Source organism: Lonchura striata, chromosome 22, assembly GCF_050655825.1.
Source record: "Lonchura striata isolate lonStrDom1 chromosome 22, ASM5065582v1, whole genome shotgun sequence".
Taxonomy (NCBI): Eukaryota; Metazoa; Chordata; class Aves; order Passeriformes; family Estrildidae; genus Lonchura; species Lonchura striata.
Window position 1 is genome coordinate 7,275,120 of NC_140724.1, and position 243,446 is coordinate 7,518,565.

The following is a 243,446-nucleotide window of genomic DNA, read 5'->3' on the forward strand; positions in this document are numbered from 1 at the left end:
CCCCAAAATGTCCCAAAAACTCCCCCAAAACTGCCCCAAAACCTCAAACAAAACTTCCCTAAAACTCCCCAAAAATTCCCCCAAAACTCCCCAAAAATTCCCCCAGAAAAAGCGAAAAAAAAACCCCCCAGGATTTATTTGGTTTTTTTCTGGAAGTCCTTTTATTATGAATATAAAAATACTCAGGTATTTACAAGAAATAAATATATTTCGGTAACAAATAAATTACAGCGGGCGGGGGCCGATACAAAACGGGGCGGGGGGCGTGCAGGGGGTGGGCACAGGAGGGGGGCACGAGGGGACAAAGTGCCAGGGCAGGGTGGGGACAGAGCCCTGGCACGGGTGGGCACGGAGGGAGGGCAAATAGAAAAAAGTCAGGGAGAAAAACCCGAAACGAGCCCAAATAAAACCGTCCCGAGGGCACCGGGCACGGGTGGGCACGGGTGGGCACGGGTGGGCACAGGGCCCGGGGGTGTCCCCAAGGCTGTCCCTCCGTGGGGACACCGTACCGAAGGTTGGTGGCAGAGTGACAATCCCGGTGCCAGGGTGGCAGTGCCACCCCCTGGGTGCCAGGGCCGTCCCCAAGGCAGGGGGCAGAGTGACAATCCCGGTGCCAGGGTGACGATCCTGTCCCCAGGGCGGGCGCTGGCACCGGGGTGACACTGGGCAGACCCTGTGGTGACCCTGCTGTCCCCAGGGCGGGTGCCAGTGTGGCACTCCTGTCCCCAGGGCGGGTGCCAGTGCCAGGCGCCCGTCCCCAGCCAGGATTTGGTGCCAGGTGTCCATCATGAGCCAGGTTATGGTGCCAAGCTTCTATCACCAACCAGGTCTTGGTGCCAGGCTTCCATCCCCAGCTTGGTTTAGGTACCAGGCTTCCATCACCAGCTGGGTTTAGGTGCCAGGTGTCCATCCTCAGCCTGGTTTTGGTGCCAGGCTCTCATCTGCAGCCAGGATTTGGTGCCAGGTGTCCATCATGAGCCAGGTTTTGGTGCCAGGTGTCCATCCACAGCCAGGTTTTGGTGCCAGGTGTCCATCCACAGCCAGGTCCTGGTGTCAAACTTCCATCCCCAGCCGGGATGTGGTGCCAGGCTCTCATCCCCAGCCGGGATGTGGTGCCATCCACCCGTCCCCAGCCGGATGCCGACACCAGCTCCGCCGTGCCCGCTCGGCGGTGCCCGCGCCGGGCGCGGCTCACACCGAGGACTCCTCGGGGTTGGAGTCGGGCAGGGGCTGGCGCTGCTGCAGCTTGCGCCGCAGCTCCTCGGCCAGGTCGGCGCAGGCCGGGCGCTCCTCGGCGCCCAGCGCCAGCCGGATGTACCCGTTGGAGGCCGAGCCGCGCAGGGCGCCCAGGTGGATGCGCGTGGGCGAGTGCAGCGGCTGCCCGGGCACGGCGGCGGGCGGCGAGGCGGCGCCGTTGCGGCAGCGGGCGGCGCCCGCGGCGCCGGCGTGGCCCGGCACGATCTTCAGCGACCCGTCTGAGTAGTAGTAACTGGCCGGGTCCCAGAGCTTCTCGTCCGAGTCGGAGGCGGCGCTGGGCACGAAGCGCGGGCTGGGCGGCTCCTTGGGCAGCTCGATGGGGTACACCAGGGTGCTCTCGATGGCCTTGGCGCCCTTGCCCAGCTCGCGGCGCAGCCGGCGCCACAGCGACAGCACGGCCAGCAGCAGCAGCAGGCACAGGGCGCCCAGGCACACGGCCAGCGCCCAGACGGCGCCCAGGCCCTGCGGCGGCGCCCGCGTCTCCAGCGGCGCGCCCGGGCCGGGCAGCACGGCCACGCGGTACTCCTGGGCGGGCAGGCGGGCGCCCTGCTCCTCGGCCAGGCAGCGGTACGTGCCGCTGTGCTGGGCGCCCGCGCCGGGCACCACCAGCGCCCGCAGCCGCGCCTCGCCCGGCAGCAGCGCCTGCTGCGCCGCCAGCGCCCGGCCCTCGAAGGTCCAGAGGGCGCGCGCCAGGTTGGAGGCCAGGCGGCACGTCAGCACCAGGTCCGTGCCCGCCACCACCGTCACGTTCTTGGGGGTCAGCGGCCCTGCGGGCACCGGCAGCTCAGCGGGGACGGGGGGGACCGGCGGGGTCGTGGGGTGGGATCCGTGGGGTGGGATCCATGCGATGGGGTGGGGTCCATGGCATGGGTTAGGATGGGATCCATGGGATAGGGTGGGATCCATGGGATGGGATCCATGGGATGAGATGGGATCCATGGGGTGGGATCCATGGGATAGGGTGGGATCCATGGGATGGGTTTCGTGGAATGGGATCCATGGGATGGGATCAGTGGGATGAGATGGCATCAATGGGGTGGGATGGAATGGGATGGAATGGGGTCCATGGGATGGGAACAATGGGATGGGATCCATGGGATGGGATGGGATCCACGGGATGGGATGGGATCTGTGGGACGGGATGGGGTGGGATGAGGTCCATGGGATGGCACGGGGTGTGCGGGATGCCACGGGCACACCCACGTGCCACCCTTAGGGTCTCACCTTGCTTGGCCACCTGTGGCACGGAGCAGGCGCCGGTGTCGGAGCTCAGCACGTCCTGCACCAGGTGGGACCTGCGGGAGGAGGGCACACTCAGGGGGTCCCCGTGGTGCCCCCCAGGGACCCCCGGGGATCCCTGATCCCACCCCTGGCACTGCCCAGACACCCCAAAACCCCACCCTGGCAGCCCTGCACAGACACCCCAACACCCAAAGGCTCCTGGAGCAGCCTCGGGGCCGTGCCCATTCCCTGGGCAGTGCCCGGCACCCTCTGGGGACAGAACCTTTCCCAAAATCCAGCCTGAGCCTGCCCTGGGTGCCATCCCCGTGCCCTGGGTACCATCCCCAAAGCCCGGGCGCCATCCCGGTGCCCGGTGCCCGTACCCGTTGTGCCCGTCGGCGCGGACGCAGGCGCTGCCGTTGCGGCTCCAGGCGCAGTAGGGGTCCCGTGCCAGCACGCAGTCGGTGCAGGAGCGGTAGCGCCCGCACTCTGCCAGGGGCAGCTGTGCCACCTGCAAGCGGGACCCGGCGAACAGCAGCTTCTGCCAGGGCAGGGCAGGGGTCAGCCGGGCGCCGCCGCCGGTGCCGCGGCGCCGCCGCCGCCCCCCTGGCACGCTCACCTTGGTGCCCGCCAGTACCAGGCTCTCGACGGGCTGCGGCGGCTCGAACACCTGCAGCTCCTCCACCAGGTGGGTGCGGGTGCCCAAATCCAGCGCCTTGTGCACCCAGCCGTCACCTGCGGGCGGGCACGGCGGGCACTGAGCCGCGGGCGCCGCAGGGGCGGCCTCCTCGGTGCCCTGTCCCTCGGTGCCCTGTCCTCTCCGTGCCCTCTTCCCTTGGTGCCCTCTCCCTCTGTCCCTGTCCCTGTGTCCCCTGGCATCCAGCACCTGTGCCAATGAAGAGCACCTCGTAGGTGGCCCCGTCCAGCCCTGCCACGCGGTCCACCACGAGCTGGGTGAAGTTGGCATCCCTCTTGAGCAGCAGCGGGCGGCCGCGCTGGGGTGGCACCGGCTGGTCCATCAGCGGGTGCTTCTTGGCGAAGTTGAGCGTGTTGTCGGGCAGCTCCAGCGAGCTGGCAAAGCCGTTCTGCCGGTGCCAGTCCGTGATGCACTGCCAGGAGGGCACCATGGGCCGTGTCATGGCATGGAGGGCACCAGGGCGGCTCCCAACCCCTCTCAGGAGGGCGCAGATGGATCCCAAATCCCTCTCAGGATGGCAGAGATGGATGCCAACCCCTCAAGGGCACCACCAGCCCCACGGATGGCTCCCAACCCGTCATGGATGGATCCCAAACCCCAGGGATGGATGCCAACCCCAGGGATGGATCCCAACCCCTCACGGATGGATGCCAACCCCTCACGGATGGATGCCAACCCCTCATGGATGGCTCCCAACCCCCATGGATGGATGCCAACCCCAGGGATGGATCCCAATCCCTCACGGATGGATGCCAACCCCCATGGATGGATCACAACCCCCCATGGATGGATGCCAACCCCTCACGGATGGCTCCCAACCCCTCAGAGATGGATGCCAACCCCCAGGGATGGATGCCAATCCCTCATGGATGGATCCCAATCCCCCAGGGATGGATGCCAACCCCTCATGGATGGCTCCCAACCCCTCACGGATGGATGCCAACCCCCAGGGATAGATCCCAAACCCCATGGATGGATCCCAACCCCCAGGGATGGATGCCAACCCCTCATGGATGGATGCCAACCCCTCATGGATGGATCCCAACCCCCATGGATGGATGCCAACCCCAGGGATGGATCCCAACCCCTCACGGATGGATGCCAACCCCCAGGGATGGATCCCAACCCCCAGGGATGGATGCCAACCCCAGGGATGGATCCCAACCCCCAGGGATGGATGCCAACCCCTCACGGATGGATCCCAATCCCCCAGGGATGGATGCCAACCCCCAGGGATGGATGCCAACCCCTCATGGATGGCTCCCAACCCCTCACGGATGGATGCCAACCCCTCACGGATGGATGCCAACCCCAGGGACGGATGCCAGCCCCACAGCTGCCCCCAGCACCCCCAGCCGGCTGCGTGCCCGCTCTCACCGCGCCGGGCCGGGGCGTGGGCACCTCGCCCGAGTAGCGCCCCCACTTCTGCGCCTGCTCCCGGTACTCCTTGTAGGGCCCCTCGAAGGCCTTCCTCACCTCCAGGATGGGGTAGCGGCAGATGGCAGAGACGTCCACGTCCCCCCTGCGGGCACAGCAGGTGGCACAGTGGGCACCGGGCAGGGACACCACGGCCACCAGGGCACCGGGACAGGGGCACCACGGGCACCAGGGCAGGAACACCATGGGCACCAGGACAGGGACACCATGGGCACCAGGACACCAGGACAGGGGCACCATGGGCATCAGGACAGGGGCACCACGGGCACGAACACCATGGGCACTGGGACAAGGCCACCATGGGCACCAGGACAGGGGCACCACGGCCACCATGAGCACCAGGGCAGAAACACCACGGGCACCATGGGCACCAGGGCAGGGGCACCATGGGCACCACGGGTACCAGGGCAGGGATGCCATGGGCACTGGGACAATGCCACCATGGGCACCAGGACAGGGCCATCATGGGCACAGGGACAAGGCCACCATGGACACCATGGGCAGCGGGGCAGGGCCACCATGGTGACCGTGGTCACCAGAACAAGGCCACCATGGTCACTAGGACAGGGCCATCATGGGCACCAGGACAAGGCCACCATGGTGACCATGGTCACCAGAACAAGACCACCATGGGCACAGGGACAAGACCACCACAGTCACTGGGACAAGACCACCATGGCCACCAGATGAAGACCACCACGGTCACTGGGACAAGACCACCATGGGCACTGGGACAAGACCACCACGGCCACCAGATCAAGACCACCACAGTCACTGGGACAAGGCCACCACGGCCACGAGATCAAGGCCACCATGGCCACCAGGTCAAGACCACCATGGGCAAAGGGACAAAACCACCACGGCCACCAGATGAAGACCACCACGGCCACTGGGACAAGACCACCACAGTCACTGGGACAAGGCCACCACGGCCACCAGATGAAGACCACCACGGCCACTGGGACAAGACCACCACAGTCACTGGGACAAGACCACCACGGCCACCAGATGAAGACCACCACGGCCACTGGGACAAGACCACCACAGTCACTGGGACAAGGCCACCATGGCCACCAGATCAAGACCACCACGGTCACTGGGACCTGGCCCCCGGTGCGCAGGCCGGCGCGGGCACGGCGGGCACTCACCAGCGGGCCTGGAAGACGCCGAAGAAGGCGGTGTCCTGCCAGCGGGCACCGGGCAGGGTGAAGACGGCCTGCAGGCGGTTGAAGTGCAGCTGCTGCTCGGGCGCCGAGCACACCAGGCGCGCCTTCAGGAACGACGTCCACTTCTTCTGCAGCGTCCGCGCGCCGCCCACGTCCCCCTGCCGGGCACAGGCCGCTGTGGGCACCGCGGGCACCAGGACACGGGCACCATGGTGACCACGGGCACCAGGACACGGCCACCATGGTGACCGTGGGCCCCAGGACAGGGACACCGTGGTGAACACTGGGACAGGGACAAGGCCACCATGGGCACCAGGACAAGGCCACCATGGTGACCGTGGGCCCCAGGACAGGGACACCGTGGTGAACACTGGGACAGGGACAAGGCCACCATGGGCACCAGGACACGGCCACCATGGTGACCACGGGCACCAGGACAGGGACACTGTGGTGACCACTGGGACTGGGACAAGGCCACCATGGGCACCAGGACACGGCCACCATGGTGACCATGGGCCCCAGGACAGGGACACTGTGGTGAACACTGGGACACAGCCACTGCAGGCACCAAAGGCACTGAGACATGGCCACCATGGTGACCATGGGCACCAGGACAAGGCCACCATGGGCACCAGGATAAGGCCACTATGGTGACCACTGGCACTGGGACAAGGCCACTATGGGCACCAGGACAGGGCCACCATGGTGACCACTGGCACTGGGACAAGGCCACTATGGGCACCAAGACAGGGCCACCATGGTGACCATGGGCACCAGGACAAGGCCACCATGGGCACCAGGACAAGGCCACCATGGTGACCGTGGGCCCCAGGACAGGGACACTGTGGTGAACACTGGGACAGGGACAAGGCCACCATGGGCACCAGGACAAGGCCACCATGGTGACCATGGGCACCAGGACAAGGCCACCATGGGCACCAGGACAGAACCACCATGGTGACCATGGGCACCAGGACAAGGCCACTATGGTGACCACTGGCACTGGGACAAGGCCACCATGGGCACCAGGACAGGGCCACCATGGTGACCATGGGCACCAGCAAGGTACCCTGCAGACTGTGCCACCACCCGCTCGGCGTAGCACTCGGTGCCCAACCCCGTGCCCTCAGACAGCTCGGTGCGTGTCCCCAGGTGTGCCCAGGGGTGCCCAGGCGTACCTTGCAGACCCGTGCCACCCGTGCCACCACCTGCTCGGCGTAGCAGTCGTACTCGACGGCGCGCTCGCTGAAGAAGAAGTACACCTTGTCGTCGTCGCCGCTGCTGCCCGCGCTCTCGGGCACGAAGGCCGAGGCCACGAAGTGAGGCTCTGCAGAAGCACCCGGTCACACCGGTGCCCTCCCCGCGCGCCCCGTGCCCTCCCCGCGCGCCCCGCTGTGCCCACCGTTGAGCCACGAGGTCAGGTACTCGGTCTTCACGGAGTAGTGCGGGCCCAGGTTGCGCAGGATGACGGGCTCCGTGCCCAGGAAGTTGTTGAAGGTGGCAGAGTAGAGCTCCCCGTCTGTGAGGGAGGCGTTTAAGGAGGCTGGCGGGCACGGTGCCACCCCTCAGTGCCCCCAGAAGTGTCACCTACCCACGATGAGGCCGGTGTGGCCCTTGGTGGGGTCGTAGGGACATTTGCCTTTGCCGTCCTCGAACGCCACCGGGTCCAGGGTGAAGCCAGAGAGCTCCTGGGGGGCACGGGGGGGGCACTGGGTCATGTCTGTGCCACCCAGACAGGCCCCAGGGACATGGGCACCCTGCAGGTGACACTCCTGGGGACAGGGACAGCCCTGGATGAGGGGCAGGGACACCCCCAGATGATCCTTCAGAGACAGGGACAGCCCTGGATGGTCCTCCTGGGGACAGGGACAGGCTGGGGCCACCCTCCAGAGGACAGGGACACCCTTGGATGAGGGATGGGGACATCCCTGGATGGTCCTCCTGGGGACAGGGACAGCCCTGGGCCACTCTGGGGACAGCGACCCCTCCGAGATGACCCATCAGGGACTGTCCCTGTCCCTCACCCAAGGGTGTTCCTGTCCCTGATGATCCATCTGCACAGGAGACACCTCCAACCTGCCCTCACGGCCACAAAACCGCCCTGAATGCCACCCCTGGGGACAGGGCCAGCCCTGGGGACGGGGCCACATCCCCGGGCAGGGCAGGGGACGTTTGGGGACCCGGCTTTGGGAGCCCACTCACGATGTAGGTGCACTTGGGCTGGAAGGCGTAGGTGCCGCAGGCGTACAGGTGGGAGCTGTTGTAGCTCTGCAGGAAGCGCACGTAGTTGAAGCAGTCGGTCTGCCAGGGGACACAGGGGACATTAACGGGGACAAGGCAGGTGGCACTGGCAAAGTGGCACGGCGAAGGAGCGGGGACAGGGGACACGGCACGGGACATGGCACAGGAAAGGAGTGGGGACAGGGGACACGGCACGGGGACATGGCACGGCGAAGGAGAGGGGACAGGGGACACGGCACAGGGACAGTGGCATGGGACAGAGGTAGAGGACAGGGGACATGGCACAGGGACATGGCACAGGAAAGGAGCGGGGACAGGGGACACGGCACGGGGACAGTGGCATGGGACAGAGGTAGAGGACAGGGGACACTGCCACCACATAGGGGCAAGGGAAATGTGGCACAGCACAGGGACACAGGGACTCTGGAGCTGGCACGGCACAGGGACACAGAACGTGGCACAGGGACAGGGACTCTGGAGCTGGCATGGCACAGGGACACAGAACGTGGCACAGGGACACAGAACATGGCACAGGGACACAGGGACAGGCCCCTGGAGCTGGCATGGCACAGGAACACAGAACATGGCACAGGGACACAGGGACAGGCCCCTGGAGCTGGCATGGCACAGGGACACAGAACATGGCACAGGGACACAGAACATGGCACAGGGACACAGGGACACAGGGACACAGGGACACAGGGACACAGGGACACAGGGACAGGCCCCTGGAGCTGGCATGGCACAGGGACACAGAACATGGCATAGGGACAGAGAACATGGCACAGGGACACAGGGACACAGGGACACAGGGACACAGGGACACAGGGACACAGGGACAGGCCCCTGGAGCTGGCATGGCACAGGGACACAGAACATGGCACAGGGACACAGAACATGGCACAGGGACAGAGAATATGACACAGGGACACAGGGACAGGCCCCTGGAGCTGGCATGGCACAGGGACACAGAACATGGCACAGGGACACAGAACATGGCACAGGGACACAGGGACAGGCCCCTGGAGCTGGCATGGCACAGGAACACAGAACATGGCACAGGGACACAGAACATGGCACAGGGACACAGGGACAGGCCCCTGGAGCTGGCACGGTGCCCCAAAGCCCCCCAGCGCCCCGTGCCCACCTGGTTGTTCTTGCCCTTCTGCACACACTCCGCCTTCTTCTCCACGGGCGCCTCCCAGGAGATCTGGGGGTGGCACAGGGGTCAGGGGCTGGCAGGGCACCCCCCACCCCAAACCCTGCCCGCTTTTGGGGTCCTCACCGCCGCCTTGAGCTCCACGGTGCCCGTGGCCAGGGCGAACACGGCCTCGCGGGCACCCACGTAGAGCAGCGCCTCGGCCTCGTCCAGCGTCAGCGTCAAGTAGTGAGAGACCCCGCCCTGGGAGAAACGGCGGGCGGTGTCCTGCAGCTCTGCGGGGACAGGGACACGGGCTGGGACACGGGCTGGGACACCGGGACACGGGCTGGGACACGGGCTGGGACACGGGCTGGGACACCAGGGACTGCAGGGACACTGGGACAATGGGCTGGGACACCAGGGACTGCGGGGACACCGGGACACAGGCTGGGACACGGGCTGGGACACCAGGGACTGCGGGGACAGGGACACGGGCTGGAACACCACGGACTGTGGGGACACCAGGACACGGGCTGGGACACGGGCTGGGACACCAAGGACTGCGGGGACAGGGACAATGGGCTGGGACACCAGGGACTGCGGGGACACAGGGACAGCGGGCTGGGACCCCACAGCACCCCCCAACCCCTGTCAGATCCCACCCACGGCTTTGTGGGGACATGGGCTGGGACCCCAGAGCTCTGAGGGGACAAGGGAAACTGGGCTGGGATAATGCAAACTGTGGGGACACCACAGACTGTGGGGACAGGGGACACGGGCTGGGACACCAGGGACTGTGGGGACACCGGGACACGGGCTGGGACATGGGCTGGGACCCCACAGACTGCGGGGACAGCGGGCTGGGACCCCACAGCACCCCCCAACCCCTGTCAGATCCCACCCACAGCTCTGTGGGGACACCGGGCTGGGACCCCAGAGCTCTGAGGGGACATGAGGACCCCGCCATGCAGCTCTGTGGGGACACCATGCGGGTACCCCCCTCCTCCACGGCTCTGTGGGGACACGGGGACCCAGAGCAGGGACCCCCAGGGGCACCCCCCGCCCCCGCCGGCCACCCCCGGCCCCGTGGCACACAAAGGTCCCTTTGTCACCGAACACAGTGGCCTTTGCAGGGACCCCGCGCCCCCCCCGTGCCCCCCGGCCACCCCCGGGCTCGGCAGAAAGGAGCCATTGAGGGGACAGCGCCAGGGCCCCGGGCGGGGACAGGGACAGGGGCTGGCACGGCACGGGGGCAGCACGGGGACAGGGGCACTGCTGAGGGTGGGGTCCCGGGCGGGGGGACAGGGGACATGGCACAGGAAAGGAATGGGGACAGGGGACATGGCACGGGGACAGTGGCACAGTAAGGGTGTGGGGACAGGGGACACGGCACAGGAAAGGAATAGGGACAGGGGACAGTGGCACAGTAAAGGTGTGGGGACAGGGGACAGTGGCACAGGGACAGTGGCACCGGAAAGATGTGGGGACATGGGGACATGGCACAGGGACAGTGGCACAGTAAGGGTGTGGGGACAGGGGACATGGCACAGGAAAGGTTGGGGACAGGGGACATGGCACGGGGACAGTGGCACAGTAAGGGTGCGGGGACAGGGGACAGTGGCACAGGAAAGGAATGGGGACAGGGGACATGGCACGGGGACAGTGGCACAGTAAGGGTGTGGGGACAGGGGACATGGCACGGGGACAGTGGCACAGGAAAGGTTGGGGACAGGGGACATGGCACAGGAAAGGTTGGGGACAGGGGACATGGCACGGGGACAGTGGCATGGAACAAGGCGAGGACAGGGGACACTGCCACCACCACATGGGGACAGGGGAATGGGGACACAGGGCATGGCAGGGGGACAGGGACACTGGAGCTGGCACGGCATGGGGACACAGGGTGACAGCACAGGGCAGGGACACCGGCTGCTGGCACGGGACAGAACCTCGGGGCGCTGGCAGGGCAGGGGCACGTGGCAGAGGGACGGGGACAGGGGACACGGGACATGGCAGAGGGACAGGACAGGGGACACGGGACATGGCAGAGGGATGGGGACAGGGACACGGGACATGGCAGAGGGACAGGACAGGGACACAGGACATGGCAGAGGGATGGGGACAGGGACACGGGACATGGCAGAGGGACAGGACAGGGACACAGGACATGGCAGAGGGACAGGACAGGATGATGGCAGGGCGTGGGGACAGGAAACGGCAGAGGGATGGGACAAGGGACACGGCAGGCGGATGGGACAGGGTGGTGGCAGGGCGGGGACACAGGGGACACGGAGGAGGGACAGGACAAAGGAGCTGGCACTGGGATGGGGACAGGGATGGGACAGGGGACACGATACAGGGATGGGGACAGAGGACAGGGCACTGGGATGGGGACAGGGGACAGGGATGGGACAGGGGACACGATACAGGGATGGGGACAAGGGACAGGGATGGGACAGGGGACACGATACAGGGATGGGGACAAGGGACAGGGCACTGGGATGGGGCAGGGGACACAGCACAGGGATGGGGACAGGGGACAGGGCACTGGGATGGGGACAAGGGACAGGGATGGGACAGGGGACACGATACAGGGATGGGGACAAGGGACAGGGCACTGGGATAGGGACAGAGCAGGGACATGAGCAGAGGACGTGGCAGAGAGGTTGGGGACAGGAACACAGCATGGGGCAGTGGCACAGGACTGGGGATGTCACACCTGGCACATGTCCCCCCACAGCCCAGCTTTGGGGACACTGTCCCCCCACAGCCCAATTTTGGGGACACTGTGCCCTCACAGCCCAATTTTGGGGACACTGTGCCCTCCCACAGCCCAATTTTGGGGACACTGTGCCCTCACAGCCCAATTTTGGGGACACTGTCCCCCCACAGCCCAGTTTTGGGGACACTGTGCCCGCACAGCCCAGCTTTGGGGACACTGTCCCCGCACAGCCCAATTTTGGGGACACTGTCCCCCCACAGCCCAATTTTGGGGACACCCACCCACCCCGCAGTGCTGACCAACAAAGCCCCGTGGGTGTGGAGGGACAAAAGCCACCCGAGGCGGTGCCAGCAGCCACCAGGCGCCGTGTCACCCCACATGCCACCCCAGCAGCCCCCCGACCCCCTGGCACTCACCCTCGTAGGGCACAGTCCTCCTGGGCACAGCACTCCACGAGGCCCCCGGCGTGCCCGCGGCAGCGGCGGCCAGGGCCAGCAGCAGCGGGGCGACGACAGCAGCCATGGCACCGGGGGCACGGCGCCGGGCACGCCACGGGGTCCCTGCCAGGGGACACGGCCACGCCGGGGCCCGTCGGTGCCACGGGGCAGCGGTGGCGGCACGCGGGCGGGCACAAGGGTGTCACGAGTCCCCCCACGCCCCGTGGGACACCCCGAGGCGCGGAGCAGGAAACGCTGGGGGTGGGATGACGGTGGGGGGGGGGTGGCCCGGCTGTTTGGCACGTCCTGCCCGGGACCCCCCGGTGCCCCCGGGGCTGCCCCCGAGGTGCCCCCGGGGCGGGCAGGATGCGGCCGGGGATTGTTCTGGGCCGGCCGGCGGGAAGCAGGAAGTTTGGGGGGGCTCGGGGGGGCCCCGGTGACGGCTCGGGAAGGATTTCCGGCAGGGTGGGGGCACGGGAAGGGCCGTGGGAATGGGGGACACCCCGGCCGGGCTGGCACGGGCACGGCTGGGGTGCCACGGGCACGGCTGGGGTGTCACAAGCACATCTGGGCTGCCAGGGACACATCTGGGGGGGCACAGGGGACATCTGGGGTGCCAGAGACACATCTGGGGGGGCACAGGGGACATCTGGGGTGCCAGAGACACATCTGGGGGGCACAGGGGACATTTGGGGTGCCAGAGACACATCTGGGCTGCCACCGGCACAGCTGGGGGGCCAAGGGCATAGTTGGGGTGCCACAAACACAGCTGGGATGTGACAGCCACATCTGGGGTACAACAGGCACATCTGGGGTGCCAAGGGCAAGGCTGGGGTGCCAGGGACACATCTGGGGTGCCCTGGGGGATATTTGGGGTGCCAGGGACACATCTGGGGTGCCCCGGGGGACATTTGAGGTGCCCTGGGCACACCCGGGGTGCCAGAGGAACGGCCAGGCTGCCGCGGGCACGGCTGGGGCTCAACAGGCACAGCCGGGCTCGCAACAGGCGCGGCACCGGGGACAAAGCACGGCGACGGTGCCACGGGCCCCGCCGGGTCCCCGGAGCCGGGACAGCCCCGCTCAGCCGGCCACGGTGTCCCGGGGGTCCCAGAGCGGTGCCATCCCGGGGGTCCCAAAGCGGTGCCACCGGGGGTCCCCAAGGCGGTGCCACCCCACGGTCCGGCGCCGCCGCCCACCCACTCCCGGTGCCGTTATTACCGTGGGGTGATCCCCGCTCCCCCCATGGGGGGATCCCGGTACCCCCCGCCCCCGGTGCCGTTATTACCGTGGGGGGGATCCCCGCTCCCCCCGCTCCCGGTGCCGTTATTAACGTGGCGGATCCCCGCTCCCGGTCGGGATCCCCGCTCCCGGTGCCGTTATTACCGTGGGGGGATCCCGGTACCCCTCGCTCCCGTTATTACCGCGGGGGATCCCCGCTCCCCCCGCTCCCGTTATTACCGTGGCGGATCCCCGCTCCCGTTATTACCGTGGCGGATCCCCGCTCCCCCCGCTCCCGTTATTACCGTGGGGGTCGATCCCCGCTGCACCGGCGGCCCCGAGCGGCGGCGGCGGCGGCGGGGGGGGCGATTCCGGCCCCCCCATCCACGGGCGGAGGGTGCGGGGGGGATCCGGTGGCGATCCCCGGTACCGGGAGGAACAAAGCGCCTCCTCCTCCTCCTCCTCCCGCTGCCGCCGCCCCCGCGGCTCCGCCACAACAATACCGGGCGGGGCGGGGGGCTGCACTCACCTCAGGGCGCGGCGGCGGCGGGGCCCGGAGGGCGGCCCGGGGGTCCGGGCGCGGCGGAGCGGCGGAGCGGCGGAGCGGGGCGGGGGGCGGGCCCGGGCCGCGGGGGGGGCGGCGGCGGGAGCGGCGGGAGCGGCGGAGCGGGGCCACGCCCCCCGTGACGTCACGGCCGCCCCTCCGCCGGGCGCGGGGCTCGGCTCGGGACCGCTCGGGTCGGGTCGGGGCCGCTCGGGTCGGGTCGGGTCAGATCGGAACCGCTCGGGTCGGGTCCGGTCAGATCGGGACCGCTCGGGTCAGATCGTGACCGCTCGGGTCGGGTCGGGTCGGATCGGAACCGCTCGGGTCGGGTCGGGACCGCTCGGGTCAGATCGGAACCACTTGGATCGGGACCGATCAGATCAGAACCGCTCGGGTCGGGACCGCTCGGGTTGGCTCGGGACCGCTCGGCTCCAATCGCACCCCGGGCCAGTCGGAACCGCCTGCGCTCGGCTCTGCTCGGCTCGGAACCGTTCGGGTCTTACTGGGACCAGTTGGGACAACCAGGCTCAGCCCAGCGCGGCTCGGCTCGGGTCAGATCCAGAAGCAGGCAGCCCAGTTCAGGGTGTCCCGGTTGGGCTCAGCCCAGTTTGGGGTGTTCTGACTGGGCTCAGCCCAGTTCAGCTCAACTGGCCTGGCTCAGCCCACTTTGGGGTGTCCCAGTTTGGCTCAGCCCAGTTCAGGGTGTCCCGGTTGGGCTCAGCCCAGTTTGGGGTGTCCTGGTTGGGCTCAGCCCAGTTCAGGGTGTCCCGGTTGGGCTCAGCCCAGTTCAGCCCCACTGGCCTGGCTCAGCCCAGTTTGGGGTGTCCCAGTTGGGCTCATCCCAGTTCAGCTCAACTGGCCTGGCTCAGCCCAGTTTGGGGTGCCCCAGTTGGGCTCAGCCCAGTTTGGGGTGTCCCGGTTGGCCTTAGCCCAGTTCAGGCCACCTTAACCAGGCTCAGCTCAACCCAGCTTGGCTCAGCCCAGCCTGGGTTAACCGGGTCAGCCCAGCCTGGTTTAACCCGGTTCAGCCCAGCCTGGGTTAACCTAGCTCACAGTGCCACCACTGTTGCCGTCCCAGTGCCACTCCAGTGCCATTCCCAGTGCCACCCTGGTGCCATCCTCAGTGAGATCCCAGTGCCACTCCAGTGCCATTCCCAGTGAGATCCCAGTGCCACTCCAGTGCCACCCCGGTGCCAGGATCCCCTCCCCGAGAGGATGAGCACGAACCCCGGGTGGGCAGCAGAGCCGTGTCACCTCCGGGGACAGGACAAGCGCCCCGCGGTGCCACCCCCGCCGGGGCACGGCCAAGCTGGCACGGCCGCCGGGCACCTCTCCAGGCGCTGGCACCGCGCTCCGCTAATTAACGGGGCCGAGATAACGAGGGCACCGCAGCGGGCACCGAGCTGCGTCCCCAAAGCCAGCGGGGACAGGGAGGGGCTGCCCGCGTCCCTGCCACCCCGAAATGCAGGGGACACAATCCTGGGGGGCACTCTGGGACCCCAAAATGCCCGGGGACCCGTCGGTGCCCAGGGACCCCCCAATGCCTGGGTACCCCCCAATGCCCAGGGACCCCCAGTGTCCAGGGACCCCTCGATGCCCAGGGACCCCCAATGCCAAGGAACCCCTCAGTGCCTGGATACCCCTTGATGCTCAGGGACCCCCAAATGCCCAGGAACCCCCAATGCCCATGGACCCCCAATACCCAGGGTCCCCCAAATGCCCAGGGACCCCCAATACCCAGGGTCCCCCAAATGCCCAGGGACCCCCAATGCCCATGGACCCCCAATACCCATGGACCCCCAGTGCCTGGAAAACCCCCAATGCCCAGAGACCCCTAATGCCCAGGGTCCCCCCAATGCCCAGGGACCCCCAAATGCCCAGGGACGCCCAATGCCGAGGGACCCCCAAATGCCCAGGGACCCCTCAGTGCCCGGGTACCCCTCGATGCCCAGGGACCCCCACAGTGTCCAGGGACCTCCAATGCCCAGGGACCCCCAATGCCCAGAGACCCCCAATGCCCAGGGACCCCTCAGTGCCCGGGTACCCCCCAAATACCCAGGGTGCCCTCAATACCCAGAGACCCCCAATACCCAGGGTCCCCCCAATGCCCAGGGACCCCCAATGCCCATGGACACCCAATACCCAGGGACCCCCAGTGCCCGGGAACCCCCCAATGCCCAGAGACCCCCAATACCCAGGGTCCCCCCAATGCCCAGGGTGCCATCGATACCCAGAGACCCCCCAATGCCCAGAGACCCCCCCAGTGCCCTGGACCCCCTCAGTGCCCCCCCGGACCTTGGGGACAATTCGGGGTGTCGGGTCCCCCCCCCGCGGCCACCACGTGTGCCCTCACCGGAAAAGGGCGTGGTCCCAGAAGGGGGCGTGGCTTTTACAAAACCCACCAATAGCAAGCGGCAAACTTCGCGCTGACCCCGCCCTCTACCCCGCCCCGCCGCCCTCAGGCGCCCTCAGGCGCACAAACGTCAATCAAAACGTGGCGGGCTGGCGGCCCGGCCAATCACAGGCAGGTCCCGGCGTGTAGGGCGGGATTTAGCGGGAATCAACCAATCACAACTTGTGATGGGCGGAGCCGCGTTCTCGCGGCGCGTTTCCGCCTAACCCGGAAATTCTGAGGGAGCTTCCGGTGCGGCGGCGGCGGCGGCGCGGCCTCGTCAGGGCCCGCTCCGGTTCCCGCTCCTGTTCCCGGCCCCGCTCCCGCTCCGGGCCCCGTTCCGGGCCCCGTTCCCGCTGCAGCCATGGCGGACGTGACCGCCCGTAGCCTGCAGTATGAGTACAAGGCGGTGAGTATGCGCCCGGTGCCCGTCCCGGATCCCCCATCCCCATTTTGGGGTTCCCCATCCCCATTTTGGGGTTCCCAGTCCCATTTTGGGATCCCCCATCCTCATTTTGGGATCCCCCATCCCCATTTTGGGATCCCCCATCACCATATTGGGATCCCCCATCCCCATTTTGTGGTTCCCCATCCCCATTTAGGGGTTCCCAGTACCATTTTGGGATCCCCCATCCCCATTTTGGGGTTCCCAGTCCCATTTTGGGATCCGCCATCCCCATTTTGGGATCCCCCATCCTCATTTTGGGATCCCCCATCCCCATTTTGGGATCCCCCATCCCCATTTTGGGATCCCCCATCCCCATTTTGGGGTTCCCCATCCCCATTTTGGGATCCCCCATCCTCATTTTGGGATCCCCCATCCCCATTTTGGGATCCCCCATCCCCATTTTGGGATCCCCCATCCCCATTTTGGGGTTCCCCATCCCCATTTTGGGGTTCCCAGTCCCATTTTGGGATCCCCCATCCCCATTTTGGGGTTCCCCATCCCCATTTTGGGATCCCCCATCCCCATATTGGGATCCCCCATCCCCATTTTGGGATCCCCCATCCCCATTTTGGGACCCCTTGGACTTCTCCCCCTCAACCCCATTCCCGTCATTCCAAATCCCATTTTGACCCCATTTAACCCAATTTTAACCCAATTTAATCCCATTTTTCCCCATTTCCCCCCCCCCAGAACTCCAACCTGGTGCTCCAAGCCGACTGTTCCCTGATCCAATGGGGAATCCAATTTTAACCCCATTTAATCCAATTTTAACCCAATTTAATCCCATTTTTGCCCCCCAGAACTCTAAGCTGATACTGCAAGCAGACTGTTCCCTGATCCAATGTGGAATCCAATTTTTAACCCCATTTTAATCCCATTTTAACGCTATTAAACCCTATTTAACCCCATTTTAACTTAATCCCATTTTTCCCCCCCAGAACTCCAACCTGGTGCTGCAAGCCAACCGTTCCCTGATCCAATGGGGAATCCAATTTTAACCCAATTTTAACTCCATTAGACCCCATTTTAACCCCATTTATCCCAAATTTAACCCAATTTAATCCCTTTTTAGCCCCATTTTCCCTCCAGAACTCTAACCTGGTGATCCAAGCTGACCGTTCCCTGATCCAATGGGGAATCCAATTTTAATCCCATTTTAACCCAATTTAATCCCATTTCCCCCCCCCCAGCACTCCAACCTGGTGCTACAAGCCAACCATTCCCTGATCCAATGGGGAATCCAAATTTTAACCCCATTTTAATCCCATTTTAACCCAAATTTAACCCAATTTAATCCCCTTTTTCCCCCCAGAACTCCAGCCTGGTGCTCCAAGCCGACCACTCACTGATCCAATGGGGAATCCAAATTTAACCCCATTTTAACCCTGTTTAATCCTATTAAAGCCCATTTTAACCCCTTTTAACCCAATTTAATCCCATTTTTCCCCCCAGAACTCCAACCTGGTGCTCCAAGCCGACCGCTCGCTGATCGACCGCACGCGCCGGGACGAGCCCACGGGGGAGGTCCTGTCCCTGGTGGGGAAGCTGGAGGGGACCCGCATGGGGGACAAGGCCCAGAGGACCAAACCCCAAATGCAGGAGGAGAGAAGAGCCAAGTGAGCAGAAATTTGGGAATTTTCAGCCTGGGATCGTGGGGTGAAGGGGGTCAGAGGTGGGAGGAGTCTCGTTGAGAAAGGAGATTTTCAGGGGTTGGGTTCTCCAAAAATTGGGTTTTTTTGGTGGTAAATAGCCAAAAAAATCTGATTTTCCTGGTATTAAATATCCAAAATAAACCTGCTTTTCTTGGTGCTAAATATCCCAAAAAATCTGATTTTCCTGGTATTAAATATAAAAAAATCTGCTTTTCCTGGTTCCCAGTTTCCCACAAAATCTATTTTTCCTGGTGCTAAATATACCAAAAAACTGATTTTCCTGGTATTAAATATAAAAAAATCTGCTTTTCCTGGTTCCCAGTTTCCCACAAAATCTATTTTTCCTGGTGCTAAATGTACCAAAAAACTGATTTTCCTGGTGCTAAATATCCCAAAAAATCTGCTTTTCCTGGTATTAAATATCCCAAAAAATCTTCTTTTCTTGGAGTTTTCCTTTCTCCAACTCAACAATTTTGGAAATACATGGAGTGGAAAACCCAAAACCCAAACCAACCTTGGAACCACCAAAATAATCACAAAAAAATGAAAATAAATCAAGTTTTTGGGAATAAACTGCTCTGGAAAAAGCAGGATTTGAGCCATGAGGGAATTCTGGAGGTGAAAAACCCAAAACCCCAATGCCACCATTATTGGAGATACCAAAATCATCACAAAAAAACCAAAATCAATCAAATTTTTTTCATTTTTTCCTCCGAAAAAACCCGGATTTGAACGCTGACCGTCTCTAATTCCCGGTTTTTTCCCAAATTTTTTCCAGGAGGAGGAAGAGGGACGAGGACCGGCACGACATCAACAAGATGAAGGGCTACACGCTGCTGTCGGAGGGCATCGACGAGATGGTGGGCATCATCTACAAACCCAAAACCAAGGAGACGCGCGAGACCTACGAGGTCCTGCTCAGCTTCATCCAGGCCGCCCTGGGCGACCAGGTCAGCTCTGGGATTTTGGGATTTGGGATTTGGGAATCCGACCCTCGCTGTCCCGTTGGGTAGGTTGGGTTGGGTGGGAGTTTGGAAGTTGGGAAGTTCTACCATGGGTTGGGGTGGTCTACCATGGGTTTCTGCTGGATTGACCTGGTCTTGGAAGCTTCCAAGGATCCCAGGTCTTTGGGAATTCCATCCCAGCCCCTCAAAGAGAAAATTCCTTCCCAAAATCCCACGCAGATCTGCTCATGGAGCCATGGAATGGTTTGGGATGGAAGGGACCTTAAAGTTCATCTGGTCCTACCATGTCCTAGGACATTTTCCACCATCCCAGGTGGCTCCAACCTGATTTGGACACTTCCAGAGGTCCTAACTTCTTTGGGAATTCCATCCCAGCCCCTCTCCCAATATTCCTTCCCAAAATCCCACCCAGATCTCCTCATGGAACCATGGAATGGTTTGGGTTTGAGGAACACCAAAAGTCACCATGAGCTGGGACATTTTCCACCATTCCAGTTGGCTCCAAGCTGGTCTTGGACACGTCCATGGATCCCAGCTGCTCTGGGAATTCCATCCCAGCCCCTCAAAGAGAAAATCCCTTCCCAAAATCCCACCTAGATGGAACCATGGAACCACGGAATGGTTTGGGTTGGAAGGAACCTTAAAGTTCATCTGGTCACACCATAAGTTGGGACATTTTCAATGTGTCTTGGACACTTTCATGGATTCCAGCTGCTCTGGGTATTCCATCCCAACCCCTCAAAGGGAAAATCCCATCCCAAAATCCCACTTGGATGGAACCATGGAACCATGGAGTGGTTTGTGTTGGAGGAACACCAAAGCCCATCTGGTCCCAACAGGATCTGGGACACTTCCCACCACCCCAGGTGGCTCCAAGGTGCTCCTTGCTCACCCTTGTCCCCCCTTAGCCCCGGGACATCCTGTGCGGGGCGGCCGACGAGGTCCTGGCCGTGCTGAAGAACGAGAAGCTGCGCGACAAGGAGCGGCGCAAGGAGGTGGAGCTGCTGCTGGGCCCCACCGACGACACGCGCTACCACGTGCTGGTCAACCTGGGCAAGAAGATCACCGACTACGGCGGCGACAAGGACATCCAGAACATGGGTGAGGCAATTTGGGGATTTTTTGGGAATTTTTTCATCATTTTTTTTCATTTTTTTTCATAAATTTGTCTCCAATTGTTTGCAGTTTTTGGAGGTTTTTGGGGAATATTTTTAAATTTTTTTTTTGTGTGTGTATATATATATATAAAATCTGATTTTTTGGGGTTTTTTTGGGTATTTTGGGGGGTTTTTTTTGGAATTTTTTGTGATTTTATTAGGGATTTTTTTGTAATTTTTAGAGATTATTTTGGTGATTTTTTAAGGGATTTTTTTTTGCAATTGTTTTTGTAACTTTTGAAGATTATTTGAAGGAATTCTTTAAATTTAAAAAATATTTTCTTATGTGTATATTTTATTTAACGCTCAATATTTTGGTCATTTTTGGTGATTTTTTTTCAGAATTTTTCCATTAATTTTTCCAAACAATTTTCCATCTTATTTAGGATTTTTGGGGGGTTTTTTTGGGGGATTCTCTGGGTGAATCCCGGGTGAATTCCATGCGGAATTCCCAGGAATTCCCAGCAATTCTGTTCCCTGCAGATGACAACATCGACGAGACCTACGGGGTCAACGTTCAGTTCGAGTCCGACGAGGAGGTGGGGACGGCCCCGGCCCCGTTCGCCCCGAAACCCGGGGGTCAGCCCGGCCCTTTTCCTAAATCCCATTTTCCTAAATCCCATTTTCCTAAATCCCATTTTTCTAAATCCCATTGCCCTCCTTGGATCCACTGATCCCATTGCCCTGATCCCATTTTCCTAACTCCCATTTCCTTTCTTGGATCCCACTGATCCCCTTGCCCTAAATCCCATTTTCCTAAATCCCATTTCCTTCCTTGGATCCCATTGATCCCATTTTCCTAAATCCCATTTCCTTTCTTGGATCCCACTAATCACATTGCCCTAAATCCCATTTTCCTAAATCCCATTTTCCTAAATCCCATTTTTCTAAATCCCATTGCCCTCCTTGGATCCACTGATCCCATTGCCCTGATCCCATTTTCCTAACTCCCATTTCCTTTCTTGGATCCCACTGATCCCCTTGCCCTAAATCCCATTTTCCTAAATCCCATTTCCTTCCTTGGATCCCATTGATCCCATTTTCCTAAATCCCATTTCCTTTCTTGGATCCCACTGATCCCATTGCCCTAAATCCCATTTTCCTAAATCCCATTTTCCTAAATCCCATTTTCCTAAATCCCATTTCCTTCCCTGTATCCCACTGATCCCATTTCCCTAAATCCCATTTTCCTCCCTGGACCCCACTGATCCCATTTACCTAAATCCTGTTTTCCTTGATCCCATTTTCAGGTAGGAAAAGGGATAAAAATGGGATTTTGGAGGGAAAAGAGGAGTAAAAATGGCATTTCTGAGGGAAAAGACAGATAAAAATGGGATTTTTTGAGGGGGAAAATGGCCTTTCTGAGGAAAAAGAGGGGTTAAAATGGGATTTTGGAGGGAAAAAGTGAGATTTCTGAGGGAAAAGGGGGAAAATGGGATTTTTAGGGGAAAAGAAGGGTTAAAATGGGATTTCTTAGGATAAAAAAGGATTTTGGAATGGGATTTTTGAGGGAAAAGGAGTAAAAATGGGATTTCTGAGGGAATAGAGGGAAAAAATGGGTTTTTTGAGGCAAAACAGAGGTAAAACTGGGATTTTTGAGGGGAAAAACAAGATTTTGGATGGAAAAGTGGGGTTTAAATGGGATTTCTGAGGGAAAAAGGGATTGGAGTAAAGATGGGATTTCTGAGGGAAAAGAGGGATTAAAATGGGATTTTTGAGGGGAAAATGGGATTTTTGAGGGGAAAAATGGGATTTTTGAGGGAAAAGGGGTAAAAATGGGATTTTTGCAGGGGGAAAAAGTGGGATTTCTGAGGGAAAAGAGGGATGTAAATGGGATTTTTTGAGGGAAAATGAGGAAAAAATGGGATTTTTGAGGGGAAAAAGTGGGATTTCTGAGGGTAAAAAGAATCAGCAAGATAATTTTGAGGAAAATAAAGGTAAAATTGGAATTTTCTCCCAGGAGGGGGACGAGGACATCTACGGCGAGGTTCGGGACGAGGCGTCGGACGATGACCTGGAGGGGGACGAGGCCGTGGTTCGCTGCACACTCTCGGCCAACGTGAGTGGGGTTTATGGGCTTTTATTTTATTTGCGTTTCAATTTTTATTTTAATTTGTATTTTCACGGGGTTTATTTTTGTCATGGCATTTTGATGGGATTTTTTAATGGGATTTTTTTGATTTTTATGGATTTTTTTTAATGAGGATTTTAATGTGTTTTTTTTTTTTTTTACTTTTTTGATTTTTATGGGGATTATTGGGGATTTTTATGGGGATTTTATGAGATTTTGGGGGGGTTTTAATGGGGATTTTTGTGGGATTTGTCGGGACTGTTATGAGGATTTTCATGGAGATTTAATGAGGATTTTTATTGAATTTTTATGGTTTGGTTTTTTTTTTTTATGGGATTTTTTTAATGGGGGTTTTAAATCTTTTTATGGGGTTTTTATGGGTTCTTTTATTTCAGTGTGATTTAAAATTTTTTGAATTTTAATGGGGATTTTTATGGGTATTTTATGGGATTTGTGGAGATTTTTATGGGGATTTTTATGAGTATTTTATGGGATTTTTGGAGATTTTTATGGAGCTTTTGTGGGATTTTTTTAATTGAATGGGATTTTTTCAATAAAATTTTAAAGGTTTTGTTGGGGTTTTGATGGGTATTTTGATGGGATTTTTTAAATGCAAATTTTTAAAATGATATTTTAATGGAAATTTTAATGGAAATGGTGGGATTTTTGAGGGGGGAATTTTATGGGAATTTTTAAAATTATTTTTGTGGGATTTTGATGGGAATTGTTGGGATTTTCCAGCTGGTGGCCTCGGGGGAGCTGATGAGCTCCAAGAAGAAGAACCTGCCACCCATGGGACATCAAAACCTTGGGAATGATGGGATTTTGATGGGATATTTTTGGGATATTGATGGGATTTTGATGGGATTTTTTGTTATTTTAATGGGATTTTGATGGGATTTTTTGGGATTTTGGTGGAATTTTGACGGGAATTGTTGGGCTTTTCCAGCTGGTGGCCTCGGGGGAGCTGATGAGCTGCCACCAATGGGACATCAAAACCTTGGGAATGATGGGATTTCAATGGGATTTTTTGGGATTTCAATGGGATTTTTTGGGATTTTAATGGGATTTTGATGGGAATTGTTGGGCTTTTCCAGCTGGTGGCCTCAGGGGAGCTGATGAGCTCCAAGAAGAAGGATCTCCACCCCCGGGACATCGACGCCTTCTGGCTGCAGCGCCAGCTCAGCCGCTTCTATGACGACGCCATCGTCTCCCAGAAAAAGGCAGATGAGGTCCTGGAGATCCTCAAGGTCTGTGGCCACCAAATCCTTGGCATTTGGGAGAATTCTCCCTCTAAAAAAATGGGAATTCGGCTCAAAATTCGTTCTTAGTGTTTTTATGGGATTTTGGGGTGGTTTTTCCTTGGAAATCGTTGTCCATGGGGTCTTTTCCCCCCTGATTTCCATACTTTTTTGGGAAAATGGGAATTTCTGGGGTTGTTTTTGCATTTCCATGGGGTGTTCCCCTCCTGATTCCCATATTTTGTAGAAAAATTAGAATTTTTAGGTTTGCTTTTTAGCCTCCAGGATGATTTTTTAGCTTCCAGGGTTGTTTTCCACTCCTTTCCCAACCTCTCCTCGCCTCCATCCTGTGGAAATCAGGGATCTGGATTCCCTGGGTGTGAAAATTCCATGTTTTTTTTCCCCCAGACTGCCAGCGACGACCGGGAATGTGAGAACCAGCTGGTGCTGCTGCTGGGCTTCAACACCTTCGACTTTATCAAGGTCCTCAGGCAGCACAGGATGATGAGTGAGTTTTTATTTCCCTTTCCCAACGGAATTATGTCCCAAAATCCCAAAAAATCCCATCAAACTCCCAAAAAATCCTATCGAATTCCATCAAATCCCAAAAAATCCCAAGATTTCCATAGAAATCCCAAAAAATCCCATAAAAATCCCAAAATTTCCCCAAAAAATTCCATGCAAATCTCAGCAAATCCCCTAAAAGTCACAAAAAATCCAAAAATTCCCATAAAAATCCCAGCAAATCCCATAAAAGTCACAAAAAAAAAAATCCCAAAAATTTCCATAAACATCCTATAAAAGTCTCAACAAATCCTATCAAAATCCCATTATTCCCTGGGTTTGGGGTGCAAAATCCCAAAACCACCAGAAAAAAATCCTGTTAAAATTAAAAGAAATCCCCCCAAAAAACCCCCAACAATTCCCCTAAAAACCACCTAGAAAATCCCATAAAAATCCCAAAAATTCCCATAAAAAGGATTTTTCCATGCTTTTTCCCAGTCCTGTACTGCACCTTGCTGGCCAGCGCGCAGAGCGAGGCGGAGAAGGAGCGCATCATGGGCAAGATGGAGGCCGACCCCGAGCTCTCCAAATTCCTCTACCAGCTCCACGAGACGGAAAAAGAGGATCTGATCCGGGTCAGGAATCTTTTTGGGATTTATGGGATTTGTGGGATTTGGGGTTGGGGCTGGAAATCTGTGGGGAAGCGACGCGCTTGTGGCTGTTTTTGCTTTCTCAGAGTTTGTTCTTCCTTCAAAATCCTACAAAAAATCAAAGTTTTCCTTCAAAATCCCACAAAATGTTCCTGTTTTTTTGTGGGGTTTGTGGGATTTGGGGTTGGAAAAGGGGCTGGAATCCCCCAAAAATCTGTGGGGAAGCCACACTGCTGTGGTCTCTTCTGCTTTCTCAGAGTTTGTTTTTCCTTCAAAATCTCATAAAAAATCAGCTGAAATGCCCTAAATCCCACAAAATATCCCAAATGGTTGCTCCTGGTTTATCAAAATGTTTATTCCCTGTTTTTGGATGAGTTTTCCAAAGAAATTGAGGAAGCAGGAGCACTTTTAAGAGGCTGAATCCCAGTTTTTCCCTACAGGTGGAATGCTCTGTGTGGAGCCATTTTTGTGAGGGGAAATTCACTTTTTCTGTCTAAAATGATTACTCCTGGTTTGTCAAAATGGTTGTTCCTGATTTTTGGATGGATTTTTCCAGAGAAATTGAGGGAATACGAGCAGTTTGGAGGAGAATTAGCCTCAATCCAAATTTTTCCCCTCAGGAGGATCCCTCCCAGCAGGAGCCATTTTTGTGAGGGAAAATTCAGTTTTCCCACCTCAAATGATTATTCTTGATTTATAAAAATGGTTCTTCTTGGTTTATTCCTAAAAAATTGAGGGAACAGCAGCATTTTAGAGAAGTCTGAGCCCTTTCCTGAGGCTGAATCCTAATTTTTCCCCTCCGGAGGATCACTCATGGCAGGAGCCATTTTTGTGAGGGGAAGTTTGGTTTTCCCGCCAAAAGTTGCCATTCCCCATTTATAGAAATGATTATTCCTGGTTTATTCCTAAAAAATTGAGGGAACAGCAGCACTTTAGAGAAGGCTGAGCCCTTTCCTGAGGCTGAATCCTGATTTTTCCCCTCAGGAGGATCCCTCCTCGTGGGAGCCATTTTTGTGAGGGGAAATTCGGTTTTCCCACCAAAAATGACTGTTCCCAGTTTATAAAAACAGTTATTCCCAGTTTATCAAAATGGGAAGTTTTTATTTGTAAAAACTTGAGGGAACAGCAACACTTCAGAGGAGTCTGAGCCTCTTATCTGAGGTTAAATCCCAATTTTTCCCCTCAGGAGGAGCGCTCCCGGCGGGAACGCGTGCGCCAATCCCGCATGGACACCGACCTGGAGTCCATGGATCTGGACCAGGGAGGAGAGGTAAAATCCATGGATTTGCTCCCAAAACACCCCCAGCTATCCCAAAAACTATTTGATCCCACAGGGAAGATGGATTCCCACTTGGAATCTGCAGCTTTCCCTTCAAACAGCAGGAGAAAATATTCCCATTTTTCCTTTTTCTCCATTTTCCCCCCATTTTTACCCCTTTTTCCCCATTATTTGCCCCATTATTTTCCCCTTCCCCCCACCAACATTTCCCCATTTTCCCCCATTATTTTCCCCCATTTCCCCCCAATTTTTTCCCATTTCCCCCACATTATTTCCCCCCCATTTTTTCCCCATTTTCCCCGTTTCCCCATTTCCCCCCTCATATTCCCCCCACTTTTCCCCATTTCCCCCCATTATTTTCCCCCCATATTTCCCCATTATCCCCCCATTTTCCTTCATTATTTCCCCATTATCCCCCCCCATATTCCCCCAATTTTTTCCCATTTCCCCCCATTTCTTCCCATTATTTTCCCATTTCCCTCCATATTCCCCCAATTTCCCTCTCATTTCCCTCCCATTATTTCCCCATTTCTCCCCCTCATATTCCCCCTCATTTTCCTCTCATTTTCCCTGTGTTTCCCCCCATTTTTTGCCATTTTTGGCCTTTTTTTTTTTCATTCCCCCCGCCATTTCCCCCCCCTATTTTTCCCATTTTGCCCAAATTTCCCATTTTTCCCAATTTTGCAGGCCCTGGCTCCGCGGCAGGTGCTGGATTTGGAGGATTTGGTGTTTGCCCAGGGCAGTCACTTCATGGCCAACAAGCGCTGCCAGCTCCCGGACGGATCCTTCCGCAGGCAGCGCAAGGGATACGAGGAGGTTCACGTCCCCGCCCTCAAACCCAAACCCTTCGCTGCTGACGAGGTTTGTCCCACCCAAAACATTTTAAAAAATTAAAAAAAAAATTTAAAAAAAATTTAAAAAATAAAAAAAAAGCAAAAACAAAGCAAAAAAAAAGGGAAAAAAGGGGGAAAAAACCGCAAAAAATTCAATTTATTTTCATTTTTCACAATGAAAATCCAAATCGTTTGGAGCTGATGAGGTTTGCACCCAAAAGAAGCAAAAAAACCCTTAAAGAGGAAAAAAAAAAGCTAAAATAATTTTTAAAAAGCAAAAATAATTAAAAAAAAATAAAAAATTGCAAAAAAAAAGACAAAAAATTGATTTTTTCCCATGAAAACCCAAAGCCTTCAGGCTGATGAGGTCTGCCCCCAAAGAAAGCAAAAAATATAATAAAAAGCAAATACATTTTAAAAAAATGAGGAAAGCAAAAATAATAAAAGGAAAATTTAAGAAAGCAAAAGTAATCAAAGCAGAAATAGCCAAAATTTTGATTTTTTTCCCATGAAAATCTGAATCTTTCAGAACTAACAAGGTTTCTTCCCAAAAAAAGCAAAAAAAAAAAAAAATTAAAAAAAATCAAAAAATCAATTTATTTTCATGTTTCACAATGAAAATCCAAACCCTTTGGGACTGATGAGGTTTGGACCCAAACCAATAAAGCAAAATAATTAAAAAAAAAAAAAAAGGCAAAGAAATAAATTTGGAATTTAAATATTTACCTTTTTCATGGAATCTTAATGCCTAAAAATTGAATTTTCCCCACTTTTCCACCCCTGAAAACACCAAATTTTCCTTTTTTTTCCTGGAAAACCGCCGGAATTTTGGATTTCTCCTCCTTTTCTCCCTTCCTAGCAATTGGTTCCTGTGGAGAAACTCCCCAAGTATGCCCAGGCCGGCTTCGAGGGCTTCAAAACCCTCAACAGGATCCAGAGCAAATTGTTCCGCGCCGCGCTGGAGAGCGACGAGAACCTGCTGCTCTGCGCCCCCACGGTGGGACCCGGGCCTTGGGGGTTTTTGGGGGTTTTTTGGATTTTTTTGGGGTGGTTTTGGGGTGTTTTGGCATTCCTTTGGGGTTTTTAGGGGTTTTTTTTTAGGATTTTTTGGGGGGTTTTGGGTGATTTTGGGGTTTTTTTTAAGTGGTTTTGGAGTGTTTGGGACTTTTTGGGTGGTTTTGATTTTTGGGGGGTTTTCTTGGGGAGTTTTTTGGGGTTTTTTTCTGGGGTTTTTGGGTTTTTTTGGGATGGACATGCACCGTGTGACATTTTTTGGGGTGGAGAAGCTCAGGGGGTTCCTCAAGGTGGATCTGGGGTTGGGGATGGAGAAGCTCAGGGGGTTCCTCAAGATATTGCTCAAAGTGAATTTGGGGTTTAGGGGCTGAAGAACCTCAAGGTAGATCTGGGGTTTGAGGTTGAAGAACCTCAAGGTAGATCTGGGCTTTGGGGCTGCAGAACCTCAAGGTGGATCTGAAGTTTGGGGCTGGTGAACCTCAAGGTGGATCTGGGGCTTGGAGTGGAAAACCTCAGGAGGTTCTTCAAGGTAGATCTGAAGTCTGGGGCTGGTGAACCTCAAGGTGGATCTGGGGCTTGGAGTGGAAAACCTCGGGAGGTTCCTCAAGATATTCCGCAAGGTGGATCTGGGGTTCAGGGCTGAAGAACCTCAGGAGGTTCCTCAAGGTAGATCTGGAGTCTGGGGCTGGTGAACCTCAAGGTGGATCTGGGGCTTGGAGTGGAAAACCTCAGGAGGTTCCTCAAGGTAGAGCTGGAGTCTGGGGCTGGGGAACCTCAAGGTGGATCTGGGCTTTGGGGCAGGAGAACCTTGGAATTCCGGGATTTTGGAGACTTTTGGGACAGAAGGTGTCTGTCGCAGGGCGCGGGGAAGACCAACGTGGCGCTGATGTGCATGCTGCGGGAGATCGGCAAGCACATCAACATGGACGGCACCATCAACGTGGACGACTTCAAGATCATCTACATCGCGCCCATGAGGTCCCTGGTGCAGGAGATGGTCGGGAGCTTCAGCAAGGTGAGGCTCCGTGGGGCTGGATTTGGGATCGGGTCCCAGGAGGTTTGGGATCAGATCCCAGGAAAGTTTGGAATCACGTCCAAGGAGAAGTTTGGGATCGGGTCCAAGGGGAGGTTTGGAATCACTGAGGGGTTTGGGATGAGCAGGGTCAGATCCCAAGAAAGGTTTGGGATCAGATCTCGGGAGGTTTGGGATCAAATAAAGGGGACATTTGGGATCAGATCTCAGAGGACATTTGGCATCAGGTCCCAGGGGAGTTCTGGGATGAGTGGGATCAGATCCAGGAGAAGACATCCAGGTGGGATTTGGGATCTCATTTCTGGGAATCCCAGAAGAGGGAACACCCTCAAAGCACCCCAGGAGAAGTTTGAGTGGGATTTTGGGGTCCTTCCTCCACCCTCATCCCGTGGGTTTCTCCAGAAGTTTGGGTGGGATTTTGGGGTCCTTCCTCCACCCTCATCCTGTGGGTTTCTCCAGAAGTTTGGGTGGGATTTTGGGGTCCTTCCTCCACCCTCATCCCGTGGGTTTCTCCAGAAGTTTGTGTGGGATTTTGGGGTCCTTCCTCCACCCTCATCCCGTGGGTTTCTCCAGAAGTTTGGGTGGGATTTTGGGGTCCTTCTTCCACCCTCATCCCGTGGGTTTTTCCCAGCGTTTGGCCACCTACGGGATCACGGTGGCCGAGCTGACCGGGGACCACCAGCTGTGCAAGGAGGAGATCAGCGCCACGCAGATCATCGTCTGCACGCCCGAGAAGTGGGACATCATCACGCGCAAGGGCGGCGAGCGCACCTACACCCAGCTGGTGCGGCTGGTCATCCTGGTGAGCTCCTCAACGGCCGGGTGGAGCTCCTCCAGGGGGAGCTGGGGCTTGGGGCTCCTCCAGGTGTTCCTCAAGGTGGAACTGGGGCTTGGGGCTCCTCGAGGTGGAGCTGGGGCTTGGGGCTCCTCCAGGTGTTCCTCAAGGTGGAACTGGGGCTTGGGGCTCCTCGAGGTGGAGCTGGGGCTTGGGGCTCCTCCAGGTGTTCCTCAAGGTGGAACTGGGGCTTGGGGCTCCTCGAGGTGGAGCTGGGGCTTGGGGCTCCTCCAGGTGTTCCTCAAGGTGGAACTGGGGCTTGGGGTTCCTCGAGGTGGAGCTGGGGCTTGGGGCTCCTCCAGGTGTTCCTCAAGCTGGAACTGGGCTTTGATGTGGAGAACCTCAAGGTGGGTCTGGGGCTTGGGGATGGAGAAGCTCAGGAGGTTCCTCAAGGTGGATCTGCGGTTTGGAGGTGGAGAACCTCAAGGTGAGTCTGGGGCTTGGGGATGGAGGACCTCAAGGTGGATCTAGGGTTTGGGGCTGGAGGAGCTCAGGAGGTTCTTCAAGGTGTTCCTCCAGGTGGATCTGGGGTTTGGGGCTCCTCAAGGTGTTCCTCAAGGTAGATCTGGGCTTTGGGGCTGGAGAACCTCAAGGTAGATCTGGGCTTTGGGGCTGGAGGCTCTTGGACCTGTCCATGCGTGACACCGGTGGTGGAACCAGCTGAACTTTGTGATGCCACAAATCCCGATCAGGGAGGACAATCCCGTGACCTTTCCCCTTCTGGCAGGATGAGATCCATCTCCTCCACGACGACCGCGGGCCCGTGCTGGAGTCTCTGGTGGCCAGGGCCATCCGCAACATCGAGATGACGCAGGAGGACGTGCGGCTGGTGGGGCTCAGCGCCACCCTGCCCAACTACGAGGACGTGGCCACCTTCCTGCGGGTGGACCCGGCCAAGGGCTTGTTCTACTTCGACAACAGGTACGGCAAACCCAGGAGGAGCTTCTCCAGGTGCAATTCCAGGTGGAATTCCAGGTGGAATTCCAGGTGGAATTCCTCGTTGGTTTTTTGGCGGCGGCGTTAAAAGTGTTTTTGGGATATCTCGTTGGGTTGGGTTCTCCATGGACTTTGAGAAGACCCAAGTGGAGTTTTCCATCTTTTCCTGATGGATTCCCACCTGGATTTCCATCCATCCATCCCTTGGTCTTTGAGGGCGTCGTTAAAAGTGGTTTTGGGATCTCAGGTTGGGTTGGATTGGGTTGGGTTGAGTTTATTTTTTCCCCCTTTTCCATGGATTTTTTCCCATCAATCCCCTGGATTTTTTCCCACAAATCCCCAGATTTTTCCCCCTTTTCCCTCTGATTTTTTCCCCACAAATCCCCGTCTTTTTCCCCCCTTTTGCCCATATTTTTTTCCCCAAATTCTCGGATTTTTCCCCCAAATTCCCGGCTTTCCCGTGGCAGCTTCCGGCCGGTGCCGCTGGAGCAGACCTACGTGGGCATCACGGAGAAGAAGGCCATCAAGCGCTTCCAGATCATGAACGAGATTGTCTACGAGAAGATCATGGAGCACGCCGGCAAGAACCAGGTCCCACCCGTGCCAACGTTCCCCTTGATCCCATGGAAAAATGGGATTTTCCCCGTTTTTTCCCCCAATTTCCCCATTTCCCTCCATTTTTTCCCATTTTCCCCCCATTTTTTCCATTTGTTTCCCACATTTTCCCATTTTTTCCCCTTTTCCGGCAAGAACGAGGTCCCACCTGTGCCAACGTTCCCCTTGATCCCATGGAAAAATGGGATTTTCCCAATTTTTCCCCATTTTTTTCCCTTTTTGTTCCTATTGTTTTCCCAATTTTTTTCCTGTTGTTTTCCCATTTTTTCCCAATTTTTCCCCCATTTTCCCCCCTTTATCCCAGCTCTGATCCTGGGCTGCTCCTGCACTGATCCCAGTTTTTCTCCAGCTGATCCCGGCCTGATCCCAGTTTTTACCAGGCTGATCCCAGTTTTTCCCAGGCTGATCCCAGTTTTTCCCAGGCTGATCCCAGCTCTTTTCCCAGACTGATGCCAGTTATCCCGGGCTGATCCCAGTTTTGCCTGGCTGATCCCAGTTTTTCCCAAGCTGCTCCCGGTTTTTCCCAGGCTGATCCTGGTTTTTCCCATGCCAATCCCAGGCCGATCCTGGTTTTTCCCAGACTGATCCTGAATTTTCCCAGGCCGATCCTGTTTTTTCCCAGGCTGATCCTGAATTTTCCCAGGCTGATCCCAGTTTTTCCCAGACTGATCCCAGCTCTTTTCCCAGACTGATGCCAGTTATCCCGGGCTGATCCCAGTTTTGCCTGGCTAATGCCAGGCTGATCCTGGCTTTTCCCAAGCTGCTCCCAGTTTTTCCCAGGCTGATCCTGGTTTTTCCCATGCCAATCCCAGGCTGATCCTGAGTTTATCCCAAGCTGATTCCAGGCTGATCCTGGTTTTTCCCAGACTGATCCCAGGCTGATCCTGAATTTTCCCAGGCTGATCCTGGTTTTTCCCAGGCAGATCCCAGGCCAATCCCAAGCCAATCCTGGACTGATCCCAGGCTGAACCCGTTTTTTTCCCCTGACTGATCCCGGTTTTTCCCATGCCAATCCCAGGCTGATCCCGGGCCGATCCCAGTTTTCCCAGGCCGATCCCAGGCTGATCCCGGGCCGATCTCGGTCTGATCCCAGTTTTCCCAGGCTCATCCTGGGCCGATCCCGGGCTGATCCCAGTTTGTCCCGGGCTGATCCCGGTTTTTCCCGGGCTGATCCCGGTTTTTCCCATGCCAATCCCAGGCTGATCCCAGTTTGTCCCGGGCTGATCCTGGTTTTTCCCATGCCAATCCCATGCCAATCCCAGGCTGATCCCGGGCTGATCCCAGTTTTCCCAGGCTGATCCCTGGCCGATCCCGGTTCTCCTGGGCCGATCCCGGTTTTTCCTGTGCCGATCCCGGGCCGATCCCGGTTCTCCCGGGCTGATGCCGGTTTTTCCTGGGCCAATCGCGGGCCGATCCCGGTTTTTCCCGTGCCGATCCCGGGCCGATCCCGGTTCTCCCGGGCCGATCCCGGTTTTTCCTGTGCCGATCCCGGGCCGATCCCGGTTCTCCCGGGCCAATCCCGGTTTTTCCCGGGCCGATCCCGGTTCTCCCGGGCTGATCCCAGTTTTTCCCGTGCCAATCCCGGTTCTCCCGGGCTGATCCCGGTTTTTCCCAGGCCGATCCCGGTTTTTCCCGGGCCGATCCCGGGCCGATCCCGGTTCTCCCGGGCTGATCCCAGTTTTTCCCGTGCCAATCCCGGTTCTCCCGGGCTGATCCCAGTTTTTCCCGTGCCAATCCCGGTTCTCCCGGGCTGATCCCGGTTCTCCCGGGCCGATCCCGGTTCTCCCGGTCCGATCGCGGTTCTCCCGGGCTGATCCCGGGCCGATCCCGGTTTGGCAGGTGCTGGTGTTCGTGCACTCGCGGAAGGAGACCGGCAAGACGGCGCGCGCCATCCGGGACATGTGCCTGGAGAAGGACACGCTGGGGCTCTTCCTCAGGGAGGGCTCGGCCTCCACCGAGGTGCTGCGCACCGAGGCCGAGCAGTGCAAGGTGTGCTGGGAAAGGGGGAAAACGGGGAGATCCGGCGGGAAAACGGGGAGATCCGGCGGGAAAACGGGGAGATCCGGCGGGGAAACGGGGAGATCCGGCGGGGAAACGGGGAGATCCGGCGGGAAAACGGGGAGATCCGGTGGGGAAACGGGGAGATCCGGCAGGAAAACGGGGAGATCCGGCGGGAAAACGGGGAGATCCGGCGGGAAAACGGGGAGATCCGGCGGGAAAACGGGGAAATCCGGCGGGGAAACGGGGAGATCTGGCAGGAAAACGGGGAAATACGGCGGGGAAACGGGGAAATCCGGCGGGGAAACAGGGAGATCCGGCAGGAAAACGGGGAGATCCGGCGGGGAAACGGGGAGATCCGGCAGGAAAAAAACGGGGAGATCCGGCGGGAAAACGGGGAGATCCGGCGGGAAAACGGGGAGATCCGGCGGGAAAAAAACGGGGAAAATTGGGAAAAATCGGGGGAATTTGGCAGGGAAAACTGGGAAATCCGGTGGGGAAAAACTGGGGAAAATTGGGAAAAATCGGGGAAATCTGGTAGGGAAGAACCAGGGAAAATTGTGAGAAATTGGGGGAGTTCGGCAGGGAAGAACCAGGGAAAATTCAGGAAAATCCAGCAGGGAAAAACTGGGAGAAATCAGGGAAATCCAGTGGGGAAGAACCAGGGAAAATAGGGAAAATTCAGGAAAATCTGGTGGGGAAAACTGGGGAAATACGGCAGGGAAAAATTGGGAAAACTGGGGAAATCCGGCGGGGAAGAACCAGGGAAAATTCAGGAAAATCTGGCGGGGAAGTCTAGGGAAATACAGCAGGGAAAAATTGGGGAAAATGAGGGAAATCCAGCAGGGAAAATAGGGAAAATCCAGCAGGGAAAATAGGGAAAATACAGCAGGGAAAAACTGGAGAAAATTGGGAAAAATCGGGAAAATACAGCAGGGAAAGTTGGGGAAAATCAGGAAAATCTGGTGGGGAAAATGGTGAAAAGCTGGCAGGGAAAATTGGAAAAATCCAGTGGGGAAAATTGGGGGAAAATTTGGAACATTGGGGGAAAATTTGGAACATTGGGAGAAATTTGGAAAAATCAGGGAAAATTGGGAAAACTCTTTGTGGCAAAGTTGGTTGCTCGCCCATTCCTGCGGGATTTTTGCCGGATGTGCCACTCGGGGACTCACTCCGATGACTTTTCCACCCCTCCCAACCTGATCCCATATTTTTCCTTGGAATTTTTTTCCTGGAATTCCTTGGGCCGGGTTTTCCGGCAGAACCTGGAGCTGAAGGATCTCCTTCCCTACGGCTTCGCCATCCACCACGCCGGCATGACGCGCGTCGACCGCACCTTGGTGGAGGATCTGTTCGCCGACAAACACATCCAGGTGGGAGCGCAATTCCGGCATCGAATCCCAAAAAATTTCTCTTTGGGATGAAATTTGGGATCCTGCTCCCGTGTGGGAAAAAAAGGGATTTTCCTCCAGGAGAAAACGGGAGGTGAAAATGGAGTTTTTTGGGGTGAAAAAGCGGGAAATGGGGAATTTGGGAAAAGCAGAGTTTTGGATTTGGAGGTTCCTGGGTGGATTTGGAGGTTCCTGCTGGATCTGATCCCTGATTTTGGATGGATTTGGATGTTTTGGTTGAATTTAGAATTTTTGGATCAATTTGGAACTTCCTGGTTGGATTTGGAGGTTCCTGGGTAGATTTGGAGGTTCCTGCTGGATCTGATCCCTGGTTTTGGGTGGATTTGGAGGTTTTGATTGAATTCAGAAGTTTTTGGATCAATTTGGAAGTTCCTGGGTGGATTTGGAGGTTCCTGGGTAGATTTGAAGGTTCCTGCTGGATCTGATCCCTGTTTTGGGTGGATTTGGAGGTTTTTGGATCAACTGGGAAGTTTGTGGTGGATTTGGAGGCTCATGGGTGGATTTGGAGGCTCATGGGTGGATTTGAAGGTTCCTGCTGGAGTTGATCCCTGATTTTGGGTGGACTTGGGGGTTCCTGGTTGAATTTGGAGGTTCCTGTTTGAATTTGGTGGGTTTTGGGTGAATTTGGAGATTTTTGGGTGGATTTGGAGGTTCCTGGTTGGATTTGGAGGTTTTTGGATGAATTTGGAAGTTCCTGGGTGGATTTGGAAGTTCCTGCTGGATCTGACCCCACTTTTCCTGCAGGTCCTGGTGTCCACGGCCACGCTGGCCTGGGGCGTGAACCTGCCGGCGCACACGGTGATCATCAAGGGCACGCAGGTCTACAGCCCGGAGAAGGGGCGCTGGACGGAGCTGGGAGCGCTGGACATCCTCCAGGTGGGACCTGGCAACGTCCCGGGACCTTCCCGGCCTTAAATCCCATCCCAAATCCCAGTTTTTGTTCCTCCTTGTTCTTCTTCCTGGTGGGGTGGGGTTGGAGGGAAAAGTTCTCCAACAATTCCATGTCCAGATCCTTCCAGATAATCCTTCAGGAACTCCATGCCCAAACCCACCTGAGATAATTCCTCCAGAATTCCATGCCCAAACCCACCTGAGATAATCCTTCAAGAATTCCATGCCAAACCCACTTGAGATAATTCCTGAAGAATCCCATGCCCAGACCCACTTAAGATAATTCCTCCAGAATTCCATGCCAAACCCTGCTGAGATAATCCTTCAAGAATTCCATGCCAAACCCACTTGAGATAATTCCTCCAGAATTCCATGCCCAGACCCACCTGAGATAATCCTTCAAGAATTCCATGCCCAAACCCACCTGAGATAACTCCACAAGAATTCCATGCCAAACCCACTTGAGATAATTCCTCCAGAATTCCATGCCCAAACCCACCTGAGATAATCCTTCAAGAATTCCATGCCCAAACTCACCTGAGATAATTCCTCCAGAATTCCATGCCCAAACCCACCTGAGATAATTCCTCCAGAATTCCATGCCCAAACCCTGCTGAGATAATCCTTCAAGAATTCCATGCCCAAACCCACCTGAGATAATTCCTCCAGAATTCCATGCCCAGACCCACCTGAGATAACTCCATGCCCAAACCCACCTGAGATGGTCCCTCAAGAATTCCCGGTTCCCTGAGCTGTCTCTCCGTGTTGCAGATGTTGGGCCGTGCCGGGAGGCCCCAGTACGACACGAAAGGAGAAGGAATTCTCATCACTTCCCACGGAGAGCTCCAGTATTACCTGTCCCTGCTCAACCAGCAGCTGCCCATCGAGAGCCAGATGGTGGCCAAGCTCCCGGACATGCTCAACGCCGAGGCCGTGCTGGGGAATGTCCAAAATGCCAAGGTGGGTCGGAATTCCCGATTTTCTGTAGGGATTTGTGGCTGTGGTTCTGCTCCCTGAGATAATTCCATGCCCAAACCCACCTGAGATAATCCCTCAACAATTCCATGCCCAAACCCACCTGAGATAATCCCTCAACAATTCCGTACCCAAACCCACCTGAGATAATCCCTCAACAATTCCATGCCCAAACCCACCTGAGATAATCCCTCAACAATTCCGTACCCAAACCCACCTGAGATAATCCCTCAACAATTCCATGCCCAAACCCATCTGAGATAATCCCTCAACAATTCCATGTCCAAACCTACCTGAGATAACTCCTCAAGAATTCCATACCCAAACCTACCTGAGATAATCCCTCAACAATTCCATGCCCAAACCCACCTGAGATAATCCCTCAACAATTCCATACCCAAACCCACCTGAGATAATTCCTCAACAATTCCATACCCAAACCCATCTGAGATAATCCCTCAACAATTCCGTACCCAAACCCACCTGAGATAATCCCTCAACAATTCCATGCCCAAACCCACCTGAGATAATTCCTCAAGAATTCCATGCCCTCAACCCTGCTGAGATAATTCCTCAAGAATTCCATGCCCAAACCCAGGTGGGGATTTTTGGGACTGGGGTGTTTAGGGTGTTCTTGGAAGAGTTGTTGGGGTGGGAGTGGAAAATCTGGAGGTGTTTTAGGGTTCATTCCAGGATGTTTTCCAGAAGATGTGGGGAAATGGAATTTGGCACCAGGAAAAGCGGATTTAATTTAGGGAATTTAGAATGAGGGAAAGCAGATTTCCCAGGAAATTTATGACCAGGATAACCAGATTTCCTGGGAAATTAGACACCAGGAAAAGCAGCTTTTCTGGGAAATCAGGGAGCAGGAAAAGGAGATTTCCTTGGGAATTTAGAGAACAGGAAAAGGAGATTTCCTAGGAAATTTGGGCAAGTAAAAGCAGGTTTTCTGGGAATTAGACACCAGGGAAAGCAGATTCCCTGAGAAATTTATTGCAAGGACAAACAGCTTTTCTGGGTATGTAGAAGGAAGAATACCAAATTACCTTGGGAATTAGGAACCAGGAAAAACTGATTTAGTTAGGAATTAGACACCAGGAAAAGCAGATTTCCTGGGAATTGGGCACCAGGAAAAGAAGATTTCCTGGGAATTAGACACCAGGAAAAGCAGATTTCCTGGGAATTAGGCACTGGGAAAATCAGATTTCCTGGGAAATTAGGCACCAGGAAAAGAAGATTTCCTGGGAATTAGGCACTGGGAAAATCAGAGTTCCTGGGAAATTAGGCACCAGGAAAAGCAGGTTTCCTGGGAATTAGGCACTGGGAAAATCAGATTTCCTGGGAAATTAGGCACTGGGAAAAGCAGGTTTCCTGGGAATTAGGCACCAGGAAAAGCAGAGTTCCTGGGAATTGGGCACCAGGAAAAGCAGGTTTCCTGGGAATTAGGCACCAGGAAAAGCAGAGTTCCTGGGAATTGGGCACCAGGAAAAGCAGAGTTCCTGGGAATTAGGCACCAGGAAAAGCAGAGTTCCTGGGAAATTAGGCACTGGGAAAAGCAGAGTTCCTGGGAATTGGGCACCAGGAAAAGCAGGTTTCCTGGGAATTAGGCACTTGGAAAATCAGAGTTCCTGGGAAATCAGGCACCAGGAAAAGAAGATTTCCTGGGAATTAGGCACTGGGAAAATCAGATTTCCTGGGAATTGGGCACCAGGAAAAGCAGGTTTCCTGGGAATTGGGCACCAGGAAAAGCAGGTTTCCTGGGAATCAGCCACCGGCCGTGGCAGGGAATTCCAGGAGTAATTGAGGATCTGGGAATTGGTAGGACGCGCTCAACTGGCTGGGCTACACCTACCTGTACATCCGCATGCTGCGCTCGCCCGGCCTCTACGGCATCTCCCACGAGGAGCTGAAGGCGGATCCGCTCCTGGAGCAGCGGCGCCTCGACCTCGTCCACACCGCGGCCCTCATGCTCGACAAGAACAACCTGGTCAAGTACGACAAGAAAACCGGGAATTTCCAGGTGGGACGGCCGGAGAAATGGGGATTTGTAGGTGGGAAGGGGAAAATAAGTGAAATTCTACGTGGGATGGTCAAAAAAGAAGGGAATTTCTAGGTGGGATGGTAAAAAAAGAGAGGATTTTTAAGTGGGATGGGAAAAGAAAAATGGGGATTTTTAGGTGGGAGATTCCCATGGTTTATCCTGACCATTCCTGTGGTTTATCCCGACTGTTCCTGTGGTTTATCCCAACCATTCCTGTGGTTTATCCCAACCATTCCCATGGTTTATCCTGACTGTTCCCATGGTTTATCCTGACTGTTCCCATGGTTTATGCTGACTGTTCCCATGGTTTATCCCGACTGTTCCTGTGGTTTATCCCAACCATTCCCATGGTTTATCCTGACTGTTCCCATGGTTTATCCTGACTGTTCCCATGGTTTATCCTGACTGTTCCCATGGTTTATCCTGACTGTTCCCATGGTTTATCCCAACCATTCCTGTGGTTTATCCTGACCATTCCCATGGTTTATCCTGATCATTCCCGTGGTTTATCCCAACCGTTCCCGTGGTTTATCCTGACTGTTCCCATGGTTTATCCCAACTGTTCCTGTGGTTTATCCTGATCATTCTCATGGTTTATCCTGACCGTTCCCGTGGTTTATCCCGACCGTTCCCGCCCCGTTCCCGGCTGTCCCGGCAGGTGACGGAGCTGGGCCGCATCGCCAGCCATTACTACATCACCAACGAGACGGTGCAGACGTACAACCAGCTGCTGAAGCCCACCCTGAGCGAGATCGAGCTCTTCCGCGTCTTCTCGCTGTCCTCGGAGTTCCGCAACATCACCGTGCGCGAGGTACGGGGACGGGCAGCGCCCGACGTCAGACAGCCGTCACCCGACGGCCATTGTTCAACACCCAACAGCACCCAACAGCACCCATCACCCAACAACACCCAACATCAAACAGCCGTCACCCAACGGCCATTGATCAACACCCACCATCACCCAACAGCACCCAACGTCAAACAGCCGTCACCCGACAGCCATTGATCAACACCCACCATCACCCAACAACACCCAACATCAAACAGCCGTCACCCGACAGCCATTGATCAACACCCACCATCACCCAACAGCACCCAACGTCAGACAGCCGTCACCCGACGGCCATTGATCAACACCCACCATCACCCAACAACACCCAACGTCAAACAGCCGTCACCCGACAGCCATTGATCAACACCCACCATCACCCAACAGCACCCATCACCCAACACCCAACAGCACCCAACAACACCCAATGTCAAACAGCCGTCACCCGACAGCCATTGATCAACACCCAACATCACCCAACAACATCCATCACCCAACACCCATCACCCAACAGCACCCAACATCAAACAGCCGTCACCCGACAGCCATTGATCAACACCCACCATCACCCAACAGCCAAAAGCACCCAGCAGCCATCACTCAATGGCCATCACCCAACACCCATCAGCAACACCCATCACCCAACACCCATCACCCAACCCCCTCAGCCATCCCTGTTCCCCCAGGAGGAGAAGCTGGAGCTGCAGAAGCTCCTGGAGCGAGTCCCGATCCCGGTGAAGGAGAGCATCGAGGAGCCCAGTGCCAAGGTGAGCCCTGCCGGGAATTCCCGGTGGGAATTCTGCGCTCTTCCCTCTCCGGGATGTCCTGAACGGGGCTGGGAAGCTCCGAGAGAGCCAGGAGATCCATGGGAAAAGGATCTTTGGGGGAAAAGGAAATTTCCTTGGGAATGAGGAACCGGGAAAAGCGGCTCTCCTGGGAATTTGGGAACAGGAAAAGGAGATTTCCTGGAAATTTGGGAACAGGAAAAGCAGATTTCCGAGGAATTTTGTACCAGGAAAAGGAGATTTCCTTGGGAATTAAGCTCCAGGCAAAGCAGCTTTCCCGGGATTTTCCCTGAGAGCTTTTCCATCGCCGTTCCCAGATCAACGTCCTGCTCCAGGCCTTCATCTCTCAGCTGAAGCTGGAGGGGTTCGCCCTCATGGCCGACATGGTCTACGTCACCCAGGTGAGCCGGGAATTCCCTCAGAATTCCCAGTGGGATTGGGGAGGGGCTGGGATGGAATTCCCAGAGCAGCTGGGATCCCTGGAAGTGTCCAAGATCAGTTTGGAGCCACCTGGGACAGTGGAAGGTCTGGGACCCGCAGTGGGACTGGGAGAACCTTGGTGCTCCTCCAACTCAAAGCATTCCATGGTGTCATGAGGAGACCTAGGTGGGATTTTGGGAAGGAGTTTTCCCTTTGAGGGGCTGGGATGGAATTCCCAGAGGACCTGGGATCCCTGGAAGTGTCCAAGGTGAGTTTGGATCCACCTGATCCAGTGGGAAATGTCCCAGCTCGTGGTGGGACCAGATGGGCTTTGGTGTCCCTCAAACCCAAACCATTCCATGGTTCCATCCAGGTGGGATTTTGGGAAGGAATTTTCCCTTTGAGGGGCTGGGATGGAATTCCCAAAGGACCTGAGATCCCTGGATGTGTCCAAGGCCAACGCTGTGTGATGCCACCAGTTGTGGTGACATTGTTTGGGATTTTGGCTCATTCCCACCCCAAACCCCCTCCAGGCTGGCACCCGGGGTGGGATGGGAATTTGGGAATTTCCAGGATCTGCCCCCAAAACCCTTCCGGTGTCGCGCAGTCGGCCGGGAGGCTGATGAGAGCCATCTTTGAGATCGTCCTGAACCGCGGCTGGGCCCAGCTCACCGACAAGACCCTCAACCTCTGCAAGATGATCGACAAGCGCATGTGAGCCGCGATCCCGCGAAATTCCCCGGAATTCCCGGGAATTCCCGGCGTCCCCTGAGCCCCCGCCGTGTCCCCGCAGGTGGCAGTCCATGTGTCCCCTGCGCCAGTTCAAGAAGCTGCCCGAGGAGGTGGTGAAGAAGATCGAGAAGAAGAATTTCCCCTTCGAGCGCCTCTACGACCTCAACCACAACGAGATCGGTGCTGAAACGGGCGGAAAATGGCCCAAATTGGGAGTGGGGAGGGGTTTGGGATTGTGGCATGGGAGAGTCCCCTGAATTTGGGCTAAAGTGCTCAAAATTCGGGCTAAAATCTGCAAAATTTGGGATAAAATCCCCTGAATTCCCACTAAAATCCCCCAAATTTGGGCTAAAATCCCCTGAATTCCCGCTAAAATCCCCCAAATTTGGGCTAAAATCCCCTGAATTCAGGCTAAAATCCACAAAATTTGGGATAAAATCCCCTGAATTCTGGCTAAAATCTCCCGAATTTGGGCTAAAATCCCTCAAATCCAGGCTGGGGAGGGGTTCCAGATTGTGACATGGGAGAATCCCCTGAATTTGGACTAAAATCCCCAAAATTTAGGAAAAATCCCCAAAATTTGGCCTAAAATCCCCCAAATCCAGAATGGGGAGGGGTTCCGGATTGTGGCATGGGGGAATCCCCCAAATCCAGGCTAAAATCCCTGAAATCCTGGTTTAGATGAGATTTTGAAAAAAATTCTTTGTTTTGAGGGATGCAGTTTCTCCAGAATTTCCCCTCAGAAATGGGGGGATTTCTCCAGCATTTTCCCTCAGAAATTGAGGATTTTTCCTTAGAAATGGGGGAATTCCCCTCAGAATTGAGGGAATTTCACATAGATTTTCCCTCAGAAATTGTGAGATTTTCCTCAGAGATGGGGGGATTTCTCCAGGAATTTCACTCAGATGTTGGGGATTTTCCCTCAGAAATGGGGGAATTTCTCCAGGATTTTCCCTCAGCAATGGGGGAATTTCACTCAGAAATTGAGTAATTTCTCCATGAATTTCCCTAAGATATTGGGAGACTTCCCTCAGAAATTGGAGGATTTCCCTCAGAAATGGGGGAATTTCTCCAGGATTTTCCCTCAGAAATGGGGGAATTTCTCCAGGATTTCCCTCAGATATTGGGGATTTTCCCTCAGAAACTGGGACATTTCCCTCAGAAATTGGAGCTTTTCCCTCAGAAATTGGAACTTTCCCCTCAGAAGTGCGATAATTCCTCCCGAAATCGCCCTGAGCGTCTGGAGCAGCCGCCTCACCTTCTGAAATCCACTCTTTTTGGCATCCTCCCTGTCCCCATCCCTTATTTTTATTTTTTTTTCCCCCACTCCGGTGACAGGAGAGCTGATCCGGATGCCGAAAATGGGGAAAACCATCCATAAATACGTGCACCTGTTCCCGAAGCTGGAGCTGTCGGTGCACCTGCAGCCCATCACGCGCTCCACGCTCAAGGTGGAGCTCACCATCGCGCCCGACTTCCAGTGGGACGAGAAGGTGGGAAATGTGGGGTTTGGGGTGGGAAACTGGGGGGAAATGGGGGAATTTGGGGTGGGAGGAGGGAGTTGTGAGGGGAAATGGGGAGTTTTGGGGTAGGGGAGTGGAAATTGTGAGGGGAAATTGGGGATTTTGGGGTGGGGGAGTGGAAATTGTGAGGGGAAATGGGGGATTTTGGCATGGAAATTGTGAGGGGAAATGGGGAATTTTGGGGTGGGGGGAGGGAATTGTGAGGGGAAATTGGGTATTTTGGGGTGGGGGAGTGGAAATTGTGAGGGGAAATTGGGGATTTTGGGGTGGGGGAGTGGAAATTGTGAGGGGAAATTGGGGATTTTGGGGTAGGGGAGTGGAAATTGTGAGGGGAAATGGGGAATTTTGGGAATGAAGGGTGGAAATTGTGAGGGGAAATGGGGAATTTTGGGGTGGGGGGTGGAAATTGTGAGGGGAAATGGGGAATTTTGGGGTGGGAAGAGGGAGTTGTGAGGGGAAATTGGAGATTTTGGGGTAGGGGAGTGGAAATTGTGAGGGTAAATTGGGGATTTTGGCATGGAAATTGTGAGGGGAAATGGGGAATTTTGGGGTGGGAGGAGGGAATTGTGAGGGGGAATGGGGAAATTTGCGGTAGGGGGTGGAAATTGTATGGGGGAATGGGGAAATTTGGGGTAGGAGGAGGGAATTGTGAGGGGGAATGGGGAAATCTGAGAATTAAGGGTGAAAATTGTGAGGGGAAATGGGGAATTTTGGGGTGGGGGGAGGAAATTGTGAGGGGAAATGGGGGATTTTGGGGTGGGGGGTGGAAATTGTGAGGGGGAATGGGGGATTTTGGGGTGGAAATTGTGAGGTGAAATGGGGGATTTTGGGAATGAAGGGTGGAAATTGTGAGGGGGAATGGGGGGGTGGAAATTGTGAGGGGAAATGGAGAATTCTGGTGCTGGGATGTGAAAACCATGAGGGAAAAGGGAGGATTTTGGGGCTGGGATGTGGAAATCATGAGGGGAAAGTGCCCTGATTGAGGGGAAAAATGAGATTTATGGGGCAGGATTGTGAAAATCAGGTAAAACGTGCAAAACCAGAAAATCTGGGGTTCAGTTTTAAAAACCACGTGGCAAAACACAATCAAAACCACACAAGGAGCCATTTTGTGTCCGGAACATTTGGAATTATGCGGGCTGGTACAGGGAATTGAGAATTTCTCCTTTTTTTTCTCCAGGTTCATGGCTCCTCGGAGGCTTTCTGGATCCTGGTGGAGGATGTGGACAGCGAGGTGATCCTGCACCACGAATATTTCCTGCTCAAGGCCAAATATGCCCAGGATGAGCACCTGGTGACATTTTTTGTGCCCGTCTTCGAGCCCCTGCCCCCTCAGTATTTCATCCGGGTGGTGTCCGACCGCTGGCTCTGTGAGTGCCCCTTTTCCTGGGTTTACTCCTGCTTTTATTCCTATTTTCTTCTTTTATTATTCTTGGTTTTTTTCTGCTTTTATTCTTTGTTTTTTTCTGCCTTAATTCCTGCTTTTCCCTGGGATTTATTCTGGGTTTTCCGGGTTTTATTCCTGTTTTTTCCTGGTTTTATTTTTGGTTTTTCCTGGTTTTATTCCCATTTTCCCCCAGACTTTATTCCTGTTTTTTCCTGGGTTTATTCCAGATTTTATGGCTCTGTGAGTGCCCCTTTATTGGGGTTTATTCCTGGTTTTTCCTGGGATTTTTATCCCTTCTCCCAGAGCTTTGTGATTCTGGGTTTATCCCCTCTCCCAAACCTTTGGAATCTGTTTTTATCCCTTTTCCCAAACCTTTGAAGTCTCTTTTTTTATCCCCTCTCCTAAATCTTTGGAATCTGTTTTTTTTTCCCTATTCCCAAACCTTTGGAATTCCAGGTCCATCCCCTCTCCCAAACCTCCAGAATCCATTTCCCACCCCCATGGCAAACCCATCCCCCTCTGGATCCACGCACCTGGAAAATCCCAGGAATTCTTTCCCTCCTCCAGCCTGTGAGACACAACTTCCCGTTTCCTTCCGGCACCTGATCCTTCCGGAGAAATACCCGCCGCCCACGGAGCTGCTGGACCTGCAGCCGCTGCCGGTGTCGGCGCTGCGCAACAGCGCCTTCGAGAGCCTCTACCAGGACAAGTTCCCCTTCTTCAACCCCATCCAGACTCAAGGTGAGCCTCCATCCCGCCGCCGTTTCCCGGGATTCAGCGCTTTCGGTGGGAATTCTCGGGTGGTTTCGGGGTTTTGGATGGGTTTGGCAGGTTCTGGGAGTTGTGGTTGATCCTTGTGCTTATTCCATGTGGGTTTTGTCTCTCCCAGAGTTTTGGGATTCGTGGTTTATCCCTATTCCCAGAATTTTGGGATTCGTGGTTTATCCCTATTCCCAGAATTTGGGATCTGTGGATTATCATTATTCCTAGAGTTTTGGGATCTGTGGTTTACCCCATCCCATAATTTTTGGATCCATGGTTTATCCCCAGTTCCCAGAGTTTTGGGATCCATGGATCATCCCCTACTCCCAGAATTTTGGATCCATGTTTTATCCCCTCTCCCAGAATTTTGGGATCTGTGGTTTATCATTATTCCAAAACTATTGTGATCTCTGGTTTATCCCCTCTCCCAGAGTTTTTGGATCTATGATTTATACCCTCTTCCCAGAATTTTGGATCAATGGTTTATCCCCTAATCCCAGAGTTTTTTCCCCCTAATCCCAGAGTTTTGGGATCCATGGTTTATTCTCTATTCCCAGAATTTTGCATCAATGGTTTATCCTCTAATCCCAGAGTTTATTCCCCTATTCCCAGAATTTTGGATCCATGGTTTATCCCTATTCCCAGAATTTTGGGATCCCTCGTTTATCCCTGAAGAGCCTTTCCTGGCTCTCCCCTCACTCCAACCGGATCCTCACCCCATTCCCAAATTTTTTTTCCCCCCTAAACCCGTGGGAATTGCCCCGATCCCGCAGTGTTCAACACGGTGTACAACAGCGACGACAACGTCTTCGTGGGCGCGCCCACCGGCAGCGGCAAAACCATCTGCGCCGAGTTCGCCATCCTCCGCATGCTCCTCCAGAATTCCGAGGGTCGCTGCGTCTACATCACCCCCATGGAGGCCCTGGCCGAGCAGGTGAGCCCCAGGAATTCCCTGGAGATGGCAATTCCCAACTGGGAATGCCCTGGAGGTGGCAATTCCCAACTGGGAATGCCCTGGAGGTGGCAATTCTCAACCAGGAATGTGCTGGAGATGGGAATTCCCAATCAGGAATTCCCTGGAGTTGTCAATTCCCAACCAGGAATGTGCTGGAGATGGGAATTCTCAACCAGGAATGTGCTGGAGATGGGAATTCCCAATCAGGAATTCCCTGGAGTTGTCAATTCCCAACCAGGAATTCCCTGGAGGTGGCAATTCTCAACCAGGAATGCCCTGGAGGTGGCAATTCCCAGTCAGGAATTCCCTGCAGATGGCAATACCCAGTCAGGAATTCCCTGCAGATGGGAATTCCCAACTTTGCCCTTCGTTCCATTTGGATCGACTCGGGGTTTGCGTGGCATGAGGATGCTGGGGGTGAATTACGGAAGAATTTGGTAGGAATTGTCCCAGCTTGAGGGAAACATGAGAGGAATTTGAAGGGAATTAAGGGGAAATTCCCCATTTTGAGGGGAAGTTTGAGGGAATTGCCTCAATTTGGTGGGAATTGTCCCATTTTAAGGGGAATTTGGTGGGAATTGCCCTATTTTTGAGGGGATTTTGTTGAATTGCCCCAATTTTGAGGCAACTTCGGTAGGAATTGCCCCAATTTGAGGGGAATTTGGAATTTCCCGAATTTGAGGGAAATATGAGGAGAATTGAGCAGCACTCACCCCAATTTGAGTGACATTTGAGAGGAATCTGGTGGGAATCACCCCCATTTTGGGAACAACACCGCCTCTCCTTTATGAATTCCGGATAAATCCGCTGAGAACCTTCCGGCTTCTCAATCCCCCTTCCCCCAGGTTTTCATGGATTGGTACGAGAAATTCCAGGAGCGCCTCAACAAGAAGGTGGTGCTGCTCACCGGGGAGACCAGCACGGACCTGAAGCTGCTGGGAAAAGGGAACATCATCATCAGCACCCCGGAAAAGTGGGATATCCTCTCCCGCCGCTGGAAGCAGCGCAAGAACGTCCAGAACGTCAACCTGTTCATCGTGGATGAAGTGCACCTGATCGGGGGCGAGAATGGGGTGAGGATCCTGGGAGTGGCGTGGGGATGGGTCCAGCCCGCAACGGGAGGTTCCCAGTGGGATTCTGACTCGTTTTGGAGCAGGTTTTCCTGATGGGAATGGATCCTGTGGGGTGGGAGGTGTCCATGCCTTGGGAAGATCAGGAAGTGTTTCCATGGGGTGCCCTGGGTGGATCTCAGCCAGGAATAGTCCTGATCCCATTCCTGATCCTCCTCCTGATTCCCTTCCTGATTCCACTCCTGATCCTGCTCCTGATCCCATTCCTGATCCTCCTCCTGATTCCCTTCCTGATTCCACTCCTGATCCCATTCCTGATCCTCCTCCTGATCCCATTCCTGATCCTCTTCCTGATTCCACTCCTGATCCTGCTCCTGATCCCATTTCAGATGCTGTTCCTGATCCTCCTCCGAGTCCTACTCTTGATCTTGCTCCTGATCCCGTTCCTGATCCTCTTCCTGATCCCACTCCTGATCCTGCTCCTGATCCCATTTCTCATCCCACTCCTGCTTCCAATCCTGCTCCTGACTCTGATTCTGTTCCTGATCCCACCCCTGATCCCATTCCCAATCCCATTCCTGATCCCATTTTCCCCCACAGCCCGTGCTGGAGCTGATCTGCTCATGGATCCCACTCCTGATCCCATTCCCGATCCTGTTTTCCCCCACAGCCCGTGCTGGAGGTGATCTGCTCACGGATCCCACTCCTGATCCCATTCCCAATCCCATTCCTGATCCCGTTTTCCCCCACAGCCCGTGCTGGAGGTGATCTGCTCGCGCATGCGCTACATCTCGTCGCAGATCGAGCGGCCGATCCGCATCGTGGCGCTGAGCTCCTCGCTGTCCAACGCCAAGGACGTGGCGCACTGGCTGGGCTGCAGCGCCACGGCCACCTTCAACTTCCACCCCAACGTGCGCCCCGTGCCCCTGGAGCTGCACATCCAGGTAGGGACGGGAACGGCCGCCATGCTTGGAAGAATTCCTTGGGATCGTTGGGAATCCTTGGCCATGATCCCTTGGGGTCGTTGATCATTCTTGGCCGTGATCCCTTGGGATTGTTGGTTGTTCTTGGCTGATTAATTCTTGGCCATGATCCATTGGGATCGTTGGGAATCCTTGGCCATGATCCATTGGGATCGTTGGGAATCCTTGGCCATGATCCATTGGGATTGTTGGTCATTCTTGGCTATGATCCATTGGGATCATTGATAATTTTTGGCCATAATCCTTTGGGGTCATTGGGAATCCTTGGCCATGATCCCTTGGGATTGGGATTGAGATTGGCCATTGATCACCAATCCAAGGATCGACCGTTACTGTGCCGGAATGAAACAGATTTTCCAGCATTTCCCGCCGGTTTGGCGGGGAATCCTTTGGGATCCATCGGGATTTGGTGTTTTTGGCAGGGTTTCAACATCAGCCACACGCAGACGCGGCTGCTGTCCATGGCCAAGCCCGTCTACCACGCCGTGATGAAGCACTCGCCCAAAAAACCCGTCCTGGTCTTCGTCCCCTCCCGCAAGCAGACCCGGCTCACGGCCATCAACATCCTGACCACCTGCGCCTCCGACGTCCAGCGCCACAGGTGGCACCTGGGGACACCTGGGGCCACCATGGGATGGGCTGTGGGGCTGGAGAACGTCCAGGGATGGGGAGTTCCTGAGGGAGATGGGAATGGGGACACCTGGGGACATCCAGGGATGGGTTGTGGGGCTGGAGAACGTCCAGGGATGGGGAGTTCCTGAGGGAGATGGGAATGGGGACACCTGGGGACATCATGGGATGGGTTGTGGAGTTGGAGAACATCCAGGGATGGGTTGTGGGGTTGGAGAACATCCAGGGATGGGTTGTGGGGTTGGAGAATGTCCAGGGATGGGTTATGAAGTGGAGATGGGGAATTCCTGAGGGAGCTGAGGGGACTTGGCATGGAGAAGAGGGAGATCATGGGATAGGATGGGATTGGGGTTGGGATCAGTGGGATTAAGGGAACGGGATCAAGGGGATGGGATGGGATTGATGAGATGGAATTGGGGTGGGATGGGGATTGGGATAGGATGGGATTGATGAGATGATGGGATTGGGATGGATGGGCTGGGATTGATGGGACAGGTGATCCCCAAGGCCTTTCCCAAGCTGACCACGTCCCGGACGCCCCGCCAGGTTCCTGCACTGCGCCGAGAAGGACCTGGTGCCCTACCTGGAGAAGCTGAGCGACCCCACGCTGAAGGAGACGCTGGTGAACGGCGTCGGGTACCTGCACGAGGGGCTGACGGCCATGGAGCGCCGCGTGGTGGAGCAGCTCTTCAGCTCCGGTGAGGGCACGGCGGCATCGGGAGCGGGATGGGCTGGGATCCTGATCAGGATTGGGATTGGGATGGGATTAGGATGGTGGGACGGGGTGGAATATGGTGGGATGGATTGAGATAGGGGTTGGAGGTGATGAGATGGGCTGGATTAGGGGGTGGCACTGGAAATGCTCTTCAGAACCCAACCCAACCCAACCCACTCCACGCATCTCCACCTCCCACCCCCACAAATTCCGGGATGTTCCCCCGGCGCCGCCTCCGCGTGCCCGGAGCGCCGGGATCCCGTCCCCGCTGAGCCGGGGCCCTCCCGCCCGCAGGAGCCGTGCAGGTGATGGTGGCCTCACGCAGCCTCTGCTGGGGCATGAACATCTCGGCACACCTGGTGATCATCATGGACACGCAGTACTACAACGGCAAGATCCACGCGTGAGCCCGGGCCCCGGGATTGGAATTGGGATTGGGATGGGCTGGGATCGGGATGGGGACCGGGATTGGGGTGGGATTGGGATAGACAGGATGGGGTGGGATGGGATTTGGATTGATGGGATTGGGATGGATGGAATGGGGTGGGATGGGATGGAATTGCGATGGATGGGGTGGGATTGATGGGATGGGATGGAATCAAAGGAATCACAGGGATCAGTGCAATGGGATGGGATGAATGGGATTGGGGTTGGGATTGGGGTTGGGATGGGACGGGGACCCCTCCGGGCCTGCTGCTGACGCCGTGCCCGGGCAGGTACGTGGACTACCCCATCTACGACGTGCTGCAGATGGTCGGCCATGCCAACCGCCCGCTGCAGGACGACGAGGGGCGCTGCGTCATCATGTGCCAGGGCTCCAAGAAGGTGGGGCACCGACCCGCGGGCGCTCCCGGCATCTGGGCCGGGATTGGCCTCGTGGAGGGGTGGGATGGGATCCATGAGATGGGATGGACAGGATGGGATGGGATCAATGGGATCAATGGGATCAATGAGATCAATGGGTTGGGATGGAATGGCATCCATGGGATGGGGATTGGAATGCAATGGAATGGGATGGGTTCCATGGGATGGGGTGGATGAGATGACATCCAAACCGTCACTCAGGGTTGGGATCACCCCAAGGACAACCCAAGCCCTCCCAGAGCACCGCACTGGGCGTTCCCACGGCATTTTTGGGATGAATTCTTGAATTCTTTCCCTTTTCCTGCCCGTCCCGCCTCAGGATTTCTTCAAGAAGTTCCTGTACGAGCCGCTGCCGGTGGAGTCACACCTGGACCACTGCATGCACGACCACTTCAACGCCGAGATCGTCACCAAGACCATCGAGAACAAGCAGGACGCCGTGGACTACCTGACCTGGACCTTCCTGTACCGCAGGATGACCCAGAACCCCAACTACTACAACCTGCAAGGTGGGAATGGGATCAGCCCTTGGGAATTCCTGGGGTGGTAACGGCGCTGGGAATCCTGTCCTCCCATTATCCCGTTACTCCATCCCGTTATTCCATTATCCCATATTCTCATTACGCCTTTACCCCATCCCGTGATCCCATTACCCCATTACATCCCACCCCATCCATCCCAATCCCATCATTCCCATCCCATTATCCCATGATCTCATGATCTCATGATCTCATTGCATCCCACCCCATCCATCCCAGTGCCATGATCCCACCATTCCCAGCCCATGATCCCACCATTCCCATCCCATGATGCCACCATTCCCATCCCACAGTCCCATGATCCCACCATTCCCATCCCATGATTCCACCATTCCCACCCCATCATTCCCATTATCCCATGACTCCTCCATGTCCATCCCAGTCCCATGATCCCATTATCCCACCATTCCCACCACATCCATCCCAATCCTGTCCCATGATCCCACCATTCCCACCCCATTATTCTCATCCCACGACCCCATGACCCCACCATGCCACCCTTCCCACCATGTTGCCGTTCCCGCCGGCAGGCGTGTCCCACCGGCACCTGTCGGATCACCTGTCGGAGCTGGTGGAGCAGACCCTCAGCGACCTGGAGCAGTCCAAGTGCATCAGCATCGAGGACGAGATGGACGTGGCGCCGCTCAACCTGGGCATGATCGCCGCCTACTACTACATCAACTACACCACCATAGGTGCCCCAAAACCCAAAAAATCCATGGGGTTGGGGGTTTCAACCAAAAATATCCATGGGTTTGGGGGTTACCCTCAAAAAATCCATGGGGTTGGGGTTTTCAACCAAAAATATCCATGGGTTTGGGGGTTACCCTCAAAAAATCCATGGGGTTGGGGGTTTCAACCAAAAATATCCATGGGTTTGGGGGTTACCCTCAAAATATCCACGGGGTTGGGGTGTTATCCCAAAAAACCCATGGCGTTGGGGTTTTCAGCCAAAAATATCCATGGGTTTATGGGTTTCAACCAAAAAAAACTATTGATATGGGGGTTTCAACCACAAAAATCCATGAGTTTGGGAGTTTAAACCAAAAAAATTCATAGGTTTTGGTGGTTTTCCCCAAAAAATTGCCATTTTGGGGTGTTGTCCCAAAAAGTTGATGGTTTTGGGGGTTTTCCTCAAAAAAATCAATGTGTTTGGGGGTTTTAACCTAAAAATCCATGGGGTTGGGGGTTTTCCTCAAAAATTCCCTTTTTTGGGGTGTTGTCCCAAAAAATCCCTGGCTTTGTTAATTTTCCTTCCAGAAAATCCCTGGTTTTGGGTTTTCCCTCCAGAATTGCAAATTTTTTTTGTGTTTCTCCCCAAAATTCCCTGTTTTCATGTATTTTCTCCCTAAAATTCCCAATTTCTGTGTGTTTCCCCCCAGAACTGTTCAGCATGTCCCTCAACGCCAAGACCAAGGTGCGGGGGCTGCTGGAGATCATCTCCAACGCCGCCGAGTACGAGAACATCCCCATCCGGCACCACGAGGACAACCTGCTGCGCCAGGTCCGGGATCCATGGGATCAGTGGGATCCATGGGATGGGATCCATGGGATGGGATCCATGGGATGGGATCAGTGGGGTCAATGGGATGGGATCAATGGGGACATCCCCATCCGGCACCACAAGGACAACCTGCTACGCCAGGTCCAGGATCCCTGGGATCCATGGGATGGGGTCAATGGGATCAAATGGAATTGGTGGGATCCATGGGATGGGGTCAGTGGGGTAGGATCAATGGGATCAATGGGATGGATTTGGAATAGGATCAGTAGGATTGATGGGGTGGGATCAATATGAATGATAGAATGGGATCAGTAGGATCGGGATTGGGATGGGTGGGATGAGGATGGGATCAATGGGATGGAATGGGATCCATGGCAAGGATGGAATGGGATCCATGGGATTGGGATGGGTGGGATGAGGATGGGATCAATGGGATGGGATGGAATGGGATCCATGGCAAGGATGGAATGGGATCCATGGGATCGGGATGGGGTGGGATGAGGATGGGATCAATGGGATGGGATGGAATGGGATCCATGGCAAGGATGGAATGGGATCCATGGGATTGGGATGGGGTGGGATGAGGATGGGATCAATGGGATGGAGTGGGATCCATGGCAATGATGAAATGGGATCCATGGGATCAGGATTGGGATGGGGTGGGATGAGCACTCAACAGCCCCAACCCTGCGATTCCACAATCCCAAGCCTCTCTCCCGGCTCCGCCCCGGCGCCGAAGCCGTTTTCGGGGTCGAGCACCGATGTGGGGGTGGCCCTGAAGGGTTTCTCCTCCACCGCAGCTGTCCCAGAAGGTGCCCCACAAATTGACCAACCCCAAGTTCAACGACCCCCACGTCAAGACCAACCTGCTGCTCCAGGCCCACCTGTCCCGGATGCAGCTGAGCGCGGAGCTGCAGTCGGACACCGAGGAGATCCTCAGCAAGGTGGGACCTGACCCCACAACCCCCGCCTGGCTGCATCCCCTGGGGGCAGTTCTCCAGGAATTCCAGCCTGGATCCATCCCCTGGGGTCAGTTCTCCAGGAATTCCATCCCCTGGGGGCAGTTCTGTAGGAATTCCAGCCTGGATCCATCCCCTGGGGTCAGTTCTCCAGGAATTCCATCCCCTGGGGTCAATTCTCCAGGAATTCCAGCCTGGATCCATCCCCTGGGGTCAGTTCTCCAGGAATTCCATCCCCTGGGTCAGTTCTCCAGGAATTCCAGCCCCTGGGGGCAGTTCTCCAGGAATTCCAGCCCCTGGGTCAGTTCTCCAGGAATTCCATCCCCTGGGGTCAGTTCTCCAGGAATTCCATCCCCTGGGTCAGTTCTCCAGGAATTCCATCCCCTGGGTCAGTTCTCCAGGAATTCCATCCCCTGGGGTCAGTTCTCCAGGAATTCCATCCCCTGGGTCAGTTCTCCAGGAATTCCAGCCCCTGGGGGCAGTTCTCCTGGCATTGCCCCATGTGGTCACTCTTCCATGGGGTCAGTTCTGCAGGAACTGCTCCAGCCTGGGTCCATCCTGTGAGGTCCCCATCCCTGGCTGTCACTGACCTCCACTGACCACCACTGACCATCCCTGACCACCCCTGACCATCCCTGACCATCCCTGACCACCCCTGACCATCCTTGACCACCCCTGACCACTCCTGACCATCCTTGACCATCCCTGACCACTCCTGACCACTCCTGACCATCCCTGACCATCCCTGACCACCACTGACCATCCCTGACCACCACTGACCATCCCTGACCATCCCTGACCACCCCTGACCACTCCTGACCACCCCTGACCATCCCTGACCACCCCTGACCACTCCTGACCACCATTGACCATCCCTGACCACCCCTGACCACTCCTGACCATCCCTGACCACTCCTGACCACTCCTGACCACTCCTGACCATCCCTGACCACTCCTGACCATCCCTGACCACCCCTGACCACCCCTGACCATCCCTGACCACCACTGACCATCCCTGATGACCCCTGCCCACCGCTGACCGCCGTGTCCGTGTGTCGTGTGTCCGTGTGTCCGTGTGTCCAGGCCATCCGGCTGATCCAGGCCTGTGTGGACGTGCTGTCCAGCAATGGGTGGCTGAGCCCGGCGCTGGCCGCCATGGAGCTGGCCCAGATGGTCACCCAGGCCATGTGGTCCAAGGACTCGTACCTGAAGCAGCTGCCCCACTTCACCTCGGAGCACATCAAACGCTGCGCCGACAAGGTGCGGCCTGGGGACCCCTGGGGACACCTTGGGGACACCCTGGGGACATCTCTGGGGCACCTTCGGGACTTCGGAGACCCTTTGGGGACACCTTGGGGACACCTTGGGGACATCTTGGGGACACCCAGGGGACTCAGAGATCTCAGAGGCACCAAGGGGACACCTTAGGACCTATGGGACACTTTGGAGACACCTTGGGGACATCTTTGGGACATGTTGGGGACCTTGGGGACATTTTGGGAACTCCTTGGGACTCTTGAGACACTTCAGGGACATCTTGGGGATACCTTAGGACCCACAGGACACTTGAGGGACACCCTGGGGACTTTGGGGACACCCAGGGGACAGTTTAAGGGGACACCTTGGGGACACCCATGGGTTGAGATACTCCAAGTTACTTCACCAATTAACGAGGTCCTCCAATACCCAAGGGACACTTTGGGGGCATCTTGGGGACAATCTGGGGACATCTTGGGGACACCCAGGGGACATCTTGGGGACGCCCAGGGGACACCTTGGGGACGCGTGGGGCAATTGCAGGGCGTGGAGAGCGTGTTCGACATCATGGAGATGGAGGACGAGGAGCGCACGGCGCTGCTGCAGCTGCCCGAGGCGCAGATCGCCGACGTGGCGCGCTTCTGCAACCGCTACCCCAACATCGAGCTGTCCTACGAGGTGGGGGACAGGGACAACATCCGCAGGTGAGAGCGGGGCCACCGGGGCCACCGGGGCCACCAGGGTTGGGATTGGGGTCATTGGGATGGGACTGGGGTCGTTGGGATCATTGGGATCGTGGAGATGGTTCTGCAAGTGGTGCCCCAACATGGAGATGTCCTGCGGGGTGGGGGACAGGGACAACATCCGCAGGTGAGAGCGGGGCCACCGGGGCCACCAAGGTCATCGGGGTTGGGATTGGGGTCATTGGGATGGGACTGGGGTCGTTGGGATCGTTGGGATCATTGGGATCATGGAGATGGTTCTGCAAGTGGTGCCCCAACATGGAGATGTCCTGCGGGGTGGGGGACAGGGACAACATCCACAGGTGAGAGCGGGGCCACCGGGGCCACCAGGGTTGGGATTGGGGTCATTGGGATGGGACTGGGGTCGTTGGGATCGTTGGGATCATGGAGATGGTTCTGCAAGTGGTGCCCCAACATGGAGATGTCCTGCGGGGTGGGGGACAGGGACAACATCCGCAGGTGAGAGCGGGGCCACCGGGGCCACCGGGGTCATCAGGGTCATTGGGATTGGGGTCATTGGGATGGGACTGGGGTCGTTGGGATCGTTGGGATCATTGGGATCGTGGAGATGGTTCTGCAAGTGGTGCCCCAACATGGAGATGTCCTGCGGGGTGGGGGACAGGGACAACATCCGCAGGTGAGAGCGGGGCCACCGGGGCCACCGGGGCCATTGGGATTGTTGGATGGGATCGGGATCGGGGTCAGGATCACGGTGTGGTCCCGCTGTTGCTGACCCCGTTCCTGTCCCCAGCGGTGGCCCCGTGGTGGTGCTGGGATGGGATCAGGATGGGGTTTGGGATGGGGTTTGGGGTTTGGGATGGGATCAGGATGGGGTTTGGGATGGGGTTTGGGGTTTGGGATGGGATCAGGACAGGGTTTGGGATGGGGTTTGGGGTTTGTGATGGGATCAGGACAGGGTTTGGGATCAGGATGGGGTTTGGGATGGGATCAGGACAGGGTTTGGGGTTTGGGATGGGATCAGGACAGGGTTTGGGGTTTGGGATGGGATCAGGACAGGGTTTGGGATGGGGTTTGGGGTTTGTGATGGGATCAGGACAGGGTTTGGGGTTTGTGATGGGATCAGGACAGGGTTTGGGATGGGATCAGGACAGGGTTTGGGATGGGGTTTGGGGTTTGTGATGGGATCAGGACAGGGTTTGGGATGGGGTTTGGGGTTTGGGATGGGGTTTGGGGTTTGGGATGGGATCAGGACAGGGTTTGGGATGGGGTTTGGGGTTTGGGATGGGATCAGGACAGGGTTTGGGATGGGATCAGGACAGGGTTTGGGATGGGGTTTGGGGTTTGGGATGGGGTTTGGGGTTGCTGACCCCGTCCCCGTCCCCAGTGGTGGCCCCGTGGTGGTGCTGGTGCAGCTGGAGCGTGAGGAGGAGGTCACGGGGCCGGTCATCGCGCCCCTGTTCCCACAGGTACCGCGGGCTCGGGGTCCCCCCGACCCCAATGTCCCCCTGTCCCTGATGATGTCACCATGAGGAGGGCTGGTGGGTGGCACTGGGGTGGCACTGGGGTGGCACTGGGGTGGCAGTGTCCCTGATGTCCCCCATGTCCCCGATGTCCCCACAGAAGCGTGAGGAGGGCTGGTGGGTGGCACTGGGGTGGCACTGGGGTGGCACTGGGGTGGCAGTGTCCCTGATGTCCCCACAGAAGCGTGAGGAGGGCTGGTGGGTGGCACTGGGGTGGCACTGGGGTGGCACTGGGGTGGCAGTGTCCCTGATGTCCCCCATGTCCCCACAGAAGCGTGAGGAGGGCTGGTGGGTGGCACTGGGGTGGCACTGGGGTGGCAGTGTCCCTGATGTCCCCCATGTCCCTGATGTCCCCACAGAAGCGTGAGGAGGGCTGGTGGGTGGCACTGGGGTGGCACTGGGGTGGCAGTGTCCCTGATGTCCCCCATGTCCCCACAGAAGCGTGAGGAGGGCTGGTGGGTGGCACTGGGGTGGCACTGGGGTGGCAGTGTCCCTGATGTCCCCCATGTCCCCACAGAAGCGTGAGGAGGGCTGGTGGGTGGCACTGGGGTGGCACTGGGGTGGCAGTGTCCCTGATGTCCCCCATGTCCCCACAGAAGCGTGAGGAGGGCTGGTGGGTGGCACTGGGGTGGCACTGGGGTGGCAGTGTCCCTGATGTCCCCCATGTCCCCACAGAAGCGTGAGGAGGGCTGGTGGGTGGTGATCGGGGACTCCAAGTCCAACAGCCTCATCTCCATCAAGCGCCTGACGCTGCAGCAGAAGGCCAAGGTGACACTGGGGGGACACCGGGGGTGGCACTGGGGTGGCATTTGGTGGCACTGGGCTGGCATTTGGTGGCACTGGGGGTGGCACTGTGGACACTCTGGGGACCCTGTGGGGGGGTGACATGGGACGGGTGACACAGCTGCTGACATGGAGTGGGGGTGGCACCATGTGACACCGGGTGCCACGGGCTGGGTGACACCAGAGTGACCCTGGGTGCCCCTGGGTGCCCCTGGGTGACCATGCCCTGTCCCCGTGCCCAGGTGAAGCTGGGCTGGGTGACACCAGAGTGACCCCGGGTGACACTGGGTGACACTGGGTGACCATGCCCTGTCCCCGTGCCCAGGTGAAGCTGGGCTGGGTCACACCAGAGTGACCCTGGGTGACACTGGGTGACACTGGGTGACCATGCCCTGTCCCCGTGCCCAGGTGAAGCTGGGCTGGGTGACACTGGGTGCCCTGGGTGCCCCTGGGTGACCATGCCATCCCCGTGCCCAGGTGAAGCTGGGCTGGGTGACACTGGGTGCCATGGGCTGGGTGCCCTGGGTGCCCCCGGTGCCCCTGGGTGACGGTGCCATCCCCGTGCCCAGGTGAAGCTGGGCTGGGTGCCCCTGGGTGACCATGCCATCCCCGTGCCCAGGTGAAGCTGGGCTGGGTGCCATGGGCTGGGTGCCCTGGGTGCCCCTGGGTGCCCCGGGTGCCCGGGTGACGGTGCCATCCCCGTGCCCAGGTGAAGCTGGGCTGGGTGCCATGGGCTGGGTGCCCTGGGTGCCCCTGGGTGCCCCTGGGTGACGGTGCCATCCCCGTGCCCAGGTGAAGCTGGGCTGGGTGCCATGGGCTGGGTGCCCTGGGTGCCCCTGGGTGCCCCTGGGTGACGGTGCCATCCCCGTGCCCAGGTGAAGCTGGGCTGGGTGCCATGGGCTGGGTGCCCTGGGTGCCCCTGGGTGCCCCTGGGTGACGGTGCCATCCCCGTGCCCAGGTGAAGCTGGGCTGGGTGCCATGGGCTGGGTGCCCTGGGTGCCCCGGTGCCCCTGGGTGACCATGCCCTGTCCCCGTGCCCAGGTGAAGCTGGGCTGGGTGCCATGGGCTGGGTGCCCCTGGGTGACGGTGCCATCCCCATGCCCAGGTGAAGCTGGGCTGGGTGACACTGGGTGCCATGGGCTGGGTGCCCCGGGTGCCCCCGGGTGACGGTGCCATCCCCATGCCCAGGTGAAGCTGGGCTGGGTGACCCCAGAGTGACACTGGGTGACACTGGGTGCCCCTGGGTGCCCTGGGTGCCCGGGTGACGGTGCCATCCCCGTGCCCAGGTGAAGCTGGGCTGGGTGCCATGGGCTGGGTGCCCCTGGGTGCCCTGGGTGCCCCTGGGTGACCATGCCATCCCCGTGCCCAGGTGAAGCTGGGCTGGGTGCCCTGGGTGCCCTGGGTGCCCCGGGTGCCCCTGGGTGACGGTGCCATCCCCGTGCCCAGGTGAAGCTGGATTTCGTGGCGCCGGCGGCGGGCACACAGCACTACACGCTGTTCTTCATGAGCGACGCCTACATGGGCTGCGACCAGGAGTACAAGTTCAGCGTGGACGTCAAGGAGGCCGAGAGCGACTCCGACTCCGACTGAGCCCGAAAGAATCGGCCCCCGGAATTCCAGGAATCCCAGGGAAACCCGGAATCGGCCCCCGGAATTCCAGATATCCCAGGGAAACCCGGAATCGGCCCCCGGAATTCCAGATATCCCAGGGAAACCCCGCGTTGTCCTCCAGAATCCCAAAAATCCCAGGGAAACCCCACATTGCCCTTCAGAATCCCAAAAGTCCCAGGGAAACCTGGAATCATCCCTCAGAATTCCAGAAATCCCAGTCAAAACCCGAAAATCCCACAGAATCCCAAATATCCCAGGGAAACCTGAAACTGGCCCTTGGAATTCCAAATATTCCAGGGAAACCCAAAACTGGTCCTTGGAATTCCAGAAATCCCAGGGAAACCCAAAACTGGCCCTCAAAATTCCAGATATCCCAGGAAAACCCAAAAACCCCAGTAAAAACCCACAAAATCCCAAAATATTCCAGAGAAAAACCCCAAATCCCACAGATTCCCAGTAAAACCCTTCAGAATCCCAAAATATCCCACCCAAATTCTGTAAAATACCAGAAAATTCCCTAAAAATTCCCTAAATCCCGCAGATCCCGCTCCCATTAGGGCTTGGATGCTTTGTACAGTTTTTTTTAGGATGGAAAATAAACTTTGGGATGCGACTCGGCCTCGGTGCTGGATCCCAAATTCCCCAATCCCAAACTCGGATCCCAAATTCCCTCATTCCTGGAAAACTTGGGAAGGTCTTGGAGAACTTGGGGGGGTCCTGGGGGAGTCGTGGAAGCCACACGAGGCTCCTGGGGGACAATTTTGGGACAATTCCTGGTTTTTTTTCCCAGTTTATTCCCAGTGTTTTTGGGGGATAATTCCCAGTATTTCTGGGACAATTCCCAGCTTTTTTCACCAGTTTATTCCCAGTTTTTTTGGGACAATTCCTGGTGGTTTTGGGACAATTCCCAGCTTTATTCCAGTGTATTCCCATTTTTTAACGATAATTCCCGGTGTTTTGGGGATAATTCCTGAGGTTTTCCCCCCAGTTTATTTCCGGTATTTCTGGGACAATTCCCATGTTTTTTCCCCAGTTAATCCCCATTTTCTGGGACAATTCCTGGCTTTTTTTCCCAGTTTATTTCCAGTGCTTCTGACACAACCCCAGAGTTTTTTCCCCGTTTTTTGCTGGCATTTCCCCAGCCTTTCCCGCCAATTTCCAGGACTTTTCCTGCCATTTTCCTGTTGCATTCCCACCAAATTCCCGTTGTTTTCCCGCCATTTTCCACGACTTTTCCAAACAGATTTTCTCCTTCTTCTCTTGCCAATTTCTCATTGTTTTCCCACCATTTTTCCGCCATTTTCCTGTTAATTTTCCTGTTATTTTCCAGTTGTTTCCCCGCCATTTCCTCATTGATTTCCGGCTGTTTTCCTGCCATTTTCCCGTTGTTTTCCCACCATTTTCCTGTTGTTTTCCCACCATTTTCCTGTTGTTTTCCCATCCATTTTCCAGTTGTTTCCCTGCCATTTTCTCATTGTTTTCCCACCATTTTCCTGTTGTTTTCCCGCTGTTTTCCATGACTTTTCCCACCGTTTTCCATGGCTTTTCCCGTTGTTTCCCCACCGTTTCCCCGTTGTTTTCCCGCCGTTTTCCTGTTGTTTTCCATGACTTTCCCCGTTGTTTTCCCACTGTTTTCCATGACTTTTCCCACCGTTTTCCATGGCTTTTCCCGTTGTTTTCCCACCGTTTTCCATTACTTTTCCTGTTGTTTTCCATGACTTTCCCCGTTGTTTTCCATTACTTTTCTCGTTGTTTTCCCTCTGTTTTCCATGACTTTCCCTGTTGTTTCCCCATTGTTTTCCATTACTTTCCCCATTGTTTTCCTGCCGTTTCCCGTTGTTTTCCCGCCGTTTCCCCGCCGTTTCCCGTTGTTTTCCGTGGTTTTTCCGGAGCCTCAGGCGTACTCGAGGCGGGCGGCTCCGCGGGGCTCGGGGCCGAGGCAGTCGCGCAGCTCCAGCTCCATTTTCTTGGCCTTCAGCGCCGCCGAGTGCAGCTTCTCCAGGAATTCCGGCATCCCTGCAATTCCCGCCGGGCCCGACCCCTCTTTTCCCAGATTTTCCCATCTTTTCCCCATTTGCCCCCAATTTTTTCCTCCATTTTCCCAATTTTCCCCCAATTTTTTCCTCCATTTTCCCAATTTTCCCCCAATTTTTTCCTTAATTTTCCCCATTTTCCCCCAATTTTTTCCTCCATTTTCCCGATTTTCTCCCAATTTTTCCCTTTTCCTTCCCCATTTTTCATCCTTTTTTTTCTTTTCTTTCCACTTTATCCATTTTATACCATTCCCCCCAATTTTTCCTTTTTTCCCCAAATTTTCCCCCTTTTTTTCCCCATTTTCCTGTATTTTTTACCCTTTTCCCCCCCATTTTCCCTTTTCCCCAGTGCAGCTTCTCCAGGAATTCCAGCATTCCTGCAATTCCCGGCGGTCCCGACCCCTTCTCCCTCTTTTCCCAAATTTTTCCCATTTTCTCCCTCTTTCCCCCAAATTTTTCCCATTTTCTCCCTCTTTTTCCCCAATTTTTTTCCCAATTTTCCCCTTCCATATTTTCCACTTTTTCCTTTTCCCCCCCAATTTTTCCTCATTTTTTTCCCCTTTCCTTCCCTCCAATCCCCCCAAGTTTTTCCCTCTCTTTATTCCCCGTTTTCCCTTTCCTTTTCCCCGGGGGTTTTGGGGGAATTTTGGGGATTTTTGGGAATTCTCACCGCTGGACACCATCCAGCTGAGGCAGTAGCGGGGGAACACGGTCTGCGGGTTGTCGCTGTACGTCAGCAGGTAATCGAAGCCGTTCTGGAAAACACCAAAATTCCCAACAATTCCTAACAATTCCCCAAATTCCCAACAATTCCCAGCAAGAATTCCCTGAAATTCCCCCAAAATTCCCAACGATTCCCCGAATTCCCAACAATTCCCAGCAAGAATTCCCTGAAATTCCCCCAAAATTCCTCAAAAACTGCCCCAAATCCCAGCAGAAAATTGAAGCTGTTCTGGAAAACACCAAAATTCCCAACAATTCCCAGCAAGAATTCCCTGAAATTCCCCCAAAATTCCTCAAGAATTCCCCCAAACTTCCCTCAAAATCCAGCAGGAAAGCAAAACTGTTCTGGAAAACAGCAAAATTCCCAGCAAGAATTCCCTGAAATTCCCCCAAAATTCCTCGGAAATCTCCCCAAATCCCAGCAGAAAATTGAAGCTGTTCTGGAAAACACCAAAATTCCCAAAATATTCCCAACAATTCCCGGAAGTTTCCTGGGGTTTTTCTGTATTTTTCCTGCATTTCCCCCAAATTTCCCCATATTTTCCTATATTTCTCCTGTATTTTTGTGCATTTTTCCCATATTTTTCTGGGTTTTTTTCCAATTTTCCCCAGAGTTTTCCCGGGATTTTCCCAGAATTTCCCCATATTTTCCTGTGTTTTTCCTGGGTTCTTTTTCCCACAATTTCCCCATATTTTCCCTGGTTTCTTTTCCCGATTTCCCCCAGAATTTCCCCATATATTCCCGTATTTTTCCTGGTTTCTTTTCCCGATTTCCCCCACATTTCCCCCACATTTCCCTGTATCTTTTCCCAATTTCCCCCACATTTCCCTGTATTTTTTCCACATTTCCCCCACATTTCCCTGTATCTTTTCCCAATTTCCCCCACATTTTCCTGTATTTTTTCCCAATTTCCCCCACATTTTCCTGTATTTTTTCCCAATTTCCCCCACATTTTCCTGTATTTTTTCCTGATTTCCCCACATTTCCCCCACATTTTCCTGTATTTTTTCCTGATTTCCCCACATTTCCCCCACATTTCCCCCACATTTCCCTGTATCTTTTCCCAATTTCCCCCACATTTCCCTGTACTTTTCCCCATTTCCCCCCCATTTCCCCGTATCTTCCCCCATTTCCCGCACATTTTCCCGGTTCTCGTCCCGAGGATTCCCGGGAATTCTCACCTCGTCGAAGCCGCGGTGGGGCCGGATCACCAGGTGGGATTCGTAGCTGCGCACGCGGACGTGCTCCGGCTGCTCGGGGACCCCGGGGTGCTCCACGGCCCTGCCGGAATCACCGGGAATGGTCCCGGGATTATCCCAAATTATCCCAAAATTATCCCAAAATTATCACGCAATTACCCCCGGATTAACGCAGAATTAGCCCGAGAACAGCACGAAATTATCCCAAAGTTATCCTGGAATTATGCCAAAATCAACCCAAAATTGTTCGGGAATTACCCCAAAATTATCCTCAAATTAGCCCAAAATTATCCAGATATTATCCCAAAATTATCCCAGCGTTATCCTGGAATTAGCATAAAATTATCACGGAATTATCCGAGAATTATCGGGAATTGTCCCAGAATTATCCCAGGTTTTTTGGCAACTCCAGAGTGGATTTTTGCGAATTCCAGGTGGGATTTTTTGGGAATTCTGGGGAGGATTTTTTAGGCAATTCCAGGAGGGTTTTTGGAAATCCTGTGGAGCTTTTTGGGGAATTCCAGGGCAGATTTTTGGGGATTTTTTGGGAATTCTAGGAGGGGTTTTGGGAATTCCAGGGAGGATTTTAGGGAATTCCAGGGAGGATTTTTTGGGAATTCCAGGGGGTTTTGGGGAATTCCAGGGAGGATTTTTTGGGAATTCCAGGGAGGGTTTTTGGGAATTCCAGGGGTTTTAGGGAATTCCAGGAGGGGTTTTGGGAATTCCATGGAGGATTTTAGGGAATTCCAGGGAGGATTTTAGGGAATTCCAGGAGGGTTTTAGGGAATTCCAGGAGGGTTTTAGGGAATTCCAGGAGGGTTTTTGGGAATTCCAGGAGGGTTTTTGGGAATTCCAGGGAAGGTTTTAGGGAATTCCAGGGGTTTTTGGGAATTCCAGGAGGGTTTTAGGGAATTCCAGGAGGGTTTTTGGGAATTCCAGGGAGGGTTTTTGGGAATTCCAGGAGGGTTTTTGGGAATTCCAGGAGGGGTTTTGGGAATTCCAGGAGGATTTTAGGGAATTCCAGGAGGGTTTTTGGGAATTCCAGGAGGGGTTTTGGGAATTCCAGGAGGATTTTAGGGAATTCCAGGAGGGTTTTAGGGAATTCCAGGAGGATTTTAGGGAATTCCAGGAGGGTTTTTGGGAATTCCAGGAGGGTTTTAGGGAATTCCAGGGGTTTTTGGGAATTCCAGGGAGGGTTTTAGGGAATTCCAGGAGGGTTTTTGGGAATTCCAGGGAGGATTTTAGGGAATTCCAGGAGGATCTGGGGCCGCACCGGGAGACGAGCACCATCAGCTGCCGCTCGGGGTCGACGCTGTAGCGCCGCACGTAAACGTAATCCCGGGAATACATCGGATACTGCAACGGAACGGGACGGACTGCATCCCGATCCCAGATCCCCATCCCGGATCCCAGACTGCATCCCGATCCCGATCCCAGATCCCAGATCCTGATCCCAGATCCTGATCCCAGACTGCATCCCCATCCCACATCCCCATCCCAAACCCAATCCCGGATCCCAGACTGCATCCCCATCCCAGATCCCGATCCCAGATCCCAGATCCCAAATCCCCATCCCGGATCCCGATCCCAAATCCTGATCCCAGATCCCAAACTGATCCCAGATCCCAAACTCCATCCTGATCCCAGACTGCATCCCGATCCCAAACCCGATCCCGGATCCCAGACTGCATCCTGGATCCCGATCCCAAATCCCAAACCCCATCCCTGATCCGATCCCAGATCCCAGACTCCATCCCTGATCCCCAATCCCAATCCCAAACCCCAAACCTGATCCCTGATCCCAATCCCTGATCCCGAGCCCAAACCCGATCCCTGATCTCAACCCCAAATCCAGATCCCAATCCCTGATCCCAGACCGGATCCCAGATCCCAAATTCTGAATTCCAGATCTCACTTCACCAGGAACTGGGTGACCCAGTGGATCCCAAATTCCCGATCCCAAATCCCCAAATCCCAAGTTTCTCACCGGGAACTGGGTGACCCAGTGGATCCCCTCAGATCCCAAATTCCCGATCCCAAATCCCAAATTCCTGATCCCAAATCCCAAATTCCCGATCCCAAATCCCGAATTTCTCACCGGGAACTGGGTGACCCAGTGGATCCCCTCGGATCCCAAATTCCCGATCCCAAATCCCAAATTCCCGATCCCAAATCCCAAATTCCCGATCCCAAATCCCGCGTTTCTCACCGGGAACTGGGTGACCCAGTGGATCCCAAATTCCCGATCCCAAATCCCAAATTCCCGATCCCAAATTCCCGATCCCAAATCCCAAATTTCTCACCGGGAACTGGGTGACCCAGTGGATCACCTCGGATCCCAAATTCCCGATCCCAAATCCCGCGTTTCTCACCGGGAACTGGGTGACCCAGTGGATCACCTCGGATCCGGTGGCGGGGTCGCGCTCCAGCACCTCCAGCTTCAGCACCAGCGAGTCCCACTGCTTCCGGTACTCCGTGTCCAGCTGGAAGCCGGGAATTCCGGGAATTCCGGGGGGAAAATCCCGGAAAGGCCGGGGGAAAAAAATCAGGAAATAAATCCTGGAATTCCAGGAGAAACAAGGATCGGGAATGCCAGGAAAACCCAGAATTCCAGGAGAAATGGGATCAGGAAAATCGGGAAAGCTCCAGAATTCCAGGGGGAAATCCCTTCCCCCTCCTCCCCACCCCGAATCCAGAATTTTCGGGAAAAACGGGACCAGGAATTGCCGGGATGGGTTAAAAATGGGAATTTTCCAGATTTTTACTGGATCCACCTGGATTCCCAAAGATTCCCAGCCCTGGAGTCAAATCTCAGCGGGAATCCCCAGGGAGTTTTCAGGATTTTTTTTTTAAATTTTGGGGAATTTTCAGGGATTTTTGGGAATTTTGGGAATTCTGCTCACCTGGACGTTGAAGAATTGCCGGGGAGTGACATCGGTGTAGGAGCCGAAAACTGCGGGAAAATCCCAAAAATCAGCAAATCCCAAAATCCCCAAAAATCCCCAAATCCCAAAAATTTGAGATTTTCAGGAATTTCAGGGACTTTGGGATTTTGGGAATGGGGGAATTTGGGATTTTGGGATTCGGGAATTCCAGGATTTTTTGGGAATTCTGTACCTTGGTACTGGAAGAGCTCCGAGCCAGGATTTTGGGAATTTCAGGGACTTTGGGATTTTGGGAATGGGGGAATTTGGGATTAGGAATTTCACGAATTTGGGATTTTGGGAATGTGGGATTTAGGAATTTTGGGAATTTAAGATTTAGGAATTTTGGGAATTGCGCACCCCGGTGCTGGAAGAGCCCCGGATGGGGCGGCGCCAGAGGCGGAAGCGCTCCCGCTCTGGAATTTGGGAATGGGGGAATTTGGGATTTTGGGGGTTTGGGAATTCAGGGATTTTGGGAATTCGGGAATTCGGGAATTGCGCACCCCGGTACTGGAAGAGCCCCGAGCCCGGGATGGGGCGGCGCCAGAGGCGGAAGCGCTCCCGCTCTGGAATTCGGGAATGGGGGAATTTGGGATTTTGGGGGTTTGGGAATTCAGGGATTCGGGATTTTGGGAATTCGGGAATTCGGGAATTGCGCACCCCGGTACTGGAAGAGCCCGGATCCCGGGATGGGGCGGCGCCAGAGGCGGAAGCGCTCCTGCTCTGGAATTCGGGAATGGGGGAATTTGGGATTTTGGGGGTTTGGGAATTCGGGAATTTGGGAATTCGGGAATTGCGCACCCCGGTACTGGAAGAGCCCGGATCCCGGGATGGGGCGGCGCCAGAGGCGGAAGCGCTCCCGCTCCAGCAGCGGCTCCCAGCCCCGCTCCTGCTCCGGGAACGCCTCGGGATTCTCCAGGCGCTGCAGCTCCTGCGCCGACCTGCGGGAATTCCCAGATTATTGTGGGATCCGGGCGGGAATCCCGGGATTCCGTGGGATTGGGATGGGAATTCCCAGCTCTTATTCCCATCATTCCCGTGGTTATTCCCGGTGTGATCCCGTTATTCCCGGTGTTATCCCGCCGTTATTCGCGGTGTGATCCCGTTATTCCCGGTGTTATCCCGGTGTTCTTCCCGGTATTCTTCCCGGTATTCTTCCCGTTATTATGCTGGTGCTATTCCCGTTATTCCCGGTGCGATTCCCGTTATTCCCGCCGTTATTCCCGGTGTTATCCCGCTGTTCTTCCTGCCGTTCTTCCCGGTATTCTTCCCGTTATTATGCTGGTGCTATTCCCGTTATTCCCGGTGTTATCTCCCCGTTATTCCCGGCGCGATCCCCGCTCACCGCCTCAGCTCCTCCTCCTCGATGCGCTGCCCGTCCCACACGAACGCTCCGGTACCGAGCGCCGCCATCAGCCCCGTCCGCCCGCGGGGCCTCCCCCAGCGGCCGCCGCCGGTACCGCCGCCCCCGCTTCCGCCGCTCCCGGTTCCTCCTCCCGCCGCCTCCCCGGTGCCGCCGCGCTGCCGGGCCCGCCGCGCCCTCCCGCAGGCGCGGCGGCGGCCGAGCAGCGCCAGCAGCAGCAGCGGCAGCGGCGCGGGCGCGGGGCGGGCCCCGCCGGCGGCCCCGGTGGCGGCGCCGCGGGCGGCGAGCGCGGCCAGCGGCCGCCACATGCCGGCCCCGCCGCGCCGCGCGTCGCGCTCCTTCTGCGTCACCGCGCGCGCCGCGCCGCCATTGGCCGGAGCCGCACCGCCCCGCGCGCTGATTGGCTGCGAGGGATCAAACCACGCCCCGCAGCGCGTGATACCGGAAGGGGGCGTGAGGGCGGAGAGGGCGAAACGTGGGCGGGGCTTGGCGAGGCCACGCCCCCCGTGGGCGCTGTGGGGCCTGGGGGTGTTTTTGGGGCGCTGTTCGGGGTTTTGGGGCCTGGGGGGTTTTGGGGCCCGGAAGTGTTTTTGGGGCGCGGTTCGGGTTTTTGGGGTCTGGGGGGTTTTGGGGCCTGGGGGGTTTTGGGCCCCTCGGGCCGACGGGGACCCCGCGTTTCGCTGCCGCGCTCCCATTGGTGCGTGCGCTGCGATGCGATTGGCTGTGGAGGGCGAAGCCACGCCCCCAGCGCGTGACGCGGAAGTGGCTCCCACAGGAAGGGGGCGGGGTTTGCGCGTGGCCACGCCCCCCGCGGCCATTTTGGGGCCTGGGGCTTGGGAGGATTTTTGGGGGAATTTTTTGGATCCAGCCCAATTTTTAAGGGATCCATCCCCAGATTTTATAGGATCAACCCCCTTTTTTTCGGATCCAGCCCAGTGTCATGGGATCCAGCCCCATTTTTAGGGACCCAGGGTGGTTTGATGGGATCCAGCCCATTTTCATGGGATCCATCCTGGTTTTTTGGGATCCAGGGTGGTTTTATAGGATCCAGACAATTTTTTGGGATCCAGCCCAAATTTACGGCATCCAGCCCAGTTTTATGGGATCCAGCTCATTTTTCAGGACCCAACCCCTCCCCTCTCCCAACCCCGACCCCCGAGTCTCTCCCCACCTTTTAATTCCCAAAAATCCCGCGGCCGATCCCAAATCCCAAAATTCCCGTGTCCGCCGCCCTCCCTCCTCCCAGACTGGGGTTTTTTTTTTGAGAATTCTCTGGAAAATCCCATTTTTCACAGATTTATTCTTTGCATATCCAGGGAATCCCGAAGTTTTTCCCAGTGGATCCCAAATCCCGGGAATTTCCCCCGGGGCCTTTTCGGGTCAGTTCGGCTCCTCCCGAGCCTTTCCCGGGATTTGTTTTTTTCTGGGATTTTCTTTTTTTTTCTGGGATTTTTCCAGGATTTCCATCCCAGGGGTGCTCTTGCATAGCTGGGGGGAGAAAAAATGGGAAAAAAAGGGAAAAAGAGCAGGAAAATTGGGATAAAAGTGGGAAAATCGGGATAAAAGCATCAGGACCTCCAAGGAGCCGGATCCTGGGATTAAAATTCCCTAAAAATTCAGGAGATTCCAAAAAAAACCCTCCAAGCCGAAGCGTGCCGGGAATGGGAATTTTGGTGGGAATTTCAATCCTTACAGGATTTTTTTTTTCCAATTTTTTTTTCTTTTTTGGCCCCAAAAATTTCTGGTCCTTGGCGGGGGTGGAAAAATCAGAGCAGGGAAAATATTGGGAATTTGGGGATGGCAGTGGAGGGATTTGCATAAAAGCTCCGGGGATTTTCCAGCTGGGCTCATTCCGATTTCCCAGGAGGCCAAAATTCCCAAATTTTGTGGGGTGAGGGATGGGATGATCCCAAAAAAAACCCAAAAAAATTCCCAGAGCCTGGAATAAAGTGCAGAATGTCCATGGGGGGGAAAGGGGGAGCAGGGATGGGAATTCCCGAATTTTTAAATAAGGGGATAAATATTCCTGGGAAAAGGGGGTGAGCCGGGCAGGGGCTGGGCTGGGGACTGGGGATCCCAAAATTCGGGATCCGGTGGGAATTGGGATCCCAAGTTCTCCATTCATGGGGATCCCAAAGTTTTCAATGTGTTGGGAATTAGAGATCCCAAAATTTGGGATCCCAAAGTTCTCATTCCATGGGGACCCCAAAGTTCTCCATCCATTGGGAATTCCAAATCCCAAAGCTCTCAGTCCAGGGGATCCCAAAGTTCTCCATCCATGGGGATCACAGAGTTCTCGATCCGGTGGGAATTGGAGATCCCAAAGTTTTCATTCCACAGGGAATTCCAGATCCCAAAGTTTTCAATCCAGTGGGAATTGGAGATCCCAAAGTTCTCAATCCAGTGGGAACTGGAGATCCCAAAGTTCTCAATCCAGTGGGAATTGGAGATCCCAAAGTTCTCAGTCCAGGGGTCCCAAAGTTCTCGATCCACTGGGAATCTGGGATGCCAGCGTTCTGGATCCATTGGGAATTGATGATCCCAAAGTTCTGGATCCGTTGGGAATTGATGATCCCAAAGTTCTGGATCTGTTGGGAATTGGGGATCCCAAAGTTCTGGATCCGTTGGGAATTGGGGATCCCAAAGTTCTGGATCCACTGGGAATTCCTGATCCCAAAGTTCTCAGTCCAGGTGGATCCCACTCCCCTCATTCCAGGGGAATCCATGGATCCCAATCTCCTCCTTCCAAGGAAAACCCACCTGGAGCAGGAGATCCCAACGGGGTCCGAACCAACCCTGGGATCGAGGCCCTGCAGGAGCTCCTGGGATCCACCAGGAGAAACCCTGTGGGAATTCTGGGACCCACCAGGAGAAATCCTGTGGGAATTCTGGGACCCACCAGGAGAAATCCTGTGGGAATTCTGGGACCCACCAGGAGAAATCCTGTGGGAATTCTGGGATCCACCAGGAGAAATCCTTTCCTGGAAGATCTCCCAAGGATCTGCTCCAATGAGTCCTTCCCTGGAAGAACTTCCTGTGTCCATCCAGACCAACGCTTGGCTGGAAGAGTTCCTGGGATCCACCTGGAGAAATCCTTCCCTGGAAGAACTTCCAGGACCTGTCCAAAGCATCTTTTGTTGAGAAGAGTTCCTGGGATCCACCTGGTCAAAGCCTCTGCTGGAAGATCTCCCAACATGGCCCCGCCCAACCCTGCCACCTCCCCCACCCCCACGGCGATCCGGCCGCTCCGGCCGCTCGATCCGCCGCCATCGCGGTGACCGGGACCGAGTGACCACAGTGGTGGTGACCGGGATCGTGGTGCTGGGATGACAGTGACCAGGATCACGGTCAGTGAGATCGACACGACCAAGGTCAAGGCCACCACGCGTGATGACCACAATGATGGAGACCATGATCGTGATGGCCACAACCACGATGACCACGATTGCCATGACCGGGATCAAGGTGACCACGATCATGATGACCTCAATGATGGGGACCGCGATCACGAAGACCTTGATCACAATGACCACAATCGCGATGACCCAGATCGCTACGACTGTGATTGTGATGGCCGGAATCGAGTGACCAGGATCAAGGTGACCACGATCTCCATGACCTCAATCACGATGACCATGATTGCCATGACCAGGATCAAGGTGACCACGATCTCCATGACCTCAATCACAATGACCACGATTGCGATGACCACGATCTGATGACCTCAGTCATGATGACCATGATTGCGATGACCAGGATCAAGGTGACCAGGATCTCGACGACCTCAATCGCGATGACCACGATTGCGACGACCCACAGTCACGGTGACCGGGATCAAGGTGACCATGATCCCAACGACCACGATCCTGATGACCTCAACCATGATGACCATGGTTGTGATGACCAGGATCAAGGTGACCAGGATCTCGACGACCACGATTGCGACGACCCACAGTCACGGTGACCGGGATCAAGGTGACCATGCTCCCAATGACCATGATCACAATGACCTCAACCATGATGGCCACAATCCTGATGACCTCAATCACAATGACCATGATCCCAATGACCGTGATCGTGATGACCACGATCCCAATGACTGTGATCGTGATGACCATGATCCCAATGACTGTGATTGTGATGACCACGATCCTGATGACCGCGATCCTGATGAGACCGAGTGACTGGAATCGAGGTGACCACGATCCCAACGACCGCGATCCCGATGATCACAATCCTGATGGGATCGAGTGACCGGGATCAAGGTGACCACGATCCCGATGATCACAATCCTGATGGGATCGAGTGACCGGGATCGAGGTGACCACGATCCCAACGACCACGATCCCGATGATCACAATCCTGATGGGATCGAGTGACCGGGATTGAGGTGACCACGATCCCAACGACCACAATCCCGATGACCTCAACCGTGACGACCGGGATCGAGGTGCCCACAACCCCGCTGACCACCATCCCGACGACCTCAACCGTGCCCACCGGGCGCCGTGCGGCGCCGCCGCGTCCGCCCTCAGGGCGTGTAGGCGGGCGGCGGCTGGAACTGCTGGACCACCTCGTAGTCGGGGCCGTAGGGCTCGGCCTCCTCCATCTCGGAGAGCAGCTCCAGCGCCTGCTCCTCCTCCTCGCTGGGGTAGTGGCGCAGCAGGTTGGCCGCCGTGGCCAAGATGGAGGCGCCGCCCGCGCCGGCCACCAGGTAGAAGCTGACGGCGAAGGTGACGAAGACCTGGGAGCCGTGGTACTTCTTGTGCTGCTGCTGCTGCGCCAGGAGCAGCTCCGACGCCCAGTAGCAGAACCCGATCACCGTGGCGCACTGCAGCACTGGGGAAAATGGGGGAAAAGATGGGAAAATGGGGAAAAACCACCAAAAACATTGGTTAGATTGGGGAAAATGGGGAAAAACCACCAAAAACATTGGTTAGATTGGGGAAAAACCATGGCAAAATGGGTTGGTTTGAGGTGGGTTTGGGTTCTCCAGTAGCAGAACCCGATCACCGTGGCGCACTGCAGCACTGGGGAAAAATGGGAAAAAATATCCAAAAAATTGGTTAGATTGGGGAAAATGGGGAAAAACCACCAAAAACATTGGTTAGATTGGGGAAAATGGGGAAAAACCACCAAAAACATTGGTTAGATTGGGGAAAATGGGGAAAAACCACCAAAAACATTGGTTGGATTGGGGAAAATGGGGAAAAACCACCAAAAACATTGGTTGGATTGGGGAAAATGGGGAAAAACCACCAAAAACATTGGTTGGATTGGGGAAAATGGGGAAAAACCACCAAAAACATTGGTTAGATTGGGGAAAATGGGGAAAAACCACCAAAAACATTGGTTGGATTGGGGAAAATGGGGAAAAACCACCAAAAACATTGGTTGGATTGGGGAAAATGGGGAAAAACCACCAAAAACATTGGTTAGATTGGGGAAAAACCATGGAAAAATGGGGAAAATCATGGCAAAATGGGTTGGTTTGGGGTGGGTTTGGGTTCTCCAGGAGCAGAACCCGATCACCGTGGCGCACGGCAGCGCTGGGGAAAAATGGGGGAAAAACAGGAAAAAGCCAGGAAAAAAATGGGTTAGATTGGGGAAAAATGGTTAAAAATGGGGGGAAAATAGGAAAAAATGGGTTAGATTGGGGGGAAAAATGGAAAAATGGGGAAAAATGGGAAAAAATTGGAAAAAAGGGATTTTTGGCTGGACTTCCACCACTTTATAAAAAAAATTTCGGGGGAGATTTTCGGGTGAAATTCTACTGCTATTTTATTTTTTTTAATTTTTTGGGGGGATTTTTTGCACAGAATTCCACCGCTTCTTTTAATTTTGGGGGATTTTTGGGCTAATTCCTTCCACTTTTTTTTTTTAATTTTTGGGGATTTTTTTGACTAATTCCTTCCATTTTTTTTTTTAATTTTTGGGGGATTTTTGGGCTAATTCCTTCCACTTTTTTTTTTAATTTTTGGGGGGATTTTTGGGCTAATTCCTTCCACTTTCTTTTTTTAATTTTTGGGGATTTTTTGGGCTAATTCCTTCCCTTTTTTTTTATTTTAGGGGGATTTTTGGGCTAATTCCTCCCTTTTTTTTTTAAATTTTTGGGGATTTTTTGGGCTGATTCCTTCCCTTTTTTTTTTAATTTTAGGGGGATTTTTGGGCTAATTTCTTCCACTTTTTTTTTTAATTTTTGGGGGATTTTTGGGCTAATTCCTTCCCTTTTTTTTATTTTAGGGGGATTTTTTGGGCTAATTCCTTCCCCTTTTTTTTTAATTTTAGGGGGATTTTTTGGGCTAATTCCTTCCCTTTTTTTTTAATTTTAGGGGGATTTTTTGGGCTAATTCCTTCCTTTTTTTTTTCAATTTTGGGGGGATTTTTGGACTAATTCCTTCCTTTTTTTTTTAATTTTTGGGGAATTTTTGGACTAATTCCTCCCTTTTTTTTTTAAATTTTTGGGGATTTTTTGGACTAATTCCTTCCATTTTTTTTCAATTTTGGGGGGATTTTTGGGTGACTTTTTGGGTTTCGGGAGGGTTTGGGGCCCCACCTGTGAGGATGTGGGCGAAGGCGTAGCGCCGGGTGATTTTCAGGGCCGGGTGTTTGGGCCCGAAGACGTCGAGCAGGAACGCGCCGAGGCTGCAGACGATGCCCAGGAAGCAAAAGGCGGCGATGACGCGGAGCAGCAGCACGGTCTGCGGGTTCATGCAGAAATCTGGGGGAAAAAAGGGGAAAAATGGGGAAAAAATTGATTTTTTTTCATTAAAAAAACCCTCAACATTTAGGGGAAAAAAATCGGATTTTTCGGCAAAAAAATCCAAGTTTCTGCACAAATAAAATCCAGTTTCTTTGCCCCAAAAAATGGGATTTTCCCCGCGCAAGAAAATCAGATTTTCTGCCTGAAAAATCAGATTTTCTGCACAAAAAAAAATATTCTCCACCCAAAAAATTCCCTCAAAAATCAGGTTTCTAATCAAAAAGTTCTCCCCAAAAATTTGATTTTTTTCTGCCCCAAAAAATGGGATTTTTCTGTGCAAAAAATGGGATTTTCTAGCCAAGGGAGCCGGCCCAGCTGGAATTCTGGGTGGAAAATGAGAAATTTTGGGAGATTTTGGAATGGATTATTGGGGGTCAGAAGGACACGGAAGGGTCTGGAAGGGTCAGAAGGTCTCGGAAGGTCCCAGATGGGCACGGAAGGTCCTGGAAGGCTCTGGAAGGGTCAGAAGAACACAGGAAGTTCTGGAAGGGTCAGGAGGACACAGAAGGTTCTGGAAGGGTCAGAAGGACACAGAAGGTTCTGGAAGAACACAGGAGGTCATGGAATGTTCTGGAAGGACACAGGAGGTCATGGAAGGTTCTAGAGGGACACAGGAGGCTCTGGAAGGTCATGGAAGGACACAGAAGGTCATGGAATGTTCTGGAAGGACACAGGAGGTCATGGAAGGTTCTGGAAGGTTCTGGAGGGACACAGGAGGTCATGGAAGGTTCTGGAAGGACACAGGAGGTCATGGAAGGTTCTGGATGGACACAGGAGGCCATGGAAGGCTCTGGAAGGTTCTGGATGGACACAGGAGCTCATGGAAGGTTCTGGAAGGACACAGAAAGTCATGGAAGGTTCTGGATGGACACAGGAGGTCATGGAAGGCTCTGGAGGGACACAGGAGCTCATGGAAGGTTCTGGATGGACACAGGAGGTCATGGAAGGTTCTGGAGGGACACAGGAGGCCATGGAAGGCTCTGGAAGGTTCTGGATGGACACAGGAGATCATGGAAGGCTCTGGAGGGACACAGGAGGTCCTGGAAGGCTCTGGAAGGACACAGAAGGTCATGGAAGGTTCTGGAAGGACACAGGAGGTCATGGAAGGCTCTGGAAGGACACAGAAGGTCATGGAAGGTTCTGGAAGGACACAGGAGGTCATGAAGGTTCTGGAAGGACACAGGAGGTCATGGAAGGCTCTGGGAGGACACAGGAGCTCATGGAAGGTTCTGGAATGTTCTCGATGGACACAGGAGCTCATGGAAGGCTCTGGAATGTTCTGGAAGGCCCCAGGAGCTCATGGAAGGCTCTGGAAGGTTCTGGATGGACACAGGAGCTCCTGGAAGGTTCTGGAAGGACACAGGAGGTCATGGAAGGTTCTGGAAGGACACAGGAGGTCATGGAAGGTTCTGGATGGCTCTGGAAGGACACAGGAGGTCATGGAAGGCTCTGGGAGGACACAGGAGGTCCTGGAAGGTTCTGGAAGGACACAGGAGGTCATGGAAGGTTCTGGAAGGACACAGGAGGTCATGGAAGGTTCTGGATGGCTCTGGAAGGACACAGGAGGTCATGGAAGGCTCTGGAAGGCCCCAGGAGCTCATGGAAGGTTCTGGAAGGCCCCAGGAGCTCATGGAAGGTTCTGGAAGGCCCCAGGAGGCCCGGCAGGTCCCGGCAGCTCACCTCGCAGCAGCTCGGGCTGCACGAAGCCCAGCACGTCGGCCACGCCCAGCTCCTGGCGGGCGCAGGTGCCGCCGTGGAGGCGCAGCCAGGCGGGCTCGGCCAGCGCGGTGCAGAGCGCGGTGACGGCCAGCGCGCCCGGCAGCGCCGACGCCAGGCTGCGCTCCGGCTGCTTGGGCAGCGCCGCCGCGCCGCGCCGCCGCCGCGCGCCCGCCGCGCCCGCCGCGCCCGCGTACATGGCGGCAGCGGCAGCGGGGCTACCGACAGCGGGGCCGGGCCACGGGGACCGGAACCGGGAGGGGAACCGGGGCTACCGACAGCGGGGCTGGGTCACGGGGACTGGGAGCGGAACTGGGAGCAGAACCGGGAGCGGAACCGGGAGCGGAACCGGAACCAGGAGCGGAACCGGGAGGGGAACCGGGAGGGGAACCGGGAGCGGAACCGGGGTTATGGACACCTCGTCTGGGTCACCGGCACTGAGAGCAGAGCTAGGAGCGGGACCGGGAGGGGAACCGAGAGGGGAACCGGGAGCGGGACCACGGTCACCGACACCAGGTCTGGGTCACCGGCACCGGGAGCGGAACCGGGAGGGGAACCGGGAGCGGAACCGGGGTTATGGACACCTCGTCTGGGTCACCGGCACCGAGAGCGGAACCGGTACCGGGATTACAGATACCGGGTCTGGGTCACCGGGAGCCAAACCGGCACCGGGACTGGAACCAGGACTGAAACCAGCACCGGGAGTGGAACCGGGATTACGGACACTGGCTCCACGTCACCGGAACCGGGACCGGCACTGGGACTGGGTAAAGAACACCTGCTCCGGGTCCCGGTACCGGCTCAAGGTCACCTGCTCCGGGTCCCGGTACCGGGGCAGCGCCACCAGCCCTGGGTCACCGGGCCCGGTTCTGGCTCGCCAGCACCTGCTGCAGGCCACCGACACCGCCCCGGGACAGCCGGTACCGGCTCCGGGCCACCGACACCGCCGGTTCACCGGCAACAGCTCCCGATCCCGGCCCGGTACCGATCCCGGCCCGGTACCGATCCCGCTGCCCCGGTACCGATCCCGCTGTCCCGGTACCGATCCCGGCCCGGTACCGATCTCGGCCCGGTACCGATCCCGCTGTCCCGGTACCGATCCCGCTGCCCCGGTACCGATCCCGGCCCGGTACCGATCCCGCTGCCCCGGTACCGATCCCGCCCCGGTACCGATCCCGCTGGCTCCGAACGCGCTGGTCCCGGCCCGGACGCCCCGACAGCGGCCCCGGTGCCGGTGCCGGTGCCGATCCCGGGCCGGCCAGGGGTGGTTCCGGGCCGATCCCGGGACAGGCTGTTCCGGTGCCGGTGCCGGTTCCGATCCCGACCCGCCGGGCCCCGGTGGCGGCTCCGGGCTCTCCTGCCGGCCCCGCCCGGCCGCGCTTCCGCTTCCGCGTCGGTTCACTTCCGGCGCCGCCCGTGTCAGTTCCGCTTCCGGCGCCGCTCGCGTCAGTTCCGCTTCCGGCGCCGCTCGGGGCCGGTGCCGGGCCGGTGGCGCCATGCCCGAGGCGCTGTCGCTGCTGTGCCGGGTCTCGGCGCACCCCGAGTCCCGCTGCTGGGCCCTGGCCTGGAGCCCCAGCGGGGCCCTGCTGGCCACGTGCGGCGGGGACCGGAGCGTGCGGGTCTGGGGACGGGAGGGTGAGCGGGGACCGGGAACGGGAACGGGAATGGGAACCGGGAACCGGGAATGGGAACCGGGAACGGGAATGAGAATGGGACCGGAGCGTGCGGGTGTGGGGACGGGAGGGTGAGCGGGGAACGGGAACGGGACCGGAGCGTGCGGGTCTGGGGACGGGAGGGTGAGACCGGGAACGGGACCGGGAACCGGGAATGGGAATGGGAATGGGAATGGGAACGGGAATGGGAACGGGACCGGAGCGTGCGGGTCTGGGGACGGGAGGGTGAGCGGGGAACGGGAATGGGAATGGGAATGGGAATGGGAACGGGAATGGGAACGGGAATGGGAATGGGAATGGGAATGGGAATGGGGACTGGGAACGGGACCGGAGCGTGCGGGTGTGGGGACGGGAGGGTGAGACCGGGAACCGGGAATGGGAATGGGAATGGGACCGGAGCGTGCGGGTGTGGGGACGGGAGGGTGAGCGGGGACCGGGAACGGGACCGGGAATGGGAATGGGAACGGGAATGGGAACGGGACCGGAGCGTGCGGGTCTGGGGACGGGAGGGTGAGCGGGGACCGGGAACGGGAACCGGGAATGGGAATGGGAACGGGAACGGGAATGGGAACGGGAATGGGAATGGGAACGGGAATGGGAACGGGAATGGGAACGGGAATGGGAATGGGAACGGGAATGGGAACGGGAATGGGAACGGGAATGGGAACGGGACCGGAGCGTGCGGGTGTGGGGACGGGAGGGTGAGCGGGGAACGGGACCGGGAACCGGGAATGGGAATGGGAACGGGAATGGGAACGGGAATGGGAACGGGAACGGGAATGGGAATGGGAACGGGAATGGGAACGGGACCGGAGCGTGCGGGTCTGGGGACGGGAGGGTGAGCGGGGACCGGGAACGGGAATGGGAATGGGAACGGGAATGGGAATGGGAACCGGGAACGGGAATGAGAATGAGAATGGGACCGGAGCGTGCGGGTCTGGGGATGGGAGGGTGAGACCGGGAACCGGGAATGGGAACGGGAATGGGAACGGGACCGGGAATGGGACCGGAGCGTGCGGGTGTGGGGACGGGAGGGTGAGCGGGGACCGGGAATGGGAACGGGAACGGGAATGGGAACGGGAATGGGAACGGGAATGGGAACCGGAGCGTGCGGGTGTGGGGACGGGAGGGTGAGCGGGGACCGGGAATGGGAACGGGAATGGGAACCGGGAACGGGAACGGGACCAGAGTGTGAGGGTGTGGGGCTGGGAGGGTGAGAGGAACCGGGAACCGGGAATGGGAACCGGGAGCGGGAACGGATGTGGGGCTGTCCCGTGTACCCTTGGTCCCCGGGGCCAGGCTCGGGCTGGGCGTGCTGGGGCCGGGATGGACACGGGGACAGCGCTGTCCTGCTGTGTCCCCTCAGTGTCCCCACTGTCCCCAATGTCCCCTCAGTGTCCCCAATGTCCCCAATGTCCCCTCAGTGTCCCCAATGTCCCTCCAGTGTCCCCCCACTGTCCCCAGTGTCCCCTCACTGTCCCCACTGTCCCCTCACTGTCCCCAGGCTCGGGCTGGGCGTGCCGCGCCGTGCTGGCCGACGGGCACCAGCGCACGGTGCGCAGGGTGGCGTGGTCGCCGTGCGGGCACTTCCTGGCCTCGGCCAGCTTCGATGGCACCACCTGCGTGTGGCGGCGCCAGGAGCACGGCTTCGAGGTGCCCGGGCACCCCCGTCACCCGTGTGTCACCCGTGTCACTCGTGTGTCACCTCAGTGTCACCTCAGTGTCACCCGTGTGTCACCTCAGTGTCACCTCAGTGTCACCTGTGTGTCGCCTGAGTCACCTGTGTGTCACCCGTGTTATCTGTGTCCCACCTATGTCACCCCCGTGTCACCTGTGTCCCACCCGTGCCACCCCCTCAGTGTCACCTGTGTCATCCCCCAAATCCCCCCCTTAGACCCCTTCCCATCCCCCCAAATTCTCCCCAAATCCCCCAAACCCTTTCCCACCCCCCAGACCCTCCAAATCCCCCGATTCCCCCTGAATCCCCTCAAATCCCCCCAAATTCAGCCCAAATCCCCTGAAATCCCCCCAGTCCCCCCCAATTTCCTCCAAATTCTCTGCAAATCCCCCCCATGTCCCCCAAATCCCCCCCATGTCCCCCAAATCCCCCCATATCCCCCAAATCCCCCTATGTCCCCCAAATCCCCCCATGTCCCCCAAATCCCCCCATATCCCCGAAATCCCCCCTAATTGCCCCCAAATCTCCCCATATCCTCCAAATCCCCCCAAATTCAGCCCAAATCCCCCCAAATCCCCTTGAATCCCCCCGAATCCCCCCGAATCCCCCCGTGCCCCCCGTGCCATCGTGCCCCCCGCAGGTGGTGGCCACGCTGGAGGGGCACGAGAACGAGGTGAAGTCGGTGGCCTGGGCACCCTCGGGGGCACTGCTGGCCACCTGCAGCCGTGACAAGAGCGTCTGGGTCTGGGAGGGTGAGTGACCGCTGACCAGAGTGACCACTGACCAGAGTGACCACTGACCAGAGTGACCACTGACCACACTGACCACTGACCCCCCTGGGCACCCTCGGGGGCACTGCTGGCCACCTGCAGCCGTGACAAGAGCGTCTGGGTCTGGGAGGGTGAGTGACCGCTGACCAGAGTGACCACTGACCACTGACCACACTGACCACTGACCAGAGTGACCAGAGTGACCACTGACCACACTGACCACTGACCACACTGACCACACTGACCAGAGTGACCACTGACCAGAGTGACCACTGACCACACTGACCACTGACCACACTGACCACTGACCGGAGTGACCACTGACCAGAGTGACCACTGACCACACTGACCAGAGTGACCACTGACCAGAGTGACCACTGACCAGAGTGACCACTGACCAGAGTGACCACTGACCACTGACCAGAGTGACCACTGACCAGAGTGACCACTGACCACACTGACCACTGACTGGAGTGACCACTGACCAGAGTGACCCCTGACCCCGCTGACCCCGCTGACCCCGCTGACCGCTGTCCCTGTCCGCAGTGGACGAGGAGGAGCAGGAGTTCGAGTGCGTCAGCGTGCTCAGCGCCCACAGCCAGGACGTCAAACACGTGGTGTGGCACCCCAGCCAGGAGGTGGGGACACCTGGGGACATGGGGACACACCTGGGGACACCTGGGGACATGGGGACACACCTGGGGACATGGGGACACACCTGGGGACAGCTGGAGGACACAGAGACACACCTGGGGACATGGGGACACACCTGGGGGACATGGGGACACACCTGGGGACACCTGGGGACATGGGGACACACCTGGGGACATGGGGACACACCTGGGGACAGCTGGAGGACACAGAGACACACCTGGGGACATGGGGACACACCTGGGGGACATGGGGACACACCTGGGGACAGCTGGGGGGACATGGGGACATACCTGGGGACATGGGGACACACCTGGGGACATGGGGACACATCTGGGACACCTGGGGACATGGGGACACACCTGGGGACAGCTGGAGGACACAGAGACACACCTGGGTCAGCTGTGGGGACATGGGGACACACCTGGGGACAGCTGCGGGGACATGGGGACACACCTGGGGACATGGGGACACACCTGGGGACACCTGGGGACACCTGGGGGACATGGGGACACATGTGGGGGGACATGGGGACACACCTGGGGACATGGGAACACACCTGGGGGGACATGGGGACACCTGGAGGACACAGAGACACACCTGGGTGAGCTGGGGGGACATGGCGACCCCTGGGACAGCTGGGGGGACATGGGGACACACCTGGGGACATGGGGACACACCTGGGGGGACATGGGGACCCCTGGGACAGCTGGGGGGACACGGGGACACACCTGGGGACATGGGGACACACCTGGGGACACCTGTGGGGACACGGGGACACACCTGGGGACATGGGAACACACCTGGGGGGACATGGGGACCCCTGGGACAGCTGGGGGGACACGGAGACAGCCCTGAGGACACCTGTGGGGACACGGGGACGCACCTGGGCCACGCTGTCCCCAACGTCCCCGACGCGTCCCCAGCTGCTGGCCAGCGCCAGCTACGACGACACGGTGCGGCTGTACCGCGAGGACGAGGACGACTGGGTGTGCTGTGCCACCCTGGAGGGGCACACGTCCACCGTGTGGGCCGTGGCCTGGGAGCGCTCCGGCCAGCGCCTCGTGTCCTGCAGCGACGACCGCACCCTGCGCGTGTGGCAGCGCGCCCCGGGCCACGGTGAGGGACATTGGGGACATTGGGGACATGGGGACATCATGGGGACATTGGGGGCATTGGGGACGTCATTGGGACATTGGGGACATGGGGACAGGGATCCGTGTCCTGCAGCGACGACCGCACCCTGCGCGTGTGGCAGCGCGCCCCGGGCCACGGTGAGGGACATTGGGGACATTGGGGACATGGGGACATCATGGGGACATGGGGACATCATGGGGACATTGGGGACATGGGGACAGGGCCAGCGCCTCGTGTCCTGCAGCGACGACCGCACCCTGCGCGTGTGGCAGCGCGCCCCGGGCCACGGTGAGGGCACGGGGACATGGGGACATCATTGGGGACATGGGGACATCATGGGGACATTGGGGACATCATGGGACATGGGGACATGGGGACAGGGATCCGTGTCCTGCAGTGACGACTGCACCCTGCGCGTGTGGCAGCGCGCCCCGGGGCATGGTGAGGGACATTGGGGACATGGGGACATTGGGGACATTGGGGACATGGGGACATCATGGGACATGGGGACATCATGGGGACATGGGGACATCATGGGACATGGGGACATCATGGGGACATTGGGGACATGGGGACATTGGGGACATCATGGGACATGGGGACATTGGGGACATGGGGACATCATGGGACATTGGGGACATGGGGACACTGGGGACATTGGGGACACCATGGGGACATCATGGGACATTGGGGACATCATGGGACATGGGGACGTCATTGGGACATTGGGGACATGGGGACAGGGATCCGTGTCCTGCAGCGACAACCGCACCCTGCGCGTGTGGCAGCGCGCCCCGGGCCACGGTGAGGGACATTGGGGACATGGGGACATTGGGGACATCATGGGGACATGGGGACATCATTGGGACGTTGGGGACATGGGGACATCATGGGGACATGGGGACTTGGGGACAGTGGGCACAGGGATCCGTGTCCTGCAGTGATGACTGCATCATGTGGGTGTGGACAGCCCAGTGTCCCCAGTGATGTCCCCATGTCCCCAGTGATGTCCCCAATGTCCCCAAGGCTGTCCCCATGTCCCCAATGCTGTCCCCATGTCCCCAGTGATGTCCCCAATGTCCCCAATGCTGTCCCCAGTGTCCCCAGTGATGTCCCCAATGATGTCCCCATGTCCCCAGTGATGTCCCCATGTCCCCAATGCTGTCCCCATGTCCCCAATGTCCCCAATGCTGTCCCCATGTTCCCAGTGATGTCCCCATGTCCCCAGTGATGTCCCCAATGCTGTCCCCATGTCCCCAGTGATGTCCCCATGTCCCCAATGCTGTCCCCATGTCCCCAGGCTCGGAGCACAGCTGGCAGTGTGTCTGCACCCTGTCCGGGTACCATGGGCGCAGCATCTACGACGTGGCCTGGTGAGCACCGGGGACACCTGGGGACACTGGGGACACCTGGGGACACCGGGGACACTTCCCTGGGGACACCGGGGACACCTGGGGACATTGGGGACACTGGGGACACCTGGGGACATTGGGGACACCTGGGGACATTGGGGACACCGGGGACACATGGGGACACTGGGGACACCTGGGGACATTGGGGACACCGGGGACACCTGGGGACACCTGGGGACACCTGGGGACATTGGGGACACTGGGGACATTGGGGACACCTGGGGACATTGGGGACACTGGGGACACCTGGGGACATTGGGGACACCTGGGGACATTGGGGACACCGGGGACACATGGGGACACTGGGGACACCTGGGGACATTGGGGACACCGGGGACACCTAGGGACACCTGGGGACACCTGGGGACATTGGGGACACTGGGGACATTGGGGACACCTGGGGACACTGGGGACACCTGGGGACACCGGGGACACCTGGGGACATTGGGGACACTGGGGACACTTCCCTGGGGACACCAGGGACACCTCCCTGGGGCCCTGTCCCCTCCCTGTCACCCCTGTGACTCTCCAGGTGCCACCACTCTGCTGGCCCCTCCAAGTGCCACCTTCCCACCTTGTCCTCTCCCTTGTGCCCCGCACGTGCCACCCGTCCCCTCCTTGTCCCCTGTCCCTCCCAGGTGCCACCTGTCCCCTCCTTGACCTCAGGTGCCATCTGTCCCCTGACCCTCACTCCTGCCAGGTGCCACCTGTCCCTGTCCCCTTGTGTCCCCTGTCCCCACAGGTGCCACCCGTCCCTGTGCAGGTGCCACCCGTGCCTGTCCCCTCCCAGGTGCCAGCTGTCCCCTCCATGACCTCAGGTGCCACCCGTCCCCTCCCTGTCCCCTGTCCCCGCAGGTGCCACCTGACGGGCGCGGTGGCCACGGCGTGCGGTGACGACGCCGTGCGGGTGTTCGAGGAGGTGGCCCCGGCGGCGCCGGGCTCCCCGGTCACCTTCGGCCTGGCGGCGCAGGTGGCGCGGGCGCACGCGCAGGACGCCAACGGCGTGGCCTGGCACCCGCGGGAGCCGGGGCTGCTGGCGTCCTGCGGCGACGACGGCGCCGTCGCCTTCTGGCGCTACCAGCGCCCCGAGGGCCTCTGAGGGACCTCCCCAGGACCTCCAGAACCTCCCCAGGACCTCCAGGAACTTCCTGTGGGCTCCAGAATCACTCAACGTTCTCCAGAACCTCCCCGTGGCCTCCAGAAACTTCCTGGGAGCTCCAGGAACCTCCTGTGGGCTCCAGGAACTTCCTGTGGGCTCCAGAATCACTCAACGTTCTCCAGAACCTCCCCATGGCCTCCAGAAACTTCCTGGGAGCTCCAGGAACCTCCTGTGGGCTCCAGGAACTTCCTGTGGGCTCCAGAATCACTCAACGTTCTCCAGAACCTCCCCGTGGCCTCCATAAACTTCCTGGGAGCTCCAGGAACCTCCTGTGGGCTCCAGAATCACGCAACGTTCTCCAGAACCTCCCCATGGCCTCCAGAACCTCCCCAGGACCTCCAGGAACTTCCTGTGGGCTCCAGAATCACTCAACGTTCTGCAGAACCTCCCCATGGCCTCCAGAACCTCCCCAGGACCTCCAGGAACTTCCTGTGGGCTCCAGAATCACTCAACGTTCTCCAGAACCTCCCCGTGGCCTCCAGAAACTTCCTGGGAGCTCCAGGAACCTCCTGTGGGCTCCAGGAACTTCCTGTGGGCTCCAGAATCACTCAACGTTCTCCAGAACCTCCCCATGGCCTCCAGAAACTTCCTGGGAGCTCCAGGAACCTCCTGTGGGCTCCAGGAACTTCCTGTGGGCTCCAGAATCACGCAACGTTCTCCAGAACCTCCCCATGGCCTCCAGAACCTCTGGTGGACTCCAGGAACTTCCTGTGGGCTCCAGAATCACTCAACGTTCTCCAGAACCTCCCCGTGGCCTCCAGAACCTCCCCAGGACCTCCAGGAACTTCCTGTGGGCTCCAGAATCACTCAACGTTCTCCAGAACCTCCCCGTGGCCTCCAGAAACTTCCTGGGAGCTCCAGGAACCTCCTGTGGGCTCCAGAATCACTCAGCGTTCTCCAGAACCTCCCCTTGGCCTCCAGCGCACCTCGGGGACTTGCAGGAACCTCCTGTGGCCTCCAGGATCACCCAATGGCCTCCAGAACCTCCCCATGGTCTCCAGGAACCTCCTGTGGACTCCAGAATCACTCAGCTTTCTCCAGAACTTCCCCATGGCCTCCAGAATCACCCAATGTTCTCCAGAACCTCCTGTGGCCTCCAGGAACCTCCCAAGTTCTCCAGGACCTCTTCTAGAACCTTCCAAAGTTCTCCAGAACCTTCCCAACTCCCCAGGCCCTCCCCAGATGTTCTCCAGACCCTCTCCAGATGTTCTCCAGATGTTCTCCAGGCCCTCTCCAGATGTTCTCCAGATGTTCTCCAGGCCCTCCCGCGCTCTCGGGACGTTCCCGTGCCCGGCCCCACCCCGGGGGGGTTTTGGGTCTGGGTTTGGGGTCCCCCAGCCAATAAACGCCAAAGGAGCCCCGAGATCGGGATCCGTCGGGATTTGGGATCCATCGGGAATTTGGATCAATCAGGATTTGGGATTGGGGAATTTGGGATCAATCAGAATATGGGATCCATCAGAATTTGGGATCAGAATTTGGAATCGGGATTTGGGATCCATCGGAATTTGGATCAATCAGGATTTGGGGTCAATCAGGGATTTGGGATTGGGAAATTTGGGATCATTTGGGGATTTGGGATCATTTGGGATTTGGGGTCAGTCGGGGGGTTGGGATTGATCGGGAATTCGGGATCGATTGGGGATTTGGGATCCGTTGGGGATTTGGGATCCATTGGGATTTGGGATCCAAGAATTTTGGGTTTCAGGGATTTGGGATCCGGGAGTTTGGGGTCCGGGAATTTGGAATCCGGGAATTTGGGATCCAAGAATTTTGAGTTTCAGGGATTTGGGATCCAGGAGTTTGGGGTCTGGGAATTTGGGATCCCAGAATTTGGGATCCAGGTGGAAGTTTGGGATTTTTGCGGGGCTTTTTTGGGATTTTGGGTGAGCGACTCCTCACCCTCGGGAATTTGGGAAAGGCTGGAATTCCCAGGTTCAGAAACCCCCAATTTCTCTCTTCCCAAAATTCTCCAAAATCCCGGAATTCTGAACCTTTATTACACAACCACAGCGGGGGAATCCCAAAATTCCCCCAGATTTCCCCAAATCTCCCCCCCAGAATTCCCAAATTTGCCCCAAAATTCTGCCCAAAATTCTTGTGGGAATGGGACTTTTGGGATTGGGATTTTTGGAATTTTTTGGGGATTTGGGGATGTTTTGGGTTTGGGAATTTGGGATTTTTGGGGGGATTTGTTGGGATGGAGATTTTTTTGGGAATGGGGATTTTGAGAGTTTTGGGGATTTTTTGGGAGACTTTTGGGAATAGGAATTTAGGAGAAATTTGGGGATTTTTTAGGGGGGGATTTTTGGGAATGGGATTTTTTTGGAGAATTTGGGATTTTTTTGGGGGGGATTTTTGGGAATGGGATTTTTTTGGGAATTTGGGGAATTTTGGGGGGATTTTTGGGAATTCTGGGATTTTTTTGGGAATTCTGGGATTTGTGGGATTTCCCTGAGTTGTTCCCAATCCCGGGGGGGGCTCAGAGCAGAACTCCCCCAAAAAAAATCCTCGTACCGGGGAGTGGGAGGGGACATTGGGGACATCATGGGGACATTGGGGACACTGGGGACACTGGGGACATCATGGGGACATTGGGGACATCATGGGGACATTGGGGACATCATGGGGACATTGGGGACACTGGGAACATTGGGGACACTGGGGACAGCTTTGGGGACATTGGGGACATCATGGGGACATCATGGGGACATCATTGGGGACATCACTGGGGACATTGGGGACAGCTTTGGGGACATCACTGGGGACTTTGTGGGGGGACACTGGGATTGTCCCTGACCCTGAGGTGGCACTTTGGGGTGTCCCAAGGTCCCCATGGGGTGACACAGGCGGTCCTGGTGGCACTTGGGGACAGTGAGACGGGTGGCCCTGCGCTCCGAGATGTGACACTGGGGACAGTCACAGGTGACATTGGGGACACTGGGGACACTGGGGACAGTCACAGGTGGCACTGGGGACACTGGGGACACTGGGGACAGTCACAGGTGGCACTGGGGACACTGGGGACAGTCACAGGTGGCACTGGGGACACTGGGGACACTGGGGACAGTCACAGCTGGTCCTGGTGGCGCTTGGGGACAGTGACACGGGTGGCCCTGCGCTCCGAGATGTGGCGCCGCACGCGGCCCGGCGGCGGCTCCGGGGCCAGCGAGGGGCTCGAGTGGCACTTGGTGAGCGGCGCGGGCGCGGGGGGACACCCGGTGACATCCCCGGGGGGACACCCGGTGACATCCCCGGGGGGACACCCGGCCACGTCCCCGAGGGCCGGGAGGTCACCGCTGTCACCGATGTCACCGATGTCACCGATGTCACCGATGTCACCGGTGTCACCGCGCAGCCACGCCGTCAGGACCTGCACGTAGGTGAGGCAGCGCTGGCGCTGCGGGGACATCGGCGCCGTCACCAGGGTGGCACCGAGGTGGCACCTCCCGGTGGCACCGTGTCACCCCCAGGGTCACCTGGGTGTCACTTCAGTGTCACCCCCAGGGTCACCTGGATGTCACCGGGGTCACCCTCCCCGCCCCGGTCATTGTGTCACCCCTGGTGTCACGGTGTCCCCAATGTCCCCGATGTCCCCAGTGTGCCAAATGTCCCCAATGTCCCCAGTGTCCCCAGTGTCCCCAATGTCTCTGATGTCCCCATTGTCCCCTCACTGTCCCCGCTGTCACCTTCTCCATCAGGAAATCTCCGAGGCCCTGATGTCACCAATGTCCCCAATCCCCCAAAGTCCCCAATGTCCCCAATCCCTTCCTGTGTCCCCGATGTTCCCATGTCCCTGATGTCCCCTCAGTGTCCCCATTGTCCCCAATGCCCTGAATCCCCCCGATGTCCCCTCGATGTCCCCAATGTCCCCATCTCCCTCAGTGTCCCCAATCCCCTCCCATGTCCCCTCACTGTCCCCACTGTCCCCAATACCCTGAATCCCCCCGATGTCCCCAATCCCTTCCCATGTCCCCATGTCCCCTCAGTGTCCCCAATGTCCCCTCGATGTCCCCAGTGTCCCCAATGTCCCCATGTCCCTCAGTGTCCCCAATCCCTTCCCATGTCCCCATGTCCCCTCAATGTCCCCATGTCCCTCAGTGTCCCCAATCCCCTTCCATGTCCCCATGTCCCTCAGTGTCCCCATGTCCCCTCGGTGTCCCCATGTCCCCTCGATGTCCCCAGTGTCCCCAATGTCCCCATGTCCCTCAGTGTCCCCAATTCCTTCCCATGTCCCCATGTCCCCTCAATGTCCCCAATGTCCCCATGTCCCCTCAGTGTCCCCATGTCCCCAATGTCCCCATGTCCCCCCAGTGTCCCCATGTCCCCCCCACGTCCCCTCTGTCCCCGTCACCTCCTCGGCCAGGAACTCTCCGTGCAGCCGCTGCTCCTCCCGCTCCCGCGGGCGCCCCTCGGGCGGGAGCCGCCGGTGCTCCAGCAGCTGGCACGTCACCGTGCCCAGCCAGCGGCGCAGCTGGCACAGCTGCTGCTCCTGGGGACATTGGGGACATTGGGGACATTGGGGTGGCACCAGGACATTGGGGACATCATTGGGGACATGGGGGTGGCACAGGGGACATTGGGGACATGGGGGTGGCACAGCCCAAATTTTGGGGCTTTAGGGGTTTTTGGGGCGTTTTGGTTTTTTTGGGATTGGTTTTTTTTGATTTTTTGGGATTTTGGGGTTTGGGGGATTTTTTTGGGGGGATTTTTTAGGAATTTTTGGGGGTTTTTTGGGTTTTTTTTGGGGTCTCACCGGGGGGCAGCGGCTGCGCGCCGAGGGCAGATTTGGGGTTCCCATGGGATTTGGGTTATTTCTATGGGGTTTGGGCTGTTTGTATGGGATTTTTGGGATATTTCAATGGGATTTTGGGATATTTCAATGGGATTTTGGGAATTTTGGGGGGTTTTTTTTGTGGGTCTCACCAGGGGGCAGCGGCTGGGTGCCGAGGGCAGGATGGGATTGGGGGATTTGGGGTTCCCATGGGATTTGGGTTATTTCTATGGGGTTTGGGCTGTTTGTATGGGATTTTTGGGATATTTCAATGGGATTTTGGGATATTTCAATGGGATTTTTTGGGATTTTGGGGATTTTTTGGGGTGGAATCTCACCGGGGGGCAGCGGCTGGGCGCCGAGGGCAGGATGGGATTGGGGGATTTGGGGTTTCCATGGGATTTGGGTTATTTCTATGGGGTTTTTTGGGATTTTGGGATATTTCAATGGGATTTTGGGATATTTCAATGGGATTTTGGGATATTTCAATGGGATTTTTTGGGATTTTGGGATTTTTTGGGGTGGAATCTCACCGGGGGGCAGCGGCTGGGCGCCGAGGGGAGGATGGGATTGGGGGATTTGGGGTTTCCATGGGATTTGGGTTATTTCAATGGGATTTGGGTTATTTCAATGGGATTTTGGAATATTTCAATGGGATTTTGGGATATTTCAATGGGATTTTTTGGGATTTTGGGGATTTTTTGGGGTGGAATCTCACCGGGGGGCAGCGGCTGGGCGCCGAGGGCAGGATGGGGCGCTCGAAGCGGCGCCGGGAGCCGACGGCCGCCGGGAAGGGCGGCGAGGACGAAAGCGCCGCGGCGACGTTGATGGCGAACACCCAGCGGAGAGATCCGCCGCGCTCCTGTGACGTCAGCGTGACGTCAGCGTGACGTCACCGTGACGTCACCGTGACGTCACCCCGCCCCCTACAGGCAAACCCCAAAGAGCGCGAAAAAAAAACCCCAATATTGCAAAAAAAAAAATCCCAAATATTGCAAAAAAATTCCCAAATATTGCAAAAAATACCCCCAAAAAATTGCAAAAAAAATCCCAAATATTGCAAAAAAAAAAATCCCAAATATTGCAAAAAATACCCCCAAAAAATTGCCAAAAAAAATCCCAAATATTGCAAAAAAAAAATTCCCATATATTGCAAAAAAAAATTTCCCAAATATTGCAAAAAAATTCCCAAATATTGCAAAAAATACCCCCCAAAAATTGCAAAAAAATTCCCAAATATTGCAAAAAAAAAATTCCCATATATTGCAAAAAAAAAATCCCAAATATTGCAAAAAAATTCCCAAATATTGCAAAAAAAAATTCCCAAATATTGCAAAAAAAAATCCCAAATATTGCTAAAAAATTCCCAAATATTGCAAAAAAAATTTCCCAAATATTGCTAAAAAAATTCCCAAATATTGCAAAAAAATTCCCAAATATTGCAAAAAATACCCCCAAAAAATTGCAAAAAAAATCCCAAATATTGCAAAAAAAAATCCCAAATATTGCAAAAAAAAAAATCCCAATTATTGCAAAAAAAAATTCCCATATATTGCAAAAAAATTCCTATATATTGCAAAAAAAAAATTCCCAAATATTGCAAAAAAAAATTCCCAAATATTGCAAAAAAATTCCCAAATATTGCAAAAAATACCCCCAAAAAATTGCAAAAAGAATCCCAAATATTGCAAAAAAAAATTCCCAAATATTGCAAAAAATACCCCCAAAAAATTGCAAAAAGAATCCCAAATATTGCAAAAAAAAATTCCCAAATATTGCAAAAAAAGCCCCAAATATTGCAAAAAAAAACCCCAAAAAATTGCAATAACTATTTGGCACTTTTTAACCCTTTCTAACCCATTTCTACTTTTGGGATTTTTTTCCAGATTTGGGATTTTTTTTTTAGGATTTTGGATTTTTTAACCCTTTCCAACCCATTTCTCCTTTCGGGATTTTCCCATTTCTTTAGGATTTTTGTAGGATTTGTGACGTTTTAACCCTTTCCAACCCATTTCCACCTTTCCCACCTTTGGGATCCTTTTAGGATTCGGGATTTTTCGGCCGGATTTTGGGTCAGGATTCAGGATTTTTTTGCCCATTTTTCAGGATCAGGATCCGTTTTTTTTCCCCATTTTTCAGGGTCAGGATTCAGGATTTTTTGCCCATTTTTTGGGGTCAGTATCTGGTTTTTCCCCATTTTTTGTGTCAGTATCTGTTTTTTTGCCCATTTTTTAGGTTGGCATCCGCGATTTTTTCCCCATTTTTTGTGTCAGTATCTGTTTTTTCCCCATTTTTAGGTCAGTATCTGACTTTTCCCCATTTTCAGTCTCAGTATCCATTTTTTCCCCATTTTCAGTGTCAGTATTGGGTTTTTTTCCCCATTTTCAGTGTCAGTATCCATTTTTTTCCCCATTTTCAGTCTCAGTATCCATTTTTTTCCCCATTTTCAGTGTCAATATTGGGTTTTTTTCCCCATTTTCAGTCTCAGTATCCATTTTTTCCCCATTTTCAGTGTCAATATCAGGTTTTTTTCCCCATTTTCGGTGTCAGTAAGTGGTTTTTTCCCCATTTTCAGTCTCAGTATTGGGTTTTTTTTCCCCATTTTCAGTGTCAATATTGGGTTTTTTTCCCATTTTCAGTCTCAGTACCCGTTTTTCCCCATTTTCAGTGTCAGTATTGGGGTTTTTTCCCCATTTTCGTGTCAGTATTGGGGTTTTTTCCCCATTTTCACTGTCAGTACCCGTTTTTTCCCCATTTTCGTGTCAGTATTGGGGTTTTTTCCCCATTTTCGTGTCAGTATTGGGGTTTTTTTCCCCATTTTCAGTGTCAATATTGGGTTTTTTCCCATTTTCAGTCTCAGTACCCGTTTTTTCCCCATTTTTGTGTCAGTATTGGGGTTTTTTCCCCATTTTCAGTCTCAGTATTGGGTTTTTTTCCCCATTTTTGTGTCAATATTGGGTTTTTCCCCATTTTTGTGTCAGTATTGGGTTTTTTCCCCATTTTCAGTGTCAGTATTGGTTTTTTTCCCCATTTTCGTGTCAGTATTGGGGTTTTTTCCCCATTTTTGTGTCAGTATTGGGGTTTTTTCCCCATTTTCGTGTCAGTATTGGGGTTTTTTCCCCATTTTCACTGTCAGTATTGGGGTTTTTCCCCATTTTTGTGTCAGTATTGTTTTTTTTCCCCATTTTTGTGTCAGTATTGGGGTTTTTTCCCCATTTTCAGTGTCAGTAAGTGGTTTTTTCCCCATTTTTGTGTCAGTATTGGGGTTTTTTCCCCATTTTCGGTGCCAGTACCCGTTTTTTCCCCATTTTCGGTGTCAGTACCCGTTTTTTCCCCATTTTCGTGTCAGTATTGGGGTTTTTTCCCCATTTTTGTGTCAGTATTGGTTTTTTTCCCCATTTTTGTGTCAGTACCCGTTTTTTCCCCATTTTCGTGTCAGTATTGGGGTTTTTTCCCCATTTTTGTGTCAGTATTGGGGTTTTTTCCCCATTTTCGTGTCAGTATTGGGGTTTTTTTCCCATTTTCACTGTCAGTACCCGTTTTTTTCCCCATTTTCGTGTCAGTATTGGTTTTTTCTCCCCATTTTCGTGTCAGTACCCGTTTTCCCCGTGCCCGCTCACCCGGCCTGGCACAGGCAGCAGCACCCCGGGGTGCTGCGCAGCAGGAAGGCGTGCGGCCGCCGGCGCATTTCGGGCTGCGGCCGCGCCAGCGCGTGCGGCAGCGCCAGGACCTCGCGGGGACCCCCGGGCGGGTCCCGCTGCAGCAGCAGCCGCGACCCCCGCAGCTCGGCCAGGACGCGCTTCCAGCCCCGCCGGCCCCAGGGCGCTGCGGGAACACCGGGAATTAGCATAAATTAGCATGAATTAGCGTAAATTAGCATAAATCAGTGTAACGTCCCGTTCCACTGGCAAAAAATCCCATGGAATTCCATAAATCCAGCCCAACCCAGCCCAATCCAGCCCCACGGCGCTGCGGGGAACACCGGGAATTAGCGGGAATTAGCATAATTTAGCATGAATTAGCATGAATTAGCATAAATTAGCATAAACCAGTGTAACATCCCATTCCACTGGCAAAAAATCCCATGGAATTCCCGTGAATCCACCCCAATCCATCCCAATCCACTCCAATCCATCCCAATCCACTCCAATCCAGCCCCAACGGCCCCAGGGCGCTGCGTGGAACACCGGGAATTAGCATAAATTAGCGTAAATTAGCATAAATCAGAGTAACATGCCATTACATTGGCAAAAAACCCCATGGAATTCCCGTAAATCCAGCCCAACCCAGCCCAATCCAGCCCCGCCAGCCCCAGGGCGCTGCGGGAAAATCCCGGTGATTAGCATAAATTAGCATGAATTAGCATAAATCAGAGTAACATGCCATTCCATTGGCAAAAAACCCCATGGAATTCCCATAAATCCATCCCAACCCAGCCCAATCCACCCCAATCCAGCCCCGCCGGCCCCAGGGCGCTGCGGGAAAAATCCCGGGAATTAGCGGGAATTAGCATAAATTAGCATAAATTAGCATAACATGCCATTACATTGGCAAAAAATCCCATGGAATTCCCATAAATCCACCCCAACCCAACCCAACCCAGCCCAATCCAGCCCAACCCAGCCCCGCCGGCCCCAGGGCGCTGCGGGAAACACCGGGAATTAGCGGGAATTAGCATAAATTAGCATAAATTAGCATAAATCAGTGTAACATCCCATTCCATTGGCAAAAAATCCCATGGGATTCCCATAAATCCATCCCAATCCAGCCCAATCCAGCCCCGCCGGCCCCAGGGCGCTGCGGGGAACACCGGGAATTAGCGGGAATTAGCGGGAATTAGCATAAATTAGCATAAATTAGCATAAATCAGCGTAACATCCCGTTCCACTGGCAAAAAATCCCATGAAATTCCCGTGAATCCGCCCCAACCCAGCCCAATCCAGCCCAATCCAGCCCCACGGCGCCGCGAGGGAAATCCCAATAAATTCCCCAAAAATCCCATTCAATTAGCAATTAGCATAAAATCCCAACGAATTCCCCAAAAATCCCATTCAATTAGCATAAAATCCCAACGAATTCCCCAAAAATCCCATTAAATTAGCATAAAATCCCAATAAATTCCCCAAAAATCCCATTAAATTATCATAAAATCCCATTAAATTATCATAAAATCCCATTAAATTATCATAAAATCCCAATAAATGATCATAAAGTCCCATGAAATTCCCATAAATCCACCCCAATCCAGCCCCGCCGGCCCCAGGGCACTGCGGGGGAAAAAAATCCCATAAATTACCATAAATCCTATTACATTAGCATAAAATCCTATTAAATTAACATAAAATACCATAAATTAGCATCAAATCTCATAAATTATCGTAAAATCCCATAAATGATCATAAAATCCCTTTAAATTAGCATAAAATCCCAATTAATTCCCCAAAAAATCCCATTAAATGATCATAAAATCCCATTCAATTAGCAATTAGCATAAAATCCCAACGAATTCCCCAAAAATCCCATTAAATGATCATAAAACCCCATTAAAATTCCCCAAAAATCCCATAAAATTCCCATTAAATTCTCCCAAATCCCCCAAATCCCCCCAAATTCCCGAAAATCCCCCAAATCCCGGGAATCCGAACCCTTTTTGCCGTCGCTCTCTGCCAGGACCTTCCTGGCCAGGACCCCCCTGAGGGCGGGGCCGGGGTCCCCCGGCGGCTCCGCAGGAATTTCGGGATTTGGGAATTTCGGGTGGTTTTTGTCTTTTTGGGAATCGGCGCCGGCGGCGTCGTCGTCCCTGCGGAAATCCAAAAAAAAAAAAAAAAATCCCCAAAATTGGTGGGAAATGGCGGGACAAAATCCAGAAAATCCTGGGAAATTCCAGAGAATCCTGGGAAATTCCAGAGAATCCTGGGAAATTCCAGACAGTCGGACTCAAATCCCACAAAATCCCATAAAATCCACCCCAAATCCCAGGAAAGTCAACCCAAAGCCCACCAAATCCACCCCAAAATTCCCAAATTCCCCCAAAATTCCTAAATTCCCCCAATTCCACCCCAAAATTCCAAAATCCACCCCAAAATTCCCAAATTCCCCCAAAATTCCTAAATTCCCCCAATTCCACCCCAAAATTCCAAAATCCACCCCAAAATTCCCAAATTCCCCAAATCCACCCCAAAATTCCCAAATCCACCCCAAAATTCCCAAATTCCCCCAATTCCACCCCAAAATTCCAAAATCCACCCCAAAATTCCCAAATTCCCCAAATCCACCCCAAAATTCCCAAATCAACCCCAAAATTCCCAAATTCCCCCAATTCCACCCCAAAATTACAAAATCCACCCCAAAATTCCCAAATTCCCCCAAATCCACCCCAAAATTCCCAAATTCCCCCAAATCCACCCCAAAATTCCTAAATTCCCCCCAATCCACCCCAAAATCCCCAAATCCATCCCAAAATTCCCCAATTCCCCCAAATCCACCCCAAAATCCCCAAATTCCCCAATTCCACCCCAAAATCCCCAATTCCACCCCAAAATTCCCAAATTCCCCAATTCCACCCCAAAATTCCCAATTCCCCCAAATTCCCGAATTTCCGGCCCCGCTCACGTGGCCCATTCCAGCTTCCGGTGTCGGATGGAGCCGTACAGAGCCTGGGAAAAGGAATTTGGGAATTTGGGAATTTGGGGAATTTGGGAATTTGGGAATTTGGGGAATTTCGGGATTGAAACAAAATTTGAGGAATTTTTAGGGTTTATAGAGGAATTTTTAGGATTTAATTTTTTGGAGATTTTTTAGGATATTTTTAAGGATTTTGGTGGATTTTTAGGGGTTTTTTTTAGGATTTTTGGGTCCCAGAATTTTTGGGATTCTTTAGGATTTTTTTAGGATTTTTTGGAAATTTTTTTCTTTTTTTTTTAGTTTTCAGGGAATTTTTAGCATTTTTTTGTTTTAGGAATTTTTAGGCATTTTGAGGGTTTCTCACGATTTTTTAAAGGGATTCTTAGAGATGTTTTTTTTAGGATTTTTGGGGTAAAATTTCCAATTCTCCCAAAATTTTAGGATTTTTTTCAGGAATTTCGAGGGGTTTTGATGATTTTTAAAGGGATTTTTACCGGGTTTTTTAGGATTTTTGGGGTAAAATTTCCAATTTCCCCAAAAGTTTAAGATTTTTTTAGACATTTTTAGGGGATTTTATGATTTTTAAAGGGATTTTTAGAGATTTTTCAGGATTTTTGGGGTAAAATCCCAATTTCCCCAAAACGTTTGGATTTTTGGGGGATTTTTTCCGCGCAGAATTCTCATTTTTCCGCCGTTTCTCGCGGGGTTTTTTTCCCCTTTTCCCGTTTTTCGGGGGGTCGCTGCCGGGGGTGGGGATTTGGGGTTTTTTTTGGGGGGATTTTGGGGATTTTGGGGATTTTGGTACCTTGAGCTGCTGGCGGGGGAAGTCGCGGCCGTCCATCAGCCCGGCCAGGTTGGCCACGAACTGGGAGCAGCTCATGGGGCGGCCGAGGCGCTGCAGAATTGGGGCAAAATCCGCCCAAATCGGGCAAAAATCCCAAATTCCGGCCAGAAAGAGAACAAACTCCCCAACCCAGCCCAAATCCCACCCAAATCGGGCAAAAAACGGGAAAAAAATCCCAAATTCCGGCCAGAAAGAACAAACTCCCCAACCCAGCCCAAATCCCACCCAAATCGGGCAAAAAACGGGGAAAAATCCCAAATTCCGGCCAGAAAGAGAACAAACTCCCCAACCCACCCCAAATCCCACCCAAATCGGGCAAAAAACGGGGAAAAATCCCAAATTCCAGCCAAAAAACGGGAAAAAAATCCCAAACCCAGCCCAAATCCGACCCAAATCGGCCAAAAAACGGGCAAAAATCCCAAATTCCAGCCAGAAAGAGAACAAACTCCCCAACCCAGCCCAAATCCCACCCAAATCGGACAAAAAACGGGAAAAATCCCAAATTCTGGCCAAAAAATGGGAAAAAAATCCCAAATTCCGGCCAAAAATCCGACCCAAATCGGCCAAAAAATGGGAAAAAAATACCAAATTCCGGCCAAAAAACGGGGAAAAAATCCCAAACCCAGCCCAAATCCAACCCAAATTGGGCAAAAAACGGGAAAAAATCCCAAATTCCGGCCAAAAAGCGGGAAAAAAATCCCAAATTCCAGCCAAAAAACGGGGAAAAATCCCAAATTCCAGCCAAAAAACAGGAAAAAAATCCCAAATTCCGGCCAAAAAACGGGGAAATAATCCCAAATTCCGGCCAAAAATCCAACCAAAATCAGCCAAAAAATGGGAAAAAAATCCCAAATTCCGGCCAAAAATAGAAAAAAATCCCAAACCCACCCCAAATCCCACCCAAATCGGCCAAAAAATGGGGAAAAATCCCAAATTCCAGCCAAAAAATGGGAAAAAAATCCCAAACTCACCCCAAATCTGACCCAAATTGGCCAAAAAACGGGAAAATAATCCCAAATTCCGGCCAAAAATAGAAAAAAATCCCAAATCCAACCCAAATCCAACCCAAATCAGCCAAAAAAGGAAAAAAAATTCCCAAATTCCAGCCAGAAATAGAAAAAAATCCCAAATCCGACTCAAAAATAAAACCAAATCCCAAATGCACCCCAAAATCCACCCCAGAAATAGAAAAAAATTCCAAAATTTTGGGATTTTTTGGGGGGTTTCTTGGATTTTTTTGGGGGAATTTTGGGTACTCACCTGGTCGTGAGCTCAGTTGGATTTGGGGATTTTTTGGGGGGGATTTTTTGGGGGTTTTTTTGGGATTTTTTGGGGTTTTTTTGGGGTTTTTAGGTACTCACCTGGTCGTGAGCTCAGTTGGATTTGGGGATTTTTTGGGGGGGATATTTTTGGGATTTTTTGGGAGGTTTTTTGGGATTTTTTTGGGATTTTTTGGGGTTTTTGGTACTCACGGGGCCGTGCAGGTCGGTGTTGAGCAGCATCAGGGCACAGGTGAGGGTGTGAACAGAGTCTGGGATTTGGGGGTTTGGGATTTGGGATTTGGGGTTTGGGATTTGGGATTTGGGTTTGGGGTTTGGGATTTGGGGGTTTGGGATTTGGGATTTGGGATTTGGGGTTTGGGGTTTGGGGTTTGGGGTTTGGGGTTTGGGGTTTGGGATTTGGGGTTTGGGGTTTGGGGTTTGGGGTTTGGGGTTTGGGATTTAGGATTTGGGGTTTGGGATTTGGGATTTGGGGTTTGGGATTTGGGGTTTGGGGTTTTGGGTTTTGGGTTTGGGGTTTGGGGTTTGGGATTTGGGGTTTGGGGTTTGGGATTTGGGATTTGGGATTTGGGATTTGGGATTTGGGGTTTGGGGTTTGGGGTTTGGGGTTTGGGGTTTGGGGTTTGGGGTTTGGGGTTTGGGGGTTTTGGGTTTGGGGTTTTGGGTGGGTTCTGGGTGGATTTGGGGTTAATTTTGGGTATTTGGGGTCAGTTTTGGGGTCTCACCCTGGGAAGGAAAAGCCCTGGGGTTGCAGCGGGGATTTGGGGGGGATTTGGGGTTTTTGGGGTCAGTTTTGGGGTTTTTGGGGTCAGTTTTGGGGGTTTTGGGATATTTTTGGGGTCAGTTTTGGGATATTTTTGGGGTCAGTTTTGGGATTTTGGGTCTCACCCTCGGACGGGAACCCGCCGGGGTTGCAGCGGGTTTTTGGGGTCAGTTTTGGGGTTTTTGGGATATTTTTGGGGTCAGTTTTGGGGTCAGTTTTGGGGTCAGTTTTGGGATAGTTTTGGGGTCAGTTTTGGGATATTTTTGGGATATTTTTGGGGTCAGTTTTGGGGTTTTTGGGATATTTTTGGGGTCAGTTTTGGGGATTTTGGGGTCAGTTTTGGGGTTCTGGGTCTCACCCTCGGACGGGAACCCGCCGGGGTTGCAGCGGGTTTTTGGGGTCAGTTTTGGGATATTTTTGGGGTCAGTTTTGGGATATTTTTGGGATATTTTTGGGGTCAGTTTTGGGGTTTTTGGGGTCAGTTTTGGGGATTTTGGGTCTCACCCTCGGACGGGAACCCGCCGGGGTTGCAGCGGTGGAAGCGTCTGGAGAAATGCCGGAGGACGCGCTCGCGCTCCTGCGTCTCCCCCGAGAGCACCAGCGCCTGCAGGAACTGCCTGGACAGCCCAAAAACAGCCCAAAAACAGCCCAAAATCATCCCAAAAATATCCCCAAAAATACCCCAAAAACATCCCAAATATATCCCCAAAAATACCCCAAAAACATCCCAAATATATCCCCAAAAATATCCCAAAAATGTCCCAAAAACGGCCCAAAAACGGCCCAGATATACCCCAAAATCATCCCAGAAATATCCCCAAAAATACCCCAGAAACGGCCCAAAAATATCCCCAAAAATACCCCAGAAACGGCCCAAAATCATCCCAAAAATGCCCCAAAAATACCCCAAAAACATCCCAAATATATCCCCAAAATATCCCAAAAATGTCCCAAAAACATCCTAAATATATCCCCAAAATATCCCAAAAATACCCGAAAAACATCCCAAATATATCCCCAAAAATATCCCAAAAATGTCCCAAATATATCCCCAAAATGTCCCAAAAACGGCCCAAAAACAGCCCAGAAATACCCCAAAATCATTCCAAAAATATCCCCAAAATATCCCAAAAACATCCCCAAAATATCCCCAAAATATCCCAAAAATGTCCCAAAAACATCCCAAAAACATCCCAAATATATCCCCAAAATATCCGAAAAATGTCCCAAAAACATCCCAAAAATGTCCCAAAAATATCCCAAATATATCCCCAAAATATCCCAGAAATGTCCCAAAAACGGCCCAGAAATGTCCCAAAAATATCCCAAAAACATCCCAAAAACACCCCAAAAATATCCCCAAAAACATCCCAAAAACCACCCCAAAACCACCCCAAAACCACCCCAAAAATCAGCCTGGAACATCCCAAAAATTCCCCCAAAATTCCTCCAACAAAATCCCAACTTTTCCCCTCACCAAAAAAAACCTGAAAATTCCCCCCAAAATCCCAATTTTCTCTCCAAAAAAATCCCAAATTACCCTTAAACCCCCCCCAAAATCCCAAATTTTCCCCCCCAAATAATCCAGATTTCTCCCCCGGAATTCCCAAATCCCCCCGGAATTCCCGGAATTCCCGAATTCCCGGAATTCCGACCTCAGCGCCTGCTCCAGGCTCAGCCCCTGGAACTGGAAGAGCTCCAGGTACTCGTGGGCCAGGCGGGCGCTGAAATCCGTCCTGCAACGGCAATTCCCAAAAAATCCTCAATTCCCAAAAATTCCTCACTTCCCAAAATAAATCCGCCCTTCCCGAAAACAAAAAAATCCAAAATTCCCCCCAAAAAAGTCAAATTTCCTCCCAAAAAATCCTCGTTTTCCCCCCAAATCCTCATTTTTCTGGATCAAATTCGCATTTTCTCCCCGAAAAATCCAAATTTTTCCCATTTTCACCCAAAATTCCCATTTTTCCCCCAAAATTCCCATTTTTTCCCCCCAAATTCCCATTTTCCCTCCAAAATTCCCATTTTGCCCCCCAAATTTCCTATTTTTCCCCATTTTACTCAAAAAATTCCCATTTTTCCCCCATTTCCCCCCATTTTCCCTCCCAAATTCCTAGATTTTTCCCCAAATTCCCATTTTTCCCCCCAGATTTCCCATTTCCCCCCCAAATTTCCCATTTCCCCCCCATTTCCCCCCCAAAATCCCATTTCCTCCCCAAATTCCCATTTTTGCCCAAATTCCCGTTTTGTCGCCCCATTCCCTTTTTTCCCCCCATTCCCATTTTCCCCCATTCCCATTTTTCCCATTCCCGGTTTTCCCCATTCCCGGTTTTTTCCCCATTCCCGGTTTTTTCCCCATTCCCGGTTTTTTTCCCATTCCCGGTTTTTTTCCCATTCCCGTTTTTCCCATTCCCTTTTTCCCAAATTCCCGTTTTTCCCAAATTCCCATTTCCCCAAATTCCCGGTTTTCCCATTCCCATTTCCCCATTCCCATTTTCCCAAATTCCCATTTTCCCCCATTCCCATTTTCCCATTCCCGTTTTCCCATTCCCGGTTTTTCCCATTCCCATTTTTTTTCCCAAATTCCCATTTTCCCATTCCCGTTTCCCCCATTCCTGTTTTTCCCATTCCCATTTTTCCCAAATTCCCGTTTTTCCCCATTCCCATTTTCCCAAATTCCCATTTTCCCAAATTCCCGGTTTTTTCCCAAATTCCCATTCCCGTTTTTCCCATTCCCGTTTTTTTCCCAAATTCCTGTTTTTTTCCCATTCCCATTTCCCCATTCCCATTTCCCCATTCCCGGTTTTTTCCCAAATTCCCATTTCCCCATTCCCATTTATCCCATTCCCGGTTTTTCCCATTCCCATTTTTCCCAAATTCCCATTTTCCCCATTCCCATTTTTCCCAAATTCCCGGTTTTTCCCATTCCCGTTTTTTTTCCCAAATTCCCATTTCCCCATTCCCGGTTTTTTTCCCAAATTCCCGTTTTTTTTCCCCATTCCCGGTTTTTCCCATTCCCATTTTTCCCCATTCCCGGTTTTTCCCATTCCCATTTTTCCCCATTCCCGGTTTTTTTCCCATTCCCGGTTTTTTCCCAAATTCCCATTTTTCCCATTCCCGGTTTTTTTCCCATTCCCGGTTTTTTTCCCATTCCCGGTTTTTTCCCCATTCCCGGTTTTTCCCAATTTCCCATTTTTCCCATTCCCATTTCCGGTTTTTCCCATTCCCGGTTTTTTTCCCAAATTCCCATTTTTCCCAAATTCCCGGTTTTTTTCCCATTCCCATTTCCCCATTCCCGGTTTTTCCCATTCCCATTTTTCCCAAATTCCCGTTTTTCCCATTCCCGGTTTTTTCCCAAATTCCCATTTCCCCATTCCCATTTTTCCCAAATTCCCGTTTTCCCAAATTCCCATTTTTCCCATTCCCGGTTTTTCCCCATTCCCATTTCCCCATTCCCATTTTCCCAAATTCCCGTTTTTTTTCCCAAATTCCCGTTTTTTTTCCCAAATTCCCGGTTTTTCCCATTCCCGGTTTTTTTCCCAAATTCCCGGTTTTTTCCCATTCCCGGTTTTTTTCCCCATTCCCGGTTTTTCCCATTCCCATTTCCCCATTCCCGGTTTTTTTCCCAAATTCCCGTTTTTTCCCATTCCCATTTTTCCCCATTCCCATTTTTCCCAAATTCCCGTTTTTCCCCATTCCCGGTTTTTTCCCATTCCCGGTTTTCCCATTCCCGGTTTCTCACGGTTCCCGCAGCAGCGGCGCCACCTCGGCCCTGCGGAAACCCCGGAGCTGGAACAGGCGCCGAGCCAGGGAGCGCGGGCTGGCAATTAATGCAATTAATTAATTAATTAATTAAATTGAATTTAATTGAATTCAAACAGGCGCCGAGCCAGGGAGCGCGGGCTGGCAATTAATTCAATTAATTAATTAATTAAATTAAATTGAATTGAATTGAATTGAATTCAAACAGGCGCCGAGCCAGGGAGCGCGGGCTGGCAATTAATTCACTTAATTAATTCAATTAATTCAATTAAATTGAATAGAAACAGATTGAATTGAATTGAATTGAATTGAATTGAATTGAATTGAATTGAATTTAATTTAATTTAATTTAATTTAATTTAATTTAATTTAATTTAATTTAATTTAAAAAGGCGTTGCACCAGGGACATGGGGTCAGGGGTTGGGGAAAATAATAAAATAAAATAATATAATACAAAAGAAAAGAAATAAAAGAAATAAAATAAAAATAAAATGAAACAAAACAAAATAAAATAAAGTAAATTAATAAAATAAAATAAAATAGTAAAATAAATAAAATAAAATAAAATAAAATAAAATAAAATAAAATAATAAAATAAAATAAAATAAAATAAAATAAAATAAAATCAATAAAATAAACCAAATCGGGGGTCTGGGGGAATTTTGGGGTTCCTCACCTGGGGGGGTCCCGGGGGGGCTCCGGGCCGGGGGCGCCGGGGGGGCCCGGGGGGGGCTCGGGGAGAATTTGGGGCATTTTGGGGAGAATTTGGGGCATTTTCGGGGGGCCCTGGGGGGGCTCGGGGGTGCTCGGGGGGGATTTGGGGGAATTTTGGGGCGATTTTGGGGAATTTTGGGGCGATTTTGGGGGGTCCTGAGGGGATTCGGGGAGAATTTGGGGGATTTTGGGGAGAATTTGGGGGATTTTGGGGAGAATTTGGGGGATTTTGGGGGGGCCCCGGGGACTCTGGGGGGGTTTGAGGGGGGTCAGGGGGTGGGGGGGGCTCCGGACCCCCCATTTTGGGGAGAAATTTGGGGGTTGGGGTCCCCAGTTTTGGGGTGAATTTGGGAGGTTTTGGGGTCCCCAGTTTTGGGGTGAACTTGGGAGGTTTTGGGGTGAATTTGGGGGGTTTTGGGGTTCCTCTTTTTGGGGTGAATTTGGGGGGATTTGGGGGTTTTGGGGTCCCCAGTTTTGGGGTGAATTTGGGGGGATTTGGGGTTTTTGGGGTCCCTCTTTTTGGGGTAAATTTGGGGGGATTTGGGGTCCCCCGTTTTGGGGTAAATTTGGGGGGTTTTGGGGTCCCCAGTTTTGGGGTAAGTTTGGGAGGATTTGGGGTTTTTGGGGTCCCTCTTTTTGGGGTGAATTTGGAGTTTGGAGTCCCCAGTTTTGGGGTGAATTTGGGAGGTTTTGGAGTTTTTGGGGTTCCTCTTTTTGGGGTAAATTTGGGGGGTTTTGGGGTCCCCAGTTTTGGGGTGAATCTGGGGGGATTTGGGGTAAATTTGGGGGAATTTGGGGTTTTTGGGGTCCCCTTTTTTCGGGTAAATCTGGGGCGATTTGGGGTCCCTCCCTTTGGGGTAAATTTGGGGGGATTTGGGGTCCCCAGTTTTGGGGTGAATTTGGGAGGATTTGGGGTTTTTGGGGTCCCTCTTTTTGGGGTAAATTTGGGGTTTGGGGTCCCCAGTTTTGGGGTGAGTTTGGGGGGTTTTGGGGGTTTTGGGGTCCCTCTTTTTGGGGTGAATTTGGAGTTTGGGATCCACAGTTTTGGGGTGAATTTGGGAGGTTTTTGGGTCCCCAGTTTTGGGGTGAATTTGGGAGGTTTTGGAGTTTTTGGGGTTCCTCTTTTTGGGGTAAATTTGGGGTTTGGGGTCCCCAGTTTTGGGGTGAATTTGGGAGGATTTGGGGGTTTTGGGGTCCCTCTTTTTGGGGTAAATTTGGGGTTTGGGGTCCCCAGTTTTGGGGTGAATTTGGGAGGATTTGGGGTTTTTGGGGTCCCTCTTTTTGGGGTAAATTTGGGGTTTGGAGTCCCCAGTCTTGGGGTGAATCTGGGGGGATTTGGGGTAAATTTGGGGGAATTTGGGGTTTTTGGGGTCCCCTTTTTTCGGGTAAATCTGGGGCGATTTGGGGTCCCTCCCTTTGGGGTGAATTTGGGGGAATTTGGGAGTTTTGGGGTCCCTCCTTTTGGGGTAAATTTGGGGGGATTTGGGGCTTTTGGGGTCCCTCCTTTTGGGGTAAATCTGGGGGGTTTTGGGGTCTCCCTTTTTGGGGTAAATTTGGGGGGATTTGGGAGTTTTGGGGTTCCTCTTTTTGGGGTAAATTTGGGGGGATTTGGGAGTTTTGGGGTCTCCCTTTTTGGGGTAAATCTGGGGTGATTTGGGGGTTTTGGGGTTCCTCTTTTTGGGGTGAATTTGGGGGAATTTGGGGTCCCTCCTTTTGGGGTAAATCTGGGGGGATTTGGGAGTTTTGGGGTCCCTCCTTTTGGGGTAAATCTGGGGGGCTTTGGGAGTTTTGGGGCCTCCCTTTTTGGGGTGAATTTGGGGGGATTTGGGAGTTTTGGGGTCTCCCTTTTTGGGGTGAATTTGGGGGGATTTGGGAGTTTTGGGGTCTCCCTTTTTGGGGCAAATTTGAGGTTTGGGGTCCCCAATTTTGGGGTGAATCTGGGAGGTTTTGGGGTCCCTCGTTTTGGGGTGAATTTGGGGGGATTTGGGAGTTTTGGGGTCCCTCGTTTTGGGGTGAATTTGGGGGGATTTGGGAGTTTTGGGGTCCCCCTTTTTGGGGTAAATCTGGGGGGATTTGGGAGTTTTGGGGTCCCTCGTTTTGGGGTGAATTTGGGGGGATTTGGGGTTCCCCTTTTCGGGGTGAATTTGGGGGGTCCCAGGAACTGGGGGGGTCCAGCCCCCCCCACTTTGGGTCCATCCGGTGGCTGGGGGGGTCCCCAAATTTTGGGGGGTCCCCAAATTCCGGAGGTGGATCTGGGATGTCCCCAAATTCCAGGAGGTCCCCAAATTCCGGAGGTGGATCCGGGGTCTCCCCAAATTCCGGGGTTCTGGGTGGTCCTGGAGGAGGAGAAGACACCAAGGGGAGGTCCCCAAATTCCAGGAGGTCCCCAAATTCCGGGGGGTCCCCAAATTCCGGAGGTGGATCTGGAACGTCCCCAGATTTCGGGGTGTCCCCAAATTCCGGAGGTGGATCCGGGGGTTCTCCAAATTCTGGAGTTCTGGGTGGTCCTGGAGGAGAAGACACCAAGGTGGGGGGGGTCCCCATCAGGATTTTTGGGTGGCCCCAAATGGACCCGACCCCCCCCCCAGGATTTTGGGGTGACCCCACTCACCGAGGGTGGCACCGAGGGTGGCACCGTGGGGACGCCAGGGGGGCACCCCCGGGGGCAGCGGGCGCTGGAACAGGGGGTTGGTGTGGAAATGGGGCTCCTCGTCCTCCTCCTGGGCTTCGTCATCCTCATCTTCATCATCTTCATCATCCTGGTCTTCATCATCCTCATCTTCATCATCATCTTCATCTTCATCATCATGGTCTTCGTCATCCTGGTCTTCGTCATCCAGGTTCTCACCCAGGTTCTCCTCCACGTTCTCCTTATCCAGGTTCTCACCCAGGTTCTCACCCAGGTTCTCCTCCACGTTCTCCTTATCCAGGTTCTCACCCAGGTTCTTCTCATCCAGGTTCTCACCCAGGTTCTTCTCACCCAGGTTCTTCTCACCCAGGTTCTCACCCAGGTTCTCCTTATCCAGGTTGTCCTTATCCAGGTTCTCACCCAGGTTCTTCTCACCCAGGTTCTCACCCAGGTTCTCACCCAGATTCTCCTCCAGGTTCTTCTCACCCACGTTCTCACCCAGGTTCTCCTGCACGTTCTCCTTATCCAGGTTCTCACCCAGGTTCTCCTCACCCAGGTTCTCACCCAGGTTCTCCTCCAGGTTCTCACCCAGGTTCTCACCCAGGTTCTCACCCAGATTCTCCTCCAGGTTCTTCTCACCCAGGTTCTCACCCAGGTTCTCCTCCAGGTTCTCACCCAGGTTCTTCTCATCCAGGTTCTCCTTATCCAGGGTCTCCTCCTCTTCATTCTCATGGGAGAAGCCACCATGGACATCACGGTCATGGTGGTCATCATGGTCACGGTGGTCACGGTGGTCATTGTGGTCATCAACGTCATTGAGGTCATGATGGTCATTGAGGTCATCAAGGTCATTTTGGTCATTGAGGTCATTGCGGTCATCATGGTCATGGTGGTCATTGTGGTCATCGAGGTCATCTAGGTCATGGTGGTCATTGAGGTCATTGATGTCATTGAGGTCAGGGTGGTCATTGAGGTCATTGTGGTCACCATGGTCATGGTGGTCAGTATGGTCATGGTGGTCATTGATGTCATTGAGATCAAGGTGGTCATTGAGGTCATTGTGGTCACCATGGTCATGGTGGTCACTTAGATCATGGTGGTCACGGTGGTCATCACGGTCATCACTGGCCTGGTGGTCGCCATCGTTGCCGTCACCTTCTTCTTCCTCCTGGCTGAGTCTGGGGACTTGGGGCTTGGGGGAGATGGGACCATCCATGGTGGGACCATCCGTGGTGGGACCATCCATGGTCACGGGTCTGGGGGAGATGTCCCCATCCCTGGTCACAGTCCATGAGATGTCCCCACCCATGGACATGTGGGAGATGCTCCCAAAGAGGAACTCAAAGCTTTGGTCCATGGGAACGGCCTGGGGTGGGATGTCCTCATCCATGGATGCCTGGGAGATGCCTTCAAACGTGGATCCATGGCCTTGGAGCTGCTGGGAGATGCTCCCGGCCACGGTCATGGACTTGGGTGGGGTGGACCCATCTGTGGACACCTGGAGAAGGTTCGCAAATGTGGCCACGGGTTTGGGTGGGATGTCCTCATCCATGGCCATGGGTTTGGGTGGGATGTCCTCATCCATGGCCATGGGTTTGGGTGGGATGGACCCATCTGTAGACACCTGGAAGATCTCCTCAAACGTGGATCCATGACCTTGGAGCTCCTGGAAGATGCTCCCGGCCCCATCCTGGTGGAGATCCTGGGGAAGGTCCTGGGGGAGGTCCTGGGGGAGGTCCTGGGTGTGGTCCTGGTGGTGGTCACAGAGAAGGTCCTGGAGGTGGTCCCAGGGATGGTCCTGGGTGTGGTCCTGGGTGTGGTCCAGGAGAAGGTCCTGGGTGTGGTCTTGGAGGAGATCCTGGAGGAGGTCCTGGAGGTTATCCTGGTGGTGGTCCTGGTGGAGGTTCTGCAGAACGTCCCGGAAAAGTTCCTGAGGGTGGCCCTGGGGGTGGTCCTGGAGAAGGTCCTGGTGGTGGCCCTGGTGGTGGCCCTGGGGGTGGCCCTGGGGGTGGTCCTGAGGGTGGTCCTGGTGGTGGTTCTGAGGGTGGTCCTGAGGGTGGTCCTGGTGGTGGCCCTGGGGGTGGTCCTGGAGAAGGTCCTGGTGGTGGTTCTGAGGGTGGTCCTGAGGGTGGTCCTGGTGGTGGCCCTGGTGGTGGCCCTGGAGAAGGTCCTGGTGGTGGCCCTGGTGGTGGCCCTGGAGAAGGTCCTGGGGGTGGTCCTGGAGAAGGTCCTGGTGGTGGCCCTGGTGGTGGCCCTGGGGGTGGTCCTGGTGGTGGCCCTGGTGGTGGCCCTGGTGGTGGCCCTGGAGAAGGTCCTGGGGGTGGCCCTGGGGGTGGTCACCAGTGTCCGGCTGTCCCTCCAGGGCCCCCTGGAGCTCCTGGACGCAGAGCTGGGCCTGCAGCAGGCTGGCCCAGAACACCTCGGGCACCGCGGGGGGCACCGCGGGGGGCAAGGAGGTCAGGGAGGGGGTCAGGGAGGTCATGGTGGAGGTCAAGGAGGTCATGGAGGGGGTCAGGGAGGTCAGGGAGGTCAGGGAGGTCAGGGAGGTCATGGTGGAGGTCAAGGAGGTCATGGAGGGGGTCAGGGAGGTCAAGGAGGTCAGGGAGGAGGTCAGGGAGGTCAGGGAGGAGGTCAGGGAGGTCAGGGAGGTCATGGAGGTCATGGAGGAGGTCATGGAGGTCATGGAGGGGGTCAGGGAGGTCAAGGAGGTCATGGTGGAGGTCAAGGAGGAGGTCAGGGAGGTCATGGAGGAGGTCAGGGAGGTCACAGTGGAGGTCAAGGTGAGGTTCACAGTGGGGGCCAGGGTGGAGGTCACAGCAGGGGTCAGCTCAGGGGTCAGCTCAGGGGTCAGTGTCCGTGCTGGGGTCAGCTCAGGGGTCAGCTCAGGGGTCAGCTCAGGGGTCACTGTCCATGCTGGGGTCAGGTCAGGGGTCAGGTCAGGGGTCAGCTCAGGGGTCAGGTCAGGGGTCAGCTCAGGGGTCAGCTCAGGGGTCACTGTCCATGCTGGGGTCAGGTCAGGGGTCAGCTCAGGGGTCAGCTCAGGGGTCACTGTCCATGCTGGGGTCAGCTCAGGGGTCAGCTCAGGGGTCAGCTCAGGGGTCAGCTCAGGGGTCAGCTCAGGGGTCACTGTCTGTGCTGGGGTCAGGTCAGGGGTCAGCTCAGGGGTCACTGTCCGGGCGGGGGTCAGGTCAGGGGTCAGGTCAGGGGTCAGCTCAGGGGTCAGTGTCTGTGCTGGGGTCAGCTCAGGGGTCAGCTCAGGGGTCAGCTCAGGGGTCAGCTCAGGGGTCACTGTCCATGCTGGGGTCAGCTCAGGGGTCAGCTCAGGGGTCAGCTCAGGGGTCACTGTCCGGGCGGGGCTCTCGGCCCCTCCCCCCGCGGTGCCGTCCCGCTCCGGCCACGCCACGGGGGGGGGCCTGGGGGGGTCCATGGTCAGTGCCGGACCCTCCCCACGGCCGGAGCGGCCGGAGCGGCCGGAGCAGCGACCATGGTCAGTGCCGGACCCTTCCTGGAGTGACCAGAGCAGTGGCTGGAGCAGTGACCAGAGCAGTGACCAGAGCAGTGACCAGAGCAGTGACCAGAGCAGTGGCCGGAGTGGCCAGAGCAGTGACCAGGGCAGTGGCCGGAGCAGTGGCTGGAGTGACCAGAGTGACCAGAGCAGTGGCTGGAGCAGTGACCAGGGCAGTGACCAGGGCAGTGACCAGAGCAGTGACCAGAGCAGTGACCAGAGCAGTGGCCGGAGTGACCAGAGCAGTGGCCGGAGTGACCAGAGCAGTGGCTGGAGCAGTGACCAGGGCAATGACCGGAGTGACCAGGGCAGTGGCCGGAGTGGCCGGAGTGGCCGGAGCAGTGACCGGAGCGTGGGGAGGACCCTGGGGAGAGGGAGGAGAGAGGGTGAGGGGGAGGGGGAGGGGGAGGAGGATGAAGGCCGGGAAGGGAGGAAGGAACAGGGGAGGAGGAGGAGGAGGGAGGGGAGGGAGGAAGGAGGAAGGGAAGGTGGGAGAGGGCAGCGGGGAGGAGAGGGAAGGGAGGAAGTGGGGGAGGGGAGGGGAGGAAGGAGGAGGAGGAAGGAGGGAGGGAGGAAGTGGGGGAGGGGAGGAAGCGAGGAGGGGGAGGGAAAGGGAGGGGGAGGGGAGGGGAGGGGGAGGGGCGGGAAGGCTCCGGGGGTCTCCCCTCCCCCCCCGCACCTGCAGCCGCCGCCGTGTCCCCGCGGCCGCCGCGACCCCCGGTGCCGCTCCCGGTGCCACCCCCGGGCCCGTCCCGGTGCCCCCCCGGTGCCCCCCGGTGCCGCCCGGTGCCGCCCCGGTGCCGCTCCCGGTGCCACCCGGTGCCCCCCGGTGCCCCCCCGGTGCCCCCCCGGTGCCGCTCCCGGTGCCACCCGGTGCCGCCCCCCGCCTCACCCGCGCCGCTTCCGCCCCGCCGCCGCGGGACAGGGGGGAGGGCACCCCAAAATCACATCCGGGACCCCAAAATCCATCCGGGACCCCAAAAATCCATCCGGGACCCCAAAATTCACACCCGGAACCCCAAAAATCCATCCGGGACCCCAAAATTCACACCCGGGACCCCAAAAATCCCACCGGGACCCAAAAAATCCATCCGGGACCCCAAAATTCACACCCGGGACCCCAAAATTCCATCCGGGACCCCAAAAATCCCACCCGGGAACCCAAAAATCCACCCGGGACCCCAAAATCACATCCGGGACCCCAAAAATCCATCCGGGACCCCAAAATCACATCCGGGACCCCAAAAATCCCACCGGGACCTCAAAATTCACACCCGGAACCCCAAAATCGCATCCGGGACCCCAAAAATCCATCCGGGACCCCAAAAATCCATCCGGAACCCCAAAATCACAACCGGGACCCCAAAAATTCACACCCGGGACCCCAAAAATCCATCCGGGACCCCAAAATCACATCCGGGACCCCAAAATTCACACCCGGGACCCCAAAAATCCCATCCGGGACCCCAAAATCCCGCCCGGGACCCCAAAATCCATCCGGGACCCCAAAAATCCATCCGGAACCCCAAAATCACATCCGGAACCCCAAAATTCACACCCGGAACACCAAAATCACATCCGGGACCCCAAAATCCCACCCGGGACCCCGAAATTCCCACCCGGGACCCCAAATTTTAGGGAGGGACCCCAAAAGGGGTGGCGAGGACCCCAAAATTTAAGGGGGACCCCAAAAAGGGGGGGCAGAGAACTTTGGGGGTTCCGGCAGGACCCCAAAATTTCCGGGGGACCCCGAAAGTGTTAAAAGGAGCCCGAATTTGATGGGGGACCCCAAAAGGGACCCTCAGAGCCCGGGGGGGACCCCAAAGTTTAGGGGGGGACCCCAAAAGTTCCGGAAGACCCCAAAATTTCGGGGTGTGGGGGCAAAGGTGACGGGGGGGGGGGGCCGGAAGTTTTTGGGGTTCCCCTGAACTTTGGGGCTCCCCCCGGTTTTGGGGGGTCCCGGGGGGTCTCGGGGACCTTTTGGGGACGTTTGGGGGTCCCCAAAACCCCCCCCGGGCTTTGGGGACCCCCCCGGGCCGCCCCCTCCCCTCCGTCCCCCCGCCCTTACCGGCAGCGCCCGGGGGCGTGGTCTGGGAGGGCACGCCCACAAAGGGGCGGGGCTACGGGCGTCATTAGCATAGAGCGCGCGCCCGCGTCAGGCCACGCCCCTCAGAGCTGGGTGTCAATCAAGGGGAGGCCCCGCCCCTTGGGAGGGGGGTCCTGACCCCAAAATGGGGGTGCAGACCCTAAAAGGGGAATTCTGACCCAAAAATGGGGGGGGAAACCCTAAAAGGGGAATTCTGACCCCAAAATGGGGGTTCTGATCCCAAAATGGGGGTTCAGACCCTAAAAGGGGAATTCTGACCCCAAAATGGGGGTTCAGACCCTAAAAGGGGAATTCTGACCCCAAAAAGGGGAATTCTGACCCCAAAATGGGGGTGCAGACCCTAAAAGGGGAATTCTGAACCCAAAAAGGGGAATTCTGACCCCAAAATGGGGGTTCTGACCCTAAAATGGGAATTCTGAACCCAAAATGGGGGTGCAGACCCTAAAAGGGGAATTCTGACCCAAAAATGGGGGTTCTGATCCCAAAAAGAGGAATTCTGACCCCAAAATGGGGGTTCAGACCCTAAAAGGAGAATTCTGACCCCAAAATGGGGGTGCAGACCCTAAAAGGGGAATTCTGAACCCAAAATGGGGGTTCTGACCCTAAAAGGGGGGTTCTGATCCCAAAATGGGGGTGCAGACCCTAAAAGGGGAATTCTGAACCCAAAATGGGGGTTCTGATCCCAAAATGGGGGTTCTGACCCTAAAAGGGGAATTCTGAACCCAAAATGGGGGTGCAGACCCTAAAAGGAGAATTCTGACCCCAAAATGGGGGTGCAGACCCTAAAAGGGGAATTCTGACCCCAAAATGGGGGTTCTGACCCTAAAAGGGGAATTCTGACCCAAAAATGGGGGTGGAGACCCTAAAAGGGGAATTCTGAACCCAAAATGGGGGTTCAGACCCTAAAAGGGGAATTCTGAACCCAAAATGGGGTTTCAGACCCTAAAAGGGGAATTCTGACCTCAAAATGGGGGTGCAGACCCTAAAAGGGGAATTCTGACCCCAAAATGGGGGTGCAGACCCTAAAAGGGGAATTCTGAACCCAAAATGGGGGTTCTGACCCTAAAATGGGAATTCTGACCCCAAAATGGGGGTTCAGACCCTAAAAGGGGAATTCTGACCCAAAAATGGGGGGGGAAACCCTAAAAGGGGAATTCTGACCCCAAAATGGGGGTTCTGACCCTAAAAGGGGAATTCTGAACCCAAAATGGGGGTTCAGACCCTAAAAGGGGAATTCTGAACCCAAAATGGGGGTGCAGACCCTAAAAGGGGAATTCTGACCCCAAAATGGGGGTGCAGACCCTAAAAGGGGAATTCTGAACCCAAAATGGGGGTGCAGACCCTAAAAGGGGAATTCTGAACCCAAAAAGGGGAATTCTGACCCCAAAATGGGGGTGCAGACCCTAAAAGGGGAATTCTGACCCAAAATGGGGGTGCAGACCCTAAAAGGGGAATTCTGACCCCAAAATGGGGGTGCAGACCCTAAAAGGGGAATTCTGACCCAAAATGGGGGTGCAGACCCTAAAAGGGGAATTCTGACCCCAAAATGGGGGTGCAGACCCTAAAAGGGGAATTCTGACCCCAAAATGGGGGTGAAGACCCTAAAAGGGGAATTCTGACCCCAAAATGGGGATTCAGACCCTAAAAGGGGAATTCTGAACCCAAAATGGGGGTGCAGACCCTAAAAGGGGAATTCTGAACCCAAAATGGGGGTTCTGACCCTAAAATGGGAATTCTGAACCCAAAATGGGGGTGCAGACCCTAAAAGGAGAATTCTGAACCCAAAATGGGGGTTCTGACCCTAAAATGGGAATTCTGACCCCAAAATGGGGGTTCAGACCCTAAAAGGGGAATTCTGACCCCAAAATGGGGATTCAGACCTTAAAATGGGGGTTCTGATCCAAAAAAAGGGGTTCTGACCCCAAAAATGGGGGTTCTGACCCCAAAAAGGGTTCTGACCCCAAAAGGTCAAAGCTCCTGCCCCCCCCATGGCCCCGTCCTGCCCCCCCAGGTCACAGCACGAGGTGACAGCAGCAGATGGCCTTTATTGACCGCGAGGGACAGCGGCCACCGGCGGCCACCACGGATGTCCACCATGGACGTCCCACCAAGGACGTCCCACCATGGATGTCCACCATGGACGTCCACCATGGATGTCCCACCATGGATGTCCCACCATGGATGTCCCACCACGGATGTCCACCATGGATGTCCACCAAGGATGTCCCACCATGGATGTCCACCATGGACGTCCACCATGGATGTCCCACCATGGATGTCCCACCATGGATGTCCCACCACGGATGTCCACCATGGATGTCCACCAAGGATGTCCCACCATGGATGTCCACCATGGATGTCCACCACAGATGTCCCACCACGGATGTCCCACCACGGATGTCCACCACGGATGTTCCCCCGGTGTCACATGTGGGGCAGGCAGAAGGCGGTGGTGGTGGCACCATGGAAGGTGGAAGGTGGTCCCACTATGGATGTCCCACCATGGTGTCCCCAACCATGGATGTCCCACCATGGACGTCCCCTGGGTGTCACTTGCAGTGCAGGTAGAAGGTGGTGGCACCATGGAAGGGTGTTCCACCGTGGAGGTCCCACCATGGAAGGGTGTCCCACCCTGGATGTCCCACCATGGACATCCCACCGTGGAGGTCCCACCATGGAAGGGTGTCCCACCATGGAGGTCCCACCATGGAAGGGTGTTCCACTGTGGAGGTCCCACCATGGAAGGGTGTCCCACCACGGATGTCCCACCAAGGATGTCCCACCACGGATGTTCCCCCGGTGTCACATGCGGGGCAGGAAGAAGGTGGTGGTGGTGGCACCATGGAAGGTGGAAGATGGTCCCACCATGGATGTCCCACCATGGACATCCCACCATGGAGGTCCCACCATGGAAGGGTGTCCCACCATGGATGTCCCACCATGGAGGTCCCCCCGTGGAGGTCCCACCATGGAGGTCCCCGGTGTCACACGCGCCGCAGGTAGAAGGCGGTGGCATGGGGCGGTGGTGCCAGGACCAGCGCCCCGCCCGCGTCCGCGGCCGTGCTGAGGAAGAACCCGGGGAAGGCGGCGGCCTCGAAGGTGTGCGTGGAGCCACCAAAGGTCTTGTAGAAGGTGAAGGGCGTGGCCCTGTCCTTGTCGCTGGAGAACAGCTCCAGCAGCTCCACGTCCTGCCGGGCAGGGACGGCAAATGGTGGCACCTGTGGTGGCACCAGGACCAGGAGCAGCCGTGGCCTGGTGGTGTCCCCATCTCCAGGTGACCCCATCTCCAGGTGACCCTAACTCGAGGAACCCACACTGACCCCATCTCCTGGTCACCCCATCTCCAGCCAAGCCCCTTCCAGGTGTCCCCATGCCCAGGTGACCCCACCTCAAGGAACCCACACTCACCCCATCTCCAGGTGACCCCACCTCAAGGAACACCCATCTCCAGATGACAACAGCACCAGGTGACCCAACCCCAGGTGATACCACACTCCCAGGTGATGCCATCTCCAGGTGACCCAACCCCAGGTGATACCACACTCCCAGGTGATGCCATCTCCAGGTGACCCCACCCCAGGTGATACCACATTCCCAGGTGATGCCATCTCCAGGTGACCCCACCCCAGGTGACCTCACCCTGGGGAATCCCCGCTTCCGTTTCGGGGTGACGCCACTTCAGGGCGCCCCACCTCGGGCTGCGCTGGCCCTGGGTGCCCACCACACCTTGGGATGACCCTTCCCGGGATGTCCACCTTGGGTTCTACACCTGGGCTGACCCACTTTGGTCAGCCCACTTTGGGTTGTCCACCTTGGGTTGACCCACCGTGATTGACCCACCTTGGGTTGCCCATGTTGAGTTGACCCAATTTGGTTTGAGCCACCTTAGATGGACAAACGTTGAGGTGACCACCTTGGCCTGACCCACCTTGGCCTGACCCATCTCTGGGTCTCCTCAGCTTGGGCCACCCACCTGGAGGTGACCCATTTTTGGGTCCCCACCACCCCCAGTGGTGTTCCCACTTTGATTTGACCCATCTTGGGTTGATCCAGCTCCAGTTGGTCAACCCAAGGTAGGACAACCCAAGGTGGACAACCCAAGGTGGACAACCCAAGGTGGGTAAAACCAAGGTGGACAACCCAAGGTGGGTCAACCCAAGGTGGGTAAAACCAAGGTGGACAACCCAAGGTGGGTCAACCCAAGGTGGGTCGACCCAAGGTGGACAACCCAAGGTGGGTCAAACCAAGGTGGACAACTTGGGTTGTTCACCTTGGACTGATCCATCCTGGTTGACCCACCTTGAGTGACCCAACTTGGATTGACCCCAGGTCACCTCCATGTCCCCGTGCCACCCCGTGTCCCCATGTCACCCCGTGTCCCGTGTGTCACCCCGTGTCCCCGTGTCACCTCCAGGCTGAGCCGGGGCTCGGGGCCGGTGCCGCAGGACAGCGCCCGGGTGCCACCGCGGATGCCAACGATGAGGGGACAGCGCCGGCGCTCCAGGTGCCGGTTGGGGACAACGCTGATGGGCTCTGTGGGACACGGCGGTGACACCGCGGGGACACCCAGGCAGGGCCACCCGTGGAAGTGTCACCCATTGAGGGTCATCCATTGAGTGCCCACCCATGGAGTGGCACCCATTGAGTGTCACCCATTGAGGGTCACCCATTAAGTGCCACCCATGGAGTGGCACCCATTGAGTGTCACCCATGAAGTGTCACCCGTGGAAGTGTCACCCACTGAGTGCCACCTGTGGAGTGTCACCCATGGATTGTCACCCCTTTCCCCTGATGTCACCCATGGACAGTGTCACCCAGGGATTGTCCCCCTGTCCCCGGTGTCACCCAGGGAGTGTCCCCTGTTCCCGGTGTCACCCACCTTCCTGGGTGGCGTTGGCGCCCTGCAGGCTGGTGGCCACCACAGATTGTCATCCCTGTTCCTCCAGATTGTCACCCACAGCGTGTCACCCATGTCCCCAGTGTCACCCAGGGATTGTCCCCTGTCCCCGGTGTCACCCAGGGAGTGTCCCCCTGTCCCCGGTGTCACCCATGGATTGTCCCCCTGTCCCCGGTGTCACCCAGGGATTGTCACCCGTGTCCCCGGTGCCACCCAGGGATTGTCCCCCTGTCCCCAGTGCCACCCAGGGATTGTCCCCCTGTCCCCAGTGTCACCCAGGGAGTGTCCCCCTGTCCCCGGTGTCACCCAGGGATTGTCCCCTGTCCCCGGTGTCACCCACCTTCCTGGGTGGCGTTGGCGCCCTGCAGGCTGGTGGCCACCAGGAGGACACAACAGATTGTCATCCCTGTTCCTCCAGAATGTCACCCACAGCGTGTCACCCATGTCCCTGGTGCCACCCAGGGATTGTCCCCCTGTCCCCAGTGTCACCCACGGAGTGTCCCCAGTCCCCGGTGTCACCCACCTTCCTGGGTGGCGTTGGCGCCCTGCAGGCTGGTGGCCACCAGGTGCCCGTGGCGCAGGCTCAGGCCCTGCTGCTCCGTGTCCCGCAGCACGTAGTGGTACGGCCGCGCCGCCGGCTGCCCGGGCCCCGAGGCCACCACCAGCTCTGGGACACGGGGACACCGCGTGGGACACGGGGACACGGGGATGGGACACGGGGACACCGTGTGGGACACGGGGACACGGGGATGGGACATGGGGACACAGGGACACGGGGACACCGCGTGGGACACGGGGACACGGGGATGGGACACGGGGACACCGCGTGGGACACGGGGACACGGGGATGGGACACAGGGACACCGCGTGGGACACGGGGACACGGGGACGTGGGACATGGGGACACGGGGACACGGGGACACCGCGTGGGACACGGGGACACGGGGATGGGACACGGGGACACCGCGTGGGACACGGGGACACGGGGATGGGACATGGGGACACGGGGATGGGACATGGGGACAGAGGGACATGGGGACACGGGGATGGGACATGGGGACACGGGGACACGGGGACGTGGGACATGGGGACACGGGGATAGGACACGGGGATGGGACACAGAGACACCACATGGGACACGGGGACACAGGGACACTGCATGGGACATGGGGATAGGACACGGGGACACCGTGTGGGACACGGGGACACGGGGATGGGACACAGGGACACCAAATGGGACACGGGGACACAGGGACACTGCATGGGACACGGGGATAGGACACGGGGACAGCGTGTGGGACACGGGGACACCGAGACATGGGACATGGGGACACGGGGATGGGACACATGGATGGGACACAGGGACACGGGGACATGGGGATGGGCAGGTGGGACATGGGGTCATGGGGACATCGGGACATGGGGACATCAGGACGGGCAAGTGGGACATGGGACACAGGGACATGGGGACATGGGGATGGGCAGGTGGGACATGGGAACATGGGACATGGGGACATCAGGACAGAGGGGACACGGGGACGTTGGGGAGATGGGGACATTTGGGACATGGGGACATGGGACACGCGGACACGGGGACATTGGGGACACGTGCACTCACGATCACCCAGGAACTCGTCGAACAAGGCCACCATGTCGGGGTCGGTGACACCCTCGAACACGTCCCCGCCGCCCGCTGCCACCCGCGGGTGGCGTCCCTGGGGTGTCCCCCTGTGGGGACAGAGGGGTCAGGGCAGGTGGCACCGGGAGGGAGGTGGCACTGTCCCCGTTCTGTCCCCGTTCTGTCCCCTCTGTCCCCTCGCTGTCCCCGCTCTGTCCCCTCTGTCCCCGCTCTGTCCCCGCTCTGTCCCCGCTCTGTCCCCTCGCTGTCCCCTCGCTGTCCCCGCTCTGTCCCCGCTCTGTCCCCTCGCTGTCCCCTCACTGTCCCCGCTCTGTCCCCGCTCTGTCCCCTCACTGTCCCCGCTCTGTCCCCGTTCTGTCCCCGTTCTGTCCCCTCGCTGTCCCCTCGCTGTCCCCTCGCTGTCCCCGTTCTGTCCCCTCTGTCCCCTCACTGTCCCCGCTCTGTCCCTGTTCTGTCCCCGTTCTGTCCCCGCTCTGTCCCCTCGCTGTCCCCGCTCTGTCCCCGCTCTGTCCCCGCTCTGTCCCCTCGCTGTCCCCGTTCTGTCCCCGCTCTGTCCCCTCGCTGTCCCCGCTCTGTCCCCTCTCTGTCCCCTCGCTGTCCCCTCTCTGTCCCCTCGCTGTCCCCTCACTGTCCCCGTTCTGTCCCCGTTCTGTCCCCACTCTGTCCCCGCGCTGTCCCCGTTCTGTCCCCGCTCTATCCCCGCTCTGTCCCCGCTCTGTCCCCTCTCTGTCCCCTCGCTGTCCCCTCTCTGTCCCCTCGCTGTCCCCTCACTGTCCCCGTTCTGTCCCCGTTCTGTCCCCACTCTGTCCCCGCGCTGTCCCCGTTCTGTCCCCGCTCTGTCCCCGCTCACCTGAGGGCAGCTCTGGGCACACGCGACATGGCTGCGCCTGCGGAGAGGGTGGCACGGGTGGCACCTCTGGGCAGGATTGTCCCCGAGCTCGTCCCCGGCGCTGGTGGCACCCGCGGAGGTGGCACCTGCCGTGTCCCCGCGGTGACAGTGGCTTTATAGCGCCGGGCGGGGCGGGGACAGAGCCCGCCCCGACGGTGACAGCGACGGTGACACCGAGCGGTGGCGAAATGTCACCCGGTGCCAGCGTCCCCAGGGATGCCCGCGGCCCCCTGTGCCATGGCACCGTGTGCCACCTCCCTGTCACCATTGTCACCGTGAGTGCTGTCGCCGAGGTGCTGTGAGCGCTGTCCGCAGGGTCCCCAGGGTCCCCAGGGTGCCATCCCAGTGTCCCCAGGGTGCCATCCCAGTGTCCCCAGGGTCCCCAGGGTGCCATCCCAGTGTCCGCAGGGTCCCCAGGGTCCCCAGGGTGCCATCCCAGTGTCCCCAGTGTCCCCAGGGTGCCATCCCAGTGTCCGCAGGGTCCCCAGGGTCCCCAGGGTGCCATCCCAGTGTCCCCAGTATCCTCAGGGTGCCATCCCAGTGTCCGCAGGGTCCCCAGGGTCCCCAGGGTGCCATCCCAGTGTCCCCAGGGTCCCCAGGGTCCCCAGGGTGCCATCCCAGTGTCCCCAGTGTCCCCAGGGTGCCATCCCAGGGTCCCCAGGGTCCCCAGGGTGCCATCCCCCTGGTCCCTTGCCCCCAAGGCCCTGTGTGCCCTGTCCCCATGGTGACCTGTCCCCAAAATGCCACCTGCCCTGTCCCCATTGTCCCCCATTCCCTGTCCCAAAATGCCACCTGCCCTGTCCCCGTTGTCGCCCCCTCGTTGTCCCCCGTGTCCCGCCCGCGTGTCCCCCGCGTCGCGTGCCCGCGGTGCCACCCTCTGTCCCCGGGCAGGGCCCGCGTCACCCCGGCCTGGGAATGTCCCGTTCTGTCCCCACGGCGCGGGTGGCGCAAGAGCGGCCACCCCGCGGCGGTGCCACAGCCCCGCCCTATGCCCGCCTGCCACCCTGTGCCACCCTGTGCCACCCTCTGCCACCCCTGTGCCACCCCGTGCCACCCTTGTGCCACCCCTGTGCCACCCTGTGCCACCCTGTGCCACCCCTCTGCCACCCCTGTGCCACCCCTCTGCCACCCCTCTGCCACCCCTGTGCCACCCCTCTGCCACCCCTGTGCCACCCCTGTGCCACCCTGTGCCACCCTCTGCCACCCTCTGCCACCCCTCTGCCACCCCTGTGCCACCCCAGTGCCACCCTGTGCCACCCCTGTGCCACCCCTGTGCCACCCCAGTGCCACCCTGTGCCACCCCTGTGCCACCCCAGTGCCACCCTGTGCCACCCCTGTGCCACCCTGTGCCACCCCAGTGCCACCCTGTGCCACCCCTGTGCCACCCTGTGCCACGCACGCTTGGACACCGCGTGGCCTCGGCATCTCTTTATTCCCGGTGAGGATGTCGCTGTCCCCAGGGGGGTGGCATTGTCCCCAAGGGGTGGCACCCCCCGGAGAAGGGGGGATGGCACAATCCCGGACGGATGTCACCATCCCGGGGAAGATGTCACCGAGGAGCAAGGATGTCACCATGCCTGGGTGAGGATGTCACCGAGGAGCAAGGATGTCACCATGCCTGGGTGAGGATGTCACCATTCCTGAGGGGGGTGGCACCTTCCCAGGAAGCTGCCACCACCCTGGGGGAGATGCCACCACTCTGGGGTGCGGATGTCATCCTCCCAATAAAGATGCCACCACCCTGTGATGACGATGCCACCCTTTCCAGGAAGATGTCACCACCCTGGGGGTGACGATGCCACCGTCGTCAGAAAGATGCCACCACCCTGGGATGGGAATTTCACTATCCTGGGGAGGATGCCACCCTCACCAGAGTGATGTCACCACCCCGGGGATGACGATGCCACCCTCCCAGTGAAGATGCCACCACCCTGGGGGTGATGCCACCACCCCGGGGATGACGATGCCACCCTCCCAGTGAAGATGCCACCACCCTGGGATGGGAATTTCACTATCCTGGGGAGGATGCCACCCTCACCAGAGTGATGTCACCACCCCGGGGATGACGATGCCACCGTCCCAGTGAAGATGCCACCACCCTGGGGGTGATGCCACCACCCCGGGGATGACGATGCCACCCTCCCAGTGAAGATGCCACCACCCTGGGATGGGAATTTCACTATCCTGGGGAGGATGCCACCCTCACCAGAGTGATGTCACCACCCCGGGGATGACGATGCCACCCTCCCAGTGAAGATGCCACCACCTCGGGGGTGATGCCACCACCCCGGGGGAGATGCCACCACCCTGGAGGAGATGCCACCACCTCGGGGGAGATGCCACCACCCCGGGGGAGATGCCACCACCCCGGGGGAGATGCCACCACCCGGGCCGGCGGCTCAGCAGAGCTGGAAGTAGAAGTCCAGCAGCTGGGAGGTGACATCGCGGTGGCGGCAGAGCGCCAGGGGCTGGTGGCCGCGCGCGGCCGCGCACAGGAACCAGCCGGGGTGCGCGGCCGACTCGAAGCGCCAGAGCCCGGCCCGGTACGAGCGGAAGAAGGTGAAGGCGGCGGCGGCGGCACCGGCGCGGGGCAGCTCCCGGATGTCCACGTCCTGCGGGCCACCGCCGCTGTCACCCGCGGGGACAGCGCCCAGAGCGGCCGGGCACCGCGGGCACCGCGGGCACCGTGCGGGCACCGCGGGCACCGTGGGTAATGTCCGTGCCCAGGGGGCCGCGTCCCTGAGGTCCCCGTGTCCCCAGCCCCGATGTCCCCACCCAGCAATGTCGCATCCCCGAGGTCCGCGTGTCCCCAGGTGTCCCCTCCCCAGGGTGTCCCATCCCCAAAACTTTTTTGTCGCCATCCTCATCACCATTTCCGTGGTGTCCCCATAGCCTTGGTGCCTTGGCCGTCCCCTCGCTGTCCCCTCCGTGTCCCCTCGCCGTCCCCTCCGTGTCCCCGCTGTCCCCTCAGTGTCCCCGCTGTCCTCTCGCTGTCCCCGCTGTCCCCTCAGTGTTCCCGCTGTCCCCTCCGTGTCCCCGCTGTCCCGCTGTCCTCTCGCTGTCCCGCTGTCCCCTCCGTGTCCCCGCTGTCCCCGCTGTCCCCTCCGTGTCCCCGCTGTCCCCGCTGTCCTCTCGCTGTCCCGCTGTCCCCTCCGTGTCCCCGCTGTCCCCTCGCTGTCCCGCTGTCCCCTCCGTGTCCCCGCTGTCCCCTCCGTGTCCCCGCTGTCCCCGCTGTCCCCTCGCTGTCCCGCTGTCCTCTCGCTGTCCCGCTGTCCCCTCCGTGTCCCCGCTGCCCCCGTGTCGCACCTGCAGCCGCAGCCGCGGTTCCCCGCCGGGGCCGCGCTCGGTGCTCAGGCAGCGGGAGCCGTTGCGGATGCCCAGGATCACCGGCAGCCGGGCGGGCTCCAGGGCACGGTTGGGCACCCAGAACACTTTCTCTGCAGGCGACACGGGGACCCTCAGCGCGTGTCCCCACGCGTGTCCCCTCGCGTGTCCCCACGCGTGTCCCCGTGTCACCTTCCAGCGCGGCGTTGGCGCCCTGCAGGTGCCCGGCCACCAGCTGGTCACCGCGCAGGTACAGCGAGCGCTGGTTCACGTCCCAGAGCCTGGCGGGCACAGCGGGGACAGCGGTGCCACCCTGGTGCCACCCTGGGTGCCACCCCTGTCCGCTGCCACCCCCGCTGTCCCCCGCCACCCTTACCGGTACTGGAACACTTTGGTCTGCAGCGCGGGCGCCTGGCAGGGGGCGAAGCCTTCGGCCTCTGCGCGGAGGAAGAGGAGGGCGAGGCTGAGGGCGGCCACCCCGAGACCCCCGCGCCCCCTGCCCGCGCCCCCCGAGCCGTGGGGACCCCTCCCGGTGGCACCGGCCGTGCCAGGCGCTCCGCGGCCCGTCCGGCCCGGCCGGGCCGTGCGCGGGGTCCCCGGGCAGCGCTCACCCATGGGACCCCCGGCTCCGGTGAGACCCCCGGTTGTGCTGCGAGCCCGGCTGCGGCGAGACCCTCGGTTCCGCTGGGACCGCCGGTTCCGGTGACAGCCGGTTCCGATGCGACCCCCGGTTCTGCTGTGACCTCAGCTCCGCTGCGACCCCGGCTTCGGTGGGACCCCCGACTCCTGTTAGACCGCGGCTCCGGTGTGAGCCCCGGTTCCGGTGGGACCCCCGGTTCCTGTGACACTCCCGTTCCTGCGGGACTCCCCGTTCCTACGGGACCCCCGGTTCCTCCGGGACCCTCGGCTCCGGTGGGACCCTCGGCTCCGGTGGGACCCCCGGCTCCCGCGGACCCCCCGTTCCTACGGGACCTCGGTTCCTGCGGGACCCTCGGCTCCGGTGGGACCCCGGTTCCTGCGGGACCCCGGTTCCTGCGGGACCCCGGTTCCTGCGGGACCCCCGGCTCGGGGCGCAGCGAGCGGGAGAGAGGAAGGAAGGGAGGCAGGAAGGAGCTGCCGGTGCTGTTGCCACACTCCCGCCGAGGGCGCGGCCCGCCCCTGCCGTTACTCAGCACCCCCGCGCGGTGACAACCGAGGCGGGGGGAGGTGACAACGCCACGCGCCACGGGGGGACACGGGGGGACACCGCCACTCCCGCGGCGGCTGAGGCGGGACTCGAACCCGCGATCTCAACAGCGAGGGAGCGGCGCCCTCCCCGCTGCGCCACCGCGGCGGAGGGCGCGCATGCGCGCTGCGGCGGCGGGGAGAAGCGGCGTGGGGCGCGCTGAGTGGCCGCGGGGGTCGCGCATGCGCGGAGCCCGCGCGGGGCGCGCGGCGCATGCGCGCTGCGGCCGCGGCGGCCGGCGGGGAGCAGCGATGGCGGCGCCGGGGGAAGCGCTGAGGGCGGCGGTGGCCGCGCTGCTGCTGCTGGGCTGGGGCGCGCACGGCCTCTACTTCCACATCGGAGAGACGGAGAAGCGCTGCTTCATCGAGGAGATCCCCGACGAGACCATGGTCATCGGTGCGGGAGGCGGCGGGGAGCGGCGGGAGTGGCGGGGGGAGTGGGGGGGCGAACGGGGGGAAAAGCGGGAATGGTGAGGAGGGGGCGGGAGAGACCATTGGGGATGGCGGGGGGGAAAGGAGAGACCACCGGGAGGTTATGAGGGGAAATGGGAGACGCCATTGGGGATTTATAGGGGGGAAGGAACGGGAGAGACCATTGGGAATGGCAGGGGGGGATGGGAGACTGCATTGAGAATTTGTAAGGGAGAAAGGGGAGACCATTGGGAATTTATAAAGGGGAGAGACCATTGGGAACTTATAAGAGGGTAAGGAGAGACCATTGAGAATTTATAAGGGAGAAAGGGGAGACCATTGGGAATTTATAAAGGGGAGAGACCATTGGGAATTTATAAGGGGGAGTGGGAGAGACCATTGGGAATGGTTGGGGGGGGATAACGGGGGCGACCATTGAGATTGGGGGGGATAATGGGAATTTATGATGGGGAACGGGAGAGACCATTGAGGTTTGGGGTGGGGGATATAAATCAGAGCCCAGCGGGCACACGGGGCTGGCACTGAGCCCCCGTGCCCGCTCGGTGCCAGGCAATTACCGGACGCAGCTGTGGGACAAACAGTCCGAGGCCTTCCTGCCCTCCACGCCCGGGCTGGGCATGCACGTGGAGGTCAAGGACCCCGACGGGAAGGTCAGTGCTGGGCACCGGGAGGGCACAAGGGGGGGTGCCCAGGCGTGGGGCAGGGTCTCTGAGTATCTCCTGGGTATGGGAAGGGGTCCCTGGGCATGCCATGGGTATGGGGGGGGTCCCTGGGCATGCCATGGGTATGGGAAGGGGTCCCTGGGCATGCCATGGGTATGGGGGGGGGGTCCCTGGGCATGCCATGGGTATGGGGAGGGGTCCCTGGGCATGCCATGGGTATGGGGAGGGGTCTCTGGGGGGGTTTGTGCACCCCTTGTTCCATGCCCCAATGCTCAGGGCAGTGACTCCATCCCCCTGGGATGCCAGCGGCCGTGCCCCGTGCCCGGTCCCTGACACTGTCCCGGTTGGCACGGGCGGTGCCGGTGGCCGTGCCCGGTCCCTGACACTGTCTCGGTTGGCACGGGCGGTGCCGGTGGCCGTGCCCGGTCCCTGACGCCGTCCCGGTTGGCACGGGCGGTGCCGGTGGCTGTGCCCGGTCCCTGACACTGTCCCGGTTGGCACAGGTGGTGCTGTCACGGCAGTACGGCTCCGAGGGGCGCTTCACGTTCACGTCGCACACGCCGGGCGAGCACCAGATCTGCCTCCACTCCAACTCCACCCGCATGGCGCTGTTCGCGGGGGGCAAGCTGGTAATGCCCTGGGACAGCCTGGCACAGCCCTGGGACAGGCTGGCATGGCCCTGGGATAGCCCTGGGATAGCCCTGTGCTGGCCTGGCACTGCCCTGTGCCTACAGCCCTGCCCACCCTGACCTCCAACTCCAATTGTTGCTCCATGATTGGTGCCATGGTTGGTGCCATGTTTGGTTCCATGGTTGGTGCTATCATTGGTTCCATGATTGGTTCCATGATTGGTGCCATGGTTGGTGCCATGTTTGGTTCCATGGTTGGTGCTATCATTGGTTCCATGATTGGTTCCATGGTTGGAGCCATGTTTGGTGCCAAGGTTGGTTCCATCATTGGTTCCATGGTTGGTTCCATGATTGGTTCCATGGTTGGAGCCATGATTGGTGCCAAGGTTGGTTCCATCATTGGTTCCATGGTTGGTGCCATGGTTGGTGCCATGGTTGGTGCCATGTTTGGTTCCATGGTTGGTGCTATCATTGGTTCCATGATTGGTTCCATGATTGGTTCCATGGTTGGAGCCATGATTGGTGCCAAGGTTGGTTCCATCATTGGTTCCATGGTTGGTGCCATGGTTGGTGCCATGTTTGGTTCCATGGTTGGTGCTATCATTGGTTCCATGATTGGTTCCATGGTTGGAGCCATGTTTGGTGCCAAGGTTGGTTCCATCATTGGTTCCATGGTTGGTTCCATGATTGGTTCCATGGTTGGAGCCATGATTGGTGCCAAGGTTGGTTCCATCATTGGTTCCATGGTTGGTGCCATGGTTGGTGCCATGTTTGGTTCCATGGTTGGTGCTATCATTGGTTCCATGATTGGTTCCATGATTGGTTCCATGGTTGGAGCCATGATTGGTGCCAAGGTTGGTTCCATCATTGGTTCCATGGTTGGTGCCATGGTTGGTGCCATGGTTGGAGCCATGATTGGTGCCAAGGTTGGTTCCATGGTTGGAGCCATGATTGGTGCCAAGGTTGGTTCCATCATTGGTTCCATGGTTGGTGCCATGGTTGGTTCCATCATTGGTTCCATCATTGGTTCCATGGTTGGTGCCATGGTTGGTTCCATCGTTGGTTCCATGGTTGGTGCCATGGTTGGTTCCGTGGTTGGTTCCACGATTGGCGCCATGCTTGGTTCCATGGTTGAAACCGTGGTTGGAGCCATGGTTCGTGCCACCCTGGTGCCATCCCGGTGCCATCCCCGTGCCCGTGTCCCACAGCGGGTGCACCTGGACATCCAGGTGGGCGAGCACACCAACAACTACCCCGAGATCGCCGCCAAGGACAAGCTGACCGAGCTGCAGCTCCGCGCGCGCCAGCTGCTCGACCAGGTGGAGCAGATCCAGAAGGAGCAGAACTACCAGAGGGTCAGCGGGCACCTTTGGGGGTCACCTGGGCACCTGTGGGCTTTTGGGTGGAATTTATGGAATTTTGGGGAAAATTTTGGGGGTTTGGGAGGGAATTTGTGGGGTTTTAGGGGGATCTTTTTGGGTTTTGAGGGGAATTTGTGGGGATTTGGGGTTAGTTTGTGGGGTTTTTGTGTAAATCCATGGGATTTCGGTTGGAATTTTTGGGTTTTCAGTTTGAATTTTTGGATTTTTGAGGTGGATTTTTGGGATTTGGGGTTTTTCTCCGTCAGTACCATGAGGAGCGGTTCCACATGGCCAGTGAGAGCACCAAGCCCCAATCTGTGGGGTTTTGGGGTGAATTTTGCTGTAAATCCATGGGGTTTTTGTGTAAATCCATGGGGTTTTTGGAGTTTTGGAATTTTGGAGTGAAGTTTTGAAATGTTGAGGTGAATTTTTGGCATTTTGGGGTTTTTCCCTCTCAGTACCATGAGGAGCGGTTCCGCATGAACAGGGAGAGCCCCAAGCCCCAATCTCTCTGTGGGGTTTTGGGGTGAATTTTGCTGTAAATCCATGGGGTTTTTGTGTAGATCCATGGGGTTTTGGGTAGAATTGTTGGGGTTTTGGTTGGAATGGATGGGATTTGGGTATAATTTTGGGATTTTGGGATTTTCAGTACCGGGAGGAGCGGTTCCACATGGCCAGTGAGAGCACCAAGCCCCAATCTCTCTGTGGGGTTTTGGGGGGAGTTTTGCTGTAAATCCATGGGGTTTTTGTGTAAATCCATGGGGTTTTGGGTAGAATTGTTGGGGTTTTGGTTGGAATGGATGGGATTTGGGTATAATTTTGGGGTTTTGGTGTTTCAGTACCGCGAGGAGCGGTTCCGCATGACCTCGGAGAGCACCAACCAGCGCGTGCTCTGGTGGTCCATCGCCCAGACCGTCATCCTCATCCTCACCGGCCTCTGGCAGATGCGGCACCTCAAGAGCTTCTTCGAGGCCAAGAAACTCGTCTAGCCCCCCAAAACCTCCTGGGGCGGCACCCCCAAATCTCTTCCCACCTGGGCAGCGCCCCAAAATCCAACCCAATTCCCAAAAAACGCCCCAAAATCCATTCCAAGCTGGTGGGTGACTCAAAATCCAACCCAAGCCGAAAAAGTAGCCCAAAACTCATCACATCTCCCCAAAAACACCCCAAAATTCATCCTCAATCTGGGGGGTACCCCAAAATCCACCCCAATCCCAAAAAAACCCCCAAAACTCATCACAACCCCCAAAATCCACCCCAATCCTGGGGTGCCGTGGGGGGACACCCCAAACGCATCCTGCCCCATTTTAGGATGCCAGGGAGGGACCCCCAAACCCATCCCCCAATTTTGGGGTGCCAGAGGGACCCCCAAACCCATCCCCCAATATTGGAGTGCCAGGGTGGATCCCTCCCTCCCCGCAGATTTTGGGGTGCTCCCCCTGCCATGGGGGGGAACAGCAAAGGGCCACCCCCCGAGGGGGATTTTTTGGGGGAAAATAAAGATTTTTTTTGTTCCAACAAGAGTTGTCGCTGCGCTTTTGGGACGGGGAGCGGGTCCTGGCGCTGCGGGAATTCAGCATTTACCCAAAATCGGGCGGTTTCACCCCAGAAATCGAGCCCGGGGGATTTTGGGGCGCAGTGGGTGCTGTCAGTCCTCCACCGACAGGGGACGCCACCGGAAGTGTTGCCGGCCGGGGAGTGTGGCTGGGGCGCGCCACCGGAAGTGTTGCTGGACGGGGAGTGTGGCTGGGGCTCGCTACCGGAAGTGTCCCTGGGGCACGCGGCCGGAAGTGCGCGCCTGAAGGAGGTGGGGCCAAGATGGCGGCGGAGATGGAGGAGAAGGGGTTCGAGCACATGGGGCTGGACGGGCGCCTGCTGCGGGTGAGCGCGGCTCCGCGGGCGGGGCTGGCACTGGGGTGGCACTGGGGCTGTCCCCATGGGCAGGGGTGGCACTCGGACTGTCCCCGTGGGTGTGGGGTGGCACTGGGGTGGCACTGGGGCTGTCCCCATGGGCAGGGGTGGCACTGGCACTGTCCCCATGGGCACGGGTGGCACCGGGGTGGCACTGGGGTGGCACTGGAACTGTCCCCATGGGCAGGGGTGTCACTAGGGACTGTCTCCATGGTGTGGGGGTGGCACTGGCACTGTCCCCATGGCACTGGGGTGGCACTGGGGACTGTCCCCATGGTGTGGGGGTGGCACTGGCACTGTCCCCATGGGGTGGGGGTGGCACTGGGGACTGTCCCCATGGTGTGGGGGTGGCACTGGGACTGTGCCCATGGGCACGGGTGGCACTGGGGTGGCACTGGGGTGGGACTGGAACTGTCCCCATGGGCAGGGGTGGCACTGGCACTGTCCCCATGGCACTGGAGTGGCACTGGGGTGGCACTGGGACTGTGCCCATGGGCACGGGTGGCACTGGGGTGGCACTGGGGTGGCACTGGAACTGTCCCCATGGGCAGGGGTGGCACTGGGGACTGTCCCCATGGTGTGGGGGTGGCACTGGCACTGTCCCCATGGGCAGGGGTGGCACTGGGGACTGTCCCCATGGTGTGGGGGTGGCACTGGCACTGTCCCCATGGCACTGGGGTGGCACTGGGGTGGCACTGGCACTGTCCCCATGGGGTGGGGTGGCACTGGCACTGTCCCATGGATGTGGGCGGCCTTGGGCTGGCACCGGCGCCGTCCCCACGGGGAGGGGAGCCCCGGCATGGCCCTCGGCTGGCACCGTCCGGTGCCCGTGGTGACACGGTGCCCCCGGTGACACGGTGTGTGCCCGCGGTGACACGGTGTGTGCCCGCGGTGACACGGTGCCCCCGGTGACACGGTGTGTGCCCGCAGGCGGTGGCGGAGCTGGGCTGGGCAGTGCCCACGGCCGTGCAGGCCCGTGCCATCCCGCTGGCCTTGGAGGGCAGGGACGTGCTGGCACGGGCCAGGACGGGCTCGGGGAAAACGGGCGCCTACGGCCTGCCCCTGCTGCACAAACTGCTGGGCATCAAGGAGGTGAGTGACACAGGGGCACGGGGGGCATGGGGGGCACGGGGGGCATTGGGGGCACGGGGGTGACCCCATTGTCCCCTGTGTGTCCCTGCTGGTGCCCCCGGCCGTGCGGGCACTGGTGCCCAGGCCGGGCATGGCAGATGTCCCTGAGGTGTCCCTGGTGTCCCCAGACTGGCACCCCTGGTGCCCCCATGTCCCCACTGTCCCCAGTGTCCCCATTGATGTCCCCTCTGTCCCGCAGGCGTCCCCGGCCGTGCCGCAGGCCGTGCGGGCGCTGGTGCTGGTGCCCACGGCGGAGCTGGCACGGCAGGTCGGGCACACCCTGCGCCGCCTCGCCGCCTTCTGCGCCCGCCAGCTGCGCGTGGCCGAGCTCTGCGGCCACTCGGAGCTGGCCGAGCAGCGGTCAGTGTCCCCTGCTGTCCCCTGGTGTCCCTTGGGTGTCCCCCAGTCCCCCTGACCTTCCCTGAGTGTCCCCTGGGTATCCCCAAGTGTCCCTGACCCTTCCAGTGTCCCCTGGGTGTCCCCTTGATGTCCTGGGTGTCCCCTGGGTGTCCTGGGTGTTCCTGGTGTCCCTGGGTTTCCCCTGGTGTCCCCAAGTGTCCCCCAGCTGTCCCTAAGCGTCCCCTGGGTATCCCCAAGTGTCCCTGACCCTCCCAGTGTCCTCTGCTGTCCTCTTGATGTCCTGGGTGTCCCCTGGGTGTTCCTGGTGTCCCCTGGGTATCCCCAAGTGTCCCTGACCCTCCCAGTGTCCTCTGGCTGTCCTCTCGATGTCCTGGGTGTCCCCTGGGTGTTCCTGGTGTCCCTGGGTTTCCCCAAGTGTCCCCAAGTGTCCCCCGGCTGTCCCCAAGTGTCCCCTGGGTTTCCCCAAGCCCCCCTGACCCTCCCAGTGTCCTCTGGCTGTCCTCTCGATGTCCTGGGTGTCCCCTGGGTGTTCCTGGTGTCCCCTGGGTATCCCCAAGTGTCCCTGACCCTCCCAGTGTCCTCTGGCTGTCCTCTCGATGTCCTGGGTGTCCCCTGGGTGTTCCTGGTGTCCCCTGGGTATCCCCAAGTGTCCCTGACCCTCCCAGTGTCCTCTGGCTGTCCTCTCGATGTCCTGGGTGTCCCCTGGGTGTTTCTGGTGTCCCTGGGTTTCCCCTGGTGTCCCCAAGTGTCCCCCAGCTGTCCCCAAGTGTCCCCTGGGTTTCCCCAAGCCCCCCTGACCCTCCCAGTGTCCTCTGCTGTCCTCTCGATGTCCTGGGTGTCCCCTGGGTGTTTCTGGTGTCCCCTGGGTATCCCCAAGTGTCCCTGACCCTCCCAGTGTCCTCTGCTGTCCTCTTGATGTCCTGGGTGTCCCCTGGGTGTTCCTGGTGTCCCCTGGGTGTCCCCAAGTGTCCCCCAGCTGTCCCCAAGTGTCCCCTGGGTTTCCCCAAGCCCCCCTGACCCTCCCAGTGTCCTCTGCTGTCCTCTCGATGTCCTGGGTGTCCCCCGGGTGTCCCCTGGGTGTCCCCAGGCCCCCGGGACACCCCTGTGACACCCCTGTGTCCCCAGGCCGGTGCTGATGGCGCAGCCGGACATCGTGGTGGGCACGCCGGGCCGTGTCCTGGCACACGTGGCCGGGCACAGCCTGGCACTGCGGCCGCACCTGGAGCTGCTGGTGCTGGACGAGGCCGACCTGCTGCTGGCCCTGGGCTGCGGCGGCGACATCCGCGCCCTGCTCTGGTGCCACTGGGGACAGGGACAGGGACAGGGACAGGGAGGGGACAGGGACAGGGACAGGGAGGGACAGGGGCAGGGAGGGACAGGGGATGGGGACAGGGAGGGGATGGGGACAGGGAGGGACAGGGACAGGGACAGGGACAGGGACAGGGAGGGGACAGGGACAGGGAGGGGATGGGGACAGGGGATGGGGACAGGGACAGGGACAGGGACAGGGACAGGGACAGGGAGGGATAGGGGATGGGGACAGGGAGGGGATGGGGACAGGGACAGGGGACAGGGAGGGACAGGGACAGGGAGGGACAGGGGATGGGGACAGGGAGGGACAGGGACAGGGACAGGGAGGGGACAGGGAGGGAACAGGGGATGGGGACAGGGAGGGGACAGGGACAGAGACAGGGAGGGGATGGGGACAGGGACAGGGGACAGGGAGGGACAGGGACAGGGACAGGACAGGGAGGGACAGGGACAGGGAGGGGACAGGGAGAGGACAGGGAGGGGACAGGGAGAGGACGGGGACAGGGAGGGACAGGGAGGGGATGGGGACAGGGACAGGGAGGGGATGGGGGGGATAGGGAGGGGACACCCAGGGGAAACTGGGGGACATTGGGAGACAATGAGAGGGGACATTGGGGGGGCACAGAGAAGGACACGGGGGACATGGAGATAGTGGGGGGGCACGGAGGGTTTGGGGTTCCCTGAGAGGTTTTGGGGGCACTGAGGGTTTTGGGCTCTTTGAGGTTTTGGGATTCTCGGAGAGTTTTTGGGGTTCCATGAGGAGGTTTTGGGCTCTTTATGGTTTTGGGGTGCCCAGGGAGGTTTTGGGGTGCCCCTGACCCCCCGTGCCCCCCCAGCCACCTGCCCAAGATCTACCAGGCCCTGCTGGTGTCGGCCACGCTGAACCCCGAGCTGGAGGCGCTGCAGGAGCTGGTGCTGCACAACCCCGTGAGCAGCGATTTGGGGGGATTTGGGGGGATTTTGGGGGGCTGCAATGAACTTTGGGGTTCCACAGTGGGCACAGGGGTGGAGAACACCAATCCCCCATTTCCCACCCCTGACCCAAATCCTTTATCCGGGTGGAGCTTCCCCCATCCCAAGTTTTGGGATTTTAACCCCAAACCCCCATCCCATCTCCAGATTCTCCCCCTCCAGCAGTTCCCCAGTGCCCAAATTTTGGGATTTTAACCCCAAACTCTAATCCCATCTCCAGATACTCTCCTTGCAGCAGTTCCCCATCCCCAGTTTTGGGATTTTAACCCCAAACCCCATCCCAGGTGCAGGTGGTGCCCCCAGAGCCGCGCCTGCCGGGCCGTGCCCATCTCCAGCATTTCCCCAGTGCTCAAATTTTAGGATTTTAACCCCAAACCCCATCCCAGGTGCAGGTGGTGCCCCCGGAGCCGCGCCTGCCGGGCCGTGCCCAGCTGCAGCAGTTCCCCAATCCATAATTTTGGGATTTTAACCCCAAACCCCATCCCAGGTGCAGGTGGTGCCCCCGGAGCCGCGCCTGCCGGGCCGTGCCCAGCTGCAGCAGTTGCAGCTGCGCTGCAGCACGGAGGAGGACAAGTTCCTGCTGCTGTTGGCGCTGCTGAAGCTGCGGCTGCTGCGGGGCCGGGCGCTGCTGTTCGCGGGCAGCCTGGCACGTGCCCTGCGCCTGCAGCTCTTCCTCGAGCAGTTCGGCATCGCCGCCTGCGCCCTCAACCCCCAGCTGCCCGCCCGCTCCCGGTAACGGGGCACTGGGGTGGGATTTAGAGGGTGGGGTTTGTGGGAATTCCTGTTTGAGGCTTAAATCCTGGATTTTCACTTGAGTATCCCACTGGTTTCACAGTTGAAATGGGATTTATGGGAATTCCCATTGTGCCCTCAACCCCCAGCTGCCCGCCCGCTCCCGGTAACGGGGCACTGGGCTGGGATTTAGGGGATGGGGTTTGTGGGAATTCCTGTTTGAGGCTTAAATCCTGGATTTTCACTTGAGTATCCCACTGGTTTCACAGTTGAAATGGGATTTATGGGGTGGGATCTATGGGAATTCCCATTGTGCCCTCAACCCCCAGCTGCCCGCCCGCTCCCGGTAACGCCGCTGGGCTGGGATTTAGGGGATGGGGTTTATGGGAATTCCTGTTTGAGGCTTAAATCCTAGATTTTCACCTGATCCTGTTGATTTCAGAGCGGAAATGGGGTGGGATTTATGGGAATTCCCATTTGTGCCCTCAACCCCCAGCTGCCCACCCACTCCCGGTAACACCGCTGGGGTGGGATTTAGGGGATGGGGTTTGTGGGAATTCCTGTTTGAGTCCTGAATTCCGGGGTTTTTACCTGGTCCCGTTGATTTCTCAGAGGAGATAATGGGGTGGGATTTATGGGAATTCCTGTTTGAGTCCTCAACCTGCAGCTGCCTGGGAGATCCCAGTGCTGTCCCTGATGTCCCTGTCTCTGTCCCTGTCCCTGCTGTCCCTGATGTCCCTGTCTCTGTCCCTGATGTCCCTGTCTCTGTCCCTGTCCCTGCTGTCCCTAGGTGTCCCTGTCCCCAGGTGCCCCAGGTGCTGTCCCCGCTGTCCCTGTCCCCAGGTGCTGTCCATGCTGTCCCTGTCCCTGATGTCCCTGTCCCTGTCCCCAGGTGCCCCAGGTGCTGTCCATGCTGTCCCTGATGTCCCTGCTGCTCCTGTCCCTGCTGTCCCTGATGTCCCTGTCTCTGTCCCTGTCCCTGATGTCCCTGCTGCTCCTGTCCCTGCTGTCCCTGATGTCCCTGTCTCTGTCCGTGATGTCTCTGTCCCTGTCCCCAGGTGCCCCAGGTGCTGTCCCTGTCCCTGATGTCCCTGTCCCTGTCCCCAGGTGCCACGCCATTGCCCAGTTTAACCGGGGTCTCTACGATTTCATCGTGGCCACCGACGAGGAGGGGCCGGCAGAGCCGCCCCGGCAGCGCCCGCGCCGGGGGGACACGGCCAGGTCAGCCTGGGGACACTGGGGTGGCACTGGGGACAGCGGGGTGGCACTGGGGACACGGCCAGGTCAGCCTGGGAACAGCGGGGTGGCACTGGGGACACTGGGGTGGCACTGGGGACAGCGGGGTGGCACTGGGGACACGGCCAGGTCAGCCTGGGGACACTGGGGTGGCACTGGGGACACTGGGGTGGCACTGGGGACACGGCCAGGTCAGCCTGGGGACACTGGGGTGGCACTGGGGACACTGGGGTGGCACTGGGGACACGGCCAGGTCAGCCTGGGGACAGCGGGGTGGCACTGGGGACAGCGGGGTGGCACTGGGGACACTGGGGTGGCACTGGGGACACGGCCAGGTCAGCCTGGGGACAGCGGGGACAGCAGGGTGGCACTGGGGACACCAAGGACAGTGGGGTGGTACTCTGGAATGGCATTGGGGACACTGGGGTGGCACTGGGGAGAGCTCCCACAGTGTCCCCATGTCCCTGAGTGTTCCTGTGTCCCCAGGAAGGGTGGCAGCAGGGGACAGTCCCTGAGTGTCCCCATGTCCCTGAGTGTCCCCATGTCCCCGTGTCCCCAGGAAGGGTGGCAGCAGGGGACAGTCCCCGCCGTGTCCCCAGGACCCCGAGTTCGGGGTCTCTCGTGGCATCGATTTCCAGAACGTCGCCGCCGTCATCAACTTCGATGTCCCCAACTCGGTGGAGACGTACATCCACCGCGTGGGCAGGTCTGCACTGTGTCACCTGTGTCACCTCAGTGTCACCTGTGTCACCTGTCACTGTGTCACTGTGTCACCTGGGGCTTGGGGGGTCACAGCTTCGATGTCCCCAACTCGGTGGAGACGTACATCCACCGCGTGGGCAGGTCTGCACTGTGTCACCTCGGTGTCACTGTGTCACCTGTCACTGTGTCACCACAGGGTCACCAGGGTGTCCCCCAGGTCCCTGTGTCCCTGTCCCCATGGTGTTCCCATGGTCCCTGGTGTCCGTGTCCCCGTGTCCCTGTCCCCAGGGGTGTCCCCATGGTGTCCCTGTCCTCCATGTTCCTGTTCCCGTGTCCCCGTCCCCGTGTCCCTGTCCCCGTGTCCCTGTCCCTTGGGTGACCCCAGGGTGTCCCTGTCCCCAGGGGTGTCCCCATGGTGTCCCTGTCCTCTGTGTCCCTGTCCTCCATGTCCCTGTCCCCGTGTCCCTGTCCCCGTGTCCATGTCCCCGTGTCCCTGTCCCCACGTGTCCCTGTCCCCATATCCCTGTCCCCGTGTCCCTGTCCCCACGTGTCCCTGTCCCCGTGTCCCCGTCCCCGTGTCCGTGTCCCCACGTGTCCCCGTGTCCGTGTCCCCGTGTCCCCGTGTCCCCGTCCCCACGTGTCCCTGTCCCCGTGTCCCCGTGTCCCCGTGTCCGTGTCCCCATGGTGTCCCTGTCCCCGTGTCCCCGTCCCCGTGTCCCTGTCCCCACGTGTCCCTGTCCCCGTGTCCCCGTCCCCGTGTCCGTGTCCCCACGTGTCCCTGTCCCCAGGACGGCGCGTGGGGACAGCCCTGGCACGGCGCTGACGCTGGCACTGCCCGAGGAGCTGGAGCGGCTGCGGCGCATCGAGGACGCGCTGGCAGCAGGTGGCACCTGGGGACACCGGGGGACACCGGGGGGGTTTGGGGACACTGGGGGGGTTTGGGGACACTGGGGGGTTCGGGGACACCGAGGTGACATTGGTGACACTGAGGTGGCCCCGTGTCCCCAGAGAACGGACAGTCCATGCTGCAGCCCTACGAGTTCCGCATGGAGGAGATCGAGACGCTGCGGTACCGCTGCAGGGTGAGGGACAGCGGGGACACTGGGGACACTGAGGGGACACTGGGGACACTGAGGGGACACTGGGGACACTGGGGACACTGAGGGGACACTGGGGACACTGAGGGACAGCAGGGACACTGAGGGGACAGTGGGGACACTGGGGACACTGAGGGGACAGCGGGGACACTGGGGACACTGGGGACACTGGGGACACTGAGGGGACATTGGGGACACTGAGGGGACACTGGGGACACTGAGGGACAGCAGGGACACTGAGGGGACACTGGGGACACTGAGGGGACATTGGGGACACTGAGGGGACAGTGGGGACACTGAGGGGACACTGAGGGGACACTGGGGACACTGGGGACACTGAGGGGACACTGGGGACACTGAGGGGACAGCGGGGACACTGAGGGGACACTGGGGACACTGAGGGGACACTGGGGACACTGGGGACACTGAGGGGACACTGGGGACACTGAGGGGACAGCGGGGACACTGAGGGGACACTGGGGACACTGAGGGACAGGGGGGACACTGGGGACACTGAGGGGACACTGAGGGGACACTGGGGACACTGAGGGGACACTGAGGGGACACTGAGGGACAGCAGGGACACTGAGGGGACACTGGGGACACTGAGGGGACACTGAGGGGACAGAGGGGACACTGAGGGACAGCGGGGACACTGGGGACACTGAGGGGACACTGGGGACACTGAGGGACAGGGGGGACACTGGGGACACTGGGGACACTGAGGGGACATTGGGGACACTGAGGGGACACTGGGGACACTGAGGGGACACTGAGGGGACACTGGGGACACTGAGGGGACACTGGGGACACTGGGGACACTGAGGGGACATTGGGGACACTGAGGGGACATTGGGGACACTGAGGGGACACTGGGGACACTGAGGGGACACTGAGGGGACAGTGGGGACACTGAGGGGACACTGGGGACACTGAGGGGACAGCGGGGACACTGGGGACACTGAGGGACAGCAGGGACACTGAGGGGACACTGGGGACACTGAGGGGACATTGGGGACACTGAGGGGACACTGGGGACACTGAGGGGACACTGAGGGGACAGTGGGGACACTGAGGGGACACTGGGGACACTGAGGGGACAGCGGGGACACTGGGGACACTGAGGGACAGCAGGGACACTGAGGGGACAGTGGGCACAGGGATCCGTGTCCTGCAGTGATGACCGCACTGTGTGGGGGTGGACAGCCCAGTGTCCCCAGTGTCCCCATGATGTCCCCAGTGCCACTTTCATGTCCGCAATGTCCTTTTGATGTCCCCAATGTCCCTCACAGGACGCCACGCGTGCTGTCACCAAGCAAGCCTGTCCCAATGTCCCCAATGTCCCCATGCTGTCCCCATGATGTCCCCAATGTCCCCATGATGTCCCCAATGTCCCCAATCATGTCCCCAATGTCCCCATGCTGTCCCCATGCTGTCCCCAGTGTCCCCAGTGTCCCCAATGTCCCCATGATGTCCCCATGATGTCCCCATGATGTCCCCATGATGTCCCCATGATGTCCCCATGTCCCCATGATGTCCCCATGATGTCCCCATGCTGTCCCCATGATGTCCCCAATGTCCCCAATGTCCCCAATGTCCCCATGCTGTCCCCAATGTCCCCATGATGTCCCCATGTCCCCAGGACGCCATGCGCGCCGTCACCAAGCAGGCCTGTCCCAATGTCCCCAATGTCCCCCATGATGTCCCCAATGACCCAAATGATGTCCCCAATGTCCCCATGTCCCCATGATGTCCCCAATGTCCCCAATGATGTCCCCATGTCCCCATGATGTCCCCAATGTCCCCATGCTGTCCCCATGTCCCCAGGACGCCATGCGTGCCGTCACCAAGCAGGCCGTGCGCGAGGCGCGGCTGCGGGAGCTGCGCCAGGAGCTGCTCAACTGCGAGAAGCTGAAGGTCAGAGCCCGGCTCGGGGAGAAAACCCCAAATTTGGTTAAAATCACCAAAATTGTGGGGAGAAAACCCAACATTCGGTTAAAAACACCAAAACTGGGGAGAAAAAAACCCAACATTTGGTTAAAAACACCAAAACTGGGGAGAAAAAAACCCAACATTCGGTTAAAAACACCAAAATTGGGGGGGAAAAACCAACATTCGGTCAAAAACACCAAAACTGGGGGGAAAAAAACCAAAATATGGTTAAAATCACCAAAACTGGGGGGGAAAAACCCCAAATTCGGTTAAAAACACCAAAACTGGGGGGAAAAAACCCAACATTCGGTTAAAAACACCAAAACTGGGGGGGAAAAACCAACATTCGGTCAAAAACACCAAAACTGGGGAGAAAACCCAAAATTCGGTTAAAATCACCAAAATTGGGGGGAGAAAACCCAACATTCGGTTAAAAACACCAAAACTGGGGAGAAAAAAACCCAACATTCGGTTAAAAACACCAAAACTGGGGAGAAAAACCCAACATTCGGTTAAAAACACCAAAACTGGGGGGAGAAAACCCAAAAAATGGTTAAAAACACCAAAACTGGGGAGAAAAAAACCCAACATTCGGTTAAAATCACCAAAATTGGGGAGAAAAAACCCAAAATTCGGTCAAAACCACCAAAACTGAGGGGGATAAACCCAAAATTCAGTCAAAACCACCAAAATTGGGGGGGAAAACCCAAATTCGGTTAAAAACACCAAAATGTGGGAAAAAACCCCAAAATTTGGATTTAAAAGAATCCCAAATCCCCTTAGAAATCCCTAAAATCCCTTTTAAAACCACGACAAGTGATTAATTAATGATTAATTACTGACGAATGAAGGATTAATTAAGGACTGAGGATTGTTTAAGGATTAATTAAGGGTTAATTAATGCTTAATTAAGGATTAATTAACGAGTTCCAGGTGTATTTTGAGGACAGCCCCCAGGGCCTGCGGGCCCTGAGGCACGACCGGCCCCTGCCGCGTGATGAACGATTAATTAATGAATAATTAATGACCAATTAAGGATTAATTAATGGTAATTAACTTTAATTAATGAACTCCAGGTGTACTTTGAGGACAACCCCCGGGACCTGCAGGCGCTGAGGCACGACCGGCCCCTGCACCCGGCCAGCGTGCAGCCACACCTGCGCCACGTGCCCGACTACCTGGGTACAAAACGGGCAAAAACGGGCAAAAACGGGCAAAAATGGGCAAAAAATCGGAATTTGGGGAAAAATGGGGGAAAAATGGGGAAAAATGGAGAAAAAATGGGGGAAAAATGGGGAAAAAATGGGGAAATGGGGATAAAAACGGGAGCCAGGATCAGCCTCAGCCACACCTGCGCCACGTGCCCGACTACCTGGGTACAAAACGGGCAAAAACGGGCAAAACCGGGCAAAAATGGGCAAAAAATCGGAATTTGGGGAAAAATGGGGAAAAAATGGGGAAAAATGGGGATAAAAACGGGAACCAGGATCAGCCTCAGCCACACCTGCGCCACGTGCCCGACTACCTGGGTACAAAACGGGCAAAAACGGGCAAAAACGGGCAAAAATGGGCAAAAAATCGGAATTTGGGGAAAAAATGGGGAAAAAATGGGGAAAAATGGGAAAAAAAATGGGGGAAATGGGGATAAAAACGGGAGCCAGGATCAGCCTCAGCCACACCTGCGCCACGTGCCCGACTACCTGGGTAAAAAACGGGCAAAAACGGGCAAAAACGGGCAAAAATGGGCAAAAATGGGCAAAAAATCGGAATTTGGGGAAAAATGGGCAAAAAATGGGGAAAAATGGGGGAAATTGGGATAAAAACGGGAGCCAGGATCAGCCTCAGCCACACCTGCGCCACGTGCCCGACTACCTGGGTACAAAACGGGCAAAAATGGGGAAAAAATCTGAATTTTGGGAAAAAATGGGAAAAAAATCTGAATTTTGGGGGAAAATGGGCAAAAATTTTTGAATTTTGGGGAAAAATGGGAAAAGTGGGGGAGAAATGGGAAAAATAAGGAAAAAATGGGAGAAATGGGCACAGATGGAAAAAAATGGGGGAAAATCTGAATTTTCGGAAAAAATGGGAAAAGTGGGAGGAAAAATGGGGAAAATGGGAATAAATGGGGGGAAATATGAATTTTGGGAAAAATGGGGAAGAAATGGGAAAAGAGGGGGGGAAATGGGTACAAAATGAGCAAAAAATGGGGGAAATGGGCACAGAATGGGCAAAAAATGGGGGAAATGGGCACAGAATGGGCAAAAAATGGGGAAAATGGGCACAGAAGGGGCAAAAAATGGGGGAAATGGGCACAGAATGGGCAGAAAAGGGGGCAGTGGGCACAGAAGGGGCAGTGCCCGGTCTCTGTGCCCCCAGTGCCCCCCAGCCTCCGCGGCGTCGCCGACCCCAACCCCAAAAAGAGAAAAAACCCCCGAGGGGCCGCGGCCAAACGGGGCAGCAGGAAGGTGAGGGACCCCAAAATCCCCCAAAATCCTCCCAAAATAATCCCCCAAAAAATCCCAAAATAATCCCCCAAAAAATCCCCCGAAAATCCCCCAAAATCCCCAAAAAAATCCCAAAACAATCGCCCAAAATCTCCCCTGAACCACAAAACCCCCAAACATCCCCAAAATCCCAAAAAAACCCCATAATAATCCCCCCAAAAATCCCCAGATAATCCCCCAAAAATCCCCAAATCCCCCTGAACCCCAAAAATCCCAAACATCCCCAAGATCCCAAAAAATCCCAAAATAATCCCCCAAAAAATCCCCAAATCCCCCTGAACCCCAAATATCATCCTCATAATCCCCCAAATCCTCCCAAAAAATCCCAAAATAATCCCCCAAAATCCCCTCCAAACCCCAAATTCACCCTGAACCCCAAACCCCCCCAAACATCCCCAGAATCCCCCAAAAATCTCCCAAAACAATCCCCCAAAATCTCCCCTGAACCCCAAAATCCCCCCAAATCTGCCCAGACCCCCCAAAAATCACCTCAAACCTCCCCAAAAATGCCCCAAAATTCCCCCAATTCACCCCAAAATTCCCAAAATTCCCCAAAATTCCCAAAATTCCCCAAAATTCCCCAAATTCCCCAATTCCCCAATTCCCCCGACCCCCCTTCCTGCAGCCGCGCGGCTCCGGGAATCCCCTGAGGAGCTTCAGCTTCGCCCGGCGCGGGCACCGAGCGGGCACGGCCTGAGCTGGCACAGCTGGAACACCTGGAACACCTGGAACAACCCCTCAGCTGGCACAGCTGGCACAGCTGGAGCGGCCCCTGGGCACCTGGAACACCTGGAACACCTGGAACAACCCCTCAGCTGGCACAGCTGGCACAGCTGGAGCGGCCCCTGGGCACCTGGAACACCTGGAACAACCCCTCAGCTGGCACAGCTGGCACAGCTGGAACAACCCCTCAGCTGGCACAGCTGGCACAGCTGGAGCGGCCCCTGGGCACCTGGAACATCTGGAACACCTGGAACAACCCCTCAGCTGGCACAGCTGGCACAGCTGGAACTCCCCCCAACACCTGGCACACCCGGGGGCACGGGGCACCCCCCGAGCCTGGCACGGCTGGGGGCACCCCCCGAGCACCCTGGGGACACCTGGGCACACCTGAGGATACCTGGGGCACCCCCGGGCGCCCCCTGATCCCATGGACACCCCCGGGCGCCCCCGTGCCACCCGCCGTGCCAGCCAGGTGCCACCCCGTGCCCGCCCCTGCTCCTGGTGACAAATAAAGGTGCCGAGGTGTCCCCTGGTGTCCCTGGGTGTGCCCGGGCTGGGCACGGTGCCCGGCGGGCGACGTCGGCGTGGGCAGAGGTGCCGGGGTGGGACCCCCTCGCCGTGCCCGAGGCCACCAGCGGCGGCACCCAAGGGTGGCACTGATGGCATCGGGGGTGGCACCCATGGGGAAACACACGTGGGTGGCACCGGGACATGCGAGGATGGCACTGGGACACACGAGGGTGGCATTGCCCTGCAGGGATGGCACTGGGACACGCGTGGGTGGCACTGGGACACACGTGGGTGGCACCGGGACACACGTGGGTGGCACCGGGACACGCGTGGGTGGCACTGGGACACACGTGGGTGGCACCGGGACATGCGAGGATGGCACTGGGACACACGAGGGTGGCATTGCCCTGCGGGGATGGCACCGGGACACGCGTGGGTGGCACTGGGACACACGTGGGTGGCACCGGGACACTCACGGGTGGCACCGGGACACTCACGGGTGGCACTGGGACACGCGTGGGTGGCACCGGGACACTCACGGGTGGCACCGGGGCACACGGGGCTGGCACCGGGACACGCGTGGGTGGCACCGGGACACTCGCGGGTGGCACTGGGACACTCACGGGTGGCACCGGGGCACACGTGGGTGGCACCGGGACACTCACGGGTGGCACCGGGGCACACGGGGCTGGCACTGCCCTGCCCTGCTGCCAGCGGCGGCGGGCGTGGCACCGATCGGGGTCCAAGGCCCTGGACCCGGCGGGCACCGGGGACAGAGGGCACCGGGTGGCACCGGGTGGCACTGACACACCGGGGTTGGCACCGGGGTGGCCCTGGCACCGCCGCGTCCCTGCCCAGGCTGTGGGGGAAACAGGGCGTCACCCCTGGCACTGGCACAGGTGCCCGTGGGTGCCATCCCGTGCCACCCTGAACTCCCGAATTCCCAAATCCGCACCCATAGGTGCCCCTGACCCCCCAGATCCCCATTTGCCCCTTTTTGGTGCCACCCTGTGCCACCCTGACCCCCCAGATCCCCGTTCCCCCCATCCCGGTGCCCATCGGTGCCACCCTGACCCCGTTTCCCGTTTCCCCTCTCCCTGTGCCCATCCCGGTGCCCATCGGTGCCACCCTGCACCCTCATTTCCCCCATCCCGGTGCCCATTTTGGTGCCACCCTCACCCGTTCCCCGTTCCCCCGTCCCGGTGCCAGCCCGTGCCCGGCGGTGCCCGCGGCGGGGCCCCGATCGATCGCTCCGTGGGTTAATGATCGATCCGCGCCCGCGCCCATTGGCCCCGCGGCCGTGGTGCCAGCCGTGCCCGCCCCGCCGGGCACCGCGGCCCGGCCCGGTTTAAAGGCGCTCCCGGTGCCCGCGGGCACCCCCGGCACGATGGCGCACGGCCTGGCACTGCCCGCCGCGCTCCTGGCAGCGCTGCTGGGCCTGGTACGGGACCGGGGGCACCGGGGGGGGGCACCGGGGGGCACCGGGGGTGGCACCGGGGAGAGACCGGGGGGCACCGGGGGGAAACCGGGGGGCACCGGGGGTGGCACCGGGAGGTACTGGGGGGCACCGGGGGGTGGTACCGGGGGGTAGCGGGGGGGTGGCACCGGGGGGTAGCGGGGGGTAGTACCGGGGGTGGCACTGGGGGGCACCGGGGGTGGCATCGGGGGGAAACCGGGGGGCACCGGGGGGTGGTACCGGGGGTTGGTACCGGGGGGTAGCGGGGGGTGGTACTGGGGGCACCGGGGATGGCACCGGGGAGCGGGGCGCACCGCTGCCGTGCCAGTCGGGTGGCACGGGGGTGGCACCGGTGCGGTGCCCACCCGGTGGCGTTTGGGAGGCGAGGGTGGCGGAGTCAGGGGGGCACCACTGTGCCCACTTGGTGGCATTTGGGTGGCACTTGGGGGCCTGATGGTGGCAGAGACGGGGGCACCACTCTGGTGCCATCTGGGTGGCATCTGGGTGGCATCTGGGTGGCATTCGGCGGTGGCAGGGCCGGGACGCCCGCGGTGCCCGCCGGGTGCCAGTCAGGCTGATCGGGAGGAGCTGGGAGTGGCAGAGCCGCTCCCTGTGGTGCCCTCGGGTGGCACCGGGGGGGTGCTGTGTGGCAGGGCAGGGGGACACTGCCCCGGTGCCCATCAGGTGCCACCTGGGTGGCATTTGGGTGGCATCTGGGGAGACTGTGGGTGACACAGTGCGGGGACACCTCCATGGTGCCCACCAGGTGCCACCTGGGGGTACTGGGGCTGGCACAGTGCGGGGACACTGCCGTGGTGCCCACCAGGTGCCCTCTGGGTGGCATTTGGGGGGATTGGAGCTGGCAGCAGGCGGGAGGACACTTCGATGGTGCCCACCGGGTGCCACCCGAGGTGACCGGGCCTGGCACGGCGCGGCTCACCTCCGCAGCGCCCACCGGCCGCCATCTGGGCATCGTCTGGAGGAGCCGGAGCTGGCACAGCCGCCGCCTCCTCGGTGCCCACCGCGCCACCGACCCGTGCCCACCTGTGCCCGCAGGCGTCGCCGTCGCTGACCCCGGTGCGCCAGCCCGGCTTCTGCGCCTTCTACGGCGAGTGCGGGCACAACCCCGAGGTCAACGTGTCGCTGGTGCCCTCCAAGGTGCCCTGCGTGTCCAACAGGCCGGCGCAGGTGGCATCGGGCGCGCTGCTGGCGCTGCTGCGCTCGGTGTGCCCGGAGCTGGCGCAGGGGCACAACGGGAGCGTGCGGGTGTGCTGCAGCCTGGCACAGCTCAGCGCGCTGCGCCTCAGCGTCGGGCTGTCGGGCGCCGTGCTGGCACGGTGCCCGGCCTGCGCCCGCAACTTCGCCAACCTCTACTGCCACAACATCTGCAGCCCCGACCAGAGCCTCTTCACCAACGTCACCTGCGCGGGCACCTACGCGGCGGTGCCCGGTGCCCGCGCCGTGCTGGAGTACCAGCTCTTCTACCGGCGCCGCTACGCCGAGGCCGCCTTCGCCTCGTGCCAGGGCGTGCGGCTGCCCGCCACGGGCGGCTATGCCATCTCCACCATGTGCGGGCGCTACGGTGCCCAGCTGTGCACGGCCCAGCGCTGGCTGGACTTCCAGGGCGACAAGAACAACGGCTTGGCACCGCTGCAGATCCACTTCCAGCTGGTACCCGACGGCGCCCAGCCCGGCGAGGGCATCGCCCCGCTGGACGCGCCCGCCTGGCGCTGCGACCAAGCGCCCGGCGAGGGGCAGGAGCCGTGCTCGTGCCAGGACTGCGCCCAGGCCTGCCCGCCCGTGGTGCCACCCTCGGCGCCGCCGCCGCCCTTCCGCGCGGGCAGCGCCGACGGGGCGCTGCTGCTGGGCGCCCTGCTCTTCGCCGGCCTGGCCCTGGCATTCCTGGTGGCAGCGCTGCGCCGCCGGGGCACCGGCCGGGCCGCGCTGAAGCCGGGCGGGCACCGGCGGCGGGTGGGCGAGGGTTGGCAGCGCGGCCTGGAGCGGGCGTTCCGCCGCTGGGGCGCGGCGGTGGCGGCGCGGCCGGTGCCCGTGCTGGCGCTGGCACTGCTGGCGGCCGGCGGGCTCTCGGCGGGGCTGGCACGGCTGCGCCTCACCACGGACCCGGTGGAGCTGTGGTCGGCGCCTGGCAGCCGTGCCAGGCAGGAGAAGGAGTTCCACGACCGCCACTTCGGGCCCTTCCTGCGCACCAACCAGCTGATCGTGACGGCGCCCGGCCGCCCTGGCACCGTCTACGACTCGGTGCTGCTGGGCACCAAGAACTTCAGCGGGGTGCTGGCACCCGACGTGCTGCGGGCGCTGCTGGAGCTGCAGGAGGAGCTGGCGGGCACGGCGGCCTGGGCGCCGGGCGCGGGCAGGAACGTGACGCTGCGCGACGTCTGCTATGCCCCGCTGAACCCTGGCACGCCGGGCACGGGCGACTGCGCCGTGTCCAGCGTCACGCAGTACTTCCAGAACAACCGCAGCCGCCTGGCACTGCGCGCCTGGCAGCACGACGGCAAGCCGCCGGGCACCGTGGACTGGCACGACCACCTCATCTACTGCGTCAAGTGGGTGCCGTGGGTTGGGGGCTGTGGTGGGGCACGGTGCCCGCCTGCGGGGCGGGGGCATGGGCAAGGGGTGCTGGATATGGCACGGTGCCCGTGGGGTGCCCGGTGTGGAGCCACCTGCATGTCCCCCATCACTGTGGAGTGCCAGGCCTTGTCCATGGGGTGCCAGGCCGTGTCCGTGGGATGCCAGGCCGTGTCCGTGGGGTGCCAGGCCTTGTCCATGGGGTGCCAGGCCGTGTCCGTGGGATGCTGGCCGTGTCCGTGGAGTGCCAGGCCGTGTCCGTGTCCATGGGGTGCCAGGCCGTGTCCGTAGGGTGCCAGGCCGTGTCCATGGGGTGCCAGGCCATGTCCATGGGATGCCAGGCCGTGTCCATGGGGTGCCAGGCCGTGTCCGTAGGGTGCCAGGCCGTGTCCATGGTATGCCAGGCTGTGTCCGTGGGATGCCAGGCCATGTCTGTGAGGTGCCAGGCTGTGTCCATGGGGTGTCGGCCGTGTCCATGTGATGCCAGGCCGTGTCCATGGGGTGCCAGGCCGTGTCCGTGGGATGCCAGGCCGTGTCCGTGGGGTGCCGCGGTGCCCGGCGGGCACGGCCGCTGATGCCCGCGGCGCTGTGCCCGCAGCTCGCCGCTGTCGTTCAAGGACATCACGGCGCTGGAGCTGAGCTGCATGGCCGAGTACGGCGGGCCCGTGTTCCCCTACATCGCCCTGGGCGGCTACCCTGGTACGGGCACCGCGGGCACCGCGCGGGCACCACCCGGCACCGCGGTGTCACCCCCATGGCCCCGCAGAACGGGCACCGCGGGCACCGCGCGGGCAGTGCTGGGCACCGCGGCGTCACCCCATGTCACCTCCATGGCCCCGCAGTGTCCCCTGACTGTCCCCTCCTGTCCCCTGTCCCCCTGTCCCCCTGTCCCCCTGTCCCCTGTCCCTCTGTCCCCTGTCCCCCTGTCCCCTGTCCCTCTGTCCCATGTCCCCCTGTCCCTCTGTCCCCCTGTCCCTCTGTCCCCTGTCCCTCTGTCCCCTGTCCCCCTGTCCCTCTGTCCCCTGTCCCTCTGTCCCCCTGTCCCCTGTCCCCCTGTCCCCTGTCCCCTGTCCCCTGTCCCCCTGTCCCCCTGTCCCTGTCCCTCTGTCCCCTGTCCCCCTGTCCCCTGTCCCCCTGTCCCTCTGTCCCTCTGTCCCCCTGTCCCTGTCCCTCTGTCCCTCTGTCCCCTGTCCCCTGTCCCCCTGTCCCCTGTCCCCTGTCCCTGTCCCTCTGTCCCCCTGTCCCTCTGTCCCTCTGTCCCTCTGTCCCCTGTCCCCTGTCCCCTGTCCCCTGTCCCCTGTCCCTGTCCCTCTGTCCCCTGTCCCCCTGTCCCTCTGTCCCTGTCCCTCTGTCCCCCTGTCCCCCTGTCCCCTGTCCCTCTGTCCCCCTGTCCCCTGTCCCTCTGTCCCCTGTCCCCTATCCCCTGTCCCCTGTCCCCTGTCCCCTGTCCCCTGTCCCTGTCCCTCTGTCCCCTGTCCCCCTGTCCCTCTGTCCCTGTCCCTCTGTCCCCCTGTCCCCCTGTCCCCTGTCCCTCTGTCCCCCTGTCCCCTGTCCCTCTGTCCCCTGTCCCCTATCCCCTGTCCCCTGTCCCTCTGTCCCTCTGTCCCTCTGTCCCCTGTCCCCTGTCCCCTGTCCCCTGTCCCCTGTCCCTGTCCCTCTGTCCCCTGTCCCCCTGTCCCCCTGTCCCCCTGTCCCCTGTCCCTCTGTCCCCCTGTCCCCTGTCCCTCTGTCCCCTGTCCCCTATCCCCTGTCCCCTGTCCCCTGTCCCCTGTCCCCTGTCCCCTGTCCCTCTGTCCCCTGTCCCCTATCCCCTGTCCCCTGTCCCCCTGTCCCCTGTCCCCTGTCCCTGTCCCTCTGTCCCCTGTCCCTCTGTCCCCTGTCCCCCTGTCCCCTGTCCCTCTGTCCCCTGTCCCCTGTCCCTCTGTCCCTCTGTCCCCTGTCCCTCTGTCCCTGTCCCTCTGTCCCTCTGTCCCCATGTCCCCTGTCCCCCTGTCCCCTGTCCCCTGTTCCCTGTCCCTCTGTCCCCTGTCCCTCTGTCCCTCTGTCCCCTGTCCCCTGTCCCTCTGTCCCTCTGTCCCCATGTCCCCTCTCTGTCCCCTGTCCCTGTCCCCTGTCCCTCTGTCCCTGTCCCTCTGTCCAGGCTCGGAGTTCACCGAGGCTCAGGCTCTCATTGTCACGTACTCGCTGCGCAATTTCGCCGCCGGGGACCCGCGCCTGGAGTGGGCGCTGAGCTGGGAGCGGCGCTTCCTGGAGGTGGTGCGCGACTTCCAGCGCCGGCACGGCCACCTGGGCGTCACCTTCATGGCCGAGGTGTGCCCGCCGTGCCCCCGGGTCACCGCCGTGCCCCCTCTGTGCCCCCGGTCACCGCCGTGCCCCCCGTGTCACCGCTGTGCCCCCCGTGTCCCCTGCGTGTTCCCTCTGTGTCCCCTGTGCCCCCCGTGTCCCCACCGTGTCCCTGGGTGAGCCCTGTGTCCCCCGTGCCCCCGGTGCCCCTTCCATGCCCCCATGCCCCCATGTCTCCCTTATCCCCATGTCCCCAATGTCCCCCACATCCCCCGTGCCCCCTACGCTCCCCGTGCCCCCCATATCCCCCGTGCCCCCCGTTCCCCCGGTGCCCCCCGTGCCCCCGTTGTCCCCATGTCCCCATGTCCCCCATGTCCCCCATGCCCCCATATCCCCCATGCCCCCCGTGCCCCCGTTCCCTCCATTCCCCCCGTTCCCCCCGTGCCCCCGTTGTCCCCGTGCCCCCCATATCCCCCATGTCCCCCATATCCCCCATTCCCCCCATTCCCCCCGTGCCCCGTTCCCCCCGTGCCCCCGTTGTCCCCATGTCCCCGTGCCCCCCGTGCCCCCCATGTCCCCCATGCCCCCCATGTCCCCCATGCCCCCATATCCCCCATTCCCCCCATTCCCCCCGTTCCCTCCATTCCCCCCGTGCCCCCCGTGCCCCCGTTGTCCCCATGCCCCCCATGTCCTCCATGTCCCCCATGCCCCCATATCCCCCATTCCCCCCATTCCCCCCGTTCCCTCCATTCCCCCCGTTCCCCCCGTGCCCCGTGCCCCGTGCCCCCATTTCCCCCGTTCCCTCCATTCCCCCCGTACCCCCCGTTCCCCCCGTGCCCCGTGCCCGGTGCCCCGGTGCCCGCTGAGCCGTGCCTTGCCCAGCGCTCTCTGGAGGACGAGCTGAGCCGCACGAGCGCGCAGGACGTGCCGGTGTTCGCCATCAGTTACCTGCTGGTGTTCGCCTACATCGCCCTGGCGCTGGGCGAGTGCACGGCCTGGCGCAGGGTGCTGGTGAGCGGGCACGGGGCACGGGGCACGGGGGGCACGGGGCACGGGGCACGGGGGGAACGGGGTCACGGGGGGCACGGGGGGCATGGGGAGGAACGGGGAGGAACGGGGGGCACGGGGGTAACGGGGGTAACGGGGGGCATGGGGGGCACGGGGGGACACTAGAGGGAACGGGGGGAACGGGGGCACGACCTGGCGCAGGGTGCTGGCGAGCGGGCAGGGGGCACAGGGCACGGGGGGCATAGGGGGCACGGGGAGGAACGGGGGGCACGGGGGGGAACGGGGAGGAACGGGGGCACCGGGGGACACCGGGGGCACGGCCTGGCACAGGGTGCTGGTGAGCGGGCACGGGGCACGGGGCACGGGGAGGAATGGGGGGCATGGGGGGCACGGGAGCATGGGTGGCACGGGGGAACGGGGGGCATGGGGGGCATGGGGGGAACGGGGGGGAACGGGGGGAACGGGGGGAAACGGGGACACAGGGGAAACGGGGGCACGGGGGGGCACGGGGGGAACGGGGGGCACGGGGGGAACGGGGGTACGGGGGTACAGAAGGGGGGCACAGGCACATGGTGAGCCCGGGGGCACCAGGGGAGCACGGGGGTGCCGATCCCGGGGGGTTCGGGGGTGCCGATCCGGGGGTGCCGATCCGGGGGGGGTCCGGGGGTGCCGATCCGGGGGGGGTCCGGGGGTGCCGATCCCGGGGGTGCCCATTCCGGGGGTGCCAATCCGGGGGTGCCAGCCGGGGGTGCCGATCCGGGGCTGCCGCAGGTGGACTCGAAGGTGACGCTGGCACTGGGTGGCATCGCCGTGGTGCTGGGCGCCGTGCTGGCCGCCATGGGGCTGCTGGCACTGCTGGGGCTGCCCTCCTCCCTCATCATCATCGAGGTCGTGCCCTTCCTCGTGCTGGCCGTGGGCGCCGACAACATCTTCATCTTCGTGCAGGAGCTGCAGGTGGGCACCGCGGGCACCGCGGGCACCGGGGACAATGGGGGAACCGGGGGGCACGGGGGGCACCGGGGGATGGAGGTGGCACAGCGACACGGGGCACTTGGGGGACATGGGGGTGGGGGGGGCGTAGGGGGCACAGGGTGGGCACAGGGTGGGCACAGGGCGCCCGCGGGTGCCCCTGGATCTGGGGGTGTCCTGGGTAACCCCGGAGCCGGGGGTGTCCCCTCGATCTGGGGGCGCCCCTGGGTGTCTGGGGGTGCCCCTGGGTGCCCCCCGAGCCGGGGGTGCCCCTGGATCCATGGGCGCCCTGGGTGACCCGGGGGCGCCTCCTCGATCTGGGGGCGCCCCTGGGTGTCTGGGGGCGCCCCTGGGTGTCTGGGGGCGCCCCTGGGTGCCCCCCGAGCCGGGGGTGCCCGGGGTGCCCCTGACCCGCCCCTGGCAGCAGCAGTCGCAGCGGGAGCCGGGCGAGACGCGGGAGCAGCAGCTGGGGCGGGTGCTGGCACAGGTGGCACCGAGCATGGTGCTCTGCAGCCTCTCCGAGACCCTCTGCTTCCTCCTGGGTACGGGGGGCACCGGGGGCACGGGGGGGATCGGGGGCACCGGGGGCACCGGGGGGATCGAGGGCACCGGGGACACCGGGTTATCGGGGGCACCGGGGGGATCGAGGGCACGGAGGGCATCGGAGGATGGAGGTGGCACAGGGACATGGGGGGCACTGCGGGCACAGGGGGGCACGGGGGGCTTGTCCGGCGTCCCGGGGTGTGCCCAGGGGTGTCCGGTGCCCCGGGGGCTGCCCGGGGGTCTCTGCTGACCAGGGGGGTGCCCGGGGGTGCCCAAGGGTGTCCGGCGACCCAGAGGGTGCCAGCGGGATGCCAGGGGGTGCCAGTGACCCGGGGGATGCCCAGGGGTGCCCGGGGGTCTCTGGTGCCCCGGGGGGTGCCCGGGTGCCCCGGCTGACCCGGGATGTGCCCGGGGTCCCGCAGGTGCCCTCTCCTCCATGCCAGCCGTGCGCACCTTCGCCCTGACGGCCGCGTTGGCCGTGGCGCTGGACCTGGCACTGCAGCTCTCGGCCTTCGTGGCACTGGTGGCACTGGACGGCCGCAGGCAGGAGGTGGCACCGGGGGCACGGCGGGGCGGGGCACGGGGGGGGTGGGAGGGTCCCCAGGGTGGGCACGGGAACCTCAGGGTGGGCACGGAGTGGGTGAGACATCCCCAGGGTGGGTGCGAGGATGCCCAGGGTGGGCACGGGGTGGGTGAGAAGACCCCGGGGTGGGTGCGAGGATGTCCAGGGTGGGCACGGGGTGGGTGACATCCCCAGGGTGGGTGTAAGGATGCCCAGGGTGGGCACGGGGTGGGTGTGAGGACCCCGGGGTGGGTGCGAGGATGCCCAGGGTGGGCACGGGGTGGGTGTGAGGACCCCGGGGTGGGTGTGAGGATGCCCAGGGTGGACACAGGGTGCCCATGAACCCGCCAGGGTGGGTGAGGGTCCCCAGGCCGTGCCCAGGGTGGGCAGGGGGCACCGGCGGGGCACAGGGGGGTTTGCCGGACCGGAGCCGTGCCCACCCCCCCTCACCCCCGTGCCCCCCTGCCAGGCCGGGCGCTTCGACTTGTGCTGCTGCTGCGGGATGGGCAAGGGGGGCACGGCCGGGGGGGGCACGGGGCTGCTGCGCCCCCTCCTCGAGCGCTACTACACCCCCGTGCTGCTGCACCCCCTGGTGCGGCCCGCCGTGGTGAGGGCACGGGCACCGGGCACCGGGCACGGGGCACGGGGGGCATGGGGGCATTGGGGCACCGGGGGGCACCGGGGGCATGGGGGGCATTGGGGGATTGGGGCACCGGGGGGCACCGGGGGCATGGGGGGCATTGGGGGATTGGGGACACGGGGGGAACTGGGGGCACGGGGGGCACGGGGGGCATTGGGGCACCGGGGGGCACGAGGGGCACTGGGGGACTGGGGGAATTGTTGGGCACTGGGGGGCACCGGGGGCATTGGGGATACCGGGGGGCACGAGGGGCACTGGGGGGAATTGGGGGCATTGGGGGATTGGGGCACTGGAGTTTGGGGTTTCGGGGTTCGGGGTTCGGGATTTTGGGGTCCAGAGGTTTGGGGTTCAGGGGGTTTGGGGTCGGGGTTTTGGGGTTTGGGATTTTGGGGTTTGGGGTTCAGGGGGTTTGGGGTCCGTGGGATTTGGGGTTTTGGGGTTTGGGGTTTGGGATTTGGGGTTTGGGTTTTGGGGTTTTGGGGTTTGGGGTTTGGGGATTTTGGGGTTCGGGGATTTTGGGGTTCGGGGGTTTGGGGTTTGGGATTTTGGGGTTTGGGGTTTTGGGGTTCGCTCCGAGCACAGCCCCTGCCCAGGTGCTGCTGTTCCTGTTCATGGCCTGCTCCGGCCTCTTCCTGCTCTTCCACGTCTCCGTGGGGCTGGACCAGGAGCTGGCACTGCCCGAGGTGGGCACCGCGCCCGGGCACCGCGGGCACCGCAGGGACAGCGGGGGACACGGGGGTGTGGCACGGCCCCACATGGGGACACACAGGGATGGTGGGACCCCTCTGAGACCTCCTTGGGACCCATTGGGTGCCCACCATGGTGCTCCTTAGATGACCATGGAATGCCCATTGGATGACCATTGGGCGCCCACTGAATGATGATTGGGTGCCCATTGGGTGCCCATTGGTTGACCACTGGATGACCATTTGGCGCCCATTGATCGACCATTGAATGCCCATTTGGTGCCCATTGGGTGCCCACTGGGTGTCCATTGGGTGGCTGTTGAATGACCATTGGGCGGCCATTGGGTGCCCATTGATTGACCATTGAATGCCCATTCGGTGCCCATTGGGTGCCCACTGGGTGTCCATTGGGTGGCTGTTGAATGACCATTGGGCGGCCATTGGGTGCCCATTGATTGACCATTGAATGCCCATTCGGTGCCCATTGGGTGCCCACTGGGTGTCCATTGAGTGGCTGTTGAATGACCATTGGGCGGCCATTGGGTGCCCATTGATTGACCATTGAATGCCCATTTGGTGCCCATTGGGTGCCCACTGGGTGTCCATTGGGTGGCTGTTGAATGACCATTGGGCGGCCATTGGGTGCCCATTGATTGACCATTGAATGCCCATTGGGTGCCCATTGGGTGCCCATTGGGTGTCCATCTGCCTCCCATTGGGTGTCCATTGAGGGCCCATTGGGTGTCTACCGGAACCTCTTTGGGCCGCTCCGGGGCGCCGCGCGGGTGCCACCGCTGATGCCCGCTGTGCCCAGGACTCGTACCTGCTCCAGTACTTCTCGGCGCTCAACCAGTACCTGGCCGTGGGCGTGCCCACCTACTTCGTCACCACGGGCGGCTACAACTTCTCCTCGGAGAACGGCACCAACGCCATCTGCTCCAGCGCCGGCTGCGACGCCGACTCGCTGACGCAGACCATCCAGCTGGCCACGCGCTTCCCCAACGCGTGAGTGCCGCCCGCGCCCGCGCCCGCGGCGCCCGGCCCCGCCCGCCCGGTGCCAGCCCCGTGTCCCCCGTGCCAGGTCCTACCTGGCCATCCCGGCCACCTCGTGGGTGGACGATTTCCTGGACTGGCTGAACCCCACGGCGCGCTGCTGCCGCGTGCACCAGAGCGGGGAGCACCAGGGCGACTTCTGCCCCTCCACCAGCAGTGAGTGCGCGGCACGGGCACGGCGCCCGCCGTGGCGGCCGCTGGGTATACATTGAGTGTCCACCACCGTGGCCACTGGGTGCCCACCATGGCAGCCACTGGGTGCCCACCGTGGTGGTCCTTAGGTGTACACTGAGTGTCCACCACCATGGCCACTGGGTGCCCACCGTGATGCCCATTGGGTGTACATTGAGTGTCCACCACCGTGGCCACTGGGTGCCCACCATGGCAGCCACTGGGTGCCCACCGTGGTGGTCCTTAGGTGTACACTGAGTGTCCGCCACCGTGGCCATTGGGTGCCCACCGTGGTGACTGTTGGGTGGCCATTGGGTGGTCATTGTGATGGCTTTTGGGTGGCCATTGGGTGTCCATTGGATGCCCACCACGATGGTCCTTAGGTGTACACTGAGTGTCCACCACCGTGGCCATTGGGTGCCCACTATGGTGGTTGTTGAGTGGCCATTGGATGCCCACCACGATGGTCCTTAGGTGTCCATTGAGTGTCCACCACCGTGGCCATTGGGTGCTCAGCACGGTGACTGTTGGGTGGCCTTTGGGTGTCCATTGGGTGTTAATTGGGTGACCATTGGTTGTCCTTTGAGTGTCCATTGATTGACCATTTGGCATCCATTGGGTGTCCATGGGTGTGATTGTGTCACCATTGGGTGCCCATTGATCGCCCAATGATTGACCATTGGGTGCCCACTGAGTGACCCTTGGATGCCCACTGACCGCCCGTTGGGCATCCATTGATCGCCCATTGCTCGCCCACCATGGCGCCCATTGGGTACCAACTGTGACGAGCACCATGCGCCGTTTGCTGCCCACTGGCCACCACGTACCCTCTGTGTTCCCGGCGGTGCCCGGGGTGCCCGGGGTGCCCGGCGGTGCCCGGGGTGCCCGGTGGCCGCGCTGACGCCGCGCGTGCCCGCAGGCGACCCCAGCTGCGCGTTCGGCCAGTGCGTGAAGGCCGTGCGGCGCCCCACGCCCGCCGAGTTCCGGCGATTCCTGCCCTGGTTCCTGCAGGACCGGCCCACCCTGCAGTGCCCCAAGGGGTGAGTGGCACCGGGGTGGCACCGGGGTGGCACCGGGGGGATGCGGCACGGGGGGAAGTGCCACCCGAGCCAGGGGACACAGAGGGGGTGGCACTGTGGAGACATCTCAAGGGTGGCGCTTGTGGGGACACTGAGGAGAAGGTGGCACTCAGGGGGAACAGCCGAGGGCACGCCCAGGGGTGGGTGGCACCTCTGGGGACACATCGAGGGTGGGTGGCACCTCTGGGGACACTTTATGGAGGTAATGCCACCTCTGGGACACACCCAGGAGCTGGTGGCACCCACAAGGGTGGTGCCACCCAGGGACACGAGCAGCAGCGTGGGCAGTGCCCGGGTGTCCCCAGGGTGTCCCAGGGTGTCCCCAGGGTGTCCCCAGGGTGTCCCCAGGGTGTCCCCAGGTGTCCCAGGGTGTCCCCAGGGTGTCCCCGGGTGTCCCCTGACCGTGCCCGCTGTGCCCGCAGTGGCCTGGGCGCCTACGACACGGCCGTGAGCATGGACAGCAACGGCACCATCCTGGGTGAGTGCCCCTGAGTGCCCGCTGCCCTGGCAGTGCCCGCTGCCCCTGAGTGACCACTGCCCCTGAGTGCCCACTGCCCCTGAGTGCCCACTGCCCCTGAGTGACCACTGCCCCTGAGTGCCCGCTGCCCTGGCAGTGCCCGCTGCCCCTGAGTGACCACTGCCCCTGAGTGCCCGCTGCCCCTGAGTGACCGCTGCCCTGGCAGTGCCCGCTGCCCTGGCAGTGCCCGCTGCCCCTGAGTGACCACTGCCCCTGAGTGCCCGCTGGCCTGGCAGTGCCCGCTGCCCCTGAGTGACCACTCACCCTGAGTGACCACTGACCCTGAGTGCCCGCTGCCCTGGCAGTGCCCGCTGCCCTGGCAGTGCCCGCTGCCCCTGAGTGACCACTGCCCCCATGGTGACCACTGCCCCTGAGTGCCCGCTGCCCTGGCAGTGCCCGCTGCCCCTGAGTGCCCGCTGGCCCTGAGTGACCACTGCCCCTGAGTGCCCACCGCCCCGGCAGTGCCCACCGCCCCAGCAGTGCCCACCACCCCGGCAGTGCCCACCGCCCCGGCAGTGCCCACCGCCCCGGCAGTACCCACCGCCCCGGCAGTGCCCACCACCCCGGCGTGCCCACCGCCCCGGCAGTGCCCACCACCCCGGCGTGCCCACCGCCCCGGCAGTGCCCACCACCCCGGCGTGCCCACCGCCCCGGGGTGCCCACCGCCCCGGCAGTGCCCGCTGCCCGCGGTGCCCGCGCTGACCGCCGCCGTGCCCGCAGCCACGCGCTTCATGGCGTACCAGCGGCCGCTGCGCACGTCGCAGGAGTACACGGCCGCCCTGCGCGCCGCCCGCGCCCTGGCACAGCGCATCACGGGCACCCTGCGCGCCGTGCCCGGCACCGACCCCGCCTTCCGCGTCTTCCCCTACACGTGAGTGGCACTGCCACCCGCGGGCACCGCCACGCGCGGGGGGACCCGCTGGGGGCACCGGGGGTGCCCGGGGAGCGGTGCCCAGGGAGCGGTGCCCGCTCTGCGGGGATGGGGATGCCCCGATGCCCCTGTTGGGGGGCACTACTGGGTGCCCAGGTCAGGGCTTAGAGGGGTCCCAACTCAGGGGTGCCCAGGTAAGGGGTGCCCAGGTGAGGGGTGTCAACACCGGGGTGCCCAGTGCCCATTTCGGGGTACCCGGTGTCCATATCACAATACCCGGTGCCCATATCATGGTGCCCAGTGCCCATTTTGGGGTGCCCAGTGCCCATCTCAGGGGTCCCGGTGCCCATTTCGGGGTGCCCAGTGCCCATCTCAGGGGTCCCAGTGCCCATTTCGGAGTACCCGGTGTCCATATCATGGTGCCCAGTGCCCATTTTGGGGTGCCCAGTGCCCATCTCAGGGGTCCCAGTGCCCATTTCGGGGTGCCCAGTGCCCATCTCAGGGGTCCCAGTGCCCATTTCGGGGTCCCGGTGCCCATTTTGGGGTGCCCAGTGCCCATCTCAGGGATCCCAGTGCCCATCTCAGGGGTCCCGGTGCCCATCTCAGGGGTCCCGGTGCCCATTTTGGGGTCCCGGTGTCCATATCATGGTGCCCAGTGCCCATATCAGGGGTCCCGGTGCCCATATCAGGGGTCCCGGTGCCCATTTCGGGGTGCCCAGTGCCCATATCAGGGGTCCCGGTGCCCATCTCAGGGGTCCCGGTGCCCATTTCGGGGTGCCCAGTGCCCATATCAGGGGTCCCGGTGCCCATATCAGGGGTCCCAGTGCCCATTTCGGGGTGCCCAGTGCCCATCTCAGGGATCCCAGTGCCCATCTCAGGGTGCCCAGTGCCCGTTTCGGGGTGCCCAGTGCCCATCTCAGGGGTCCCGGCGCCCATTTCGGGGTGCCCAGTGCCCATCTCAGGTTCCCCAGTGCCCATCTCAGGGGTCCCGGTGCCCATCTCAGGGTGCCCAGTGCCCATTTCGGGGTGCCCAGTGCCCATATCAGGGGTCCCGGAGCCCATTTCGGGGTCCCGGTGCCCATTTCGGGGTGCCCAGTGCCCATCTCAGGTTCCCCAGTGCCCATCTCAGGGGTCCCGGTGCCCATTTCGGGGTGCCCAGTGCCCATCTCAGGTTCCCCAGTGCCGCAGCGGTGCCAGCACGGTGCCAGCGCGGTGCCAGCGCGTGCCACCCGCAGGGTGACGTACGTGTACTACGAGCAGTACCTGACGGTGGTGTACGAGGGGCTGGTGACGCTGGCACTGTGCCTGGTGCCCACCTTCGCCGTGTCCTTCCTGCTGCTGGGCATGGATGCCCGCTCCAGCCTGGCCACGCTGCTGACCATCGCCATGGTGCTGCTGGGCACCGTGGGCTGCATGGCGCTCTGGGCAGTGCCCTACAACGCCGTGGCGCTCATCAACCTGGTGGCGGTGCGGGCACGGGCACACGGGGCACCGCGGCTGGCACGGGGACACGGGGGGTGGCACGGGGACGTGGGACAGGCAGGACACGTATGTGGTGGCACGGGGACATGGGGCACACAGGCTGGCACAGGGACACGGGGCATGTGGGGTGGCACGGGGATGTGGGGTGGCACGGGGATGTGGGGTGGCACGGGGACACGGGGCACAAGAGGTGGCACGGGGACACGGGGCATGTGGGGTGGCACAGGGCATGTGGGGTGGCACTGGGCACGTGAGGTGGGACACGGGGCAGCTTTGGGGGCACAGGAGGTGGCAGCAGGAGCTGGGGCATACAGGGTGGCACAGGGGGTGGCTCTGGTGGCACAGCGTGGCTCGGGTGGCTCCGGGGGTGGCTCCGGGGGCACGGCGGTGCCCGGGTGACCGCCCGGTGCCCGCAGGCCGTTGGCATCTCGGTGGAGTTCGTGTCCCACATCACCTGCGCCTTCGCCCGCAGCCGCCAGCCCACGCAGGTGGCACGGGCCAAGGAGGCCACTGTCACCATGGGCAGCAAGGTGGGCACGGGGGGCACTGTGGGACCCCAGACCCCAAATCCTCCTGGGGCTGGGGGTGGCACCGAGGGACCCCAAACCCGCCTGGGCTGGGGGTGGCATCGAGGGACCCCAAACCCGCCTGGGCTGGGGGTGCCACCGTGGGAGCTGCTGGGATGTGCCACCCTGGGACCTCCCATTGTCGGGGTGACACCGCGGGGTGGCCGCTGTCCCTCGGTCGGTGTCCCGCTGTCCCTCGGTGTCCCGCGGTCCCTCGGTGTCCCGCTGTCCCTCGGTGTCCCGCGGTCCCTCGGTGTCCCGCTGTCCCTCGGTGTCCCGCTGTCCCTCGGTCGGTGTCCCGCTGTCCCTCGGTGTCCCGCTGTCCCTCGGTGTCCCGCTGTCCCTCGGTCGGTGTCCCGCTGTCCCTCGGTGTCCCGCGGTCCCTCGGTCGGTGTCCCGCTGTCCCTCGGTGTCCCGCTGTCCCTCGGTGTCCCGCGGTCCCTCGGTCGGTGTCCCGCTGTCCCTCGGTGTCCCGCTGTCCCTCGGTCGGTGTCCCGCTGTCCCTCGGTGTCCCGCGGTCCCTCGGTCGGTGTCCCGCTGTCCCTCGGTCGGTGTCCCGCTGTCCCTCGGTGTCCCGCGGTCCCTCGGTCGGTGTCCCGCTGTCCCTCGGTGTCCCGCGGTCCCTCGGTCGGTGTCCCGCTGTCCCTCGGTGTCCCGCTGTCCCTCGGTGTCCCGCTGTCCCTCGGTCGGTGTCCCGCTGTCCCTCGGTGTCCCGCTGTCCCTCGGTCGGTGTCCCGCTGTCCCGCTGTCCCTCGGTGTCCCGCTGTCCCTCGGTGTCCCGCGGTCCCTCGGTCGGTGTCCCGCTGTCCCGCTGTCCCTCGGTGTCCCGCGGTCCCTCGGTCGGTGTCCCGCTGTCCCGCTGTCCCTCGGTGTCCCGCTGTCCCTCGGTGTCCCGCGGTCCCTCGGTCGGTGTCCCGCTGTCCCTCGGTGTCCCGCTGTCCCTCGGTGTCCCGCTGTCCCTCGGTCGGTGTCCCGCTGTCCCGCTGTCCCTCGGTGTCCCGCTGTCCCTCGGTCGGTGTCCCGCTGTCCCTCGGTGTCCCCGCTGTCCCTCGGTCGGTGTCCCGCTGTCCCTCGGTCGGTGTCCCTCGGTCCCTCGGTGTCACCGCGCTGCCGCTGTCGCCGCAGGTGGTGGCGGGGGTGGCCATGACCAACCTGCCGGGCGTGGCGGTGCTGGCGTTCGCCAAGGCGCGCCTGGTGCGGATCTTCTTCTTCCGCCTCAACCTCATCGTCACCCTGCTGGGGCTGGCACACGGCCTGGCATTCCTGCCCGTGCTGCTCAGCTACGTCGGTACGGCGGGCACGGGGACAGGAACAGGGTGGCACGGGGGGACGGGGACAGGGACAGGGTGGCACCGTGTCGCCTCGGGGACAGGGAGGGTGGCACTGCGGGGACAGGGATAGGGACGGGGTGGGCATGGTGGGGACAGGGACAGTGGCACCTCCAGGACAGGGACAGTGTGACACGGGCACTGGGTCTGTGTCACCTCTAGGACAGGGACAGGGACGGTGACACCGCCCCCAATGTCCCCTCAGCCGGGGGACAGGGGCAGTGTCACCCCGGGGACAGGGACGGTGACACCTCGGGGACAGGGATGGTGTCACCTCGGGGACAGGGGCAGTGTCACCTCGGGGACAGGGGCAGTGTCACCCCGGGGACAGGGACGGTGACACCATCCCCTCTGTCCCCACAGGGCCCAAGCCGCGGCTGCCAGCCGGGGAGGACGCGCCGGGGGACACCGTGCAGGGGACAGCGCTGGGACTGTACAACCCCCACTACAGGGACCGGGACCGGGACCGGGACAAGGACCAGGACAGAGAAAAGGAACAGGACAGGGACCGGGACAGGGACAGGGAAAAGGGCCAGGTCAGGGACCGGGACCGGGACAAGGACCAGGACAGGGACAGGGACAGGGACAGGGACAGGGACAGGGACAGGGAAAAGGACCAGGACAGGGACCGGGACAGGGAAAAGGACCAGGACAGGGACAGGGACCGGGACAGGGACAGGGACCAGGACAGGGACAGGGACCGGGACAGGAAAAAGGACCAGGACAGGGAAACGGACCAGGACAGGGACAGGGACAGGGACAGGGACAGGGACAGGGACCAGGACAGGGACAGGGACCAGGACAGGGAAAAGGAACAAGACAGGGACCGGGACAGGGAAAAGGACCAGGACAGGGAAAAGGACCAGGACAGGGAAAAGGACCAGGACAGGGACAGGGACAGGGACAGGGAAAAGGAACAAGACAGGGACAGGGACCAGGACAGGGACAGGGACGGGGACCAGGACAGGGAGAAGGACCAGGACAGGGAAAAGGAACAGGACAGGGACAGGGACCGGGACAGGGACAGGGACGGGGACCAGGACAGGGAAAAGGACAAGGACCAGGACAAGGACAAGATGTCCGGGAAGGGCTGAGCCCCCCTGTCCCCCCCGTGCTCCTCCCCCCCCTCTATTTAAACTGGTTTTGTCACAGCCTGGACTGGTCGGACTGGGATGGATGGGGGAGGGGAGGTGCTGCGCCATGGGGCCCAAATGTCACCGGGGTTGGGGACATGGGACAGCAGCTGGGGCACAGGGACATGTGGGGACACGGGGACAACGTGTGGGGCACAGGGACACTCTGGGGACAGGATTTGGGACACAGGGATGTGTGGGACACCGGGGACAAGGTGGGGACACCTGGGGACAGAGGGTGCTGTGGGGACACCGGGGGTGTGGGCCAAGGGGACACGGAGATGCCACGGGCACACGGGCACCGCGGGGACGATGGCACTGCGAGAGGGACACACACGGCCCACGGCACGGGAGAGCGTGGGGACGTGGGCACGGGGCCAGCCGAGGATGGCGACCGGGGCACACGAGCTCTGCGGGGCAGAGCGCGCACGGGGACACCGGGACCGGCGGATAGGCGGGGGAGACGGCGACACGCGGGGCCGGGACACGCGGGGACACTCGGGGACACGGAAAGTCCCGCGCGGGTCACCGCCCACCACCCCCGGGGGTCGCGTCCCTCCGTTCGGCAGGGAGAGCACCGGCAGCGGCAGCGGCAGCGGCACCGGCACCGGGGATCCCGAGCCCGGCGGCCCCCGTGGCTCCGAGCCCGCTGCGCCCCTCGCAAAGCGAAAGCGGCGGCGGCGGCCGGGACTCCCCATGGTCCCGGTGCCGCGGGGTCGGGGTCGCTGCCGGTACCGGTGCGCCCGTTCCTGTACCCGTCCCGCCTCGGGCCCCAGCGGCCGCCCCCGCCGGGAGGGACCGGGACCGCCCCCGGTCACCCTCGGGTGGCCACAGTCCCGGGACAGCCCGGCCCGAACCCCCGGGACCGGGCTCCCCACGGCCCCCCGCTCGAGTCTCCGACTGCCGTGTCCCCGTGTCCCTGCAGCCCCCCGTGTCCCCGTGTCCCCGTGTCCCCCTGTCCCCATGTCCCCCTGTCCCTGCAGCCCCCCGTGTCCCCGTGTCCCCGTGTCCCCCTGTCCCCATGTCCCCCTGTCCCTGCAGTCCCCCGTGTCCCCGTGTCCCCGTGTCCCCCTGTCCCCATGTCCCCCTGTCCCTGCAGTCCCCCGTGTCCCCGTGTCCCCGTGTCCCCCTGTCCCATGTCCCCATGTCCCCGTGTCCCCCTGTCCCCGTGTCCCCCGTGTCCCCGTGTCCCCCGTGTCCCCCGTGTCCCCCTGTCCCCGTGTCCCCCTGTCCCCGTGTCCCCGTGTCCCCCTGTCCCCGTGTCCCCGTGTCCCCCGTGTCCCCCGTGTCCCCCTGTCCCCGTGTCCCCCTGTCCCCGTGTCCCCGTGTCCCCCTGTCCCCGTGTCCCCGTGTCCCCCTGTCCCCGTGTCCCCCTGTCCCCGTGTCCCCCTGTCCCCAGGACCCCCGGCCGTGTCCCCTTGGCACTGCCCTGTCCCCAAAAGGGGTCCCGCAGCCCCACGCGTGTCGGTGTCCCCGGGGCCCCGTGTCCGGTCCCGGGGGACCCCCGTGTCCCCGTCCCCCCTCCCCTTCCCCCCCAGCCTCCGAGGGTGGCAGTGCCACCAGTGTCCTTTGTCCCTCGGTGCCTGGCACGGCCCCACCCCCCCACGCCCGTGTCCCCACGCGTGTCGCCCTCGTGACCCCACGTGAGTGTCCCCACATCCCTGGGGGTCCTCCCCACCGTGTCCCCACGTGTCCCCACGCATGTTCCTGGGTCCCCATGCCTGTGTCCCCACATGTCCCCACACCCATCTCACCATGTTCCCCTGTGTCCCCCCGTGTCCCCCCATGTTCCCGTGTCCCCCCATGTCCCCCCGTGTTCCCCCGTGTTCCCCCATGTCCCCCCGTGTCCCCCCGTGTCCCCCCATGTTCCCGTGTCCCCCCATGTCCCCCCGTGTCCCCCCATGTTCCCGTGTCCCCCCGTGTCCCTGTGCCCCCCATGTCCCCCCATGTCCCCCCGTGTCCCCGTGCCCCCCGTGCCCCCCGCCACAGGCACACACGAGTCCCGTGGCTGTCCCCATCTGTATTTGGGCCCGGGGTGGCCGTGTCCCCGTGTCCCCGTGTCCCCGTGTCCCCGTGTCCCCGTGGGGACGGTGCCTCTAGGTGGGGATGGTGCCGGTGGCCAGGAGGATGATGAGGATGAGGACGATGACGCCCACGAGGCCGAGGATGACGAGCAGCTTCACGTTCTTCCACCAGAAGCGCCGGGCCATCTTCTAGGACGTGGTGCGGAAGTGCTCGGACTGCGGGGACAGCGCTCAGGGACGGGGGACCCCGGCACCCTGGGGACCCCGGCACCCTGGGGACCCCGGCACCCTGGGGACCCCCGGCACCCTGGGGACCCCCGGCACCCAGGGGACCCCCGCACCCTGGGGACCCCCGGCACCCAGGGGACCCCCGGCACCCTGGGGACCCCCGCACCCTGGGGACCCACGGCACCCTGGGGACCCACAGCACCCTGGGGACCCCCGGCACCCTGGGGACCCCGGCACCCTGGGGACCCCCGCACCCTGGGGACCCCCGGCACCCAGGGACAGCCCCGGCACCCTGGGGACCCCGGCACCCTGGGGACCCCCGGCACCCAGGGGACAGCCCCGGCACCCTGGGGACCCCCAGCACCCTGGGACAGCCCTGACACCCTGGGGACCCACAGCACCCTGGGGACCCCCGGCACCCTGGGGACCCCCGGCACCCAGGGACAGCCCCGACACCCTGGGGACCCACAGCACCCTGGGGACCCCCGGCACCCAGGGACAGCCCCGGCACCCTGGGGACCCCGGCACCCTGGGGACCCCCGGCACCCAGGGGACAGCCCCGGCACCCTGGGGACCCCCGGCACCCTGGGACAGCCCTGACACCCTGGGGACCCACGGCACCCTGGGGACCCCCGGCACCCTGGGGACCCAAATCCTCAGCCACTGGGCACACCTCTGTCACCCAGGCACCCCAAGTGCCACCCCAGGGACATCCTAGGGACACCCCCTGCCACCCCAGGGCCCATGCCATCCCACTGGGCACCCTTGGGGACCCTGTTCCCCCTTGGGATCCCGTGTCCCTGACCTGGGGACCCTGAGGAGCCCCCGGAGGAGCCCTGCACCACCTCGGGGGCTTCGGGACCACCTCGGAGGCACCGTGCCACCTTTGGGACCTGGGGTCACCTCGGGGAGCTGCGTGCCCACCCTGGTGACCCCGTGCCCACCCTGGTGACTCCGTGTCCCATGTGGGTACCTCATGCACACGCTGGTGGCTCCGTGCCCCCTCTGGTGACCCCTGCCCACTCTGGTGGCTCCGTGCCCCTCTCCTCTCCCGTGCCCCTCTCCTGCCCGTGCCCCTCTCCTGCCCAGTGCCCCTCTCCTGGTCCGTGCCCCTCTCCTGTGCCCCTCTCCTGCCCCGTGCCCCTGTCCAGTGCCCCTCTCCTCTCCCATGCCCCTCTCCTGCCCAGTGCCCCTCTCCTGGTCTGTGCCCCTCTCCTGTGCCCCTCTCCTGCCCGTGCCCCTCTCCCGTGCCCCTCTCCCGTGCCCCTCTCCCGTGCCCCTCTCCCGTGCCCCTCTCCTCTCCCGTGCCCCTCTCCCGTGCCCCTCTCCCGTGCCCCTCTCCCGTGCCCCTCTCCCGTGCCCCTCTCCCGTGCCCCTCTCCCGTGCCCCTCTCCTCTCCCGTGCCCCTCCCGTGCCCCTCACCGTGGCCTCCAGGTCCTGGCTCTTGCTGTGCAGCTGCTCCAGGTTCTCTCCCCGTGCCAGGATCCGCTCCACGTTGTGGCTCATGGCGCTGGTGACGTCCCGCACCTCCCGCTGCAGCGCCCGCACGCGGCCCGCGCCCCCCGCGCCCACCGGGGACTCCGCCGGGACCCCCGCCGGGACCCCCGCCGGGACCCCCGCCTGCGGCACGGCCGGGGCTCAGGGCGCCCGGAGCCCCGCGGCTCCGCACAGACACCCACAGCACCCTACAGACACCCACAGCACCCTACAGACACCCACTGCACCCTACAGACACCCACTGAACCCTACAGACACCCACAGCACCCTATAGACACCCACTGAACCCTACAGACACCCACAGCACCCTACAGACACCCACTGAACCCTACAGACACCCACAGCACCCTACAGACACCCACTGAACCCTACAGACACCCACAGCACCCTATAGACACCCACTGAACCCTACAGACACCCACAGCACCCTACAGACACCCACAGCACCCTACAGACACCCACAGCACCCTACAAACACCCAGAGCACCCTACAGACACCCACAGCACCGTACAAACACCCACAGCACCCTACAGACACCCACAGCACCCCACGGAGCCCCCGGGGCGCCCCAGCACCCTACAAACACCCACAGCACCCTAGAGACCCCCAGGCACGCCCCAGGGCGCTCCAGCACGCTAAAAACACCCCAGGGTGCCCCAGCGCCCTACAGACACCCCAGGCACCCCGAAGGCACCCCCGAGCCCCCCACGGGCACCCAAAGGGACCCCCGAGCCCCCCACGGGCACCCAAAGGCACCCCCGAGCCCCCCACGGGCACCCAAAGGCACCCCCGAGCCCCCCACGGGCACCCCAGTGTCCCCAGATCCCCCCTGAGCGCCCCAGGGGCGCCCCTCACCCCTTATGGGCACCTCCTTACACACCCGGTGCCCCCGGTGCCCTCCGGGCCCGCCCCCGGTGCCCCCCGGTGCCCCCCGGAGCCCCCCGGGCCCGTCCCCCGGTGCCCCCCGGTGCCCCCCGGAGCCCCCCGGGCCCGTCCCCCGGTGCCCCGGTGCCCCCGGTGCCCCCCGGTACCCCCGGTGCCTCCCGGTGCCCCCCGGTGCCTCCCGGTGCCTCCCGGTACCCCCGGGCCCGTCCCCCGGTACCCCCCGGGCCCGTCCCCCGGTACCCCCCGGTGCCCCCCGGTGCCCCGGGCCCACCATGGTCCGTCCGGCCCCGCTCGGCTCCGCTCCCGCGGCGGCCCCGGACCCGCCCCACCTGCCCGGGGCTTCCGGGAGCGGCGGCGCCGCCGGGCTGGGGCGGGCCGGGGGCGGGCGCGGTCGGGGCGGGCCGGGGGTCCCGGGTCGGGTCCCGGTTCAGGGTCCCGGTGCGGGTCCCGGTGCGGGTCCCGGTTCAAGTCCCGGTTCAATGTCCCGGTTCAGGGTCCCGGTTCAGGGTCCCGGTTCCGGTCCCGGTTCAGGGGTCCCGGTTCGGGTCTCGGTTCAAGGTCCCGGTGCGGGTCCCGGTTCAAGGTCCCGGTTCCGGTCCCGGTTCAGGGGTCCCGGTTCGGGTCTCGGTTCAAGGTCCCGGTGCGGGTCCCGGTTCAAGGTCCCGGGTCGGGTCCCGGTTCCGGTCCCGGTTCAGGATCCCGGTTCAAGGTCCCGGTTCAAGGTCCCGGTTCAGGGTCCCGGTTCCGGTCCCGGTTCAGGATCCCGGTTCAAGTCCCGGTTCAAGGTCCCGGTTCAGGGTCCCGGTTCCGGTCCCGGTTCCGGTCCCGGTTCAGGATCCCGGTTCAGGGTCCCGGGTCGGGTCCCGGTTCGGGTCCCGTTTCGGGTCCCGTTTCAGGTCCTGGTTCCGGTACCGGTCCCGGTCCCGGTTCCGGTCCCGGTTCAGGGTCCCGGTTCCGGTCCCGGTTCAGGGTCCCGGGTCGGGTCCCGGTTCGGGTCCCGGTTCCGGTCCCGGTTCAGGGTCCCGGTTCCGGTCCCGGTTCAGGGTCCCGGGTCGGGTCCCGGTTCGGGTCCCGGTTCCGGTCCCGGTTCAAGGTCCCGGTTCCGGTCCCGGTTCAGGGTCCCGGTTCAGGGTCCCAGTTCCGGTCCCGGTTCCGGTCCCGGTCCCGGTTCCGGTCCCGGTTCGGGTCCCGGTCCAGGGTCCCGGTTTCGGTCCCGGTTCGGGTCCCGGTCCAGGGTCCCGGTTCAGGGTCCCGGTTTCGGTTTCCGGTTCAAGGTCCCGGTTCAGGGTCCCGGTTCGGGTCCCGGTTTCGGTTTCCGGTTCAAGGTCCCGGTTCAAGGTCCCGGTTCAAGGTCCCGGTTCAGGGTCCCGGTTCCGGTCCCGGTTCAGGATCCCGGTTCAAGTCCCGGTTCAAGGTCCCGGTTCAGGGTCCCAGTTCCGGTCCCGGTTCCTGTCCCGGTTCCGGTCCCGGTTCCGGTCCCGGTTCCGGTCCCAGTTTAGGGTCCCGGTTATGTCCCGGTCCCGGTCCCGTTCCCGGTCCCGGTCCCGGTTCCGGTTCGGTTCCCGATGTGTTGGGGGCGTGGCTTGGCGGGGGTGTGGCACTGGCCCCGCCCTCCTCGCCGCTGATTGGCCGCCCCGCGGTGACGTCAGGGGGCGGGGCCGCGGCGATGGCGGCGGCGGCGGCGGGTGCGGAGCGGGGCGGGCGGGACCCCCGGGGCCCCGGGACCCCCGACCGTGACCCCCGACCGTGACCCCCGACCGTGACCCCCGACCTGTGCCCCCGGCAGGCCCGGCGCGGCGGAGGCGGCCCGAGCGGGGGGAGGCGGCGGAGCCTCCGCCGAGCCCCACCGGGTCCGCCAAGTCCTCCGGCGGCGGCCCCGGGCCGGCGCGGCGGCTGCTGGGCTTCGAGCTGCGGGAGCTGACGCGGTGGCACCGCTTCGTCCGGCTGCTGCACCGGCCGCAGGACCCCGCCGCGCTCGGCGCTTTCCGCGCGGCCTTCGGTCAGCGGGGCCGGGGAACCGGGCGGGGTGCCGGGGAACCGGGAGGGCCGGAGGGGCTTCGGGGGCACCGGGAGACCGGGGGCTGGAGGGACCGATGGGCTCCGAGGGGCACCGGGACAGGGAGACCGCGCACCGGGGGACCACCGGGGAACCACCGGGGGATCACCGGGGGACCACCGGGGGACAGAGCGAGCGGGACCTCGGGGAGACCGGGAGGGCTCGGGAGCGCTGGGGGAGCCGCGGAGGGCACCGGGGGGCTCCGGGGCTGGGGGAGAGGGGTCCGGGGGTCCCCCCTTGCCGGTGTCCGGCCGTGACACGTCAGCACCGGGCAAAGGTCGGGCGCGGCCCGGCGGGCGGAGGGGTCACGCCGGCCGGCCCGGCGGCCGCTGACCACGGAGCCGCTGGCGCAGGGCTGCTGATGGCGCTGGACGTGCCGCAGGAGCGCGGGCTGGGCCAGCTGGACCGGCGCTACCTGGACGGGCTGGAGGTGTGCCGCTTCCCGCTGCTGCCCTTCCTGGCGCCGCTGCCCCTGGACTGGATGTACCTGCTCTACAGCCTCATGCTCCTGGGTACGGCACGGGCACGGGCAGGAACGGGGCAGGAACGGGGCAGGAACGGGCAGGAGCGGGGCAGGAACGGGGCAGGAACGGGGCAGGAACGGGCAGGAACGGGGCAGGAACGGGGCAGGAACGGGGCAGGAACGGGGCAGGATGTACCTGCTCTACAGCCTCATGCTCCTGGGTACGGCACGGGCAGGAGCGGGAACGGGCAGGAGCGGGGCAGGAACGGGGCAGGAACGGGCAGGAACGGGCAGGAACGGGGCAGGAACGGGGCAGGAGCGGGGCAGGAACGGGGCAGGAACGGGCAGGAACGGGGCAGGAACGGGGCAGGATGTACCTGCTCTACAGCCTCATGCTCCTGGGTACGGCACGGGCACGGGCAGGAACGGGCAGGAACGGGGCAGGAACGGGCAGGAACGGGGCAGGAGCACGGCAGGAGCGGGGCAGGAACGGGGCAGGAGCGGGGCAGGAACGGGGCAGGAACGGGCAGGAACGGGGCAGGAACGGGGCAGGAGCGGGGCAGGAACGGGGCAGGATGTACCTGCTCTACAGCCTCATGCTCCTGGGTACGGCACGGGCACGGGCAGGAACGGGCAGGAACGGGCAGGAACGGGGCAGGAACGGAGCAGGAGCGGGGCAGGATGTACCTGCTCTACATCCTCATGCTCCTGGGTACGGCACGGCACGGGCAGGAACGGGGCAGGAACGGGCAGGAACGGGCAGGAACGGGGCAGGAACGGGGCAGGAACGGGCAGGAACGGGGCAGGAACGGGGCAGGAACGGGGCAGGAGCGGGGCAGGAACGGGGCAGGAACGGGGCAGGATGTACCTGCTCTACAGCCTCATGCTCCTGGGTACGGCACGGGCAGGAGCGGGAACGGGGCAGGAGCGGGGCAGGAACGGGGCAGGAACGGGCAGGAACGGGGCAGGATGTACCTGCTCTACAGCCTCATGCTCCTGGGTACGGCACGGGCACGGGCAGGAACGGGCAGGAACGGGCAGGAACGGGGCAGGAACGGGGCAGGAACGGGCAGGAACGGGGCAGGAACGGGGCAGGAACGGGGCAGGAGCGGGGCAGGAACGGGGCAGGATGTACCTGCTCTACAGCCTCATGCTCCTGGGTACGGCACGGGCAGGAACGGGGCAGGAACGGGGCAGGAACGGGGCAGGAGCGGGGCAGGAACGGGGCAGGAGCGGGGCAGGAACGGGGCAGGAACGGGGCAGGAACGGGGCAGGATGTACCTGCTCTACAGCCTCATGCTCCTGGGTACGGCACGGGCAGGAGCGGGAACAGGGCAGGAGCGGGGCAGGAACGGGCAGGAACGGGGCAGGAACGGGGCAGGAACGGGGCAGGAACGGGGCAGGAACGGGCAGGAACGGGGCAGGAGCGGGGCAGGAACGGGCAGGAACGGGGCAGGAACGGGGCAGGAACGGGGCAGGAGCGGGGCAGGAACGGGGCAGGAACGGGCAGGAACGGGGCAGGAACGGGGCAGGATGTACCTGCTCTACAGCCTCATGCTCCTGGGTACGGCACGGGCACGGGCACGGGCAGGAACGGGCAGGAACGGGCCAAGAACGGGGCAGTGGGGCAGGAACGGGTGGCACCGGGGCAGGAACGGGTGGCACCGGGGCAGGAACCACAGCAGGAACGGGCACCGGGGTGGGAATGGGCCCTGGGACGGGCCCTGGGACGGGCTGAGCAGGCCGGGCACAGGCAGCAGGAGGGGACAGGGACACTCCGGGGTCTGTGCCCGCAGGAGCGCTGGGCATCATGCTGGGCTGCTGCTACCGGCTGAGCTGCCTGGCGTTCCTGTGCCCCTACTGGTACCTGCTGCTGCTGGACAAGACCTCCTGGAACAACCACTCCTACCTCTACGGGCTGCTGGCCTTCCAGCTGGCACTGCTGGGCGCTGACCGCTACGGGTGGGCACCGGGGGGCTGCGGGGACCCCCGGAGCACGGGGGGCTGCGGGGACACGGGGGGACACGGGAGCTGAGGGGCAGCAGGATGGTGACATGGGGCTGGGGGTCCCGTGGGGTGGCCCAGGCCCCAAGGTCCCCATGGCTCTGGTGTCTCCAGGGGGTGGCACAGGTCTTGGGGACCCCCGTGGCGTGGTGTCCCCCTGGGTGGCACAGGCCTCGGTGTCCCCCTGGGGTGGCACAGGCCTCGGTGTCCCCCTGGGGTGGGTGGCACGGGTCCTGCGGGCGCGTCCCCAGGGGCCAGCCCTGTGGCACTGTGTCCCACCTGGCGGGACAGGTGCTGGTGCCACCCCGGGCGTGTCCCCCGTTGTCCCCACGGCTCTGGCAGTGGGTGGCAGTGGCCGTGTCCCCCCGTGTCCCCCCGTGTCCCCCCGTGTCCCCGCAGCTCCGTGGACGGGCTGTTCCGGCCCCAGAAGCGCAATGCCCACGTGCCGCTGTGGAACTACACCCTGCTGCGTGCCCAGGTGGGTGCCACCGCCCGGCCCCCGGGACCCCCCGAGCCCCGGGACCCCCTGAGCCTGGCCCTGCCCCCAGGTGTTCATCGTGTACTTCATCGCGGGGCTGAAGAAGCTGGACGCCGACTGGGTCGGGGGCTTCTCCATGGGGACCCTGGCCCGGCACTGGCTCTTCGCACCCTTCAGGTCAGGGCAGGGGTGGGGAGGGGGCCACGGGGGGCTGGGGAGGGGCTGAGGGTGAGGATGAGGAGGGTGAAGGGCGCTGACGAGGGTGCAGCGGAATCGAGGGGTCCGAGGTGAGGATGGGGAGGGGGTGACGGGAGAGGGACACTGAGGAGGGTGAGGGGAGGATGGGGAGGGGATGAGGGTGAGGCAGGGATGGGATGGGAGATGGGGTTGGAGGATGAGCTTAAGGAGCTGTGATGATGATGATGATGATGATGATGATGATGATGATGATGATGATGATGGGGAAGGGAGGGGGCTGACGGGCTGGGGAAGGGAGAGGAGGGGTACACGAGGGTGGGTGCGGGGTGAGGATGAGGAGTGGCACGGACAGGGGGAGGAAGGTGAGGGAGGGCAGGCCGGGGCTGAGGAGGGGCAGGCCGGGGCTGAGGAAGGCTCCGTGGCCAGGCTGGTGCTGTCGGAGGAGCTGACCAGCCGGCTGGTGGTGCACGGCGGCGGCCTCGTGCTCGACCTCTCCGCCGGCTTCCTGCTCTTCTTCGACGCCACGCGCCCGCTCGCCCTCGTCTTCGTCACCTACTTCCACTGCATGAACTCGCAGCTCTTCAGCATCGGTGAGGGGGCACCCCCAGACCCCCGTGTGCCCAGGGCACCCCCAGAACGGCCCCAACCTGGACGTGGGACCCCTGGGTACCCCCAGACACCCCCAGCCAGGGCGAGCTCCCCTCCACAGCCCCCAAACCTCCCCCCAGTCCTGAGCAGGGGAGCCCAGGCACCCCAAAACACCCCAGCCCTGTGCAGGGACCCCCCCCAAACCTGAACAGGGGTGCCCAGACACCCCAAAACACCCCGGCCCTGTGCAGGGACCCCCCCCAAACCTGAACAGGGGTGCCCAGACACCCCAAAACACCCCGGCCCTGTGCAGGGAGCCCCCCAATTCCTGAACAGGGGTGCCCAGACACCCCAAAACACCCCGGCCCTGTGCAGGGACCCCCTCCAGTCCTGAACAGGGGTGCCCAGGCACCCCAAAACACCCCGGCCCTGTGCAGGGACCCCCCCCAAACCTGAAGAGAGGTGCCTAGGCACCCCAAAACACCCCGGCCCTGTGCAGGGACCCCCCCAAACCTGAACAGGGGTGCCCAGGCACCCCAAAACACCCCGGCCCTGTGCAGGGACCCCCCCAAACCTGAAGAGAGGTGCCCAGACACCCCAAAACACCCCGGCCCTGTGCAGAGAGCCCCCCCATTCCTGAACAGGGGAGCCCAGACACCCCAAAACACCCCGGCCCTGTGCAGGGACCCCCCCCAAACCTGAACAGGGGTGCCCAGACACCCCAAAACACCCCGGCCCTGTGCAGGGAGCCCCAGGCCGGGCGCAGGGGGTCCCTAAGCGTGCTCCCCCAGGCATGTTCTCCTACACCATGCTGGCCACCAGCGGGCTCTTCTGCCGGCCCGCGTGGCCGCGGGCGCTCGTGGCGCGCTGTCCCCGCTGGCTGCGGGGCTGCCTCCCCAGCACGGAGCCCCCCCAGCCCAGCCCCGACTGCCACTACGGGGGCCGGGGGGCGCGGGGCGGCCTTCGGCCTCGCCAGCACTTGGCTGCAGCCTTCACCATCCTCTACGTGCTGGAGCAGCTCTTCCTGCCCTACTCGCACTTCATCACCCAGGTGGGCACCCGGCTGGGCTCTGGGGAGGGTGGGAAGGGTCTGGGGGCTGTGGAGGGCATTTGGGGGGCACTTAGGGTGGTGAAAGGGGAATGGTGGTAGGAATGGGGGTCCCTGTCACCCCCCGGCGCCCCCCTGTGAGCCCCCGCCGTGTCCCCCCAGGGCTACAACAACTGGACCAACGGGCTCTACGGCTACTCGTGGGACATGATGGTCCACTCCCGCTTCCACCAGCACGTCAAAATCACCTACAGGGACGGGCTCACCGGGGAGGTGGGCTACCTGAAACCGGGGGTGAGTGACCCCCCTCACTCCCAAACTGCCCCGTGCCTCGGCTTCCCTGTGCCTCGGTTTCCCTGTGCCTCGGCTTCCCTGTGCCTCAGTTTCCCTGTGCCTCGGCTTCCCTGTGCCTCGGCTTCCCTGTGCCTCGGTTTCCCTGTGCCTCAGTTTCCCTGCAGTACTGCCCCATGCCTCAGTGTCCCCATGCCTCAGTGTCCCCGTGCCTCAGTTTCCCCATGCCTCAGTTTCCCTGTGCCTCAATTTCCCTGTGCCTCAGTGTCCCTGTGCCTCAGTGTCCCCGTGCCTCAGTGTCCCCGTGCCTCAGTGTCCCCATGCCTCAGTGTCCCCGTGCCTCAGTTTCCCTGTGCCTCAGTGTTCCCGTGCCTCAGTGTCCCCATGCCTCAGTGTCCCCGTGCCTCAGTTTCCCCGTGCCTCAGTGTCCCCGTGCCTCAGTGTCCCCGTGCCTCAGTTTCCCCGTGCCTCAGTGTCCCCGTGCCTCAGTTTCCCCGTGCCTCAGTTTCCCCGTGCCTCAGTGTCCCCGTGCCTCAGTGTCCCCATGCCTCAGTGTCTCTATGCCTCGGTGTCCCCATGCCTCAGTTTCCCCGTGCCTCAGTTTCCCCGTGCCTCGGTTTCCCCGTGCCTCAGTTTCCCTGTGCCTCAGTGTTCCCGTGCCTCAGTGTCCCCGTGCCTCAGTGTCCCTGTGCCTCAGTTTCCCCGTGCCTCAGTGTCCCTGTGCCTCAGTGTCCCCGTGCCTCGGTTTCCCCGTGCCTCAGTTTCCCCGTGCCTCAGTTTCCCCGTGCCTTGGTGTCCCCGTGCCTCAGTTTCCCCGTGCCTCAGTGTCCCCGTGCCTCAGTGTCCCCATGCCTCAGTTTCCCCGTGCCTCAGTGTCTCTATGCCTCAGTGTCCCCATGCCTCAGTGTCCCTGTGCCTCAGTGTCCCCGTGCCTCAGTTTCCCCGTGCCTCGGTTTCCCCCCGCCGCCGCAGGCGTTCACGCAGAGCCGCCGCTGGCGGGACCACGCCGACATGCTGAAGCAGTACTCGGCGTGCCTGAGCCGCCTGCTGCCGCGCTACAACGTCAGCCAGCCCCAGATCTACTTCGACGTCTGGGTGTCCATCAACGAGCGCTTCCAGCAGAGGTGGGGCCGGGCACGGGGGCACGGGGGGCACAGGACGGGCCGTGGGGGACCCGCGGGTGGGCCTGGGCTGGCACCCCGGGGTGCTGCTGGCAGTTGGGTCTGGGGACGCAGGGACACGGGTGGTGGCTCGTCCCCACAGCTGGACCTGTTGGGGACCCCGCGTGCCCCGCGCTGGGGGCACCGTCACGGCCAGGAGGGGCTTGGGGGCACGCCAGACGTGGGATTTGGGGGACACAGGGTTTGGGGGCACACACGGGATTTGGGGGACACAGGGTTTGGGGGCACACACAGGGTTTGGGGGCACACACGGGATTTGGGGGACACAGGGTTTGGGGGCACACACGGGATTTGGGGGACACAGGGTTTGGGGGCACACACGGGATTTGGGGGACACAGGGTTTGGGGGCACACACGGGATTTGGGGGACACAGGGTTTGGGGGCACACACGGGATTTGGGGGCACATCACAGACAGGATTTGGGGGCACACATGGGATTTGGGGGCACACGTGGGATTTGGGGGCACATCACACACGGGATTTGGGGGCACACGTGGGATTTGGGGGACACAGGGTTTGGGGGCACACGTGGGATTTGGGGGCACACACGGGATTTGGGGGCACACACAGGGTTTGGGGGCACATCACACATAGGCTTTGGGGGCACACACAGGGTTTGGGGGCACACACGTGGGATTTGGGGGCACACGTGGGATTTGGGGGCACATCACAGGGTTTGGGGGCACACACGGGATTTGGGGGCACACACGTGGGATTTGGGGGCACACACGTGGGATTTGGGGGCACACACGGGATTTGGGGGCACACACAGGGTTTGGGGGCATATCACACACAGGGTTTGGGGGCACACACGGGATTTGGGGGCACACACGGGATTTGGGGGCACATCACACATAGGATTTAGGGGCACACACGTGGGATTTGGGGGCACACACAGGGTTTGGGGGCACACACGTGGGATTTGGGGGCACACACAGGGTTTGGGGGCACATCACACATAGGATTTGGGGGCACACATGGGATTTGGGGGCACACACAGGGTTTGGGGGCACATCACACACGGGATTTGGGGGCACACACGGGATTTGGGGGCACACACAGGGTTTGGGGGCACATCACACATAGGATTTGGGGGCACACACAGGGTTTGGGGGCACACACGGGATCCGGGCTCTCTCCCCGTCCCCTCAGGCTCGTGGACCCCCGCGTGGACCTGGTCCGTGCCCCGTGGTCCCCGTGGACCCCCACGCCGTGGCTGCTGCCGCTGCTGGTGGATCTGTCGCCCTGGCGCCAGCGGCTGCAGGAGCTGGAGGCGCAGCTGGACGGACACACGGACGCCGTGTTCATCGCAGACTTCCCCGGTGGGGCCGGGGGGCCAGGGAAGGGGGGACAAAGGGGCCTGGCGTGGGGTGATCCCGAGGTCGAGGGGGTTTTGGGGTCCCTGAGGAGGCAGGGGTGAGGCACGGGGGTCCCGGGTCCGGGTGGGGGTACAGCGCCGGCCGCGTTGCAGGCCTGCACCTGGAGAACTTCGTGAGCGAGGACCTGGGCAACACGAGCCTGCGGGTGCTGCGGGGGCAGGTGCTGGTGGAGCTGGTGGAGCAGCAGCAGAACCGCTCTCTGCACGAGGGCGAGGGGATGCAGGTGAGGCTCGGGGGTCCCGGGGATGCAGGTGAGGCTCGGGGGTCCCGGGGATGCAGGTGAGGCTCGGGGGTCCCGGGGCACTGGGGGTCCCGGGGGCGCTGACGGCCGCTCCCCCAGCTGCCGGCGGGGCAGTACCACAAGGTGCACACGGTGTCCCCCGAGCCCTCGTGCTACATGTACCTGTACGTGAACACCACGGCGCTGGAGCTGGAGCGGAACCTGACGCGGCTGCGGGAGCTGCGGGAGCGCGTGCGCAACGGCACCGGTGAGACCGGGGCGCCCCGGGCAGCTGGGCACCCCGACACCCCACGCCCGGGAACCCGGAATCCTTGCCTCGCTTCCTGGGACCCCGAAATCCCCATCACCCGACGCCCTGGGGGACCCCAAAAGCTCCGTCAGCTCAGCAGGGTCGTGACGAGCCCAGTCCGTGTCACTGGGCTGGGGGGACAGCAGGGTCCCCCAATTCCTGCCACCTCATTCCCTGGCGAGCAACAGCACGGGAGAACGGGTGGGGGGACAGCAGGGTCCCCCAATTCCTGCCACCTCATTCCCTGGCGAGCAACAGCACGGGAGAACGACGGGGACGGCCAGTCCCTGTCACCCAGCTGGGGAGATCACGGAAACATCCCAGCTCCCATCATCACACCGGGGGGTTTTTGGGGACCCCCAGAATCCTGTCACCCAGCTGGGGAGGTCACAGCAATGACCCATCTCCCATCACCGCCCCGGGGGGGTTTTTGGGGACCCCCAGAATTCAATCACCCAGCTGGGGAGGTCACGGAAATGTCCCAGCTCCCATCATCAGACCAGGGGGTTTTTTGGGGACCCCCAGAATCCCCCATCACCTGCATGGGGAGATCACGGCAATGTCCCAGCTCCCATCACCATATCAGGGGGTTTTTTGGGGACCCCCAGAATTCAGTCAGCCAGCTAGGGAGATCAGAGCAATGTCCCATCTCCCATCACTGCCCCGGGGGGCTCGTGGGGACCCCCAGAATTCAGTCACCCAGCTGGGGAGATCAGAGCAATGTCCCATCTCCCATCACCGCCCCGGGGGGTTTTTTGGGGACCCCCAAAATTCAGTCACCCAGCTGGGGAGATCAGAGCAATGTCCCATCTCCCATCACTGCCCCGGGGGGCTCGTGGGGACCCCCAGAATCCCCTGTCACCCAGTTGGGGAGATCACAGCAATGTCCCAGCTCCCATCACCGCCCCGGGGGGTTTTTTGGGGACCCCCAGAATTCAATCACCTGGGGAGATCAGAGCAATGTCCCAGCTCCGATCACCATATCAGGGGGTTTTTTGGGGACCCCCAGAACCCCCCATCACCTGCATGGGGAGGTCACAGCAATGTCCCATCTCCCATCACTGCCCCAGGGGGCTCGTGGGGACCCGCAGAATCCCCTGTCACCCAGTTGGGGAGGTCACAGCAATGTCCCATCTCCCATCACCGCCCCGGGGGGTTTTTTGGGGACCCCCAGAATTCAATCACCTGGGGAGATCAGAGCAATGTCCCATCTCCCATCACCAGACCAGGGGGTTTTTTGGGGACCCCCAGAACCCCCCATCACCTGCATGGGGAGGTCACAGCAATGTCCCATCTCCCATCACTGCCCCAGGGGGCTCGTGGGGACCCCCAGAATCCCCTGTCACCCAGTTGGGGAGGTCACAGCAATGTCCCATCTCCCGTCACCGCCCCGGGGGTCTCATGGGGACCCCCCGAATCGCCGGCACTGAGCCGGGGTGGGGATCACCGGCACCCACGACCCCCCGTCCGTCCCCAGAGCCGGCGCCGCTGCCCCCCGCGCTGCGGCCGCTGCTGGGGGAGCCGCCGCCCGGGGGCAGCCCGGTGGACCCGCTGGTGTCGCTGCTGCTGCGGCGGGAGCGGCGGGAGCGGCGGCGGGAGCGCGGCTCGGGGCCGGCGCGGCGCCTGCGGCGCTTCGTGCGCAGGAAGCTCCTCATCTTCCGCCGCAGGTCAGTGCCGAGCCCCGGGCCGAGCCCCCGGTGCCACCGCTGCCCCCGGTGCCACCGCTGCCCCCGGTGCCACCGCTGTCCCCGGTGCCGTGCCCCCGGTGCCACCGCTGTCCCCGGTGCCGTGCCCCCGGTGCCGAGCCCCCGGTGCCACCGCTGCCCCCGGTGCCACCGCTGTCCCCGGTGCCACCGCTGCCCCCGGTGCCACCGCTGTCCCCGGTGCCGTGCCCCCGGTGCCGAGCCCCCGGTGCCACCGCTGCCCCCGGTGCCACCGCTGTCCCCGGTGCCACCGCTGCCCCCGGTGCCACCGCTGTCCCCGGTGCCGTGCCCCCGGTGCCGAGCCCCCGGTGCCACCGCTGCCCCCGGTGCCACCGCTGCCCCCGGTGCCGAGCCCCCGGTGCCACCGCTGCCCCCGGTGCCACCGCTGCCCCCGGTGCCGAGCCCCCGGTGCCGAGCCCCCGGTGCCACCGCTGCCCCCGGTGCCACCGCTGCCCCCGGTGCCACCGCTGTCCCCGGTGCCACCGCTGCCCCCGGTGCCACCGCTGTCCCCGGTGCCGTGCCCCCGGTGCCGAGCCCCCGGTGCCACCGCTGCCCCCGGTGCCACCGCTGTCCCCGGTGCCACCGCTGCCCCCGGTGCCACCGCTGTCCCCGGTGCCGTGCCCCCGGTGCCGAGCCCCCGGTGCCACCGCTGCCCCCGGTGCCACCGCTGCCCCCGGTGCCGAGCCCCCGGTGCCGAGCCCCCGGTGCCACCGCTGCCCCCGGTGCCACCGCTGTCCCCGGTGCCGAGCCCCCGGTGCCACCGCTGCCCCCGGTGCCACCGCTGCCCCCGGTGCCACCGCTGTCCCCGGTGCCACCGCTGCCCCCGGTGCCCTGCCCCCGGTGCCACCGCTGCCCCCGGTGCCACCGCTGTCCCCGGTGCCGTGCCCCCGGTGCCACCGCTGCCCCCGGTGCCACCGCTGTCCCCGGTGCCACCGCTGCCCCCGGTGCCACCGCTGTCCCCGGTGCCGTGCCCCCGGTGCCACCGCTGCCCCCGGTGCCACCGCTGCCCCCGGTGCCACCGCTGTCCCCGGTGCCACCGCTGTCCCCGGTGCCACCGCTGCCCCCGGTGCCACCGCTGCCCCCGGTGCCACCGCTGTCCCCGGTGCCACCGCTGTCCCCGGTGCCGAGCCCCGGTGCCGTGCCCCCGGTGCCACCGCTGTCCCCGGTGCCACCGCTGTCCCCGGTGCCACCGCTGTCCCCGCAGTGCCCTGATGACGCTGATCGCGCTGCGCAACCTGGCGCTGGGCCGCCCGGCCCCGGAGCGCCTGGCACGGGAGGTGGCCTTCGCCAGCTGGCGCGGCGAGGACGAGGACGAGGAGGAGGCTCGGCCCGAGAGCGACGGGGGAGCCCCGAGGGGCCCCGAGCTCTGAGCACCCCAAATAAACGCGTTTTCGTAAGCCAGAAATCCGCCCGTGCCTCAGTTTCCCCGCACGGGCAGCGCCGCTGCCCTGTGCGCTCCCCGGGCACGTTTCTCCCTTCCTGCTCCATCCATCCCGTCTCCCCCTGTGCCCCCCAAACTCATTTCCCGTCCCTCGGTATTTCCCCAAACCCCTCCTGCCCCAGGGCTCATTCCTGCCCTGTCCACTTCCCCCCACCCAGGACCCTGAGCCTCAGTTTCCCCACACACACCCCTCCCCATCTATCTCCCCCATATCCCACTTTTCCTTGTACCCCAATTTCTCCATCTCCCCGGTGCCTCAGTTTCCAAAATCCCTCAGCTGCCCCCCCACGCGCACTCCAGGTGGCTCCGTCTAACCCATCGCTTTTATTGAGATTCTTTTTCTTTTTTCTTTTAAATTCATTTTTGGATTCTCAGTGGATCAAAACATTCGGACGAAACCTCCCGAAAAGAGTAAAACCGAGAGAAAAAAAAACCAAAAAAATAAAAATCTCTATCCTGAAGGGCAGGAGAAAGGCGCCGCTGCCCCCCAAGGCACTCTGGGGCCGGAGCCCGGGCGGGCAGTAAACAAGCCGGCTTCTCTGTACCACACCGGCCACAGCGCTGTGCCCGGGCACCCGGCGCCCCGCAAACCCAAAGCCGCCCGCTTTCACCCCAAACTGCGGGGGGCGGCGGCAGGGCGGCGGGAGGGGAAGGGGCGGCTTTCTTCAGGGCTCAGGAGCTGCCGGCTGAGCGCGGGGACTTCTCTGTACTCACGCCCCCGCCTCGGCGCACAATAAATACACCAAACCTTCAAGTATCAAGCGCCAAATGCCCCCCCTGTGTCCCCCCACCAAAATCCGGGCAAAGCTGGGGGGTTGGAGGGGTTGTGCAGTTGGGGAGTCATTTCAGCTTTTGGATTAAAACCCCAAAAAAAAAAAAAAAAAAAGAATGTAAAATGTTTTCCTCTGGTACCGAACCCTCTGCGGGGGGGGGGGGTGTTTGAGGGTCGGTTTTAGCGTGTCCCCCCCCCCACCAAAATGTGCATTTTTGGAACAGAAAGAGGTTAAAAATGAGGGTTAAGAACCAAACCCAGCACCAGCGAGGTCCCAGGGGGGTGGGGAGGTGGAATGGGAAGTGTCTTCCCCACCAGCGGGACGGGGGGAGCCAAAAGGAGTATCCTCCCAGTGGAATGGGGACTGTGGGGGGACACACGGGGAGCCACGAGGGGTTTGTGTGTCCCCCCCTGCAGCAGGATGGGGGGGACAGCGGGAGCTAAAATGGGGGGTGTCCCCCTGATGTAGTGGAATTTGGGGAAAAAGGGGAACGGGGAGTGATAAAATGGGGTATCCCCCCACGGCAGGACCGCTGGGACCCAAAACGGGGCGGCCCTGCCACGGTGGGGGCACGGGGAGGGTGAGAGAGGGCACTTGGGCCTTTTTCCCCATCTCACAGCTCGGAGCAAAGAGAGATTTGTTAAAAACCATCCAGAGGGAACGGGGGGCACACGAGGAGGGGCTCCGGGAGAGGCACGTGGTCCCCACACAACCAAAACGATGGTGAGAGACAATGGGGGGCCGGGGGGCCTGGGGGGGCCGGGAGCTCTTTCCCCCAGAGCCCACGGGCTTCTCTGTAACCTACGCCCGCAGGAGTGGGGGGAAAAGCCCTAACAATGCTTTTCTCCTCAGTATTTTAGCTTTTTGGGCACTTCCCAAGGGAAACTGTCCCTACCAAAGTGGCCATAGGCTGCGGTCCTCTGATAGAGGGGCTTCTTCAGATCCAGATCCCTGGAATACACAATTCCCGACTCAGTGAGGCGGCCCCGGGCTCCGGCCTTCGCCCCTTTCCTTCCCTGCCTGGCCGGGGGTTCCGCAGCGGCGCCTCTGCTCCCTCCCGGCCCCGCGGGGCGGTTGGAGCTTCCCCGGGGCCGCGGGCGCTCCCTGGGCGCCGGGGGAGCTCCAAGCGCTCGGCTCCGGCGGATACTTACCCCGTCCGCGCCCCGAGCGCCTTCTCCGTCCGGCCGAGCGGCTCCGCGCTGGGTCCGGGCGCCGGGCGGTCCCCGGGCTGCTCCGGGAGGGACCCCCGCCCGCCCGCCCCCGCACGGCCCCCCGCGCCCGTTACCTGACGATGACCCCGGGGCGCAGGTCGAAGTTCTTCTTGACGATCTCCAGCAGCTCACGCTCGCTCTTCTGCGAGGTGCCGTAGTGGAAGATGGAGATGGACAAGGGGTGCGACACCCCGATGGCGTACGACACCTGCGCGGGGGCGGCTGCGGGTGAGGCCGGGCCCCGGGAGCCCGGCACCCGCCCGGGCCCGGAGCGGCACCCACCTGGACCAGCACCCTGCGGCACAGCCCGGCCTTCACCAGCGACTTGGCCACCCAGCGCGCGGCGTAGGCGGCCGAGCGATCCACCTTGGTGTAGTCCTTGCCCGAGAAGGCGCCGCCGCCGTGCGCGCCCCAGCCCCCGTAGGTGTCCACGATGATCTTGCGGCCCGTCAGCCCCGCGTCACCCTGTTGGGGACAGCAGCGTCACAACCCGTCCGTGCTGTCACCGTGCTGTCACCGTGGTGTGACCGCTGCCACCGTAACCACGCTGACGCTGCCTCCTGTGCGCCATTCCCACCGCCATCGAGGCATCCTAACTGCCACCACTGTGCCACCCTAAGTGGCACCACTGTCACCCCGTAGTCACACTCCATCACTGTGCCCTCACAGCTGTCGTCACCCCCACAGTGCCACCGGTGCCACCACCACGCCGCCGCACCTGGGGCCCGCCGATGACGAAGCGGCCGCTGGGCTGCAGGTGGTAGATGGTGTCGTCGTCCAGGTACTTGGGGGGCACCACGGCCTTGATGACCTTCTCCTTGAGCGCGTCGCGCATCTCGTCCAGGCACACGTCCTCGTCGTGCTGCACCGAGATGACGATGGTGTGCACCCGGATGGGGATCACGGCCCCGCGGTCCTGCATGTACTGCACCGTCACCTGCCGGGGACGCCAGTCAGCGGCGGGCGGGCCCGCGGGGCTCCCGAGGGCCCCGGCCCCGCGGCTCCTCACCTGCGTCTTGGAGTCGGGGCGCAGCCAGGGCAGGGCCCCGCCGCGGCGCAGCTCGGCCAGCTTGGCGTTCAGCTTGTGCGCCAGGACGATGGTCAGGGGCATGCACTCCTCCGTCTCGTCCGTGGCGTAGCCGAACATCAGCCCCTGCGGCGCGGGGACGAGGGGTCACGCCCGGCCCGCGGCCGCGCCGCGGCGGCCCCGCGGCCCCGGCCTCACCTGGTCGCCGGCGCCGATGTCCTCCTCGCTGCGGTCCAGGTGCACGCCCTGGGCGATGTCCGGGGACTGCTGCTCCAGGGCCACCAGCACGTTGCACGTCTTGTAGTCAAACCCTGGGGGGACAGAGGGGCTCCGGTGAGCCGGTGCCAGCCCGCGCGGCCGCGGAGGCGGCGGCGGCGGCCCGGGACGCACCTTTGGAGGAGTCGTCGTAGCCGATGTGCCGGATGGTGTCCCGGACCACCTTCTGGTAGTCCACGTTGGCCCGCGAGGTGATCTCCCCCGCCAGCAGGATCATCCCGGTTTTGGCGACGGTCTCTGCGGGGACAAGGGTGACGTCAGCACGGTGTCACCTCCACGTCACCGCCGGCTGTCCCCCGGCGCCCTTACTCACCGCAGGCCACCTTGGCGTCGGGGTCCTGCTTGAGGTGGGCATCCAGGACAGCATCGCTGATCTGGTCGCAGATTTTATCTGGGGACACGGAGAGCACGAGGCGTCACGGCGGCGTGGGACAGCCCAGCACGGCACAGCCCTTCCTTCCGGAGCCTCCGGCCCAGGGATCGGCGCCCCACAACCCAGGAGCCCCCCAGGGTGCACACAGCCCCCGCCTCTCGCCAGTCTGGAATTCCAGGCACGTCCCAGTTAAGCTCCAGCTCCAGCTAAGCCCTGCGGCACCACTGAGGGGATCGGACCCACATGCCAACTTCCCAAATCCGCAGCGGCTCTGCCTCTGGCCAAAGCTGCCGCAGCCGCGGCCGTGCCCCAGCAGAAGGCAGCTCCCTCCTGCTCCCGGGATGGTTCGTGCGGGTGCGGGTGTCCCGAGGGCCACCCGCGATCCCGGGACTGAAGGTGTCCTTGGCAGCGACCTTCTGGGCAGGTTGTGGGCATAGACAAGGCAGCGCCCAGCTAGCGGGAGGGGAGAAGGATCCCCCGGATGCTTTTTGGTGGGGAAGAGTGAGGAAATGGACCGCAGAGCCTCCTGCGAGCCCCAGAGCAGGCACAGGCTGTGCCCTGGGGTTTGGGGGTTCGAGCCAGGAGGAGCAGAGCTCTGGGGCGCCGCGGGGCCCGAGTGGGATCGGAGCCGATGGGAAGCCGGGAAGTGCCGAGCGCGCCCTGAAAGCGGCTGCTGGAGCTGAGAGGATTCCGGGGTACGGGGTGCGCCCAGGCAGCGGGCGCTGGGCGTTGGCGGCCGCCCCCGCAGATTAACGATTAACGGTCATGTGCCGCGGACCGGCGGGGACAAAGCCCGGGAGAGACCGGCACCGGCCGGTACCGAGCCTGGGGGCTCCGACCACCGCCCAGCTGCGGCGGGACGGCGCATCAGGGGACAGCGCCGGGACTTCATCAGCGGCCGGGCGGCCCCGCCGGGCGCCGTGGGGCGGGCGGAGGGCGACACCGCGGCCCTGCGGCGGGGTGGGGGGGGGGGGTGTGCGGGGGGCACCGGGCCCGCCAGACCGCCGGCACCGGGCGCGGGCACAGCCACGCGGGGGTCCCGCGGGGCGCGGCTGAGTCACGGCTGAGTCACGGCGGCGCGGGCCCGGCCCCGCGGTCCCCCCGTGTCCCGCCCCACGCGGGCGGCACGTGCGCGCCCGGGCCCGCAATGCGGCGAGCGCGCGCCCGCCCCGCGCCGCGCGCGCGCCCGGCCGCGCCCCTCCCCCCGGGCCCACCCGCACTCCCTCCATCCTCATCCTCGCTTCCTTCATCCTCATCCTCACCATCCTCCTCCTCTAACCACCCCCCCCACACACACACACACCCAGCCCCGCCGCCCCCGGCCGCGCCTGCGCGACCGCCGCCCCGCCCAGCCCCGCTCGGCCCGCACCTGGGTGCCCCTCGCCCACGGATTCGGAGGTGAAGAGGAAGGTGCCCTCCTCGATGAACACCTCGTGGAAACCGTTGAGTTGCCCGTTCATGGCGGCGCGATGGGCGGCGACAGGCGGAAGGGGAAAGCGGGAAAGAACAAGAGCGACGGAACCCGAGCGCGGCGGCGATGGACTGAACGCGGCCCCGAGCGCGCCGCCTCTAATTATAGCCTTCTCGCCCCGCCCCGCTGCTGCTCCCAGCCAATGGCGAGCGTCATACGGGCCACGGGGGCGAGGGCCACAACCACTGCAGTCGGGCAGGGGGAGCACGTTACGTAACGCGGAGCTTGGGCTCAACCCCCGGGGCAGTCCTTAGCGCCCCGCCGCCGGCCGGGCACGTACCGGCGTTAAACCGCCGGCCAGGCCGTCTCCTCGGCCCCGCACGGCACAAGGCTGTGGGCGGACACTGATGGCCCCGCCGTACCCTCCCGTGCTGTCTGCATGGCGTCTCCCGCGCGGCCCGGCACCTCGAGGCGCGCGGCAGCGCACGCATGCGCCCGGCGGCGGCAGGGAGCGCGCGTGCGCCGTGCGCGGCCCGCGGGCGGCGAGGACGGCCCCGCCCCCCCGCCGCCATCTTGCGCAGGCCGGCGTCGCCATTGTGCGACCTCGGGCCCGCGGGGACCGACCCCGGCCCGCCCGGGCCGTGGCCCCGCTCACAAGCGGCCCCGCCGCTACCCCGGCCGCTGCGGGGCGGCGGGGCGGCCCTGAGCCCGGGCACGGCCGTGGTGGCGCCCTCGGCCCTTGGGGCCACTTGACGCCTGATGCAACCGGCGCCCGGTGTTGCCAGAGCAGGAGCGGCCCCGGCTCCAGCTCCCCCCGTCACCGGCTCGGGGCGGCCCCGTGTCCCGCTGGAACATCCGGGGCTCGGCGGGAGCTGGGGCAGGGCCCACGTGGGCAGGGCAGAGCGACACCCAGGACTGAGACAGACAGACAGACAGAGGGATGGCGATCCCCCACAGCCAGACCCGCCGGGCTCTCAGCCCCAGCTGCTGTCCGTGTGTCTGCGGGCGGACGGACAGACACACAGACACCCCCGTGTCCCCGCCAGGACAGACGGACACGGCCGGCCATGTGCTCCCGGGAGGCGGGGCCGAGGCACGCCCCACCCACCCTCATTTGCATAGTGGACGGTGCTTCCTCCCCTCCCCTCCCGCAGCACTGGAGACCGTCTGGATTTTTGTAAAAAATGGTTTATGGGTTCCACTTTTGTATAAAACGCAGGGGCGACCGAGCCACTCGCCCACCCCCAGCTGCCGCCCCACAGCCCGCGGTGTGTCCTACTCAGAACCTAAACCCATCCCAATGCTTCCTCTACAGTCAATCCTCTATGCTCTTCCTTTGAACTATTCCTTAAAAAAATCCCTGGTGTCCCCGAGACGTTCCTGTGCCCAGGTACAGGACGACGACCGGGGGATCCAGAGCCGCGCTCCCTCTACGCCGTCTTCTGCTGCCCCTTCTTTCCAATCAGAGACTTGTGGATGTGGGGGATGACACCTGCGGAGAGCGGGGCAGAAATCCAGTCACGTCACCTGCGGAACTCCCCAGAATCTCCAAAAACCCCCCAACTCCCCATTCCGTGAGCGTCAGGCGGGTCCCCAAGCAGCGAGCCCGTGCTCTTGTCCCCGGTTCCCACTTGGTCTCCCCTGCCAACGCCCCCCGCGGGACCAGGCCCACCTCCACCAGCGATGGTGGCTTTGATCAGCGAGTCCAGCTCCTCGTCGCCGCGGATGGCCAGCTGCAGGTGCCGGGGCGTGATCCGCTTCACTTTGAGATCCTTGGAAGCGTTCCCGGCCAGCTCCAGCACCTGCAGGACAGCGGAGGAGGCGGGAGTGGCGGGCCGGCCGCGGAGCCGCGGGCCTGGGCGGGGGCAGGTCCTACCTCAGCCGTCAGGTACTCCAGGATGGCCGCGCTGTACACGGCTGCCGTGGCTCCCACGCGCCCGTGGCTGGTGGTCCGAGTCTTCAGGTGCCTGTGGATGCGGCCGACTGGGAACTGGGGGGCAATTAACGACCTCGTTAATACCTGCAGCCCCCCCAGGGTGCACATTTACACCCTGCACTGCTGGGCTGGGCTGTGGGAGCAACCCTCCAGGCAGATCATTATCCAATTTATTTATTATTTCATATATAATATATATTAATATATTATATAACTAATAGTATATATTATGTTAACCTATTATATAACCTACTATATGTATTACAGTTAATCACTACCCAATTTATTACTTGCTAATATATTATATATAATATACTACAAATATTACAATTAATCAGTATCAAATTTATTTATTTCATATATAATATTTATTAATATATTATACAATTAATATATATTATGTTAATAGATATAACCTACTATATATTCCAGTTAATCACTATCCAATTTATTTATTACTTGTTAATATATTATATATACTACATATATTACAATGAATCACTATGCTATTTACTTGTTACTTGTCAATATATTATATATATAATCTACTACATATATTACAATTAATCGCTACCCAATTTATTACTTGTTAATATATAATCTACTATATATATTACAATTAATATATCATATCAATATATGTTATTATAATCCTTTATATTGTGATATATATTGTAATTATAACAATTTAGTAAAATTTAGACATTTTAAATCTTGCACGGCATAAAAATAATTGTATTTTGATTATAATACTTATTAATTAAAAGATATAACCAATTACTTCTCCCAGTTAATCCCCCCATCCTCTGCGTCCCACCCGACAGCCCGCCCGGGGCTCCTCGTGGCTCCACGAGGCTCCCGGTGCCAAAATCGCCCGTTCTGACCCCAAAGCAGAGGCCCGGGGCGCCGTACCTGCAGCCCGGCCCTCTGGGAGCGCGACACGGCCTTGGCCTTGGCCTTGCCGCTGTCCTTGCCCGCCTTGCCGCCAGCCTGGGAGAGAAAGGGGCCTGTTAATTAATCTAATCACTGCCTGAATCCAAACAATCTCGTTAATTCTAAGCCAGAGGGACCTGCTGCAGGATAAGCTGGCAGCTCCCTGGCAACTCTCGAGCCACGCAGATCCAAGAGGATAAACAAGGGATGTTTTCAGGGTGCAGCAGCTGCTCCCTCGCCCCGGGGTCTCACCCTGCTGCCACTGCTCCCAGTACTTCCCAGAAAATGCCAAATGGGGGGGAAACAGCCCAAAATCCCATTGTTGAGCCTTTTTTCCCCAGCAGCTGTGAGCCCAGTTTGTTTTCAGATGCGATTTCCCCACGGGCTGACGCTGGGCAGCAGGCAGGGCACTGCTCCTCACATGGGAATGTGAATCCCGTGGGATCGGGGCAATTCCCCTCCTCCAGCAGAGTGGGAACCCAGCCCGGGGCCCCAGGCACGGTGGGTTTAACCAAAACCACGGTGCACGGGGTGGAAATGCCACAGCCAAGAGTTGGGGAGCTGCCGAGTAACACGGAAGAGCCGAGCACGCCTTTGCTGGGCTCTCCCATCCGCTGCCAGGAAATCCACGGATTCCAGGGATTTGGGAAGACCCCATGACATCATTAATCACTAATGAGGGTTCCTAATGAAGGTGAGAGCTACGGGTGACGCAGGAAAGCAGAGGGAGCTGCACCCTCCCCGTGGGAAAGACGTCAGCAACCCAAAATCTGCTCTAGGTGAAAAAAAACAGGGATAACAATCCCCAAAAATAAATTTTCTAACCCACAGAAATACAAGGAACAAGAGCAGAGGGAGACAGGAGCCTGAAAACACCCTGGATACTCACAATCCCTCTTTTTCTAGAATATATTGATCCCACAATCCCCATCCCCTCTAAAAAGGAGGAATTTTGGCTCCCGGTGAGGGAGCTGAAAGGATTCAGACATGCCAGGAGAGGAAGTTGAACAGGTTAATCCTTAAAACAAGATCCTGGTTAACCTGGGAATGTCCAAGATCTGGGTCCCATCCCAGCCAGGTGGGAGTTAAAACCAGGTTCAGTTCAAACACTGGGAAAAAATTAGTCAGGAGGGGGCATTAATTAATCCCGAGGTGATTAAAGCAAGCAGGGGGCAGCGGGTGAGGCCATGGGGGACCCAGCAAATCCACTCTGCAGGAGTTACTTCCATCAGGAGAAAACATCACTCCACCAAACTGCTGAACTCAAGGAGGGCATTTTGGGGGGTGGATTTGAGATTTATGGGGAAGAAAGGGGGAGGCAAGGGGGATTTGTGGACATTTCCTTGCTCCAGGAATAAAAGGCAGCGTTGGGAAGAGCACTGGCTGTTCCCACTGAGGGCTCTTATCCGCCAGCTGTGAAGTTTCCCACTGCCCCAGCAGGTTTTCCAGCTCGGAGCTGCTGCCTGAGACATCTTCATGGCAGGGGGCTGACTAGGAAGAGCAAGAAAGGGCTCCTGGACTCCTCCCTCCTGAGGGGGCAGTCCCGAGGAATTCTCTCCTCACCCTCTGCGTTGGGACAATCCTTGTAGCATCTCCATCCCTCCTCTCCACCCCAGCCCCTCGCTGGGAGCACATTCCCGTGCTAAATCCTAAATCCCGCCTGGGTCTGACCCCGGGAGCGAATTCCCGTGCTAAATCCTCCCTGGGTCTGACCTGCTGGTTTCTTTTTTGTTTTGTTTTTTTTTCATATTGCTTCAAACAGGACAAAACCCCTCCAAGCAGCAACTTCTTATCTCGAGCCGCACATTCCCAGACATCCCCGAGCGCAAGTTCTTGGCGGCGGCAGGAGTTGCATAATCCAACGGTGTTTCCACTAGCGCGGAGGGACCCCCCCGAGCCCACCTGTGGATCCGCGGAACCCCCCAAGCCCCCCGGAGATCCACAGCACCGCTCCTGCGGATCCACAGGGTATCTCCGGAGAACGCGGGGACCGCTCGGACCCCCTGCAAACCCACAGGAAGCCCCCGCGGAACCACAGAACCCCCTCAGCGACCCTGCAGATCCACGGAACGCCGTGACCCCATCCCCCTGCCCGCCTCCGCTGACAGCTCCGGGCTCCGCTCCCCCCGTTCCCCCCACGGGGCCACAGCAACGGGGCACCGGGGAGAGCGACCCGCCCGTTCCTCCCCGTCCGGACCGGGCCGTTTCCGCGGGAAGCTGAGAGATCCCGCGGCAGCCCGGAGAAGGCGCCGGGCGGTTTGACAGACCCCGCTCGGGCCCCTCGACCGCCGCTCCCCCCACGGCGGCCGCTTCCTCCCGGCCAACCGGCACAAACCGCGGCCGCGGAGACACCGGCCGCCACCGCGCCGCTCTGACAGCGCTGCAGCGCACCGCCGGGGCCGGATCTGGAGGGCAGGACAAACTCCCTCCCCGGGAACAGGGGCGCAGCGGCCACGGGGCACCGGGGGAAGCGCCGGGCCGGACCCAAGGTCACGGACCGGGGCCCGGCCCCAGCTGACAGCGGCGCCCATTGGCGGCCCCACGGGGCCCGGCCGCGCTGTCCCGGCCGGCCCCCCGAGTCCCGAGCCGCTCTGCTGCCCCTGCCCTCACCATGGTGCCGCCGCCGCCGTCCGAGCCCCAGAGCCGCCGCCGCGCCCGACCCGCCTCAGGAGCCGCCAGACAATGACCCGCCCGGGCGGGGGCGGCGGGCCGCGCCGCGCCGCGCCCAATCACCACCTGCAATACTAGTTTGAACATCCTGCGGCACCCAATGAGCGAGCCGCTTCTTTCGCCGTCCATCACGGGCTCCGCCCCGCGGCTCGTTTAACGGCTGTGTTGCCTTTGCACACGGCACGCAGCGGGGTGAGGGCGGGGCGCGCTCGCTGCGGTGACGTCACTGCCCGGCCAATAGCAACAGCGAGCACCGCGGGGGGAGGCGGGGCTATGGTGATAGGCAGTTGACTGAGCCAATCGAGAGCGGGCGGTGTTTCCCGCCCATTCCACGGCTCCGCCCCGGGCCGTGTTTGTGTGAGGGAGCCGGGAGGGGGCGGCCGTGAGGGGGCGCGGGCGGCGGGGCAGTGGCGGCTCCGGGTTCGCTCCCGACACGGCCCGGCCCTGCTCGGGGCCGAGCGGGGACCGCGCCCGGGATTCCCTGCCCCGCCGTGTGTCCCGGGGGCGGTACATCCCCGTAGGATGAGTGAGAAGGGCAGCGGTCCTGCGGTAACGCGGACCCTGAGCGGCCGAAGGGTCTGTCAGTGGTGACAGCAGGTGGCCACAAAAAGCCCCAAACTCCCCGGCACTGCTGGGGGGAAGAGGGCCCCTTTTCGCACAAACATACCCACCGAATAAAAACCCGGTTCCTCACGGCGGGCCCCGCTCAGTGCCGGATGGAGCCTGGCTCTGGGGCTAGCGGAGGTTGTAAACGCAGCCGGGGATTCGGCAGCGAGGCTCGGTGCCGGGCAGCGGCTCGGCGCTGTGGGCGCCACGGCCTGCCCGTCCCGCCGTGCCTCAGTTTCCCTCCCGCACCGTGCCCGCCGCTGCCGCTCTGCCGGGGGCTGCGGGCGGCCCCGGCCCCGCGCCCACCCTGCTCGGGCACCCGCTCCCGGTGCCCGCGGCGTGCCCCCCGAGCCGCAGCCGCCCTCCCTGCCCCGCGGCACGGGCTGGGCGAGGAGGAGGAGGAGGAAGGCAGCTGTCACTGAGCCTGCCCTGCCTGGCCGGGGGCGCGGCAGCTGCCCCGGGAGCGCCGCACCTGCCGCGGGCCGGGCCCGCCGGCTGCCCCCGGGGCCCCTCCAGCTGTCCCCGGCTCCCCGAGCCCCGCGGCCAGCCCGGGGGGAGCCGCGGCAGCTGCGGGGCGCGGAGGGGCCGCGGACGGCGCCGGGGAGCCGGAGGAGCGGCCCCGCGGCCGCGGGGATGGGTGGCCGGGATGGGGAGCAGCCGCGGGGCCGCTCGGGGGTCGCGCCCGGCCCCGGTGGCGGCGGCGGCGGCGGCGGCGGCTCATGCGCAGGCGGGTCCCGCGTGTCCTCAGATGAGCCCGAGCCCGCAGGGAGCCGCAGCGCGGCGGGCGGGGGCTGCGGCAGCGCCGGGGGACGGCACGGGCACGGCACCGGGCACGGCACGGGCACGGCACCGGCCACGGCACCGGGCACGGCACCGGCACGGCACCGGGCACGGCACGGGCACAGAACCGGCACGGGCACAGCACCGGGCACGGCACCGGGCACGGCACCGGGCACAGAACCGGCACGGGCACAGCACCGGGCACGGCACCGGGCACGCACCGGGCACGGCACTGGGCACGGCACCGGCACGGCACGGGCACGGCACCGGGCACAGCACCGGGCACGGCACCGGGCACGGCACGGGCACGGCACCGGGCACAGCACCGGGCACCGGGCACGGCACGGGCACGGCACGGGCACGGAACCGGGCACGGAACCGGGCACAGCACCGGGCATGGCACCGGGCACGGCACCGGGCACAGCACGGGCACAGCACCGGCACGTCACCGGGCACGCACCGGGCACGGCACGGGCACGGCACCGGGCACAGCACCGGGCACGGCACGGGCACGGCACCGGGCACAGCACCGGGCACCGGGCACGGCACGGGCACGGCACCGGGCACGCACCGGGCACGCACCGGGCACCGGGCACACCCCAGCCCCCGGGGCACAACCGTGCGATGGCACACGGGGCTGTCACACCTGTGCACACGCAGCACACACGGGCCACGCCAAACGCTCCCCGCCTCCCACCGTGTGGTGGCACACACGCCTTACACACGCTTTACACACGCACACCACGGCCATAGAATCGCTTTATACACGCCTCACACACGCTTTACACACGCACACCACGGCCATAGAATCGCTTTATACACGCCTCACACACGCTTTACACACGCACACCACGGCCATAGAATCGCTTTATACACGCCTCACACACGCTTTACACACGCACACCACGGCCATAGAATCGCTTTATACACGCCTTACACGCACAGAGCCGTGCGATGCACGCACACCTCACACACACCCACACACACACGCTGCACCGTGCACACGCCAGCCCGAGCTGTGACACAACGTGCCTATGGCACGCCAGACCTGCTCCCTCCCCGCCGTGCCGGTACCTCACGCCCCCGGCTCCCCCGAGTCGCAGGACACGATGGGGACCCCATCCCCGTTTGTGCCCTCAGGACATCCTGAATGTCCCTGTAGTGCCACGGGGTGACCAGCCCACCCCTCACCACCACGGTGGCACCAGCTCCACCCTCCCGGGCCCCCCACGGCACCCCAAGGAGCAAGTCGGGCCCGGGCTGGTTTTCATTCACTTTTCCGCATACTTTATTTGTTACAAACATACAATTCTTTAAATATAGACTGTAAAACTCCATTTGCAAAAATCTGCTACGTCAGGAGTGCTCGGAGCAGGAGGAGTTCGTCGCGTCGGCCTCGTCTGCGCTAGTGGTAACACCCAGGACCTGCCTCCGGCCCCTGGAGCCGCCCCGCCGGCCGCAGGGAAGGGACACGGGGGCCCCGGCCCCCCCGGCCGCCTAAAGTGCAGGTTTGCTTTAGTTTTTGTTTTTCTTTCATTAAAAAAATAACAGGAATAAAACTTTCTTTTTTTTTTTTTTCTCTTTTCGGCAAAGGGACGTCATGGCGAGCGCTCGGGGAGGGAAGTGGCGCTCCCGGGATCCGCTGCTCCGAGGAGGATCCGGTGCTCGGAGGAGGACCCAACATTCATGGGATCCAGTTCTCAGAGGATCCAACTCTCCGAGGAGGACCTGCTGCTTGGAGAAGAGCCCAGCTCTAAGAGGGGGCTCTAGTGTTTGAAGGACCCAACTCTCAGAAGATCCAACTTGGAGGAGGATGTGGCTCCTGGAGGAGGATCCAGCACTCAGAGAAGGATCTGGTGCTCAGAGGATCCAGCTCTTGGAGGATCCAGTTCTTGAAGGATCCCGCTCTCGAAGGAGGATCGGGCGCTCAGAGGATCCAGCTTTTGGAAGATACAATTCTTGGAGGACCCAGCCGTCAGCGGATCCAACCCTGGGAGCGCCTGGCTCTTGAGAAGGACCCGGCGCTCTCCGCGCCGCTGCTGTCCCCGCGCCCGCGTGCCGGAGCCGCTCTCAGCCCCCGGGGACCCCAGGCCGTGCCGTGCCGTGCCGTGCCGTGCCGTGCCGTGCCGTGCCGTGCCGCGCTCCTCCGGCCCTCCCGCCCGGATCCGCCTTCTCCCGCCAACGCCCAGCCGCCCCGGCTCTACCGGCTCCGCGAGGATGAGGAGGGCGAGGAGGCAATGGCCTCGCCCTGCAGGAACATCTGGGAGCATCCACGGAGCCAGCTGGGACTTCCCACCGGGAAGACCTGCTGAGCTCCGTGGTGCACCACCCTGCGTACCCCCAGTGCTCCCTCAGCTGCTTCTTTTAAAAGCTCTTCCAGTTTTTTTGTGATTTTTTCCCACTTTTTGCTTTTTTTATGAGAGGCCAGTGAGGGGTTGGGTTGGTTTAGTCACCAACATGAGGAGCCACCCAAAGCATGGCCCCCCAAAGCATCCCCCACTGCCCCCAAGTCACCTGGAAACGAGGCAGGGGAATCCGAATTTTCTTCCGTATTTTTTAGGGCAAAAAGAGCTGAAGCTGTTTGAACTTGCCCTGGAAGCACCACCCGCTCCAGACCCAGCCATTTGGGGTATTTTCCAGTGGGTTTTGGGGCATTGTACAAGACTTCCAACATTCTGTCTGTACAGCCATCATCGCGTTCTCCGTCAGCCCCTCTGGGGCAGCAAAGCTGGAAGTACCAGGAATTTGGGATATTTTTCTCCCTATTTGTGGTTTAAAAAATAAAAACTAAAAAAAAACAAAACAAAACAAAACAACAAAAAAAAATCAACCCAAAAAAAGCAATTTGCCCATTTTCTACAGAATTCAACCCAAAACCCAACCGAATCTGAGCTATGTACACACAGCCACGTCTATACACACAGAGATGGGAAGGGGGTTCAGGGGAGATGCCGGCGTTGTCCCGCTTTCCTGGGAAACACCCAATGCCTCCTGGGGGGCTCCAAGACAAAAACCCACCAAAACTGCCCCCCAAGATCCCCTCTGCCATGGCAGCCCCCACAGCCGCTCCCCTCGCTCCAGCTGGCACCTCAAATCCCCTTTTTTTCCCTATTTTATCTCATTTTGCCTGTTTTTTCCGCTGTATTCCCCGACGTGCTCTGCTCTTCCCACCCAAATGGAGCTGTGGGAGGTTGTGTCCATGGATCCGGCGCTTCTCTGGCCAGGAAAGGCTCCCTGAGCCAACGCCGGGAGCTGCTTTTTTGGGTTTATTACTGGATTTTGGTGGTTTTGCCTGGTTTTTTTTCCTTTTCCGTGTATTTCTAGCCCGCTCCCCAGAGCAGGGCCGGGCCAGCAGCAATTCTGCCGCTCTCCCAGAGTAGAAATAAGGCTAAATCACCACAATTCAGCCAAAAGAAAGAAACCCAAAGGAATATATATATATTTATATATATATATATATATATATATCTCTCATCCTCTTCAAAAATAAAAGGAGAGGTCCCGCGGCTGGACGCCGGTGAGTCCCGCGGAGCTGGGAGCGTTTTTCCCCCAAATCCGTCGTCGCCGTCGTGGTTTATGGTTTTTCTCCGTGGCAAAGAACACAGGACCAGGAGTATGGGTGGATACAGCAGGAATTCACCGGAAAGAGCTGCCTGAGGGTACAAAATACAGTACGGACACATCGGCCATCGAGGAAGGACTATTGCTCCCGAGTGAGTGAGTGAGGGATCCGGGTCCTTTGCGACGGAGAAGGCTTAAAAACGGGATAAACGGAAGAAATTCTCTTTAAAAATCCCTTTAAAAAGAGCAGCGGGAGCAGCGGGGTGGGGCCGGCCGGTGGACGGATGGACAGCGGCGTGGGGGGTCCCCCAGGGCTCTGCGGCTGTTCCTCGCTTCCCAATAAATACGGAGAGAGGGAGATGCCGGATCCGTGGTAATAAATTAAGGAGGCAGCTGATTGGGCTCCCAAAAATGGATTAAAAGGAAAAAAAAAAAAAAAGAAAAGTCCTAGAAGTGGTGAAACCGTTGGAGAAGAGGCAAAACTTTGGAATGAGAGCGATGGAGTTCAAGAGTTATGGGAAAACGGGGTGAAAAACCGGAATTCTGTACAGGGCAGGACTGAGCTGAGGGAGTGAAAAGAATTAAAAAAAAAAAAAAAAAAAAAGACTATTTGAGAGTGGAAAAATGTGTTTAATAGGAGGTGGCTGGAGGGACCAGGCGGCGCCAGGGCCGGGCCCAGGGGGGCAAAAAAAGACAAAAGGAGGCAAAAAATAACAATGAACCTCCAAAATCCACCCCCAAGGTGCCGGGGCCGGGCGTGGCCACGGATTTGGGGCCGGAAAATCCAATTTGGGTGAAGCCAAGGGGCGGATTCCGGCGGGTCCTGGTGAAACGGGGCCGGAGGCGCCTTATTTGGAGAGAAGGGGAAGATGGTTCGCCCTGTCGAGTTTTTCCTTGTGCTTTGTGCCGGCGCCTCCCCCTTCCCGGCGGGAAATGGGGAGGGGGGGGGAAAAACGGTCAGAAATCGGCAAAACCGAGGAAATCTTCCCTAATTGCCAGGGAGCCGCCAGCTCGGGGCGGGTTCCAGTTCGGGCGCCCGGAGTTTGCATCCCGGAAAAAAAAAAAACCCAACCAAAAACCAAGGACAAAAAAAAATACCAACAACCCAAAAAGAAAAAGAAAAAAAAACCAAAAAAAAAATAACGTGGAAAGAGGAGAAAAGGAAAAAATCCAAAAGGAAAATGAAGGGAAAATCACAAGCCGAGGGAACGGCCGTTGGTCCAAGGTGCCTCCGGTGCCCCCCTCCCCTCCCCCGGCGCCGCCGCCGCCGCTCGGCTCCGGCCGCGCTGGTTTCGGTGGGGGGCACCGGGAGGGGAGGGGGCTGCGGGAGCCCCCCTGCCCCCCCCCAGAGCAGCGAGTCCTGGGGTCGGGGGTCCCACGGCGGGAGCCGGGGAGGGGGCGGGGGGGCCGCGGCACGGTCGGGCCGGTTTCTCTCTCTCCGGTGGCGGCAGGAGGGGGGGCTCGGGGGCTCGGGGACCCCCGTGCCCCACCGCTGCTGGGAGGGGGGGGGGGCTCGGGGACCCCTTCGTCCCATTGCCGGGAGCGGGGACCCGGGGGTTGGGGGACCCCTCGGCCCCGTCGCTGGGAGGGGGGATCGGGGACCCGTTCGCCCCGGGGCTCGGGGGGGTGGTGGGGGGCCGGCGTCGGGGTCGAGGGCTGGGGGGGATCGGCTCAGTCGTCGTCCACGTCGTCGCCGTCGGAGTCGTCACCGGCGCCGCTGCCGCTGCCCGGCCCCGGCGGGCCGGCGCGCCGGTCGTAGAGCTTGTCCCGCTGGCGCTCCTGGATGTCGCGCATCTCCTCGGCGTAGCGGCAGAAGGCGCCGCCGAACTTGGCCCAGGCCTTGTAGGGGACGGTGATGGCGTTGCGGTAGGACGGCTTCACCTCGCTGACCCGCAGGAACACCCCGTACTTGTTGCAGCCCACGTCGAAGAAGAAGCGCTTGGAGTCCACGGTGATGGACGTGCCCTCGGGCAGCTCCCCGTAGAGCCCCCCGCCGCCCGGGCCGCCGCCGCCGGGGCCGCCCAGCTCGTCCTCCTCGCCGCCGTAGTCGTCGATGAGCTTGGCCAGGGCGTCGCGGAACTCGATGAGGCCCTGCGCGGGCAGCGCGATGGTCTGGCCGCTCTGCAGCCCGGGCGGGCCGCCCGCGAAGCCGCCCGGGCCGCCGGGGCCGCGGTTCACGGTCTGGCGGATGCGCAGGAAGCGCCCGCGCTGGTTCTCCTTCAGGTCCAGGTAGTACTTGCGGTTCTCCCGCACCAGGAACTCGCTCTTGAGGGCGCGGCGGGGCCCGGCGCCGTCCTCGCCCGGCGGCCCCGCGGCCTGCGCCAGCTGCTCGGGGCTGGACGGGCCCAGCTGCGCGTAGTGCTCGATGAAGTCGCCCAGGTAGTCGCGGAACTCGGCGGCCACGGCCATGGAGAGCGTCAGGCGGCTCTTGGAGCCGCCCGCGCCCACCTCGGCGATCTTGAGGAAGCGGCCCTTGGCGTTCTGCTTCACGTCCAGGTAGAAGCGCTTGTTCTGGATGTCCAGCCGCTTGGACGCCAGCTCCTGCGTCTCCTGCTCGGGGCCGGCCGCGCCGCCGCCGCCGGGCCCCGCGGCCGGGCCGGCCCCCCCCGCCCCGCCGCGGGCGGTCCCGAACCCGCCGCCGCCGCCGCCGCCGCGCTCGCTGCCGCTGTCCCCGTCCGCCATCTTGTCCGCCCGCCCCGCGCGCCGCCCGCTTCCGGCCCCGCTGCGACACCGCTGACGTCACCGCCGCACCGCCGCCGTCACGTGCGCCGGCGGCCCCGCCCGCCGCGTCCCCGCGCGCCCCCGGCGAAGCTCCGCCCACCCAGCGCTGGCCCCGCCCCGCAGCCCCCTCCCCTCCAATCCCGTCCCTCCGAGTCCCGCCCCCAGCTGTCGGTCATCATCGCCACGCCTCCCATTGGTCTCCGGGCCCGGGCCCCGCCCCGCAGCCCCCTCCCCTCCATTGGGCGCAGAGCTCGGCTGTCAGTCATGGCCACGGCTGGCTCCGATTGGCCAATGCGGCCCGGGGCCCCTTCACTGAGCGCAGATTCCCGCCCTTCGCTGCTGTCAGTCACGGCCTCCCGCCGCCCCCATTGGCCAGCGGGGCTCAGGCTCCGCCCCCTCCAGCCGGGGATGCATGACGTCATGGCCATGCAGCGTGACGTCATCCATGACATCACAGCTGGCCCGCAGCGCTGGGGCCGCAGGTCGGACAAGCGACGTCAGCCCCGAGCCCCCAGCGGGGCAGAACTGGGAGAGCGCCCGAGGGAGCCCGGGGGGGACCACCCTGAAAGGACACCCGGGACCGCCCGGGGAACTCCTGAGGCCACCTGGGATCACCTGAGAACCTCTGGGGATCTCCTGAGGCCACCTGAGATCACCTGAGAACCTCTGGGGATCTCCTGAGGCCACCTGGGATCCCCTGAGAACCTCTGGGGATCTCCTGAGGCCACCTGGGATCACCTGAGAACCTCTGGGGATCTCCTGGGAGCACCTGGGGAACCCCTGAGAACCTCTGGGGATCTCCTGAGGCCACCTGGGATCACCTGAGAACCTCTGGGGATCTCCTGAGGCCACCTGGGATCACCTGAGAACCTCTGGGGATCTCCTGAGGCCACCTGGGGAACCCCTGAGAACCTCTGGGGATCTCCTCGGAGCCTCCAGGGAATTCCTGAGGCCACTTGGGATCTCCTGTAGCCATTTGGGACCTCCTGGGAGCCTTCGGGCACCTCCTGTATCCACTTGGGACCTCCTGGGACCAACCCACCCCCTCAGTGCCCAGGGGCTCCTTTTGGGGCTGGGGACACCCAAAGGGGACAAAGCAGCATCGGGACCCACTGGGGGCTTTCCCCACCCAGCCCCAGAGCAGAGGCACAGTCAGACGGGGTCCCCCCACCCCAAATCCCACTCCCAGGCCGTGGTGTCCCCCCAGACCCCCACGTCCCCCCCTGGTCACGGTGACACCACCACGGCCCCATCCCCCAGCATAGACAGAGGCAGCTCTCCACACAAACTCTTTATAGGGGGACCCCGGGAGGGGACCCCTGCCCCTCAGCAGGGATCAGATGGTGGGGGGGGTCCCTCGTGGGGATCAGTTTGTGGGGCGGGGTCCCTCATGGGGATCCGTTTGTGGGGCGGGGTCCCTCGTGGGGATCTGTTTTTGGGGAGGGGTCCCTCGTGGGGATCGGTTTTTGGGGCGGGGTCCCTCAGTGGGGCAGCTCGTGCGGGATCAGTTTGTAGTGGGCGCCGCAGGAGGGGCAGCGCTGGGCCTCGCCCTTGTGCAGCCAGAACCAAACCACGTAGCTGTTGTCCTCCTCACCTGGGGACACAGGGACGGCGTGGGACACACGGACAGGGGACACAGGGACAGAGGGACAGGGTGGGATGGGGACAGGTTTAGAGGGACGGGACAAGCACAGAAGGGGATGGACAAACGGACGAGGGACAGGAATGGACACACGGACAGCCTGGACAGGCACGGGTGGGAGGAGGGACGCACGGACAGGAAAAGGACAGAGACACAGACAGACGGGCCGTGCACACCGGCAGGAGAAGGACAGACACATGCACACACGGGGACGGACAGACAGCCACAGGGATGGGCACAGGGACACAGGACGGACAGATGGACATGGGGATGGATGGACACACGGCCATAGGGATGGACCCACAGACAGGACAGACACACGGACGCGGGGCCGGGGGCACTCACAGACGCAGCCCACGATGCGCCTGTTGGTGATGGAGGGCACGAGGTTCGGGTCCTCCCTGGTGCCCGCGTAGCGCTTGGGCCGGAACATGCTGTAGGGGTCCTGCGGGCAGGGGCACCCCGGGCGCTGAGCACCCCCAGAGCCCAAACCCAGCACCCCCTGACCCCAAACCCAGCACCCCCAGAGCCCAAACCCAGCACCCCCAGACCCCAAACCCAGCACCCCCAGAGCCCAAACCCAGCACCCCCAGACCCCAAACCCAGCACCCCCAGAGCCCAAACCCAGCACCCCCAGACCCCAAACCCAGCACCCCCAAAGCCCCCAGCCCTCAAACCCCAAACCCAGCACCCCCAGACCCCAAACCCAGCACCCCCAGACCCCAAACCCAGCCCCCAGACCCCAAACCCAGCACCACCTGACCCCAAACCCAGCACCACCTGACCCCAAACCCAGCCCCCAGAGCCCAAACCCAGCCCCCAGACCCCAAACCCAGCACCCCCAGAGCCCAAACCGAGCACCCCCAGCCCCCTGTGGCCACACTCCCCAGCCCCCCAGAGCTGGCACACCCCTCCAGGTGACCCCGCCACCCCCCACCCCGGGACCCCCAGATCTTCTCCCCCTGACCCCCTCCCCACCACGGGCACCCCGAAACAAGCCCGGAACGCCCCGCGGCTCCCCCGAGGGGAGCTCCCTGCTCCCCTCCGCCGCTCTGCGCCCCTCCGGGGCCGGCCGAACCCCGGAACCGCCCCGGAGCCCCCGGCACTCACCAGACCCTTGTTCATGGCCTCCATCACCTTCCGCTCCATGCCGGTCGCCTGCTCCTCATCGCTGGCCAGGTTCCCTGCGGGGCGCGGTCACACCGGGCGCACACACCGCGCCCGCGCCCCCCGCTCCATCCCCGCTCCCCCCGCTCCATCCCCGTTCCCCCCGCTCCATCCCCGCTCCATCCCCGCTCCCCCCGCTCCATCCCCGTTCCTCCCGTTCCATCCCCGCTCCCCCCGCTCCATCCCCGTTCCCCCCGCTCCCCCCGCTCCCCCCGCTCCGCCCGCTCCCCGCTCACCGGGCACGCCGAGGCTGCGGGCGGGCGCGGCGCGGGCGGACGCCGCGGGCAGCAGCCGCAGGGCCGCGCTCACCCGCAGTAACCTTGAGGCCATGGCGGCGACACCGCGGCACTTCCGGCACCGGCGGAAGCGGAAGTGCGGCGGGCGGGGCGGCGGGCGCGGGAAGGAGCGGGGCGGCGGCCCGGCCCCGCCCCCAGCCACGGAGCCCCGGCCCCGCCCCGTGTGAGGCCACGCCCCCGTGGTGGCCCCGCCCCCAGAGCGGCCCCGGGGGTCACGGGGGGGGCTGAGATTTTGGGTGGGAGATCGGAGCCGGGGGCACCGGGACACACCGGGGGGACACACCGGGGACACGGACACACCGGGGATAGAGACACACCGGGGACAGGGACACACCGGGGGACACACCGGGGACATGGACACACCGGGGATAGAGACACACGGGGCGACAGGGACACACCGGGGGGACCGGGACACACCGGGGGGACACACCGGGGACATGGACACACCGGGGGGACACACCGGGGACACGGACACACCGGGGACAGGGACACACCGGGGACAGGGACACACCGGGGGGACACACCGGGGATGGGGACACACCGGGGGGACACACCGGGGACACGGACACACCGGGGACATGGACACACCGGGGGGACACACCGGGGATGGGGACACACCGGGGATAGAGACACACCGGGGACAGGGACACACCGGGGATAGGGACAGCTCCAGGGGGACAGGGACACACCGGGGGGACACACCGGGGACAGGGACACACCGGGGACAGGGACACACCGGGGATAGGGACACACCGGGGACAGGGACACACCGGGGATAGGGACACACCGGGGATAGAGACACACCGGGGACAGGGACACACCGGGGGGACAGGGACACACCGGGGGACACACCGGGGACAGGGACACACCGGGGATAGGGACACACCGGGGGACACACCGGGGACAGGGACACACCGAGGGGACACACCGGGGATAGAGACACACCGGGGACAGGGACACACCGGGGGACACACCGGGGGGACACACCGGGGACAGGGACACACCGGGGGGACACACCGGGGATAGAGACACACCGGGGATGGGGACACACCGGGGGGACACACCGGGGATAGGGACACACCGGGGGACACACCGGGGACCGGGACACACCGGGGACAGGGACACACCGGGGGGACACACCGGGGACACACACCGGGGGGACAGGGACACACCGGGGGACAGGGACACACCGGGGATAGGGACACACCGGGGACAGGGACACACGGGGGATAGAGACACACCGGGGACCGGGGCACACTCAGGGACAGGGACACACCGGGGACAGGGACACACCGGGGATAGGGACACACCGGGGACAGGGACACACCGGGGATAGGGACACACCGGGGACACGGACACACCGGGGGGCAGGGACACACCGGGGATAGGGACACACCGGGGACAGGGACACACGGGGGACAGGGACACACCGGGGGACAGGGACACACCGGGGATAGGGACACACCGGGGACAGGGACACACCGGGGGGACAGGGACACACCGGGGGACAGGGACACACCGGGGACACGGACACACCGGGGGGACCGGGACACACTCAGGGACAGGGACACACCGGGGACCGGGACACACCGGGGGACAGGGACACACCGGGGGACAGGGACACACCGGGGGGACACACCGGGGACAGGGACACACCGGGGGACAGGGACACACCGGGGGGACACACCGGGGGGACCGGGACACACCGGGGACAGGGACTCACCGGGGACAGGGCCGGTGTCCCCAGGGCGAGGGGACACGCACAGCGGGCCGGTGACAGCCCCGGGAGAGCGGGGACAGCCCCTCCGCCCTCCGTGCCTCAGTTTCCCCTGCCGTCGCTGCTTACTCATCGCCATCGATCCCATCGATCCCACCGGGGCGGGGCGGGCTGGGTGGGCTGGGGGGGACACGCCAAACAACCTTTTCCCCCCCAATTCTGAGGCCGGCCCGGGTTCGCCCCTCCCGGCTGCGCCCCCAGCGCCCGGGGGTGCTGCGGGCAGCGGGGGAGCGCCCCCCGAAAAAAACGAACCCCAAACCCCCAAACTTTCTTTGGAAGTGGAAATAAAACCTCGGGAAGCCGGCCGGGGGGGCCGGGGGTGGGCGAGTGCCAAGGGAGGAGGAGGAGGAGGAGGAGGCGGCAGGACGGGACGCGGGCACGGGCAGCAGCCGCCCGCGCTCCCGCAGCACCGGCAGCGCCCCGCAGGTTTGGGGGGACCCCCGGACCCCCCAGAAAAAGCGGCCATGGGCATCCAGGGCATGGAGCTGTGCGCCGTGGCCGTGGTCATCCTCCTCTTCATCGCCGTGCTGAAGCAGTTCGGCATCCTGGAGCCCATCTCCGTGGAAGGTACCCCCCCCCCCGGCCTCAATTAACGCCAATTAGTGAGTTAATGGAGTGATCGCCCCCGCCGCGGCCGTCCCCGGGCGGCAGGACCGGGGATCCCCCCGGGAGGGTCTGGGGGAAGGCGGAGGATTTGGGGGGCACGGGAAGGGCCCCCAGCCCCCCCCGGCCCAGCCGTGCTCCGGCCGTGGGGACCCCCACCCCAAAACAGCCGGGGATGGAGACCCCACCCCAAATATCCAGAGGATGGAGACCCCACCCCAAACACCTGGACATGGGGACCTCCACCCCAAATATCTGGGGATGGGGACCCCCACCCCAGAGACCGCCCCAAAGCAGCCGGGGATGGGGACCCCATCCCAAATATCCAGGATGGGAACCCCCACCCCGGAGCCCCCCCTGCGCCCCGTTAACCCCCCGGAGCAGGTAACGGGACCCCCAGTGACCCCCAAAGCCCCTGGGATTGACACCAGGGACCCCCACTGCCCCCCGGGACCCCTCACACCCCGAGCTGGGGATTCCCCCCTCCGACAGCGCCGGGAGCGTTCCGGGCCCCAGTCCCAAAAGTGCTGACACCCCCTGCGCCCAGCGGCCCCGAGGGGCTTCCCGGGCTCAAATTATTCATGAAGCATCATTTATTAATTACCTTCCGCCGGGCCGGGCGGCAGCGGCGGCGGCCGAGAGGCGGCTGGGGACGTTCGGTGCCTCGGGAATGCGGGAAAAGCCCCGGGCACGGCAGCCGCGCGTTCGGGGTCCCGGGGGTCCCGGGGGTCCCGGGGCCGCGGGGGTGGGGCGCTGGGGGCGGCTTTGGGGTGTCGGGGTGTTCCTAGGGGGGAGTCTTTGCCCGGGATGGGTTTTTGGGGTCTCTAAGGGGGTCTTTGCCCGGGGCGGGTTTGGGGGGTCTCTAAGGGGGCCTTTGCCCGGGATGGGTTTGGGGGGTCTCTAAGGGGGTCTTTGCCCAGGATGGGTTTTTGGGGTCTCTAAGGGGGTCTTTGCCCGGGATGGGTTTGGGGGGTCTCTAAGGGGATCTCTTTGCCCGGGATGGGTTTGGGGGGTCTCTAAGGGGGTCTTTGCCCGGGGCGGGTTTTTGGGGTCTCTAAGGGGATCTCTTTGCCCGGGATGGGTTTGGGGGGTCTCTAAGGGGGTCTCTTTGCCCGGGATGGGTTTGGGGGGTCTCTAAGGGGGTCTTTGCCCGGGGCGGGTTTTTGGGGTCTCTAAGGGGATCTCTTTGCCCGGGATGGGTTTGGGGGGTCTCTAAGGGGGTCTGTTTGCCCGGGGCGGGTTTGGGGGGTCTCTAAGGGGATCTCTTTGCCCGGGGCGGGTTTGGGGGGTCTCTAAGGGGGTCTTTGCCCGGGATGGGTTTGGGGGGTCTCTAAGGGGGTCTCTTTGCCCAGGATGGGTTTGGGGGGTCTCTAAGGGGGTCTCTTTTCCCGGGATGGGTTTGGGGGGTCTCTAAGGGGGTCTTTGCCCGGGGTCCCCCGCAGACAGCGGCGATGCCGACGTGGAGCTCCCGAGCGCCCGGCACCAGCCCGAGGGGCTGGAGCGGCTGCTGGCCCGCACCAAGTTCAGCAAGGCCGAGCTCCAGTCCCTCTACCGCGGCTTCAAGAACGTGAGCGCGGGGATCCGGGCCCGGCCCCCCAAATCCGGGCTCCCCGCGATCCTCGGGGTCACCGGCGCCGCTCCCCCCGCCAGGAGTGTCCCAGCGGCCTCGTGGATGAGGAAACCTTCACGCTCATCTACTCGCGGTTCTTCCCTCAAGGCGGTGAGTCGGGGGTCCCCGCGCCCCGGGGGGCTGCCCGGGCAGTGCCCGGCCCGGTGCCGGGGGTCGGTCACCGTCCCCGCCCGGTGCCGGGGGTCGGTCACCGTACCCGCCCGGTGCCGGAGTCACCGTCCCCGCCCGGTGCCGGGGTCACCGTCCCCGCCCGGTGCCGGGGGTCGGTCACCGTCCCTGCCCGCAGACGCCAGCTCCTACGCCCACTTCTTGTTCGACGCCTTCGACGCGGACCGCAACGGGGCTCTGTGCTTCCAGGTGGGAATTCCTGGCGGGAATGGCCGCGCCAGCAGCGTGATTCATCACATCCTCCCCTCCTCCTCCTCCTCCTCTCCCCTCCCAGGCCGTGGCCGGGTGCGGGGTAAAAATACCGGGATCAATGGGGATGAAATCCCTGGGGCGGCCGGGATCGATCGCGGGAGGGAGGGAGAGAGGGACGGAGGCAGGGAGGGAGGGAGGGAGGGAGGGAGGGAGGCCGGGGGACGGTCCCGCTCCCTCCACGGTCTCTCCGCCAGGATTTCGCCGTGGGGCTCTCGGTGCTGCTGCGGGGGACGGAGCAGCAGAAGCTGAAGTGGACGTTTGACCTCTACGACGTGAACAAGGACGGCCACATCAGCAAGGAGGTGACACTGGGGGACACTGGGGGGCTGGCGGGGCGGGGACAGCCGGGCGGGGACCTGCCAGCGCCCTGTGTCCCGCAGGACATGCTGGAGATCATGAAGTCCATCTATGCCATGATGGGCCGCTGCACCGAGCCCGCGCTGGGTGCCAGCGCGCCGGCCCAGCACGTGGAGCTCTTCTTCCAGGTGAGACTGTCCCCGGCCACCTCCGGGCCACCTCCGGGCCACCTCCGGGCCACCTCCGGGCCACCCTGCGGCCAGGAGCGCCCCGCTGAGCCCTGGCTGCTCCCTTGCAGAAGATGGACAGGAACAGGGACGGCGTGGTGACCTTCGAGGAGTTCCTGGCCACGTGCCAGGAGGTGAGGGGCTCTGGGGGGTTTCATCCTCCTCCTCCTCCTCCTCCTCCTCCTCCGTGTTCTGTCCCGAAAGGACGCTGGGAGGGATGGCAGAGGAGGGCCAGGAGGAGAGGCACGGGAGCTGGGGCTGGCAGAAGGATTTGAGGGGTGCTGGCGATGGGAGGGGAGATGGCAAAGGGTGACAAGAGGAGGGGGACGCGGGGTCTCTGGTCTCTCCTCCCCAGGACAAGGACATCATGAGCTCCATGCAGATCTTCCACAACGTGCTCTAGACCCTGCTCCCCCCGGAGCTTTCCTACTGTTCCAGGCAAACAAAAAGTTCAAAGGCAGGAGAAATCCAGCGTGTGGCTCCCGGAGATGGGACAGGACAAGGACCAGGACAAGGACGACGTTGCCACCAGAGCCCCCCGGGCACGGAGCTGCCCCCTGCCAGACAGACCCATTTTGGGGGGGCTGAGCCTCCCCTCGACACCGACCCCCCCCGGCGGTGCGGGGACCTGGCACGGCACAAACCGCGGGGCGGGGACCCCCGGGACGTGGGGACCCCCGGGTGTGGGGTCTCCCTGTGGCAGCCGTGGAACGGAGCCCCCGCAGGGAACGGAAAGCTCAGCCCCGCCCGCAGCAACGTGGGGAGGGGATTTTATAAATAAACCGAATGGGGACGATTTGGGGTGAAACGGAGTCAAGAGGGGTGCGCGGTGTCCCGCTCCCTGTCCCTGCCCGTGGCTCAGTCCCGGTCCCGCTCCCTCTCCTGCTCCCAGTCCCAGTTCGGTTCCCGTTCCCGGTCCCATTCCCGGTCCCGGTTCCAGTCCTGGTCCCGTTCCCAGTCCCGGTTCCCGGTCCCGGTCCCGTTCCCGGTCCCGTTCCCATTCGCAGTCCCAGTTCGGTTCCCGGTCCCGGTTCCAGTCCCGGTCCCGTTCCCAGTCCCGGTTCCCGGTCCCGTTCCCGGTCCCGTTCCCATTCGCAGTCCCAGTTCGGTTCCCGGTCCCGGTTCCAGTCCTGGTCCCGTTCAAAGTCCCGGTTCCTGGTCCCGTTCCCGTTCCCGGTCCCGTTCCCATTCGCAGTCCCGTTCCCATCCCCGTCCCCGGTCCCAGTTCGGTTCCCGGTCCCGGGGCCCCGCCCCTCAGCCCTCGCCTCTCATTGGCTCTCATTGAAAATTTGGCCCCGCCCCCCGCGCCATCCCATTGGGCGGCCCGAAGGGGGCGTGGCCTCGGTGCCGCGACCTTCAGGCGGGCGGGGGCGGCACGTGACGTGACACGTGACGGGCGGTACCGGCCCGCAGCGCCCCCTGGCGGAGCGGGGCAGCAGCAGCCGTGAGAGACCCCCGGGATGGGGGGGGCCGGGACCGGGGAGTGACCGGGAACGGGAAATTACCGGGACCAGGGAATGAACGGGATAGGGGAATGACCGGGACCAGGGAATGAACGGGATAGGGGAATGACCGGGACCGGGGAGTGACCGGGAACGGGGGAGCCTTGGACCGGGGAGTGACCGGGAACGGGAAATTACCGGGATAGGGGAATGAACGGGATAGGGGAATGACCGGGACCGGGGAGTGACCGGGAACGGGGGAGCCTTGGACCGGGGAGTGACCGGGAACAGGAAATTACCGGGATAGGGGAGTGACCGGGACCAGGGAATGACCGGGACCAGGGAATGAGCGGGATAGGGGAATGACCGGGACCGGGGAATGACCGGGAACGGGGGAGTTTGGGAACGGGGGATCCCTGGGAACGGGGAATGAACGGAAACGGGGGGAATGACCGGGAACGGGGCAGTGACCGGGACCGGGGAATGACCGGGAACGGGGGGCCGGGCTCCATCCCGGGCTCCGCGGCCGCAGATCCGGGATGCGCGGGGCGCTGCGGCTGGTCCGGTTCCGCGGGGCCGCGGGCGGGGGGCCCCGGCTCGGGCTGGAGGAGGCGCCCGGCGGGGACCTGGTGGATCTGAGCGCGGCGGAGCCGCAGCTGCCCCGCTCCATGCGGGAGTTCCTGGAGATCGGCCCCCGCGGGCTGGAGCTCGCCCACAGGTGGGTGAGGCCAGGGGGGACCCCCAAAGGTGGGCGACCCCCAAAGGTGGTGACCTTTGGTGACCCCCGAAAGCGGGTGCTGCTAAAGCCGGCTCCCCCCCAGCGGTGGGGGAGCCACCAAAAGGAGAGGGAACCCAAAACCGGGGGGGTTTCCTCATGGATCCCCACGGGAGCAGCCCCCCAAATCCACTGCTGCTTTGGATGACCCCGAAGTGGGTCACCCCAAACAGCTGGACCACAAAAAGTGGGAACTCCAAATCACGGGTGCCCCCCCATGACGTGCGACCCCCGAGAGTGGCTGACCCGAACGAGGGGGTCCCCTCAGCTGCGGCCACCCCAAAAAGGAGAGTCCCTAAAACACAGCTGAGCCTTGCGGATGCCCCCAGGCGTGCGGGAAGCGCGTGCCCCAACCGCGGGTGATGCCCAGGGCGGCCCTGTCCCCGCAGGGCGCTGCAGTCGGGGCGGCACCGCGTGCCCCGAGCGGCCGCGCAGCTGCTGGCGCCCCTGGACGACCCCCAGAAGCTGATCTGCGTGGGGCTCAACTACCACGACCACTGCCAGGAGCAGGCCGTGAAGGTCCCCAAGGAGCCCCTCATCTTCAGCAAGTTCCCCAGCGCCATCGCCGGGCCCTTCGATGACATCGTGCACCCGCAGGACACCAGCGTGGGTACCCGGTACCGGCCCGGGGACCGCGCCCGGGACCCCGGGGACAGCGCCCGGGACCCCAGGGACAGCACCCGGGACCCCGGGGACTGCGCCCGGGACAGCTCCCAGCCCTCCTGTCCCCGCAGGAGCTGGACTGGGAGGTGGAGCTGGCCGCCATCATCGGGAAGACGGGACGGCACATCGAGGTACCCGTGCCCCTCCGGGGGCTCGGGGCAGTGTCCCCCGTGAGCTGTCCCCGGGGGCTCGGGGCAGTGTCCCCCGGGGCTCGGTCTCGGGGCAGTGTCCCCCGTGACCGTCCCCGCTGTCCCCAGGAGGCAGCAGCACTGCAGCACGTGCTGGGTTTCACGGTGGCCAACGACGTGAGCGCCCGGGACTGGCAGATGCGGCGCAACGGGCGGCAGTGGCTGCTAGGGAAAACCTTCGACACCTTCTGTCCCCTGGGGCCGGCCATCGTCACCAGGGAGGCGGTGCCAGGTGGGACAGGATGGGACCAGGACGGTGTCACACTGTCGGGATGGGGACATGTGGGACAGGATGGGACCAGGACGGTGTCACACCGACGGGATGGCGGCTCATCCTCGGCAGCCGCTGCTGCCATCACGGCCCCCGTTCCCCCGTGTTTCTCCCCGTGGAGGGGTCACGGTGGCTCTGTCCCCATGTCCCCCCGTGTCACCTCCCGCAGACGTGCACAACCTGTGGCTCCGCTGCAGCGTCAACGGGCAGCGCATGCAGGACAGCAACACCCGCCACCTCATCTTCGGGGTGCCCGCCCTCGTCGCCTGGGTGTCCCGGTAGGAAGGGGGGCCCGGGGACCCCCGCAGCCCGGGGGGCCGTGGCTGACGCCTCCTGCGCCCCCAGGTTTGTGACGCTGGTCCCTGGGGACATCCTGCTGACGGGGACCCCCGCGGGAGTGGGGGTCTTCAGGAAACCGCCCGTTTTCCTCAAGGTAAGGGGGAACGGGGGCTCAGGTGGGGCGGGGTGACCCACCGGGCACGGCTGCCAGCGTGTGCCCCCCTCGCAGCGCGGCGACGAGGTGCAGTGTGAGATCCAGGAGCTGGGCACCATCTGCAACCGCGTGGTCTGACGGCGAGAGGCGCCCCGGCCCCACCGCCCCTCGGGGTCAATAAATGCACGAGCCACTGGGTCACCGCGCCCCTTTATGGGTCTGGGGGCTACAGCTGGGTGAACTGGTGGATGAAGGCTGCCAGCTTCTCCCGGCTGGAAGCAGACTGGAAAGGCTGGGAGAGCTGCAGGGTGTGTCCTGTGGGGGTCTGCAGCTCCTCCAGCACCTGGGGGGCGCAGGGAGGTCAGGAGGGCAGAGAGGGGGCGGCAGAATGTTGGGGGGCTGGGGGAGCCGCGCTTACCCCCATGTCCTTGAAACTCTGCAGGGAGCTCAGGGCCAGGCTCCTGTCGGGATACCCTGTGGGCAGAGAGATCCCCAGGGAACCCCAAACGTCACCTCTCAAGGACCCTCAGTCTGGCTCGGGGGGTCACTAAAAACAAGACCTGCCCCCCCTTGACTCACCATCGTCATCCTCAGCCAGGAATTCCAGCAGCGCCTCCACGTAGTCTTCCTCTGCAGAGGGGAGGGGCGTCAGCTCCCACCTCCTGGGGGCTGCAGCCGTGCCTCAGTGGCCCCAGGGAGTCCCCAGGGGTTCCCCACTTTGGGGGGGTCCTACCGGGCTGGGGCCAGGGGGCTCGCTGCAGGAACTGCACTGCCCGGCCGTAGGTCCGCAGCACGGGGCTCAGCAGGCGGCAGAGGAAGAGGAGGAAGTCAGGGAAGTCCCGGGGCTCGCGGAGCTGTGGGGGTACACGGGCAGATGTGGGGGAAAGCCACGCTCCCCCCAGCCCGGGGGGCAGCGGGGGAGCCCCCCAGTACCTTGTAGCACTGCTTGGGGAGCCTCTGCTCGCTGTCACTGTCGCTGTCGTCGGTGAAGAAGCCCAAGGAATGTCCCTGACAGAAGCGCCGGGGCACCGCGTCGCAGCCCCTGCGCTCGCTCTCGGCCTAGGGGACAAGGAGCTGTCACCTCAGCTCGAAGCCACCCTGTCCCTGTGCCCAGGAGAGCTCCTGGGGTGTCACCTACCACCTCCTCCTCCAGCAGCCCCCCGAGGATGAGCTTGTCCAGGATGTCCAGGCTGTGGCAGTCAGGAGGCTGGCAGGGCTGGGGACACAGGAGAGGGGTGACAGGCCAGCCCCGTGTGACAGCCCAGCCCCGTGTGACAGCCCAGCCCTGTGTCCCCACCTGGAGCCCCAGCAGGGCTGGGGGTGACAGCCCAGCCCCGTGTCCCCACCTGGAGCCCCAGCAGGGCTGGGGGTGACAGCCCAGCCCCGTGTCCCCACCTGGAGCCCCAGCAGGGCTGGGGGCAGCAGCTGCAGCAGCTGCAGGATCTTGTGGAGCAGCTCGTCCCGGCTCAGCACGATCCTGGTGAGGCTGGAGGGCGGCCCCAGGACGGGCAGCAGCTCCAGCAGCAGGGCACGGATGGCACAGGCTGACGGGACAGGGGTGTCACCAGTCCCAGAGTCACCAAAGAGCCCAGCATCCCCCACTCCCCCAGTGCCCCTGACCTCTGGTACGCCCAATCCCCCATCCCCATTCCCCAGTGTCAATAACCCCTGCACCCCCAATCTCCCCATGCCACTGGATCCCCCAGTACCACCAACCTCCCTGGCATCACCGAGCCCTGGTGCCCCAAATCCCGATGCCATCGACCCCCACGATGCCAACAACACCCCTGGTGCTCCCCGAAGTGCAGCCATCACCCGTTCCCGGGGTCACCCGCCCCGGTGTCACCGATTCCCGGGGCATCCCTGCTCCTTGGTGCCACCGGTGCCACCCTGTCCCCGCTCCCAGCGTCCCCACTCACCGCCCACGGCCTCCCCGGCCAGGTGGTACCGGATCCCCGCCGCCAGCCGCCCCAGCCGTGCCCGGGCCGGGGCTTTGGGGGGCCCCAGAGGGCTGGGGGGACCCGGGGGGGGCTGCAGCAGCCGCAGGCTGTGCTGCACCAGCGCCCGCAGCTGCCCCGAGAAGCCCACGGCCCGGCCCCGCAGCAGGAGCTGCTCCAGCAGCTCCGAGAAATCCCACATCAGCCGGGGCAGCAGCACGAGCTGGGGGAACAGAGCGGGATCCTGGGGGCATTCCCGCTGGGAACGCTGCTCTGAGGGAAGGGAGGGCTGGGACCCTTCTCCCACCTCCCGGTGCCGGTGGAGCAGCAGCGCCGCGGTGATTCCCACGGCCGTGACGGCGGAGCAGGCGCTGGAATCTGCAGCGGGGAGAGGCACTCGTTATCCGGGGGCATTCACCTCCGCCCCGCTCCCGAGCAGGGAATGCCATCCCAAGGGATGCAGGGACCCCCCGGCCCCTCACCGCTCAGGGCGTGCAGCCCCAGCGCCGTCACCAAAATCTCCTCTTCAGTCCCCAAACTGGGCCTCGGAGTCCCCACGCTCCCCACATCCAGCAGGCTGGGAAGGCAGGGGGACAGGGTGGGAAGGCAGGAGGAGAAGGGGAGCAGAGATCCAAGGGAACACTGCCTGGGGCTCGGCTCCTCACCTCCTGCCCAGGATGGTGGGAAGCAGCAGCTGCTCTGGATGATTCCCTGTGAGGACGGGCCCGACGAGGTTGTTGTCCACAAATTCCTGGGAGTGAGGAAGAAGGAGCCTGTGGGTGCTCACAGCCTTCAGCGCCAGGAGCTCTCTCCAACCCTGCATCCCCAGGGCTGGGAGGAGCACAGATTTCCCCAGCATGGATTCTAGATCCCCCCAGGCATCTCAAACCCCACCAAGACCCCAGGAAGAGCCTCCCAGTGCGGGGAGGGATCCAGGGGATGCACACTGCCATACCCGTAAGGAGAAGGGCTGGGAGAAATCCAGCTGGGCACAGCCGCGGTGCCGGCAGCGCAGGGCCCGGAACGCTGCCTGGAGACACGAGCCGATCCCCAGGGGCTGAGGGGGCTGCCAGGACACGGCATGGCGGGTTAACGGCAGATCTGGGGGACGCCTCTCCCCAGGGATCTTCCCAGAGATGGAGGGGATCACTGATCCCCTGGGGAGCAGCGCTGACCCCCAGAGCCCCTCTCACCGCCCCCGCCTGCTCCACGCCGCCAGGAGCCACGTCGTAGGCGATGCCCACCGGGACCACCAGCACGTCGGGCACGGCTCCGTCCCGCAGCGCCCGCAGCAGGCGCAGCAGCCAGCGCCGGGCGGGGGCCGCCAGCCGCAGGGAGGCCGAGGGCTCCTCCAGGAACAGGACGAGGGGCTGGCGGCTCCGCAGCACCTCCTGCACGTACTGGGGAGAGACTGGGAGTACTGGGAGCTGCCAGCGCCACGCTGAACGCTCCAGAGGGAGTTTTCAGCCCAAGCTGCACCTACCGCGTCCAGCACAGCCCCCGGGAGCCCCTCATCCACGTCACCCCGTGTCGGCGCCGCTCCTGAGGGCAGGAAAATCCCTCCCAGGCGCTGGAGCAGGGATCTGGCGAGGGAAGGACACCGTGGGTAACCCCTGCGTCCCCTGGGTGCTCTGGGAGCGTGCCAGGGCGCTGCCTCACCGCAGGCAGGGGCTGGTCCCAGCGCCCACGGTCACCCTGGGCAGCCCGATGCCCTGGGACAGGAGGACGAAGGACAGCAGTGGCCCATCCAGCGGGGACTGGTGGCTGCACAGGAACACCAGCGGCACCTCGGGCTGCAAGCGAGGGATCCTGGGCTCAATTCCCGGCATTCCAGGGGCTGGCAGTGCCCGGCCGGGCTCCCTACCGTCCTGGCAGCTCGCAGCACCATCTCCAGCTGCCCCCGGTGCAGCTGCACGCCCAGGAACAGACGGGTCAGGAGCTTGGGGAGCAGCCAGTGGCACAGCCTGCAGGAAAACTGGGAATGAGGCTTCCCCAAACCCATCCCTGCCTCCGTTTCCCCAACCCATCCCTGTTAAAATTCCCACTTTTATCACACATCGCATGTGATGAGACATCCTCCTTTTCCACTGGCAACCAGAGCTGCCATCGGGAATCCTGCATTCCCTCCATCTTCCTGCCCCACTCTGGGATCCCCAAATGCTCTTATTGCATGGGGAATTTCTTGTTCCCAGGGGAATACCTTCCCGTGAACGGCTCAAAAGTACTCTTTCTTCCCACTGGATCAGACAAGCAATGAAGCCCCGGATTCCCAATGTCAGTGATGGGATGGGAAAGGGAAAAGGAAATGCAAAGGTTTGTCTGCTTCCCTCCCTCCTGCAGGGTTTGGATTTTCCCACTCCAGCTCCTCAGAAGTAACTGGGGGAATGGCCCAACAAGCTATAGAGGACCCCAAGGGCAACCAGCCAAAGGATCCTAAAATACCTCCCGAAATATGCCAGCACATTCCCCAAAAGGATCCCAGGAAACACCCCATTGATCCACATGCATCCCCCCAAAATCCCAAAAGGCATCTGTATCCATCCCCCAGAGTATTTCCCGGGAAGATCCCCCACCTCAGCAGCAGAGGGGAGAGCGGGGCCTGGATTTCCCCCAGGATCCGGCAGATCTCCTCCTTCCAGCGCCGCTGGGATCCCTCATCCCCTCCGGAGCCAGGCTCCCGGCCGGGGGCAGCATCCTGCACCCTGAGGAGAGCAGGGCAGGGGGAGCACCCAACATCCAGGTGCTGGGGTGCAGGGAGCCTCGCTGGGCTCCAGGATCCCACCTGGACCGAAGGGATCCCCAGGATTGGGAGCCTCCTGGGGGAGGGCGATCCTGGGACGGCCCCAGGCGCTCCCACCCACCTCCTGCTGCTGCAGATCCGCACCAGGAGCTCCCCGGGGCTCTCTGCTGGAATCTTCCACTCCCAGGCTGCCAGGAATCCACAGACCCTCCGGACCAGCCAGCCCCGGAACCTGCAGGGGACACGCGGCGACATCCTGGCTGGGGAGGCTTTTCCACCAGGATCACAGCCCCCCCCGCCTGCCTCTCTGCCAGATTTGGGACATTTCTCCCCATTTCACAGCTGGAAATGCTGAGGTACCGGTGAATTGATGCTTTAGGCTGCCCAGCAAGAAGGAAAACTGGGATTCAAAGCTGGGATTCCCAAATCACGGAAATTTCCCAGTCTATCCCCTGTTGTTCCCTAAAGGGGAGTGGAGCTAAAGCGATCTGGCACCTCAAAAATGAAAATATCTGGAAATGGCTCTGTGGCAGCTCCTGCCCAGAGGAAAAGAGGTGATAACCACAATTTCACCTTTCCTGGTATTTTTCCTTCTGGGGGAAGTGCCTGTTTTCCCTTTTCCCTGCGAGCCAGAGAGAAGAACAACCCTCCACCTCCCCGTTCTTCCCACCAAGATTCCAGATAAAGGCATGACCCCAAACCCCCAGTCCCATGACTGGACCCTCAGAGACGCCACTCCAGCCTCCCAGAATGGACAGCCGAGCTGGGATTGCAGTAAGGAGGAAGCGGGGAGGATGGAGAGGGGCTCCCACAGGCGTTTCGGTGAAACGAGGGCGAGGGAAGCGGCTTTGCAGGCGCGCTGCGCAGAGCCCGTCCCTCTCCCTCCTCACCGCGTGTCCGCCTCCGTCAGGCGGCTGGCGTCGCGGAACCCCAGCGCCGCGAGGTCCTCGGGGTAGAATCCATCCTGGCAGGAAAACCGGGACTGAGCCGTGCCGGCGCGGGGCCCCGGCCTCCCGGGATCCCCAGCTCTCCTACCCAGCTCCTGGGGGTGCAGGCCTGGCAGCAGCGCCCCGAAACCGGCCGGTGGTATTTGCCCAGGAACGGGATGAAAACTTCCAGCTTCGGGCCCGAGTGGCTGATCCACGACTGAATCTGAGGGGAGAAAGAAAAACGGGAAGGAGCATCTGGGAATGCCAAATGTGGGTGGATACACCCCAAAACGTGCTTGTGATCTGGGGGGTTTCAGTAACGGCAAGAAATTAAGGAATTTTGGCTGGGACAAGCTGGTGGCACGTTTTGGTGACTGTGCGGATCCGGATCAACCTGGATGCAGGGGAATTAACCTGGTTCTGGGGGATCAGCACCCTGGCACTGGGTTTACCCTCCCTCAAAGACACAGATCCAGTGGGATTAACCCAGATCCAGTGGGATCAGCTGGGAAATATGGGGCTGAGGGGGCTCAGTGGGATCTGAGGAGACCCCAGACCCTTTATTAGCCCCTTCCATCCCCACCTCCAGAGTCAGGGGGTGCCCTGAACACTGGGATGCCAATTCCTTGGCCCTCAAACTGGGATTCCCCCCTCCCTTTCTGAGGGGTGGGGCTTAGAAATTCCATTTCCTAAAAAAAGAAGGGGAGAAAAAAAGCAAATTTGGTTTAAAATGTAGCTGGGGGAGAGGAAAAGAAGGGGGAAAGTGAAGAGACCCCAGCATGATTTGGAGGGGATTCTCGAGGGGCAGGCTGGTGGCACAGAGGGTCCCTGTGGTGTCACATACCCTGGGGGGTGCCATGGCTGAGGGGACACCCCCAAACCAGAGAGAAGAAGCACTGTGCTCGAGGGACCTGGGAAAAATCCTGCAGACAGAAACGAATTCCTATGGAATTGGGGGTGGCTTGAAGGGGTTCAACACTCACACTGACCCCACACCCCACATCCCCTATGGGATTTGGGGGATCACACATCCCACATCTCCACAGGGTTTTTGGGGTCACACACCCCACACTGACCCAAGACCCCACATCCCCACAGGGTTTTTAGGGGGGTCACACACCCCACATCCCCACAGGGTCTGAGGGGTCACACACCCCACACCGACCCCACACACCCCACATCCCCACAGGGTTTTTGGGGTCACACACCCCACAATGACCTCACACCCCGCAGGGTTTTTGGGGTCACACACCCCACACTGACGCCACACACCCCACATCCCCTATGGGATTTGGGGGATCACACATCCCACATCCCCACAGGGTTTTTGGGGTCACACACCCCACACTGACCCCACACACCCCACATCCCTGCAGGGTCTGGGGGGTCACACACCCCACACTGACCCCACACCCCACATCCCCTATGGGATTTGGGGGATCACACATCCCACATCCCCGCAGGGTTTTTGGGGTCACACACACCACACTGAACCCTCACACCCTATGGGATTTGGGGGGTCACACACCCCACACTGACCCCACACACCCCACATCCCCTATGGGATTTGGGGGATCACACACCCCACACTGACCCCACACCCCGCAGGGTTTTTGGGGTCACACACCCCACACTGACCCCACACCCCACATCCCCTATGGGATTTGGGGGATCACACATCCCACAACCCCACAGGGTTTTTGGGGTCACACACCCCACACTGACCCCTCACACCCCACATCCCCACAGGGTTTTTTGGGGGGTTACACATCCCACATCCCCACAGGGTCTGAGGGGTCACACACCCCACACCGACCCCTCACACCCCACATCCCTGCAGGGTCTGGGGGGTCACACACCCCACACCGACCCCTCACACCCCACATCCCCTATGGGATTTGGGGGATCACACATCCCACAACCCCACAGGGTTTTTGGGGTCACACACCCCCACACTGACCCCACACCCCACATCCCCGCAGGGTTTTTGGGGTCACACACCCCACACCGACCCCTCACACCCCACATCCCCTATGGGATTTGGGGGATCACACACCCCACACCCCACAGGGTTTTTGGGGTCACACACCCCACACTGACCCCACACCCCACAGGGTTTTTGGGGTCACACACCCCACACCGACCCCTCACACCCCACACTCCCCGAGCACTCCAGGCCTTGCCCCGCACTGCCCGGGCCCGCCGGGCCCCGCAGCGTCGGCAGCAGCCCCGCACGGCCCCGGGGACCCGCGGCCCGGCCCCGCTGGGCCCGGCCCCACCGCCCCGAGCCCGGCCCCGCTCACCGCGGGCCCCGCTGGGCCCGGCCCGGCCCCGGAGCGTCCCGCCACCCCCGGGCCCGGCCCCGCCGGGCTCCTGTCCCCGTGCCCCCGCTCCGCCCCAGCCCGGTTCGCCCCGGCTCGGCCCGGCCCGGCCCCGCCGCGCTCCGGACCCGCGCGGCTGCAGCGGCCGGCAAAGGCCGGAAAGGCCGCGGTTCATCTGCGGAGGGGCGGAGGCCTCGCACCTCCGGGACCACCCCTGGAAAAGGGTGGGAAAAAAGAGAGACGGGAAGGAGAGGACGAAGAAAAAGGCAAACAAACAATTTAGGAAAAGGGTGGCGGAGCCTCTTCCCTTTCTTTTTATTGTCTCTTTTTTCCTCATCTTTTTTTTTTTTTTCCTCCTCTTTCCCGTATCCTATTTTTTCTTGGTTTTTTTTCCCTTCTTTGTTTCTTGTCTCTTTGGGTTTTTTTATTCTCCTTTTATACCCTTTTTCCTTGTCTTCTCCTTTCCCCTCTCTCTTTTTTCCCCCCTTTTCCAGGGGTGGTCCTGGAGGTGCAAGGCAGCCCCCAAATCACCTGAAAAGGATTCCCCCTCCAATTTCCACAATAACTCAAGATCAAGAGAGCAAACACCAACTCCAGGCTCCTTTTTCTCTAATTTTTTTTTTTTTTTCCCCCATCCAGGAGCATTCCCAGCTCCCAGGAATCATCACCCTCTCAGGGGGCCTGGACCACAACATTCCATTCTCCCCCCAGCTCCCACTTCTCCAAACCCCTCATTTCTCTCCAGATTTGGGCTTTGGGGGCTGCTTTTCCCCATTTTTAGGGGTCTGGGCACATTCCCAAGCACTGGCCCCAAGCTGCTCCCAGAGGGAATAACCCTTCCCCTCCTCCTTGGAGCTCTCCACAGCTCCTTTTTCACCCCAAAGGGGACTCAGGGCACCCCAGTTCACCTTGCCTTCCCCCAGATACAGAGTCCAGTGGCAAATCCAAAACTCTCTTTCCCTCGTCTCCCCCCTTTAGTAACTTTTTTGGGTGCTGACAGCCCACAGTGACCCTGGGGGCTCTGACACAGCCCCCCAAAGTGGGGGGATTCCCATTCCAGGCGCTGCTGGGGCTGGGATGGGATCCAGGAACCCAGCACCACCTTCCAGCTCCACCTGGGGAGGGCAAGGACCCAGATTTGGGGTGGGGAGAGCGACTATCCCAGCACCAGGCTGGCTGGCTCATGGAATCCCCTGCTCTACCTCTTCCTCCTCCTTTGCTTCCAGAAGATTCCACTGGAGCTCCGTGACCTCTCCCAGCCCTTCCCACTCCCCCAAACCAGGGGGAACACTGGTGTGTCTCCCTCCAAGGGCTGATCCACCAGCAGAATTCCCTGTGCAGCGTCCCACTCCATGTCAGACCAGTCAGGAATCTCCCTCCAGCTCCACCCCAGGGTCACAGATGTTGGTGAAGTGGATCTGGGAGGAGGGAAGGGAGGGAGGCTGAAGGCCACGGCTCAGGTAGGCTTCCAGGGATTTCAGCAGCTGCCTCGGCTTCTTTTTGGTGGATAATTCCAGCTCTGGAAAGGTCAGAGGGGGAAAGGGTTGAGGGGAGCAGGCCTGGAAGGTGCCAATCCGATGTCCCGACATTTTCCCTTGGGAAATGCTCGTGCTTTCCTTGGGAGCAGGGAGCACAGTGCCAGCCTGAGCACCCTAAAACTGGAATGCAGGGAAGATGGGGTGAAGCTGGAGCCCAGCAGTGCCAGCTGGATCCCAATACCTCAGGGATACACTAGTCCCACTGACAGCATTCCTCTCTGGAGTAATCCATGGACAGGGGTTAAGCCATGGCTTAACACGGAGCAGGAATGTCCCCACATGTCCAGCATCCCCCTGGTGTGGAAAACAGGAGGAAAACCACCCCTGGGATAGGGAAGAAACCTCAGTGCGGGGATTAAACCGGGAATGTTTGGACTCCCCGGGCATTACAGCCCGTGTCACTGGGCTGGGGAAGCCGGGCAGACAAACCCTTGAGGAAGAAGCCGGCGTCAGCCACGGTGCCGTGCTGCTGCTCCCAGAGGCGGGAGAGGCGCAGGAAGGCGGCGGCGTACAGGTCGTTCAGCACCCCGATCACCTGCTGCCGCCGGTTGCACTCCCTGCGGAGGGGACGGCAGAGACTACAGACAACTCCAGGAATTATAAAAGTCTTTAAAAATGTGCTTTAGGCCCTGCTAGTCTAGCTAAGCGAGCAATAGGTTGTTCCCACGAGGAACAATCTTGGGGTTGAAATGGGAAGTCTGCTAACATGGACGCCTGTTCTTAGACAGAAATAGAAATCTGCACTTCCATAAACAACAGATCTGTCCCATGAGAATCCACTAAGGAAATACATAAACATTTGTAGATGGAGAGATTCTCACACACACAGGCACTTTTTAACCAATGAATAGATGAGCAAGAAAACCACCAGCCACTTGGAGTTACACACGAGGTCTATGAAAACTGTATAAAACGAGTTATGTGAATAAAGAATTGGCTTTTCTGCACGAAGAAACTGAGTCCCACCTGATTATTATTACAACAGGAAAGGGCTCAGCCCCCTTCTGGGAAGGGGAACAACCCGGGGTGCAGCTTGAGAGCCCAGAACCAACCCCACTCACCGGGAGAGCCGCTCCTCCTGCAGCGCCTGGATGACAATCCGGGTGATGTTCACGGACATGATGCAGAAGGGAAAATGCTGTGAAACCACCAGAATTCCAGCATTAAGGAAGCTCAGCTGGAAAACCCTCCTCCCCTCTGGCACCTCTGGCCTCTTGACACTGCATCCATGCAGCCACAAATCCATGGGATGGATCCATGGGATCCACGCACTGGGATAACAACCCTACATCCAGGCTTGGATGGATGCTGAGGGTTGAGCCTATCTTGTACCCAGGCTTAAACCCGGACTAAAATGTCCCCACTCATTCCCATTTTCCCGTTGCCCAACTCTCCAGCCTGTTTATCCCACTCCAAGCCAGTAGCAGATCTCTAAAATCCCATTCCCAGCATAAATACAGCACTTGGAGCTCTGCTCCAGCCCGGATTGGGGTTCTTGGGCACCGCCTTCTTCCCCTCACAAGTACAAGGTGCTTCAGCATCCCAAAAAACCTCAGAAGAGAAGCTTTTTGTTTTTCCCTCTCCCAGAGCATTGGGAATCCCAAGGGAGGCTCCCTGGCAGGAAGGAGGGGGAAGGTCATGCCTGGGTTTCATGCTGGGAGAGCTGGAAAATCTCCCGTGCCAGCGGCAGCGTCCGGGAATCCAGGACAAAGAAGAGGATCTGCATCAGCCCCAGCATTCCCGTCCCACGCAGGTCAGTCCCGGGATCCACACCTGGGAAGGACAGCGTGGAGCCACTCCTTCCCACTTCCACGGGCTGTTTGCTCCCTGCAGTCCCTGTCTCTGCCCAGCAACCCCGGGGATCCCTTTCCTGAGGGAAAGCTTTCAGGCCAGTTCCCTAATGGGGCCATCACCTCGCTCATCTGTGCTTTAACCAGCCCCTGCTCCACCCCGCCACTCCCATGCCCACACCTTTCCAGGAATTACCAGCTTTTTTAGGAATATGGGGAGACCCAGCCAACCAGTCCAGATGTTGTACTGGGCCAGTTTGGTTTAATTCTTCTATGGACAAAAGGACTGAGAGTGCCCCTGGGAATTTTGTAGGGATGTGGAGAGGAGCGGGAGGACTGGGGGGGATCAAAGCCTGGGACCAGTTTTGGGGTCCAAGAAGGACATTGAGGGGCTGGAGCATGTCCAAGGGAGGCCAGTGGAGCTGGGTCTGGAGCACAGGGAGCGGCTGAGGGAACTGGGATAGAACAGGAAGGTTCCAGGGGAGGTTTGGATGGATTTTGGGGATCTCCCCAGGCAGAGGGCTGCTCCCTGTCCTACCCTGGAAGCCCAGCTCCTCCCAGTGTGCCCCATAGCGCGGGCAGCCCAGCCTGGAGCACGTCAGCTGCCGGTAGATGGTCTGCAGGATCCGCATGTGCACGCACTCCGAGTCATCCAGGGCACCTGCAGGGAGGGAGCCAGCACCCAGCTGCCTCAAAACACTCCTGACATCTGAAAAACATCCCTCAGTGCCCCAAGAACTGAGATCCCCAAAAACATTCCTTGGTGCCTAAAAAAACACTTGACGTCCTCCAAAACTCTCCTCCTTGTTACCTAAAAATGCCCCTGGGCACCATAAAACCCTCAGCAGCCAAACCCATGCCCCATGGCACCCTAAAAATCCCCACCCCGTTTCTCAAAAGCACCCCTCAGCACCCAAAAGATGCCTCTTGGTGCTCAAAAGACTCCAAACTCACCCCTCAACACCCTAAAAAACCCACAGTGCCAGAAAATGCCCCTCAGTGCCCAAAACCAAACCCACAGCCTCCCAATATGCCTTCACAGCACCTAAAATGAACAGCTTGGCACCTAAAAAACCCCCTCGGTGCCCAAAACAGGCCACTCAGCCCCCAGACCCACAGGCCCAGGGTTTCCATGTGTGTGCAACGCCCTCGTGCCAAGGGAGCGGGTGATTCCCATCCCATTGCCCCTGGCCAGAGGGGCAGAAGGGAGGTAGGAAGCAGGGATGCGATCCAGCAGGGCACAGAGGGGTCCCACTCACACTGTGCCATGGCCAGCGCCAGCTCCCGCTCGCCGCGGAGCTGCGGGCGCAGCCGGGGGTGCCCGCGGAGGCAGCGGAGCAGGGCAGCCAGGATCCCCCGGCGCCCCGGCGCCCGGGCCTTGCCCTGCGGGACGAACAGGCTCAGCAGCGCGGTCCCCGGCGGGGCAGGGGCCGCTCACCCGCCCGGCGGGCAGCGGGGCACGGAGCCGTACCCGGCTGGCGGGGAGCCCCGCGCTCTGGAAGTGCTGCAGCGCCTCGCTGAAGGAAATCGGAGGGGGGGCCGCGCCTGAGCTGCCCCCCAAGCCTGCAGGGAGGCAGGGAGCGGGTCAGACCCTCACGGAGCCCTGACCGCCCCCGCAATGGTCCCCGCTTCCAGGAGAGTGAAGGCGTGGGGAACACGGCGGAGATGGAAGCGCCCACCCCGCAGCCCTCCCGCGCCCCAGCTCCTTCCCGGAGCTGCCCAGCTCCCTGCTAGTCCCGGTACCTGACTGGATCTCCTCCAGAGCCTCCCACTCCTGCCGCGCCTGGCGCTGCTCCTCGCCGATCCCTGCCCGAGGGAAGGGGCACAGCAGTCAGGTCTGCGGGCAGACACGGAGTGCGGGTTCCCTCCCTTCCCCCAGCCCCGCTCAGCACACCCTGGGGCTGTGCTCCCTCTTCTCCAAGGGAAATCCCAACCGGAGCCACCCCGGGCACCACAAGGTTTATCTCGGACGAGTTTAGGGAATGATCCGGGACCGGACGGGTTTGTCAGAGACATCCCCCCGTGCTTGATCCCTGGGGGCTCGCAGGTGACGTATCCAGCAGGAAAGGCCGGGGTTGATCCAGGGGAAGCAGGGAAAGCTCACCAGGGTCTGGGGGCTGCCCCGCTCCGAGCACCAGCTCCTGCAGGACACCTCCCTGCCCCAGAGCTGCCATCTGCGGGGGACAGAGCGAACACAGCGTCACCCGCACACACCAGCCGAAAATCCAAGCTTCTCCCCCAGGCAACAGCCCCTGTGCCCCCGGGAAGGTGGCTCAGCCCCTTCAGGGAGGGTCCGTACCCTCGGCACGATTTTATGTGGCTGTCACGGTGGGAACGGAGCGATGAGGGCGGTCCGGGAGCCTGAGGTGGGGAGGCTCGGCGGGTCCCGGCTGGGGGCTCCGGCCGCAGAGGAACCTGCCGGGGGGACAAGGCGCTGCCGCTCCGAGCCCCCGGCGCCGCTCATGGCCTGGGGGCGGCGGTGGGAACGGGGGTGTCCGGGACCCCCACAGCCGCCCCAGCCCCTCGGGAGCCGCCGCTGCCCTCGGTGCTCCCAGCCCTCAGGAGCCCGCTCAGCCCCTCAGGAGCCCGTTCAGTCCCTCAGGAGCCCGCTCAGCCCCTCAGGAGCCCGCTCAGCCCGTTCCAGCCCCCGCGCACCCCCCAGACCCCTCTGACCCCTCAGCTCCCCTCAGCCCGAGGCTGCCGCACCGCCCATGCGCGGCCGCGCCGCACGCCGGGAGCTGTAGTCCGCACCTCGGGGGACTACAATTCCCAGCGTGCACCGCGCGACGTGGAAACGGCGTCGTGCGTGAAGGGGGCGTGGCCCGGTGGGGCGGGGCGGGGCCCAAGCGGCGGAGCTGGAACGGGAGCGGTGCCCGGAGCGGGACTCGGCGCTTCCGGGGTCTGCAGCGGGGCGAGCAGTCCCATATGCCAGCTCCAGCCCCCAGTATGCCAGTGCCAATTCCCAGTATGCCAGTCTCAGTTCCCATTATCCCAGTGCCGCCTCCCAGTGTTGCCAGGTCCCAGTGCCAGCTCATGGTGCCCATTGTCAGCTCTCACTTCCCAGTCCCAGTGCCCAATGCCACTTCCCAGTCCCAGCTCCCAGTGCCAGCTCCCAGTGCCCAATGCCACTTCCCAGTCCCAGCTCCCAGTGCCCAATGCCACTTCCCAGTCCCAAACTCCCAGTGCCAGCTCCCAGTGCCCAATGCCACTTCCCAGTCCCAGCTCCCAGTGCCAGCTCCCAGTGCCCAATGCCACTTCCCAGTCCCAGCTCCCAGTGCCCAATGCCACTTCCCAGTCCCAAACTCCCAGTGCCAGCTCCCAGTGCCCAATGCCACTTCCCAGTCCCAGCTCCCAGTCCCAGCTCCCAGTGCCCAATGCCACTTCCCAGTCCCAGCTCCCAGTGCCCAATGCCACTTCCCAGTCCCAAACTCCCAGTGCCAGCTCCCAGTGCCCAATGCCACTTCCCAGTCCCAGCTCCCAGTCCCAGCTCCCAGTGCCCAATGCCACTTCCCAGTCCCAAACTCCCAGTCCCAGCTCCCAGTGCCCGATGCCACTTCCCGGTCTCAAACTCCTCGTCCCAGCTCCCAGTGCCCAATGCCACTTCCCAGTCCCAATCTCCCAGTCCCAGCTCCCAGTGCCCAATGCCACTTCCCGGTCCCAGCTCCCAGTCCCAGCTCCCAGTGCCCGATGCCACTTCCCAGTCCCAGCTCCCAGTGCCCGCCCCCGCTCCTCCCCGCGGTCCCCCCGCCCCGTGCCCGCTGCTCCCGTTCCTGCCGTCCCCGCCGCTGTTCCCGGTTCCGCGGGGCAGAGCGGGGCTCCCGCAGCACCATGTGGCTGCAGGCGCTGTTCTTCCTCGCCCCCCTTCTCCTCCTCCTCCTCGTCCTCCTCTCCCTCATGCTCCCCCGGGTCTCGGGCAGCCGCAACCCCTTCGCCACCGACAGCCGCCGCCCGCCCGCCCCGCTGGTCACCGACAAGGCTGTGCGCAGGGCCGTCGTTAAGACAGGTACGGGACCCCCGGGGCCACCAGCCCCGCGGCGGGATTGGAGCCGGGGTGGCATCGCCAGCTCGGCGTGCCATCGCCCCAGGACAGCATCACCGCAGGGTGCATCATCCCCCGGGACAGCACCGCCCGGGCTGGCATCCCCACGGGGTGGCATCAACCCCCCGGCACAGCACCGGCCGGGCTGGCATCAATCCCCGGGCTGGCATCAATCCCCCGGGCTGGTATCCCCCCGGGCTGGCATCAATCCCCCGGGCTGGCATCAACCCCCCGGGACAGCACCGGCCGGGCTGGCATCAATCCCCCGGGCTGGCATCAACTCCCCGGGGTGGCACAGACCCCCCCGGGGTGGCACAGACCCCTCCGGGCTGGCACAGACCCCCCCGGGGTGGCATTGTCCCCCGCAGTGTCACCCCGCGGTGCCAGCCGCGGCCCGGCGCGGTTCCGGGGGTGCCCCGTGCTGGGGGTGCCCCGGTGACGCCGCCGTTTCCCCGCAGTGTTCTCGGCGGAGAAGGTGCCCCCGCGGCTCGATGCCGTCGTGGTGGGCAGCGGCATCGGGGGCCTGGCGGCCGCGGCGCTGCTGGCCAAGGCGGGCTGGCGCGTGCTGGTGCTGGAGCGGCACGGCAAGCTGGGGGGCTGCTGCCACACCTTCACCGAGAGGGGCTTCGAGTTCGACACCGGTGCGACCCGGGCCCCGAACCCCCCCGGGTCCGAGGGACGGGGTGGGAGTCACGGCCGAGGGCTCCCCTGCACGCACCTCTGCTACACAAACCATCTTCCTGCTCTTCGCCCCAAAACCCGCTGGGTGTAGGATACCAAACCCCCCAAATTCCCCATATCCAGCCCTGCACGGGGGATGTCACCTCAGGACGCATCTTGTGTCAAGGCAAAGTCCGGCTCTGTGTGTCCCCGAATCTCCGGGATTGATTATTTACAGCAGAGATGGATAGCCAAGTGTAACAAAACTCCAAAATTGCCAGCTAAAAACACTGTGGTCAGTGCCAGTCACCCCAGCTGGGAGGCAGGTGTATCCCACATTTTCCCTTCAACGTGGAGCTGATAGGGTGGGGATGGATAAATAAGAGGTGGGTTTGTTCATCCTGGGGTGGGAAGATGCAAATAAGGAAAAAAAGTGAAAAGAAGGGAAAAAAGAGGAAAATAAAGGGAAAAAATGTGTTTTAGGGATCCACTATGTGGGGCAGCTGCAGGAGGGCTCCCTGATGAGGTTCCTGGTGGACCAGCTGACGGATGGGCAGCTGCAGTGGGCCCCGCTCCCGGCCATCTACGATGCCGTGGTTTTGGGGGACCCCCAGGGTGCTGGCAAGACCTTCCACATCCATTCTGGGAAGAGGGAATATTTCCGGAGGCTGAAGGAGCAGTTCCCCGGGGAGGCGGCGGCCATCGATGAGTTCCAGCGCCTGGTGAAGGTGGGATAACACCGGGGCAGTCTGGATCTGGGGGGTCGCACAACCAGGGGAGCCCCCCGGCACCTGGATGCTGGGCACCCCAGGGAATAATGGCAGCACCCCAAAAGCGTTGGGAAACACGTGCAAAATCGCCCCTTTCTGCCTCAAAAATGCAGTGTCACGGATGTTTTGGGGGAGATTTCTTTAAAGAAGAAGTTCTTTAAGGAGTTGGGGCAGAGTTCTTGAAGGAAGTTTTTCTGAAGAACCATTTTTTTCAGAGGAAACTTTTTGGGGAAGTTTTTGGGTGGACCTTTCTGGACGAGTTTCGGTGGGGAAGCTTTCTTCGCAGAAGCTTTTCTTAAAGGAGGTTTTTGAGAGAAGGATTTTGAGGGAGCCAATACTCCCCTTGCCCACGCCTCCCCAGGCTGCCTAGCAGTGAATTTAAGGGGAAAAAGCACTTTGGAGCATCTCTGGGATGTGTCTGACCCCCAGCTCTCCCTGCAGAGCGCCGGCCGTGGGGTTGTGCTGCTGGGGATCCTGAAGATGCTCCCGAGGTTCCTGGCCGGGCTCCTGATCCGCTCTGGGCTGCTCCCACGCCTCTGCTCCTTCTGCCACCTGGCCTCACGCAGCCTCAAGGAGGTGGTGGATGGCCTCACCCCCAACCCTGAGCTTCGGGCTGTCCTCAGCTACATCTTCCCCACCTATGGTAGGTGACCAGGAGGCCCTGGGATGACCTTAAACCCTTTAGAAACAGAAAAAAGGTAAGAACCCCCTTTTTTGCATGCTTTTGGAAGGTTTGCAGGGATGTTCATCGCAGGGATGCTTTGCCAGCATCCTTGTCCCCGAGTCACTGGCAGGTGACATGTCCCCATTGCTCATCTCCATCTCTTTCCCTCCGTTCTTCATCTTCCCCATGGGGTGACATAATTCCTGTACAAGGGAATGTTCCAGAGCTCCCCTTTCCCTCCACCCCCTCTCCTGGGCTGTGCTCGCAGCCCCCCATGCCTTGGTCAGGTTGGTGACCACGGCCTTGCCATGGGGACGCCCACACCTGATGTCCTCCCTGCTCCTCCAGGTTCCTCACCTTCCTCTCACTGTCACACCCAGGGTGTTCCTCATGCTAAAATATTTAGGATAAGCTCCAAACTCATGATTTGCCCAAACCCTCCTTGGCCGCCCCTCTTCCCAGGTGTGCTCCCCTCCAAGGCCAGCTTCTCCATGCACAGCATCCTGGTGAACCACTTCCTCCACGGCGCCTGGTACCCCAAGGGCGGGGCGGGGGAAATCGCCTTCCACACCATCCCCGTGATCCGCCAGGCTGGAGGCGACGTGCTTGGGAAGGCGCCGGTGCAGAGGATCCTGCTGGACGCGCAGGGCAGAGCCTGCGGTGAGCACCTGGGCCACGGGGCTGCTCCCAGAGTGGGGATCCTTTCCCCAGCACCTCATCCTCCCCCCTCTGGGTTCCCCCTCCCAGGTGTGAGCGTCAAAAAAGGCCAAGATTCGGTGGATATCTTGGCTCCCGTGATCATTTCGGACGCCGGGATCTTCAACACCTACGAGAGGCTGCTGCCGGCGGAGGCGCGGGCTCTGCCGGGTGCGGCGTCAGCGCCGGGCTCCGCCGGGATTACGGCATTAATCCCAATTAAAAGCCGATTTGCCAATTAAAACCGGCAAACGCCCTGTCGCTGCTGTGCCACGGCGCTCAAAACCCAGCCCTGGGCCGCTCGTTTCTTCGGGGGGGGGTTAAATTAATTGGCCCAAATTGGCTGTAGTTTGCAAAGTCCTGGTTTGGTGCGAGGATTCCCTAAAATACACAGTGCAAGGCCCCGAAATATTCGTGGGAGTTGGTGGAAATTCTGCTTAAAGTCGGATTGCCAGAAAACCTTCTGGAAGGGGCAAGGATGGGGGGAAGGGGACAGAGGTGCTTGGGAAGGGGCACAGTCAGGTGGAAAGGGGATGGTTTGTGTGGGTGGGAAGGGTCAGGCTTTGGTGGGAAAGGACCAGGATTGGAGAAACTACTTCTCTGTAGCCGAGGATCCTAGAAAAGCCCGATTTCCCCCAGGACAGACTAATTCCCTTTTCCCCTCCACGCCGCAGAGATCCAGGCCCAGCTCCGCACGGTGAGCCATGGTGAGGCGGGTTTCACCGTCTTCGTCGGCCTCAGCGGCTCCAGGGAAGAGCTGGGGCTGCAGCCCACCAACTACTTCATGTTCCCAGGGAACGACCTGGATGGAATGTAGGTTTGGCTTCACCTTGGATGTGCTTCGCTGAGCGTAAGGAGATGAATTCCTGGGCAGTGACTCGGAAAGTGGGGGTTTGGTCGTAAGGATTTTCGGGGGAAGGTGCCCTGAAGCCCAGCTCAGCCCTTCCCTCTCATGCAGGATGAAGCGCTACCTGGCCTCGTCCAGAGAAGAAGCTGCCAACAACATCCCTTTGCTCTTTGTCACCTCGCCATCAGCCAAGGACCCCACCTGGGAAATGAGGCACCCAGGTGAGGCTGGCACCACAAATGCTTGTGAGGGGCTTCAAAACTCCTGTTGGGGTTTGGTGATCCCAAACAAGGAGTTTCTACTCAGCTATCCCTGGTCAAAGCTGCTGAGCATGGGGCTCATGGAATGCACTCTTTGGGATGCCTGGATGAAGGACACGGAACCCCAAGGATCTGGGGACATCCCCTGGGTTTGGGGCAGCGACAGGGTGGGATGAGGGTGGGCACAGGGACAAGCACCCCAGCCTTGTTCTCCTGCAGGTAAATCCACACTGGCCATCGTCACCTTCGCCAGGTACGAGTGGTTCGAGGAGTGGAAGGACAAGCAGGTCCACAAGCGGGGGGACGACTATGAGGACCTGAAGAAGACTTTTGTGGATGCCATCATGCAGACTGTCTCCAAGCTCTACCCTCGCATCGAGGGCCGGGTAAGGAAACACGGGGTTCAGGGGTCCTCCAGCTGCCTCTACCTACCCAACGGAGTCATGGAATGGTTTGAGTTTGAAAAGCTCATCCAGCGCCACCCCATCGTGAGCAGGGACACCTTCCACCAGACCAGGTTGCTCCAATCCCCATCCAACCTGGGCAGACCTGCATGCCCATCCCAGGATGATCCTCCAGAACCATCCTGGGACGAAACCTGGCCAGAACCACTATGCCAGGGTCTGCCAGGAAACCCGTCCCAGACCGTACCCCACAGCCAGGCTCCTGCAGACCCCCTGTCCCCCCGCAGATCGAGTACCTCTCGGGCGGGACTCCCCTCACCAACCAGCACTACATCGCCAGTCCCCACGGGGAGCTCTACGGCACCGACCACGGCATCCCCCGCCTGCAGGCCGAGGCCATTGCCACCGTGCGGGCAGACACGGCCGTGCCCAACCTCTACCTGACAGGTGACGGGGCCACCGGTGTCCTCACTCGAGGCCAGCCCCGGGGAGCGGGATGTGGGCGGAGAAAACCTCCAATCCTGAAGCGGAATAAGGGGAAGAGCCGCTGGGAGCAGCGGGATAACGCCTGGAAAAGCAGAGTTCCACGGTCCCGGGGGAGGAGGGAAGGGCTGTGCTCCCCCAGCTCTGGGAGGTTGTCTCCTTGCCCGGTGTAGAATGGAGAGTTCCCATCTGGGGAAGGTGGGGCAGGATGAGGAGATCCTGCTGGAGACAAGGAAGGTCAGACAGGGCAGGGTGTGTGGGTTCAGACCCCAGGGATGGTGTGGGGGCAGCTGGAAGGTGATGCCCAAACCACCACTGATGGTTGGCTGGGGTGGAGTGGGGAGTGAGGGCTGCTCACAGGGCTGCTCATCTGCTGCTCCCTCCTTTCAGGGCAGGATTTGTGCCTGGGGGGTTTCATGGGAGCCCTGCAAGGAGCCATCATCTGCGCCAGCACCATCCTCAAGCGCAACCTCTACGCGGACGCGGCGTGGCTGAAGATGCGCCTGCAGGCCACCAGCTCCAAGAAGGGAGACTAGAGCCTGCCATGCCACCAGCAGGGCCCCCTGCTCCCAGCACATCACCCCCACCTCGCTCTCAGCTGTCACACACCTGCAGCAGACCCGTCTCTACGCCAGGCTGAGGGATTTCATCCAGGACGACGCCGTTCCCACTCCCAGATTGAGTTGGACCTCACCCCCACCAAAAAATGCACCCCCTTCCACCATCATGTCCAGTGCTGGTCCCTGGCCATGAAGGGAGCTCCCCAAGAGCTGGTGTGGCCAGGGGAGAAGTCAAGATAACCCCAAAACAGGCGGCACCAGCAGCTCCCACGGTACCAGCAGCTCCCGTGGCTGCTTGATCCCACCAGGATCACTGACCCCCGCCAAAGCCCACCTCCACCTGCAGCCCCCCCCAAAGCCCACCTCCACCTGCAGCCCCAGAGCTGTCTGAGAGCAGCAGGCTCTCCAGGGCTTCCAGAGTCATCCCTGGGAGCAGCAGGACCCCAGCCTCCCAGTATTCCCAGTGTTTGGGTGCTGCTCTCCCCCACTGCCCCAAGGCATCCATGGCACAAGCTCACACTCCTCCAGCAGCAACAAAGTCCTTCTGTCTGCTGGTAAAAGCTCGGGAACAGGATGAAAGTCCGCTCCAGATGGGAAGGGAAGCACGTGAGACTGGAAGTAATAAAATAATGATCATGATCCTGGGATTTGTGCCTCGTGATGGGTCAGTGGGGCATGGAAGGTGGAACGGGAAGGGAGCTGTGGCTCAGAGCCAATGAACTGACACAGATACTCCAGGTTTGGTCACAGGAGAAGTGTCCAGTGCTCACCAAAACCCCCTGACACATCTTTCCAGGTAAAGCAGCTGCTGGATGAGAACTTCCCACTTTTTGCTAGGTTTGGGCAGAATTGGACTGGCTCAGCATGAGGCTTTCAACTGCTGCCAGTTAAATCTGGTTTAATTGTGGGTTTTGGTCCCTCCTTGATCACTTCCTCACTCCCTAGCTTCCCACCGCTGCCCTCCATCCCAATTCTTTTATGCTCCATGCCTCTTTTTTGGTGCTTTCCCTACAGGCGTCTCTCCCTCAGGGTCCAGCCTGGGTCATCCCCAGTGTCCCCATCTCCCCAGTGGTTTGTACCCTTTGGAGCTGGGCTGAAACCACACCGTGTGCCCTGACACAGGACATCACTGGCAGCAAACTTTCCTCCCAGACACCAGCCGGACACGGATGAGCTCATAAGAGTTGGCCTGAAATGGCCCCAGGGTGACATCTGGGGACAGCAGCCCCAGGGCAGGGCTGGGAGAAGCCCAGCTGGGAGCTGCTGCTGGAGCAGGAGGAAAACAAAGCCCAGAGCTGGTTCCTGAGCAGGGAGCAGTGTGACCGTGCTGGAAAGGAGCCCTGGAAAGGGGCTTGAAGGCTGATCTGGCAAAGAGGATTAGATCACTGAGCAGAGAGATAATTCGGTGATGGGATGGAATTTGCAGAGAAGGTGAGCTCTGCCAGGAGAGATCACCCAGAGGCAGCCCCTTGAGGAACCCAGGGCCACAGCAGTGAGCTGGGGAGGCTGCTCTGGGCACCTTCAGGCCAGGTGAGACCCCACCTGCTCCTGCAGAGCTCCCCCAGCTCCAGCTCCAGCACCAGAGGGATGTGGAGCTTCTGGAGTGAATCCAGAGGAGGCCATGGAGCCAGGCTGGGGAAAATGGGGGTGCTCACCTGGAGAGAAGGTTCCAGGGAGAGCTCAGAGCCCCTTCCAGGGCCTAAAGGGGCTCCAGGAGAGCTGGAGACAAGGCATGGAGGGACAGGACACAGGGAATGGCTCCCACTGCCAGAGGGCAGGGATGGATGGCAGATTGGGAATTGGGAATTGTTCCCTGGCAGGGTGGGCAGCCCTGGCACAGGTGGGATTGGGTCGTCTGTAAGGTCTCTCCCAAGCCATGCCCAAACAGGACAAAGCAGGGCCAAGGTTCCTGTCCTTCCTCTCACCCTGCAGGCTGTGCATCCCTTCTCCTGCAGGCTCCTGGAGGGTGGGGACGAGGCCCTGCCTCGCTCCCAGCCTGCTGCAGGCATCTGCTCTCCCCAGGACAGAGGGGCAAAACCAGCAGCAGCTCCTTCCCTGCCACCCATGGAGAGCAAGGGACAAGTTACAGGAAAACCAACCAAAAACTCCTCTGGGAAGGTGAGGGGCTCAACCTGGAGGCACCAGAGATGCTGGGGGGAGGGTTTAACCAGCCAGGTCCTCTTGCCAGGGACCCTCTGCAGAGCAGAACATCTGATTTAGGCCCAGAACAGTGCAGTGACACCCAACCTTCCCCCCAGCAGCTCCCAGGAGACCCAAACCTGCCTCTCCTCCTGCTTTTCTCACCCCAAAGAGCTCCAGCCTTGCAAATGCCATCTCAGTCACTCTGGTGGTTTTTTAATCCAAACGAACAGTCCCAGGCCCTGGAATTTGTCATGCAGAGGCAAAGCTGATGTGTTTGCTTGGCTGGTGCCCTGCCCGAAAGGAAAATACCTGCTGTGAGACCAGCTCAGGCTCACCTGTTTGCTCAGGAGGCCGTGCAAGACCCAAAGCTTTCAAGAGAAGATGAGATAAAAAACACCCGGGGTGGTTAACGGGGTTTGCAGGCTGGGCTCACTGGGGTGCAGAGTGGATGTAGCAGCATTTCACAGAGCCATGGGATCACCTGGGTGGGAAAAGCCCCGAGACCACCAAGTCCAACTGCCAAGGCCACCACCAACCCACATCTCCAGGTACCACACCCCCAGAGCTGCCAAACCCTCCCTCAGGGATGGGGTCTCCACGCCTGCCCAGGGCCTGGACTGCTGTTTCCATAGAGGAACTTTCCAAAATCCAACCGGAACCTCTCCTGGCACAGTTTGAGGCCGTTTCCTCTCACCCTGCTCGCAGAACCCAGCCCCCACCTGCTGCACTCTCCAGTGCAGGAGCAGGAGGGTTGAAGGGCACGGCGCCAGCCCAGTTTTGCCCAGTTTCGCCCAGTTTCTCATGCATGAAGCCTCCTCCACCCTCAGGGCCTCTCTGCTAAACTACCTCTATCAGAATGTCTCAATCCTGCCCCGATAAGCAGAGCCCAGCCCAGCTGGCAAAGCATTTCTGATTTTATTTGACATTATTTCCACCCACGGACTTTGACTCCTGGGCAGTCACCCCCACACGACCCCAGGGGCACTCCCAGCCCTGGGATGCCCCAGTGCCTCCTGCACCAGGACAGGACCGAGGGGCTGTTCCTGCCCCACCACAGCTGCCCTGCCTGCCACAGTGTGCTGGGGCCTTCCCAGACCGGGGTGAGCAGGCAAGGGGCTCAGCGAGCTCGTGGAGCACAAGGCAGTGGGTTTTTTGGGAAGTCACCCTAAGGACACAGAGCAGAGCGGAGCTCTGAGCCCCGTGCAGCAAGGGGGATCTCCAAGGTCTCTTCCAACGCCACATCCCCATGGGAATGTTCCTCTGAGCTCCCATTTTCGCCCTTTTTTCCGCCTGCAAGCTGCCAGGAGCCCCATCCACACCCTGGCCCTTTGGCCACTGCGGGACTGGAGGAGCGAGAGGAAGGCGGGATTTCCTCCTGTGAGGGAAAGGAGGCGGGGGAAAGGAGCGACTTTCTTCCATTCCCGGCAGGAAAACTGCCCGGAGTTCCCGCAGCATCCACTGGGGAGCGGGCACCTTCTCCTCGCTCCCAACCTGCCAAGCTGCTGCTGCTCCGAGGAGCTGGGACATCCTGGGACTGCCCCGGGGGCTCTCTGCAGGGGAAAGAAGAAATCCAGGAGAGCTCAGGACTAAGCTCTGTGCAAAGTTTAATCCCCTCTTGGGCCCTGAGCTCCCAGCACGCAGAGCCAGCCCCGGCTGCGCTGGCTGGGCCCTGGGAGGCAGACTGGAAACTTCCAATCCGCCCTGGCCCGGCCTGTCTGGGCTCCTTCCGCCTGCACCCGCAGCTCTGAGCACAGCCAGCTCCACGAAACCAGGGGTTTGCAGCAAAAAGGGGTTTTGCATAAAGAGCAGCCACCCTGCACCTTTGGTGCCAGGTGTCGACTAAAACCATGCAAAGAACGTGAGGAAAACAAAACCAAGAGAGAAGTGAAAACTCAACCTTTTGGGTCTTTTTTATTCCATTTACTGATTTCACCACACAGAAAATAAAAAACCAGTACAAAGAACTGTAAAAAATTCTGATCCTTCCAAGCAAAGTGCATTTCACTGCCGCAGAAAACAAATCGTGTGCTGATTCAAGCCTAAAAAGTAGGAATATTTGGCAAAAAACCCTCTGTACCAACAGACACCATCCATGGAAAACACGTGTCCAAAGGGAAAAGGTGCACCTTGATCCCTTGGGGACACGTTGCATAAACACCATAAAACTCAAGGAACTGGGAGCAATCCCCAGAGCTCTGGGGCAGCCCAGACTGTTGGCAGAACACACCAGCCTCGGGAAGTGCTGGTGGGGAGAATTTGGGGGAAAACCCTGCAATTCAGCCTGGTGTGAGAGCTGCCTCTCCCCAGACCCGAGAGGTGTGTCCTCATCACCTTCAGGAATGCTTGGCTCAGCCTGGGATCGAGGTGATTGAGGTCCAAAATATTCCCTCCCCTGCTGGCAGCAGGGCGGGACTCCCACAGCCTGCAGCAAGAGAGGGCTTGAAACAGCTCCCAGGACAGAAAAGTAAGTAGATGGTGAAAAAATAAAAAGCCTTTCTCAATTATTATTCATTAAAAAAACCCCACAAACCAGGACAAAGCAAGCGTAGAGCACTCACACTCCAAAAAGCACACGCACTCCAAAATCCTGACCAGAGCAGCCCAGGAGCACACGGAATTCCACACACTGGAAAAGGCTTTGTCTCCCTGCTGAGTCCAAAAAGCCAGTGTCCCCCTCCCCAGGCCCAAAGCAGCCCCCCAGCCTGGCTGATCCCACAGGGAGCAGGGTGGTTTGGTGCAGGAGCTTCCCACCCTTTTCCCCCAGAGTTACATTCCCAGCCCTATTTCCCTTCCCTCCACCCTCCTGCTCTCCAGAACAACTCCTGGAAGTCCTTTTAGCATCCTAGATGTTTCCTAAGGAAACTCTGAGGACTCTTTAAAGCCAGGAGGGACTCTCACGCTTGCCAAGAGCCAGCAAAAAGGGAAAGGATGGCTTTAGGGTTTGGAGAAGGCCAAGCCCTCCCTCCCCTCTCGGAATGAACCTTCAGGAAATCAGAAGCAGAGCTGAGCTTTCACAGTGACAGGGAATGGCTCTGCCCGTGTCCAGGGTGACCACGGGGCAAGGAGCTGACTGCTCCCAAGCCTGGGAGGCCAGGAAAAAGCCCCCCAGGAGGGAATTTAACCATCCTGGGGCTCTTCCCGTGCAGTCGGTGAGTGCAGGACTGGCACAGGCCTGGCACCTGATGTGGCACAGCTGGGTGCCCACGCAAGGAGCTCTGGGTCCCTCAAATCCTTTTTTTTTCTGGAAAAATCCAAAGCAGGAGCCAAGCAGGTACTCTGTGCCCTCTCCAGAACCATCCCAGCCCTTAGAAAGCTCTGCAGAGTACAACTGCAGGAATGAAAACCACCTCACAGGTGTAATGGGGCACCAACCCCTTGGTCTGACCAGTACCAGTCCAACACAACTGGAGGGACTGGGAGCTTCCCTCATCCCAAACTCCTCAGGGATTTACATTCCTTCCTTCCTGACAAGGGGAGGAAACAATCCTCCCATCCAAATTCCTGACCCCAACAGGGCATGGAGCTCCCTGAGCCTGACCCCCTCCTCCACACCACCACCAACACCCCCTGTGCAGACTGGGAGGGAAAAGACCTGCATGGAACACGAGGGGTTTGAGCTACAAAAGCTGCTTCAGCATGGCCAGAGGTGTGTGAAAAAGGGAATCTGCGTGTGAAACTGGAAAACTGATCAGGGAGAGAAAACCCACGTCCAAATCCGTGCTGGGTCAGTTCCAAACAAGCGCAAGAGAACTCACTTGCTCTCAACCTGAGCATCCCAACCCAGCAGATGGACAAGGAGGGGCAGGAGGAGGCCAAGGCAGCTTCGTGCCCGGGCAAGGGACAGTCCCATGGCTCATTGTGCAGCAGATCCTTAATTCCCCCCCAAAAGGAGGGGTCAGTCCAGCAGATGGCAAATTCCATTGCACTGGGACACGGAAATCCTGGGTCTGGCTCTTCCAGCAGCCAGACAGCCAGGGGGAAAACAAGGCAGCTGGGAAAGGAGCAATTTAGGGAAGTGAGAGGTTTTATCAAGGTGCAGGTGCAAAACAAAAAGCGTTTCCCCTCCTTCCCGTGGAATCCAGCTGTGGCAGCAATGAATCCCCACCATCATCTGAGGAGGAATCTAGATCTGGAAAGGCAAAAGGAAAGGTTGGAACCACCTGAAAGCTCAGAATTGCTCTGCTGCTCTGTCCAGACCTGAGTGGGCTGAGAAGCTCCCAAAGCAAATATGAGCTTTTGCCTTTTCTTCCTAACTCTCCTCTTCCTACAGCAGAAAACAATTACAGGCACCTCTGCCCTGAGTGGCAAGAGGGGGAACAAAGTTTTAAGGGAGAGAAGAAAGGGATTTCTCCACAAATCCTACCCTCTGCCACTAAAATGCTCTCTGACAAGTTGTTTGGATCAGTGACAAAGTCATTCAGCCCAGCTGGAGATTGTCCCATCTGTGCTCTGCCAGCACTTCTCACTCTCACTGTCTCCATTTCCTGGCAAAACCCTGTTTCCACACCAAACTCTGCTTTCCAAACTGCCTCAGCTGGGGCTCTGGGACCCTTTCTAATGCAAAGGGCCAATATTTGGTATTTTCCACACACAGCAGGCACGCCAACCCCCACTTTGGGCTGGGTCTCACCTTTTGGTCCAGTCTCTGATAATCACCAGATTTGGGCCGTCGACCGGATTTTGACCTTTTTCCTTCCAGAGCGAAAGCAATGATCTTTGGAGAGAGAAAAACGGAGACAGAGTCAGCTTCCAACACAGGCTCACCTCTGATTTTTCATTCACCTGCTCCCACAACCCTTTTCCTGTGACCAAGCACTTCAAACACGGAAATGCCAACACTCAGCCATTGCTAAAATGGATAATGAGGTTTGCTCAACAAGCAGAAAACAGTAGGAATTAATTTTTTTTTTGTACTCCCTCAAAACCAGCCTTATGTGAGGGAAAACAACCCTGATCTTGTGTTGGTGTACAACAGACTGTCAGTAGGAATCTGTCAGAGATGAGATGGAGGGATCTCACACCACTCAGGTGAAAATCAGCAGCAGAGCTGAGAACACCCAGCTGCCACCAGATCCAACCCTCCCTGGGACCACACGCACACAGAGCAGACTGGGGGGTACTGGTGAGAAGCCAGTCAGGGTGAGGGGAGAGGGCCGGGCAGGTCCCTCCCAAGCCCGGGGCTGGAGCAGGGCTGCTCACCTTGCGCTTGTTGTGGTAGGCCACGTACAGGGCTGCCACCACGACCGCCGTGGTCACCAGGTAGGCAAAGAAGTGGCTGCTCTCCGAGCGGGCCCTGGGCAGGGAGGGAGCGTTCTTCTCCCTGTCCTGCTCCAAGGAGCTCTCGCTGCCCTCCTCAGCCTTGGCCACATCCTCCTCGGCGTTCTCTTCGTCTTCCACAAAGCTGTCGTCCGAGGGAGCTGCGTGTGAGCCGGGGCTCTGCTCCTCCTGCGAGTTCTTCGGGCTGTCCTGGGGGTCAGGCTGCTGGCCAGCAGCACTGCCCTGGCTCTCAGCCTGGGCCTGCTGCCCACCCCCGCTGGTGTGCCCGGGGCTGGCCTCGCTCCTGTCCCTGCCACTGCTGCTCTGGGTGTTGTCCTGGGCCTGCTTGTTGCTCTGGTCCTTGTCGGTGTTGTCTGGGGTGTTGCTGCCATTTGTGCTGTCACTCTCCTTGCCATCCTTGCCCTTGCTGTCCTGGTTGTTGCTGCCCTGGTTGGTGCCCTGGTTCTGGTTGGTGCTGCCCTGGTTCTGGTTGTTGCTGCCCTGGTTCGTGCCCTGGTTCTGGTTGGTGCTGCCCTGGTTCTGGTTGGTGCTGCCCTGGTTCTGGTTGGTGCTGCCCTGGTTCTGGTTGTTGCTGCCCTGGTTCGTGCCCTGGTTCTGGTTGTTGCTGCCCTGGTTCGTGCCCTGGTTCTTGTTGGTGCTCTCCTGGTTCTGGCTGTTGCTGCCCTGGTTCTGGTTGGTGCTGCCCTGGTTCTGGTCGGTGCTGCCCTGGTTCTGGTTAGTGCTGCCCTGGTTGGTGCCCTGGTTCTGGTTAGTGCTGCCCTGGTTCTGGCTGTTGCTGCCCTGGTTGGTGCCCTGGTTCTGGTCGGTGCTGCCCTGGTTCTCGTTGGTGCTCTCCTGGTTCTGGCTGTTGCTGCCCTGGTTCTGGTCGGTGCTGCCCTGGTTGGTGCCCTGGTTCTGGTTAGTGCTGCCCTGGTTCTGGTTAGTGCTGCCCTGGTTCTGGTTAGTGCTGCCCTGGTTCTGGTTAGTGCTGCCCTGGTTCTGGTTGGTGCTGCCCTGGTTCTGGTTAGTGCTGCCCTGGTTCTGGCTGGTGCTGCCCTGGTTCTGGTTGGTGCTCTGGTTCTGGTTAGTGCTGCCCTGGTTGTTACTGCCACTTGTGCCATTCCCCTCCTTGCCATCGCCGCCCTTGCCACTGCTGCCGCCGTTCTCGGTGGCCCCTGGCTGGTTGCCACCCTGGCCGTTCTCGCTGACACTGTTCTGCACGTTGTTGCTGTTCTGGCTGCCACCCTCACCGCCCTGGCCACCAGTGCCACTGCTTGGGCTGCCACTGTCTCCAGCGCTGCTGTCGTGGCCACTGCTGCTTGTCTTGCTTTTACTTCCTTGTCCTGCGCCTCCTGCACCGCTGCTTCCACCATTGCCGTCCTGGCCAGCCGCCGTGCTTCCGCTTTTCTCTGACTCCTTCTCCTCCTTGTCCTTGTTGTCGCTGCCGTTTCCAGCGACGCTGTTGTTCTGCTGCTCGGTACCCGTCTTCTCATCCACGCTGGTCGCGCTGTTCGTGTCAGTTTTGGGGTCCCTGCCGTTGGAGTTACCGCTGTCCTGCTGGTTCCCGTTCCCCGGGGACGTGCTGCCGTGGTCCTGGCTGCCAGCCGCTGCGGCTCCCTCGGGCACGGTGCCAGATTTCCCTCTGGTGCCCGTTTGGTCTCCGTTGGTCTCGGTTTGCACGGGCTCTGCAGCGATAACGGGGAGCCCCGTCAGTCGGCGCTGACGGGCAGAGGGGAACCCCTGCGGAAGAGGGGGCACGCCGCAGGAGCCGGGGGGAACCTCGGGGCAGACGGGACCGGGGGTTACCGAGGGCGGCGGGGAACCCCGGCTGACCGAGCGCACGGGCGGAGGAGGCCTCCAAACCGAGCGCGGGCCCTGACCCACCCAACTCCCCCCCCCCAAGGGCTTCGCGGCCGCCTCCCGCCCCCGCCACAGCCCCCGGCCCGGCGTACCGGCGGCGCAGAGCCCCAGCAGCAGCAGCAGCACCGGGAGCAGCACCGGGAGCAGCGGCCGCGCCCGCGGGGCCGCCATGGCGGACGCGCCCTCAGCGCCGCTTCCGGGCGCAGCTCTCGCGAGACGAGGCGCGAGAGCGGCGCGAGGGGGCGGGGCGCGAGCGGTTGGGCGGGGTCTCGGGCGGGGGCGGGGATTGGGCGTGACCGCGCAGGTGGGCGGGGCTTTTCCGGCCGGGGGCGGGGCTTGGGCAGCCCCTTTGGGGGCGCTTGGCGCCCTCTGGCGGGCGCAGCCGCGTTTTGGGGTAAAACCCGCCGGTTTGGGTAAAAGCCACCGCGTTTTGGGGTAAAATCCACCAGTTTGGGTAAAAGCCACGGCGTTTTGGGGTAAAACCCGCCGGTTCGGGTAAAAGCCACCGCGTTTTGGGGTAAAACCCGCCGGTTCGGGTAAAAGCCACGGCGTTTTGGGGTAAAACCCGCCGGTTCGGGTAAAAGCCACCGCGTTTTGGGGTAAAACCCGCCGGTTCGGGTAAAAGCCACGGCGTTTTGGGGTAAAACCCGCCGGTTTGGGTAAAATGTCCCATTTGACAGCAGTGATTCCCAGCGGAGCAGGAAATGGGCTGTGCCTATCAGCAGGCACCCAGGACTGTTCGCTTCGGGCAGTTTATCTGCCTTAGCCTGCTAAATCTCCCTTCTCTGGGCTCAATGTCCCGAACCCCGTCCCCAGCAGGAATCACAACCTTCCGTGTGCCCACGGCCTGCTCCGTTTAACCCTAAAACAGGAAAATCCCACGGAAACCAGCCGGGTCCCGCGCGCTGACTGGGGAACAACTGGGGAATGATCCTGCCTTGGCCGATTTTCTCCCCTCGTGGTTTCTTTTTCCCCATCTCTGGGGAATCTCAGTCCAATTCAACACATTCCAGCCATCCCTGCTGCTCAGCTCCGCCGGTGCCAGCCTTTTCCAAGGAGACCAGAAGAGCTGGCCCGACGCTTTGCTGGGGTGGACCCAGAGAATTGAGGCTGTTTCTCATGCTCAGCTTTCACTGACCCCCTGGAAGTCGAGAGTGACTGAGCTGAGGCCAAGTTCCTCTGGATTTCCAACAATGCCTCTGAGAAGGGAATTCTGCCCGGAATAGCGCGGATGGGGCTGGCACCAGGATCCGACACCTCTGCGGGGATCACGGAGGACAAAGAGGACCGGTGACCTCCCCTCACCTCGCCGGGATGGAGCTGCTGCTCCGCTGTGCCAGGCACATCCTTCTGCTCCCATAGAGCAGCGCAGAGGAAAGGAAGAGAAATTTCTATTTCAGCTCCTTTTTTTTTTTCCTCATGTGGAATGTGTTTGCAGAATTGTTTACCTGGGGTGAGTTGGATTCTGGTGAGGATTGTTTGAGCCTGATGGACAATCCAATCCAACCCACCTGGGGCTGGACTCTGGAAAAGAAGGGCACGAGGTGTGAGTTAGGGTAGTTAGAAGAAGTAAGTTTGTAGTTTAAATAGTAAATTGAATAATATATTAATAAATTATAGTATATCCTTAAAATAGTATATTAATGTATTATAGCAATTACATAATTAATGTAATATAGTATATCCTTTAAATAGTATATTAATGTATTTTAGCATAGTTATAATAAAGAAATCTCTCAGCCTTCTGGAGTCAGACAATATAATTCCTTCCCACTGAGCTCACCTGCATTTACAGGAGTCCGGGACCACTCACGGATTGAGGGGAGACCCCAGACTGGGGGGGACCACAAGGAGCACGGGGTGCAGCTCCTGGCCTGGCACAGGCCACCCCAGGGGTTCTCAGGGGGTCTCAGGGGGTCTCAGGGGTTCTCAGAGGGTCTCAGGGGGTCTCAGGGGGTTCTCAGGGGTTCTCAGGGGGTCTCAGGGGTTCTCAGGGGTTCTCAGGGGGTCTCAGGGGTCTCAGGGGTTCTCAGGGGTTCTCAGGGGGTTCTCAGGGGTTCTCAGGGGGTCTCAGGGGTTCTCAGGGGGTCTCAGGGGGTCTCAGAGGGTCTCAGGGGGGTCTCAGGGGGTTCTCAGGGGGGTCTCAGGGGGTCTCAGGGGTTCTCATGGTGTTCTCAGGGGGTCTCAGGGGGTCTCAGGCCACCCCAACACCTGAGCACGTTGTCACCTGAGCAGGCTCTGCAGCCCCGGCTCAGTTTTGGGGCGTCCTCTGCTCTCACCAATCCCTGCAGATTCGCTTTTTGGGGATGGCTCTTTCCGAGAGTAGCCAGCGAGAGCGGGCTGGACACACAAATCTGGCCTTCATTAACACTAATTGGGGTGTTTTAATGCGGTGTCCCAAGGTCTGGTGTCAGGATAATAAAGTCCTCACCTCCTCCGACATGTCTGCGCCCCCCATCCCTCCCCTTCCCCCCCGAGGGCTAATCTGGTCAGGATAAAGGATCAAAAGGAGAAACAATTAGCAAATGGAAGAATTTAATGATGCTAATTAAAATGTATTAAGTGTAGCCACTGCCTCTGCAGCAGCTGCTTTGGCAGGAGCCCGGAGGACGCGGCGCAGCGGCCGCGCCGCCGGTGACGGGACATCTGCTGCGCCCTCCCCGCCAGCCCCCGAAAAAAGGCGTTGGAAGAAACCTCGGAGCCCCTAATTAGCTCCATCTCTGCAGGAGACCCCTGGGACCTCATTAGGCTTTTCAATTAGTGCCTGGCCAGCCCGCGGGGGGAGGACTGGGGGAGGAGGGGGCGGCTGCAGTTCAGGGCTCGGAGGTGCCAGGAGTGCCCAGAGAGCGCCAGGAAAGCTCCGAGCCGGCTCCAGGTGCTCCAGGTGCTCCAGGTGCTCCAGGTGCTCCAGGTGAGCCCCTGGCCAGGAAAGCTCCGAGATGGCTCCAGGTGCTCCAGGTGCTCCTGATGCTCCAGGTGCTCCAGGTGAGCCCCTGGCCAGGAAAGCTCCGAGATGGCTCCAGGTGCTCCAGGTGAGCTCCTGGCCAGGAAAGCTCCGAGCCAGCTCCAGGTGAGCTCCTGGCCAGGAAAGCTCCGAGCTGGCTCCAGGTGCTCCTGATGCTCCAGGTTTCTCCCAGCCAGGAGCAGCCCCTGGCCAGGAAAGCTCCGAGATGGCTCCAGGTGCTCCAGGTGCTCCAGGTGCTCCAGGTGCTCCAGGTGAGCTCCTGGCCAGGAAAGCTCCGAGATGGCTCCAGGTGCTCCTGATGCTCCAGGTGCTCCAGGTGAGCTCCTGGCCAGGAAAGCTCCGAGATGGCTCCAGGTGCTCCTGATGCTCCAGGTGCTCCAGGTGAGCCCCTGGCCAGGAAAGCTCCGAGCCAGCTCCAGGTGCTCCAGGTGCTCCAGGTGAGCCCCTGGCCAGGAAAGCTCCGAGATGGCTCCAGGTGCTCCAGATGCTCCAGGTGAGCTCCTGGCCAGGAAAGCTCCGAGCTGGCTCCAGGTGCTCCTGATGCTCCAGGTTTCTCCCAGCCAGGAGCAGCCCCTGCCCAGGAAAGCTCCGAGCCAGCTCCAGGTGCTCCTGATGCTCCAGGTTTCTCCCAGCCAGGAGCAGCCCCTGCCCAGGAACCCCACGGGGCTGTGGCCGAGGGGACCCGGGCCAGCTGTGGAAGGTTTCTGACCTTTTCGTGCAGCCAGGGGATGGTTTGGGCTGGATGGAATCACAAAGGTCACCTTGTTCCACCCCCAGCCATGGCAGGGACACCTCCCACCCTCCCAGGTGCTCCCAGCCCTGTCCAGCCTGGCCTTGGGCACTGCCAGGGATCCAGGGGCAGCCACAGCTGCTCTGGGCACCTGTGCCAGGGCTGCCCACCCTGCCAGGGATATTCCTTCCCAAAATCCCATCCCTCCCTGCCCTCGGGCACTGGGAGCCATTCCCTGGGTCCCGTCCCTCCAGGCCTTGTCCCCAGCCCCTCTCCAGCTCTCCTGGAGCCCCTCTAGGCACATCCAGGAGCCAAACACTGCTGGGAGTGTCCCAGGCCTCCCACACCCCGGACATCTCCCACACAGTTAAATCACCTAACACCGCCCAAAACTCGTCCAAAATGGAGGAGAGGAGCCCCCAGACCGTCTGGTCACATCATCCCAAACGGAAACACGCTGGATATCCAGGCTTTTGAACACAAACCCCAGAGTTCTTCCTCTTCTACAACCTTGGAATGGTTTAGGTGGGAAGGGACCTGAAGGAGCACCTTGCCCCAGCGCTCTCCCTGGGGCAGCCACACCTCCTGTAGAAGTGCTCCAGAGGACAAATAAAATCCAACGGGACCCGTTTTCCGTGGAGAACCACTCTGAGCTGGAATTTTCACGCAGCTGCAGGCGTGACGGGTCTTTTGCTCCCATGATCTGTTCCAGGGGCTCCACCCGGGGCTGGAGCACCCCCGGTGTCACCTCCTTCCCCAGGAGCCGGGCTTGGTGACCCACTGCTCCTGGCAGGGATAATCCCACCCCGTCCCAGCTCCGGAGCACCACGAAAGCTTTGCAACAGATGTTCCTTTTCCGTATGGGAAAACACGGAGTCA

At 60.6% G+C, this 243,446-nt stretch overlaps 24 protein-coding genes and 1 long non-coding RNA gene across 53 annotated transcripts; 11 read left to right on the forward strand and 14 right to left on the reverse strand.

The window, feature by feature from the left end:
* Positions 1–1,191: 1,191 nt before the first annotated feature.
* SEMA4C (semaphorin 4C) lies at positions 1,192–14,173 on the reverse strand. Of its 2 annotated transcripts, none has more exons than XM_085559348.1 (15): positions 14,067–14,173; positions 12,299–12,442; positions 9,305–9,453; positions 9,167–9,229; positions 7,981–8,079; positions 7,370–7,466; positions 7,181–7,297; positions 6,957–7,105; positions 5,761–5,936; positions 4,553–4,697; positions 3,365–3,587; positions 3,098–3,213; positions 2,862–3,019; positions 2,482–2,552; positions 1,192–2,024 (listed from the first exon to the last, which is right to left on the reverse strand). In XM_085559348.1, exons 2-15 carry the CDS (start codon positions 12,402–12,404, stop codon positions 1,192–1,194), a joined length of 2,502 nt encoding a protein of 833 aa, XP_085415474.1. In that variant the 5' UTR covers positions 12,405–12,442; positions 14,067–14,173. The 2 variants fall into 2 exon arrangements, with proteins under 2 accessions (XP_085415474.1, XP_085415475.1); XM_085559349.1 differs by lacking the exon at positions 14,067–14,173 and adding an exon at positions 13,843–13,936.
* Positions 14,174–16,688: 2,515 nt separating this feature from the next.
* On the forward strand, positions 16,689–60,168 carry SNRNP200 (small nuclear ribonucleoprotein U5 subunit 200). Its single transcript, XM_085559347.1, has 45 exons — positions 16,689–16,882; positions 18,374–18,537; positions 19,352–19,523; positions 20,447–20,639; positions 21,179–21,234; positions 22,656–22,754; positions 23,864–24,016; positions 24,416–24,515; positions 25,010–25,146; positions 26,348–26,431; positions 27,128–27,301; positions 28,133–28,270; positions 29,147–29,302; positions 29,952–30,122; positions 30,883–31,076; positions 31,559–31,682; positions 33,546–33,695; positions 34,967–35,077; positions 35,861–35,992; positions 36,779–36,967; positions 38,805–39,002; positions 39,682–39,834; positions 40,539–40,619; positions 40,955–41,038; positions 41,665–41,771; positions 41,851–41,969; positions 43,128–43,282; positions 44,493–44,682; positions 45,267–45,440; positions 46,235–46,395; positions 47,262–47,489; positions 48,239–48,430; positions 48,892–49,070; positions 49,646–49,797; positions 50,109–50,217; positions 50,531–50,639; positions 50,998–51,187; positions 51,748–51,912; positions 52,600–52,721; positions 53,522–53,665; positions 54,764–54,940; positions 55,481–55,641; positions 57,026–57,107; positions 57,837–57,929; positions 59,391–60,168. Exons 1-45 carry the CDS (start codon positions 16,838–16,840, stop codon positions 59,532–59,534), a joined length of 6,411 nt encoding a protein of 2,136 aa, XP_085415473.1. The 5' UTR covers positions 16,689–16,837; the 3' UTR covers positions 59,535–60,168.
* Positions 35,084–35,854, forward strand: LOC146765646 (uncharacterized). The gene is made up of 3 exons (XR_014949877.1): positions 35,084–35,263; positions 35,384–35,445; positions 35,566–35,854. It is a non-coding gene; the product is annotated as an uncharacterized LOC146765646 (long non-coding RNA).
* A 447-nt stretch (positions 60,169–60,615) lies between the features above and the next one.
* On the reverse strand, positions 60,616–68,106 carry STARD7 (StAR related lipid transfer domain containing 7). Its single transcript, XM_085559350.1, has 8 exons — positions 67,781–68,106; positions 67,237–67,376; positions 66,415–66,464; positions 65,884–65,994; positions 64,785–64,867; positions 63,494–63,593; positions 62,259–62,343; positions 60,616–61,571 (listed from the first exon to the last, which is right to left on the reverse strand). Exons 1-8 carry the CDS (start codon positions 68,104–68,106, stop codon positions 61,450–61,452), a joined length of 1,017 nt encoding a protein of 338 aa, XP_085415476.1. The 3' UTR covers positions 60,616–61,449.
* A 972-nt stretch (positions 68,107–69,078) lies between these two features.
* TMEM127 (transmembrane protein 127) lies at positions 69,079–76,493 on the reverse strand. Of its 6 annotated transcripts, XR_014949880.1 has the most exons (4): positions 76,198–76,493; positions 75,349–75,837; positions 75,209–75,318; positions 74,510–75,118 (listed from the first exon to the last, which is right to left on the reverse strand). XR_014949880.1 is itself a non-coding variant. In XM_085559363.1 (3 exons), the coding sequence occupies exons 1-3, from the start codon at positions 76,474–76,476 to the stop codon at positions 72,330–72,332; spliced, it is 708 nt and encodes a 235-aa protein (XP_085415489.1). In that variant the 5' UTR covers positions 76,477–76,493; the 3' UTR covers positions 69,079–72,329. The 6 variants fall into 6 exon arrangements, 4 of the variants coding, with proteins under 4 accessions (XP_085415489.1, XP_085415488.1, XP_085415486.1 ...); XM_085559363.1 differs by lacking the exons at positions 75,209–75,318; positions 75,349–75,837 and adding an exon at positions 69,079–72,637 and having other exon boundaries at positions 74,355–74,519; positions 76,242–76,493; XR_014949878.1 differs by having other exon boundaries at positions 75,209–75,837.
* Positions 76,494–77,706: 1,213 nt separating this feature from the next.
* Positions 77,707–86,120, forward strand: CIAO1 (cytosolic iron-sulfur assembly component 1). 2 transcript variants are annotated; one of them, XM_085559358.1, is made up of 7 exons: positions 77,707–77,912; positions 79,455–79,603; positions 80,269–80,380; positions 80,945–81,036; positions 81,976–82,168; positions 83,487–83,559; positions 84,454–86,120. In XM_085559358.1, exons 1-7 carry the CDS (start codon positions 77,774–77,776, stop codon positions 84,695–84,697), a joined length of 1,002 nt encoding a protein of 333 aa, XP_085415484.1. In that variant the 5' UTR covers positions 77,707–77,773; the 3' UTR covers positions 84,698–86,120. The 2 variants fall into 2 exon arrangements, with proteins under 2 accessions (XP_085415484.1, XP_085415485.1); XM_085559359.1 differs by lacking the exon at positions 84,454–86,120 and adding an exon at positions 84,341–84,443 and having other exon boundaries at positions 77,708–77,912.
* Positions 84,706–87,708, forward strand: LOC146765650 (uncharacterized). Of its 2 annotated transcripts, none has more exons than XM_085559356.1 (2): positions 84,706–85,983; positions 86,017–87,708. In XM_085559356.1, exons 1-2 carry the CDS (start codon positions 84,889–84,891, stop codon positions 86,986–86,988), a joined length of 2,067 nt encoding a protein of 688 aa, XP_085415482.1. In that variant the 5' UTR covers positions 84,706–84,888; the 3' UTR covers positions 86,989–87,708. The 2 variants fall into 2 exon arrangements, with proteins under 2 accessions (XP_085415482.1, XP_085415483.1); XM_085559357.1 differs by having other exon boundaries at positions 84,707–85,033; positions 85,094–87,708.
* Positions 87,709–88,023: 315 nt separating this feature from the next.
* On the reverse strand, positions 88,024–111,474 carry LOC146765651 (uncharacterized). 4 transcript variants are annotated; one of them, XM_085559352.1, is made up of 15 exons: positions 110,543–111,472; positions 108,899–110,014; positions 106,128–108,613; positions 103,479–106,023; positions 102,782–102,859; positions 100,698–100,778; positions 99,547–99,659; positions 98,472–98,530; positions 96,961–97,050; positions 96,144–96,187; positions 95,177–95,331; positions 93,152–93,356; positions 90,250–90,393; positions 89,112–89,249; positions 88,024–88,157 (listed from the first exon to the last, which is right to left on the reverse strand). In XM_085559352.1, exons 1-14 carry the CDS (start codon positions 110,617–110,619, stop codon positions 89,207–89,209), a joined length of 7,236 nt encoding a protein of 2,411 aa, XP_085415478.1. In that variant the 5' UTR covers positions 110,620–111,472; the 3' UTR covers positions 88,024–88,157; positions 89,112–89,206. The 4 variants fall into 4 exon arrangements, with proteins under 4 accessions (XP_085415478.1, XP_085415481.1, XP_085415477.1 ...); XM_085559355.1 differs by lacking the exon at positions 100,698–100,778 and having other exon boundaries at positions 110,543–111,474; XM_085559351.1 differs by lacking the exons at positions 88,024–88,157; positions 89,112–89,249 and having other exon boundaries at positions 89,285–90,393; positions 102,805–102,859; positions 110,543–111,474.
* A 1,883-nt stretch (positions 111,475–113,357) lies between these two features.
* LOC146765652 (interleukin-36 receptor antagonist protein-like) lies at positions 113,358–119,266 on the reverse strand. Its single transcript, XM_085559367.1, has 5 exons — positions 119,144–119,266; positions 118,273–118,382; positions 117,178–117,321; positions 116,166–116,290; positions 113,358–114,945 (listed from the first exon to the last, which is right to left on the reverse strand). Exons 1-5 carry the CDS (start codon positions 119,170–119,172, stop codon positions 114,742–114,744), a joined length of 612 nt encoding a protein of 203 aa, XP_085415493.1. The 5' UTR covers positions 119,173–119,266; the 3' UTR covers positions 113,358–114,741.
* Positions 119,267–120,595: 1,329 nt separating this feature from the next.
* On the reverse strand, positions 120,596–123,828 carry LOC146765653 (interleukin-1 family member 10-like). Of its 3 annotated transcripts, none has more exons than XR_014949881.1 (5): positions 122,883–123,121; positions 122,699–122,787; positions 122,489–122,619; positions 120,801–121,794; positions 120,596–120,759 (listed from the first exon to the last, which is right to left on the reverse strand). XR_014949881.1 is itself a non-coding variant. In XM_085559365.1 (5 exons), the coding sequence occupies exons 2-5, from the start codon at positions 123,119–123,121 to the stop codon at positions 122,150–122,152; spliced, it is 624 nt and encodes a 207-aa protein (XP_085415491.1). In that variant the 5' UTR covers positions 123,122–123,292; positions 123,479–123,828; the 3' UTR covers positions 121,895–122,149. The 3 variants fall into 3 exon arrangements, 2 of the variants coding, with proteins under 2 accessions (XP_085415490.1, XP_085415491.1); XM_085559365.1 differs by lacking the exons at positions 120,596–120,759; positions 120,801–121,794 and adding an exon at positions 123,479–123,828 and having other exon boundaries at positions 121,895–122,619; positions 122,883–122,943; positions 123,118–123,292; XM_085559364.1 differs by having other exon boundaries at positions 120,596–121,794.
* Positions 123,829–123,850: 22 nt separating this feature from the next.
* On the forward strand, positions 123,851–128,335 carry TMED4 (transmembrane p24 trafficking protein 4). Its single transcript, XM_085559372.1, has 5 exons — positions 123,851–124,127; positions 124,712–124,812; positions 125,328–125,453; positions 126,662–126,808; positions 127,654–128,335. The coding sequence occupies exons 1-5, from the start codon at positions 123,851–123,853 to the stop codon at positions 127,801–127,803; spliced, it is 801 nt and encodes a 266-aa protein (XP_085415498.1). The 3' UTR covers positions 127,804–128,335.
* A 275-nt stretch (positions 128,336–128,610) lies between these two features.
* Positions 128,611–141,952, forward strand: DDX56 (DEAD-box helicase 56). 5 transcript variants are annotated; one of them, XM_085559369.1, is made up of 15 exons: positions 128,611–128,695; positions 129,656–129,817; positions 130,056–130,216; positions 131,342–131,512; positions 132,364–132,454; positions 132,987–133,231; positions 134,339–134,452; positions 135,027–135,173; positions 135,958–136,052; positions 136,178–136,251; positions 138,094–138,183; positions 139,275–139,380; positions 140,575–140,663; positions 141,328–141,398; positions 141,443–141,952. In XM_085559369.1, coding segments are annotated over exons 1-15 (1,680 nt in total). In that variant the 5' UTR covers positions 128,611–128,632; the 3' UTR covers positions 141,444–141,952. The 5 variants fall into 5 exon arrangements, 4 of the variants coding, with proteins under 4 accessions (XP_085415495.1, XP_085415494.1, XP_085415496.1 ...); XM_085559368.1 differs by having other exon boundaries at positions 141,328–141,952; XR_014949882.1 differs by lacking the exons at positions 141,328–141,398; positions 141,443–141,952 and having other exon boundaries at positions 134,954–135,173; positions 140,575–140,617.
* A 1,332-nt stretch (positions 141,953–143,284) lies between these two features.
* Positions 143,285–162,508, forward strand: NPC1L1 (NPC1 like intracellular cholesterol transporter 1). Its single transcript, XM_085559103.1, has 21 exons — positions 143,285–143,376; positions 144,448–145,958; positions 146,579–146,679; positions 148,121–148,290; positions 149,146–149,274; positions 150,043–150,225; positions 150,665–150,782; positions 151,206–151,333; positions 151,815–151,952; positions 152,579–152,668; positions 153,486–153,676; positions 153,753–153,880; positions 154,815–154,935; positions 155,397–155,452; positions 156,212–156,362; positions 157,598–157,829; positions 158,261–158,374; positions 159,536–159,698; positions 160,102–160,274; positions 161,441–161,602; positions 162,410–162,508. Exons 1-21 carry the CDS (start codon positions 143,323–143,325, stop codon positions 162,506–162,508), a joined length of 4,212 nt encoding a protein of 1,403 aa, XP_085415229.1. The 5' UTR covers positions 143,285–143,322.
* Positions 162,509–162,876: 368 nt separating this feature from the next.
* Positions 162,877–165,850, reverse strand: VAMP8 (vesicle associated membrane protein 8). The gene is given in 3 exon segments (XM_085559373.1): positions 162,877–163,111; positions 164,546–164,730; positions 165,777–165,850. Coding segments are annotated over 3 exon segments (333 nt in total). The 5' UTR covers positions 165,781–165,850; the 3' UTR covers positions 162,877–162,967.
* A 135-nt stretch (positions 165,851–165,985) lies between these two features.
* Positions 165,986–179,328, forward strand: GGCX (gamma-glutamyl carboxylase). Its single transcript, XM_085559104.1, has 20 exons — positions 165,986–166,000; positions 166,114–166,361; positions 166,403–166,494; positions 166,550–166,685; positions 166,832–167,059; positions 167,258–167,505; positions 167,916–168,074; positions 169,822–169,987; positions 170,429–170,507; positions 170,578–170,684; positions 171,132–171,295; positions 172,085–172,344; positions 172,504–172,635; positions 173,605–173,756; positions 174,967–175,136; positions 175,286–175,416; positions 175,534–175,681; positions 177,201–177,390; positions 178,631–178,819; positions 179,243–179,328. The coding sequence occupies exons 1-19, from the start codon at positions 165,986–165,988 to the stop codon at positions 178,794–178,796; spliced, it is 2,991 nt and encodes a 996-aa protein (XP_085415230.1). The 3' UTR covers positions 178,797–178,819; positions 179,243–179,328.
* Positions 179,173–184,075, reverse strand: MAT2A (methionine adenosyltransferase 2A). Its single transcript, XM_021544834.4, has 9 exons — positions 183,897–184,075; positions 182,468–182,545; positions 182,269–182,391; positions 182,077–182,189; positions 181,861–182,004; positions 181,570–181,788; positions 181,134–181,316; positions 180,926–181,059; positions 179,173–180,591 (listed from the first exon to the last, which is right to left on the reverse strand). Exons 1-9 carry the CDS (start codon positions 183,985–183,987, stop codon positions 180,489–180,491), a joined length of 1,188 nt encoding a protein of 395 aa, XP_021400509.1. The 5' UTR covers positions 183,988–184,075; the 3' UTR covers positions 179,173–180,488.
* Positions 184,076–185,106: 1,031 nt separating this feature from the next.
* On the reverse strand, positions 185,107–189,691 carry H2AZ2 (H2A.Z variant histone 2). Its single transcript, XM_021544825.3, has 5 exons — positions 189,418–189,691; positions 186,787–186,864; positions 185,815–185,928; positions 185,611–185,740; positions 185,107–185,430 (listed from the first exon to the last, which is right to left on the reverse strand). The coding sequence occupies exons 1-5, from the start codon at positions 189,604–189,606 to the stop codon at positions 185,369–185,371; spliced, it is 573 nt and encodes a 190-aa protein (XP_021400500.2). The 5' UTR covers positions 189,607–189,691; the 3' UTR covers positions 185,107–185,368.
* A 2,433-nt stretch (positions 189,692–192,124) lies between these two features.
* On the reverse strand, positions 192,125–197,572 carry PURB (purine rich element binding protein B). Its single transcript, XM_085559374.1, has one exon. The coding sequence runs from the start codon at positions 197,104–197,106 to the stop codon at positions 196,096–196,098; it is 1,011 nt and encodes a 336-aa protein (XP_085415500.1). The 5' UTR covers positions 197,107–197,572; the 3' UTR covers positions 192,125–196,095.
* Positions 197,573–198,423: 851 nt separating this feature from the next.
* Positions 198,424–200,313, reverse strand: COX5B (cytochrome c oxidase subunit 5B). 2 transcript variants are annotated; one of them, XM_085559376.1, is made up of 5 exons: positions 200,191–200,313; positions 199,898–199,971; positions 199,133–199,232; positions 198,599–198,739; positions 198,424–198,536 (listed from the first exon to the last, which is right to left on the reverse strand). In XM_085559376.1, exons 1-4 carry the CDS (start codon positions 200,282–200,284, stop codon positions 198,627–198,629), a joined length of 381 nt encoding a protein of 126 aa, XP_085415502.1. In that variant the 5' UTR covers positions 200,285–200,313; the 3' UTR covers positions 198,424–198,536; positions 198,599–198,626. The 2 variants fall into 2 exon arrangements, with proteins under 2 accessions (XP_085415502.1, XP_085415501.1); XM_085559375.1 differs by having other exon boundaries at positions 198,424–198,739.
* A 2,041-nt stretch (positions 200,314–202,354) lies between these two features.
* Positions 202,355–206,000, forward strand: LOC110478267 (calsenilin). Of its 5 annotated transcripts, XM_077789278.2 has the most exons (8): positions 202,356–202,594; positions 204,073–204,197; positions 204,281–204,350; positions 204,547–204,617; positions 204,875–204,982; positions 205,061–205,165; positions 205,276–205,338; positions 205,560–206,000. In XM_077789278.2, exons 1-8 carry the CDS (start codon positions 202,492–202,494, stop codon positions 205,605–205,607), a joined length of 693 nt encoding a protein of 230 aa, XP_077645404.1. In that variant the 5' UTR covers positions 202,356–202,491; the 3' UTR covers positions 205,608–206,000. The 5 variants fall into 5 exon arrangements, with proteins under 5 accessions (XP_085415506.1, XP_077645404.1, XP_085415503.1 ...); XM_085559380.1 differs by having other exon boundaries at positions 202,355–202,594; positions 204,875–205,338; XM_085559377.1 differs by having other exon boundaries at positions 202,454–202,594; positions 204,281–204,617; positions 204,875–205,338.
* Positions 206,001–206,531: 531 nt separating this feature from the next.
* On the forward strand, positions 206,532–209,174 carry LOC110478268 (oxaloacetate tautomerase FAHD2B, mitochondrial). The gene is made up of 8 exons (XM_085559386.1): positions 206,532–206,648; positions 207,179–207,364; positions 207,811–208,027; positions 208,156–208,215; positions 208,342–208,504; positions 208,713–208,821; positions 208,889–208,976; positions 209,052–209,174. The coding sequence occupies exons 2-8, from the start codon at positions 207,186–207,188 to the stop codon at positions 209,112–209,114; spliced, it is 879 nt and encodes a 292-aa protein (XP_085415512.1). The 5' UTR covers positions 206,532–206,648; positions 207,179–207,185; the 3' UTR covers positions 209,115–209,174.
* Positions 209,171–217,387, reverse strand: LOC110478269 (glycerol-3-phosphate acyltransferase 2, mitochondrial). Of its 2 annotated transcripts, XM_085559383.1 has the most exons (22): positions 217,032–217,387; positions 215,427–215,505; positions 214,689–214,805; positions 214,544–214,617; positions 213,775–213,885; positions 213,487–213,615; positions 212,778–212,877; positions 212,573–212,706; positions 212,397–212,496; positions 212,107–212,313; positions 211,869–211,979; positions 211,579–211,664; positions 211,396–211,490; positions 211,221–211,291; positions 210,896–211,136; positions 210,372–210,520; positions 210,115–210,192; positions 209,910–210,035; positions 209,710–209,830; positions 209,556–209,606; positions 209,395–209,450; positions 209,171–209,319 (listed from the first exon to the last, which is right to left on the reverse strand). In XM_085559383.1, the coding sequence occupies exons 1-22, from the start codon at positions 217,238–217,240 to the stop codon at positions 209,203–209,205; spliced, it is 2,562 nt and encodes an 853-aa protein (XP_085415509.1). In that variant the 5' UTR covers positions 217,241–217,387; the 3' UTR covers positions 209,171–209,202. The 2 variants fall into 2 exon arrangements, with proteins under 2 accessions (XP_085415509.1, XP_077645337.2); XM_077789211.2 differs by lacking the exon at positions 217,032–217,387 and having other exon boundaries at positions 215,427–215,591.
* ELMOD3 (ELMO domain containing 3) lies at positions 217,317–222,978 on the reverse strand. 3 transcript variants are annotated; one of them, XM_085559384.1, is made up of 11 exons: positions 222,905–222,978; positions 222,531–222,646; positions 222,336–222,405; positions 221,975–222,037; positions 221,703–221,794; positions 221,491–221,614; positions 220,770–220,892; positions 220,084–220,214; positions 219,503–219,579; positions 218,871–218,998; positions 217,317–218,422 (listed from the first exon to the last, which is right to left on the reverse strand). In XM_085559384.1, exons 3-11 carry the CDS (start codon positions 222,403–222,405, stop codon positions 218,268–218,270), a joined length of 963 nt encoding a protein of 320 aa, XP_085415510.1. In that variant the 5' UTR covers positions 222,531–222,646; positions 222,905–222,978; the 3' UTR covers positions 217,317–218,267. The 3 variants fall into 3 exon arrangements, 2 of the variants coding, with proteins under 2 accessions (XP_085415510.1, XP_085415511.1); XR_014949883.1 differs by lacking the exon at positions 222,905–222,978 and adding an exon at positions 218,623–218,735 and having other exon boundaries at positions 218,284–218,422; positions 222,531–222,671; XM_085559385.1 differs by lacking the exons at positions 217,317–218,422; positions 222,905–222,978 and adding an exon at positions 218,560–218,735 and having other exon boundaries at positions 222,531–222,671.
* A 541-nt stretch (positions 222,979–223,519) lies between these two features.
* Positions 223,520–230,253, forward strand: RETSAT (retinol saturase). Of its 4 annotated transcripts, XM_021544828.4 has the most exons (11): positions 223,955–224,234; positions 224,729–224,911; positions 225,414–225,658; positions 226,142–226,343; positions 226,827–227,024; positions 227,112–227,231; positions 227,735–227,873; positions 228,019–228,128; positions 228,387–228,553; positions 228,859–229,018; positions 229,445–230,253. In XM_021544828.4, exons 1-11 carry the CDS (start codon positions 224,060–224,062, stop codon positions 229,588–229,590), a joined length of 1,845 nt encoding a protein of 614 aa, XP_021400503.2. In that variant the 5' UTR covers positions 223,955–224,059; the 3' UTR covers positions 229,591–230,253. The 4 variants fall into 4 exon arrangements, with proteins under 4 accessions (XP_021400506.3, XP_021400503.2, XP_085415507.1 ...); XM_021544831.4 differs by lacking the exon at positions 228,859–229,018 and having other exon boundaries at positions 223,520–224,234; XM_085559381.1 differs by lacking the exon at positions 227,112–227,231.
* A 3,384-nt stretch (positions 230,254–233,637) lies between these two features.
* On the reverse strand, positions 233,638–239,074 carry TGOLN2 (trans-golgi network protein 2). Its single transcript, XM_077789280.2, has 4 exons — positions 238,965–239,074; positions 236,956–238,697; positions 236,387–236,470; positions 233,638–235,885 (listed from the first exon to the last, which is right to left on the reverse strand). Exons 1-4 carry the CDS (start codon positions 239,041–239,043, stop codon positions 235,880–235,882), a joined length of 1,911 nt encoding a protein of 636 aa, XP_077645406.2. The 5' UTR covers positions 239,044–239,074; the 3' UTR covers positions 233,638–235,879.
* Positions 239,075–243,446: the final 4,372 nt, after the last annotated feature.

Bases quoted from the DNA above. Each gene is read 5' to 3' on its own strand.
- SEMA4C (XM_085559349.1), bottom strand. From the start codon at position 13,921: ATGGGGGGGCCGGAATCGCCCCCCCCGCCGCCGCCGCCGCCGCTCGGG. The intron at 12,443-13,842 runs GTAATAACGGGA...GTCCCCTGGCAG, and splicing joins AGCGGGGATCGACCCCCACG to GGACCCCGTGGCGTGCCCGG. The intron at 3,020-3,097 runs GTGAGCGTGCCA...CTGCCCTGGCAG, and splicing joins TGGTACTGGCGGGCACCAAG to AAGCTGCTGTTCGCCGGGTC.
- SNRNP200 (XM_085559347.1), top strand. From the start codon at position 16,838: ATGGCGGACGTGACCGCCCGTAGCCTGCAGTATGAGTACAAGGCG. The intron at 41,970-43,127 runs GTGCTGAAACGG...CTCCGGTGACAG, and splicing joins CCTCAACCACAACGAGATCG to GAGAGCTGATCCGGATGCCG. The intron at 55,642-57,025 runs GTGAGAGCGGGG...CCCCGTCCCCAG, and splicing joins GACAGGGACAACATCCGCAG to TGGTGGCCCCGTGGTGGTGC.
- STARD7 (XM_085559350.1), bottom strand. From the start codon at position 68,106: ATGTGGCGGCCGCTGGCCGCGCTCGCCGCCCGCGGCGCCGCCACCGGG. The intron at 65,995-66,414 runs GTGAGCAGAATT...CCCGGCTTCCAG, and splicing joins GGCAATTCTTCAACGTCCAG to CTGGACACGGAGTACCGGAA. The intron at 63,594-64,784 runs GTGCGGCCCCAG...TGATTCCGGCAG, and splicing joins CTGATGGTGCTCGTCTCCCG to GGCCGTGGAGCACCCCGGGG.
- TMEM127 (XM_085559360.1), bottom strand. From the start codon at position 76,476: ATGTACGCGGGCGCGGCGGGCGCGGCGGGCGCGCGGCGGCGGCGCGGC. The intron at 75,838-76,197 runs CTTCCATGAGCT...GCCTTCCAGAAC, and splicing joins CTCCTGGGGCCTTCCAGAAC to ATTCCAGAGCCTTCCATGAG. The intron at 75,259-75,318 runs CTTCCATGACCT...TCCCTCCAGAAC, and splicing joins CTCCTGTGTCCATCCAGAAC to CTTCCAGAACCTTCCATGAC.
- CIAO1 (XM_085559358.1), top strand. From the start codon at position 77,774: ATGCCCGAGGCGCTGTCGCTGCTGTGCCGGGTCTCGGCGCACCCCGAG. The intron at 82,169-83,486 runs GTGAGGGACATT...CCATGTCCCCAG, and splicing joins GCAGCGCGCCCCGGGCCACG to GCTCGGAGCACAGCTGGCAG. The intron at 83,560-84,453 runs GTGAGCACCGGG...CTGTCCCCGCAG, and splicing joins AGCATCTACGACGTGGCCTG to GTGCCACCTGACGGGCGCGG.
- LOC146765650 (XM_085559356.1), top strand. From the start codon at position 84,889: ATGGCCTCCAGAAACTTCCTGGGAGCTCCAGGAACCTCCTGTGGGCTC. The intron at 85,984-86,016 runs GCCCTCTCCAGA...GATGTTCTCCAG, and splicing joins GTTCTCCAGATGTTCTCCAG to GCCCTCCCGCGCTCTCGGGA.
- LOC146765651 (XM_085559351.1), bottom strand. From the start codon at position 110,619: ATGGATTTTGGGGTCCCGGATGTGATTTTGGGGTGCCCTCCCCCCTGT. The intron at 102,860-103,478 runs GTGAGGAACCCC...ATTAATTGCCAG, and splicing joins CCCCCCCGGGACCCCCCCAG to CCCGCGCTCCCTGGCTCGGC. The intron at 100,779-102,804 runs GTGGCGCCGCTG...TTGCCGTTGCAG, and splicing joins GGGGTTTCCGCAGGGCCGAG to GACGGATTTCAGCGCCCGCC.
- LOC146765652 (XM_085559367.1), bottom strand. From the start codon at position 119,172: ATGTCGCGTGTGCCCAGAGCTGCCCTCAG. The intron at 118,383-119,143 runs GTGAGCGGGGAC...CTGTCCCCACAG, and splicing joins GTGCCCAGAGCTGCCCTCAG to GGGGACACCCCAGGGACGCC. The intron at 117,322-118,272 runs GTGAGTGCACGT...CCCGTGTCCCAG, and splicing joins CGACGAGTTCCTGGGTGATC to AGCTGGTGGTGGCCTCGGGG.
- LOC146765653 (XM_085559364.1), bottom strand. From the start codon at position 123,121: ATGGGTGAGCGCTGCCCGGGGACCCCGCGCACGGCCCGGCCGGGCCGG. The intron at 122,788-122,882 runs GTAAGGGTGGCG...TGTGCCCGCCAG, and splicing joins ACCAAAGTGTTCCAGTACCG to GCTCTGGGACGTGAACCAGC. The intron at 122,620-122,698 runs GTGACACGGGGA...TGTCGCCTGCAG, and splicing joins CGCCAACGCCGCGCTGGAAG to AGAAAGTGTTCTGGGTGCCC.
- TMED4 (XM_085559372.1), top strand. From the start codon at position 123,851: ATGCGCGCTGCGGCGGCGGGGAGAAGCGGCGTGGGGCGCGCTGAGTGG. The intron at 124,128-124,711 runs GTGCGGGAGGCG...GCTCGGTGCCAG, and splicing joins CGACGAGACCATGGTCATCG to GCAATTACCGGACGCAGCTG. The intron at 126,809-127,653 runs GTCAGCGGGCAC...TTGGTGTTTCAG, and splicing joins AGGAGCAGAACTACCAGAGG to TACCGCGAGGAGCGGTTCCG.
- DDX56 (XM_085559368.1), top strand. From the start codon at position 128,633: ATGGCGGCGGAGATGGAGGAGAAGGGGTTCGAGCACATGGGGCTGGAC. The intron at 136,053-136,177 runs GTGGCACCTGGG...CCGTGTCCCCAG, and splicing joins CGAGGACGCGCTGGCAGCAG to AGAACGGACAGTCCATGCTG. The intron at 139,381-140,574 runs GTACAAAACGGG...CTGTGCCCCCAG, and splicing joins CCACGTGCCCGACTACCTGG to TGCCCCCCAGCCTCCGCGGC.
- NPC1L1 (XM_085559103.1), top strand. From the start codon at position 143,323: ATGGCGCACGGCCTGGCACTGCCCGCCGCGCTCCTGGCAGCGCTGCTG. The intron at 155,453-156,211 runs GTGAGTGCCCCT...CCGTGCCCGCAG, and splicing joins CAGCAACGGCACCATCCTGG to CCACGCGCTTCATGGCGTAC. The intron at 159,699-160,101 runs GTACGGCGGGCA...CTGTCCCCACAG, and splicing joins CGTGCTGCTCAGCTACGTCG to GGCCCAAGCCGCGGCTGCCA.
- GGCX (XM_085559104.1), top strand. The intron at 166,362-166,402 runs GTCGGGTCCCGG...GTCCCGTTTCAG, and splicing joins ATCCCGGTTCAGGGTCCCGG to GTCCTGGTTCCGGTACCGGT. The intron at 170,508-170,577 runs GTGGGTGCCACC...CCCTGCCCCCAG, and splicing joins ACACCCTGCTGCGTGCCCAG to GTGTTCATCGTGTACTTCAT.
- MAT2A (XM_021544834.4), bottom strand. From the start codon at position 183,987: ATGAACGGGCAACTCAACGGTTTCCACGAGGTGTTCATCGAGGAGGGC. The intron at 182,005-182,076 runs GTGAGGCCGGGG...CCCGCGCCGCAG, and splicing joins ACATCGGCGCCGGCGACCAG to GGGCTGATGTTCGGCTACGC. The intron at 181,060-181,133 runs GTGGGTGCCGCT...GCCCCCGCGCAG, and splicing joins GCCGCAGGGTGCTGGTCCAG to GTGTCGTACGCCATCGGGGT.
- H2AZ2 (XM_021544825.3), bottom strand. From the start codon at position 189,606: ATGGACGGCGAAAGAAGCGGCTCGCTCATTGGGTGCCGCAGGATGTTC. The intron at 185,741-185,814 runs GTAGGACCTGCC...GCTGTCCTGCAG, and splicing joins TGGAGTACCTGACGGCTGAG to GTGCTGGAGCTGGCCGGGAA. The intron at 185,431-185,610 runs GTGGGCCTGGTC...CGCTCTCCGCAG, and splicing joins AGCCACCATCGCTGGTGGAG to GTGTCATCCCCCACATCCAC.
- PURB (XM_085559374.1), bottom strand. From the start codon at position 197,106: ATGGCGGACGGGGACAGCGGCAGCGAGCGCGGCGGCGGCGGCGGCGGC.
- COX5B (XM_085559376.1), bottom strand. From the start codon at position 200,284: ATGGCCTCAAGGTTACTGCGGGTGAGCGCGGCCCTGCGGCTGCTGCCC. The intron at 199,972-200,190 runs GTGAGCGGGGAG...CGCGCCCCGCAG, and splicing joins CCGCAGCCTCGGCGTGCCCG to GGAACCTGGCCAGCGATGAG. The intron at 199,233-199,897 runs GTGAGTGCCGGG...CCCTGCCCGCAG, and splicing joins AGGCCATGAACAAGGGTCTG to GACCCCTACAGCATGTTCCG.
- LOC110478267 (XM_085559377.1), top strand. From the start codon at position 204,082: ATGCCGACGTGGAGCTCCCGAGCGCCCGGCACCAGCCCGAGGGGCTGG. The intron at 204,198-204,280 runs GTGAGCGCGGGG...TCCCCCCGCCAG, and splicing joins TCTACCGCGGCTTCAAGAAC to GAGTGTCCCAGCGGCCTCGT. The intron at 204,618-204,874 runs GTGGGAATTCCT...TCTCTCCGCCAG, and splicing joins ACGGGGCTCTGTGCTTCCAG to GATTTCGCCGTGGGGCTCTC.
- LOC110478268 (XM_085559386.1), top strand. From the start codon at position 207,186: ATGCGCGGGGCGCTGCGGCTGGTCCGGTTCCGCGGGGCCGCGGGCGGG. The intron at 207,365-207,810 runs GTGGGTGAGGCC...CTGTCCCCGCAG, and splicing joins GGGCTGGAGCTCGCCCACAG to GGCGCTGCAGTCGGGGCGGC. The intron at 208,822-208,888 runs GTAGGAAGGGGG...CTGCGCCCCCAG, and splicing joins CTCGTCGCCTGGGTGTCCCG to GTTTGTGACGCTGGTCCCTG.
- LOC110478269 (XM_085559383.1), bottom strand. From the start codon at position 217,240: ATGAGGAAAAAAGAGACAATAAAAAGAAAGGGAAGAGGCTCCGCCACC. The intron at 213,616-213,774 runs GTGGGTGGGAGC...TGCTCTCCTCAG, and splicing joins CGGATCTGCAGCAGCAGGAG to GGTGCAGGATGCTGCCCCCG. The intron at 211,292-211,395 runs GTGAGGGGCCGG...TCCCCGCTGCAG, and splicing joins GGGGCTGCACGCCCTGAGCG to ATTCCAGCGCCTGCTCCGCC.
- ELMOD3 (XM_085559384.1), bottom strand. From the start codon at position 222,405: ATGGCAGCTCTGGGGCAGGGAGGTGTCCTGCAGGAGCTGGTGCTCGGA. The intron at 221,795-221,974 runs GTACCGGGACTA...GCCTCCCTGCAG, and splicing joins TCTGGAGGAGATCCAGTCAG to GCTTGGGGGGCAGCTCAGGC. The intron at 220,893-221,490 runs GTGAGTGGGACC...CCCTCCCTGCAG, and splicing joins GGCGCTGGCCATGGCACAGT to GTGCCCTGGATGACTCGGAG.
- RETSAT (XM_021544831.4), top strand. From the start codon at position 223,826: ATGCCACTTCCCAGTCCCAATCTCCCAGTCCCAGCTCCCAGTGCCCAA. The intron at 224,235-224,728 runs GTACGGGACCCC...GTTTCCCCGCAG, and splicing joins CAGGGCCGTCGTTAAGACAG to TGTTCTCGGCGGAGAAGGTG. The intron at 228,129-228,386 runs GTGAGGCTGGCA...GTTCTCCTGCAG, and splicing joins CTGGGAAATGAGGCACCCAG to GTAAATCCACACTGGCCATC.
- TGOLN2 (XM_077789280.2), bottom strand. From the start codon at position 239,043: ATGGCGGCCCCGCGGGCGCGGCCGCTGCTCCCGGTGCTGCTCCCGGTG. The intron at 238,698-238,964 runs GTACGCCGGGCC...TTATCGCTGCAG, and splicing joins GCTGGGGCTCTGCGCCGCCG to AGCCCGTGCAAACCGAGACC. The intron at 236,471-236,955 runs GTGAGCAGCCCT...CTCTCTCCAAAG, and splicing joins CCTACCACAACAAGCGCAAG to ATCATTGCTTTCGCTCTGGA.